The following is a 273,780-nucleotide window of genomic DNA, read 5'->3' on the forward strand; positions in this document are numbered from 1 at the left end:
AACTTGCATCTCAGTAATCATCTGAACTTAGTGTGAATGGTGCAAATAAAGACTCAACAACAAGAACCCAGCCATATCCCAACTAAATGGGGTTGGCAAGTGTGGATAAAGATTCATCTGCCTCAAATGCTAGACTGTGGGGTACCATTTTAGCTAGCTCTGTGCTCACAGAGGACCTATTCCCAAGTGGTCTCTCAAAGTGAGCCAATTGTCAAATGGCACATGAAGTGAAACAGATCAGTCAAAGCTACAGAGTGGAGGATCTATATGGAGAATTCAGTGAACTGCAAGCATTGGAGGTTGTTTATCGAGTAGTAGGTTGATTTTTTTTGTTGTTTGTTTGTTTGATTTCGGATTTAGCTCTTGCTATAAACATTCTACTTATAAATTTTAGATTTCATTTTGCATTTGTTGTGTTAGTTTCTGAAGATCGCCCTCACATTTATTTCCTTCTCCTGTTCTCCATTGAAATGGGAAGCCTTTCTAACTTTCTGCACGTTGTTTTCTTTTTCTCCCCCCCCCCCCCCTTCTCCTGAAGCTTTTTGTTTTGGAAAATTTTACTGCAAAATATATGTTCTCTGTATACTGTATAATTGACAGGTCTGCAAATTTTCTTTAACTTTGTTGACTAGTTCTTGATTTCGATTTTGTTCTGAAATAAACGAACATGTTTGGAATTGATATCTTCTTGTATTTAGGCCTTACATGCATTTCAAATTAGGAGCTTCACCTTCCCCTGCGGTTAGATCAAGCTGATTTGCAACTTAAACAGTTAAACCCCAGCCCCCAATTAGTACAAGTGCAAACCCCAAAAAACCTGAAAATTGAAACCCTTGGTTGCTGAAGCTAAGGAAACCCTAAATCGAAGTTCCGATTTCATCGTCGTTTTCCCCCGCAGACATGATCTCCAGAGAGATAGAAGAAGAGGAGAAAGGAACTGAGAGGAATGCTTGGCTTGGAGAAGAAGCACTGAACGGGGAGGTAATGAGGTATGAGGTATCGGTTTGCCGCGCGAGATGAAAAGGGATTTCAAATTGTAAGTTTGAAAAATTGACATCCTAAAATGTAAAATAAAAATATATAATTACAAGAACACACCGTTCTTAATGCGGACCGTTGGATTTATTCTTTAGTACGTGGCGCAAATCTGGTGGTTATTCGACTGGAAACCTCACTACCGCAAACGAAAATGACCTACCGTATCCACGCCCGATGACCCGCATCCAAGGGTAAGTTTTCGCGCCAAAACTATTGGGGGCTTAAACAGGTGAACTTGAAGTGGCTGAAACCCTAACCCGTCGTTGATGGCATCATCTGTAACTCCCGATTCTCCGACTTCAACCTCAAATCCTCACGATGATGAAAACTCTCTGCAACCATTCTTCGTTCTTCACAAAGCAATACCGAAGAAATCGGAGAGAAAAGCTTCGGGGCCCAAAAAAACCAGAAGGAAGATAGATCTCTCTTCAGCATCCCCTAAATCCGCCAAGAAATCGAAGGTCGACGCAGTCGAGGAAGAAGAAGATGATGACGAGCACCAGTATGAGCAGTTGCGTATGCAAGCTTTTGACATTGTCTGGTCAAAAATGGAGACTACCATCAAGGACGTTCTGAGGGAGATTAACGTCAACGTATTCGATGAGGTAAACCGCTGGGTTCGTCAATGCTTTTCAACTATCAGGTCATATGGAACTCCTGATGCCTCTGAGATAACGCGCTCGTACCCTCGGTTCACTGATCTTACTTGCAGACAGATATTCACTGGCCTAGTGTTCACGAAGAATGTAGAGTTTGTTGATGATTTGCTGACGTTTCAAGAGCTGGGTGAATATCTGAAATCTTGTGGATCACATGTTTGTAACCTCTCATCACTCGACTTCTCATCGAAGAATGGGCTTGGTGGCTGTCTTAGAAGCCTATTAAGACAATTGGTAACGGTTACCACTGAGGCAGCTGATATAGCCATCTTAGCATCATGGTACAGTGAAGAGGATAACAGTAGTAATCCTTTGGTTGTGATAATTGAAGACATGGAGCGATGTAATGGGTCTGTCTTGGCTGATTTCATTGTGTTATTGAGTGAATGGGTGATTAAGATTCCAGTCATCTTCATAATGGGAGTCGCAACAACCGTTGATGCTCCAAGAAATCTGCTTCCAGCTAGTGCACTGCAAAAGTTGTGCCCCTGTAAGTTCACATTAAGATCCCCAGCTGAGAGAATGGATGCAATTGTTAAGGCAGTTCTCTTGAAATCATGTTTTGGGTTTACTGTTGGTTACAGGGTTGCAAATTTCTTGAGAAACTACTTCTTGAAGCAGGATGGAACGATAACTTCTTTTGTTAGAGCTTTAAAGATTGCATGTGCTAAACACTTCTATGGCAATAATTTGAGTTTCTTGGCCAGAGGATTGCTTGAAGATGACAGTGAAAGCTTCTGGAGTGAGAAATGTGTACAGTTGCCCAAAGGGATGCTCAGACGTGCGTTTGATGTTCCATCATGCAAAAAGGATGAAATGGCTGAAGAGACTGGTGAGAATTTGGCGAATGGTTTGTCTGCTTTGAAGAAATCTGTTAATAACTGGACTATGGTGGTCCTGTGCTTATATGAAGTAGGTAAGTTGCAGAACATCCAATTGTTAGACATAATCTGTGAGGCACTTGATCCAGCTATATACAATATAAATTCTGTAGATCATCAGGTAGGAATAAAAGATGATTCTGCAAAACCACCTTCATCAGACAGTCGTCTGCTAAATGGAAAATTTTCTGACTTACAGAAAAGAAGCTCCATTTCCCTGGCAATACGCAAACTAAGGGATCTTCCTTTGTCAATATTGTCTCAACTTCTTAAGACTTGGAGAAAACACGGTGAGGATATTGCTGAATTCCGTGACAAAGTGGAGGATCTTCAGGCCATGTTGAAACATGAGGATAATGGCAAGAGTTTGAGCAGAGATGCAGCAGATACACTCAGAAGGCCACTACGTAGCACTTTGAATACAGAGGAGATGAAAACAGTAAATGACAAAGTGGTTAGGTTGATGCACTATATGGTTAGGGAATATCTAAAACCAATTGAGTGTCTCCCTTTTCATGAGATTATTTGCTTTAAGGACATTGATATACTGCAATTTGCTCTAATTGGAGATCCTAGGAGAGAGATTCAACTTGATCTTTTGAATTCCCGCAGCTACCTGCAATGTAATTGTTGCAACAAGATGAAGTATGCTCTCTTGCCATCCATGCATGATACCTCAATAATGTATACTTTGGCTCAAGAGCATGGTGATCTTATCAATCTCCATGACTGGTATCAATCTTTTAAAACCATCGTCCTTCAACCCAGTACCAAAGGAAAACATAGAGTGAAGCAGTCGCCATCATCTAAGAAAAGGAAGAATCTAAGTGACTCCCAAGATGCTAGTGAAGCCTCAATTCAAGCGCGTTTCTGCACAGCACTGACTGAACTCCAGATCACTGGACTGTTTCGTATGTCAAGCAAGAGACGCCGTGATTTTGTTCAGAGGGTTGCCTTTGGACTCTAATGACAAGTCTTTCCAATGTGCTTCTCTGTCAGATTTATGTTATTCTTGTTTAATGTGGATGGTGAGCCTCATTACATAGGCATGTATTTTGTTTCTTCATAATTTAGGCTTATATTATGTTTCTTCTAACTGTAGCTTCATGATCTTAAGCTGCCATTCCCTTGCTTCAGATGAATACCCAGAAATGTGGTACTATCACGATTGCAATTCAACTTAGGTGCTTGGGGTGTGGGGCTTTAATATACTGACCCTGTATGAGATTCACCCATGGTGAGAATATGCATATCATTTACCGATGTACTTGTTTCTTTTGTCTTGGGGACGTTAATATACTGACCCTGTATCGATAATAGGATATGAGTAGCAAGCCCAACTTTCTCATTGTTCAATTTGCTACTGAATTACTAAAAGATGGACATGGACATGGACATGGACGATAATGAATGTGAATTAGAGAAGTCTACTGGATGCAACTGCTGTAGACATTCAAAGACTCTGTTTTGACTATTTACTGATCTACATTTGCCAATTTCATCATGTGATAATTCTTCATTCTAAAAATGATAACCCGAGCGGGAACATGTGTGTTTCACCTCCTTTACATCATCACCCAGAATCAAAGAGGTTCATTAAGTATTCATACGACAAAAAGACAAATACAGGAAAAATAAAATCTAATCACAAAGGCCTTAAATCTATTTGGAGAAGAGTTATGATTTGAAACTAAATAACTTGAAAATTAGAGAGATGAAGAGCAGAGATTTACAGAGTCCACCAATATGTTTGATGCTTTATAGTCGTAGTACATTACTGTGCTTGATGTGGAAAGAGAAGGCACTCCACAGCTCCTGGTGCAATTTACCCACATCTTGGACATCAGACTGTAATGGACTAGAATCATGATAGAAACATTCTGATTTGAACTTTTACCTGGGTTCTGAATCCTCAAACCGTGCTTTCCTCACCCTTTTCTTTTTTGTGATAGAAACAAAAAAATTACACCATCAACTGAAAAGGACTCAAACTTCAAAGCAAAACCTATCATGATACATCTATCCTTCAATATATTCAACAACCAGTTCATGGATGAATCTGACTTGCTTGCTGCTAGATCAGGTGCTTTATTAATTGTTTAAGAATTTAGGACTCTTCAAAGATGCTCTTGGGAGCTCGTCCTCAAGAGCAACTGTCAGGGCTTGTTGAAAATATTACAGTACTGGAAGTAGCACTAGCAGTGGTACAAGTGATTTTTGTCCCTTCGGAGCTGATGATCACTCAGTTTTAATTTGCAAATACTAAACTTCAATAGATCTTCTGTTTTCTTTTCAAGGTTTCTGATCATGTTTGTGGATGGATTCTTATGAATGTGAAGCAGATACCTTCTGCTGATTTATGCCTACAAGATCTTGTCTTGAAGGATGTTTCAAGTCAATTACAAGCTTAACCTCCATTGGTTCTCTCCAATTCTGTTGATGCCTCAGTGAAGGGATACGCTGTGAAGCTTCAGAATACACTACTGTAAGGATCCATTGAAAGAACTTATAGGGGCCAAATTGATGCTGTTCTTCATAAACAACAGCTATTGGTCAACAGATTCAACATGTTATAAAGTCGAGTTCTTCACAAACCGCAGTTATTGGCCAACAGATTCAGTAATCTTAAAAGACAATGCAAATCCATCGCAAGTCAATATGGGTAGCATCTTTACAGGAAAATCTTTATTAGTTGTTTGCACTTTCTTATCTGTCTGCCATGAATGATGGGTTTTTAATGACTAAACAGAAGGGAACCAGATGCCATGAATGGTGGAATTTTCCTGTTCTCCAAGAGAGAAAGGAACAAGGTGTTTGTCTTACTGCTTCTTGTTAGATAAATATGCTTTGACTCGAATGAATAAAGCAAATAGAGTTTAACATTGAGTTGGGTTTACAACGTTCTTCCTATTGTGACTCTTTTGAATCACAGTTTCTCCATTAAAAATCATTAAAAAGAATCTGATTCTTTAACAAATCAGCCCGATTTTTTTTCTCTCTCTTTTTGTTTTTGTTACGCATAATTTGTGAAATAGGTGATCTCCACTGGCACTGGTAATTGATTTTGATTTTTTTCCCCTCTTGTTTCTAAGGGTGTCAATTGGTTGGACCTGCAGATCCAAAAAAGATTAGACTCCTTATGATCTATTTAATAATTGACTCGATTTAATTTCAGGTCGTGTTGGACCATACCGTTCTTGGGCCATCTTCTGATTGAATTTATTTGGTCTTTTCTTTAAAAAGGCGAAGACTTGTTTTCACTATTTGAGTTCTTGACTGAATAGAGATTCAACCAAGGTAATCTTGACAAGAGTACTTTGTAAAACATTATAAAGCTCCATTAATGTTTCACCCAAAAAAAAAATATCCACTAATGAAAAACTATTTTTCTTGATAATCAATAAATCAAACTAGCTTTAATATTATTAAAATAATAATCATAATAAGTCAATGCAGAGTTGTTCTAGTGGTTGAAACCAACACATCTTAGTGAAGAAGTCGTGGGTTGGAGTTTGCTGAGACATATTAATATCCCTATCCCCAGCTTAATAAAGTTTCTATTTAAAAAAAATAAATAATAATAATAATAATTAATTAATAAATAAAAGAAATAGCTTCACAAGAATCTGATTCAATCACGATAAAATGAAAATCCGATTCGAGGCGAGTCATAAGAGAAACAGTGTTAAATGGTACCAATTAGTATCATCCCATTCGGAAGACAAAACGACGGTAAGAGGTTTTATAAAACCCTGCGCATCGCCTCCCCTCTTTCATCGGTTTGGTCGGTTTCTGGTTGTCGCTGAGGAAAGAAGATTAGCCGACGCCACAACTGATTGCAGCAGCTTTGATGATTCGAGTTGATTCTATATAATCAAGGAGACGACGGGTTCATTTGAGTTTCAGCAGTACAAGGTGCAGATCTGTGATCCCATCTCTACCAAGGTCTGAAAACCTAATGTTGTTTCCGGTAGAATCTAATTCGCATGCTTTCGAATCTTTTGAACCTCTTCCCTAGCAGCAATAGCAGTTAGCGACTGTAATAGCAATGATAATGGAGCTATTAATCCAATCTAAATGGTTCTCTCATCCTCTGTTTTCAGTAGAGATGTTAAAAACCACGATGACCCCTAAATCGCCGTTATGCGTCCATTTTCCTTACGTGCTGGATCCCCTTTTTAATTTTCTTTTTTGGTTTTGGATGAATTGATGTTCTGATGCTTGGATATTCTCTTAGGTGGTTGGAAGATCTAACACAACTCATTGCACCTTTTGGAAGGCCATTAACTGAAAATTCTGAATATGTCATTTGTTTGTTCGTTGCAGAATTCGATGGAAATTTGCTTAGCGTTTGCTGCTGACAGTCCTCCGCTATCAGTCATTGCTGCAGCAAAGATTGGCGGCATTTTCGTCACGCCTGATTCTAGCCTTCCCTCTGGCTCTGCACCATTTTTTCGGTTCACTAATGGGTATGATTACCACCCTTGCTATAAGCATGTTCAAGCTTCCTCTAAATCTGTGATGCTCGTATGTTCTGATTAATTATATTGGACAAGAATTAAGGGTAGGGTGTTCTCTTGCATTAAGAAGTAATTTTGTGTTTACTTGTTATCCTGCGCAACCCTTTCTAAGAAGTGGTTATTTTTTCACTACATAGCTATTGTATTGGTGAAAGTTCTGATTTGGGTTCTAAGAATCCCTTACTTGGAAAAATAGGAACTCAACACCTGTAAATTGCTTCTATTGCCAGAAACATCACTACAAGTTCCGCAATCAGTTGAGATAAAGACGACAGGTGCTAATAAGAAAAAGAAATTATTGTCTGACCAAATTTATCTGAATTGGAAGTGTTGAGTTTTGGGATCTCCCAATTAATATTAAATTAACAAAGAACATAGTTGTCAAAGCTTCACCTAGGCATCCGGGTGCCTTAGATTCCTGGATTGCCATGCATCTAGACCCACCACTAGAACCAACATGGTCTGTGAGTTGTACTGATCTTGGTTGAGTTATGTGCATTTATAAGCTGGGTTGGGCCGAGATGTTGTTTCAGTCAAGATCTTGTATTTTTTTTTTCACTCACAGGATATCGTGTCTCAATAGGTGATATTTCTGGGGTTGTGTACTGTATCTACTGTTAATTTGGTTATGTATGAAAGGCAAATGATTGTGGCTGCGCTTGGTATGAATTCTCATAATGCATTCTGAGTGCATTTTAAGTCCATAACACATTCTGAAATTACCAAAAGGTACCATTTCATATAGGTTCTCTTCCTTAAAATCTGGAAACAACCAAGAATGAGGCCTACTCTTGAATGGCACCTGTTACCCATTCCACTTCACATTCTCACTCTTGAAGGGTGAGAGAGAAAGGAGAAACTTTCCTTACCTTCTTACTGTAGATCTTTAACCTCTAGGAGTCCTATGAGTCTACAATTGAGTGAAGAACGCTATAAAATAATGGAGATCTTCAGCTTCAATGACTGTTGGCCTAACCAAAGCACTACAGCTTTGGCAACTGGCTCACCTTTGAGTGAGTGTGCCTCTAATATGGAGTGTCTCAGCTCCATGACCCTGTAAATGCATCATCGGCCAATATAGTAATCCACAGTGGAGCCAAGAAAGGCTTTAGATATTTGGTCCCAGATGGAGGCCTCTGAGGTGGAGCTTGCAGCCTACTGTAGCCAAGAGCAAAGACCCGGTGCAATTCAGGATTTCCAGGAGATCTGCCTGGCCTGTGAGTCAGAGATTTCAGTTTAACTTAGTGGCTACCAGATTGAATCTTCACATAAAGAATCTTGTTCACTGAGATGGCGTGGCAGATACTGTGCATTTTCCAGACCTTGTTCGCTGAGAAGCATGAGCATTCCATATTTTTCTATGCTTTGGCTACCCCAATGATCATAGTGAATTCAATATAAGTATTTGAAGCAGTTTCTCTTATACAATTTCCAGAGTTGCACTTTCTGTGGGCCTACAATGCCCCCCATGAGTTGGTTGATGCAATGCTGAAGTGTATTCTGAATTCAAGAATGCATTTTAGCCAACAGTATCCAAACAGTGTTCTGATTCCTAATCAAGAGTGCATTCTGTGATCTCAGGGTGCGGATGGATACCAAACACAACCTGAGTAAGCTGAGATTGGTTGCTTCCTCCCTCTGAAAGGGAACTCTGAGTACACCACATTCCCATCCTCCACGCTTTATTCTGTGTCACAACACTAGCTCATCACACTTGGAATGAAACCAGTCAAACCACAGCATGTTTCTTTTCCTTAGTGGAACAAGGACTTCATTTCATGGTACTGGAACTGGTATCAATGACATGGAAAACGATATGGTATTGGATTGATGTCAGCTGTAGCAGGGAAAATGTTGAGTCAGCATACCTTTTTGGTATCAGACCACTATCCCCCGTGCGTTTTGTCTTTAAATTGTAGACTTTTGTAACAACACTCTAAAAATTTCCCATAAATAATTAAAAAAACATTTGCTTGAAATATTAAATAAATATTACTAAGCTTCAATTTGAATATTAGAATTATTTTTATTTTAAGATAAATTTGAATGATCAGTATTAACAAATGATATAAATTCAGTTATGTAATGTCAGGGTCAAACTGTGTGAAAAGGTGTTACTCTGTATGAGACGAAGTCTCAACTTGACATTTGAAAAGTGTAGTAGAACTTTTAAAAATAAAAGAAAACTAAAAAAATGTTCATAAAATAAGCTTGGTGCCACTTCCAAGTTGCTGACTAGGGTGTTTTTTGTAGGTTTTGCAACTTCCTAGCAAGCCATACTTAATAAAGTTAGTAGACAGATTTTGGAGATTGAGGCTCCTCCTCTTCTCTCCTGGACTCACTGCTTCTGTTTTTGTGCCCTTTATGTCCTCAAATGGTTCAGTGCCAATGACCTGACTGCTTTTGTGGATATAATAGACTTTTCTTGATGGATTTGATGTTGCATGTAAGATTTCTTTTAGCTTTTGGTTATCACATATATTTCCCCTATTTTGCAGCTTGAAATTGCATGGCACCAGTGTACTTCTACGCTATCTTGGTCGAGCGGCAACGATCCCTAATTTCTACGGGCAGGATGCATTAGAAGCAGGCCAGGTGTTGCTTGGTGAATATGCAACATCTCTATAATACTTTACATGACTAACTTGAGTATACTAATGCAGTTGCCCTGGTTTTCCTTTCTGCGTTTTGTGATAAATCGATAATAAATTTGCTGTTGCCCTTCTTCAGATCGATGAATGGCTAGAGTATGCCTCTATCTTTTCGCATGGTTCTGAATTTGAGAGTGGCTGCACCTATGTTGATGAGTATCTATTGTTGAGGACTTTCTTGGTCGGTAGTAGTCTGTCTGTAGCAGATATAGCTATCTGGGCTGGTCTTGCAGGTAATCTCCTGTGTTGCATCCATGGGCAAAACTTTCTTCTCATTACGTGCGAACCGTATACATTTACGTTATTTCCTGTTCAGTATCCATTCTGTTTTTCTGTTTACATGTGGAACATGTTTAGCTTACCTTTCGATTCAACTATAAAAGTGTAAGAGGCATGTGTGGATGACCAATTCCGAAAGTTTTTCCACATTGTATTCTCACTCAATTGATGACCCAAATCATAACCTATGGCAAGCTGTGTTATGCTGAGTTTAGTTAGTTAGTTTATCGATAATTATTGTCTGACATTTTCAGCATCTCTCTATTAAATTTCATTGCCAAATACTTATTCCAGCTGTTTCTACTTCCAGAATATTATTTGGCCTCAAAGTCTGGTGAATGGCAGCAGCTTTGCCCATTGTTGCACCCCCTTTTTTTATATTTATTTGTTGGTTACCTTTATAAATGCTACTCTGTTGTTTACAGGTAGTGGGCAAAGATGGGAAAGCTTGAGAAAGTCAAAGAAATACCAAAATCTAGTTCGTTGGTTCAACTCAATATCAGCAGAACACAATGTGCTGTTAAATGAAATTACTGCAGTATACGTTGGGAAAAAAGGTCTTGGAAAGGCATCCATTATCAAACCAAAGGAAAGTGTGCAGCGTTTTGATCAATCTTTAAGAGTGGATGGAGAAAGCAATGAGAAGGGAAAGGTTGGCACTCGTTCCACCTCTGAAATTGATCTTCCAGATGCTAAAATTGGAGAGGTCTGCTTGCGATTTGCACCAGAACCCAGTGGGTATCTTCACATAGGGCACTCAAAAGCTGCACTTTTGAATCAGTATTTTGCACAAAGATACCAGGGCCGTGTGATCATTCGTTTTGATGACACCAATCCCTCAAAAGAAAGCAATGAATTCGTAGACAATCTGCTGATAGACATTGAGACTCTAGGCATCAAGTACGAGAAGGTTACCTACACTTCAGATTACTTCCCACAGTTGATGGAAATGGCTGAAAGATTGATACGTCAAGGGAAGGCTTATGTTGATGATACACCAAGGGAACAGATGCAAAAAGAAAGAATGGACGGTATTGAATCAAACTCTAGGAATAATAGCCCTGAGAAGAATTTGGAATTGTGGAAAGAGATGATTGCAGGATCTGATAGGGGACTACAGTGCTGCCTTCGTGGAAAGCTGGACATGCAAGACCCAAATAAGTCTCTTCGAGATCCAGTATACTACCGAGCTAACCCAGTTCCTCACCATCGTATTGGGTCCAAGTATAAAATATACCCTACATATGATTTTGCATGTCCTTTTGTTGATGCTATTGAAGGTATAACACATGCCCTTCGATCTAGTGAATATCATGATCGGAATGCACAGTATTACAGGATTCTTGAGGATATGGGATTGCGCAAGGTCCACATTTATGAATTTAGTCGGTTGAATATGGTATACACACTTCTTAGTAAGAGGAAGCTTCTTTGGTTTGTTCAGAATGGAAAAGTTGATGGATGGGATGATCCCCGTTTCCCAACTGTTCAAGGAATAGTACGTAGAGGTTTGAAAATTGAAGCCTTGATACAATTCATTCTTGAACAGGTGAGTTATCATATTGGTGGTCTTATTTGTGTTTTTGTTTATTTTAAAACTTTTTGCATCTACTTGGTGTTGTAGACATTCTACATTCTTTTTTGCGTGAATTATGAACATTATAAGCATTTTACATTGTTAGAATATTCGCCATGGATGTCAGATTCATACTCATTGACCTCATGGCCTTGTTGCGTGCCTCTTTCTAGGTGCCTATGAAGGTTTTTCTGGGTACTCAACTTAATCTGCCAGACTGCCTCCCCCTTGCCATTCCCCATGCAACATTCTGTTGTAGTCCTAGACTGATGGGAGATCAACTAGGAGTAACTAGGTTCTTCAATAGACAAACAACTCAGTATTGGTCAACTTAAGTTTTATAAGTCCGAACTTGGATTAGATGGTAGGATTATGTCAAAGTGAGTGTAGGGACGTCTATAATTGAAGATTTTGGGTTTTGTGGATGGTGTAATATTGATAAATTTAAAAAATAACAATTTGGGGTTTTGGGTTTTTGGATGGTGAAGAATGGGAGAATCTAGGGTCTCTAGTGGTCAGATGAGGTTGCAATTAAAATTGAGTCTCCCAATGGGTGTTGAGAAGATTCTATCCAAATATGGGGGTAAATCAATCGTTGGTTTGGATTGGGTGAGTTTTAAGGTTTTACAGGAACAACCAGAAATGGAGATTTCTAGGGCTTGAGTGAGAGATGGGGGCTGCAATTAGGATCTAGTTTACCTTATAGGCAGGGGATGTTGTGATAATGTGATCAGAGTTTGGGTTGCTTCTTATGGTTGGGAGTGGCTGGGGGTGAGTTAGGTCTTGGAAAATTGAACAAGACAAAGGGGCTGTTAACTATTAATGTTACCTGCAACTGAGACCTCCCTTATTGGGAAAAATAATTACACTCACTCCTACCATTAGCGATGTCACCAGTCCCCCCCCCCCCTTTTAATAATAGAGAAAATGCCTATATAATGGTGTGAAGTACCTATATATCTTCTTCCTTGACCAAGTACCTCAATGGAAGGGAACAGCAGAACTGTTTGCACTATGGTGAACTTATGTTCCTTTCTGGTAAGACCCTATATTCATGCAAACAAAGAAGCAGCGACAATTGAGAAAGGACGTCAGTGTTCTTCCATTTTCCTCTATGTAACTCTTTCTTCTCCTTCCCATCATCCCTTCTACCTGAGCTCCTTAAATCTTCTTCACCATAATCTGTTTTCCAGCAGTTGTAACAGCCTTGAGTTTGGGGACTATCTCCCTCAGTTGTCTTCCTCTGTCCCTAGGGTTTTGAGTTGGTGTTTCCCATTCTCACTTAGGATAACTTAGGTCTTTTTTTGCTGAAATCTTACCTGTTTTAAGAACACATAATCAAGTTTCAGAGCTGACCTAGTGCTTGGCTTCCTAATATTATCTCAGAAATACGCATTGCCAGCTACAGTACAGATGCTGATCATTATAACAGGAAACATTTTAAAACCTAAGAAACCGTATACTGGAAGAGTAATTTCACACTTGGAGCAAAACAGAGATAAAATCAGTGTTCTGGTATTATTTCAAGCTTTCTTGGGACAGCCTTTGAATCTTGATGGACTTTGGTGCTTTCCATGAGGTTAGAACTCTCTCTTCCTCGTGCCTTCAGGGGGTTCTAAGCTGGCTCAATTGCTTCACCTACCTTGCCTTTTTGGTAGAGGCTTTGGTTTCAGTGTCTTCTTTGGCTTCTTATTCTTTGATGTCAAGGCTTCTTTTGTCTTTGTTTCTTCTCCTTCCGATTTCCTCCATCTTCTTGATGATTGCATCCCCTATGGCGGCGTTGTCCTCACAATTTAGGGGTCTTGTTTTGTTAGAACTTGGAAGTTAGATACAATCAAAGAAGAGAGAGGAACCAAAGAAGTGTGAAAGTTGGGTGGTGGTGTGGTGAATGAAGGAGAGTCTGGTGGCTAGTCTTACGGTGGGGGTGTCAAGGCTGTGAAGAAGGAAGAAGAATGATAGGTGGGTTTCCACATGTCCCCTGTATAGAGTAAAAGGGATGGGTTGTTGATGAGGACATCAGTGAGCAGTTCCGAGTTTACCGGCAACGCCGACGTAGAGATCATCCCACAACAGCATCTATGTGGATGGATGATGAGTTCGGAGGGTATCGGATGGTTCGATGAGAAACACTGCTCATAAGTAGTTTATCATGTTATTTTCCTTAGTCTTAGTGGGTTGGGTAGTAGCTTACTATTGAAATATTTTAATTTAATGTTTGAGTCTTTATGGGCTGGGCCTAGAGTTTATTTTGGCCCAATTTTGAATTATTTTGAGTTTGGGTTATATATACTACTTAAGTTTGAGTTATTTTGGGAATTAAACATGTAGGGTTGTGAGGGAACAACTTTTTTATTTAAACCTTGTATGGAATTCGTTTTTGGCAATCAATGAATGAAAAAAAGAATTAGAAAAGAAGCTCACTCTGCTCTCTCTCTCTCTCTCTCTCTCCTAGCAGTACTAGTTCTTCCCCCTCTCTCCAAGTAAGCTCTCTCTCCTCCTTTCACACTTATTTCCCACTAGAAAAATTTCCCTTGCTCTCCTTTATAAAGATCTACTCTTTTTTTTTTCTCAAAAAAGATCTAGTTTCTTTCTTGGAAATCTTCTTTTTCTTCCCCAAACCCCACGGTTCTAATTCTCTTGCAGAAAAAAATCTTTGTTTTTTTTCTTTGTTTTTTTTCTTCCCTCTTTCCCTTATACGGCAGTTTAGTTTTCTGTTGTTAGTCTCCCTTCCCTTCTCTTCTTTCTCTCCCTCTCTCCTATCACCTACTCTCTTTCCTCAGATTCACCACCACTTCAAAATATTTTTTTCTTTCTCTTATTTTTGTTTCTAAAGGCTTTCTAACCCCTGTTTTGCAACCAAGATCAGCAGGTAACATTATCTCTCCCTAAATATTTCTCATTTAGTCTTTGGTAGTAGTTTTGTTTAAAACAAAAACTTCCCAAGACTCCCTTTACATTGTTAATTGTTGAATTCGTTGTTAGAAATCTGATATTGATTAGGATAGCTCTACTTTCTTTAAGTTTCTTAATACACTTGCATTCAATTTAGTGTTATGGTGCCAAGATCCCCATCCCCTTGTTTAATTGTGTTTACCAGTAAGACTTGTGTTTATTTCTCTACTTTCGCTGTCTTACATGCATGATTAATCAGATTTCAAGTGCTGCAAATTCATTTCTTTACTATCTGTCAAGAATATGTGTTTAATTCTAAGAGTCTAGTAGCCCACTTTGTTTCTCCTACATCAATTGTGTTCTATGTTTTATTGTAAAGGATAATTTGGTATATATGAGGTTATCAATGTTTAAAAATGGGTGTCGGTTGATATTTCGACTTACTGCTATGGCCTTAATATTAGGGTGAACCTTAGAGGGTGGTGCTTATAATTTTCCAAAACAGAAAGGTAAGTTAGATTTTGGGGTTGCCGAGGGTTGGAAGAAGAAGATCAAGGGTTGGGAATGATTCATTCACTGATTGTTGATGAACAGTAGGTTATAGACTTGAAGGTGCCCCTGGACTTGCAGGTTGTCCTGCAATTTTCAGTCTCTTCAATGGAGATCAAACGTTGCAGCTTTGGGGAGGATAAAATACTCCCTGGAGGAGGATTGGGAATAAGAAATTTAGAAGAAATTGAAAGGCAGCATTGCCGAAAACAAAATGTTTATTCAACATATTGTGGGCTCAGCTGAGCAAAACATATTTATTTATAGCCACAATGTCAGGCATAAAACTTAGATGCAAACGAAGGCTGGAAATAGAATTAGGACTTGTATTTAACCTAGGATCATTGTTCACATTATCAGTAACTTCAAAATTCCTGTTGAAATTATAACATCAAACAATGAATAAATAGAACTGATAGGCTAATGAAAATTTAGAACTACATTTGGTGCAGGGGTAGGGAGGATTCAGACACCTGATGGTGCTGGTTTAGGGAGGAATCCCTACACTTGAGCCTACTTTTAGGCAGCTGAACTGCATCATCTTTGCCATCAGTCTATCTGCATATTTGTATATGCATATTTTCAGATACACATGCACAAACAGATGAGAGTTCTTCAATTTCAATAATGTCATTCTCTCAGTGTTCATACTTCATGAATATCTATGGCTAATGATTGGTGGTTATGGGTATTTTTTTGGGTCCTAGTTTAACGTATCTGAGGTCCTCCTGACTATCTACTGTATGGCTATGGTTTTTGTTCAACTTTAATATTTAGTTCCCAATGATTTGCAGTCTTAGATCTTCGTATGCATTCTAGTTCATAGCTATGATTTCTTTTTCCTGTTCTTTTCATTCTTATTGATTTTCGTTGCACCCGAATTCTGTTAAATTCGTGAATAGCTAATCTCTCTTCTCTCTCTCTCTCTCTCTCTCTCTCTCTTTGCTTCAGGGTGCCTCAAAAAATCTCAATCTCATGGAGTGGGATAAACTGTGGACAATTAATAAGAAGATAATTGACCCAGTATGTCCTAGGCACACTGCAGTAGTTGAAGAACGGCGTGTGATGTTGACCCTTGTGGATGGACCTGAGAAGCCATTTGTCCGTATAATACCTAGGCATAAGAAATATGAAGGGGCTGGAAGCAAAGCTACCACGTACACAAAGAGTGTATGGATAGATCAGACTGATGCACTCTGTCTCAAACAGGACGAAGAGATAACTTTAATGGATTGGGGGAATGCAATAATTAAAGAAATTATGAAGGACCAAGATGGAAATGTCACTGGATTGGTTGGAGCATTGCACCTTCAAGGTTCTGTTAAGACCACAAAATGGAAACTTACTTGGCTACCTGTAATGGATGAGCTTGTTAATCTATCCTTGTTTGAGTTTGACTATTTGATCACCAAGAAGAAGGTAAATCCTTGCTGCAGCCGCTTTTGGGGGTTGCTAATTATTATTAGTTTTTTTTTTTTTTTATTTCACGCAACTCCCCTTCCCCTGGGATAAGAATTGAAAAGGGCTAATTTTCTTGTCAATGTTAGTATTGTCCCCTGGTCTCATAATTCCATTATTGTATCCCTGGTTTGCACTAGTTATAGTATAATTGTGTTGATATCTGGTTTATTTTATTTATTTATTTGTTTATTTATGAATATACTGCAGCTGGAAGAAGGGGAGGATTTTATTGATGTTCTTAACCCTTGTACAAAAAAGGAAACTTCTGCACTGGGGGATTCCTACATGCGCAATCTGAAGCGTGGGGAGATAATACAGCTCGAGCGGAAGGGCTATTTCAGGTGTGATGTTCCATTTATTAAACCTTCAAAGCCAATAGTCCTGTTTGCAATCCCAGATGGCAGGCAACAAACATCACTGAGATGAGACCCTTATGAGCTAGTTGCCTGACAGATAATTTATGTTTTTAGAGTTTCCCTTTGTCATAACATGTCCCCCATATTTTAGTGCTAGTAGAGAACAGTATAGGTACGTATTTATCACTCCATTAGTTGCTGGTTTCAGACATATTTATAACTCCCTCAATCCACCTTCATTTCTAAAAGCATTTAGCTCATGGATTTTTTAATACTGAAGGGACCTCTTGCTTCATTGGTTGGTAAGGGAGGGAGCGTTGATTTATTGTCGGCACAAGTTATCCTATCGAAGCCACTTTAGCTAGTTGACGACTCCTATTTTGGTTGTAAATGACCTTTTTTTATGCACTGGCCATTTTCATGTCTTCAATTTTGTGGATTACCATGGAATTTTATGACTTTTTTTTCTAGTGGTTTCTTTTTGTTGCTCTCAACTCAGTGAATCCTGTTTTCTGTTAGCATTACACTTTTCTCTAGCATCTGGGCTTTTTCTTTGGCGAGTTGTGACATGGTCTGGGTGATACTCTGAGGCGTCATGATGCTGTTTTGCTACAAAACAGATGATGGTAGCAGCACCCATAACTTTCTCTCCATATTCAGTCTTTCGGTTAACACTTGCGTGTTCAAAAGCAGATCCCAACCGTCTCACCGCAGCATCCTCTTTTTGCCTTCTTTCTATTTTCTAACGCTAGCCAATCTAAATCATGCAACATCCAGTGCCTTTTAAGTCCCACGCCTAGCCGTGTGGGTTTTCCTCAGTTTACTGATTCCAAAATTTGCCCTCACCCAAAAAGATGTTCTTGTGCCGTGACAAGCTCAACCATTTTAAGAGGTCTGTAACTTGTTTCAAGAAGATATCATTTTGAGTTTGCTTGGAATTCATCCTCTTCCACTAAAGAGCGTCAATTCTGTTTTTGAAACCTGATTCCTATTTGGGGTGCTGTCATGCTGATAATCTTATTTTTAGTTACTCCTCACTCCTAAAACCTCCAGCTTTCCAACAATCAATTCTTAGGAATGATGAGTACCCACTGACGGACTGACCCATGTCACGTGACATAATCGTATTCGTAGCCCTCATGTGATGTTGGTAACTATTTAAAGAGTAGGTACTCGATTTCCAGTTCTTCATGAATATAATTTATGATAAAGATGAGAATAATCTTTTTGAAGATGATGGTTTTCTTCAATTGTAACTTGATATGATCTGTTCTCACTTGGGTGCTCTCTGTTCTTGCGGTTTTGATTCTTGGGTGAATGGATATGGCGGCATCCCTCTTGTACAAGTTGGTTCTTTTTGGATGAGAAAAGCAATTGATTACATTTTCTGTAAATCGTATTAGGGAATGATGAGAATATCTATTTCCAGTTGTTCTTCATGGTTATAACAGTAATTTACCCACAAAGTTAAAGAATTGACTGCTTAAGTTTCACAGAAAGAAAATGGGAGAAAAAATGAATGAATATTGTATTAGGTCATGATGAGAATAAGTATTTCCTGTTGTTCAAATGAGAACTCACGGAGAGTTAAAGAATTGAGTGCATACGTTTCACAGAAAGAAAATGGGAGCAAAAATGAATGAATTACAGAGGCAAGCAAGTGACCGGAGTCCCCTAAGATTCAGGGGTGGCAGTACATTCAGTGGGAAAGCCCTGAGGAAAGCGTTTCGTGTCTGTGCAGTAGTTGTAGATCATATAATTATTCTGGACCCATTTCAATCGCTGTTGCTTAGTAGAATCCAGCGATTGAGAGAACCAAGTGTTGTTGCCAGATGCAGATGAGGCAGAGTTGGAGTTGCAAGAAGACGACCCAGAAGACCAAACACAGGCATTTGCATTGAAGTTGCGGTAGGAAGCGGTGAAGGGTGCTTGGGTCCAGTCAGTCTTAATGAGGCCACCTCTGGTAGCCCAGTCATCGGCATTCCAGAGACTGGAATAGATTCTCATGGGTTGGTTCTTTGGGAAAGGAACACCCTTCGACTCCAAGTTCTTGAACTCTCTTATGGGAGTGCCGTCCACAGAGAATCTGAAATTTGAGATAACACTCTGATCAGGGCAATACTAGGAATGGCAAATTTACAAAATACAACTTAATTTTGGCGAATGAAATGGATGATTAAAACCAGTAAAGCTTACTTACATGATTGTTTGAGGATTCCAGAGGATAGAGTAGGTGTGGAAATTAGCAGTTGGGTCAAACCAGAGATAGAACTGCTGCTCTCTGTTGCCTTTGCCTTGAGTGAACACGTTTGTGTGAAGAATATAAGGGTCTCCACTCAGGTTTCCTAAGAACTCATAGTCTATCTCATCCCATGATGACCCCTTTGAAGATAACTGCAACAGAATTGAATTTCACTTTTGAATCAGATAAAATAATCTATTAAGCTGGAAATTTTAATTTTGTGTGAGAATAGCAAAACTATTAAGAGGAGGTGGAAATAGATGGAAGCTTACATAATAGGCGGTGACAGTGCCAGCAGAGTTGCCAGGAACGAGCTTGAGCTGCATATCAATCTTCCCAAACAGATATTCGTTACTGGATTGGAAACCGGAGCCTGAAGCTTCGTCAAGGGACAGAGTGAGAAGGTCCCCATTGTTGAGCATCTTGGCCCGACCATCTCCCCAAGTGATGGTGAAATCTTGGTTGAAATTACTGGCAGAAACAGCCATTAAAGAGGTGCCCAGTAGCACAGACACCAAAACTAGTGAAATAGCGAAGAAAGAAGATGAAGAAGAAGAAGCCATGATCCTAAGAGATACAGGTACGATGAACTAATTAAGAGAAAAGTTGTCTTGATGACTGCAGTGAGACTGGGTTGTCGTGTGAGTTGTGGAATGTTGCAGCGCAAATCTATACATATATATACACAATAAGGAAGTACTATGCGAGAGAAATAAAATGATGAAACCAAGAAGAACAGTGGAAAATTCATGGGTTTGGTAATGAAGAGCATCTACTGAAGATTTGAGTTTCTCCCAGTTGGAAGCTGAGCAAATAACAGCCTGGAAACGTAAGGAAGCTTCGCAGTTCTCATACAAACCTATAAACTCTTTCAAATCAAAAACCAAACGCTATGATTGATAGCGAGGTGAACTGGGTCCTCAAATGGGTTCGTTGTGGAGTTGGTGACGAAACCAGGGAGCTGCTTCCCACTCTGTTGCGCCTACCGCCATCGCTTATTAGACGCAAAGGACCCCCATGATTCTTACTTTCTTCATGGGAAAATGCACAGAAGACCTAAATCGAGTGGAGCAATCCAGGTTGGCTGGCACCTTTGCTTTCCTTTTCAAACTTTTAATTTGAAGATTGGTTTGTCGTTCTACCGGCAAACTTTTTATTTTCTTATCTATAATCAAACCGTGTTCCGTGTGGGCTCTGTTCAAATCTGATTTAACATCTAGCTAATTAAAATACTCAAAAAGAGTTTTCGATTGATTGAATGTTTTCTATTCACCTATCAACTTGTGTAAAGACTAAAGAAGTTTACTGCAGACTTCTTACTTAAAAGAAACTGAGTAACGTGTTACAGAAGATAAAACGTTTACAGAGTGATCAGATAAGGTAGGACTTTGGGAGACCTAGTTCTTCACGGTTCAGTTGGTTAATACTAATTGAAAACGTAGGAGATTGCTTCCAGGAATGGCTGAGCATGCTGATTCTATGTAGGCGAGGAAATTGGGTCAAGACTCGAAAGCTGCCCATTAAATGTGCAGCATGCCAATGGTCGAGATCGAAATTCTAAGTAAGATTTCTATTGAGACCGCCTGTCTTGCTCGAGACGGATGGTCGAGATCTCGACAGGTGGCAGTACAGTGCTGCCATCGGTTGTGGGCCCTCACGTTTTAGTAATGACCACATCTGATCATTAAACCCCAAATACCGAAGTATTTTGTTTCTCTCCACGAAGGGTATGCTCCAATGAGTTGTAGGATTCAATTTTGTGTAATATTCTAATCTAAGGACTACGGTAAATTTAAATATTGTTGATGGTTTAAAATATTACATGTTGAATCCTATGACAAAGCGAATGGGGAGATTCCTATAACTCATTGAGAGATTCATTTCAAGGAAATAAGCCAAGTACTTTGGAATTTGGGGTTTAGTGATGAGATAGGTCATCACTTAACATTTTAACATACTTTCAACCACTGTTAAAATGAAAAATAGAAAATTAATACGCTTTATGACAAAATATTAGAACTTTTCAAAAAAAAAGAAGAAGCAGTTGTTGGATCTTGGAAACTATAGGAAACTAAAATTACTGTTTTTTTTTCTATAAACACAACCGTAAATTTTAAGATCTTAGAATCTTAAAAAATTAATCAATAATTGAAAATGGTAAAATTTGAGTTATAATGCAAGAATGGACTTATGAACTGGAAATGAAAAAAATGGAAATGGAATACAACTTTGATCACGTCAACTTCAATCTTAATTTCTAATTACCAAACTTTTACTGTCTTTTTTGCTTAATATGCCTATTATCGCTGCAACAATCTCAGATTCTTTCTTATTGAAATCCTTGAAAACTATGAATTTTTAAGCAATTATTGATATTCTCAATTTTCTCAAATTATTCAATCCTTTAATCTTACTGAAATCAATTTTCTCAAATTATTCACTAACTCCACCTTCAAAATAATAGGTAAACAAAATCCCTTATTTTTGAAATTTCATAAAGAAATGCATCATAAGATTTCAATTTTCTCCAATATCTCAAACTGCTCAACCATATTGCGCATCAAAATTGAATCTCGTAGTGTAACATAAAGTTCTCAATTTTTCAGTCTCATGATACTTTGAAACTCATTCAATCTTAAAATATCGATCTGTAGATTTATGAAGGCTAGAGAGATCAAATAGAGGTTTGTTCCCAACGCTCATATTTCATGATGTGTTATCGTTTAAATGATATGACTTCCTCAGCATTTGAACAACATGTCAATTGTTATGTTAAAACCAATAACCTAGCTCGCATAGAAAGTATGAAACTAACAGAACTCAAACCTAATGAACCAATCGCTATTGGAATAATTTGTTTTGCATAATCAAAAACCATACTTCCAGCCAAACCAAAGTTGTTCAAGTGGTTGAAATCAACACCTCTTAGTGAAGAGATCGTGGTTCAACTCTCGCTCAGGCATATTAATATCCCATCCCGGCATAATAAAGCCCATTTGAACAAAAAAAAAGTATAAATTTCCTTTTTATGTCGATGTGGTCGAACAAATCACATATAAAGCCCGATCCTATCATCCTTCTTTTAATTACAAAACACACCAAATAGCTATTGCTCCTTCTTGAATTGGAGCTAAGATTTCATTCACGGTATTGATTATAACTAGGGATAATTACTGTTGCCCCCCTGTACTTTGATTTTATTACTAATAAAACCCTGTTCTTTACAAAATTATTGTTGCCCCCCTTCCTTATAACGGTGTTAAGTAGCCGTCAAGTTTGAATATGTAATGTCCACTTTGTCCTTCATTAAAATTAAGAAATCAAAAGACGATACTACCCCATTTATAAAAACTCGATTAAATGGCAATTTTACCCTAACTTCATTTATTTTGAATTAAAAAAATATTGGTTTTCCACCTTCACTAAACTTATTTATTTTGAATTAAAGAAATTGACAAAATTCAAATTCGATTTGGTTTCCAACCTTCTCCTCTAGCATACGTAGGGAAGGAAACCACAATTTTTTTTTTTTTTGCGCGGGGGAGGGGGGGAACTGGTGCTTTTTTAATATTGGAAATGAAACGTAATACCTCCCCATGGGAGTGTTTAGACTTTTAACCGCTTTACTAACCCACCATTGACGAAACCACAAAATCTTGCCAGAGAAGGAATTAATGAAGTAGGTGATATTCAGTTTCCAAATTTGAGTTGAATTCTATCTTCCCTCCTCTTCGGTTTCTATTTTAATTTTATTCAATTATTATTTCTTTATTTTGATGATTTTTTTTTTAGAGTAAAACAGATTATGATTATTTTTTCTCTACAATTAATTAAGGGTATTACTATAACTTGACAAAAGGGTAAATAAGTAAAGAGATAAGTAAAAGGGTATTTTGGGATTTTTAAAAAATATGGAAATGCCACATCATTAGTAAACTAACGGAACTTAACAGTAAGGGGGCATTAGTAATTATAGACAAAGTTAAAGGTTGGATTAGTAATTTTGTAAAATACAGGGGATACATTAGTAATAAAATCAAAGTACAGGGGGGCAATAATAATTATCCCTTATAACTATTTAATCGTGGTGCGCGCAAGATGGCCCGGATGAACCTCATAAAAAAATGTAAAAAAAAAGAAGAAGTTAAATTTGGCCAAAAAAAATGTATCAATCATAACTATTTAGCCATCCAATTCATGGATAATGGAAGCCAATAATCACCAGAGTCAATTATTATACAAGCATATGATTAGTGTAGAGTAGTTTCTACAGTGTTTCCTTTTTTGCATACAAGGCATTCAAACTTATTCTTTATATAAAATCCACTTCAGTAAATTTCATTTGAATGCCTCGCATGCATTCTTCTCCAAAAAAATTGTGTTGGATTTTAAACCCCTCTGATCAACGTGATACCAACAAAAGCTTAAATCCAAGTGAGAGACTAATTCTACCTTGCTTTAAGGTCATCTAACATACAACCACATGAATAATAGAGAGGTTATAACATGTTTTCCCAGATGAGGCGTCAATGGAGTTACAAGCAAGAAATGTAAAAGGATCAAAAATAAATTATCTTCCCCCTATTAGTCACCGGTCTCTCACTCTCCCTCTTGCAATTGTGGAATAGTGTGAATCACCTAGGGTTTGGAAAATTGGGGATTGAGTCAAGTACGGGTATGACTTTATTTTGTAAATTAAGAAAAAAAAAAAACACTATTGAATGTGAATTTTTTTTTTTTACATTTACATGTAAGCCTTCTACATTTTCAATCAAAACCATCAGATTTATTTTGATACACAGTGAAATCCTAACCGCTAGCTGCCGACTGCAGCCTCCGCAACAAATGTAAATCCCTGAAAAGCCAACGCTTCCCTCTGCTACAATAACGGTTTTGGCCTCCATCCCTAGGTTGCAACCAATGTTCGAAATGTCGACCCATGTCGCCCCCCAGCCACACGGCGACATGGGCGACATATCGCCGAAAGTCGACTGACTTTTGGTAGGGGTTCGATGAAAAATCGAACCCCTGTTTCGAAGGGTATTTCAGGTCATTTTGACCTAAAATTTGACGTGTAACCTAATTTGAGGCCAATAAACACATTGGGAGTGCTATTTTGACCTAAAACATCACCTAACCTAAAGTTTATAATTGGCACATGTCCGGCTATATGCGGGCAAAACTGGAAGTTTGGAAAATTCATATAAACTAATGTAAATATGCAAAGAGAACACAAATACACTAACACAATTAGTAAAGAGATGTACTAAAGTTTACAATTCATTATACAATTATGTTGAGTATGGCTCATGCTTCACATATTGTTGCCGAAAGGCTGTTATATATTCAAGATGTAGCGATATATCGCGATTTTTCGGCGATATATCGACTTGTCGGCGATATATCGCCGACATATGGTAAATGTCGTGTCGCTGGGGGGAGTCGTGTCGCCCCCCAGCGACAGGGCGATATATCGCCCTATGTCGGCGATATATCGCCGACACATTGAACCCTGGTTGCAACTAAGGGTGCATGTTTTTTTTGGCCCTTTTGGTCCTAGTCCACCTTGAGTTATGTTATATTCATTATGGTTCAAGCCACTGAATCAGAGCGGACCATTCGAATCAAACCAAGCGCACAAATTTGGTCTAAGATGGTTCACCTGGTGCTTCTCAGATCAAGCACTTTTCGGAGGAGATATTTGCTGAGAAGTTGAGAAGTGGGCATGGTGGTGACACCCAGTTGTCATTATGTGACTTCTTGACGAGAGTAGTGCTGATAGGAGATTCGGCGTATCTTTATCCAGATGTCAATCACAGCATTAATTTCAGTATTGAATGCACTGAGAATCATTAAATGTTCATTGCTGGTAAGGAAGCTTCTCATTCATCGAATTCCAGCCTCGAGTACTGCATCTTCACATTTTGTCTTCCTAGTTGGAGATTGATGTCATATCAAGGACAACTTGATGCTGACCACCTGATCCAGCGATGAGATTTCTAGTTATCTAGCAGATCAAACGGTTAGCTTACTTATCAAGTTTCCCCAAGAAGCCATCTCCACCCTCCATTCAAGTACTTGGGCATCATAGGGTTGTGGAGCATCCACAATCACCTGAGGTATAGACCAGCTATATATATCATTACTATGTGTGGGTGAGGGGTAAGATTTTGAATCTCCAGTCATTACTCTCCTGCAATTACTTCAAAAAAAAACATTCTCCTCTTCATTTTCTTGAGCATTTATCCCTCAAGAAGAAGACTTTGGATTCTTCACCTCAACTAACTTAATCATTGGAAGTGGCTTCCTATCCTCAGAGGCAGCCCACTCTCACTCTTGTTTTGTTTTCAGAAATCAGGTCTTGACCAGGAACAAACCAGGGAGCTTCAACATTCTTTTGAAACAACAAGTTCGAATAGGGACTAAAGATTATTTTTTTGGCGTTGAAAGTAGGTCAAGACTTGATCAGGAGGTCTTGAGTTATGATCAAGGTTGAGTGTTTTACCTAATCATCCTGCCATCTTGTAGGATATCCTAAACCATAACCATTTTTTTTTTTTCGGTTGACTGTCTTTTTTATTTTTATTATTTTCTTTCTCAAAGATGGCGTGCTGATACGGGTCAATGCTGGTCGCTGTCCCCTTTAACAAGTTGGTACTTTGGGATGAAAAAGCAGTTTATTCCATCTTTATAGACTGCGTTACATTACATGATCACGAGAAAAACTATTTCGTGTTATCCAAACAATAACATACTAGGTATGACAAATAAAGAATATAACTACAAAGTTTTCACAGAAACAAGGTAGGAGACGGCTTCTGCTGTGGAGCTTCTAAGATTGAGTAGTGATACTACATTCGGTAGGGAAGCCCTGGGGAAAGCGTTTCTTGTCTGTGCAATAGTTGTAGATCATGTAGTTCTTCTGGACCCATCTCAATTTTTTTTGGCTCGTCGCGTCCAAGGATTGAGAGAACCAGCTGTTTTTGCTGGATGCAGATGAAGCAGAGTTGGAGTTGCAAGAAGACGACCCAGAAGACCAAACACAGGCATTTGCATTGAAGTTGCGGTAGGAAGCAGTGAAGGGAGCTTGAGACCAGTCAGTCTTGACGAGGCCACCCCTGGTAGCCCAGTCATCAGCATTCCAGAGACTGGAATATATTCTCATGGGTTGGTTCTTTGGGAAAGGAACACCCTTCGACTCCAAGTTCTTGAACTCTCTTATGGGAGTGCCGTCCACAGAGAATCTGAAATTTGATAAAACACTTAATGATCAGGGCAACACTAGGAATGGCAAAGTTAAAAGAAGAAAAAAAACTTAATTTGGGCTAATGGATGGATAGAAGATTAGTTCTAGTAAAGCTAACTTACATGATTGTTTGAGGATTCCAGAGGATAGAGTAGGTGTGGAAATCAGCAGTTGGGTCGAACCAGAGATAGAACTGCTGCTCTCTGTTGCCTTTGCCTTGAGTGAACACGTTTGTGTGAAGAATGTAAGGGTCTCCACTCAGATTTCCCAAGAACTCATAGTCTATCTCATCCCATGATGACCCCTTTGAAGATAACTGCAACGGAATTGAATTTCACTTTTGAATCAGATAAAATAATCTACTAATCTATTAAGATGGAAATTTTAATTTTGTATGAGAAAAGCAAAACTATTAAGAGGAGGTGGAAATAGATGGAAGCTTACATAATAGGCGGTGACAGTGCCAGCAGAGTTGCCAGGAACGAGCTTGAGCTGCATATCAATCTTCCCAAACAGATATTCGTTACTGGATTGGAAACCGGAGCCTGAAGCTTTGTCAAGGGACAGAGTGAGAAGGTCCCCATTGTTGAGCATCTTGGCCCGACCATCTCCCCAAGTGATGGTGAAATCTTGGTTGAAATTACTGGCAGAAACAGCCAGTAAAGAGGTGCCCAGTAAAACAGACACCAAAACTAGTGAAATAGTGAAGAAAGAAGATGAAGAAGAAGAAGCCATGATCATAAGAGATACAGTTACGATGAACTAATTTAGAGAAAAGTTGTCTTGATGACTGCAGTGAGACTGGGTTGTCGTGTGAGTTGTGGAATGTTGCGGTGCAAATCTATACATATATATATACACAATAAGGAAGTACTATGCGAGAGAAATAAAATGATGAAACCAAGAAGAACACTGGAAAATTAATGGGTTTGGTAATTGAGAGCATCTACTGAAGACTTGAGTTGCTCCCAGTTGGAAGCTGAGCAAATAACAGCCTGGAAACGCAAGGAAGCTTCGCAGGAAACGTAAGGTAGGTTCGCACTTCTCATACAAACTGATAAACTCTATCAAATCAAACACCAAACGCGATGATAGCGAGGTGAATAGGGGCCTCAAGTGGGTTCGTCGTGGAGTTGGTGACGAAACCAGGGAGCTGCTTCCCACCCTGTTGCGCCTACCGCCATCGCTTATTAGACGTAAAGGACCCATGATTCTTACTTTCTTCATGGGAAAGTCTACAGAAAAACCTAAATGGAGTGGAGCAATCCAGGTTGGCTAGCACCTTTGCTTTCCTTTTCAAACTTTTAATTGGAAGATTGGTTTGTCGTTCTACCAGCAATCTTCTTTTTTTTTTTTTTTTTTTTTTGAGCTTATCCATAATCAAACCTTGTGGGTCTGTTCGTATATCTGATTTAACATCTAGCTAATTAAACTACTCAAAAAATTATTGAATGTTTCCTATTCACCTATCAGCTTGTAGGTTATACACACAAGAGTAAGGTAAAGAGACAGAGTAACGTGTTACAGAAGATAAACGTTGATTAGGTAAGTTGGGACAAGTTGGGAGACCCAGTCCTTCACGATTCCATCGAGTTGGTTAATAGTAATTGAAGCCGTAGGAGATTGGAATTGCTTCCATGAATGGCTGAGCATGCTGATCCTATGTATGTTGGCAAGGAAATTGTGAGGCAAGGATTTCTTCAGAATGTCCTTAATTTGGGAGACAGAAACCTAATTGAAGGCATTGAAACCCCTTTATAGGTCCGTGACTTGAATATTATGCCTTTAGAAATTCGTGAGGCTCTTCTAGATGCAGCTGCGAAGGGGTTTGATCATATAATGGTGGAAAGTGATTGTCAACAGTTGATCAATGCTCTTAATTCTAAAGTCCCTACTTCTGTTGATATTTTGAATATTGTAGAGGATATCATCCACCTTTCTTCTTATTTTATGGATTGTAGTTTTCACTTTGTTCCTAGGGGATGCAACACTGTTGCTCATTCTCTAGCTGGGAAGGCAGTTACCTTAACAGGGAGGACTAACTGGCCAAATTCCACTACTTGGTTGTTGGATCTTTGTAATTCTGACACCTTGTCATTTCCTTGTTCTTTGAAATGAATGCTGGTTTACCAAAAAAAAAAAAAAAGACTTGAATATTATGCATTAAATGCACAATATCAAAGTTGAACTGCTTTTTGGGACGTATATCTCTCTTCCATCTTTGACTATCGCAATAGGATCGAAACTATGTTAGAGATGAAATTGCTGTTTTTTTCACATATTTTCCAAGACCTAAACCATTCTCATCCTACCATTTAAGACTCTGGAGAGGCCATTTAAGACTTTGCACCCTCTCCATGGAAGGACTCTCTCAGTTTGATGTAATATGATTCAATTACATGTAATATTCTAAATCATCGACAATTATTAGATTTACCCTAGCCCTTGGTCATCACTTAACATAATTGAATTCTAAAACTCGTTGGGAAATCCTCTCTAATGATAAGAGCCAAACACTATGGAATTTAGGATTTACTAATGGGATATGGTCATCACTTAACATATTAACATATTTTCAACTATCCCAACGATAGCAAAAAGGCAACTGAAACCCAACTCTTCCTGTTGCTACAACTACAAGGGTTGTGGCCTCCATCCCTAGGTTACAAGGGTTCAAGTTTTGTTGGCCCTTATGATCCTAGTCCCCTTGAGTTTAAACAAGTTTTAGACTAAAGATTTGTTTTGGTAGGACAGTCTTGAGTTATGATCAGGGTCAAGTGTTTTACCTGATCCCATCCTACCATCTTGTAGGATATCCTAAGCCATAATTTACTAGACCCGCATTCTCGGCTGGTGCCGCGCTAGTGGACTCTGGGCTCTCCTAGGAATGCAAGTACTAGGCAATTGCTTCTATTGTAAAAGGTCCTCAAGCGAGAATTGAGTTTCAAGCTCTTATAGAAATCCTAATGTTAAATATAGCGTAATTAAACTAAGTCTCGGAATATTGAGAGATGAACTTATTTGCTATATGTTGGCAATGTTAGTAATTTCAATCTAGATCCATAAAATAACTACAGGCATTGCTTAAATGCAAACCTTAATATGAACTAAGAAATGCACTGGTTCATGATTATTTGAACCCCACTCCAAAAATAAAAATAAAAAAGCAGTTCATAATTAATGAAACACCACACCCTATAGTCTCCTCTTTGACAATGATATAGATTTCATTTTTTCGTTGATCTACGCAATATCTTTGATTCAATTGACGTTCTTTTTTATTAAGACAAATTAAATATAGACCTCCTGTGTTTGCAATCAATTACATCTACGAAGAAAAAAATTACAGGTGCTTCTTATTGCTTCATGAGCTGTCTATTTATAGCTTTAAATTTTAACAATAGGGAGAATCTGTAATTAAATTTTTTTCAAAGATAATAGGTGTAATTAATTGTAAACAAAGTGAGTCTATATAATTTGCTTTTCCTTTTTTTTTTTTTCAAAGATGGCATCCTGATGCAGGTCGACGGTTACTTTCCCCTGTCACAAATTAGTAATTTTGGATGAAGAAAGCAGTTTATTCCATCTTTATAGATTGCATTACATGATCACGAGAAAAACTATTTCGAATTATCCAAACAATAACATACTAGACATAACAACTAAAAGAATATAAGTACATAGTTTTTACAGAAACAGGTAGGAGATGGCTCCTGCTGTGGAGCTTCTAAGATTGAGTAGTGCCAGTACATTCGGTAGGGAAGCTCTGAGGAAAGCGTTTCTTGTCTGTGCAATAGTTGTAGATCATATAGTTCTTCTGGACCCATCTCAATCTTCTTTGGCTTGCCACGTCCAAGGATTGAGAGAACCAGCTGTTTTTGCTAGATGTAGAGGAAGCAGAGCTGGATTTGCAAGAAGATGACCCAGAAGACCAAACACAGGCATTCGCATTGAAGTTGCGGTAGGAAGCAGTGAAGGGAGCTTGAGTCCAATCAGTCTTGATGAGGCCACCCCTGGTAGCCCAGTCATCAGCATTCCAGAGACTGGAATAGATCCTCATGGGTTGATTTTTTGGGAAGGGAACACCTTTTGATTCCAAGTTCTTAAACTGTCTTATGGGAGTGCCATCCACAGAGAATCTGAAATTTGATATAACACTCTGATTAGGGCAGTACTAGGAAATGGCGAATTTACAAAATACAACTCAATTTTGGTGAATGAAATGGATATATTAATACCAGTAAAGCTTACTTACATGATTGTTTGAGGATTCCAGAGGATAGAGTAGGTGTGGAAATTGGCAGTTGGGTCGAACCAGAGATAGAACTGCTGCTCTCTGTTGCCTTTTCCTTGAGTGAACACGTTTGTGTGAAGAATATAAGGATCTCCACTAAGGTTTCCCAAGAACTCAAAGTCTATCTCATCCCATGATGACCCCTTTGAAGATAACTGCAACATAATTGAATTTTGCTTTTGAATCAGAAAATTAATCTACTAAAATCCATTAAGATGGAAATTTTATATGAGAATAGCAAAACTACTGAAGAGATTGAGGTATATGTAAATGGAAGCTTACATAATAGGCAGTGACTGTGCCAGCAGAGTTGCCAGGAACAAGCTTGAGCTGCATATCAATCTTTCCAAACAGATACTCGTTATTGGATTGGAAACCAGAGCCGGATGTTTTGTCAAGTGACAGAGCGAGAAGTTGTCCATTGTTTAGTATTTTGGCACGACCATCACCCCAGGTGAGAGTGAAATCTTGATAGAAATTACTAGCAGAGACAGCCATTAGAGAGGTGCCCAGTAGCACAAGCACCAACAACAATGAAGTAGTGAAGGAAGAAGATGAAGATGAAGATGGAAAAGAAGAAGAAGCCATGACCATGAATGGTTTGTTCTGAACTTGTGGTTGCAATGCAACTCCATAGTCCTATAGACATATATATATAGCAGAAGGGAAGAGGATGTGAATCACGTGAGAAGTAAAAGGCACAGGGAAATTCATGGGCTCCTCATGGTTGAAAGCTGAGTAAGTTACAGGCTGGATCAGAATCTCCACCAAATAGTGTAGTTGCCAAGTTGGTGATGAAATCTGGAAGCTGGCATGGCTTATTGGACGTAAAGGAGCAAAAAGAACCAATGCTTCCTTATAGATGACATAATCAAGTATTCAAGAATTTAATAATTGACTTGGAAACAGAAGACCCAAATGGAGCTACCCATTGAGGCTGGCACCTTTCGCCTTCAATTATATTCAAAGTGGTTAGTTGTAGGATTTTGATTGAACTCCAACTCCAACTTCCAATAGAGGTTTTAATAATTGCAAATTCTATTTCTTTTTTCTAATTTGTAATTGCAAAAGGAATCAGAACTGTACATGAAAGTTTTAAATGTAAAAATATCACCCAGAAAAGAAAAAAATCATGTATGATCATGCATCATCCACAACTACATTAAATTCAATCAGATTGGTCTCTGGTTTGTATTGATATAATTGGTGTCTCTGTACTCTGGTTGTCTCAACTCTCAAGTACTTGGGACTGACCAGATTTTCTAAGATGAAAATAAAAACTGGGGAACAAAACCAAAGGCGGCAGGTGGAAGTGGAAGTGGTCAACTCTCATTATATAAACCAGATACAAACCGGATAAGGCACACCGGAACATTTTATAGGACTTGTGCTTTCAGCTTACTCGGTTCAAAATTGAAGAACTAAAAGCCAACCAGGACAGCCAGCTCACGCCCCGTGTAAACTCCACACAACCCAAGAACTTGAGGGTCCAATCTCACCTCCCCTGCTTCCGCCCCTTTCTGGTTTAGCTTGATTCCATTTCCATGGAGGATTTGATCTTTACTTGTAAAAATATCCAAACTCGGTTTTGGATATCTATCAGTTTCTATGAGAACAAGCAAGAACCTTCCTTTTCTCTCCAGGCTCCAGCTGTTATTTATTACTAGCTACCTGCTCTTCCGTTGCTTACAGCTCAAACTTCAACTTCATTCGATGGTCTTATCTGATTCCGACGCCATGAATTTTCTAGTGCTTTTCTACTTCAATCCACTTCTCTCCTCTCCTTTTCCCATTGTGTATATATATGTCCTTGACTTGTACTGTGCAAACACAACAACCCACATCAAGCATGCACTCTAACTAGCTGTTATGGTCATGGCTACTTCTACAGCTTCGTTTTCCTCCTTCACTAACTCACTAGTGTTGGTGTTTGTGCTACTGGGCACCTCTTTGATGGCTATCTCTGCTAGTAATTTCAACCAAGATTTCACCATCAATTGGGGTGAGGGTCGTGCCAAGATACTTAGCAACGGGGAGCTTCTCACTCTGTCACTTGACAACACTTCCGGCTCTGGCTTCCAGTCAAATAAAGAGTATTTGTTTGGAAAGATTGATATGCAGCTCAAGCTTGTTCCTGGCAATTCTGCTGGCACAGTCACTGCCTATTATGTAAGCTTCCATTTACTTGCTACTGAGTTTACAAGTTAAATAGATTAGTGGATATTTTGCTCTGACTCAAAAGTGATCAATTCTGTTGCAGTTAGCTTCCAAGGGAGCATCATGGGATGAAATAGACTGGGAATTCTTGGGAAACCTGAGTGGAGATCCTTACACTGTTCACACAAACGTGTACACTCAAGGCAAAGGAGACAGAGAGCAGCAGTTCCATCTCTGGTTCGACCCAACTGCCGATTTCCACACCTACTCTGTTCTCTGGAATCCCCAAACAATCATGTAAGCAGGCTTTATATTTCAAATTTTGACTCTGTAAGTGCCATTTCTACTGCTGTTCTTATTGGATTGGTTTACTAAATTGCAGTTTCTCGGTGGATGGCACTCCCATAAGAGAGTTCAAGAATTTAGAATCGAAAGGTGTTCCATTTCCAAAGAACAAACCCATGAGAATCCATTCCAGTCTCTGGAATGCAGACAACTGGGCTACTAGAGGTGGGCTCATCAAGATCGACTGGACCCAAGCTCCATTCACTGCTTCTTACCGTAATTTCAATGCCGATGCATGTGTTTGGTCTTCTAGGTCGTCTTCCTGCAAGTCCAATTCTCCCTGGTTCTCTCAATCGCTGGATTCTACTGGGCAACAGAGATTGAAATGGGTCCAGAAGAACCATATGATCTACAACTATTGCACAGACGCGAAACGATTTCCTCAGGGCTTCCCTACCGAATGTACTGCAACCACTCAATCCTAGGAACGCCATGATCGCACCTTTTTTCTGTAAAATCTATGTGCAGACTTACTCCTCCTATGGTTATGACCAATTGACCATGTAATGCAATCTGTAAATATTCTACCAATCTGTAAATATATGCTTTACTCAAAAGAGAAAGATATCTGCGGAAGTCTTACGTTTCATGAATATTAAATGATTGACGCAAAAAAAGCAAGTCAAGCGGAATTCTTCAGCCAATGTCTGGCGTTGATACGTAATGATTTGTAGAACTGTATATTAATTAAAATGATCGTGCTTTTCGATCTGGAGATACAAATATATGACTTAGCACATATCTGGTCATTTATGGGGTGTAGGCTGAACGAACTCACGAACTCTCTAGGGTGAGTGTGTCCTTTGCTGTGTACGTATATTTGTCGTGCATTGCAGTACGCCAAGAAAAACGGTAGCTGTAAATTTCAAATCTGATGGTTTAAGATTAAAACCCTCAAAAGTGCGAAGAAGAACATGAACTAATCCATTGTTTTGGTTCTTGATTGTACCCACAACGATTCGGCTGCAACAGATTAGTCATCTTGAGAAACCATGGGTAGAAAAAGAAACCAATCGACTTTAAATCAAGGGGAAAAGGGGGGAAAATCCGAATTTAAATTACAGAGCTATTTATTTGGATTCTAGAGAAGAAGAATCTTACTTGAAGTTGAACAGCCTTAGAGAGGATTGGTGTGTAGATCTGAAGAGTAACGGCAGCTGCTGCATCCTCAAATCTTCTCTTCTTCTTCCTCGAAAAAAAACACTCAAATTCTCTCTCATGGCATGCTTCTCTCTCCAACATTATCAATGTCTCCGTCGCCAGTCCTCATCGTCGAGGTCAGAGGAAGGATTCATTTGCTGTTTTAGCTAGGCATTTGCGCAAAGTCCTACGGTAAAAGTCTTGTTCGCTGGGACAGCTTAGGAGACTGGCAATGGGGGGCTCGAGAATATCAATGGTTCCTATAAGGCTATAACATGACCATGGAGAAGATCTGCAAACCGATGGTTTAAGATTAAATCCCTCAAGTGCAGAGAACTTGACTAATCCATTTTTTTGGTTCTTGATTTTACCCACAACATTCGGCTGCCGTTAGTCATTCTTGAGAAACCATGGGTACCAACAACCATACAACCAATTTTAACTTCTCTTACAAGAAATTTTCATCTATTTTTTTTTTGGGTTGGGTCGGGCAGCACAGGCAGTGAGGTTCCATCGGAAAGTAGGTAAGGGGAGGGGACAACTATTTTTTTTAGCAAATTTTAAAACTTAAAAACTTTAAATATAAAAAATAAAATTTATATTTACCAATTTTAACTTCTAATTAACAAAAAAGTAAGACAAGCAACTTGCAATTTCACCCAAAAAAAAACTTATAATGTAAGGGCAGTAAATTTAAATGTGCAGTCACAAATTATAATTGCACTTAAAAAGAACTCTTCGTGAAAGTCGAATGCACATCTCCTGTAAAGTCACCTGTCCCTTTGAGTTAAGGATTTCAAATAATTTTATACTATTTTATCTTTTAAGTTGAGGTTTGATGATTCTAAAATAAAATGGACGATCAAAAGATTAGAACCATATAATTGTAGTTTTCCACGTGGCACCCAAAGAGAGAGACTGCACTGTTATGCACCAGCAAAATGATCTTACATAGTTACATGTCATTATATAATTCTATATCATCATAGAAATACATGTCTGTCTCTAGCAAAATTCACTGACCCATCAGTTAAAACAACATTTTTTTGCCTCTACAGCCAAATTTAGAGAACATGAAGAAAAACAAGATATTGGTAAAGGTGCTGTAAACGAAGTACTGGAATATTACTTCCGAACCCAAACATTACAAAAGGGACACAAACCAAGCGTATTGGCCATTACTAGGAATTCAACGAGTTACAAAACTACCACTGTGCAACACACGGTTTGGAGCCTGTACAGAGGCTATAAATATCCAAACTACAGATTAACAATCAGGAAGAAGTCCACTGCCAACCTTTGCATTGCTGTGTAGTTCATTTATCCCATTCTGAGTCAAGGTGTAGAGGGCCCACCGTCCGTATGTGCTCTTCTGGCCTTCTTGGCAGCTGACTGGCGTAACCAGAAGATGGTTGACTCTTGTATCCAGAAAATTGCTGATTGTCTGTCGGCTCACCAGAGTAATGATTCCAGCCCATTAAATGGGGCAAGATGAACTGAAGAAGTGCAGAGTCATCAGAAAGCAAGACCCAAAATCTTTGGATTGTAAATCAGTCATAAAATGCACTGTAGTGATATACCATTGATATATATTATGGGATGTGGATGTGCTTCTAACATGGCGATGGCAGCCTCCCGTATTAGGGGTGGTGAGACCAAGGAAGTCTCATGTTTGAGCATCCAAACGTCCACACCTCCCCCCCCCCCCCCCCCAAAATGGGGCCTATGGGGCCCCAATCAGTCCAGGTCAGACAGTATGCAATGACTGGCTATGTGCCTAACAGCTGATCATCTACCACAAGATCATTGCACAGATGCACCACAAATGCTACAGAATCACAAACTAAATTTGCCCTGGAAAAATAAAAAACGGTTCCAACAATATCTTACACTGAAAGTTGTGTTAATGACTGCAAACTCGGCACTTGTAACAGGAACAGAGAGGCGGTCATTAGTTTTCAGGTTGTTGTTGACAACAGCTGTGAAGAAATAAATGTCAGCATATCTTTCAAGAAAGAATGGAAACCAGTAGCACAAAGTTTATTCAACCCTGACAAACAAATTGCCAAAATTGCAAACAACTAGTGACAGAAATAGAACAAGAAGTTCAATATCAGACAAAAAAAGTAAATAAACCATACACAGAGACGGTAATAAGACTCATAACAGATCACCGATGGTTGACTTCCTCAATATCACTTAGCACTGTGGAAGAGATTGAATATCTACGCCTTAAAATTTATGTAAAAACACACCATGACAACATAAACTGTCACAAACACATTTAATCCACTAAATGTAAACAAACCTCCAATCATAGACCACAAATAATCAAGTCAAAATTGAAGAAGGAAAGGTGGTCAAGCATGGTTGTCAACGCGCTGCTTAAGTGACACTGTCACCTGGGCAAGTTTTGGTTGTTTTGTTGGTCTCACCCCTGCACCCAGCCCCCTCCCACCATCGAGACACTGTGACAACTATGAGATTAATAGGGACATGAGTTTCCATTATGAGATGTTCAGAAAGGAAGCCAAGTAATGGTGGATTGCCTTTGATGAATTGTACACCCTATGCAGGCCTATGGTTAAGTAGCTGCCCTGCTTAAACGGTACTTTTAAAAAAATATATGTAGAACTATAAAATTCAATTCTGGTACTAATCTGGTAATCCCATTCACCAAGGCATTCATGAAAAGATTGAAATTAGTGAAGCAAGAAAGAGGTATTGAGGTGAAAAAGCTACCTTGGGGGCAGAAGAGACGATCCTATTCCACAATGGTCACAAGCATGAGCAATTTTTATCTTTTCTTTTACGGGTTCTCAGTTTTTTCCCAGTTCTACATATAGTTTTTTCCGGTGGAAGTTTTACCCCTTTAACTGTCTCATGCAAACCATGTCCACAGAGTTCCCAGCGTCTACTGAGAGTCACACAGAGCTCTACCAGATAAAGGAGTGGGGGAGTAAGGAGCAGTGAGACACGGTTAATGGAAATTTGAAATATCATGGTAAGAGGGTGGAATCAGAAACAAGGTCAAGGTAGGGCACTTCAAGTAAATATAGGGTGACTATTTTGGAGGGATAGTAACAGCCTCGAATAACAACTAAAAAACGAAAAAGGACAAAAATGACAACTCCGTAAGCCCTGTCCAAAATCAACTGACGCTGTTGCAGCATTTGCAGAAGTTCTGTAAAAGTAGAACATCATGTTTTAGAAGACTATCTAAAAGATTTGACTCACTACTAATCCACAGTGAACTGGTCGGAGCACAGGCGGCGCCTTTACGACTTACTAAGAACCAGCATGATCAAATGGACAAAATGTATGGTAGTCTAACCTCAGAATAAAAACCCTAATGTAAATCTTTGATGTTGACCAAAGCAATTCCATTCCCTATATATCTGATCAAATTACAAATATTAAGCTGTATATGGACATAAGCAGGAATTCTGCAAGAAACAAGGAGAAATAAATTGAAAAGAACATAGGTGTTATGCCCCCTACTTCATGAATTCATACACCAAAGGTACCAAGCAAATAAAAAATATACTAAGACAACGGAAAGGCTTACTCAAACTAAAGAAATAGCCACCACCGTCTGCTATTGGGCTTAATGATAAGCTTTTCCTCACCTGACCAGCAAGACTGTTACACTAAATGCTTGTCAATTAACAAAGCTCAAAAGAAAAATACAAAAAATTCTAAACTAGGGAAAACAGAAATAACATGGCCCATTAAAATGTGCCTTTTCCTCATATCGAAATCTCAATCTTACATTAGTCCTGTTAGTATGGCAGCATTGTTTTCTCAGCAAAAGATAAAAGACTACCAACCTTGTTTTAATAGAAGGATCATGGAAAAATTCACAGGAATCATTAGGCCGCAGGCTTATCACAGATCCAATCTCAGTCGGCGATAAAGAAAATACCTACAAGTTATACAATTTTCAAACAACGAGTCAATCTTAACATCAGAAACTGTGTCATGTTAAACAAGATGCATTTGAAAAAACATAAACCCAGTCAACATATAAGCACTTAAACTGTTTTGGTTTGAACAGGAAGCAATGCATCAATTCCACCCATGGCTTGGCAGCTATTTGCAGCTACAGGTCTTACCTATCTGCATAAAATTTAATCATATGTCTAACACTTTGGTATGCATTGTGACAAGCATCCAACTGCACACAAGACCCAAGGTTTGAACTCATTGACCCCAAAATGCAACCAAATGCAGCTTTTAGTGATGCTGGGGAGCTTGAAACCCACTCTTGCAGGAGAGGCGAACAGGCCTTGAAAGGCCTCTTTAATAGGCTTTTCCAAACAAACCCTGTTTATGATGAATGGTGGCTGGAATCACCAACTGAAATCAAAAGTATATCTTCATTGCTGTTTTTTGATCAAATAAGCACTGCTATTTTTTGGAAAAATCTCAGGTTATGATAAGTAAAAAGTAGTTGGCTAATATTCAGACTCCACATGCTAATGCCTGTTATAGATCAGAAATGCTCTTGGAATCCACCAAGAGATGCCTAGAAGATTAGGCTGAGGAATAAACCTAACCATAGATTTGGAGACATTTCAGAGCAAAGGAGGACTATCCTGGACCGAATTTCAAGCAGTTTTTGGACAGATCAGATCTGCTGATCTGGTGCTATAGAAATTCCCCCAGACCTGGAAATTTTGTTGCATGATTCTGAAGATTCATCTGTCATACTAAATCTGAGCATTAGAACACTGCAGCATTTCGGATTTGTGCTTGTTTAGTGATTTGTGGCCTTTGTTAAATTCTTTCATCATAAAAGGTTGATCTAAACTTCCCATCAATTCTTAGTTAGCCCATTCCCAAGTGGCTTTTGTTATTTTGATGAGTATACATTTCTTTTGTCTTGAGACTGTTTAACTCCTCCAGTGTGGAAAGGTTTTTATTACCCTTTTTGGTTTTATCTCTTCCTTGAGCAATTGAATCTTCTTTTAGTTTGAGCACCATTTGCGGCCTCACTTAGGGCCTTGGCTCTTACTTGGGATCATGTTAAGTGGATGTGTAATATGAACCCAGGCCCTCACCACCATGCAAATGAGTACAGAAAGAAGGCAATAAAGGCCTAATCCAGGTTAACAAATAAAAACAAATCCATGAACCCCCCCTCCCCCCCCACCCCCAAAAAAAAAGGGAAGCAACCACATGGCATTATGATTGACAGCTGTTGCATGGACAAATCATACACTGGCAGAGTACCTGTGTTGATATGACAGAACGCGGATATGTATGATGGGCATGTACGACAGGCAACCAAAACTTGAACACTTGCACATAGCTGGTGCAGCAGAAGAAGAAGAATAATAACGACAATAACAAGAAGAAGAAGAAGAAGAAGAAGAAGAAGAAAGAACAATAACCCACTTCTTTTGAGAAATTAAAACCCCACTGGCACATATAGCCAAGTTTCTCTACCCATATCCACTGTTAGGCATATACTGCAGTATTCAAATATCCAAGTTTAAACCATTAAAAACGATGAAAGGAAGACGGAACAAATGACACAACAAAGGGAAAGCACAAAAACTACCTGCTTCTTTTGCCAATCATATTTCCGTGGCCCAATTGCAGGCCAGAAAGTCAACATCATTGAACCCATCCGCTCAACTTTGGAACCTCCTGACTGTCCATGAAAAGAATTAGTATTCAAATAAAAAGTATAATCCATACCTAACAAGAAGCTGCATTGAATTATAGGCCAAGACAAGTAAAAATATATAACTAAGTAAACCATACATACATCCAGTTTCCTATATGTTGGAAGTAAAGGCCTCAAAGATAGAGCAGCTTTGCCCTTAAAAACAGTATAATCCGCAAAGATCTTGCTTGAGTAATTCCCTGAAATAGAGAGACAGAATATAGATAATAAAAAACATAATAAACATCATAAAAGGAAGTACATTAAAATTTAGCAGAAGGCAATCATTAACAAATTCCTGACTCGAAGTTACGATGCCAGCCTGAAAAGGGAGGTCCTGCAGCCAAGTGCATTCTTTGACATTACAAGCTCTCCCTGACAACAATTTCTCAGACACAGCATTCCTGTTTAAATAATGACAAAACCATAGATTAATATCTGCATGCTTTTGGTTTTTTTTTTTTTTTTTTTTTTTGGGGGGGGGGGGGTTGTGGGGGCATGTGTGTGTGAGTTTCTGCCTGTTGGCTGTCTAATACATAACTCATAAGAATTCCTATTCTATTGAAAGATTAGCCAATACTTAATGATGTATCATAGAGCAAAACAAACTGAAAACATGGGAAAAAAATAAGAGTTTCTCAAAGCAACAACTTGAAAGTCTAGTGCAACATACTAATCTCCCTTCCAAATTCAATACATATCAAGCCACAAGCAATTATGAGTCTGAATCTTCTGGAAGTAGAAACATGTTAGCCACTCAACCCTACAGTGTATAAAAACCTGCTCAGCTCAACTGTATGTGTTTAACCATAAGAAACTTGTGGCATATGCTTCAGCAACTAATTTGATGTAATTACAAATACCCATATCATAAATGTGTGTACTCTTGATCTGGTCAAAGCATAAAAAGAGAAGAATATAACTTCAACAATCTTGAAATATTTCATTACTATGGCTGGAAACAAAGAAAATTCAATGAAAAAGAAAGAATCTTCAAAAGCAAATTTGCTAGTCTATTCTCAATCAAATGATGGAAAGAGAGAAATGACCTGAGATGAGTTCATGTAACACTTCATAGCCGATTCTGTTTTTGACCAGTAGAAATACCTAGATACGTAATCCAGGGACTGCTCTGTCTATTATAAAATAAAGTCGCAGGCAGAAGGAACTACTAATTATTTCTAATGTACAACAGTAATTGTCTAAAACTGAAGAAAACTATAACAAATGATAACATAGTCTAAAAGAAAGCAATGGTTTGTGTTTAAACAAATTGGAATGAACTAGAAAGAAAGCTGAGGGATTGAAATGTTGACAAGGCGGCGAAACAAGTAAGTGCAAGAGACGTGACACACTGAGATAATGAAACACCTCTGCTATGCCCATAATATAGTCTTCTCCAAGCTTAAAATTGTCGAGGTATTCCATGTACTGTACGGCAATTTATCCCGACATCACCTCTTTACCTCAATACTTCATAACAACGGTTAATGGGTAGAATAACTAAAAGATAAAGCAGCCATCTCTGGATTTACAAGCAGCTTATGACCCGGGATACAGAGATACATCCTTCACAACCAATGTCAGGATTCAACAGCATACCTGAGCCACTGATATAGGGTTCCACAACTATGATAAAGTTTAAATGATTAGACATGCGGAGAGAAATTCCACAGATATGCATACATCAACATTTACGGTCACAAAGTGCTTTCATTTGTTCAAACCAGAAATACAAACGATTTGACTTCCCAGGGTTAAGACTACTCTGTCAAGATGTCAAAAATATTTGGAATCCGGAATACTCTACTGGATAAATATCGTGAAGAGAGAAACTAATTGAAGTTCTTAACACAAGTGAAACCAACATTTTCAACATCGAAGACCGACAACTTCAAGCGTCAAAAAAAACTTAAGCATGTAAACCTAGGAAACGTTCTAGAAAAAGAAAACCACAAAACAAATGAGAAAGTCCAGTGACGAGGAAGAGTTGCTCTCACCTGCACAACACGAACTGAGAGAGCTTCAACATCTTGGGTTGAAAGTTGAAAATTGAAAGTTGGTAAATGGTAACGGACAGAGAGAAAGAGAGGGAAGCGAATGACAGGAAAACGGAAAGCCCTTCCCCTAAATTTAAATAAAATCAGAGCTTAGCTGAGTTTACTCGGTTGAACTGGGTCCAGCGGTACCGCAATTAAAATCCCAGTCTATATAGTTTGTAACCCGTACAGGATTTAAACCGGGAACCGGGATCCGGGTTAGTGGGTTAGTCCCCGGCCGATTCTGATCCCATCTGAATTCGAATCGGCCTGGAAAACCCTACAATCAGGCCTGAGTGGTGAAATATCAGGGATTAGTCCGGCCCGGATTGTGATTATATAGAGATAGGCCCAATGGAGTCCGGATCACCTCCACATCAGGGTGGAACAATATGCTCCTTGATGTTTTCTCACCCCCATCATCATTGGGAGAATAAAGTATTTTCTTAATATTTCTCACCAAGCAAAGGTGGTGGAGCTTACATGAAATCTATGAAATCCCACCTATATTTTATTTTATAAGTATTTATAGATGAGCACAGTACTATCTTGTGGTGAAAAAACACCAAAGGAGCAAATTATTTTCACTTGACAGGGAGGCAATCCAGACTTGGCCCAACGTTAGGGGTGTAAATGGATAATCGAAATCCGCTTCCGAATTCGCATCCGCATCAGTTTAGGGGTATCCGAATCCGTCCGATTATTAATAGGATTAGGATATAGTATACCCCTTTCTTACCGATTATTATCCTTCCGATAAAATTATCCGATTAAGTTACTTCTTTAGATTTATTTTTCTTACTTTTATAAATTTTACCTATGAGATGAGACCTTTTTTTTTAGATTTTCTTTTAAAATAGCTACCAAAGTTATTAAATTCTTAAATTTCAAACCTAGCCCTCACAACTAAAAAGGTAAAGATGTAAATAGGTAGTCTGAAAACTTGTATTCAATCTATATTCATGCCCATTTATAAAATTTTACTTAAGAAAATAACTATCCGATTATCATCCGAATCCGACAGAATCCGTCCAAAAACCGATAAGATATTATCCGAATCCGTCCGAATATAATAGGATGCGGATATGGATATACCACTATTCGATCCGAATCCGATCCGTTTACACCCCTACCCAACGTGTCACTAATTAGTCGATGCTTGATTAGGAAACATGTTGGACTCGGAAGATTAATAAGTGGGGACTCATATTTGGTAGATATGTGACATTTATCCCAATATCACATTAAATGGTTAAAATTCATTTATAAGTCACATCAATCACTCATTTAATGTGACTTATAAATTGTTTTCAAACATTTGATGCGATTTTGGGATAAATGGCACACATGACACGTCTATAAGGAAATGAATGGTCTACTTAATAAATTTCCTAACAAATGGAAGAGTAGTAGGATGGTTAGGAACCTGCTTCTTAATGGAGAGGTCATGAGTTCAACTCCTACTGACGGCATATATAATATTACTATCCCTACATATAAAAAATGCTTTTGTACCAAAAAATTTCCTAATAAATAGTTCACTAGTTGGACCAACCTTTTTCCTTTTTTTTTTTTTGTCTATAGTATAATTTGCAAAAATCTTGCTTGAGTAATTCCCTGAAATATAGAGACATAATATATAAAGAAAACCATAATAACCATTGACGAAGGAAGCAGATAAATTTTGGCTGAAAGCAATCATAAATAAACAACTGATTTGAAGCTACAAAGCCAGCCCGAGAAGGAAGATTCCACAGCCAAATTCTATCTTCTATCTTTGACACTACAAGCTTTGACCGAGCAACCAAGCATGCATGTACAACACTTTATATCCCATTTCCTAGATGCATAATTTAGGGTATGTTTTGCCCATTACAGAAAAAACTTTAGAATATATAGTAACATAGTCTAAAAGAAAGCCATTATTTGTGATTAAAGAAATCAGAATGTACTAGAAAGGAAGCCAAGGGAGACAAATAAGGAAAGAAAAATTTTAAATAATAATAAATGAAGCTGCCACTGCTGTGCTGTGTCTAATGTGGTCTCCTCCAAAGCTTTAATCTGCCAGTATCTTGCATGTAATTGTAGTCATTTATCCCGGCTTCACCTCTTTGCACCATGCAACTCTGATGCTTTGTAAATTATTACAATAGTTTATGGATAGAAGTAACCATTCTTGAAAACTATTGTCGATCACGGATGTAACAATTCTTGAAGTATTGAAAACTAAAAGATAGAAGTAACCATTCTGGATTTCCAAGCAGCTTATGATCATGGATGAATAGAAGTGTCCTACACAACCAATGCCAGGATCCAACTCTGTTTAGGATCATTTGAAAAACAGAGAAATGATACCTCGTCTGCTGATGTATGGGTCCACAAGACCACAACAATAAAAAAAGTATAACAGGTTAGACATTCAGACAGAGATTTCAAAGATTTATAATATATACTATACGAAGCGTCGAACCCAAAACATATGCGTTAAGAAATGCCGATCATTATAGACCTAACAACCCTTTAATAGTAAAATCAACTAAACGTAGGCTCTTTTTTGTATCAATTCTCATTCTTTATTATGGTTATTTTAAATAAAGGGATAATTATTGTTGCTCCCTTGTACTCTGATTTTATTACTACTTTATCCCCTCTATTTTTTAAAATTGCTAATTCAACCTTTAACTTTGTTTAAAATTACTAATGCCCCCTTCCGTTAAGCTTAGTTAGTTTATTGATGATGTGGCATCTATATATTTTTTCAAAAACCCAAAAATAACCCTCCAATTATCTCTTTACTTATTTACTCTTTGCAATTTCTAATACTATCCTTAATTAACTATGGAGAAAAATTAACTTTAAATTAAATTTTCTTTTCTAAAGAGAAACTACTGATTAAAGAGAAGACTTGATTTTTCTTCTCTAAAAAGAAATCGCCGAATAAAGAAAATATGTGATTAAATAAAACTTAAAATAGAAACTAAAATATTAAGAAATATCAAATGTAATTCAAAGTTGAAAATTGAAAATCTCCTAATATATGCTAACCATTGTACAAAGTGTGTGGTCCCACCAAAGTCAAATTTTATTGTAAAATATAAGATTTTAAGGATATAATTGACATTCAATATAGTTTCTAAAAATGAGGGTAATGTTATATTTTGTAACTTTTTAATTTTAATGAAGGGCAAAATAGAAGCTACATATTTGATGTTAACAACCACTTAACACCGTTAGAAGTGAGGGGGCCAACAGTAATTTCATAAAGAAAGATTTTTGATTAGTAATAAAACCAAAGTACAAGGGGGCAATAGTAATTATCCCTAAAATAAATAAGTACAATAATTTATCATTAGTCAAGAATGAAAAATAGTTTGGTGAATTTTATCGAAAATAAATTATGGAACGAAAATAAGTTTGGTGTCAAAATAAAAAATTGTTAGTAAATAAAAGTGAGCGAGTGAGCAAAGAGGGAAAAAAATGGTTTTTATAAAAAAAATATGTATGGACTATTTTACCCTCATTTTAACCATAAAATTTAAAGTAAACCTGTGCATAAGTAAAGATAATTAAATTCTCACCATACTTAATAATAGACAAAAAGTTCATTATAAAATTTTGAAGTTTTTCTATTATTTTAAATAAAAGTAAAACTCATAATAGATGTCAAACAACTACGACAACACCAAGCCAAAAAAAAAGACAGAACAAGGCAAGAAGAAAAAAGGGGAACAAAAAAAGAGGAAAAAGGGGCAAGAAAAAAAGAAAAGAAGAACAGGGAAGAAGGAAAAGAGGGAAAGAGGATGACTATTTTACCCTCATTTACAAGACAGAACCACAAAGAAGAAGAAACCAACCGGCAAAAGTCAGAATTTGGAGGTTTATTATTTAAAAAATAAAATCAGTAGAGCCAACAATTAAAATAAGAAAATTCAATGACGTAATGCCAAAAGCCTAAAATAATAAAAAAATCTCATAATTGATAATGATAATTGATAATAAAAAAAAAAACCTAATCTAGACCAATCAATTTTCAGAGTAGAGAGAAAACCTTAAGAGTAGATAAAAAGTCAAATGAGAATTAAATATACTGTAGAGACTATATTATAAGTGATAAACATTTATGGTGGCTGTTAAGCAGGGACATTACATGGGCTATCAAATCCACTAACAATCCCAGTACTGCTGAGTCATCAATGCAAGATGGAGTTTAGATAGTCTCCCTGATGGCTATTAACAATAGGGATGTACAGAATTAAGGTAATGAGATTTATTTTTTTAAAATATTTTATTATTTTTTACTTGTAAACTCTACATAATTTATAATTGTAACCAAGAAACTTAATTTCACCGAAATTTGGCAAAATATTGCCGAATTTCGGCGATCTCGCCCCTTGGCGAACCGAAACGAGATGTTTTAAATGTCGCCGGAAAATCGGCGAATCAAATGAAATTTGCCGCTGCTATCTCGATCGTTGATTTTCCGATTGTTGAAGGAGAGGAAGAGGAAGAAAGAAAGAGAGAAAGAGAAAGAAACAGAGCACCGCCGCTGCTATCCCGATAGTTGAAGGAGAAGAAGAAGAAGAAAGAAAGAGAGAAAGAGAAATAAACAGAAGTAGCAGATGTGATGCTAGACGCTGCTATCCCAATTGTTGAAGGAGAAGAAGAAGAAGAAGAAAGAAACAGAGTAGCATACTAAAAGTATACAACACCACCTTTGAACGCATTCAGCCCAGGTATATCGGCGAAATCTCGACAAGATTTCATTCCTTTGATTGTAACCCCGCAGCTCACAACACAAAGTACTTCCAGACTCCGCAAGATAACGTTAGGTTGAAAATAATACACGTGACTACGTGAGTGCCAAGATGCTACAATACAAACTATAGGACAAATGCTCTCATTTGTCACTGAAATGCCAATGGCCCACTACCGCGCTTTCTTTTAAAAATTAGTTTTTTTTTCTATTCTCTCGTGCTTCTTTTGCTTTTGTATATCGATCGTCGTGACAGTGGCTGACGAGTCTTATGTCCTTTTTCCAGTGAAGAGGAGTCACAGTCAATACCGAATACTCTACGCATCTCAGCACATGGTAATTGCTAATTGGTCAGCCACGGAATGAAATGTCAATAATAACCTCCATTTAACCTTTTGTGAGAAGTTTAAAATTTAAATCTATCCTAGAAAAAGGCGGTTGGTCTAATGGTCTTCTTACTCTGCTACCCATTTTCCTTCCTTAGTCGCTAGTTTCCCGCTGAATCACTTTGCCCTATGTAGAACAGCAAACTCAACACTTTATTATTGCTCTCTAGAGTCTAGACTAATAAGGTCAAGGGTTATCAAAAAAAAAATGAGAGAAAGAGAAAGATCAAGGGTTTTTGGTTTACCCTTTTTTTCTTTCCTTTATAACTTGATTTAGCATAAGGGTTTTTCATCATTCCTTTCTTTCTTCCTCAAACAATTTGTGAGCTCCAACATGCAGACAGAGAAGAGAGAAGTATTGGGTTTCCCTTTGTCGATGGTAATGGGTCCTATCATTATTCTGTTGTTATTTTTTGTAGTTACTCTGTACTTATTATTCTTGGGTTCTTCATCAAATTCGTAGAAAATCCATGAGATTTCTTATTTGGGTATTTTACAGGTCGCTCTGTTTGCTAAATCATGTCTTCTCGCTCCTGCATTTGTCAGCTGTAGGCTTCTATAGGATTGTTTCGTTTGTGAGTGAGTTGTGATGGAATCCAGTGGAAAACTTCCCATGGCAGGCGATAAAGAGATTTCAGGGAAAGGAGATGCTGGTGGAGCCGAAGTGGTTGTAGTGATTCCTGGCGAAAGGGAAGTACGGAAGGAGGAGGAGAGCAGAGTGGTTAGAGTTACTTCGACACACGCAGGTTCATACTCCCCTTCAAAGGACATGGAAGCTGTAGCTCAAAGGCATGCGAGTGTGGAGTCTCCTCAGAAAGGGGGAAGAGATTTAAATGCCGGATCCTCAGGGATTGGAGACTCAAAAACCCAAAGTGCAAATGTCTACGTTCATGAGTTGTTCTTCTCCGGAGATATCGAAGTTCACTCAGAGTCCTCACAAACCTCCCAAGATCCCCACAGGAACCCTAACTCAACGGCATTCACTATCCAGGTCTGTTTATTCCAAGCCAAAATCCAGGTTTGTTGATGTTTCTGGTCCTACTGCTTTGAATACCGTGGAGGAAACCAGCCCATTTGTGCAGCAAACTGCTTCTTTTAAATCGAACTCTCATTCTACTCCCAGGGAACATGTAAGAACTGCTCCTGTTACCCCAAGAACACCTTTAATGGCTTCTCCAGGTGGAGAGGAAGAGGATGAAGAGATCTATAAAACTGAAATCTTGAAGTCAAGGAAAATATCATTTAAGAAATGGAAAATCAGACTTCTCATTGAGTGGACTACTTTGGTTTGCATTATGGGGTTACTTATTGCTAGCCTAACTGTCCACGGATTGCAACACACCATGATATGGGGCTTGGAGATTTGGAAATGGTGTGTTCTGGTGACAGTAATTTTGTGTGGTCGTTTGGTTACTGATTGGTTAATCCATATTTTGGTATTTTTGATTGAAAGAAATTTTTTGCTAAAAAAGAAGGTTCTGTATTTTGTGTATGGATTGAAACAGAGTGTTCAGGTCTGCATTTGGTTGGGTTTAGTGCTTTTTGCATGGGTTTTATTGATCAACCGTGGGGTCAAGCGATCTCGCGATACCACTAAGATTCTGAACTATGTCTCCAGGGCTATTGCCTCATCTTTAATTGGAGCTTTTATATGGCTATTGAAGACTCTCTTGCTAAAGATTATTGCTTCTTCATTTCATGTTAATGCATTCTTTGATAGGATCCAAGAATCAATATTCCATCAATATGTTCTCCAAACTCTTTCTGGTCATCCATTGATGGAATTAGCGGAGACAATTGGTAGTTCTAGGAGTGGAGGTCAATTGAGCTTCAGGAGCACTAGAAAAGGAAAAGTAGAGAAGGAGCAAGAGGTCATTGATGTGGCGAAGCTCCATAAGATGAAGCAAGATATGGTTTCTCCCTCAACCATGAAAGGATTAATTAATGTGATAAGGAGCAGCGGCCTTTCCACTATCTCTAACACACTTGATGAGACTTTTTTTGGTGAGGATGGTGAACAGAAAGATAAGGAAATCACTAATGAGTGGCAAGCAAAGGCAGCCGCTATTCAAATTTTTAGAAATGTTGCCAAGCCGGATAATAAGTGAGTAGATCTTTCTGGGAATGCTTTTATTGTTTTGATAGAATACTGCTTTGTTATCTCACTTTTCTATTTTAAAATTTATGAACTAGGTATATTGATGTAGAGGACCTTCAGAGGTTCTTGAATAAGGAGGAGATCAATAGTGTTCTTCCATTGTTTGAAGGAGCCGTGGAGACTGGAAAGATTAAAAAATCAGCTTTGAGAAATTGGGTGGTAAGATGATACCACTCTTACTTGTTGAATTTGTTCTTGACATTTCATAAATGTTCATTATTTCTTCATCTCGAAAGTCAAAGTTCAGCAAATATTTGGTATATGCTAGCAAAATTAAAGACTACCGATGGTATCATAAGAAGTTTTCTCGCTAGTTCAACTTTGAGCGAATATAGTCTCAAACTACATGCCTGTCCAAAAGCGCCTTGATGGCATTTTCTTTTTCTTTTCTTTTAATGTAAAGAAATACATGAAATTAACTTTTTATCAACTTCATATTAATGAAAGATATGATTATCTTTATGTTGGAGAAAGCGAATTCATTTATGAATACTCGTGATAATGACCCTTCTTTTTTCTTGTGTGTAGGTAAAGGTTTACCTTGAACGAAAATCTCTAGCCCATTCCTTGAATGATACCAAAACTGCTGTGAAGCAGTTGAACACACTTATGTCCTGCATTATCATTGTTGTAATCATTATTGTTTGGCTCATTTTTATGGGGATTGCGACAACTAAAGTGCTTGTCTTCATCTCATCTCAGCTTTTAGTGGTAGTTTTCATGTTTGGAAACACTTGTAAGACTGTATTTGAGGCGATAATATTTGTTTTTGTGATGCATCCATTTGATGTAGGTGATCGTTGTGTTATTGATGGAGTGCAGGTAACTTCTTAGTGATCAAAGTGAAACATACAAATTTTCATGTTACTTATGTGGCTATGCGTGATATTTGATATTCTAACCTTGCAGATGATCGTCGAAGAAATGAACATTTTAACAACTGTCTTCCTGAGATATGACAATGAGAAGATATACTATCCAAACTCTGTCTTATCTACAAAACCGATCAGCAACTTCTACAGGAGCCCAGAAATGACTGACACTGTGGAGTTTTCTGTTGATGTCTCAACTTCGATGGAGAGTATTGGAGCTCTTAAAGCCAGAATAAAAGCGTATGTTACCTCTATCATTTATTGTCATCGTTACATTTGGGGCATTCAGTAATAACATAGAACTAAAATTAAAATTGATTGAAAATTATATTCATGTTATTCAACTTCTCTCCCTATTGTAAACCACTATATGTTGTTTGGATTATTGTAAGACAAGGATCGATAGCTCAGTGTCAAGGCTGGTTCAACTAGCTAGAAACTGAGAGTACCTACCAGGTTTTAAGTCTCTCAAACCATATATTGATTGCGACTTGGTACTTTTCACTGGCCAATTTGAAACTAAGTTCTTAAGGCCAAAAAGTTGTGGTTTTGTATTGTTATTTGTTTTGCTGCTTAGTTTTGGCATTGTGAACCCATCCATGGATTTTGGTTTTGATTCAAGTTCGTAGCATAGAAGGAACTTGTTCAATTATAAGCCACAGTATCTTTATGTTTTAGCACATGAATAACTTCATGATCTGGCATAGCTGAGGGTTCTTTTGTTGAGCAGTAACTTACACATTTAACATAGTAGAATCTCACAAGGTAGCCTCTTAGAGTAGCACTTGCTTCTGTGGTTGTTTATTTCTTTTTTGTATTCTCAGTAATTCAGATGATTTAGCCTATATGCATAGGCCATGAACTAGCTATTGGAGTTAAACTTCGGTTCCCATCCAAATATTTTCCCTTTTCATTTCCAATAAACTAGATGGGATTTAAGTCGTAATATAACTTTTGTTGAGTTCTTATTATCAATGAGGTATACCACTGTCTATTTGGGTTTTAAGCTCCACTGTTTTGTTTGCTTTTACCTTACCTTTAGATTGTTTTGGTTGTTCAGGTACATAGAAAATAAGCCTCAACACTGGCATCCCAAGCACAATGTGGTGGTGAAAGAAATTGAAAATGTGAACAAGATGAAGATGGCTCTTTTTGTTCTTCACACAATGAATCATCAAAACTATGCAGAGAAGACTAACAGAAGATCTGAACTCGTCATTGAACTGAAGAAAATATTTGAAGAGCTTTCTATTAAATATCATCTCTTACCTCAAGAAGTTCATCTTAGCTATGTTGGCTCAGGAACAACAGCACCGATGATCATTGGAAACTAATTGTTTATTAGATGGAGAATCATTTGGAAACTCGAGGCTATGTTTCCTCTTTATTCTGTTTTTCTCATATTCTGGTAATGTAACCTTAGGAATAGCTCACCTGCCATTAATACAAGGAAAAGGCCATTCTGTTATATATAATTGTACTGTGAAGAACTAGTGGGAAGAATTAGCAGTGACACCCACTTTATGTATGAAAAATATGGACACCTAGATTAGATTTTCATTAGATAATTTAGTCTAATTTGTTACAAAAAAATTATTAAATTACTGTTTTTTTTTTTTTTTTTCAATTTCAAAAATATCAATATCAAAATATGAAGGAAAAAAAAATGAATAAACAGTGATTAAATTTGTGCAATTTTGATATTTCTATAAATTTTAAAATTTGTAATTTATCCTTTAAGGCCGGTTCGTCTTCTTCATCTGCTATCCTTTACCTTTAATCCACTCAACTTCTGACATACCCAGAAAGAGTAAAAAAGGATCTGATTAATATTGATGATTACCCAAAACTGGAGTTTCATGACTGGGATGGGGTGGTTTTTCATGTTTGGCACTTCTGGATGAGTCTTCTGGATCACCAATCTTAATCATTTTATTTTTCTTCCTGATAGGTGAAAACCTTCTCCATCACCAATCACGAGAACTGAGTTGCAGAACCTATGGTTGTTCTCTGGCAATGGCAGACCTGCAACAAACAGAGTGGATGTTCAGGTCATTTGCAGTTGTTTTGGGATCATTGGAAATACAATTTGGAATTTTCTGGCAGGCGACCACCTTTCTATTCGTTGGGTTTGGATTGTGGTCCTTAAGCTCAAGTGATTGAATATTTCTAACAAAATAAATAAATAAATTAATTAAGACTTGTTTTTCAAATAATCGTATAAAACTTTAACTAATGTCTGATATATTCCGAAGTTAAAGAAAAATTATATCAGTTTTAATTACCTTTAACAGAAATGGGTACAGGTACAAACTTGTTTTTGAAATAATGTCTTTGTTTAGAACACTAATTTAGACCTGCAAGTGCAAGCCATATCCTGATGTTCTAGTAACTGAAATCCTGAAATTTGAATTTGAATGAAATCTTGCTGTCACCACGACTGAAAAATAAATATTATCTCTGGGCCTGGGTTTCAAGATATATTTAGTTGCACTGATTATTAAGCTCAGAGATGTTCCCTAATTTCCTTGGGAATACCATATTGTTAAAATAATTACCCTTAAAAATAAAAATAATAATAATAATAATAATAATAATAATAGGTGAGATATGGTGCTCTTCAGGCCTCTGTTCATCAGTAGATTTCTTTGATTTTGCATCGGTCCGGTGTACTAAACATAAATCGTGGCCGTTGATTTGTCATGTGTGGCTTTAAGTGAGTTAGAAGACCCGACCGATTTGCCATTTGCGAACCGAACCCATTGGCTGGACCAGACGAGCCAATCCATACCTTTTCAAAATCGTTTGAAAACACCTGAGCGCGCGAACGAGAACCCTACCCTGATTTTAGGAAAAGAAGTTCTGAAGAAGGTATGGGTTGATTTCTATTCAACCCTAATCTCCCAGGTCGTTTTTTCGAATATTCAGTGCAAGCGAACCCTGATTTCACAATATTAGTTCAAGGAAATGTTCTTTGGCGTTAGGGGTGGGTGTTTCGATTTGCTTTTAGATTTCCCCCCTTCTTTTTGGGATTGACAGGTAGTCAAGAACTGAGAAATTTATAATTCAAGAATTGGAAATTTCTGTTCCTTGTCTTTTCGGAGACATTTGATGCATAATCACCTAATTAGGGCCTTGCCTGCCTTAGTTTCTTTGTCTTCGTTCAGTAACTGTTTCGTTCCTTTACATTTCCATTTTTGCAGTCAAATTTGTTTTAAATCATCGTAATGAACATTTGTTGTGGTTCTCTTTCTTCACTGAATTGATTTTACTGTCTCGGAGTTAGGAGTTCTAGCTAAACTTTCTTGAGCACTCTCTTTCTTTCTGTCTTCCAACCCTCCTTTCTTTGCCTGTGATGAGATATTTCTTTCTTTCTTTATTTTTGGGCAAATTATTGAAGTGGTTTTGTAACTTCTGTCTTTACATTTTCTTTTTCTTTGTTTGATTGACCCATTTTGGCTTGCATTTCTTCAAACCGTAGCAAATCTTCGCATTGTTTGCTTGAGGATGTTTCTCATTATATTGTTTGGGTTGGAAGTTTAAAGAATGCTTATGGGATTAGTGATTCTGTTGATGTTGGTCTTCTTTGGCAGAAGGGTACCCTTATAAGCCTCCAAAAATGCAATTTGTGACTAAGGTTTGGTATGAACCATGTACCTTCTTCTTGCATTCACTTTCTTCTTTCCTTGCTCACTTGGGGCTTCATTCTATTGTTTATATTCACCTTAAAGATTGTGGGAATAAGATGTTCTTGCATAATTGGGGTCATACATATGATGATCTTGCAATTGTGTTGTGCATAGCATGCCATGCAACCTGTTTATGAACTTATTGGCAACTGCTGTTGGTTACTTAGATGTTGCAGCACTCCTACAATCTTCAGGCGCCTTCTGGTAGCAAGTGAAAGGAAGAGATGGGAAGTGGGAAGTGAAATTGGTTTAAATTATACTTATGATTGTGTAACATACTTTTTTTTGGGGGTAGAATGTGTAACATACTTTAATACTTATGATTTTGTAACATACTAAAAAACTCTTATCATAGTTGGTAACATAATTTTTAGACCATCCTAATCCTTATTGCAGAATGAAGTAAATTTTAATAATTAATTTTGGAAATATTTGGAGTTAAGTTACAATCATACTAGATATTGTTTACAGAAGTTTTTATTTTAGGTCTGATTTCTTTCCCTTGATATCCTGCTGATATGAAAGATTTAAGCTCACTAAAACTTGCATTCAACACTTCAGGCACCCAAATATAAGCAGTCAAAATGGGGCAATTTGCTTAGATATCTTGAAGGATCAGTGGAGCCCTGCACTCACCCTGAAAACTGCACTTGTTTTCTTACAAGCATTACTGTACAGAAAACCAGGGATATGTCCCCATCTCATTCTTCTTTCTTAACAGTAGAATCATATTTCCAAGCATGTGAAGCTGCAGTCCTGGGTCTGTAGAAGAAGTGAATGACATACATTTCACAGTACTCTGCTTTTCTTATTTTCTTTTGGAACTTATGCTTCATTTTTAAGCAGTTTGGTTTAATGCTGCTATATGTAAACCAGTAAAAGATAAGCCATTAGTCACACAGGAAAATGAACCAAAGCATTTACGATACTACAACATGAGCAACAATGCAGAACAATAGAAGCAAACTGAATCTGAAAATTAGGATTCATGGATCCTGGAACTCCTGAAATGCATTATGGATAGTCTGACTGCTGCATTTGTTTGGTTCCAGTCAGTCAACTATCCCATCAAAGGAAACAAGTCTGGATCATGGATGCAAAGGGACTGGTGTTGTCACTGAGCTGTACATACGGATAGGTGATGCTGCCTTTGGGGAAACATAATAGAAACATCAAAAAAGAAAGCACCAAGGGGGAAGTTATTTATCTAGTTTGATTCTGAGCTGCATATTTAATTCATGAAAATCGATTCCATTAGCGATTCCTGTGAGAAAAAGCTAATGGGAGTAGAAAGGAAACTCCACAGGGTTTTCTAGGAATTTAACGATAGAATTGCTTTGGTCATTCAACTTTTGTTTTTCTTGAGATCCATGCTTGGTTTTTTAGGTGAATCTTTAGCTCAAATGGAAGAGCACCTAGATATTGTCTAGGGGCTGATGGTTCAATTCCATCAGGATTCTTCTTCCATTTTGTAGAAATTTTGAAATTAAAGAACTAACAGAGGGCCAAGATTACCTGGTCTCAAGAATTGGTTAGACAAATTCTAATGCTAGGACCCTAAGTTAGGTTGTGAAGCTCAAATGGTTGTCGAATCTAGTTCGCGCCCAGCGTTTTGTTGTCTCAAAATCGTTTGAAAAATCTATGGGTTGGTTTGTCTGGTCCAATGAATGGGTTTGGTTTCTGACTGCTTGTTGAACAATATGCGCAAGACTAAAGCAAAATCGCCCGAAGTATGGTTTCGCTTGTTGAACAATATGCGCAAGACTAAAGCAAAATCGCCCCAAGTATGGGGATCAATGACTTGTCACAAATAGTCTTTTTAACAAATAGATAGAGTCCATGGAATATTCTCAAATGGAGCACATCGTGGTAGAACCGTAGTAGAACCGTAGAAGATCATATAACCTTTAAATCCCTCCACTATATATATTGAGGAGGGAACTACATCTAAGGTGAAAAAGTGCAAGATTAGAAACAAATACGGTACAATTCTTTAGACTATTACATACGCCATAAGGATTGTGACACATGGCAGATAATTATCTAATGGTACAATTAGAATCCAGAAGCTGATTGAATAAATCAGCTGAGTTTCCTTCACAATTAATTGTTTCGTTCGAACAGTCTTTTATTTGTCAAACCCTAACCCATTTTCACATACATGTATCTCTGTCTTGTTTCTCAAAATATTTGCCTTAAAGGCAAGCATTAGAATTATAAACATGCTATTTTTTTTTTTTTGGTAAACATAAACATGTTAACCAAAATGTCTTTATTTTGTTAAAAATAGTTATTTTTAATTAAAATTAAAAGATAAACGGTCCATCTTCACCAATTTCCAATCCTCGTGGTCAATAAGTATGTTTCGACTCCCAAACTTTCTATACTTGTTGCTCTATGCGCTCAGTGGGTTTGGAATTCCTTTGAGTCTACTAAAAGATTGGCTTCTTTCCTGGAAAATTATAAATGGAAAAACTCGAGTGGATCTGCTGGTAGTTCAAAAGTAAGTTTAATGTCTTGATTTTTATTTGAAAGCAGAATTCAGAAGAAGACCAAGACTTAAATACCAAAAAATGAAGAGCCAAATCGATGAATTTGAAGTAGATTATTCGCTTTCCGCCTTCGTTTTAGAAGTTGCAGATGAAACTACACATTGGGGCTTCTATATCGATGAAAATTACCCTATTTGTATTTATAACGTTGTCAATTCTAAATCGATTCAAGATCATCTGCTTATCTGGACAGATCTCAAATCCAATTTCGATTCTGTTAGCCATGGTGGCAACTGATAGCACCGAAATAAGGTATGGTAGTGGGATGGTGTCCCATTAGTGGGAATAAAAAAAATGAAGAACCAGATAGAAAAAGAAATCAGAAATGCGGTTATTAACTTCCACTGAGCTCGTGAGAAAATTTAAAATTCTAACAAAGAAGGCGGTTGGTGTTCTACTTCTGCTACCAGCCTATCAGTGTACCACGCAGACTTCCTAATTATCATCGATGGAATCTCCATGTTCTCTTAAACAAAGTCAACACTTCATGATCAGGGTTTATAATTTAAGCTTTCTTCTTCATGAACCTGACCACGGAGCTCTAGAACTGAACTCAAAGCGTGAAGAAGTGAGCAGACAGAGAAAGGTAATGGGTTTTCCTTCTAGATGCTAATGGGTCTTAACCATTTTTTTGTTTAGTGACTTATCCTTTTATCTGTATTTTTTGTTTACTGGTTCTGCATCGGAATCTCTGTAGAAAACCCATGAGGTTTCTTGACTGGGATTTTACTAAGATGCTCTGTTTGCTTCATTGTGTATTCTGCTTCCACAAGTTCGTATAACTCTTTGATGCTAATTGTCTCTCGAGTCTCTACACCCATAGATTTCTTCTTTTTCATTTTTCTGGCCTGACTTGGCCTCACCTGACATGTTCTTCCATACCTAAACACCAGTACTACTTCCTTGAGCAACAAAATTTTAGTTGCACTTCACAAATTTAATTGCAACTCCCTTAAATTCTAGTGAAGCATGATGTGTATTCATAATGTAATGATAGAAATTTTTGCATGCGTTTATGATTGACCTAAGCTATCTCCAATTATTATAGGTACATTTTGTATGTGCCTTTTAATTCTTTTGTTTTTTGATCATTCAGATATTAGGATATCTGGACTAACTTTCCTTACCCCCCCCCCCCCCCCTTTCCCCCCTTCAAATGCCTCTATTTCCTGCATGAGAAACAGTTGATGGACTGGCAACTATATGCTCCTTGAATGGAACCACTGATTACAGTGTTTCATTAGAGCTTACCAGCTTCTTTTTTTTTTTCTTTTTTTCAAAGCATCAAAGAAAGTAAAACAGGTTTCTCTATTGATGAACAGGAGTTGTGATGGAAGCTGATGGTAAGCTTCCCATGAAAGACAATAATGATGTGGAGGGAAAGACAAATATGGGTGGAGCTGAAGTAATTTTAGATATTCCACGTGAAAGAGAAAATCCAAAGGAGGAGAACAGAGCTATTAGAGTTATTCCGACACATGTAGGTTCAAGCTCCCCTCCACAGGATTGGAAAACTCTAGCTCAGAGGCCTGCAGGCATGGAGTCTCCTAAGAATGGGGGTAGAGATTTAAATGTTGGACCCTCAGATCTGGATACTTCCAAACTCAAATTGCAAACATCCACATTCATGAGCTGTCCTTCTCCAGAGATAGTGAACTCCAATCAGAATCCTAGCAAACCTCCTGGAATCCCCACAGGGACACTATTTCGAAGACGATCACTCTCAAGATCCGTTTTCTCCAAGCCAAAATCTAGGTTTATTGATCTTTCTGGTCCTACTGCTTTGAATATCATAGAGGATTCCAGCCCATTGGTGCAGCAGCTTGCTTCTCAATCATCAAATTCTCCTTGTAGGAATTCACCTAACAGAGTCATTGGTTCTACTCCAACTGAAAATGTAAAACCTGCTTCTGTTACCCCTAGGACTCCTTTAATGGCATCTCCAAGGGAAGAGGAAGAAGATGAAGAGATCCACAACATGGAAAACCCAAACTCAGGAAAAGGATCATATGAGAAATGGAAAATCGGACTACTGATTGAGTGGATGATTTTGATTTGCATTATGGGGATCCTTATTGCTAGCTTAACTTTCCACAAACTGCAACGCACCATGATTTGGGGCTTGGAGATTTGGAAATGGTGTGTGCTGGTGATAGTAATTTTTTGTGGTCGATTGGTTACAGATTGGTTAATCAAGATTTTGGTTTTTTTGATTGAGAGAAACTTCTTGCTCAAGAAGAAGGTCTTATATTTTGTGTATGGGTTGAAAAAGAGTGTTCAGGTATGCATTTGGTTGGGTTTAGTTCTTTTTGCATGGGCGTTGTTGATCAACAATGGGGTCAAGCGACCACGCAACACCACAAAGATTCTAGATTCTGTCTCTAGGGCTATTGCTTCATCTCTAATTGTGGCTTTTATATGGTTGGCAAAGACTCTGTTGCTAAAGATAGTAGCTTCTTCTTTCCATGTCAATGCATTCTTTGATAGGATACAAGAATCAGTCTTTCACCAGTATGTTCTTCGGACTCTTTCTGGACCACCATTGATGAAGTTAGAAGACAAAGTTCATAGTTCCATGAGTTGGGGGAAATTGAGTATCAGGAATATAAAGAAAACAAAAGGAGACCATGAACAAGGGGTTATTGATGTGGGGAAACTTCATAAGATGAGCCAAGATACGGTTTCACCTTCAACCATGAAGAGATTGATTGATGTGATAAGGAGCACAGGCCTATCCACTCTCTCAAATACAATTGATGAGGAAAATGAGCAGAAAAATAAGGAGATCACCAATGAATGGCAAGCAAAGGCAGCTGCTTATGAAATTTTCAGAAATGTTGCCAAGCCTGGTAGCAAGTGAGAAGATCTTTATGAAAGTGCCTTTATTGTTTCAATGATAGATTATTCTGTCCTCTTATCATCATTTTTGTTTTTGTTTTCTCTTAATTAGGTACATCGATAACGAGGACCTCTGTAGATTCTTGCATAAGGAGGAGGTGAGTAATGTTCTTCCACTATTTGAAGGAGCTATGGAGACTGGAAAGATCAAGAAATCAGCTCTGCGAAACTGGGTGGTAATTGGCTGCATTTTACTTTGTTTAACTTCTTCATATTTCATAAATGCTCTTATTTGCTCTTTTTCAGAAGTCAAATTTCAGCAAATTTTGGTATATTTAATCTCAATCCTCTTTTCATAGTTCAAGATAGCATTCTGAAACTATGAATGGCTTCAAGAAGTTCTTTCAGGGGTTTGTCTAAGTCAATATATAGTCTTAAACTATAGGCCCATCCAAAAGCATCTCAGTGGCTTATCCTTAATCCATTTCACGTAAAGAATGAGAGGATATTTTACTTGTTGGATGAGACATCAATTTTGAATGCTAATGATCCTCTCTTTTGTGCAGGTAAAGGTTTACCTTGAACGGAAATCCCTAGCACATTCCTTGAATGACACAAAAACTGCTGTAAAGCAACTGAACACCCTTGTATCTTGCATTTTGGTTGTTGTCATCATTATTGTTTGGCTTATTCTGATGGGGATTGTGACAACCAAAGTGCTCATCTTCATTTCATCTCAGCTTTTAGTGGTGGTTTTCATGTTTGGGAACACTTGTAAGACTGTATTTGAAGCTATCATATTTGTTTTTGTGACACACCCATTTGATGTAGGTGATCGTTGTGTTATTGACGGAGTGCAGGTAACTTCTTGGTAAACAAAGTTAAATGTATAAGATTTGCATGTTACCTATTTGTGATATTTGTTAATCTCATAATATGTTACCTTGCAGATGATTGTCGAAGAAATGAACATTTTAACAACAGTTTTCCTGAAGTCTGACAATGAGAAGATATACTATCCAAACGCAGTCTTAGCTACAAAACCAATCAGTAACTTCTACCGGAGCCCAGAAATGAGTGATTCTGTGGAGTTCTCTGTTGATGTTTCAACTTCAATGGAGAGTATTGGAGCTCTGAAGGCTAGAATAAAAGTGTATGTTCTCATAGATGGCCTTTTCTACCTTTTCTTTTCCTATATATATTTTGGTGCACTTAGCAATAGCAAAGAACTAAGAATTATATGCGTTCATCTTATTCACATCCACTCCCCATTATAAGCCACCACATGCTGTCTGGGCTGGGTTGCCTAGCTGTCCTTTTTCCTTTCTACTCATATGAATTGTAATAGTGTGAGATGCTTATTCTAAGATTTTATAGTACCATCTTGCTCATGTTTGCATCATGGTTTACTGTTCTGTTTGTAAATAAGATTATGGGCCCTCAGTTTGAAGTGATGAGCAAATTGTAAAGTTCATAGATATCTGTAGGATCATGCTAGCTTAGTAATCACTAGAATGATTGAATCTTATTATAGAAAGAGCATTTCAGTGCCCTAGGCTCCCACTACTGCAGGATCTTGGAGGGGCAAATGTATATGGCTTGCCTCTGCTTCATTGGTGAGGCTGTTTCTGAGGTCACTGGACTCTAAGCATAACTCAAATCATTGGAGAAGAGAGGTCTAGGACACTAATCTTTTCCAGTTTAAGATCAGTCTCTCTGCAAATTCTCATTGAATGTCAAACATATGAACCCTTAATAGATATTTTAAAGAAAAGACTTAAATATATTCTGGACTACTAAGAAGAACAACAAAATAACTAACTAAGCCAGAGTGAAATGATTCAGCTCCAGAACAACAAGGGAACTTCATGGGCTAATGGAAAAATCATATGGCACCCATGGGTTTGGTTTTATTTTGATTAAAGAGACAAGGAACACCTTTGAATTTATATTAGTGTCTGTGACAAGATGTGGCTGTAAGGACAAACAAATGTTTTCTCAATGCAATGTGGTGACTGAAGGGCTGTAACCATTTGAAAAAAATAAATTGCAAGTCATTTTTCAACTAAACGAAGCGCTTGAATGAAGTTAAATCTCCACAAGCAGGTGCTCTGGTTGTTTAGAAATGGCCATATGGAATTAGCTCTTTAAAACCTCACTCGTTCTCAAGTTATGTTGAAAGCTGGATTATGTTTGTCTCTTCCTTTGTTATCTGTCTTCTTGGTTCCCCCTCCTAATATACAGTGCCAACTGTGAAAATATTGATTCTGAATTGCAATATTTTTTCCTTCTTCTTCTTTTTTTTAATTTTTTTTTTGGGGGGAGGGGGTTGATTTGGGGTTTATTATATCAACATGGAATACCACTTTCTAGTTGGGTTTTCAATTCCTTGAGTAGATTGCTTTATTTTACCTTTGATTCTTTTGATTGGGTTTCCAGGTACATAGAGAGCAAGCCTCAACACTGGAATTCAAAGCACAGTGTGTCAGTGAAAGACATTGAAAATATGAACAAGATGACAATGGCCCTTTCTGTTCTTCACACCATGAATCATCAAAATTATGGAGAAAAGAGTAACCGAAGGTCTGACCTAGTCCTTGAGCTGAAGAAAATATTTGAAGAGCTTTCTATCAAGTATAATCTCTTACCACAAGAAGTTCATCTTACCCATGTTGACTCAGCTACTCCAGCACCAATGACCATTAGAAGGTGATTGTTATTCAATGAAAAATCATTGGCAACCCAAAAGTTTGTTTGTCCTTTCCTCTGTATTTTTTTCTTCTTCTGAGAGTGCAATATTATGAGTAGGCTAACCTGATCAGACCTTAATACGGAGAAAAAAAGCCATTCTCCTAATGGTGACATTTATTTAATTTACCCAACAGCACAAGGAATAGCCATCCCTGTCTGTGCGAAGAATTGGATCATGTAATTTTTGTTAGTCATCCTTTAATGATTTTGATTAACTTGAAGCTTTATAATGGCTGAAAATCATAATTAAAGCCAAAAATTCCCCTTATGAACAATTTTGTAGTTCTTGGAGTCCTAAGTACAATGACTCTACTACTCATTATAATGATTTCAGGGGTAAGTCTTAGCTACAAAATCAATTGGTAATATCCACAGGAGTTCCTGTTTTCTATATAACATTTTTCTTTCATGTCTTTGCCTCTCTGTTTTGATAAATTTGCATGTGTGATATTTCACAAGAATGCTGGCATTGTGAACAAGTGGGCAGTATCAACTATATGAACCACCCTTTCACATATTTTCACTGTATTTGGTTTTTATGTTTCTGTCATTTAGAGTTTACATGTTAGTGGATGAGCTATTGACTGGTTTCTATGAACAATAAGAAGTTGAGCTAGATGTAATTGATCATGTTTCAGTTATTTTTTTTTCATCCAATATCACTTTGGACCTTAGTTTTCAAATCTGAAGTTTCTATATTGGCTGAAAAAATAAAAAACTTCATCTATACATATGGTTGAAATTTCATTCTAGATGTAGTGAAGTCTTCAGCAAGGAGTTTGGTCTTTCAGCCCATTCCAGTTTGTTCAGATAGTTTGAAAAATGCATGCCATGACTTTGGGAATGCTTTTGCATTAGAATAATTGTTTGTTTGCATTATTTACTACATCAGCTTAATAGAGATCTGTAGGTTTCTCTGAAATTTCTTGTATGGGGGGATAAGAATAAAAGTCACCAAAACTATGAAGTGCTAAATAGGGTAATATTATCTAGTGCACCAACATATAGCCAACATAGCCATCACCTTCGGGATGCTGAAACAGCCATGTTGCAACTGCACTGTAAAAATCTCCCAAGTAGGGGGATCAATGACTATCACAAATAGTCCTTTTACAAAAAAGAGAGTCCATGGAATATTCTCAAAATTATCCGGTTTGGTACGTATACACTATGAATACTCATGTTTGTATTCTTGAATCACATTCTTAAAATATAAAACGAGACCATCATAAAAACATAATGCCAAATTATGTCCCTAGTTGTGAATTTTTATTTAGTATATACATGTGGAACAACATAATGTATATAAACTGATTACACAAACTTAATTTAATTGCTACAAATTGTGTCTGATGGACATATAGATTGATGAAGGATGCACATTCTCATGTTTTTGCTCCCTCAGATGTTCTTTTTATTTCCAACATGTATTTTTAGCCAATAAAATTATTGAGAATTAAAAATACAAAATACAAGTTGACAGATCACAAGATTTTAAATGGAAAAAACAAGAAGAGCATTCTAACCTTCAAAGTAGAATAGAAGAATACTTTGTTCTCTTGGCAAACAACAAAGAATTCCTTCCCAATTTTAGCAACTTCATGTCAAGCTTCTGCTAGATAATGTAATGCTCCTGGTCTGAGACGAAGTACTGGATGTGGGAGTTGATGCTTGTGAACTCTGGTTTGAGGAAGGTGCAGGGATGACAACTGTGTTCTCCTTGTCATACTCCACAAGAGCTTGGAGAATTCTAGGAATGGGAGGAGTGCTAACCTCCACTAATCCCTCGAGTATCTGAACTACCAGACCCATTGAAGGTCTGTGAACTTCTTCGTCTTGGATGCACCAAGAAGCAACTTTACAAGCAGTCTTGAGTTCAGCAAGATCAGCATTACCTTCCAATCTGTAGTCTAAAAGGCTGAGGATTTCTCCTTCTCCATTGATTTTGCTCGCTGCCCAGGTGGGAAAGAAACCAAACTTCTCGCTGTCAGATTGTTTGGAGTTTCTCCTTCCTGATATAAGCTCAAATAGCATCATACCGTAGCTGTAAACATCAGCCTTGGCGGTGATGGCCACACCAGAAATCCACTCTGGTGCGAGGTATCCTATTGTTCCTCTCATGGTAGTCAGAGCCCGACTGAAATCCCGACCAAGAAGCTTGGCCATGCCAAAGTCAGCCACCTTGGGACAGAATTCAGCATCTAATAGAATGTTCTCCGGTTTGATGTCACAGTGTATGATGCATTCTCTGCACTTCTCATGTAGATAAGCTAATCCTCTAGCCGTTCCAAGAGCAATTTGGTATCTCGTTTTCCAGTCTAGAACCTTAAACTCATTTTTTCCATGAAAGAGATGAGAATCTAAAGAGCCCATGGGTATGAAATCATAGACCAGCAACCTTCTAGCACCTTGGCAGCAAAAACCACGGAGGCGAACAAGATTAACATGTTGAATGGTCCCAATCGTGTTAACTTCAGCTCGAAATTGCTTCTCTCCTTGACGGAGTCCTTCAAGCTTCTTCACTGCTACAACAGTGGATTCAGACAACGTCCCTTTGAAAACAGAACCAAAACTTCCTTTTCCAAGCTTCTCAGAGAAGTTCTTGGTTGCAACTTTCAAATCTCTGTATGAAAAATGAAACCAAATAACCCTCAATTGCCTTGTTGGAATTTTCAGCTAAACTCCTCCTCCGCCTAGTCCATATTAGCACCACAAGAAGACCCAAGAGGGCTACAACCCCTGAAACAGGACCTGCAATTGCACCAGTAGCTAATCCATTTTTGTTACCTCCAGAAGTTGAAGTCGAATTCATAATCTTGAGATATAGGTCTTGTGCACCAATGGAGCCATCTGAGAGTTGTACCAAATTCATGATATCTCCTTCCCAAACGCTGCAGTTACCATTATATGCAAAAGCATTACAAAAGCAACTGTTCAAGCAAGCCACTTCACAGGCCTGGAAACTCCCTACTGCCAATGATTGCGGATATGAGGGCAACTTTATACTAACCATTTTTAAGAACGTATATTTCTCCATACTATGAGAACCATCATTCACACATAGCTCTGGGTTAGTATTAGTCACGCACCCACTAGACCGTTCAATATTCTTGGTACTTGGACTGTAACCTTGCAAACATGCACAGGTTGCTGCATCTTGCATTCCTGCTGCACCTGCTTGCATTCTGCAGATACTGAAAGGTCCACAAAGATTTAGAACGTCGCATGTAGGTCTCGGTAGAGACCAAAACAAATTCCAACCACTGGCATCTACCCAAGTAAGTTGATTAACATTCCCCGTCTCATCCAAGACAAATCTAGTGATAGCACCCTTACTTGAATCATATAAGTCATAAGTGAAATAGTTCTCATCCTCATTCGAAACATAGGTGAAGTTGAAGATATATTTAAGTGTCATCTCAGGAACTCCGCTGAAAATCTGACCATTCCAAGTCCCAGTCGTCCAGAAATTAACATCCTTCCACGATATATAATAATCACTGCTTCCATATGGGTCTATCTGGAAAGAGAAGAACCCCGTGGAGGGATCCGTCGGACCCTTCCATGAGGTGAGGACCTGTGATGTATTACTGCGTTTGTTGAGCCCAATACTTCCACCCGGCAACAGAGTGTCGGTTGGGTGATCAAAGCTCTGCCAGATGAGATCGAAGGGATTTGAGACATTTCTCAAAACAAGATTTCCAGAGTCAAGAAGAACTGCCTCAATAGAATTGGAGGGGTATCTGGAATTCAAATTGGTTGTCCAGATAACTATGTTCATTGAGTCGAGGATGACTAGATTCCCATCCTCTGACAGCTTCAGATGGGACATATACTTGAAGGAGAGGGGTTTATCTCTGTTTGCCACCCAAACGACGGTCATCGCCGATATCTGTCTGTACCAGATACCTATGTAGGACTTACTAGACGTATTATCTGGAGTGAAAAAACCCAATTCGAAGTTCCCATCTCCTTCAGAGACGATGGTCTGATCTCCAGAAATAGATTCGCCAAAAGAGAGGGTGCCAGTTCCGTCTGAGAGTTGGCAGTTGAGAAAGAAGTACAAGAACAGAAGACAGAAGCAGAAACATGCGTTGTTTCTCACACCCATCATTGCTTACAGCACAAGCACAGAGATATATTGCTAGAGATTTCCAGTAGAAGTAATGATGTGCAGTTCTACTTCTACCATGGTTACTTCTGAAGTGATTATTCCTTTTTATTAATTTATTAAAAAACTAATATAAATCTAAAACAAGGAAAGGGAGAAAGTTACAAGGAACACTTATTGGAGACTTAACAATTAAGTTCTCTTTTGATTTTAATTTTTTTAAAACAAACTCTTAGAAGTCATTGACAAGTGACAACAACTCAACCAATTATTTTATCTATTTGTTTATTATTACAAGACACATGAAAGAGACGTTAATTCACTCTTCAATGGTTTCTTTCTGAAAATTTTCAGATAAATCTCCGAAAACAGATCATATATTCAAAAAAAATTGATTTTAACATTTTTTTTTTGGGTTATCAAACACCGCTTGCTTTGAATCTAAATAATCAACTCTTATCCTTTTATCAGCGAAGGATTAAAATTTTTTCATATTTATCGTTGAAATGGCATTTTCAATTCATTAAAATTCTTCTGCTAACAGTTTGGTCTATCAGCCCACTTCAATGTCTTCAGTTAAATTGACAAATAAATGAACTACAAAAGTTCTGAGCGGGGAGAGAGAGAAAGGTAAAGAAACAGAGCACAAAGGAAGAAGCATGCACATTTTCTTGCGGATTCACATCCTCTGTAATTCTTCCCTGCAATTCCCTATAATTTTATCTTAAGATTGTGCCATGTAACATTTAAGTAATTCAACGGTCAGCCAACAAACTAGTATTTAAATTTGAATTTACACCCATCACGCAAATCTATGAACTGGTTAGAATTGACACAGATGAGTTAAATTTAAATTCACACATTAGAAGAAACAAAAAGGAAGTGGTACAGATAATGGAAATGAATTCTATTCTCAATCGTTACGCCAAAGGAGACAAAACAGTTTTTCAAGTAAAGCTAAGGAATACTGACTGCAGGATTTAAACAAATACATATGATACATATACTTTTGAATTTATAAAAGGATATGATTATATTTTAATCTTCACTGAAGAATAATTGCTAGAAGTACTTTGTTGTCTGACCTGAATGGGGGGCAAACAACATAGAGTTCCATCCCATTTTCAGCAACTTCACGCGAAGCTGTTTCTAGGTGACATAGTGCTCCTCACTCTCCTGAGAAGGAGTATTGGATGTGAGACTTGATGCTTGTGAACTTTTGTTTGAGGAAGGTTCAGGGATAAAAACTCTGCTCTCATGGTCGTTCTCCACAAGAACTTGAAGAATTCTGGGAATTGGAGGAGTGCTAAACTCCACTAATCCTTCAAGCATCTGAACTACCACACCCATTGACGGTCTATGCACTTCATCATCTTGGATGCACCAAGAAGCAACTTTACAAAGTGTATTGAGTTCTGCAAGATCAACGTTACCTTCTAGTCTGTAGTCCAAAAGGCTGAGAAGTTCTCCATCTTCATTGATTTTGGTTGCTGCCCAGACAGGGAAGAACCCAAACTGCTCGCTGTCAGATTGCTTGGTGTTTCTCCTCCCCGATATAAGCTCAAACAACATCATACCATAGCTGTAAACATCAGCCTTGGCAGTGATGGCCACACCTGATATCCACTCTGGTGCAAGGTATCCTATTGTCCCTCTCATGGTGGTCAGAACCCGACTGAAATCCCGACCAAGAAGCTTGGCCAGGCCAAAGTCAGCGATCTTAGCACAGAATTCATCATCTAATAGAATGTTCTCTGGTTTGATGTCACAGTGTATGATGCATTCTCTGCATTTCTCATGCAGATAAGCTAATCCTCTAGCTGTCCCAAGTGCAATTTGGTATCTTGTTCTCCAGTCTAAAACTTCAGAGTGCTTGTTTTTCCTAAACAAATGGGAATCTAGAGAGCCATTAGGCATAAAATCGTAGACCAGCAACCTTTTAGTACCTTGGCAGCAAAAACCACGAAGACGAACAAGATTAACATGCTGTATCATCCCAATCGTGCTTACTTCAGCTCGGAATTGCTTCTCTCCTTGCGTGAGGCCTTCAAGCTTCTTTACTGCTACAACAGTGAACTCAGACAATCTCCCTTTAAAGACAGAACCAAATCCTCCTCTCCCAAGTTTTTCGGAGAAGTTCTTGGTGGCAATTTGTAAATCTCTGTACGAAAATGGAATCAGACAACCCTCATGAATTGTCTTCTTGTTAAGTCGAACTGAATTTCTTCTCCGCCTTGTCCAAATTACGACCACCATGAGACCTAAGAGAACCACAACCCCTGAAACAGAACCCTCAATAGCACAAGCACGACTAAATGATCCCTCATCATTACCTCCAGAAGTCAAATTGGCAAGATCGGAGGCTGCAAGTCTGAGATATAGGTCTCTTCCCCTGGTGTCTCCATCTGAGAGTTGTTCCATATTGATTGAATTTGCCCACTCGTAGCAGTTACCACCATCATAAGCATAAGCATTGCAAGAACAACTTAAAAAACAATCTGCTTCGCAAGCTTGGGAGCTCCCAGATGGCCATGATAACCACGGATCCATGTACCATCTCATGTTAGGTATCTTTAAGAACCCATCGTCTACCGTGGAATAATCCTGACATTGGGTTAGCTGATTATTCCTCACGCACCCAGTAGACTGAAGACTGAAACCTGGCAAACAATCACAGCTGATAGGTGAATTTTGCTGATTGCAGATACTGAAATCTCGGCAAGGATGATCATCTTGGCATGTTAAAGTCCGATCAAAATCATTTACAAATTGATTGATCTGCCCCGTCTCGTCTAAAACGATTCTAGTACTGTAAGAAGTGGAGTCATAAATTATATAATTCTCCCTCTGATTCGAAACATATTTGTAACTAAACACGGAATTGCTGAAAAAAGAAGGACTAGTGCTGTAGTTTACAGACCCTTTCCACAATAAAAATAACTGACTACTTCCGTCAGCGTCTAGTTCGAAAGAGAAGAACCCTGGACTGGGATCTGTCGAATTCTTCCATGAAGTGAGACGCTGTGATGTATTTGTGAGTTTGTTTAACCCAATCTTTGCGCCTGGCATCCAAGTGTCGGTTGGGTGCTCAAAGCTCTCCCAGATCAAATCAGAGGAATTTGAGATATTTCTTAAAACAAGATTTCCAGAGTCGAGAAGTGCTACTTCGGTAGAATTGGGGGAGGATGTTGGGACCAAATTTGTCGACCAGATAACGGTGTTCATTGGGTCGAGGATCACCAGATTTCCATCCTCTAACAGCTTCAGCTTTGAGGAATAGTGGTTATCAGCGAGGGGTTTTTCTCTGTTTGCCACCCAAATGACATCGTGCGACGAATACAAGTACCAGATACCAATGTAGTAGTTGTGAGAGTTTGTATCTGGCGTGAAGAAACCCAGTTGGAATTTCGAACGTTCGGAAATAATGGTCTGGCCTCCGGAAATCGATTCACCAATCGAGAGGGTGCCATCTCCGATAGAGATGCAGGTAATCAGAGAGGAACAGAGAAACAGGGCACAAAGGGAGAAACATGCACTGTTACTCGCACTCATCGACGCACACTGACCAGCACGGATTCACAAGAACAAGAGACAACAAGAATACTAGAGTATCACCTAAACATGAGTCACCCCTGTCCAGATTCCGATCCTCCAACAGTTTCATACGTGATAAATACTAACAGAACAGAACAATGGTTTATCTCTGTTCGGAACCCACTCTGTTCGCAACCCAAAACGACGATCACCTCCGATATCTTTCTGTAGCAGATACCAATGTAGTAGTTCTGAGACTTGCAGTGAAGAAACCCAATTCGAAGTCCCTATCTCATTCAGAGACTATGGTCTGATCTTTAGATCCTACGTAGAGAAGGCTGTCCATGAAGACGCAGAGAGGCAGTAGAAAGTAAGTAAAAGCCACGAGAAAGCAGGAAACTTCAAATAATTTGTCTCGTTTAGAAAAACATGAACACAAGTGGCTTGAATAACCGTACGACGTCACCTTCAGTATGTCACATCGAGGTCAAAATTCAGGAAAGAGCAGTTGAAGAATTTGATCCCTTGTGCATGTTTAGATTTTTCATTGACCATTATACTTCCAATTTCAGACCCGTTCACTGCTCCGCAAGTCAAGATTGGCAGTTTGGCACCTAATTCCGAAGAAAAAACTGAAGATCTAATAAGAGAACTTTAAAGAAAAATTCAAGACCTTGCTCTTGTCCTTGCTCAATCAAGAACATTAGAATCATAATGGGTTTAGCTTGGCCCTAAGCTTTACAGTGAATGACAAAAATTCAAGACCTTAAGTTAAAGTCAAGGACCTTAACTAGACTTAGGCCAAAAACTTATAGCGGTGGAACTAGGATTAGAAAAGTCCGACCTAGTCCTGCCCTGTTGTAGCCCTAATGACCACTTATGTCCATTGATGGAACAGATGGCATTAATCTTCCTTCCCTTTGATTTGTCATGATGGAACAGCTTCGCCTTTATGATAGAGACCCTCAAAAGTCTCATCTTTTCTTTGAGCATGTTTCCGTCAATTTAATTGGGCAATTTTGATTGACCATGATTGATTTTGTGCAACTTTTTTCTACTAATATGTTCTCATTTCAAATATTGTTCTCTTAGAATTGTGAAAAACTTGGTTTGGTTTTTGGGTCTTTCCAAAACATAAATCCATGAGGAACCAAAAATAGTGCATTTTCAGAGTGACTTCAATGAACATAATTACAAATGGAAGTCCAACTTTTCTCAGGGCACACCTATGCAACTTCATCGGGCCCCGGCAACAAAGATTGCCCACAACGCAATCGGTGTTAAATGTCTGAGTCATGTTGTACCAGCTCAAATAGTTTTATTCTTGACTTTCTTTTACTTAAAACAATAGAATAGCAGAACGGAACGCCTTATAATAGAGAACAAAGAATGAAGATCATGGTTTTTCTAAGTTTAAATGCTTTGAAACCAACGCCATTCCCTCTTCCTTTTCTTAAGCATTCGTCTCTCTCAACTCCGAGTACGCAATTTGCTATACCGATCCCTTCCTTTATTGTAATAATCAACTCAATCTCTTCATCCCCTTCAACCCTCAACCAGTTTATCTCCTCGAACAGCCAAAAAGCCCTTCTTCTCTGCAATCTAAGGTACCCACTTGGTCCTCATAGCTGCCTCCACAAGGTTTCTTTCCTGGTGCCCAAAAAGAAGATGATAAACAACACCTTAGCTTCTACTTCTTCCATGATTTTGGTCAATGACACCAAATTTGTCTGGTGAAACTTTCGTCTAACTTGCAAAGGAATCACATCATAGTTCCAACGTCAGATCTAGATGACAAAAGATTACGAGATTTGCAAAGATGAGGCAGAGGGTTTTGCTGAATCTGAATCGTCTTTTGGATTTTCCCAAGTCTGGCGTTCTTTCTGTAAATCTATTTTAAATCAAGGGCCGTGGTAATTGTAAATTACAAAGAAATGTCAAAATTTAAAGATAATTGTGGTCCGTAGGAACCATTGGATTAAATGCATAACATATGTCGCAAAACTGTACCTGCGGAGAACATATTCTGGTGCAAACAAAAATCCCTATTCTTAGTGTACATTGTGGAGATTTTTAGTGAAGAGACTGTTTCCATGCCCGACCTCCCCATATGGACTCAAAAAAACTTTTCAAATCACGTACGCGTAGTAACTAAGGTACCAAGAACCTAATGGAGAGAAGGTTTTCCAAATCATGTTGGTCAGGTTAGTAACATTAGTTAACCTCAATTTACAATAAAATCTCTTATCTTTGCCATCTCCAAAAAAATGCGACCCTTGTTGACAGTTGAAGTAGAGGGATATGGGAATTCCTCTTTTATGCACATCACACGTAAACACGTAAAAAATGCAAGAACAGTGAACAAAATGAACATGTACCAATTAAATCTGTTAAATTCATGTTGTTTGGTTACCAATAGTCACTGCAAGAGCACAAACCATCTCTAAAATGGTGGAAACGGTTTGAATCCCTTACCAGAATCTCCCTTTGGAGAAGATCTGATGCAAATTTCATGAAATTATGACAGTCAAGACAAATCCTAATATTTTTCATAATCCTGATGGTCTTCCGATCACATTGGCCAGAATTCATCACCACAAATGCCAAAGCCAGCTTCTCACTATGATAAAACAACAGCTCCTCTTTGTGCTCCTCACCTATGTCATACAAGGCCGAGTTTGTCTCTGGCACATAACCCATCTCCTTTAATTTCCCAACCAACAATTCAAGCTGAGCAGAAATTGCTTTCCTCTGTGGATGGCGTTGCCCTCCACACCCAAATTCATGTACCTGATTCTCAACTTCAATCCAGCTCAAGCCAGGTTCCTTCCTCACTCTATTTCCTTTCATCTCTTTCCTAATAAAAGCTGCATTATGAAAACAGCCCTCGGAAGAATATATATTTGACATCAAAACATAGCCTATTGAATTTTTTGGGTCCAACTCCAACAGCTTCCTCCCTGCCAGCTCAGCCAACTTGGGTTCTCGGTGTTTCCTGCATGCACCAAGCAGAGCACTCCATACCACAGAATCCGGTTGCATTGGCATTCTGTAAATTAGAGCCTCAGCCTCAAGAAGGTGTCCAGCTCGCCCTAGAATATCAACCATGCACGCAAAATGGTCACGTTCTGGATAAATTCCATATTTCTGAACCATCATGTCAAAGATTTTGGTTCCCTCAACAACAAGTCCAGCATGGCTACAGGCAGTCAGGAGAGCAACAAAAGTGGCAGCGTCCGGTTGGACATTCATTTGCTCAAAGAGCTGTAATGCCTCCACCGCTCTCCCATGCAAAGCATAAGCTTTGAAAATTGAGTTCCAAGACACTGTGTCAGGAAACTCCATACAGTAGAAAATTTGCTCTGACCAGTGGAGGGAGCCACACCGTGCGTAGGCATGTACAAGAGCATTAGCAAGCACTGTATCTTTCTCAAACCCGGCCTTGATAACTTGAGAATGGATAGCTGACCCATGTTGCTCGGTGGCGAAGCCTGCACATGCTTTGACAACTGCAGAGAAAGTATAGCAATCTGGATTTAAGCCTTCTCGCCGCAGCTGACGGAAGAGTACAAGTGCTTGTTCCGGCTTTTGTTCTACACAAGAAGTTATAATCCCAGTCCACAAAACTAGATCTTGACAACCAATTGTCTCATCAAAGAGCTTGTAGCACTCACTAAGATCCCCTCCAAGCTTTGAATAGGCATTCATTAAGGCCGTAGCAACCTCAACCTGAGATACAAACCCAGTCTTGGAAGCCAGACAGTGCAATTGGTAACAATGCTTAAGGCCCACGACAATATCGTTACCCTCTGAATATAAAGATGAAATAACACTTAAAAACGTCGCCCGATCAAATCCTACACCATCACGGTGCATTCGAGAGAAGAGGTCCAGCGATTGGGCTCCATGACCACAAAGCTGGAATCCTGCAAGCATTGAATTCCATGTGATAAGACCACGTGTTGACATGGTTTGAAAGACGGCCCAAGCGCCATTGCAGTGTAAACTCTTCGAGTACATTGTAATAAGCGCGTTTGCAACATAAACATAAGCATCAAATGAGGTCTTTAAGACGAGAGCATGTACCTGCCGGCCTCGAAAGCAATCACATGAGCTGAGAACACTTGCAAAGGCGAATTCGGTGGGACGATGGTGGGCAAGCATGTAGGAGAAGAGCTGGAAGCAATCCTCAGGTCGGTCATGCTGGCTGTAACCAGTGATAAGAGCAGTCCAAGAAACCAGGTTTCTGTGGGGCATTTGGTCGAACAGTTGACGAGCAACTTCTAAGCAGCCACACTTGGCATAAAAATTAATAAGATGATTGGTCACGAAGAGATCAGGATTGTGGCAGTTTGAGAGCATATGTTGGTGGAGGGCTCGGCCTTGGTAGAGGAGGCGGTGCTGGGCACAGCCTTGTAGGAGGATGCCGTAGGCTTGTGAATGGGGTATGTTAATGGCATAGAAAAGGCTAAGGGCTTCCTGGAGTTGACCTCGGCCACAGAGGGTTTGCATGTGTTGAACCTGAACAGATTCGGATTGGGAGATAACTGAGATGGGCATTGTGCAAAAGCCTCTGTAGAAGGGGTTCTCCCATCTCCATTTCCATCTCCACCTCCATATCCATTGTTCCAATCTCATCTAGTGGAAAGAAGCGGCATCGACGGACTTCAATGGAGTTGTTGCTGCGGACATTTTTCACGTTTTCATTGTTCGTTCGTACATTCCAGTTGCAAAACGACCATCTGTGTCAGTGTGACGGTACCGTTGTCCTCTACGCCTGAGCTCGATTTTGCTGTACTGGAGTCCAAATAAGAAAGAATTGTTTATTTTTCTATATTATGTTCCTTTCCCTTAAACCCGGTGGGTTGGTTGAACTCGGAAGATCCGAAGATAAAGTTTTATACTTTTATTAACGTGGGTATTTTACCTACCCTCGGGTGGGTCCATCTGGCCGGGTTTACCCTTGGCCTTGACCCGTAAACCCGGTAGTTTATGGGGTTTTCTGAATTTGAAAAAAATAAAGAAAGAAAAAAAAAATCATAAAACCCGCCGGATTTACACTATAAATGAGAAGGACAATAGTATATAAGACATCGACTCGATCCAAATGTATAGGAGGCGGTGAGTTCAGATCCAGTTAAATCGAGCGGGAAAGAATACGGCAATGGTCGTTGCATCGGAAGAACTGATGGATCTGTTGTTAACCCTAAATCTGCATTTCGATCGTATCGATCTCATTTGAAAGGTTGTTGTCTTTCGTATCTACTGATTAGCTTCTGTTGCTATCTTCATTCCCTCGAAACTCTTGAAACTCTTCATCGAATTATTCTAGCTCGCTTTCGTTTAACGAAGAATTGAACACATTATCTGACGCGGAACTGTTGATTACTTGCGAGACTTTCTTTCCTGTGAGGATTCATCTGTGTTTTTGCATCTGGTATCTCTTTTACTTGTGGAGGAGATTCATGTGTACGCGAATGTGGTACAGCACCTTTTCTATCAATATTTTAGGTTAAAACTCGTAGTTGATCCTATCAATCCGCTTCACTTGCAATGGTCGTTGGAGTTTCAGCGTGCTCTCGTCGTCATTGATAAAAATTATTCCTCTTGCTAGACTGTTCGGGGTATCTTGTTTAAGGAGTGTTTTGTAGTTGGTGGACCATATTCCAATGTACAGCCGATGCAAAATGACACGTATCATTTACAGTTAGTTCTTTCCTTCCTTCATATTTTCTTTGTTAGGGATGGATAAGACGGTGTAATTGGGTTTTCTTTCCTAGGAATGTAACCGCTATCTGTTGGGGGAGGGGCGGGAGTTGGGGGAAGAAGAATTGAAAAAAGAAAGAAAAGGGGAATAGGAAGCTGATCTTATCCTTCACATTTAGTTGTGCAGCAATTCTAAAACCAGTCGAAATCTAATAACTTCATGCATTCAAATAACATACGTTTCTTCCTCTATCTGGACTAGAATACTACTTATTTACCTTTAAAACTGATACCAAACTTACAATCCTCCCCCCACCATGCTAAAAAAAGGGAAAATATTAAATTTCATTTGTGGATCAAAATTGCTCATAGTTTAGGTGCACGATGTTATTTTTAATTCTGGCACTGTTGAACTTGTTGGACTGTTAGTGTGGTAGACATGAATATATATTATTAAAAGAGAGAATCTCAGAATCTTTTAGTTTCTCTTGACTGGCAAATTGAAGGGCACAACTCAAGTAATAATATAATTACCCTATGTTTTATTGACTCTGATCTCACACTTCTTGACCCGTATTTCTCTTGCGTAAATGTATGTTGTTGTCTTTCCTTTAAGGCTGCATCCATGCTGTATACTTATGTATGCAAATTTCTTTGCAGTAAGTCATGCAATATATATGGTGATATTTTCTAAGTTATCTTTCTGGCATTATTCTTTGATTTCGAGAGAAATCATTTGGCAGCTTATGCTAGCTGAAGTACTCGTGATAGATGGATGCTGCTTCATTAAACAAACTGGTAAGAACTTTTTTTGCTTGGGTTTTGTTTTTTATAATGTTCTTTTTTCATACAGGAAGCATGATTTTATACTGATTTCATCCGTCATCTTTATTTAAAAAGTATATCTTTAATATTTTGATTTAATTTGAATTTACAGAATTTGAGTTAGCTTATTGCTTGGTTGACCCAGATTTCTGAAATAACTTGAACTTTTAGTAGGAAGAAATAAGAATGATACAAGAGAGAGGTGAATTGACTGGGCTGAGATATGATCCAATAATAAGTAGTTACATAGTGTACTCTGGTATTACTGTCCAATTGTTAATAAGAGTGATGTATTATTTGCTCCTTTGTGTCGCTAGGTTATCTTTTAGGGAATTACTGCCAAATGTATGGAGATGTTACTGACGATGCTGGGGCATGTGATACTTCATTTGAATGCATCTGAGTCTTATGTATTATCTATCTAATGACTGCCCTAAAGCACATGATCTAAGACTAAAACTATCTGTCCACTGTCCACTCACATCCATCCACTGCAATAAGGCCGTAGTGTGCTTCAATGGCTGCTAATTTTATTACAGAAAGTACCATATTGCCCGAAATCCTTGGATTTCATCAAGGGCATATTATGAGATGGAAATTCCTGCATATGAATACAGACCACTGAATCCAAAGTGAAGAAAACAGTTGATCGTCTCTGTTCATGTTGAAATGTTGATGCATTTCACAGAACTGTTAGGACAGATTTAGGGAACTAACCCATATGACAGCGTCACAGTGACCCAGACTTAGAGAACAATAAGGAAATAGAGAAAATCAATAACTAGAATCAGCCAACACCAACTGATGAGACTAGAAGACGAATTGAAGGCTGGCCTATATCTGCTGTACTAGTAGCTAAAGTATCATAGATATAGTAAGCTTTTTAAACAAGGAAAATGAAGATATCATTCATTTTCCTGTCCTGACATACCTACAAATTTGGAGAAGTGTATTCCCAGAATGAGGAACACCTTTTGAAAAGTTGGGCTTGAACAGTAGCTGGATTGACTGGAATCTTTAATGGAGATCTGATATCACTTAAAAATTACTGTTGCAGGGAGTGAAACTGGGAAATAGGGCTAGCAGAAACATGCAGTAACTGATCTAATTAACTAGGAATGGAAGTAATAATGGTATGAGTCCAACCTACAAATTTGAGTTTAATTACCTTGGTTGTCACCCATGCATTCCTCGTATGACTTGCTGAAACTGATATTAAGTGGAAGGAAAGAGAGAGGATGTGACCTGGTTTCATCATCAAGGCCTGTTGGAGGTTTCACCACCATGGGTTTTCTGTGGAATCACCATAGTACTTTGAATTTCATGAGAGAACAGATTAACTTTATAGAAATTGTGGGGCATGTTCCCCTCTGCTTGTGATTATAAAATTTGAAGCATAAATATGTTCAGGAACTCTCCATGTGTAGAAGAAACCTGACTTACAAGCAAGTCTGAAATTAGTGATCTTCTAGAAAAAAAATTAAAAATCTACTCACTACTACATGAAACGAGAGAACCCAAAATAATAACACTTAAAGCTATCGACTATCTGTTGAGTAGCTAACATAAAAATAAAATAGTAGTCATACAAGAGACACAAAACTAAATCAGATACTCATGGAAGATTTCCTAGCTAAATCTGAAAGACTTGTCCAATGCTGCTCATGCTGCCAAGCTCTGGTTTGAACCAGAATCAAATTTGTGAAACCGATTGCCCCTCACTGCTCGGTATCTCTATCAAATGTTTCTAGCTTGTCTAAATTAGCACACCATTTGAAGTTTGTTGGTGATCTTGAACCTTGGAAGTTTGGTACCCATTTTCAGCAAAAGCACACATCCATATTGCTTTTTTTACATCTGAATGTATTCGGTCATAATGATATAGATTTCTGTTTGTCAAAGTGTACTGGAAGAGTGGTGCTCATCCGGTCCGTCCTCCAATCTTCCTATCTCTATTGGTGCGGTATTTTCCCTCTCTCAAAATCTACCATCCATACCCTGGAATTCCTCTTTTTTGCTTTTCTTTGGAAGGGTCAAGATACCTCCCGTTTCCTCCATCCTATCAGTCGGGCTGCCATCTGCCAGCCTAAATCTGAAGGAGGCCTTGGAATCCATTGGATTATTGATGTTAACATGGCATGCCTCCTCAAACTTATTTGGAAAATTGCCTCAAAGCATGACTTCATTTGGATTTCTTGGGTCTACTCAAATCGGACTCCATCTGGATTGTCCCGATTCTTTCCTCCTCTTCCTGGATCTAGAAAAAGCTTCTTACCCTCCACCCCTGTGCCCTCTCTGCAATCTCTATTCAAATCTCCTCTGGATCCTCCACTTCTTTCTGGCTAGATCCCTGGCATCCGATGGGTATATTGTTCTCCCTTTTTGGTCCCCAGACTCTCTATGATTCCTACCCCAAAGCTATCCCTCTCTCCTCTTTTATTGTTAATGTCTCTTGGTCCCCTTCTCCCCACCCTAGTCTCACACAAGTCTGGAACTTCCTCTCCCACCTTTCAACCTTTGCTTCTAGCCACACCTTATGGATTCCTTCCCACACCAAAACCTTCACAACCACCTCTGCCTGGAACCTCCTCAGATACCCTTCCCCCTCTGTCCCTTGGGCCCCTTTGGTTTGGTTCAAAGGTCACATCCCCCACCACTCCCTCACCCACCACTCCCTCACCCTTTGGAAATCCCTTAACTTAGCCCTCCCTACCCAAGCTTTCCTCTTCAGTTGCCACATCCCTGCCGATCCCAGCTGCATTTTTTGTTGGAACAGTAATGAGAACTTGGACCACCTGTATTTCTCCTGTCTCTTATCCCAATCCATTTGGAGTTTAGCCCTTGCTTCTATTTGGCCTAGATCAAGACGTTCTTTTGGTTTTGCTCGAGATTGGAATTAGATCCTAAAAACTTTCTTTGGCTCCACGATTTGTGACCAAGTGGGTAAGCTCTTTTTGCTGCCACTGTTCACCATATATGGTGGGAGTGCAACCATGGTACACCATTTCGCCGATATTTCGCGGAATTTCGGGTGTTTTGGTGGCTGGCAAACCAAAACAGCCACCAAAACTCGATAATGCGAGATATCGGCAATATCTCACTATTTCTTGTGATATATCGCGATATATAGGTAAAATATCTATATTTTGTGATTTTTATGCGATATTCTTGCAATTTTTAGGCGGTTTCTCTCGCAATTCTACAGCAGAATCTTTAGGATTGATGGACAATCTTATCAATTATGTCCCAATGATTCAAGACTCAAAAGGTAATGCGCTAAATGTGATTAGGGAGGAGAATCTACATAGAATAATTTCTGGATGTAATTCAAATTAGGAATACATTTTATAGCAAAATCTTCAAGATTAATGAGCAATCTTACCAATTATATTCTAGTGATTTAGGCCTCAAAAGTCAACATGCCAAATGTGGTTAGGGAAGAGTATATACATGAAATAATTTATGGAAACAATTTAAATTATGAAGGGATTTTGTAATATAATCTTCAAGGTGAACGAGTAATCATTCCAATTATGTCCGAATGATTTAGGCCTCAGAAGGTAACATGTTAAATGTGGTTACAAAGGAGAATTTAAATGGAAGAATTTATAGGAAATAATTTAAATTCACCAAATATTGGCATCAAATTAGGGTAGGCACCAAACTTGGGTTCAAAATAACCAAAAATACCCCCGAAATGGGGGTCGAAATCTAGCAATTTTTTGGCGAAATCTCACCGAAATTTCGGCTAGATTTCGCCATATCGCCCGGTTCGCCAGGTAGCGAACCGGCGACATCTAGCAATATTTCGCACCATGAGCGCAACATGAGAAGATGGACTTCCAAATCTCGATCCCGGGTCATGATTTGGAATGCCATCTATTTTGATGTATCTTCTAGGCTTATTTCTCTCCCCCACCCCCCCTATTTATGATTCTCCAAGGAATAGGTTGATTGTTAGTTCCTGGAGCCTAAACACCTCCTTTCAGTCGCCCTCTTGACTGGCTCCCCCCCCCCCTTGCTTCTCTTTGTATCTCTTGTTTTAATATAATTATTTATTCATAAAAAAAAAAAAAAAAAAGAACTGATTCATAAAATTTTAAAGTTTCTCCAAATGCATTATACTAACAAAAAGTGGAGGACATAACATATATATGTTTTGAGCCTTCTTTTGGTCTGGAGATTGCTGCTGCACATAATTTGATTTGCATTTTGAGTTGGTTGACCATTCACAATCAACATTTGCATTCCTTTAGACATACAAAATGGCCAATTCTGTTTATTTGACCATAGTTTTTTTTCATATTGGCTGCAGGGTGACTCCTATGGTGAGACACATGATATCCAAATAGCTGGATTGGATTTGGGTGTATTTGTTGGGGATTTGGCTTTTGAGGAAGATGCAAGCAGGTATAGATACTGTAAAATCTTGTTTACAATCAAGGTTTGCTAGTTTTTTTTATGTCTATTTGGAGAAGTCCAATCTCCATAATTGCATTTAAGAATGAAAGAATGATTACTGCCTGTGCTGCTGTATGGCCCACATAGAGATGTTTTAGAAGGGGAATGGAGATTGGCCACCTGAAAGGATTAGTACAGCAGAAAGAACTTTGTAGAGAAACCCTGACCGAAAATCAAATTTCATCCTAAAAAGAAATCTAAAATGACTCCATGAAATTTGCTGAATGCATTTAAGGGTCATAGTGATTTTCTTGTTGGGATATCCAAATCAAATAATTTCTCTAGCATGCAAAGTTGACAAGTATTGTTCATATATTTATCATCCTAATTGTAAGTTATAACAGCCTGAGATAACCATTGAATTTACTTCTTGCTGTAGTGATGATTTCTCATTGGATGGACTACAGGAGGAGTTGGAAGAATGTAAGAAAGATGAAGTAAGTACCTCTCGGTTATACTTCCTCTTTTAATATTGTTGCAATGCCTTTTCATGCTAAACTAATTGTTTGGTAGTAAATTGGTAAAGCCTTTCCAAAGATTAGCATGACATTGAGAAGGGTGCACGGTTCGGTTATAACCATTGATAATACCAGAGCCATACTTCCATTGAAAAGGAGGGTGACAACATGGTCCATCAAGAATCCATACACAGAAATAAGGAAGATGTTCCCAAGGATCTGCTCATATGTTTCCTCCAATGAGAAATCCACTAGAGTGAATTTATGAATGGTTGCTGAACATTGTCATCCCATCATTGACCAGATTGGAAGAATCAACAGTCCCTTCCATAATGGATCTATGCCCATCTAAATTAGCAGTTACAAGGACCACAATAGCAACAAACAGAACAGAACACAGCTGTGATTAGAAACACTCTGCAATAGGAATTAAGAATCATAGTGCAGGAGCGCCCAACAATGGCCAATGGATAAACTAGGGTTGCTGCTTCGTGAAAATGGGAAGGATGAATGAACAATTATGGATGAATATAGGGGAAATCAGTGGTATATCAAGTGCTTGTGTCAGAGAGTTTTTGTTTTTGGGGGAAAAGAGTGATTGCTTGGGGGTTTTTTGGTAAAAATTGGTCTGGTTTTCAGTTATTACTGGTATAGCTGAGTATACCACCAAAAGCCAAGTCAAACTGCGTGTTAGTCAGGCTGGTTAGATTGGATTCTTTGCTAGATGGTCGAGCCAGTTTTGGTTTTAGCCGGTCAGGTGGGCTGGTCCTGATTGATATCTTAACACCTCTTAGAACCAGCATTCAAGAAGCTTTATTCAATCACCAGAATCATTGGGTTTGCTGTGGTATCTTACACATGCACATGGTTTAAAGTATCAAGCAATATGACATGGAGCGGGATGAAATGTACTGGTATCAGTTGATACCTTCAATACATGCCTTATTGTTATGTATCCTTTTTTTTTTTAAAGAAAATTGTATGCCTCAATTGTTATTGTATTGTATTAGTGATACAGGTCGATACTTATAGTACATGATTAAAGGTTCTGTGAGTGTATTGATATTTATCGGCTGATATGGCTTGATACAGACCAATACATCTTGATACAACATTCCGCGCCGATACGAACCATTACATATTGATACATACAGTACAGCTCAATAAAGTCAACATTGACTGATACATGTTGATATGGCCATTAAAGATCAACGTGGCTGTTTGATTTTTAATTTTATCTTTTTTGAGGTTGGAGATTGAAGGAGATTTTGCAAAAACCAAAAACTTGATCTTTGCATTTAAGTTATGGTATTTAATCCTACTTTAGGTTGAAGTTTGTTGATACATAACACGTTATTGTTTGCAACTATTTGTACTCAAATTGATGAAAGTTTCATCTCGTTATGTATCATTCTCCATTTTTAGCTTTTATAGATATTATGTATTATTTTTCTACCAAAAAAATGTTATATGTTGCTTTTATATTTATATTTATATTTATATTCATATATATAGCTTCAGAACTGTATTCCATGTGTATCTTGATTCTTGACTATGTCCATGTGTACTGGTAGGGTATGGCATGTACCTTCAATTTGATATGCTTCATCTCTTAAAATCACCCTTACGATATGATTCCCGATGCCAATACTTTATCCTTGCTGTTGCTTGTAACTGTGTATAAAGTTGTCTCATACTCAAGCAAGGAAAGATTAAAGAAAGTTGACTGAAAAGCTGACTGCTAGCAACCAGATTGCTGCCTATATTAAGAGTCCTACTGGCTAGGACTTTGGAGAAAGAAAGAAATTAGACTCAAACAATGACTGGAACATACAGATTCTACTGCCTGATTGAAATAATTTTATAGTAATAAAAGTTAGAGAAAATAAGAATCTACATTAACCCCATGATAGAGGGGTTCCTGGAGGGACTGAACTGAAATAGCAGGACAAGAAATAACTAGAATTCTGGTCCACAATTGGACCTTACTGAACTACAGGCTTTCAGATTCTGACATGTTCTTCCTTCTGAAAGTCTAGTGTGGCCTATACTTAGGGATTCTGTATCACCTCTTGTAGTCCATGGTTGGAACTCCCTCGTCTCTCCCCATTTGTTCTAATGCCAGTCATAACCAAATATAGATATCCCTTAATGCTCACGTAGAAACTCGAAACCTAGCCCAATCATTCAAATTTCAGCGCTTTTATGTATTATTTAGTTCTTTGTTCTCATTGTAATCTCGATACTCTTATTGCTTAGACGTGACATTTGACATTCTATTGTTCTATGTTTTCCCTTGAAAAACATGATTCTTACTGTGTGATTTTTCAGTTTTTTTATTTTAATTTTTTTTGGGGGTTCTATAGGTGGTTACAGATATACTGTCTAAAGGTATAAAGCTGAGGGAGTACACTAAGGGTGTTGAGAACAATGTACGGCAAGTTGAACTGAATTCGATTCAGGTTGGAGCTTGTGACTTACCTTGGCCTACTCTTTTTCTGAAATGATGAATCAAAATAATTTTCTGATATCAAAGATTGGTTTTCATATCTTTTGGCAACGTTGTAGTTTCTTCTTCTTCTTGTTGTTTTTTTTTTTTTTTTTTTTTGGGGGGGGGGGTGTTTCTTTCCAATTTGATTAAAAGTTTACATTCTTTTTTCTTATGCATAAAATATTTCAATAATTGATTTGACGATGCGCAGATTTTGTCGAGATCATGGAAATAAATGAGAACTAGATAGGGACTAATCTCTCTTCTGTTGGATCCCCATTCCCTCCCTGTTCATGAACTCACCATTTCCATAAATAAAATTTATGAATGCAACAGCAAATTAGTATGCAACCTAGGCCTTCAAGGGATACTTGCTAAGTTGTTGTACAAGTACAGATCCAAGAGTAGTCAACCACATTCTGAAAACCAAGAAAGTAACCCAAACAAACTGATTTAGTATAAGGAACCTGCATTCTCAGCTGGGGCTCTTGAAATGAAATAAGATAGCAATCTCAATAAGGAAACAGTAGATATTAATTTGAATTCAGACTTCAGAAGACTGAAAGATCACTGGCCACAGATGTAGGGTGGCAAGAGCTAGAGAAGCATTTGCTGCATATTGCTTTTAGGTGCTGGAAGGAAGGTTGGTATCAAGTCCACAGGGAGAATATGAGGAATAATACTTTGCTGGGGCTTTGTACTTTCATTAGTTGGATTGGGAGCAAGAAGAAATAAGGGTTTTTGGAAGGAGGTCTTGACCCTAGAGGATTTATTTCAGTGTCATCCTATTGCAAAATTTTAATGCAAGCCTAATGAATGAGGAGAAAATGGTGAAGATGCCGGCTAAATCTTTTTGGAGGTCATGCTCGTCCTATAATAAGCATTTTTGATTGGGTTGTGGCATTATAAAAAAGCTCTTGACTGGAAGTTCTACAACTACAAGATGACTCTTGGCAAATAGATGTCTTTTGTGTGGTAATGATGATGATGAAACAGATGCTCATGTCTTTCTTGATTCTATTATGGCAAAATTGATGAAAACCATCACCAAGTTGGGACAATTTTCGGTCTATGGGTTATGGGCCTTTGATCACATGGTTTTAATTCGTAATAGCCTCCTTTATGGGCCTGGAATAGGGGTGTCTTGACTGAATGCTAAAGTAAGTTTATTTCCTGTTTTATTGTTTGAAACAGTTCAACATTGCTTCAAATTAAGTTAGGATTAGTGGTTTAATTTAATTTAGAATATTTCAATCATTTCATTGTATGTAGGCCATTCAGACTCCCATGGGAACAGCAGAGTTCTATTTCATTGTATTTAGTTCATTTGCACTACACACTCCAACTCTTTACTCTCAACCTCTTTTTTTCAATTTTCTGACGTGGTGATGGGTGGATGTGTGATGTCCCCATCAATCATAGGACAGCCTTGAAAACTAGAATACCCTGGAAACTAGAATCTGGTATCAGTCCTGTCTCCTGGCATCGGATCCTCTATCATAGGGTTCAAAGTCATCATCACCCCTGTATGGAGGATGATTTCAAATGGCTCGCTGCCCATGAGGGTCATGACCTCTACCTCGACCATTCCCAAAGAAAGGGTTCCCTACTACACCGCCACCTACATAATGATGATCCTTGAAATCAAGGTCGGTGCGAGGGTGCTCAGTGGGGTTAGACTACCTAGTGGTCTGTGGAATAGTTGTCTGCACAATGGTAAGCCTGTCGGAGAGGTTTTGTTCAATGGCCTAGAGGTTGTTGGATTGTGATTCTCGAGCTTCCATGCTAGCTTGCAACTTGGCCTGTGTCTCCCTAAGTATGGTCGTTGAGTCTAAAGTAGGGTCCTTGCTATGATATGATCTACCACTGCAAGTGGTCATGCACAAGGTAACACCAAATACAAAGAATATACTAACCATGCTCTAATACTAGATTGATGTAGGACAGCCCTAGAAAAATAGGGTATTCTACAAAGAAACAGGGATCTGAAGCTAACTAAGACACTGGGAGCGATTGGGGGGGTGTGTTGCACAACACATATTTAGACCAACATTTGAAATTTACTGCAAATATAATTTCAACAATAAGACATAAATAACATGCAAATTTGTAATCTAAAGACTCAAGATGAACAAACAGAATCAAGCTTTATTCAGTCCATACAACTAGTCAAGGGAAGGGGATAATGGGGCATTGCATTCAGAGTGAACAGCAGAGCATAATATGCTTTATTAATCCAGTAGGGTCAAGATACACGAACAATGTCAATCTCACCCAAACAAAAACTAAAACCTAACCCAAAAACCAATGAAGCCAAAGTAACAAATCTGCAATACTATAGCCAACAACAAGTAATGGTTAGGCAGCAATAACAGTAGAAGCGGGGAAGCAAGATAGATATAGCAGGATATACGTGAGTGCTAGAAACAGAACTGCAGTAATATGATGCAGCAGAAAATAAAGGGCAAAAAAATAAGGGAAAGAGGGGATGGAGAATTAGCAACAGAATTGGGGCTGCCATGGGAAATTTCTTGGGAGAAAAGAAGAGAAATAAGATAAGAAGAGACAAGGAATAATGGCTGGGCAGCAAGGTTGTCAACAGATTTAAGAGAAATAAATAGGTGCAGGCTGTCGTACAGAAAAAGGAGGGAAAGAAGCAGGAAACCTCACGCAAGAAAGAGAAAATGAGGGGAAAAGAGGGAAGAAGTAGGGGCAAATTAGGCAAAAGAAGTGCCAATTCTAGGAGAGGGGAATGTGGATTTTTGTTTCAGATCAGAAGAAGTCAAGAGGCAGAAAAGAAGGGGGACGTTCATGGCAACAAGAGATTTTGCATAGGGATAGGGATGTGAGGATGAGGGGGAAAAATTTATTTGGAAAAGAAACAAGGTCTTTTTTAGAGATAAAAAGGGTAGAACTAGATAGAGGAGGGGGTGAGGGAATTTTTTTAGACAAGAAACAGCTGCAAAGGAGAAGAAGAAGACTTACTGAAGGGAAGGGGGATGAGGAGAGGACTATCGCTGGCTTCTTAGAAGTCTGCGCCATCTGCAGTTCTCCATTTTTTCTTTTATAGTTTTCGTCCTTCAATCTTGTTGGTGGTTAGTAAAATAAAGGAAAAAAGGTTTCCTAAAACAACCCCAATTAAATAAAAGGAATCAAGAAAAGGACTCTCCTAAAGTAACCTCAACATAATAAAATACCATAACCCTTATGATATGAATAGAAACTTCCTCAACTACCCTTTCAAAAATAATCCAAAATAATCCTAAGAAACTAGTCCTAAGGATCCAGATGAACCTCTCTAGAATATATGTCCACACGTCTCGCGGAACTAAGATGAAGGTTTCCGTCATCTTTGTCTCTAATAATAACATGTGATGGGTAGATGTGTGATTTCCCCATCAATCTCCATCTACTAGAGAAGGTTGTCTGGACCCTTAGAACTGTGGTCTACACCAAGTCTTTTTTCTTTTGTTACATTATTATTGGTATTTATTGGGTTTATTTATTGTAAGGATAGTTTAGGACTTTAGGGAGTTTCTTTTCATAGCTAGGGTATTATGGGATTTTATTTAGTTGGGATATTTCGGATATTTTCTTTCCTTTATTCGTATAGCTATTTTAGGAACTTTTTTTAATAACCAAGCACCAAGGGTCGAAGGAGGAAAATTAGAAATAGAAAAAGTCGAGAACTGCAGATAGATCAGACTTCTGAGAAGCCAGTGACAGCCCCCCTCCTCCTCCCCTTCAGTAAGCCTTCTTCTTCTCCTTTGCTGCTGTTTCTTGTGTGAAAAATTCCCTCACGCCCTCCTCTATCTAGTTCTTCTCTTTTTTCTCTGAAAAGACCTTGTTTCCTCCAACTAATCTTTTTGCTCTCATCTTCACATCCCTACGCAGAGTCTCTTACTCCCATGAACTTCCCCCTCTTTTCCTCCTCTTGACTTCTTATGATCTGACACAAAAACCTGCATTCCCCTCTCCTAGAATCGGCACTTCTTTTGCCTAATTTCTCCCTACTTCTTCCTCTTTTCCCCTCATTCTCTCTTGCTTGCATGAGGTTTCTTGCTTCTTTTCCTCCTTTTTATCTATTTCTCTTAACTCTTTCTTTTCTTCACTCTGTTGACAGCCTTGCTGTCCAGCCATTATTCCTTTCTTGTCTTATTTCTCTTCTTTTCTCCCAGGAAATTTCCCATGGCAGCCCCAGTTCTGCTGTTGATTCTCCTTCCCCTCTTTCCCTTATTTTTCTGTCCTCCTTTATTTTCTGCTGCATCATATTACTGCAGTTCTATTTCTAGTGCTTATTTCCTGCTATATCTATCTTGCTGCCTTGCTTCTACTGTTATTGCTGCCTTACCATTACATGTGCTGGTTATAGTATTTCAGATTTGTTACTTTAGCTTCATTGGTTTTTGGGTTAGGTTTTAGTTCTGGTTTGGGCAACATCATTCATGTATTTTCACCCTATTGGACTAATAAAGCATATTACTGGTTATAGTACTTCTTCTTCTTCTTCTTTGTGTGTGTGTGTGTGTGTAAATGCAATGCCCCCCATGTAGCCGACTGCATTTAGTTGGGACAAGGATTCTTGATGATGATGATGTGAATGTAATGCCCCATTATCTCCTCCCCTTGACTAGTTGTGGATTCACCAAAGCTTGATTCTGTTTGTTCGTCTTGAGTCTTTGGAGTACAAATTTTCATGCTATTTATGTCTTATTGCTGAAGTTATATTCGTAGCAAATTTCAAATGTTGGTCTAAATATGTGTTGCACAAACCCCTCCCCTAATCCCTCTTAGTGTCTTGGATAGCTTAGGATCCTGTTTCCTTGTAGAATACCCCAGTTTCTAGGGCTGTCCTACATCACTTGGGGTTGGGGTTAGCATTCAAGCGTCAAATATGGATCAAATTCAACCAAAAACCATTTCGTACAATCATTCTAGTGGCTGAACTCAGAGATTGGAGCTCTAAAAAAATGTAGGTTTTCGAAGGACTTGGTTTTTTCTTTTTTTGGTGGATGGGAAGTTGTTAAATCTTTGTTTTTCTAGCACTACCCTTTTGCAATCGGTGGATAGAAATATCATCCTTCCTGCTTCTATTCCTAAAGACACTTCCAGAGTTCCAGATAAAATTTGGAACCACCCAACACTCTTCTTGGCACTAGACCATTACTACATGCAAGAAACCTCATGTTTTGTAATAATTTATATGGAAAGCATTTGTCTTGTCATACGTTCTCCATTTTAGTGTTTATGCATGATATATGTTATATATTGCATATTTATGTGTTTTTTTTGCTATCAGAGATATTTTCCCTTACTTTATAGTGTTTCTCCAATATGATGTGGTACGTCTTGTAAGATTACCTCATTTTTTGTAATAATTTAAATGGAAAGCATTTGTCTTGTCATACGTTCTCCATTTTAGTGTTTATGCATGATATATGTTATATATTGCATATTTATGTGTTTTTTTTGCTATCAGAGATATTTTCCCTTACTTTATAGTGTTTCTCCAATATGATGTGGTACGTCTTGTAAGATTACGCTGACATTCTGATACACGATGCTTTCATATTTGATCACAGGGTAAGGAATGTAATCCTAAATTTTCAGCTGGATTTGTTTTATACTAAGTGAGACAAAACACTTGGGAATTCTGGTCTTGGGTTCTGTTTCGTATTGTTAAGGAAGAATTTGGTTATTTACTTTATGTGCACACTAGGATAGGTTTTTTCCTGTTATCACTCAGACTACATTTTTCTTTTGTAAATTGTTTGTTTTACTTTTACTCCAATCTTTTCTGAAGCTGCATATTAGTCCTTTCATGCCTTTTGCTTTAATTTGTATTATTCTGGCCATATTCGTGTTTACTTCTTCCACAAGGTTCTCAAGCTTCTCTGAAAATTACAAGATTCCCATTAATCCTTCTAATAGGATGTCGGTCACTCTACCGGTCCCATAGTGCCCAACATGGGTTAACTTTCAGCTGATTTTCTTCATGGAATGATGTTATAGAGAGAAATGTATGTCAATATTGGTTATTTGTTTATTTTTGCATGGTTATGTATTAGTGAATGTTGTGAATGAATAAACAGAACAAACTCTGTTGTTGCTTATCATTAAAAATTGGTTCTTCAAGTAAGTTTTCAAGGGTGAAACTTTGGGGTATATGATTAGAAGAGGTAAGATTAAATGGACCTTTCAATAAATGTCTAGAATGGTAAGATTTTGTCGTACATAGATTCAGTTTTTCTGGGTATTCTGGTAAAGATCTCAAGCAAACATGTTTCTACTTATTTTTATTAAAGAAACTCACCAGTTGGGAAGCACACTTCAGTAATCATAGTTGTCAGGGTGTCACCTAGGCATCCAGGACCTTCTATGGTTCTGGGTATCCAGGTGTTGCCTTGGTTTTCTTCGCCCACTGACGCCTTGTCGCGTTACAGCTTGACAACTATGTTGGTAATTGGTTGTGCCAAAAAATAATGGGGATCCATCTGACATGCCCTAGCTCGGCCATCCAACCAATATTTACCCTAATAAAATTCGAGTATTTCTTTAGAAGATTTAAAAGTCTGCTGATGGAATCTATAGCAACTAGGATAAAAGATCATGACAAATAAGGACATGACCAGATATTTCTAGAAGGACAGAAAAGTTAATTCTAGTACTATTATGGAAAGACTTGAAGTCTGAGTGCTAAACTGCACTTCTTTTATTGGCTCAAAAAAGAAAAAAGAATTTCATTTCTAGAGATGTTTACCCTCTTTTCTGTTTGTTATTGGAGGTTGTTGGAGGGGATGGTTAGTACTCTTGATTGTTTCGTCTTGTTTTGAGGTGGTTTCCTATTTTTGGTTGCAGAATGAACCTGAATTTTTATTTAGATGTATTTCTCCTTCATCTATTAAATAAGCTCTTGTTCAAGTATCCTGTATAAGTGCTTGTTGAATTTTTGTTTGTAAAATCCTTTTTTCTTGTGGAAAACATGTTCACTAACAGATTTCTTCTGCCATGCAATTATTCAGGAGTATATAAAGGAAAGTGACAATTTAGTTTCCCTTCATGGTCAGATTCGTGATTGTGACAGTATATTATCCCAGATGGAAACCCTTCTTGGTGGATTTCAGGTATTGCCTGGGCTGCTGGAGTTCTGTCGACATTTTAAACTTTCATTAACTTGCATGCAGAAGAAAAGTAAAATGGAGCCTCTGTCTGACATATTAGGCCAAGTGACAGTTACAAGCCGTTCTCTTAACAACCTACCATGTGGAACTACACAGTTCTGTCCATGTGATAGAGGACCTCACACCCATCGTCTGTCACATTTCAGTCAGAAACAAAGCAGTGGAAGTGCTTAAAAGTGAATTTAAAATTTCGTAAGTTACAAGATTGTCATTTTAAATAGTAATAATGGTATCATGGCATTTCCTTTATTCTTTTGTAACTGAACTTTCTTCTAAACATTTAGCCAGCTGTACGGGCCTGGAACTTGGCCAGAGGGATGGATTCCTGGTCCTCTATCATATGGATCCTCACACATAATGCCCAATGTAGTCACAGGTTGTGAAGTAAAAAGATTGTTTTAAGGGTCACAAGGCATTTTAATGTTTTTATCTCACTCATTGCATCTTTGAAACAATTATGTCTTTCTATTTGCTTGAATAGGAGTTGAAACTGATATTGTTTTCAACCCTCCTGACAGCTGTGATATTTGATAGATCAGTCATTATGCCTTGCAACTATTAAAAGTTATGAAGTCCCTTGTTTTTCTGTCAATAAGGATAATGATTATCCTATTTCTATTCTTTTTTTTTAACATTTGTTTTATATTTTATCCTTTGTGTCTCACCCAGCAACTTTCATACTATTATCTTAATAAAGAAAATGATACTTTGTTATAAAAATTGCACGTATGCTAAGAATATGTTTCTACTGTTAAACTAAATAAAAATACAGACCAGTGTAGGTTGCTTTCAGGTTTTTGCATTTCCTATTCAACTGATGCTTGAAAATAACTGGGTTAGTTCTATTTAGTTGGAAAGAAATGCTTGATATTGGTGAAAATTTCCAAAAATCCATTTTCTTCAAACTTCATTCATCATTTGTTTCTTCATTTCATTCTTTAGCATTAATATTTGTGGTATGAAGAAACAAGAGGTTAATCATTGTTGCTCTTTAAATTTGAGTCTTGTTGGGTAATTGGATTTTTCTTGTTGAAATCATTGGTATTTACTAAAATCTTGTGTTAGGCTGAGATTGGTTCTATAAGTTCAGAAATAAAAAGCCTTCAAGAGAAGTCCATGGATATGAGTCTGAAGCTGAAGAATCGCAAGGTATGCAACTATGCATGATATTTTGTTAAAATGTGTCTTTTTACATTTATGGTGCTTGGATTATTTAATTAGTAAAGAAAATGTACGAGAAATCAGCTAGCATATGAATATAAATCAATGGTGCAAATTGTGTATAGTCCTATTTCTAGTTGCTTTGCTAAAGCTGGTTGGGATCATAAGAGCAATTGCAAATTTACGTCTCAGTGCTCATGATGACATAGATGTTACCTTTTAATTTCAAATGTCATTCTCCTCACCAGCCCATTCTTAACTTTGCTGCCAAGTTTTCATCAGTGGACCTAATGGGATTCTTCAGGGTTTCCAGTTTTACTTTTTGACAACTTACCTGTCTGTTGACCATAATTTTCTCTATTATGACTACTATACCATTTCTGTTCTCTTGTCCACTTTGGAGCTCGTTGATGGATTCAGATGTCCAAAGACTCCAAATCCAATCAACAGATCAGAGGGCTTACAAACCAGCAGCTTGAACACCTAGAACCAGCACCTTGACAACTATGGTCCAAATCCAATCAAGAATTGAGTTTTTAGGGTTTCAAACTAGGAGCTTTTGTTTTAATATAAAAAAGATAAGAATGCCCCTCCGCCTTTTCAAGATAAGTTTTTGTTTTCGTGTGTTTCTTAAAGTGGGCTTAAAACTGTGCCAAAGTGCCAGTTCATTTAAAAAATGGGGGGGGGGGGGAACACAAGAAAAAGACTGGATTACACATACATGATTTGAGCTGTTTCTGTTCCGAAAATGTAAAAAAAACACAAGAAACAAGAAACAGGAATGTTGCCATACAACCCCTTAGCAACCTAGCAATAACTTGACAGATAATTATTACCAAACTAATAACCGAATGGTTTAACAGTAGCAGATTGTTGTAGAATCAGCATAAACTAATGGTGGAACTGATGTTACAGGCTGTGGTCTGTTTCGCACTGACTTTGTTCTGTCTCCTATGGTATCAAAACATAGACTGCCTTCCAGAGCACTAGATGGCAAACCCAAATTTTCAAACACCCGATCTGCGGGGACTGTAACAGCCTCTCTATTTTATTAACAAAAATTGACCGCTACTAAACTAGAAGCTGGATAGTAACTCCTCTGTCTCCTCTCCTCATAATAGCAATTAAATTTCTGGCCAAGAGTAAATATGCCTCTGTAGTCATTGGCTAAATTCTTTCAAACTGTAAGAAGAGTCCTAGATAGGCTAAACTCTAACAAGCAGAATCAAACCCCACCTAGGGATTGACTTCTGTCTGGTAAGATAACTTCCTAGCTAATAGGTAATGAGCCACATTATTACTATGAGGTACCTACTTAAAATACTGATTTGTGTGCCTGTGAGGGCCTAAAATTTGACCTTATAATTGAGTCCATAATCAAATACTATTAAAACAGGCCAAAAAATAAAAGATTAAACATCATCCAAAGGTGCTGTTCATGTTTCTGCATCGATGATTCGGGGAAAATTTCTGAGCCTGTTCAGAGGTCCATATTAGAAACATTAGCCTGTGGTTTTTATCATTAGAGACCTACTCCTTGGGTCTTGATTAGCAAGTTGATCCCTTTATGCCCTGAGACTTCGGGGTCAAGGATGTGCATTTTGGTTTCCATCTTGGATTTCGACTTGCCATTAGCATATTTGTCCCAGCATCTAGGACCGGAGATGTTGGAGGGGGACTGGAAGCTAGGCAGCACCAAGTAGGTGCCTAGGCAATGCCTTAACAACCATGGCCATGACTGAAACATGTGAATCGGCAAGTAACTGGAATAAGATACTCTTTCTGCCTTTGAAAGCTTCATACTCCTGTGTCCAATGTATACTTTTCTCCTCTTCCCGTCCTAATTTTATTCCATATTTGAGACATTTTGGTATCTTTGAATTTTTTTGGCAATACTCTTGCTGCCTATGAAAGCTTCATACTCCTGTTTCTAATGTATATTAGTCTCTTCATCCCGTCCTAATTTTATTCCATATTTCAGACATTTTGGTATCTTTGAATTTTTTGGCAATACTCTTGCTGCCTTTGAAAGCTTCATACTCCTGTTTCTAATGTATACTTTTCTCCTCTTCCCGTCCTAATTTTATTCCATATTTGAGACATTTTGGTATCTTTGAATTTTTTGGCAGGTAGCTGAATCAAAATTGGCAAGATTTGTTGAAGACATCATTATCCCACCAAGGATGGTTGATATAATTGTCGATGGAGAGGTAACTTCTTTTTCTTTTTCAAAAGGGTTGTCCCAGTGCACCAAGGCCCCTGCTTTTGGCAGGGTCAGGGGAGCATCAGATGTATACAGCCTTAGCCTTTCTTTTCTTTTTTGCTCTTTCAAATTACTACACTTAAGTGGTCAACTTATTTGGGATATGAACCATCATTAAGAAGCCGCATGTGTTCTCATCATTTTCCAGAGTGGCATCTTTGTTTCTCAGTTATGACGTACACCAGATCTGGATGAGTGTATTGTGGTGCGTGGAGCTCTGGCACCTGTCTTAGCATTTCAGGCTCAAAAAAAATCACCGCCATTCAAATTAACCGTGGCTGATTCATGTTTTAATAAATTAACAGGCATTTCTTGCAGATGCCAGTTCTTATCTTCTTTTCTCATATTTAGTCACTAGTTGGTGCACCTGAGATCTTAATTAGTTTCGTAACCTGAGATCTTAATTAGTTTCTCATTGCTTTTGAATTTGACTCATCTGCATGTCCTGCATTAAAACCTTCCTATTCTCTAGGTGTCTAGTTTTGGTTGGGGGCCACTAGATACTTTCTCGTTTCTTTCTGCTGTTTAACGCGTCATGCTATAAAACCGAAGGATTTGATTTACCTATACGACTTTAATGTGAGTATACTATTGGGTATTTATGATATTGAGAATTTTGGGAAAAAATTGGATTATGGACTTGGATATTCGGCGATTCAAACTTAGTCAACTTTCTTGGTCCAATCTGTCAGTATCTTATTAAGTATATGATATAGGTTTCCTTGGGATGCAGTTCAAATTCGAAACTATTCTTTTGCACCTTATATGCTCTAATGGAAAGTTTACACAACTATGTGAAAATGATCTCCCTGTGGAGCATGAGGGTCTTGCTGGCCATGTTGAGTTTAAGCATCTTTGTGAAACCTGGACCTGTGTAGACGTCAAGCTAATAACTGAAGCTGAATCTCCCTTAATGTCAAGTGTTTTGGCTCCTGCGGCTGGCTTGTGAATTGTTGGATAATGTAAGCCAGTTACCAAAGCCTAGAGCTTCTCTGCTACTGAGTCCACAATGCCCGTTGGGCTGTAGTTGTGACTGTGACTAGGCAACCCAAGACATTGGAGGAGCCTTGAATGCAAGGTGACACCAAAAAGGTGCGTGGATGCCAAGTGACAACCATGAGTTGGTCGTGGGGGACAGAGCAAGTGAAGAAGGAAAGAAGAATACAATGACGGAAAAGTAGGGAAACCTGAGAAGAAACTAATTTGTAGGGGGAGAGAAGAGAAATCACATAAGGGAGTTTTTTTCTTTCCTTGGGGGGGGGGGGGGCTGGGAAGAAGAGTGCACATACAAGTAGCTCAGGCTATTCAAACCACAAGTCAATTCAGTCTATGCAATACATTGGTTATGAGCATATAAATACTGAAGAAGCAGACTTCTAAGAATACACTTACCCTTTTAGTAGTTCTGAAAACTAATTAGAACTAGTTCAACATATAATTGAAAATCAGCTTATGTTCACCCAATAAAATAGATGGATAAAATCCATATCTGAACCCGGTTCTCGATGTGGGTTTCCAAATGCATGTCTGTAAGTCTAAGGCTGTGCTTCACCGGTCGGCTTAAACATACTAGAAAAACAGAATTACAGAACCCTGCTAAAGATGGGAGCCATATGCACTTGATATGGCCTTTTTCTTTTATTTATTCTTCTTCTTTTTAGCAAAACTCCTATGGTCCCTAAAGCACTGAATCTACCTACCAAACTAGCTGCTACCATCAACGTTAATCTTAGGCTGTCTGAGCTTACTTAGTTATTGAAATCAGTTAAAGAGAAGAAGAAATTGTTAGACTCGAATTTGATGTAAGAGCTTTACTTTGGCCTGAGAAAACACCCATATTCTCAACTTTTGGTGTTCATGGCATCATCAGTGGTGGTTTCCCTCTTTGGGTTTATTCTTTAGATACCAGAGCTAAAGTTGCATTTGAGCCTGCTATGGGTCAAAGACTTGCAATCCTACTACTGTGGGAAATTAAGTTCCCGTGCTGTATTATGATGTAATATGCTGTGTCAAACTTTATGGTCTACTGTTTCCCATTAGGTCCTGACCTCTGTTTTCATTGCAAATTTGTGCTACAAATTATATAAAAGAAATCAAAACAGGAATTAAAGTGATTCTGACTCTATTTAGTGGTGTAGCAGAGAGATTGAGTATAATATCGGTTCATAAAACATAAAGGTTGCTTTCCAGTTAGTCAGGATCCATCCAGGCATATTTTACTCTCCTGTTTTCCCTGGATTAAGAATATTTTTGGGGTTCATTTTGCATCACTGTGTACTTTAATTGGCGGATTTATGCAGGTTAATGATGAATACATGAAGACTCTTGAGGTTTTAAGTAAGAAGCTGAAGTTTTTGCAAGTGGATCCCAGGGTCAGATCTTCAAAAGCTCTAAAAGATGTTCAGCCTGAGTTGGAAAAACTTCGGCAAAAAGCTCTATCAAAGGTTATCAATTTTGTTAAGCAAATTTATGGTGAACTGAAATTGATAATTTACCTACTTGCAATTGTGTCCTACATTCTAGGACATTGATAATATGACTTCAAATTTTTTATTCAGCTGTCCTTGTATATGTAGTTGTCTTGGTTTCTTTTTATAGTTTGCCATAATTCAGCTAATGGATCACTACTGCTTTCTTGTATGGTTGCATAGACAAGGGGAGGGGCAGGGAGGGTTATGCAATGGGTTTGGGGGTAAGGGAGGGGACTGGGGTTGCTGTGATTGAGGGGGAAGGGGTGGGGAGGTGATGCTACTTGTATGCAGAGTCAGGAGGAAGATTGCTGGAATGGCAGGACAGAACGGATGAAGAAAAGAGAAGTCTTGATAATCGCAAGGTCCCCCTCAAAAGGACTCTGCTGCACCTTCTTGGCTGCTATTCTTCAATAATTTTATTAATCCAAACTTAAGGATTACAATGAAAAGACTAGGCTACTTACAGCCTACACTAAAAGACTTATGTTCTACTTAAGAATCCTTGATAATTTAGGATCTCCTTTTCATTTAATCTCAGCCACTCAATTGAAAGACTCTAACTGAAACTAAGCAACTAATGGAATCTTCTTGAAATAGATTCCGTAAGACACTAAAACTCATGCATCCGTTGGTTTGGCTCCTCCTCCCTTTTCTAGCTAGACCCCTGGCATCCGTTGGGCATTCTCTTCACCCTCCTTGGTCCCCGCATAGTCTATGAGACTTGCATCCCTAAGACTGCCACCCTTGACATCTTCATTCTTCATCTCCCACGGGGCCTGGTCCCCTCTCCCCCACCCCAATCTCAGACACGTTTGGAATACACTCCCCCCATCCTTAACTTGTCTCGAGGTACCACCATTTGGTCCCCTTCGCCACCCAAATCCTTTACCACTTCCTCCGCGTGAAACCTTCTCCGCTCCCCTCGTCCCCTGGTCCCATTTGGTTTGGTTCAAAGGTCACATTCCCCATCATACCTCACCCTTTTGAGATCTTTCAACCATGCTCTCCCCACCCAATCCTTCCTCATTAGCCGCCATATCCCTGCCAACCCTAGCTACACCCTTTGCTAAAGTGGTTCAGAGGACATTGACCACCTTTTCTTCTCCTGCCCCTTCTCCCGTCCCCTTTGGGATAGAGCCCTTGCATCCATTTGGCCCCGCTCAAGATGCTCACATGGGTTTGTCATGATCGGTCTTGGATCTCGAGGAATTTTGATGGTCACTCCATTTGCAATCATTTAGGCAAGCTAGTCTTTAATGCCGCTATCCATCACATTTGGTGGGAGCACAACCTTAGAAGATGGACTCCCAAATCTCGATCCTTAGACTTGATTTGGAAAGCCATCTTCTTTGATGTTTTTCTAGATTGCTATCCCTTTCCCATTCCCCTGTTGCTGACAACCACAGAATTAGGTTAATTGTTAGTTTATGGGGTCTCAGGCTCTCAACTACTCTCTCATCTCCCCTCTTGAGCTTCTTGCTCCTCTCCCCCCCCCCACCCTTTTTATTTCAGCTCCTTTGTAATCTTCTCTTGTAGTGTTGCTTGTTGCTTTAGATATATTATTCATTCATCCCAAAAAAAAAATACTCAAGCATAAAGGAAAGGAACTCCTGAAATAAAAGACTTATAAGAGTCCTTTAAAGAAAGACCCCTAAGGACTCAAGAACTTGACTCACAAATCAAACCAAGACTTTTAAACTAAATAAGACTCTGAAAATTAATTGCAGCATATAATTAGGGCTGAAATTAACCAAAATACCCCTCTTGGAGGGTTAGGCCAGCCCTAGGTGCGCCACCTTGGAGTGGCCTTGGCGCCCACTCCAGGGTTTCAGCCAGGGGAGGACCCTTGTTCACCTCAGATGGATGCCTTAGTGTCATGGATTTATATTATCAAATATAATCTGGATGGTTCAGTTGAATCTTGTTTAAGGTTTGTTTGGTTGCTAAGGCCATACTGAAACTTTGGTATTGATTATTTTGAAATGTTTTAACCTATTGCCTGATTGCACTTTGTTCATCTTCTTATTTCTCTGACTATCAATTTAGAGTGACCCTTGTAACATATGGATTTCTCTGTGATTAATTTGGATTGTTAAGTTGAATGTTGTAATGTTCGTTTGGTTGCTGAAGGCTATAATGAAACTTCCAGTGTTGACTACTTCAAAATGTTTTATCCTGTTGCCTGATTGAACTTTATTCGGGTTCTCATTCCTCCGGCTATCAATTTAGAGTAACCTTTGTAACTGCTGGACTTCTCTGTGGTGATCTTCGTAAGTTCATGTAGAGCAACCTCCTCGGTATGTTGCTCAATGGGGGAATCTACTTAAGTATGCAACCTTCATAAGGCCATCAATGGATTGAAAAAATCTCCATGAATGGCTGAAAATTTTAGTTCCATTGTAACTGATTTTGGGGTCTCACAATACTATTCTGCCCATTCTGTATTAATTTGTCAATAAAACTCGAAGTTAGTCAGTCAGTTGCGATGGTAATTGATGTCAATGACATATTATATTTGGTAACAATGCCCTGATCACCCGGGGGAGAGCCGGGAGCGACAGAAAACCGAGACCGCCCGAAGCCAGGCACGGACCCACCGGGGGGGGCGGCAAAACGGAAGCGGCCAACACCGGGCGGAGGGAAAAGCAGAAAGACAAGGAACGAAAGCGAGAGAAGCAAGTATAAACAAAAAAAACCAAAGCAAGAGAGAAGAGGAAAACAGTAAAAACCAAGGCAAAAAGAAAACAGGACAAACACAAAACCAGCACAAGAAACAAGGCAACAACGAGAAGAAGAAAAAGACAACCAAGTAAGCAAACGAAAGCGAGACAAAGAGGAGAGGCGAGGAGAGGCGAGAGGAAGGAACGGGAAACCAAAAAGGTAAAAAGAGAGCAGGAGAAGGGAGATGGGGGGTAGGGAGAAGGGAGAAGCGAGAGGCGAGATGGCGGATCTCGGCGGATATCCCTCGCGTCGCCTGATCTCGCTCGTTTGAAACCGAGATATCTCGCGAGATCTCCCACCATGTATCACTCCAGTAAAATCTTATCTTCATCAACATGATGAAAGATTTGGGTGGTTTTTAATATCTCCTTGATATTGAAGCGTTGCTCAGAAAAAAAGGTATTAGCCTATTGCAAAGGAAATATGCCCTTGATATCTTGTCTGGAACTGGAATTCATGCTTCCGTACCAGCAGATATGTCAATAGATTTAAGTAGCTACAAAGGTTAGTTGGGAAACTAATATGTTACTTTTGCTTGACCAAATATATCTTTTGTTGTCGGTGCTATCAATCAGTTTAGGAAGACACCAGAGAAAATTCATCAGGAAAGTACTTATTATGTGCTATGGTATTTCATGGGTGAAGGGTGCTCTTGGAAAGAGCCTTATTTAGCAACCTAATAGAAATAATAATTTGGTTTGGTTTTGCTAGTTGATTGGGCTAGCACTTATGATGACTGTTATTCTGCTACTAGTTGCTGTATTTTTGTTGGTGGAAACTTAATCACGTGGAAAGGTAAGAAAGAAACTACTATTGCAAGATCAGGTGAGAGGTGGCTAAATATCGAGCAATGACACACTATGGCTGAGTTCTTGTGGGTAAAGTCATTGCTTCAGGAGTGTGAGGGTTTCCTATTACTCAACTGATACAGATGTTTTGTAATAACCATGGTACTAAATTTTGCGAAATATTGTCTCGAGCCTACCAAGACAAAATTTTGGTTTTTCGGTGAAATTTCAAGAATTTCTAGGGGTTGTAATTGTAAATTGTATTTGACTACTTCTCAATATTTGGTCTTGCATTTTATTGAAGGTTTCAAAGTTCTCTTGTATATCCATGTTTACATTTGTGAAAATACATGATCCAGTTTCTTTCTTCCATATACAACTGGGCATGTGAAATCAAGAACACCACTTTGTGTTAAATTTTGGTCAAAAATAACATTGTCATTGTGTTTATTGGCCTCAAATTAGGTTGTACTCAACAAATCAAACCCAAAAAACCACCTAAAACCAACTGAAATATAATAACCAGGCTGCTATTTACATTGCAAGTAAGTATTCCATGAGAGGCCCTAGCAGATTGAAGTGTGATATCCATTTTGTTTGCAATGCCATTAAGATGAAACTAGTTACTACACTCTCTCTCTCTCTCTCTCTCTCTCTCTCTCTCTCTCTCTCTCTCTCTCTCTCTCTCTCTCTCTTTTCTTTTTTTTTTTTTTTGGGGAGTGGGGGGTGGGGGTAGGGGTTGTTAAGAACTACATTTGTTTACACAACAACCGACTCGGTGATATGTTTACCAAGCCATTGGACCTGTGTTTTGAAGTAGCTCTTCCAAGTTGGGCCTTGCTGACCTATATGTCCAGCTTGAGGGAGATTGTTGAAGAAGTTCGAATTTGTTGTCTTTGGTATTTCACTCTCATCAGGAAGTTAATATTTAAAGGCAACACAAATTTTCTTTTCTTTAGCATGTTCTTGTCCAACAAATCCGCCATACCCTCTTTTATTTTATATATAAGATATCTTCTTTATGTGAACTGCAGGGCTGAGGAAAAGATTATAAACAATGTATAATCTGAGTAGGAAGGGCTGGAGGATGTAGAATGTATGCTGGAGATGTTGTCAACCATCTATTATTCATTTGATATACACACTTTTGAGGGAATTTTTATTGGCCCTAAGGGTGAGCTGGCTTTTCCTTTAATCCTTGATTGAATGGATGTCTTGATGAATTGAGCAGGAAGTCCGAATGTGGAAGGAAGCCAATTAATGGAAATGATTCCTTTGGCTATATGTTGGAGCATATGGAGGGGTTGAAATGTCTACACATGTTGTTCATGAGAGTTTCTATTAGTGTAGTATATTTTAAGGTCTCAATTATGTCAGGGTTTTTAAGGGCCAGTCAGTGGGTGTTTTTTAGTAATAGTAGCTTGATTGCAAAATTTCACACTATGCGTAATTCTTCGTCAGCCTCTCGATTGTCAAGGTTGCTCTTATTAAGTAACATAAAATTATCTTTATCTCAAAATTAGGATAGTTCTGCAAAATCTGCACAAATATGGTAAGTTATTCCTGAGCGTTCTAAATCTTGGTATTGATTGACCAAAGGCTATGACAATGAGTCAAGTATCTGTGTCGTGAATTAGAAACTTATTTTAAGAGACTTCTCAGAGATGCTTGGGAGAGATGCTAGATGTGCTTAAGATATGCTTGATACACCTGAAAAAGTAGGTAGCCATGATTTCACTGGTGCCTTACTGTACCAGGATCCCATTACCTGAGATGATCACATTGTTGCATGGTTGACTTCCTGCTGCAAGCCTGACTCATTTCTATGGTTCAGACCCTCAGTGGACAGTAAATCCTTTGGTTCAGAGGTTAAGCTGTGCCCTTTGGATTTATGATCTTGGTGACAGTGTGAGATAAACTTTTTACCCTTGATGCTTTGGCTTTTCTCCTAACTAGCCGGAAGTAGATGATGAGCTATGGTTTCTTATTACGACAGTGTGAATATGCAAATGGTGTTAGCCAAACAAGTGTTTTTAGGCATAGTACAATGTAAATAAGTGATGAAAAATGATATCCAACTCCAACCAATGTTAGGTTATCTCATATTAAACAATCATGACTATTTAGCAGCAAACTTAATTTAATAGATCGGATACCATTCAAGATGATCCAAATATAGGTTAATCTTTTAGTTCAAACATGATACTTAGCCCCAAAAAAAAACCCAAATTTCAAGGAAAGTATGCTTTTTTGATGTACTTTAACCCATTGCTTTAATGTTTGGTCTCCACCTTGATGAACTTTATGTAAATGTCTGCTTGTCTAGTCACTCCTGAATCATTTTTGAGTGTAGATGGGATAAACTTGGGTTTTGGCTGAAACTCAAAGTAGAAGGAATTAGTTTTCTTTTAAGTGCATAGGTCCGTATTTTTACAGTATTAATTCTATGCATAATTTTTGTGTATCAGTTCTATGTCATCAACATGTCCAATCTCGATCTGTACCAGGCTAATATGGCATTTCTCTATTGATGCTTAGCACCATGATGACATGTAAATAAACTTAAAACCTACACCGTGGATTCCTAGGGAAAGGTGTAGATCATTGGATATTCTAACTTGGGTACAATTGATTGTGTTAAGTTTTGCCATTTTATCTTGATTCCTGCCTGTTTTTTTCTAGGTATTCGAGTTCATTGTTCAGAAGCTTTATGCCTTAAGGAAGCCCAAAACCAATATTCAAATCCTTCAGCAAAATGTTCTTCTAAAATACAAGTGAGGAACCTTTTTTTGGATTTGACTAGCTTCCATGCTTGATTTCTCTAATTATTTGTTCTTTAAATTGAAGTGCATTGCCACTCAAAGGATGATAAATATTTATTATAGATGTGATAGCATTCTCAGCATCCTGGCTAAGATAAAGTGTGTAATTATGGCAACTGAGCATTTATATATCCTAATTTACATACATAAACCTCTTGATTTTTCTCTCCCTTTATTAGGTTTGAAATGTATTATTTTTGTTTAATCACCCATGTGAGGTTGCCCTGCAATATATTCCTTTCAATGGCTGAGTTTGGTTTAGTTATTAGAGTTGGATCCAGGAGAACTATTATCATTGTTGCAGATCCTTCTAACCCACATGCAATAGGAGGTAGAAAAGAAAAATGAGGAAAGATATTAGATTTCAGATTCAGAACATTCTTCTTGTTGACTTTCACCTACTTTCAAGCCCCCCCCCCCTCCCAACCCACAAAAAAATAGGGAAAAGAAAAGAAAAGAAAAGGAGCTTTAGTTAATGGTATGTGACTTCTATCAAACTCATCATATTCTCTTCCAGGCTGATAAACTTCTCTTGTTTACTTCAGGTCCCCAAAAAAGAAAATTAAGTAAAAAGAACATGTAACTAGGATAATGCCATATGTATGTGAACGGGGAGCACTAATACCAAACCCTGCCACCCCAACCATGATAAGTAACAAGGCTAATGAAAATGTAGAGAAGATTAAAGATACACACGAACAACGACAGAAGGGCCAGAAACACAGAGACCCTATGAAGCACTAGAAAATTTGGGACCCAGGTACAACAGATCCCTTTGAACTCCAATGACATAGATTCCTGTACCTCTTTTTAGGCCATTCCCTCAACTTCCTATGATTGTCTTAATTCTATCGGGAGCCTCCATCAACCAAAGGTATTGATACTATATGGTGGTGTAGAGCACGGTTCAAGAACTTGGTCAGCCAAAAAATGGAGTGCCATCTCCATCTCAGCTAGACATCAGTGTGTTCTCAATGTATGCTATAGACTAGAAATTCTGTGATATTATTTTTTGGTTTGCTTGCTACTATTATTTGTTGGAATTTTGATTGATGTAATTTTACATCAACCCAATCACCTGTATGAGTTTGTCCTGTGCATTGATGTTATGTTCCTTGTAGCACTTAGTTCAGTATTGAGTTTATATGAAATGAAACTGTAACATATCCAATCAGGGTTAAAAAATTGAGTATTTGTTCGTAGTTTAGTATTCTAGCTATCAATTATGGCAATGAAGTGGTTCTGGATCAGTTCCAGGTGTTTGTTATCTTATCATAATGATGTGTATATGAACTTCAAAAATGCAGGTTTGTTATTCTCTTTCTCAAGGAACATGGCAAAGAGGTCTATATAGAGATCCGTAGAGCATACATTGACACAATGAACAAGGTGAATGCTACATACTATCATAAGTGAAGTTAGTGTTAAATGATTTGAAACTTGATGGTTAGAGTTTTCTTGTTTGTGCCTTTGGGGTTCTATACTACTGAAGCCATGCTTTCCCTCAATATAATTGACAGTAAGGTTGCCTTGGGTATGACTTCTGATTGTACAGAGTCATTTGTCTGGAAGCACCTTTTCATTCTTCACTCCTAGATCACTAGTACATGCTGCTGGTAACAGAAAAATCACATAGATCACCTCAAAATCTGAACGATACAATACCATATATACAAGCAATGAGAATAATTTGTTATTATGTTGTTCTTAATTCAACTTGATGTGGTGCAAGGACACCCTTCAAAAATGTCTACTTTATAGCTCCATCCATTTTCAGATGTCCTTTTGTTCCTTGTTGATTAGGAGTGGAAAATAAGATATTTAGAACAGCTTATTGTCTAACAAACGGAGAGGTTTCTTTAGTGTGAAAGGGGTCCTGAGCCTAACATCAGAGTCAATTATAAAAGTGCTGTTGTTGGAGCTTCAAGCAAAAGTGTAAAAGAATGCTTCTCTGGATATTGTCATTGAGATGGTGTTTGGGTGTAGACAACATCTTGATTTTGATATTGCATTGGTTGGTATTTGGTGCTTGGGGAGCCTTAGGGGGAAGTTCCTCATTTCCTGAAGTTGCCCCTTGCCTTTTATTGGCTGGATACTATATGTAATAGACCTTCATACTCCATAGATTACATGCATACTAGCCCAACCTGAGCCTGAGCCTGAGCCTAAGCCTTGGTGCCCTATACAAGCTCCTCTTAACAGCTCATTCCTCATGTTACTTATTTTTGGTTGTATGCTTGTTATCTTCAAGTTGGATTGAGGAAGTGTGTCTGCTGTTCATAATCCCCAGCCCTCTTTCTTCCTCCTTTTACTCCATTATCTGCCTCAGTCACTTGTTTGGCCAGAAGTGAGATGAGTCAATTATATGATTCTCCATGTGAGAAATTATGTATTTGAAATGTCATGGAAATTGTGAGCGAGAAATTGTGCTATTGCATTATGTCTTTGGGATACTGCCTTCAAACGGCGAACAACTGTGCGGTTTGATGCTTGTCAAAAACATTGTGTAAATAGTATGTTTGATAAACTTTACTTCTCATCTTTATTGAAGTACGGCTATTACGTTGCAGGTACTGAGTGCCCATTTCCGGGCTTATATTCAAGCACTGGAGAAACTACAACTGGATATAGCAACAACAAGTGATCTGATTGGAGTAGAAACCAGAAATGCTGGCCTCTTTTCAAGAGGAAGAGAACCTTTAAAGAACAGATCTGCTGTATTTGCCTTGGGGGATAGGATAAATATCTTAAAGGTCTCTTATAAGTTATAACTAGCATTTTTTTTTCTGCAGTAACAAACTAACAATACAGTTTCGCATTTTGCCTTTATATATATCCATATAACTGTCAAATTCTTTTACAAGAGTAGCTTGCCCAATATATTGAATATTGCCAATTAATAAAAACTGTTCATACTCATACTATGAGATGAGCATAGTATGATAGCGGTCAAACAGGTTGCAAGTGATCAAATTAGATGATCAAGCCACTAGTGAAAAGTTACTACTTAGTTATTAACCCTAGTTATTAATATAAAGAAAATTATTTCCACACTACATATAGTATTCCTAGTACTATGCTCAAAACCTTTATAACTGGAAAAAGTTCTACATAATACCATTTTTACCAAGAGCATAACACTTTAGCTTTAAATACTTGTCATTGATCTTAGAGTGGGTCTAAGTTTCTAACTGTCCCAACTTTTATGATTTTAATGAAACAATGTTTGAAGAAGACTTCAAATTCAATACTTTTAGATTAGATTATTACTTTCGAGATTTTCTGTTTTGGTAAAGTGTATCTTACTCTTACCTGTTCTGTTTGCATTGGTTGTGCCATGGTGTTGGGTTTCCACTGAACCTCACACTGTGAGTCAATGGGAGAACCCGCAAAGTGCGAGCACCAAGTTAGCACTCCACATTGACAGATAACAGCATCCAATGCCCCCCCCCCCATAAACAATCCCAAAAAATAAAGAATAAAAAAATTCCTTATGTGAGTTCAGCTAGATTTTTTTTTTTTTTTTTGGGGCGGGGCTCAACTAGAAAAAAAATCTATATATTTAATCGACTTTTTTATTGTTTCCAGGAAATTGAACAACCTGCTTTAATCCCTCATATAGCTGAAGCAACCTCTCAGAAGTATCCATATGAAGTTCTCTTTAGAAGCGTGCACAAGCTTCTTATGGATACTACCACCTCAGAGTAGTCAATTTCTTCCTCTATTCTTTGATAGCTTGTTCTAATGCTTGTCCCCACATACCCTATTCTTCCGCCCTTCTCCCCCCCCCCCCAACTTTTTTTTGTGTATGTGTGCCCATAAGAAAGTGTAACTTGAAATGCTAACGTCTTTGTTTTTCTACAGGTATCTCTTCTGCGGTGATTTCTTTGGTGAAGAGTCTATATTCTACGATATATTTGCAGGTAATGGTGAAACATTTGCCTGGACTTAATTTTTGGTATTAATAACATTAGGATAATAAGTTCCTAGATGTATTTTGCTTTGGTATCCATAGGTCCATTTTCTGTCATCGATGAGCACTTCAATGCAATCCTTCCAAATTGTCATGATGCTATTGGCATAATGCTTATGATCCGCATTATACATCAGCACCAGGTAAGGATGCATATTTCTAGTTCTATTCAGTTCAGTAATATGTAAAACTTTGACGAAAAGATGAAACCTGCAGGATCATAAAGATGCAGTCTCTTAAAAGCCATGTCTTTCTAGCACTTGGTATTGGTTCTGCAATTTTGAGCCACTGACCACTGGGTGTTAGGTGCTCTTTCTGGATTGGCAACGTGCAATGCCATCTCAACCATATATGCCCGTTGTTTTCAGATTTTTGCCTTTGATGGCTCCAAAATTGATTGCTCTGACTCCACACCCTTGGTCATAAGCTGCCTTACCACTATTAAAAGGACAAAATAGACTAAATGAGTCCATCATTGCAAAGCCGACTGAGCTACCACTGGGGAAAAAACTAATGGTTATGGAGAGATTTTATCTCCCAAGCCCTTGGAGAAACTCTCAAACTTGTGATTAGCAACCACATTTTTTTTTGAGGGGGGTGTGTGTAAGGGCTAGTTTCTTTTTTTCTTTTCTTATCCTTTTGTTCTTTAACTAAATAGGGTAGGTAAGGGTAGGTTCTATTACCAGTTAGCCAAATAGGTAGGATAAGGGTTAGAGGTTCATACTTCATAGTTACCACAGTGACTTAGAGACCAAACGCATTGGTATTTGCAGCAATAGAAGCTGTACAATATCGAATGCATGACAAAAATTATAGAGATAGGATTTGAATGAATGTGATGACAAATGATTCACTGGGATGAATATGTTACTTAGAAGTTAGAACACACTGATGGCACGTTCCTAGAAAGGAATTCGATACAAAAGTATGATCACCAAAGCTTTTTCTGACTCAAAAGGCCGAGATCCAGCTTGAGGAAGACTGCAACTCTCTTTCCCTCTCAACTTTTGAGAATAATTATGTTGCGACAAGCCGACAACTAGGATTCAAATCAAGCCTCCTTTGAAATAGAAAAGCCTTTAGGAAATTAAATATCAATGTTTAAGATCATTTTTAGTGGTCTAATCCAGACGAATAGGGTAAGTTATCCATATTTGCACATAATGAAGTTACTACTCTGAAGTTTTCCTTAAATGCACAAAAGAACATCTATAAAAGGCATAACCTAATGTTGGATTCTACTAGGAGTTCAATTAGAGTTTGTATAGGAGTTAAATTAGAGTTTGTATTCATGTAGAATTCTATTCCTTGTAATAGTGTACTTTCCACTTAATTATAAATAGAGGGCTTGAGATCATTGATCCATAAGCCATTCTACCAAAATAGTGTTTCTCAACATGGCATCAGAGCCTAAGATCGATTAGGATCTTTCTTTTTTTCTGCAAAACCCATCGCAGATTTCCTGCAAAACTAATTGCAGAATTTTCTGCAACCACCGTTGCAGAATTTTTCAGAAATTCTCACTTCTCTGAAACTTTCTGTAACCAGCTCCCTGATAACCACAATAGGGAAGAAAAAAATCAGAAGGAAATAAGAAGAAAAGAAAGAGAAGAAGAGAAGCACCACCGCCTCTGCTTGTCGCTGCTTGCTGCATCGCTCAAAACTTTCCACTGCTTACTGCTGGCAAGTAGAAGAGAAAAAAGAGGCAAGTAGAAGAGAAGAAGTTGTCCTGCTTTGTGAATCGAACCAGGTTTTCTCCTCCTCCCTTCTCCTCCGCGGAACAACTATCGTAGGTTAGAGGGGTTTGGTTGTGTAAATTTAAATTCTTTCAAGGATATTTTGGTAATTCTGCTTAAAAATTTATAAGTTCTTAGGGGCTTATGTGTAAATACTCTTAGTTCCAGGGGCCTAATTGAAAATTTATAAGTTTTCAGGGACTTATTTGCAAATTTACACAGTTTCAAGGACTTATGTGTAAATTTGCATAATTTCTGGGACTTAATCATAAATTCAGATTTGTTAGGGACGTATTTGTCATTTTCAAAAAAAAAGAAAAAAATGAAGGTATTTGGACCCATTGCTCTTTGGACCGTGTTTGTTTTCTTTTCGGGTATCCTGGAAATGTATATTGAGTGATTAAGTGCATGTCTAGGAAAATTTTGTCTAAGGAGTCTGGTATTTAAGCGGACCGGTTGTGTCCCTCCAGTCTTTCCTGGAAACTTTCCTGATGTACTTTGGTTCAACAATATACTAATTGGAGGTAACCTGAGGAGATACTTTTCACGTGTTATCATTACTTAGAATTGTTTTGGGTTGTTCGGCTATTGCATTCTGCAACATTTCTATTACTTCGAAAGGTTGAACACTGAAGAATTGCAGATAATTTTGTCAACATGACAACTATTGATGGTACTCCTGCTCCCACTGGCTCCGAACATTACCCCACTCTTCATCCTCTTTCGGTAAGCTTTGATGGGACAAATTATTTGATTTGGTCCCGATCTGCTTACCTGACTATTGCCGGAAGAGGACTTGTTGGACACATTACGGGCACCACTATCAAACCTACTACCACAAGCGTTTCATAGGATAAATGGATCTCGAATGACTCTCTTATTATGTCATTTCTTTTGAATTCCAGGATTCCAAATATTGCCCGTGGATATCTATTACCTGATACTGCAGCCCAAATCTGGAAGGCTACTACTGAAACATATGGACAGTTGGGGTGTGATGCACAGGTTTATGAGCTACGAAAGAAGCTTCATAAGACTACCCAAAAGGAACTGACTGTGGCCCAATATTATGCTGAGTTGCGCTCTCTTTGGCAGGAGTTGGATCATTGTGGAGATTATCACCCCACTAATCCAAATGATGTGACTACTTATAGGAAGCACATTGATAAAATTCGGGTATATGACTTCTTGGCAAGTTTGATGTGGAGTATGATCAGATCAGAGTGTAAGTATTAAGTTGTTCTCCCTTTCCTACACTAGAACAGTCTTATGCACTTGTTCAGTGTGAGGAAAGCCGGCGATTAACCATGCTTCATGCTCCTATTGTGGAGAAATCAGCCTTATAGTCTGTTCGCACTAAATTTGATCCGGCTAAGGAGATTGTCAAGTGTGAGTACTGTCACAAACCATATCATACCAAGGCCAATTGTTGGAAACTCCATGGGAAGCCAGCTGATTTTGAGCAAAAAATAGGAAAACCAAAAGCTCATATTTCTGAGACAGTTTCCACAACACCCTCTGCAGACGTTGGTCTTTCACAGGAGGAGTTAGCTACTCTGCGACATATTTTGTAATCTTCTACTGCTGGTACAGCCTTTACCACTGCTTCCTCTACTAACCAAACCAACTCCTACCTTGCTACTTCAGGCAAAACTTTTACAAGCTTCCAAGTTTCTTCAGTTTCTACTCCTTGGATTATTGATACAGGAGCCACAGATCATATGACTGGTGTATCCTCTTTTTTCTTACAATATTCTCCAACTTCTGAAAAGGATAAAGTTCGAATTGCTGATGGCTCATATTCTTCCATTGCTGGAAAAGGGACCATTCAACATTCTCCATCCCTTTCTTCGTCTAAAGTTTTACATGTTCCCTCTTTCTCTACTAACTTGCTCTCTATTAGTAGTCTTACACATGACTTGAATTATAAAGTGACATTTTTCCCATCTTACTGTGTCTTCCAGGATCTGGTTACGGGGAAGGAGATTGGACGTGGTAAACTAGACAATGGACTTTATTTGCTCGAGCCAATTGAAGGATCTACTTCTGCTCTGACTACATCTTCTAATTAGGTCCATTCGGTAATATCAAACCTTCATCAGTGGCATCGTAGGCTAGGTCACCCCCCTCTAGGAACTCTTAAGAAAATATTTCCTAATTTAGTTTCTTCTTATAATGAGGATGATTTTTTTTGTGAAGCCTGCATTTTTACAAAGCGGACTCATTCTACTTATTTACCTTCTCTTCATAATAGAAAAACTATTCATTTTATGTTAATTCATACTGATGTGTGGGGTCCCTGCCGACGTGTGTCTATTACTAGCCATAGGTACTTTGTTACTTATATTGATTGTCATTCTCGTTCTACATTGATTTATCTTTTAAAACAAAAAAAATGAGGTTTTTCAATGTTTTCATGATTTTCATAATATGATTAAAACTCGGTTCAATGCCACTGTGAAGATCCTTTGCAGTGACAATGGCACAGAGTATATTGATGGTGAATTTCAGAGATATCTCTCTGACTCTGGCATAATACACCAGACCAGTTGTGTTGATACGGATGCCCAAAATGGGGTTGCTGAAAGGAAGAATCGGCATCTCTTAGAGATAGCCCGTTCCATTATGATTGCTATGAATGTACCTGACCAATACTGGAGTGATGCTATACTCACTACTTCTTACCTTATGAATGGATGCCCAGTAGGATACTTGGTTTTAAATGTCCTAAAGAGATTCTTCAGGGAGCCTCTTCTTTTGTTATTTCCCCAAACGTTTTTGGATGCGTGTGTTATGCCAGAATCACAACCCACCAGAGTAAGCTGGCTCCCCGCGGCCTACGCTGCATATTTTTGGGGTATTCTGCTACTCAGAAATGGTACAATTGTTATCATCCTCCTTCCAAGAAAACCATTGTATCTATGGATGTAATTTTTAATGAGTCTTGCCCTTACTATACACCTCTCCAGGGGGAGAGTCCTAGAGGAGAGGTGTTCTTTCCGACTCTAGATCTTCCTATCACACACCAACACAACTTAAGAGTCCCAGAAGAGTTTCCTGACCAGGGGGAGACTTCGGCCATTATAACTGAGGACTCTAATCCTCCCCCTTCATTTTCTGAACCATGTGAAGAACCTAGCCAGGGGGAGACCACTCCTGTGAGACACACTGTTGGGGTCTTTCAAAACCAGATTGACCAGAATAAGGAGGTGCAAACTTATCAACGGAAGAATTACAACCGGCTAAAGCAGGTGAAGAAAAGTGATACGTTACCACTTCAGTCTCCTGCTCCAGAATCAGATTCTACTGTTCCCCTTAAGGTATCTTCTTCTGATCTTCATATTACTGTTAGAAAAGGGGTCAGATCTTGTGCTCAACATCTCATAGCTAAATATGTTTCTTATAACTCTTTGTCTGACTCCTACCGTGCTTGTATATCCTCTCTGTCATCTATCTGTTCCTAAAAGTTGGCAGGAAGCCTATGCTGATAAGAGATGAAAGACAGCTATAGTAGAGGAAATGCAAACAATGAAGAAAAATGACACTTGAGAGCTGGCTACACTTCCTCCAGGAAAAAAACCAGTGGGCTGCAAATGGGTATTTGTGGTTAAACAAAATATGGATGGATCAGTCAACAAGTTAAAAGCTAGACTAGTTGCAAAGGGGTTTACCCAGAGCTATGGGATTGATTATCAGGAGACCTTTGCCCCTGTTGCAAAACTAAACACTGTCAAAGTTCTGTTGTTTGTAGCTGTGAACAAAGACTGGAACTTGCACCAATTAGACGTAAAGAATGCCTTCTTACATGGGGAGTTAACAGAAGAAGTCTATATGGAAATCCCACATGGTTTCTCTGATGACAATACTGTAGGGAAAGTTTGTCGGTTAAAGAGGTCAATTTATGGGTTAAAACAGTCTCCTAGATGCTTGTTTGGACACCTCCTGAAGGCAATGACTTCTATTGGGTACAAGCAAAGCAATGTTGATCATACTCTATTTGTCAAGAAGTCAGGTACTAACATCACACTTCTCATTGTCTATGTAGACGATATTGTCATCACAGGGAATGATGGTGAAGAAATTCAAAAGTTGAAGGACTTTCTTGGCAGGGAGTTTGAAATTAAAGATCTAGGGAAGTTACAGTATTTCTTAGGGATTGAGGTGGTTCGATCAAATAAAGGTATATTCTTATCCCAAAGAAAGTATGTCCTAAATCTATTATCAGAAGTGGGAATGTTGGGGTGTAAAGCAATTGATACCCCTATTGAAGCTGGAACTAAACTTAAAGAAAAAGAGGGAGAACTGGACAAAGGAAGATACCAAAGGCTGGTAGGGAAGCTTATTTTCTTGTCCCACACCAGGCCAAACATCGCTTATGATGTAGGGATAGTGAGCCAATTCATGCATGATCCATATTTAGCTCATATGAAGGTTGTTACCAGAATACTATAGTATTTAAAGGGAACTCCTGGAAAAGGAATACTTTTGTCACCCACTGATAATCTAAAAGTAAAAGCATATACTGATGCAGACTGGGCTGGATCTCCAAACAGGAAGTCAATTTCAGGTTACTATACTGGAGGTAATCTAGTTACTTGGAGAAGTAAGAAACAGAATGTGGTAGCTTTATTTAGTACCGAAGTTGACTATAAAGCTATGGTTCGTGGAGTTTGTAAGCTACTATGGTTGAAAGGCTTGCTGCAAGATATTGGAGTCCAAGTTCCAAACCCTTTGATTTTATATTGTGACAACAAGGCTGCTATTAGTATTGCTAATAATCCGGTGCAACATGATCAAACTAAGCACATTGAAACCGACAGATTTTTTGTCAAAGGAAAGTTGGAACAAGGACTTATTTGCATGCCTTATTGTAAGATCTGGAGACCAAGTAGCAGATGTTTTCACTAAGGGTTTGAAAGAAAGAGACTTCCTTCCTATTGTAGGCAAGTTGGGCATGACTAATATCTATGCCTCAACTTAAGGGGGAGTGTTGGATTCTACTAGGAGTTCAATTAGAGTTTGTATAGGAGTTAAATTAGAGTTTGTATTCATGTAGAATTCTATTACTTGTAATAGTGTACTTTCCACTTAATTATAAATAGAGGGCTTGAGATCATTGATCCATAAGCCATTCTACCAAAATAGTGTTTCTCAACACCTAAAAACCTTGTCCGTAGAAATTTCATTATACTATTTCCTTACGTTACCAATATCTACAATGTACCCTCAGTAACTATGGAAACAAATGAAGTAAACTAACTACTGAGCCGATTGTTAGTCAGGGCGATGACGCTCCGGTAATCCTACCATGACCTCCCCTGTTTCCTCCGGCGAACCACCATTTCCTTCCTCTGATAACCCTCACTCGGCCACCCACATTATTCCTGATGACCCTCTTTCCCTCTCCTCTACCCCTATTCTTCAATCCACCACCTCCACCGTCAAGCCTTGGAGCTCCCTTTTCAACCACCAACATCAACCTAACTGCACTAACCTCGACCTTGCTTTCATCCCTTCCTCTTCAAATGGCCCTAGCCCTGTCGCTCATTGTCCCTCTGCATCCACTATTGTTTGCATTCAGAGATGGTCCTCTGCTATCATCGGCCAATTTCTTGGCCCTCCTCCCCCTTTCGGTATCTTGAAAGCTTCACTCTCCAAACAATGGAAAGCCCAGGGTATTCTGGATATCCGGCTTGTTGACTCTGGCATTTTTTTGTTCAAATTTGACTCCCCTGACTGTCGTTCTCGAGCCCTTGAAGGCTCCCCTTGGTTTGTAGGGAAAACCCCTGTATTCCTCAAACCCTGGACCCCTTTTCTCCCGCTTCGCAGGGTCGACTTCAGCTCCCTTCCCCTGTGGATCAATTTGCCGGGATTGCCGCTCGAGTTTTGGAACTCTGATTGTCTGAGTAGAATCGGCTCTGCTCTAGGTAAGCCCATTCGTACTGATGCAAAGACGCTGAATATGTCTCGCCTCTCATACGCGAGGATCTGTGTTGAATTCTCGGCTTCAAAGGATCTACCTTCTACTGTCACTATCGCGGATGATCTTGGCCTCAAGTATAATCAAATCATTGTGTATGACTGGATTCCTTCCCGCTGTGACCTATGTTCATCTTTCGGTCATGGCTCAGCCGAGTGCTCCTTTGCTCCTATTCAACAAGCTATGTCCACCGCCCCTGACTGTTCTCTGCCGTCTGATGACACAAGGTTCTCCGTAGAAGCTCTTCTAAAAATGAATACAATTGATGCTCTAGAGAAGATAACCATCGCCGTTCCTACTGTTGCTGTTCCGTCCGTCGATGCCGTTCCTGCTGATGCTACTCTTTCCGTGGAAGCTGTTCCCGCTGTTCCTGCTGTTCCTGCTGATGCTACTCTTTCCGTCGATGCCGTTCCTGCTGTTGTGGCACCATCCGTCGCTACAAGCCTCCCGCCGGTTGCCGGACATTCAACTCCGGCAACAAATATGTACCGTAGAAGAAGAAGAAGAAGAAGTAAAGCTGCAAACATACCTGATCCTCTGCTCCCTTCCTCGGTTTTCGTCAAACCTTTTGACGATGACCATTCGTTAAAGCCTGCAGTTCCAGATAGTTACTTTCCGGGTGAGGATTCTGAAGCTCCTGAGATGTCGGCTCCTGCCTTCGAAGTTGCTGCTACCATCAGAGCTCCAGACCGACTGGTTGAGGTAAGGGGTTCTGGTTCTAGTTCCATTGATCTCACGTCACAAGCTTTCCCAAATGATGCAACTCTGAGCAACTTAACCTCAAAAGCTTCCTCGCCCAGAGCCTTCTGCAAACCCTCATTGAAGTCAATAAACCCAATCCCCCTCTCTCCCTCTGAACCGCTTTTACCCACGCCCTATCTCCAGCTGGGGCCCACCACCATCCAGCGAGATTCATCTTCAAAACAAACTCACCGCCTTTCCCCTAATGAGTGTCACATGCATTAGTCATGTTGGTAGTCATCAACTTTGGATCACCATAAATCCGTAAAATTTAAGCATATCATTATGTGCCTCTCAGGTGAGGGGAAATGTAACCACTGAAGTTTCCCTTGCAGATATAATGATGGTAAGCCAGATAGGAAATTCCAATGAACTAATGTTCAATACAATTAAGGGCCCAGATGTTTATTTCCATTTGAATCTCCATTAGGAAAATATACAATGTGGCAACCCTAAAATAGAGTGCCCAAATCTATCAATAGTTGTGAACTGATAATAGTAAAAGTGAGCAATTGCAAATTATCAGACTAATCACATAACACATGAATTTGAAAATGTATTAATCAATTTAAACACTTTAAATTTGGTATGATGGACACATGCCTCTAATGCAGTTTATCCAAAACTTAATGTGGATGCAAGGTGTAACGAGGTGGCAACAAGGTGACCATAGTTGTGAACAGATTTATTCCAACCCTCCTTATCTGTTTACTTGCATTATACCTATATTTCAATTATCCCAGCTTAATGAGACCCTACATAAACCCAAGCAAAAGCCCATTCTACTACCTCAAACCTCCTCCTAGATGCCAATCTACCCAAGACCATATTTACGTTGCTAAACAAATCGGAAGCATGAAGGAAAAACTATAGGTGATGGTGTTTCTTACCTTAGTTCTGGTGGGTTTTTTTTTTTTTTTGGGTTGGATTATATGAAGAAATAATATAATCTTGTGTGTATATTTGTAAATAATGTCAGGAATAGGGTGAATCAGAATTTAGTATAGCATTATTCGTTTTAAATGTTTTTCTTTGTACGGTAATGACATTTCTTACCTATACTCCCTTGTGTTCCTTTCCTGTGCTGTAGAGGATAAGGGTGAAAGGTCTCTACCACCTAGTAGGGTGAAGGGTAGGTCCATTATTGGACCCTGCCTACCCATATGCAGAGCTAGAAATAGCTCAATTGTATATGCCCAAACCAGAAAAGTCCTCTTGCTGGCTGATTCCACATCATGATTCCTTATTTTGTAAAAAGTGGTTTGGAAAAGAATCAAGTGATACTTTCAAGAGGTTTGATAGATATGTATCGAATTCGAGAGAGATTTCATATTGGCATCTTGAATCTTTATTTTAATACTTAGGCTACTAGTGGTTGCTTTTAGTTCTAGGTACTTGGGTAGGGATCAGATGCTATTCTGTCAGCTAGAACACATTTTATTTTTTATCATGTGGAATTTTCCGTATGACTTCTAAGTTGAGTCTTGGGTGTGGAACTATACATTTCTAGTTGTAGCAGGGATCGATATTGGGTCATGGTGTAGGTCCTGCAATCCTGTGTTGGGCCTATTTTGTTACTCAGTGGAAGCTTTTGCTGTTTATTTTTTTCTGATGGATTTTTAGTAGATCTTTATACTTATAGAAGTACATTACAAAGTCTAACTAGCATTTTTCTCCTTCAGCTCATTATGTCCCGTCGGCGAATTCCGTGCTTGGATTCATATCTGGACAAGGTACTTACCTTGTTATCTAGATCAGATTTAGATCCTTAGGCTACTAGCTTCATATTATGTTCTTTTTAAGGTAGTGCACTGTTTTGTTTCCTTCGTTTATTTAATTACTCTCCAACTTCTGTACTTCTGTTGCCATTTATGAACATATTCCAATTTCCAACATGGTTGTCAAGTATACATGTTGCTCAGTCTATTGTCCCAACTTAGGTAGTAGTATGATTAGCTCGCCTAAGATTTGGCCTCCAATACTATTGGAAATTCTTGAATAACAGTACGAGATGCTGCTGCTCTGCATCTAGGGTCTCGTGTGACCAATGTATTCCTTTAATCTCAAAAGGAAAATCCTAAAGGGCCATTGCACAACCAGCTATGATATATGGTGTAGAGTATTGGGCTGTTAAGAAGCATCATATAGATATACTTAGTAAAGCAAAAATGAGGATGCTAAGATTAATGCGTGGGAAAACTAGGAAGAATAAAATAAAGAATGATCATATTAGAGCAGATCTAGGAGTAGCTCCTATAAATGATAAGCTACATGAAAGTTGACTAAGGTGGCATAGCCACATTCTACGGAGGCCTTTAAATGCCCCTATAAAGAGAAGCAATTTAATCTAGATAGAAAGAACTAGAAGAACTTGGGGAAGACCTAAGTACCTTAAGGGAAGTGGAGAGAAATGATATGAATAGCTTAGGCCTTGTATATAGTATGGCGTCAAACAAAGCTGATTGGAAGGCAAGAAGCCATGTAGCCAACCCTGTAGGGACAAGGCTTGTGGTTTGTTGTTGTTGTTGTTGTTGTTGTTGTTAGTCCTTTTGTTCACTTTTCTATGGGCATTTTTCCAAGTAAAACTAATCTTTAGTTGAATTGAACAGGTCAATATTGCACTATGGCCTCGTTTTAAGATGGTATTTGATATGCATCTCAACAGCTTGCATGATGCCAATGTGAAGACATTATGGGAAGATGATGTTCATCCTCACTATGTAATGAGACGTTATGCTGAGTTCACAGCCTCACTAATTCACCTTGATGTTGAATATGGAGATGGACAGGTTAGAATTAGGAAATTCTAAAGGTTGAGAAGTTCTTGGAGGTTTTTGAAATAGTCCAATTGCATTAATTATTTAATGTTTTATTTACTTACCCATGTAGCTTGAATTGAACTTGGAACGGCTGCGGATTGCTATTGATGACTTGCTCATTAAGCTTGCCAAAATTTTCCCTAAACCGAAGCTGCAAACCATCTTTCTCATGAACAACTATGATATGACAATTTCTGTATTGAAGGTAGAATGATCCTTGGTCTTTTGCTTCTAGTTTTGCCTGGATTACCTGGAGAAACTGTATGATTCACATGAGACAGATCATGATCCATTCTCCTGAACAGTGAGAATGCATCATTGGGATTGTAGTTATGGTTCTTAAGATCTGTTGATGGATCCAAGCAGACAAAGCTTAAGCCTCATCTGAGGAATCCCATTGGTTTCTTTATTTATTTAGTTTTTCTTCTAACTAGATCAATTGAAATGCTCCCATGATTTTTTTATTTCTATCTCTTTCTACACTTTCCTTTCTTACGCTGATTCTAGCATATTTGTAGTTCACCACATTTATACAATCTTGTGATAAGCATCTAGAGACCCAAACCTAACCCCTTTGGGTCAAGGCCAGATGGGTAATGCTGCTTTTTTTTGTGGGTTGAACAAAAAAATGGACCTTGAACAGGGGAAACCAGTAGAAGATTGATTGCAGACAGGATCAATACAATAGTCAAGACAAAATTAGATAAATGCCCCCCACCCCTTTTTTTTTTTTTTTTTTTTCTTTTTGTTGTCTTTCATTTTTTTTCTCAAATAAAGAATTAAGGACAGACAGGAGAAAAGGAGGAGGGAGATGGGCTATCTCAGCCCTGGGTCTCTTGCCCACGGCTATCTAAGTTGTTGAACGTGGATTTTACTTCCTAACTGAGGCTACTAGGCTACAAATTCAATTTCCCAAAGTCTTGTTTTGTATTGCCACAAAGGCCCATTTGCATCTCTTGGCCAAGGCTTTATTAGAAATAGAAGTTTCAAAAACAGAAACTACTAAATAAAAGCTAAGCAACTAAAATAGAATCTTCCTATAAACATGAAGGTCCTAATATAGCAGCAAACTGAAATTACAAACTACCTAAGATCTATGACAACAACTCTACACTAATGGCATCTTAGGATCGAACATGAACACTGTTTTGGTCTTTTTCTTTTCCTCGTTCATGCTTCTGTTTGGAGTAGGGCTGCCTTATGTGATCCTCCCTTGTACCTACAAAAACTCACCACATCATTAGACCAGGCTGGCTGCCTCGCACAGCAATCGCATTCCATGACCTTGCTGGGCCAGTTTTGTGGCTTGTTCCTATGGCCTGTGGGTACATCCAGGCTATTATGATTTAAAATAGGATTCTGGCATTCTGGTCCTGTTGGTGTTATTATTTTCTATGCTTTTTTGTTGAAATTGGTTCCAGGAAGCAGGTCCAGAAGGTGGAAAGACGCAGCTTCATTTTGAAGAACTACTAAAAAGCAACACAGCAACTTTTGTGGTGAGTGTGCCTAGTCATACATTACTCTTTGTGATAAATATCATTAGTAACTGAACTAGCAAAGTGGCTTTACCAGTCACCAAGCTGCTCCCATAACATCCTGAGGCAGCAGATCTGAAACAATTTGAAGGATGAAATTGTCCTAAAATGAATCTTTGGGATGTAAAGGGTGACAACAAAATTTGATTAGCAAAAAAGAAGGCCTAAATTTTTATATACAACTAGTTTACTTTGTGACATACATTTTAGCTTCCTGCCCCCCCCCAAAAAAAAAAAAAGCTCAGACAGACAACATAACACTTTTTTCTCTGTGGCTTCTAGTTGTTTGTAGTGTTTTGTTTGCATGGTTAATGACCTGATATTTCATATAATTTGAGATATTTTAGGCCTTGAATTTCTCCCCCACCCCCTTTTTTTATACAGGAAGAACTGCTGCTAGAGCATTTTGGGGATCTAATCAAGTTTGTGAAGACAAGAGCCTGTAAGTATGAAAAAAAGAATCCTTATTATGGATCTCTATGTTTGGAGATCAGTAGGAACTTATTAAATGTTTTCTTTATCAGCTGAGGAACTAAGTTCTACATCAGAGAAGCCCATCACTGTTCCTGATGTTGAACCACTTGTTAAGGACTTTGCAAGCAGATGGAAGGCTGCAATAGAGCTGATGCACAAGGATGTCATCACTTCTTTTAGTAACTTCTTGTGTGGTATGGAGATATTGAGAGCTGCATTAACCCAATTGCTGCTTTATTACACTAGGCTTACAGATTGCATCAAACACATAGTTGGTGGATCAACACTTAACAAGGATCTGATTTCCATATCTTCAATCATGTATGAAATCAGGAAATTCTCGAGGACCTTCTAGTTTATCATTGTATATGGCTCCCAGCATAGCTCGGCCTTTTTTGTGGGGTTGGGGAATCAGTGTAAAACATGAGAGAGAGAGAGAGAGAGAGAGAGAGAGAGAGGGTTCCTCCTTTATTATATACGAAGCATTCTTTCCAAATTCCGTATTGTCATATGGCATAACATTTTATTTTTTTATCTAAGGTTTATCAGAGTTATATATAGCAGCAAAAAGAAACTTGGACTCTTTCTCCCTTGTAGGACTGTTATTCATTTGCTTCTAATTGTATAGTTGATAGAAAGAGGTAGATATTATCCTAGTCGATAGTGGCCTCATCTATTTGTTTTACAATGTATAAACTCTTACATTAAGTGGTCAAAAGCTACTTGCATTTTAGTGAGTAGCATTCCTAAGAATTTTAATTTATCCTCACAATATAGGGGGGAAACTACTATTTCCGTATGGTAGCATTGAATTCATAAAGGATATCTAACAAAAACTATAAAACAATTTCCAACGAAATAAAAAAACCTAAATTCCCCACATTTCATCCCCATTCTCTTTCAATTTCTCACTCTCAGGACTTTTGCACGGTATATATAATCCTTTTTTCTTTTCTTTTTTTTTTTTTCCTTTTTTTTTTAATAAAAAAATGCACAATAACTTTATAAGGGGAAAAGAAAAGTCCATTTATTACTGAAAAAAAATTGTTCTAGTGGTTGAAACCAACATTTCTTAGTGAAGAGGTCATGGTTCGACTCTTGCTAAGGCATATTAATATCCCATCCCCGGCTTAATAAAAGTCCCTTTATACCAAAAAAAATAAAAATTCCATTTGCTACTGAAAAAAAAATTTTGTATGAACATGTTACTAAACAATTATCACACAAACCAACATTAATAATTCATAATTGCTTAAAATTTTTAAAATCATAAAAGAATAAATTAATCTTTACCTTTTTTTTTTTTTTGGTGAAGAAATTAATCTTTACCCTTAATCTGTTCTCTTAAAAGAAAAGTTTATATATTCAAATTGTTTAAAATAAAATAAAAAAACCACGTGCTTATACACGTGAAATTTTGTTAGTCGACCAAAAAAAAAAAGGGATTTTGTCTTGTAAATACTATGGCTAAATCACAGTTTGGGAATCAAATCCTTGAATTTATAGACCAATTCAGCCTAAGATCTTCACTTCAAAATTTTAATACACAATAGTCACCTTAACAATAAGCATGCATGTTTTAGGAATGGAAAAATATGAAAAGATGGACATTCAACATAGTCTTCCATCCAAAATCAACAAACTAGTTTTTTTTTCTTTTTTCTTTTTTAAATCAAATTAGAAAAACTAGTTGAATGTCTCAATGGCTGTACCCAACCTCATATTTGATTTCTAGCATGTTTTATGAGGGGTAGATATGTAATTTAGTCTCTAAGCAAACCGGATTACTGGAGAGTTGAATCAGATAGCTAAACCGGTTAGTTTTTTATTTATAAACCGAACCAGAACTGAATCGACGAACACTCCGGCTCTTGGTTCGACCGTTCAGCCGAGTCAAATTCGTCTTCAAGTATCAAAACCCTAAATCTCTAATACCTTCTTTCTCTCTCCCGCTGTGGGAGAAAACACAGTGTCGCTTTGAGCTATCCACGATCAAAACCAGTTTCGGAAGCGACTCTGAGGAAAGTGACACTCCGAAGCTTCAATCGTCGCTTCTGGTAATATGTCTCTCCTTCTCTCGCTCTCTCTCGGTACTGTTTGGCTTTCAGTTCTGATTTTTCTCGTATTTTTTACTGAATATTGTTCATGTTTGCTTTTCACCAGGTTTCTGTATGTTTAGCTCATCATGCTGACAGTGAAGACTCCAAAAACAGAGAAAGCTAGACGAGCTCTTGAAAAACGTGCTCCCAAAAATGTAAGTTCTGTTTGGGATTTTCCTCCCTCTTATATGTTTAACCTAATTCTTCAATTCAATTTCATTATGATCTTTCGCCACAACGACGATTGAACTCTCCATTCTTTGGCTATTCAAGTTTCTAATTGATTTTTGATGGTTCGATGATGTAGGTTGAGAATTTTAAGAAAACATTGATTCTTCATGGTACCAAGAGTAGCAGTGTACTGAATGCTGTGTTGTCTGAGATCCATCATCTAAAGAAGGATTCTGCCATTAAATATTCCCGGAAGAATGAGAACATTAGGCCTTTTGAAAGTGGTGGAGAAACCTCTTTAGAGTTCTTTTCTCTCAAAACCGACTGCAGTCTTTTCATTGTAAGTAATTATTTAGGCTTCAGCCTACAGTCTTCTTTTGTAACCTCATTGTTCTTGAGTAGTACCAGTATTTGAACCGGAGTTTGCTTCTAGCACTAGTTGAATTCTAGATTGTCCCCAAAACAATAATTTCGAAACATGTTTAGGATGTGTATGGTACTGGTCCCATATAACAGCACTAGCATTCTTTTGTTCCCGGCAACTGAATAGGTGATAGGTGTTTGGCAGAACTGTTCCCCCACCCCAAAATAAAGGGGAAAAAAGAACGAACTGGTGACACAAGTGGTCTGAGGAACGTTTTTGCAGAACATGAACAAAAGCTTGATAAAATGGTCTCTCCAGACCACCCTCATCCAACCCTTGCTCAAAAACCCCCTCTACCGGGCTATCATGCCCCACATCCTTGCTCGAAAATTAGATTTCATGTGTTTATTTTGGTGGTATTTCCATACTTTTTTTTTCTTTTTTGGAAGGGGGTGTGGGGCAGGGGTTTATTAAACTAAGTCATATCTAATTTTTCCGGGGTTAGATATGATGTATGTCTAAATTAGATAAAAATATGATACACTATCTTGCAACTATAGAACACTGTTTAGTACAAACATGGTTGAAGTTGAATCACAAATATGGATCAAAAAGTCAATAATGATCAAATTTACTGGCCTTGTATACATAATGTGGATGGAAGACTATGTTGAATAATTTTTTTAAATTTTCTTGTCAATGTGCTATTCCGATGCTCAATTTACAGATATTAGCTGGAAACCGTGTTTTATCTAAGGATAAACCAAATGTATTTTCACCCCAAGAAAAAGAAGAAGACCAAAAAATAATAATAATAATAATATAAACATATTGATTTTCACATGCAGTGCTTGCACACCTATCTTGCAGCATTTTGTTGGTTCAACATTTGCAGCATTTTGTTGGTTCAACATAGAGTTCTTCCATTATTTTGATGCCTACCACCTTTTTATGAATTAGATATTTGTTGTAAGTGGGAAGTTCTAGAGTGAAAGTTGTTGCTTTTTATGTAGCAGAATATTAATATCCTGATCTTCACATCCAGCGCATTTGAATTTGCTTTCAGTGAGCTGTGGTGTGGTGACACCGTCTAAACTCTGCCCGTAGGTTCTAGCTCAGAGTTATGTCCCCATTTCTTTTGTTAGTAAAACTACCCTCTTAAGTCCTTTAACAGTATCATTGTGGATTTTTCTTGCAGTATGGTTCTCACTCAAAGAAGAGGCCAAACAATCTAGTTATAGGGCGTACTTATGATCACCACATTTATGATCTTGTGGAGGTTGGCGTGGAGAATTTCAAAACCATGGAGTCATTCTCATATGACAAGAAGTTGGCTCCACGTGTAGGATCGAAACCCTTCTTGGCTTTTCTTGGAGAAGGTTTTGAGAATGTAGAAGAACTGAAACATTTGAAAGAACTTTTGCTTGATTTATTTAGAGGACAGGTATGTATTTTATTGGCTTTTCTCGTTTTGTAACAATCAATAGGGAATAAGAAGGAATGGTTGATTTCATGCAGGTTGTAGAAAATTTAAATATCGCTGGAATAGATCATGCTTATGTCTGTACGGCTGTGTCTTCTAATAGAGTGTTTTTCACACACACTGCACTCCGAATGAAAAAGTCAGGCACAATTGTCCCAAGGATGGAAATGGTAGAAGTTGGTCCTTCTATGGACTTTGTGGTTCGGCGACATCGTGTTCCTAGTGAGGGCCTAAGGAAAGAGGCTATGAAAACTGCTACAGACCGTCCCAAGAAGAAGGTTGGTTGAGCATCCCTAATCCTCTCATGTTGTTCATTCACTCTACTTTTATGTGTTGGAGAGAAAATCCTCTAGATTTTACCCAAAAAAAAGAGAAAATCCTCTAGACAATAATCTTGTGTGCTAAACAATTTGGCTTTTTAATTCAGGAGAAGAATGTTAGCCGTGACGTGATACAAGGGAAGATTGGAAAGTTCTACATTCCTGACCAACAGGTAGGAAGATCTGTTCCCCTTTGTTATGAGACTCTCTTTTCCTTATGCTTCTGAAATGGCTTTGGCTGCTCATTTGTTGAACTTTCATGATCTGTTGTGGCATTTAGGTTGGTGATGTTGCACTATCTAGTAAAGCGAAAGGGTTAAAAAGGGAACGTCGTGAAGCTAAGTTGAAGACTAATGCAAATGAGCACAAAGCAAAGAAGCCCAAGGCAGACGGTGAAGATTGATTTGGAATGTTGAGCTTCCAAGTAACCTTTCTTTTGCCTCTACGAAAGGTTGGATTAGATTTTTAATTCGTTACTTGAATGCTATGTAATTTGATGATTAGTTAAGAAATTAAATTTTCTGATTTTAGATGTACGTCTGTTTTCATTTCTTCGTCGCTTCTCCCTCCCTTTTTTTTGGGGGGTTGGGGGCGGGGGGTGTGTGAGTTAACAGCTTTTTATGGTTTCCTTTTTTAGGTAATCACAGCTTTTTATGTTTTCACCCGAACCGATTTAAGTGTTTTCATCACATAACCATGGGTTCCATTCAAGCAGGGGAGAGATGTTTGTATCTTTAATAGAGGAAGCTCTATCAATCACCTGTTTTTGCCTTCGTAGTTCAACCTAGTATTTCCCAGTTTTGACTCTGCATATCTTGGCTCAACATTATAATTTCTATTCCCCTGCAGTGAAGGCCTTAAAGCCCGTCTCGATTAAATTCTTGTGTAGAAAGAATGTCGATAGGGTGAAAATAGGGAGAGCATACTCATGTGCCACTATCTTGGAAAGAAAACCGAAGGAAATTGAAGGAAAATTTTCCAATTTATCTTTCGATGAGTAGTAATGAGAAATCTATCACACTATTCAGATCCAAGGGATTTGGAGTAGGCAAATTTTAAGAGAGAATTTAACAGGTTTGCATGCAGTGTTGAGCACTCGGAAAAAAAGAAAAGAAAATCTAAAGATGCAAAATCCGCTTTGCTTGGCCTTGGAATCGTGTAAGTGTTGAGGTAGTTTCTCTCTTATCTAATTCAACAATCAAATATGAAATGTCAAAGTTGTCTTCCAATGTTCCTTTGTTTTTTTTTTTTTTTTTTTTTTTTGGTTTTTTTTTTTTTTTTTTTTTTTTTTTTTTTGGTCAAATTTTTTGTCCAAGTCTTACTGCTATCAAAATTGGAGTTGTCCAGAGTCCGAATTCTCTACCTTAGGAGTGAGAGGGGAATAGCTTCAGTCCACATAGGTAGGGGTCCTATTGGTATGACCTGTTAAGATTGATCTCAAAAGTGAATTCCTCACTCATTGCGTGGTATGGTTGCTCCATTTCTTGGAGTGTGGATCATCTCTTATATTTCACAACGTTATAACCCCAAATTATGTGGTACAAGTAAAAAATATATTTTTAAAAAATGTACCACTATCATTCTAACCCTATGGCCCCTGTAATTTGTGGCCAACTGCCATTGGGGGAGATGATACGGACTCCGTCTTTTCTCTCTAGGTATGTGGTCCAAACTCAACTCCCAAATGCAACCGTGATGGCGTAGGATGTAAAACCAGCTTTTTAATCCAGATCTCAAGTAAACAATTGGAAACTAGAAAAGCCCAAAGAAGCATCCATTGTACTGTAATGCAATCTATCTGAATAAACATAAGGCACTGCAAGCGGGTCAGTGGTTTGAGGCTAGTGGCATTAAATGGTGACCTGAAGGTTTCATCATGTTTCTTCAACTGGCCCAAATCATCAGGTAGAGTGTCTCACTTCCATTTCTTGGTCAATTCCAAGCTATACCCAGAAAATGTTTGATGTCTTCTAATATTGAGAATCCTAAATGGATGAAAAGCCTAGCATAGTGCTGTTTCCTTTCTTATTCTTTTCATAAAACCCATCCAAGTATTCTAGCGGTTGCTGGCGGGTTTGTTCTTTACTGGGCAAGAAAGCCTCTCATCCCCTCAGTTAAATAAGTCACCTCATAAAAGTATTCTATCCGGTGACTCACCCACCACAGCCAGGTGTGCTATCCGGGTCGAACACCAGATTAGTCAGGACAAAGCCTTGGAAATCGGAGTTGACAAACCAATATATATATATATATTCTATCCGGGATCTTAATATATAAAGTTTGGTTTTTGATACAAGAATCTAACGCCACCATTGTCCTTTCATCCTTCCAATGCCTAGTATATGACATCACACTTCACAAAACTGACCATCTTTCCTTCATACATTAACTAGTGCCCATTGTCTTACTGACATGGGGTGTTAATTATTTTTTTTAAAAAGAAAATGCCCATCAAGGTCCAAGGATAAGATTTATATTTGACTAATAATAATGTGGTCATTCACTAGTGACACCAAGGGGCTCTATTATAAAATAACTAATAAAGCACAGATGTTGATTAAACCAAAAGGAACCCATCAATTAAAATTAGCCAATTTCTGAAACTTTTGGAGCATGCGGCTTCTTATAATTGGCAAAAAGGTTTAATACTAAAAAGCAACATAGTTGGTTTAGTGGTTGAGATCCACTTGCTTTTATCTTACATTAACATTGAAAGAGAGAAAATGCAAGTAGTTTGAAACTCATCCATCAGCCAGAAACACTTCTAAAGATACATTATTAAAGTAAATTAAGTGTATAATAACAGTAACAAAAGGGTCCTACTCCTGTTGTGGCACATGTAGGAGATCCCCTAACCACCTATCATTGGGTTCCACTTTCAATCAAATCATCATAATTAAATGAAACCCTCAACTGACAAAGCCAAACATCCTAACCATTAAGCATGAAAGCAGATTCTTATCATTTATCATTTCCAAGGTACAACATGACAAAAGAAAATCCAAGTGTGATTCTTTATTCTAGGGTTAAGAAACTAGATGGAAGTGTATGAATGATTTTTATATGATCAACCCTTTAAAATTTTCAGGTGGATGCTGACCCACAGGCATGAAACATAATATAGAATCAAATATATAATTCAGATATGACCTAATTCATGCCTTACTGATTTTTGTGATTGTCCAGTATCTAACCCAAATGGATAAAGGAGTTTGATCCCAAAAAGATATGGTCCTTTGGTAATCTTTTCAGCCATCACTTATGGTTATTGACTCAGACATAGACATGTAAGTGTCTTCTACTGTATGTCAACATATAATATCATCCTTTTCCATGCAATGAATGTTTTGATCAATATCACATACTAAATTATTTTTCATTCACAGAATGAAGAAAGAATCTCTTAATCCACAAGAGTTCATGGATTAAATTAAGAAAAAAGTTATTTTGGACCTCAGCTCTTGCCAATGTACCATACCTGAAAATCTAAAAGGATTCGTTTGATTACATAATACCATGGAAGTTGCCCAGAAAAACCAAACTAAGTTGTTAAATTCTGTGTTACCGACAAGAGGAAAGGAATCTATATAGTGTCCCACCCCCACCCATCATCCACCTACAATTTCACAATTATAATAATTGGAAAGTAAATCTTACCACGGCAACCTGATAAAAAAAATATAAGATTCTATTAAAAATAAGTAAATATACAAAGCTTTAGTAATTCTCACCTAAAAGGAACCAAGTTAGCTTTTTGTTCGCGTGAGTGAAGGGAGATTCATCACTACATTGGTTGCATATCCCCCATAGTCCGTATTTGTTCGTAAGCATATTCACTAGAAATACCACACAAAAAGCATGACCTTGGAGGACAAAATAAACTAATAGAACGACTAGTTACTTATTATTTTGAAGGACAAATTACATATAGATTTCTTATAGTTGCAATCCATTACATCTACTACTCTTGAAAAAAAATCAATTACAAAAATCCTTTTAGTTTTTCAACAGAATTGTTTATTTTTAGCTTTCAACGGTAAAGAGCATTTATAATTAATTTTCTTTCAAGAATAGTAAATATAATTTACTACAAACAAAGGGGTCTATTTATAATTTATCTTATTTTAAAAGTAAAATGAAAAGTTGAAGCTGACCTGATTTTTTTTGGTTTAATCCATTTCAGGATTGTTTTGTCGACTGACAGAATAATTTGAAGAATAAGAAATCCATTTGATTTTTTTTAATTTTGAGAATACTTTCTCTTTGGGAAAGTGCGCCAGTGGTGAGCATGACGTCTGGGTGATGGTGTTAGTGGTGGAGGAGGTTGGAAGCATGATAGGGACGAGAGCATGAAGTGAAAGGTAATAGTTTATTCACCATGAGATGCACAACTCCTGAAACAAAGAACATTAAAATTAAAGGTAGGAAAGGAGATTTACAGTGAACAAATTTTTAAAAATAAAAATCATCCCATTAAATTGAAGCCATCAATACCGAAATGGAAAAACAGAGTTCAATAGACAAGGCAACCCTAGCCCACAGAGATAATTCCACTATAAATCATGTGGCTATACAGCAATGGCCAGAGACAATACATGCCACACACTACCACAGCGTCTCCCAAAATATAGAAATCAAAAAGGACACCTGAGATACAACCACAGAGTAAATGCAGGACTTACTTTTAATAGCTTCTCCCTACTCCCCTAAACACCCCCCAACCCAACCCAACCCAACCTTTTTACCCTTTTGAATGGTGAATACACACTTTCAGCTTCATGATAATTGAGTTAACAAGTCATGAATTCGGCCCAATAATAGAAGATTGATCTTCGCTGCCGTTGGCTGCCATTTCAGAATCCGGATTTCCTGGTTTAGCCTCACCATTGACTGGAAGCTTTGTCTTTGGCAACAATTTCTTAACCTCATCCGTAGTGTAAATGAAGATCTTCCTCACCATGCTACAGAACTCGCTGCACAAATGAAAAAATGGAAAGAAAACATTACAGAACCAATCACTTGCAATAAATCAAGATTTCAGACAGGCACATTCAGAAAGATGGGACTCCTCAGTCAGCCACAGTTTTGATGGCTTTAAAACCTACACCTGCAAACACCCCAACTCCCAGGTCATTCAACCACCTTGGATGAAAAAGGGTCAATGACACTGAGGCTCAATGCAGCTGAAAACTAAGCATCAAGCAGATCACACAGGCATCAGTCGTCAATGATGTATGTGGGCAAGCTTCCCCCACCCAAAATAAATAAATAAAATGTTTCGATCAATCAAGTTCTCAAGGTAGTGGATATAAGATGGATCAAGGACGTATGCAGAGTAGGGAATAGCAGTAAAATAGAAATTCTGGTCAACCCTCTCATCTATACATTTGGGGGCTAGTAGGCTACTACATTCTAATCCATCTTTTCCTCTTTTGGGGGGTTGGGGGTTGGGTTTTGCATTAATTCTTGTTCCTCCTACATCAGAGTTGCCCAAGTGCCACTACTCCAAAGATCAATCATACAGCTGCACTTTTTTGGGAGAGAACCATGGGCCCACGGGAATCACCCATAAGGCCTGGTCCAAATACACTGGCTCATCTCTTCTTCTGTTCCACTGTTATCCATCGGCTTGATGCCTTGTCATTAGCAACCACATCCTCCTTTCTAGGTCTTGACTGAAGTCATTTGAGGCCTATTGTCCTTTTAAAACTAAAAGCTTTATCTAAGATCCGTCTTTCAATCAGAGAAACTATATAACAGAATGCTAGGCAAAATTCAGAATACTATTAAGCTGCCATCTTTCAGAAGAAAAAAAAGAAAGGCCTTATAGATCAAGCAGAAGTGGCCAAAAGAGGAGTTGTTCCCCACCCATCAATGAGAAGAGTAATTAAAATAAAAATATTGGTCAGAAAGGTCAGAACAAACTTAACTGCCAAGGGTCATCCCCAACCATCATCATGTCATCCTCATCATCTGTGTACACAACTTGCCATTTCTTTATGGGCCCAGATAATTCACCTTCAATGCTAAACATCTCCTCAAGTTTCCTCACCAGGTCTTCATAGCAGTCTAATCGTGTCAAGTCAACCGCTCTCCCAACAGCCATTCCTTGCATGTGAACCTGAAAACAACACATCATATCAAATTTGTTTTGCACAGGGCAGGGGCCCAGCACATTGGTAAGAATGACCTAGTGGTCATGGGTTCCAGGAAATAGCCTCTTTGTGAAGCAAGGATAAGGCAGGCATTTTAGCAATTTCTGCACTGAGTATGCCATTTTATCAATTTCTGGTTTGCACCTATAGCCATTATCTAGGAAAACAAAAGCAAACATTAAATCTTAAAAAAATGTATATTTCCTTGCATTTGTTTAAATGAGAATATCAGAAAAGGGGCAAGCCGAGTAGCTAATGGAACCTTTTAGAGGCTAAACCGGATTATTATTTCTTTAATTCCATTGGTGAAATACATGAGGTCTCATAATAGAGCGACTGCTAATCAACATGGCACAAATGGATCTTCCCTTGCCAAAGGAAAATATTAACATCAATATATGCTGTCCACGAAAGTACAACATTAAAGGATACAAGAACTCCTAAAAGAAATTAAAATAAAGCCTGGAACCGTTATATTTATTTGTTTTGCTGATATCAATTAAGCAAGCAAAATATGTGAAGGGGATTGGTTGGTAACTTGACAAGCAAACACTAGAGAAAAACCAACTGTGCATCCCAAATATCTGCTATGTGGCAGAGCAGGTGAGAACAGATTGTACACATATAGGAACCAGTAAAATGCATTTGCCATTTGTTCTCTCTATTTTGCTTCTAAATCACCTCCTGAAGACTCCCTATATCAGATGCATTATCTAGTGAATAAATCATAGCCCGGTAGGAAACATTTTCATCTTTATGAGGTTTATACAACAATGTTAAGTGCGAAACTAGTGCATCATTAACATACCTTGGTACAACTCCGAGTTTGCCTGCTTTGCATTTCCTGTGGAGATCTCAAGCACGATTTCTCAGGCTCACTGCTTACTGGCGGCATATCAAAACAATTGATATTTGATGGCTGAGATAGCCGATCAGAGTCTGCATCAATGGATGGAGCTGGTTGATCTTCTCCCACTCCACCAGCCGAAGTTACCACAGGTGAAGTTTCATTCAAAGGGGAGTTGCCAACCAACTGGATCCCAAATAGCCGGTATCCATTACCACTTTCAGGTTGCTTCTCTCCATATGCTCTACTAACAGTTGCAGTCAAGGACTCAGTTGGAATTTCTGCATGGTTAGGCCAGCGTGTTGAATTGACAGCCTGAGAATTATTTCCATTGAATCCAAGAGAGCCTGCCTTTGCAATGGAGGAGAAGAGGGAAGCAGAACTAGGTGATGGATAAAGGTCTCGTGCACTCCTTAAGCCAGAATACGGATTAGTCGAGGGAGACTCAACACTGGGTTTCCACATACCTAATTGGACAAGGAGAAATGCCTGTTCTTATTGGTATTGACAAATAATAAAAGAAAAAACAAAGAAACAGTACCAGGGCAAAATTCCAAACCAAATACTGAAGTATCAGGAGTAGGTGAAGGTAAAAGTGGGGGTCGTGCACGTTTATTTCTGTGCACTGGTTGAGAGTTCGAAGGAGGAGCTGCCACTAATGGTTCCAATTCCCATGGTGAAACTCTCTCTGGACGAGGAATTGTTGATGGTTCGTCCCAGTGAACCTATTAATCAGGACGATGTCATTCACAGTTCCAAGACAAATAAATAAACTCAACGAAGAACAGAAAATTACAAGAAAAAAAAATGCCAAGATAACCCATTGACTGCTTAAGAGAACCTCAGCATTCAATTTGGAGCTCAACACAAAAAGCAAGTTGACATAATCTAAACAAAGGCCTTCGAGCGTATAGAAAATTTCAAGTATCTTGATCACCTTTCCAATAGACACTAACAAGTTATGCAAAATTCAACTTTCAAGTCCTTAAAGGGCCACAGAAAGCCACGCAAGCCATTCAGTTAACAACTTCCAAGTCGTCATACACTCAAAATTTTGGCCAATCCAGTTTTAAGTACAAGATATTGTAGAATTTACCTTCAACGATCTCCATTCAGAATCTTCCCAAGAAGAAGATGCAGCCTCTCCAACACCAATAATAGTACCACTGAACCTGAACAATTACAGAAAGCAAGCTTGTAGTTGGATATTATAACCGCATACCAAAATAATAAGCCAATAACACAACAGACCTTCTTTCGGGAGCTTCCTCACCCTCAAATCTCATTTTAAATCTCATCCCAACAGATAACTTGGGGTTCCGTGCTTCAAGATACTTGTTAACACTAATGATAAACTCAGAACGACTTGTCCTGAAAAGAAATAGGACTGGTTCAGCAAAATACTCGTCTGCTTTTTTAACAAACAAAACAAGAATTGGAAGATTCAACCAATGAATAGACTCAAAATGCTACATCGGAGTTAGCTGGTTTCATATTCCTGTGCCCATCATATTTACAAATATTTTTCTGGAATATCGCAGGCAAAGAAAGTAGTTATTTTAACTAGTGTACCATTAAAAATTTCTTGGAGAAATCAATGGAACAGCCCATGAATTCAGATTTTGCATCTTATCTGAATGCCAATAAGTAGAAAGACCATTATAATCCACAGCACAGCAGAAAGACCATAAAAAAGGATGATGTTCTTAACAAAAATACAGCTTCTCATGAGAAATAGAAGGCTTGCCATCAAAATATGGAGATGTTAACAAGACAAGGAGTTTCTTGGAAACTGAAGGCTTGTCATCAAAACATTTCCAGTTTATGTCATGATACAAAATGATGCCAAGAACCAACTAAATTTCTTCAAAATCATATGATTCTTTACCGACACAAGTCTTGACATCAGAACTTCATATACAATTTCTAAACCGAGCAGAAGTTCCGGAACGTCAATGAGACAAAATGTGAGATAACAGAAAGAAACAGCCGTAAGCACCAATACATGTGATAACTGATGACATTAAGACCAACTTTCATGAATGTAAGGAAACACATTAATAAGAAAGAGTTACCAAACCTTGGCTTATAGAAAACAGAGAAGAGGGTTCCAGTTGCTTGGGCATGAGATGCAGTGGCCAGAACCCCAAGATGCATGCTGTGACTCGATATAACAGATGATGGCATGTTATTCAGCTGCCTCATGAGCCTCCGTACTCCAACACGCAGCTCTCCACTCTCACCTCTGTTATATTGTAAAGTGCAGCCATTCACAGCATTATTGTCAATAAAACTGAAAGTTTTAATCAAATACATAAGGTGTGTATGACGTAACTTACCTAAGGAATATAAATGCATCACCAGCCACCAGTCTCTTAGAACTGACAAAGACACTCCATCCGGTTGTGAGTAAGTGACGCCGAGGCTGACCTGAAAGCAATTGGCATTGGACATTGACAATAGTTCATAAAGAAAAAGACAAACTCCCAGTCAGAGATCAAACTGTAACCAGACCTTCAAAAGTCAGTTAAAAAAATTCAAACCTCGGAAAATATGACGAAAATGCCATTCATTTCCATGCAGATCTGTTGCAACCAATTCTTGCCAAGGTGGATGCTGAGACATATCCTGCAAGGGAACAAGATTCAAGGCAGCTTGGAATGGGAAAATGGCCAACTAGCTGAACAGTCCAAGATGGATCAATGTTGAATTAAAAGCTCACCAATGGTGGTAGACAATCATCAGCATGCCTCCTAAGAACAGAGAACCCTCCATGGGTGCTTGTGTCAGAAGCAGTAAGCGTCTTGCAGAATGAATGAACCACATACCTCGGAGGATCCGGAAGTGGAGGATCAGGCTTTGTAACCTCACTTTGCTAGCCCCAAGGTAGGAGGAAAAGCCAAGAGAAGAGACAACATGAAACAGCACACCAGCAATTCCAGTTAGTTCCTAAACAATGCATTAAGGGATATGTCCACAATCAAAGTAGACGCTCAATACTAGTGATCTATAAGCAACATGCATTCAAGATTTCTGGCCATGATCAATACCAATTATGGCATCTATGCACAAGTTCTCAGGAAATATTTCTTCTCTTCAACAAAATTGAGAGAAGAAAATCGAATGAGAGATGAAGGAAGAGAACCCTGCTGTATATCTCACATTGATGTCCTTGTTACATCGAATACCAGTCATTCATTTTGAGTGGATACTAGGAAACTCACATCATGTTCAGGAAGTAGAGTGATCTGTGCATAAACCTCATCAGTTTCTGGTTCTGCCTACACATTGTAAGGAAGAGATGAACGAATTGGCAACCAAAAATTAAAAGGAAGCCAAGCCACTTTACTACGAGAATTAAGAAAATAATCTGCATACTCACCTTTAGCTGCACATTAACTACTTTGCAAAGGATTTTCGATGGCAGATTGAATGATGGCATCTGCTGGTCCAGACCTTGGTGTGTTGATGCCTCAAGCTATAATAAGATGGTAAAGAAGGAAACAAATAAATTTAAATAATGTACAGTCTGTTCATCCTTCCTAATGCAAGAGAAGCTTGATATGTTTACAGGTTTTTATTGAACTGAGACAGAAAGAAAAAATTTAAGTGACATTTGAGACAGTTCAATATAATTCTTTTTAGGGAAAGTTTCAGAGACACCCCAAAAGTAAGTAAAATTGACATAGACACCCCCAAAATGTCACGTGAAATTACAATAGTACACTCCATTAGCATTTTCTGTTAAGTCATGATTGGATGATTTCATAATTCCAAAACTATCCTTATTTTAATGTGAGTATTCCTTCTTAACCTTAGTAAAAAAATACATTCATCGATAACTGTATTTTCTCCTTGAAACTAGGGAATGTTTTAGGCATCAATTGCCACTTCCATCCTTGCTGATATTTTCTCCTTGCAGTTACGGAATGTTACACATCGAGATTGTCACTTCCATTCTTGCTGATGGGTTTAATAGAATGTTTCAAGGTTTGAAGCTGCCGATTACCATCCCAAATCTTGGATTTTACAAGCCCTACAATTTTGATGCTCTCTCCCATTTGTTTTCCTCCAGTTAAATCTCTATGTAGAAATGAAGTTTGTATAGAACGGATGGAAGCTTTGGAAGTTGCTAATTAAATTGCGAGACCTAGGTTTCTACAAGCCCTAAAAATGAAGATGTTCATGAGATATTTTCACATCGGTTCTAACAGAACAGGTGACGTTTGCCAATTTTACATGCTTGTGGGGTGTCTCTGCTTTCAGCCATATATGCCGGGGTGTCTATGAAATTTTACCTTCTTTTTATAAAGAAAATACAAACCAAAAACGAAATTGTATATACATTTCAGTACACATTGAGATTTTCTCTAGACATAAAAGCTGGCATGTGGAGAGTTTTGAATTAACCTTCCAACCATACCCACACACAAAAAAAAAAAAAAAGATTACATTAAAGTAAAAGACAACGTAAAGCTCCCAGAAGAACTATGGCAACGTAATGCATATAAGTACCAACTAATTAACAATTAATGAAAAGCATATCTGATGCAGAGCGCAAATAAAATTCCTAGGGAATTTCATTCCTTTCTTTCCCTTTCTCTAAGGCTTCCCTCTTAAGCACTAAGCTTCTTCCACCAGTCATCCATGTATGTTAAGAATTGGATCCTAGATTGTCTGGCTTGTTTTGCTCAGAAAATGACAAGTAAACCAATTCAACCTACCTGTTCCATATGACCTTGGGGGAAGTAATAAACCCGTTCTCCTTCCCGAGGTACAGTGACCAAAGGACCAGCACAGGCATGCCAGAGTTCCTTGTATAAAATATCACGAGAGGTCCCTATAGAAAAACAGAAAATGCAGACACATAAATAAAGCATAAAGAGCTTGAGGAAGATAGCAACAGAGGCATTAGAACACCCATATAAAGTTTGAGCACCACATCCTCTATTCAATAACAGAACATTTTTTATGCTTTGCAGATTTTCCAATGAATATGCAGGTTGAACGAAAACTAAGAAGAGCGCGAAACCTTGCACCTAATGAACATAAACACCACAAAAAGTGCAAAAATCCATTGCCAAATTAAACAATTACCAGAAATATGCATTGGTCAAAAGCAATGGCATTGCCAATTGCCAATATTAAAACAGAGTCTGAGCTCAGGCCTGGGTTAGGAACTTAAGCATCACAGGTATGGCTCGTAGCTCCTAAGGTATAAATTAACCACTAAGTCATCTACATCGCTAGATAATTTTATTTGCTAATGGAAGAAAATAAACAGCTTATAGATCAAGGGAAGAAACTTATTTTCTCTCCCGAATAGTCCCATCTGATCAGTGACATCTCTTCTAAATGGTGAAAGCAATTTTCTCTTCCCCTCGTGAACAGAAACGAAAAAGTACATCCAGGAAAACATTAAAACAAACAGGACTTCAGTCCTTAAAAGGCAGAAAGCAGTCGAGATATATTCAAAATTTTGAGGAAGATAAAAAGAAAGTTGGACCTAAATTTTGTCCTTCCGAGGAAAGATTTAATGACGCCATTGCCATGAAACTCCAAAACAAGGATCCTCACAAGCAGTCGATCTACGACAGTCTCGTCAGAAAACAGACTTCTATCCAACAGTAGAGAAGGCCTTCGAAACCAGACTGATGGATCAATTCCTCCAACAACCGCACCTTTGTATGAGTAGAGAATTCTTCAACTAAAGAAACCAAAGGGATAAATCCAGTATCAAAGGGAATTTGACCGCGAGCTTTTATCTTCACCAACCATACAGGCTCCACACTTAAGGGGTCTACATCACTTCAGGTGTTTGCCCTCCAATCTTTATATTCATCCCGTAACGCAGAGAGCTCTTTGTAATTCCTATTAATTGCTTATGGAGATGCCTGAAGACGAATGGGAGCGCCTACGTAACTCAGGTGCGGCTGAAACAGCTCATTAAACAGTATAAATAACCTTGTCAGTCTATTCCGATTCCACTCCCAGAATATGCTATAAACGCTCGCCTTAAATGCACAAAGCTGTTAGATCTTTAACGCTGATGAAGTAAATATGAAACTGATACTTCAAGAGCCATGTCTGCCGCTGTCGACCCGTACCTTCAGCATCGGTGAAGCTTCTTTCTGCCTAAAAACTAGAAAGGTGGGATAAAATATCAGAACCTGAAAATTAAGGGTAAAATGAATTCCGATTAGCCAGGGAAATAATGTTACAGACTCCAAATTACACAGTTACCACCTAAAAACAGAGAAAGAAAGATCCAAAAAGATAAAGCAGTCAGAAAGACGAAGTAGAACCACGAAATGCAAAAGTTCCTTCAAGAACCAAAACTCAAAATCTAACTTTGAACGAACACACGAGGAAAGATTCTTAATCCTCTTAAAGATTTCTCCTTTGCCATTTTTGCTCCATAAACGCTGCAGGTATTTCGCCAAAATAAGAGGGAAAGAATACAACCGTAAATACAGGTGGAACTATGCAAGAACGAAGAGGACTATAGACTCAAAGTCTTCACCCAAGACGCCAAGTCCACGACTCCATTATCCATCCAAATCTACAGCGACAATGAAATAGAAAAGATTCAGAGACACTATTCAAACCGTAATCTCTTACTTATTCCATGTTTCCATTGATAGGGACCACTTGAAATGTCTCAGAATCTGCTGGAATATGCTGGAAACTGATCGTTTCCACTCAACAAGCTAAAAAAAATCGCCATTTCTGTCCAAACAAACTCGATAGAACGAAGCACTCAGAAATTTTCCTATACAATGGTACAACAAACTCGATCTCCGGCGGAAAAAGTGTTCCACAGTGAACCAAAGCAGAAATCAAAGAGAAAGGTGATCGATGTTTAAGTCTTTAAGTGATGAAGACTCGAGAATTCCTGCAAACTCGCTTGTCTGCTGTCGCTTGTCGATGCTGCCTCTTTTTCAGTTCAGCTTTTTCACGCAAACCGAAAATTTTCCCTTTTAGCCCTCCGCTCGCTTGGCATTTTCCAACCCTCTACTCTCTCTCTACCTCTTCACGTTGAGGATTTTCTCTCTCTTTTCCTCTCCTGACTCAAAACGATGAGTGCGCAATGCGCATCCGACACTGGTTTTAGCGCTACCGATCACCCCTACAAGCTTCCTCTTCACGCGCGGCTTCTTCTTCTCTATAAAATCATTGACCAGCTCTGTAACATTTCACCCTCATCACCAGGGTGACACTGACGCTTCCTCTATTCAATTCAGCCCCGGCACCGGACGGGCCGGTTTTCACGTGCAGTTGCCCCGGCTGGCCCACTTCTCCTGAAGATTTTTTTTGAACGGAACTTCTTCTAAAAATATCAACTTCGAATAACCGTTCTCCCGGCCTTGTGGTTTAAGCGGTATCTTCCGATTCAACCAGACCGGATTGGTGGGTGTGAGCCCTGAGACCTATAATATAATATTCCTGGCTGCCAACACGTGGCATCATCAGTCTCTAGACCCATCTTTTGGACAAATATAATAATTGAATGCCTTCTCCATTACTTGTTCGCCACGTGTACAAGCAGACCCGGAAAAGACTGACGAGATTCTATGCAGTTTCAGGAATCTCATCCTAGTTGTATTGCCATAAACACCCCTGACTCATTGGCCAGGAAATTTCATTGCAATGGGTAAGTATGGAGGACATTTTGGTCCAATGAGTTCGGTTTCCCGTTTCCCCAAAAACCTGGAGACGCTGCGCAATACCATCAATATGACGTCATTAATTGGAACTGTACGTTATTTTGGTTATTTTAAACCTACCCGGTTCAGGGTTGATTTTAGAATCAAGCTGACTGGGTAATGAATACTAACGGCGTTAGCAGATTGACGGTGACCTTTAGGTGGAAGGGTGGGGGGCAATTAATAATTAACATTTTTAAAGGGGGGTTGGTTTATTGACTGTCGGGGTTGAGGCAGGCAGAAGGGGCTGGCCAGTAATATTCCGGCAGAAGTAAAATAAGGAAAAAAGTAGGTCTTTGCTATCTCCACTATTCATCTCGAATTTTTTATTATCGACACTACTACTCTATTGAATTTTAATCTAAAGTCCTTTGCGTGCGTATTTTATATATTATTTATTATTTAAAATTTGAGGTGGGGCCCATGGGATAAGGTTCCTTGATCTCTATAGGTAGATTATCTTTGTCTCCAACCCCCCGGAAGCAGGGGGGAATAAGGTTAGTCGGCTTTCATTATTTCCTATCGTTTCCTTGTGGTCTTCTCATGTTACCAGAAAAACCCATTTGAAAAAGGTTTCCGTTGAATAGTAGTGGACACTAGAGAGGACACACACTGGGTCCCTTAACCAATACCAGGGCGACACAACACATAAATGTTGATAGGTTGGTGTCTTTTGTGAATTAGAACTGAATAAGGGGTATTGGTAACAATCCACCCAAAAAATAATAATAATAATAAGGGGTATTGGTAATATTTAATTTTTAAAGGGATTAATTAAAGAATAATTATCGGGTGTAATAATGGAAGTGATGTTGCTTTTAAATCATAAAACAATTCAAGCTTCCGTTCTATATGCGTTTATTAAATCTAAGCATATTCTCCCATATAGTAATGAGAGTCCACCCTTGCAAGTAAAGGGTTGTCTTTCTTCTACATCCATCTATCACATATTTAAGGTGAGATTTTATCTGAGCACTAATAAAATGGAGTAGAGATGGAGTCTCTTCCTAAATATATGATAAGAGAGTGGACTTCAAATCTTCTACCTCTAGGGTTAGAAGATGAACTTTCCTCACACTATCTTACTATATATTTAGGAGCAAGATCCACCTAAAGGTGTCAATCGGCACGGTTTCGGTCATTTAGTACTGTTTTGGTACCGTACTGAATTTCAATTTCAATACAATAAATCAAACTATACTCTATCGAATTTATACAGTACCATACAATTTCAGTATTTTCATAAACGTTACAGTAGGGGTTCGATATGAAATCAGTACAGAACAACAGCACGGTTCAGTATCTAGTACAGTATATTTTTTACATGAAATAATCCAATTCTTTTCATATTCTCGTAATCAAAAGCTTTCTAAGAACATCAATTGTTTGAGGTAATTGAAAATAATTTGGAACATTTATTTGAAAATGTGGTCAATAGATGTCCCGAATTAATCTATAATGAAATTGATTTTCCTGAAAGTAAATGTTTACCAAAGAGTCAAGCACGTTTAAGTCTTAACCGCAAGGAAGCGAAAAACAATAAGATGCAGAGAGGAGTAGGGAGCGATTTTACCTCCGGTGAATAACCGATTGGGGTTGTGTTGTTCAGTTCAACAATGGTAAAGATTGAATAAAACGATGGAATTGAAGCCTTGAAGGAATTAATGATGGCGCAAAACAAAGTTCCAACTTCAATCACAACCACTTGCAAATACAATAAGGCGAACAAAGAGTCAAGAGAAGAGCCAAGAGACAAAAGACGAACCATAAAGAACAAAGAACTAGGGTGTCATTTATTATATAAACAACTCCGGAATTCCATATTGATATTATGGTAATTCAAAACATTCAGTATGGTTTTGGCACATATTAATAGTATGGCACCTTAAAACATTGGCTCCTTCCATACTATGGTACCTACAACTCAATTGTAGTTGTTCTCTAGCGTGACATGTTATGATCACCATCAAAGGTGATAATTGAACTCCTAGGTTGGGAGTCTAATCTCTTTTGGCCCATATTCAATATTATGGTAATTCGGTACATTTAGTACGGTTTTGGTACATACTGATAGTATGATACCTTAAAACCAACACCGTACCGTACCGAATTGCTAAGTTTGTTCGGTATTGCACTGTATTGGATTTTGATTTAGTACACAATTGACACCCTTAAGACTACCCCGTCAATGCTCAAAGGTGGGTCTCAATCTTAAATGTATAGTGGAAATGTGTGAATAAAGCACAATGAATCCCAACTTAGAAGAGTATAAATGGAGCACATCCTTTAGCTACAACCTTAACTGTAGTAACGAGAGTAGAGAGTATCTTACCTCAAAAGATAAAAGCCAGGTAATCTTTAGTGTATTTGCTATAATTTGAAATTGAGACTTAACGCATGGGTAACTTAAACCGTACGAGCTTCGTGTAAGCGAAAAATAAAAAATAAATAAAATAAAAAAAATAATAAATAAATTTATAGCAAATACTTGAATTGAATTATAATTTGAATTTGAGATTTAACACATGGGTATCCTAAATTGTATGCTCTTCGCTTGAGCAAAAAAAAATAAAAATAAAAAACAAGAAATTAAAAGAATAAATAAATTTCAAATCGTATGCTCTTCTTAAGAACCCAAAAAATTATTAATAATAATAATGAATAGTGCATATTGTATTTTTTTTTGGGTACATTGCATATTGTTTTTTTAATGGTACATTGCATATTGTTTTTTTAATCTTATATATGTAATTACTTTTCCATTTGACTTTAATGATTACTTTTTATATGACTTGATTACATCAATTAATCATTTTAAAAACATGGTAGTTCTAAAGGTAATTTTTATTCGAAGTACTATATTATTATTATTATTAATTATTACCAGTTGTTTGGTTTGTAGTTAAAATAGTCACCCTTGGGTTAGGCATAATGCCTTCTTACTAGAATTTGTTATTGGCCTTCCAAATATGCTAGGCTACTGCCCACCAAATGCTATCCACCTCATGGTTTGGAACCCCTTGAAAACTCCTCTTGACAGAGATGGTATGCCAACCGAACAGTTTTGTAACTTTGCCCATATTCAAGAATCCTCTCTATTATTTGATGTAATTGAGATGCGAGGAATCTCACCACTTTCCATCGGTGTGAAGAGGGCAAACACCAACTGGAGATTCCACTCCATGGACTACTCAAAATCCATAAATAGGGTTTTTCTCTATTACATAATTTGGATCAAGACTCATTCTATTGGTTTTTATGCAAGTTATGTGGAAAATGAGGGTAAAAAATGAATGTAACATTTTTTTAGCCAGTTCAACCATAAATATTCGAAAAAAAGTCAACTTTCAGAGAAAGTTTTCATACCCAAAAAACATAATAAGATTAAGAAGATCTTTAGCTTTGTTGCTTCTTATGGCTCTGTAAAATTTGCATCCAAACAATTTGAACTATTTTCTTTGGTGACAAAGAAAATTCACTACAAACTAGGGGCATGAGGCATCTACACAAAAAATGGGGCTTCCATGGCCGAGAACTCAACATCTTAATAAAAATCATTGTCAATAAATTTAAGACAATCAACCCCTGCATTATTTAGAATATTCAATCTCCAAAATGTTATCCGAATTTATTGATCCATAGCTAATGACTAGGAAGCACTTGTTTAGAAAAATCTTAAAAGACCAATGAGATTTTTTCTACTGTTGAACATGATATCCTGCTACAAAACATACGAGAATGAATTGGAAAAAGAAAAGAAAAGGAATGAGAGTTGAATAAATACATTTGTCACAACTTAATACTATAAGAATTAAGAGTTATTTCAAACACACATCACTTACAGTGAGATCTATACTTCTCAGTGGAAAAGTTATGAGATTGACCTTTGCGGATGACAAAGTTCCCTCTGAGGATATAATCGAGTTACGTGCAAGCTGGTCCTGATGAACCTTAGACAAAAAACACACACACACATCAAAAGCTTGCCAACCGAATATGTTTAACCCAATCACATGAAATAATAATGTGATAGATTGATTGACCACAAACTTAAAATATATATGTATATATAATTTCAATATTGTTAGAGGTGAAAGAATTTCAAGTGTCACTAAAATTAGTCAAACTGAAATTTTCCTAAAAAATCTAAGCATCATTCAAGAAGTCTAGAAAAGTATTGTCTAAAATAACTCTTTGGGTAACCATTTCAGTTGGGTCAAATTTATCTCACCAATACAACGAGAATGAATGTAGGAGATTAATGGAAAAAACCAAAAGCAAATACCGAGCTCTATCCTAATACATCTAAGCATTGTTTTTTTAATAGTGTGACAAATTTTGCAACCCACTTTAGGATAAAAAAACAGAGTTATAGTGAAGTATTTGGCCTTCAAAATCCACACTTAGAACACATCATGTCATCCCAAATTCAATTACAAAGCAAAGTTGAAACCCTCACTTATGCATAAGCCAAAGATTTCCTCATTTGTTTTTTGGAGGCAACATCTATTGCAAGTGAAGATAGTTAAATCCTCCATTTTTCTAGGGTTGTTCGAATTAAAATTTTGGCCAGAAATCTATTTTTTCACAAAAGAAGTATTAAGAAATAAAAAACATTGCATATGATACAAAGGGAGAGAGAAAAATATTAAACTTGTATTTACATATTTAAGCTTAACCCTTCAATGGCATCAATGTACGTAAATTATAAAACCATGGAACAAAACTAGGCCCTTTGATTTTTTTTCAACAAAGAAGTGGGTTATGGCAGCTTTTTATTTTTTTGGTTACAGTTATGGCAGCTTTAGAAATACCAAACGTACCAAAGCCAGCTTTGTAGCTTAGAAAAATTGCATCTGTCAGTTAGTGGGCCTCGACTTCAGGGACCTGGGCCCTTAGACCAAATTAGACCAAATGCCCGGGTGGATCTCACTAACCTGGCCGCACCATGTGACATTTGGGCTCGGTTCTACATCCTAATTTTGGGCCTCCCATAATCGGATGGTCCATTTTGTCACAGGAAGGAAGCCCATCAGTTCGGCCCAACTCTTATTTTGGAGCTTAGATATTTATTGGGAAAAAATGTGGTGACTGTAAGATGACGGTGACACGTCAAACTCTCCTCTAATAGATGTCAGATTAGAATCTATTAACCAACGTTGTGCGATTGCTGAGCCTGATGACAGCTGGACCAAAATCAGGTTCATTTCTAACACTGAAAAATTTCCGATGACAACTACGTTACTGATTGTTGTTGGTTTTTTTTTTTTAATTAATTTAAGTGCTAACAGCTGCGCTTGATTAGATATAGTATTTCTGTTTTTTAGCAATCGGTTGATTAGATATACTCTTACGCTTAACGGGAAAAATCGTAGCTCTCAAACTAGAATCCGTGATTACCGACTCGCAATCCCAACTATACAGTGTGGTGGTTGAGTACGGAGAGGCTGTGATAAAGTGGGATCGGTTCTGGAATGTTTCTCGATGGAATCTTTGTTGATTTGTCTATGATCGATCAACAGAAGAACCAATTTGAGAAGTGATTTGTTTCAGTGCTTCTCTTTCTTTGCTATTTGTTGTTCGTTTCTTGACTCGGTCGATCAGTTGTCGACCGAAATACCTTGGAATTTTTTAGCTAGTTCGTCGTTTGTGTTCTTTCCTTTTGGGGAAAGCTTTGTCATGGCGCCCCCATCAACGGTTGGAGTAGCGGCAGCGCCGCAGGGAGGCGAAGCGCAAGGAGGACAGCAACAACAACGGCGGCAATCTGGAGGATTTGGGCTTACAGGAATAATAAGGATTGCGGTGTTTTGGTACTTCATCAACAAGTTCTTTGCTCCTAAGCGACCTACTGAACCTTCCCAGCAGATCCTCAATCTTTTCAACAAGGGCGAGTCCCTGGTTTGTCTCCTTAACTTTTCATTTTTGTCTGGACATAAGGACTGGAAGAGAGAAATTTAGGCATATAAGTTTGCGTACTTTCCTAATTAGCTAGCTAGCGTTGTATTTAATGTCTTTAATTTCTGTTATCTTGGAACCTATCACTAGACCAATTGACAACTTGGAATTGACAGTGAGATGTGGTAACTGGAAAGAACCTGTTCCACGTGTAACACGAAACATCAAGAAAGCTGCTTAGAGAAGGAATTTTCCCGTGCCTTGATGTGCAAGAGAAATTTATGATCGAAAAAAAAAAAAAAAAAAAAAAGCTAATGAGAAGAAATCCCTTGCTATTTCGTTGTGGATGTACTCCCGCACATATGTCACTGCAAGACATTGGATTACTCTATTTGCCTGGCTATTGAAGAATGTGAAATATTGTTAGTCTCATAGAATTTGGTTATTTTGTGCACGCTTTATGCATTTAATGTATCAAGAAGCAGGTTATCACATAAAATGTGGAACTTTGTTGCTTACTTGAGAATGGTCAGACGGTGTTAGCTGCAAAGCTATGTCGCAGGACTTTTGGTCTCTTAGTGTTCCTGCTTGGTTGTTTTTTCTTCTTCTGAATCACTGGCCCCATTATTAATGTTGTGAGTCAGTGAATTAAATCTCATATTTCATGTGAGAGAACTAGAGCTCCATGGGAGTATCATTAATTTAAAGTTTAAGAATTTTTGCCTAGTAAACTAATTTGTTCTTGATATGAGTAGAATCTGAAAATGTCACAACACAGAGTCAGTTATGCAACACTGGAGCACTTTGAAAATCTCAATTTGGTCTTTTATAACTTGACCTTGTTATACCGTATCATTATTATTCTCGGAGTTCAAGTCAGTGCAATACCATCTCTAGATGTTCTTGATAGTCCAATAATTCCATATTTTGTTTGATTGTTTGTATTGGTAATGCTAGAGCATGGCCAAAATGGTTTATAGGGACCCAGAAAAAATGGGATAGAGCATGTAGGATGGGCTTTTAGAACAATTTTGGAAAGCTCAATTTAGAAGTCATTTGTAACTTAACGCTGTTGCTATACTGCATCATTGTTGCAATCAGAGACTTAGAATTCAATTCAAAGCAATAATATTTTTAGATTTTTTTAATAGTCCCAAAGTTCCATATTTTGTTCTTCTATTGATTGTATTTGTAATGGTAGAGCAAGGACACTGCATGGATCTTCATGGCTAATTGAAAGAATACCTATAAATGCTGCTCTGATGAGCCTGTAAATGTAAACAGTTCTTCACCTTTGTAAGTCTTTTAACTTATAAGCTGTTTCTACCTCAGCTAAGTATCCTGTCTATTTTAAGACATGGATGGGGTTCAGAGTTAGAGGTTTGATTGAATTATATCTTGTTAAGTTCCATCTCTTGCTAGCTAGTTAACATGATTTAGGTCTCTATGTTAAAACTTGAAAGCATGCACAGTACTTGGTTTCAAGTTTGGTAAGAGCTGTAACGTATGTCAGCTCTTTGTATTATTTCTTTCCTTCAGAGGACAAGAAACTAATGGAGAAGTTTGTAATTTTTCACAGCAATTAATTTTTATAGTCTTTGTAGAAACAGATATAGGCACCGGTAGGAGAAAGTAATACCGCCTCTGTGTTTCCTGTAATATGGGATGTATGTACAGTGAGAAGTGGTTAATATGTTATGCTGGCACCCTGATTTAGCTTTAATTGCTAAAGTTCATCTCTCTTTATGTCATGCCAGATATAGTGAAGTTTCTAATGCCTGCAAAGTTCCAACACTTATTCTGCCAAAAATAGCATTTGCACATTTTTCTGGCAAGCAAATAAGGCCTGGTTTGATATTCTGATAGAAGGATAGGTGTTGATGTAGCCTTAGGTTGAAGGGTTTCGACTAAGTGACAATAATAGGATCTCTCAAGAACCAACTCAAATTTTCATGTTTATATTTGGGTTGAATGTTAAACAGTGGTCGTGAAATGTTAAAAGATTGCTTGGGTGATAGTGTGTTTAGGTTAAAAGATTGTTTGCAGGACAGGATGGTTAAGATGTTTTCATATGGAATGAGGATCTCTGTCGATTTTGGTGGGTTGAAATGGTTAGGGTTTCCAGATGGGTATCTTAATTAGGGTTTCAGGTGATCTGTTTTGGTCAAGAGTTGGAGGGTGTGTATGGAATAATGTAATAAGTTATTGTGTCAAGTTTGAAACAAATACGATAGGTAGAAGTAGGTTTCCTGAAAAAGTTAGGGTTTTAGCCTTTTAGGAAGGTAGGTAGTTTGTTGGGGTACACAAGAATGTGGGTTGTAGTGGTTGTAAGGGGCTGTACCTTAGAGGGAACTTCAGTAATGTTATATGGGGAGTCCAAGAATTCAAGAAAGGGAGTAAAACCTTATGGTAATTTGTTGTATTCTATTGATTTTCAGAAGAGGATAATGTGTATAGGCTGTGGTATGAATTTCAATGATTCTAATTGTTATTTTGGACTTCCTACAGGTTGTAATGGCTAGGTTTAGGGGAAAAAAATTAGTAAAGGGAAATAGGTGCAGGAAATCAAAACATTAAAAAAAAAAAAAAACAATTATGGTTGTCTTGTTGGCTTTAATTCAGCTTACTGTTGTTGAAAATCTGCTAGAACAGAAGCTTGAATGATGGAAGATGTTATTGGGAGGAGAAGAGAAGAGAAGTATGCATTGCCAATAGCACCAAAACTAGAGAAGTCATAATTTTTTATAATATTCTCTAATCAATGGGTGGATGCATCAGATACATGTATAACTTTTAAAATTCCTAATTTGAGTCATAAAAGGACTCCTAATCAGTCTAAAGGGCTCAATGAGGCAATTTTGTTTAGCTATTAACAATTATAATCTAATTTGAATCACTGAATTTAACTACTTGTCCCATGTACTAGCATTACCCTTACTTTATGGGCTTATAAATTAGTCGCATCAAATCAATAAACCCAAAAATTAGAAACCTATATGTTTATAGTACCCACCCAAGGGTGAAAATAAAGTATTTTTTAGGCTCAATTGATCCATTTGGTCATCCTTAACTGCGTCAGATGTTCCTAGAATGCTTTTGATTTGACCCTAGTATACTTTATCACTGTAGCAAAATGTCAGAGTACAATGCAAAATTGTATCCTTTTTTGATGCACAATGATTCATTATCAATACATGTTACTTTTATTGGTAAGGGAAGAAAACTATAGTGGTTAAGGAATTCTGGTTTCAAATGTAACCATTTTGGCTATTTTGTTTGATGTTGGATGTATTTCAATTTTCAACATGAATTATTGGTGAGGGAAGGAAAGTATTGATACAGCATAAGGTACTAGTTCTAGGATAATTTTATCCTAGTATGTTGGGGCATTTGAGTACCATTTTGGCCTGAGGACTAAAGAGTAGTAAAATTGAGTAATCCAGTTCTGGTTTTAGTGTATCCTTCAATCTCATTGTATGTATTATGCTCTTGTTTCCTTTAGTCTATTTCTGAGCTTAAGTTGACTACACTCCTTCTGTGGCCAGGATATGTGGCTGTATCTGTCGGAGCATGAAAAGTTTAATGACTTCAGTAATGAGGGTGCCCTTGTTTGGCATGAGTCTAACATTCCATATGCAAGCTGGGGACCTGATGGTACAAGGGCTCATTTTATGAAATATATTCCATCAGAGGTATTGTGAAGGGATGCTGTAACGTGATCATTGTGATTTAGTTCCCTTAATCCTGTAATTATGTATCATTCTTACATTATGATTTCATGTTTCTTACTCCAGGCTTTGAAGCACAATGGTACTTTGTATGCTCATGTTTTCTTTGCACGTTCTGGTTTTCCTCCAGACCCTAATGATCCTGAATATCAACCATTAGCAGCATTTGGAAAGACACATTGTAAGTATCTATATATGGTCTTTAGGATGTTTTGAATAGTTTTGAAATCTGGATTTGGTATTATATGTGATTCCTCTTTCGGCGCTGATTTCAGCTGTAGTGACATACTTACCCAAGTCAAAAGCTGATAAGAGAAAGAGCTTGTTGGGGAATCCTGAAGGCTCTAAAGAGGCGGAAAAAGTATCTGAGGTGTCTGCTCTCTCTTTATCCTTTTTTTTTTTTTTTGGGGGGGGGGGGGGGGGTTGTTTGTGAGGTTCATCCTTATGTGCCTAAGTTCATTAGTGTTTGATAATCTTACCTAAATCTGTCTTAGCACCTTGTTGTATTATGGATGTTGAACTTTCTCATGGATACTCTTGATTGATGACTTTCCCTATAGGCGTGCATGTTAGTCAGAGGGAACAACAATATTAGGCTGAAATGTGCTTCTTTTATGGGTTGGTTCTCCCAGTTCCCTTGAATTTTTAAAGGTCATTCTTTTTCTCTTATTTCTTTGTGTGAATAATAAATATATACTAAGCCCCAAAGGGGAAACAAGGGAAAGAAGGGGATAGGAGGTACGAGGGGGGAAAGACAGCAGGCGGGGTACTTGGTAACTACACCAGGCTAAGACAAAAGAGAGGAATCTAGGCCCCAGGTAACAATAATGAGTTTGTTCCTTAAGGTGTCCTCTAAAGGTGTTGGATACAAGGAGGCCTTGGAGCAAACGTCTTTGTAGATGGTCTTCCAATCTGGTTAGAAGATCTGGATTTGGTAATCTATCTATGAAGATTGCATTCCATCTAAGTATGGTGGATGTGCCAAAAGGTGACCTACCGACTATGTCAGCTGTTGAGGGACCACTAAAAGAACCACCTGCACTCAGGGTCAAAGGATGGGGGCACCTATCTTGGGGTCAAATGGAAGATAGGGTGAGAAGCCAAAAGTGCTTGGTAATGGGACAGCTAAAGAACAGATGGGGGTTATCTTTGTCTTAGGTAGAGCAGAGATGCTAGAGGAGATCATTTGGATATAGTAGAGGAGATAATTTGAAGATGAGGGACTGGATGGGGAGGCAATCGGAGAGGCTCTCCAGACAGTGGAGGGTTGCCTAGGAATATGGCTTTTGAACATTCTGTTCCCATTATAGTTCTTACTGGTGGATTTACAATGCAGTCAAGGTCTATCCAGTGTTGGTCCAAAAATTGAGTCCAATATTGCTAGATTTTCTACTCTATCTACTCTTTCATGTTTCCCTTTGATTATTAGAAAAGGTGAAGTGATTTTGCTAGTGGAAAGTAACCAGTGTAGGCAATGGTCCAGAGAATCTGATAATAGTGGGTTGTAACAGAGTACATTTATTGCCAACAGATGAGGAGGCAATTTTCTTCATCATATCCAGAGTACACAATTCAGTTGAGTTGCCTCAAATTGCACTACTGGATCTACTTTGTTGTTTCCCTGGACTTTAAAGAGAGGAAAAGTTGTTCAGTTGATGGCAAGCACCATCTGCTGTCCCAAATTTGATCTGCTATCTGTTAGTTGCTTTGGGTCTTCTTTGATATATGATGGTTTCAGCAAATATCAAATTGGTTTATTGCCAATCTCATTTATGGATGGTCTGTTTTGAGGACATTACAGAGGGAGGAACAAGTCATAGAAACTTGATTCTTATTCGAATTGGGTGATGGGTCTTTTTAAGATCTTGGTTGCTGACACTCAATTCTATTGAGGCTGCATTACTGTGCCTGATAGACCATCAGCTTTGGAGCTTACTTGGATACCTAGAGCGTTGACTGGAGAAGTTACAGATGTCATTGAAAAGGCCAGTTTGTTTCTGGACTTTTAAGTCTTAACATAATGAATTGTTCAAAATTACTGTAGGAAGTCACTTTTTTAAATACATTTTCTACCTGTTTTTATGGCCTTGGGTGTATTGATAATTTGATATAATTCATTTTGGTGAGAGTTTTATGTGGTGCATCTCAGTAGGTCTCAGAGAATAGGAAACTTTATAACCTCCTTTTAAAATTGATCCAATGAGCAAGTACAAGGGGAAAAAATGCGTCTCCCCCCCCCCTCTTATTTTCTTTTGTTTCACGTCTAGTTTAGAGTTTAGACACCTTACTGAATTATGTTCTATCTTCTGATATATGCATCAGCAGTGGTTAGATTTATTGCATTTTCTCCTTTTTTATTTATTTCATATTTCAGATAACATTTTGATCTTTGAAGATTATATGTTGCTGTTGCTGTTGCTTTTGCAGGTGGCTGATGAAAATCTGATTGATTCAAATGATGGTCCAACAGAATGGGTTCCCTATTGGAAACCAAATATCACAATTAATTTGCTTGATGATTTTACAAGGTATTGTTGCCTACAATGTTAATTTTCACTTCTTGTGTCTAGGATAGTCATGTTTAGTGAGAGTATGAGCATGGAGTCATCATGGAGAACTTATGCAGACAAATTATTATATAATCTGGGTGGTTGGATTAGCCTTTATTGAATCATATATGGGCCTACTCAAGTATGAATTAACTCAATTGATAAGCGCAAGTGGTGAAAAGCATATACTTGTGACTTGTGAGTAAGGCCAATGGTAGAATTGCAAATACACAGAAGTTTATAATAGGATGGGTAAATTGGGGAGTAGGCTAAAGAAAGTAAATGAAAGAATTGTGGGAGATGGGCCATATTTTGTGGCTGGAAGGTTTGATTTCAAGAGATGTTCTTCTTCCAGTAGGTCTAAAATTTCAGGCGAACGATTGCCACTTAGAGTTCCATTGAATCTTCCAGATAAGCACCCAAATCTGGAGGCCAGAAGGATGTGGGAGAACCCGAATATAATCCAGGCGGTAGGTGTTAGAGCATTTAAGTTGCAGGCTTTTTCTCTCACAAAATGACCAACTTGGACTGGACTAGGGCTGTCCAAAATGACAAAATTTCCCTGTTGATGAAAAATTCTCCATGCTGCTGGAGTGGGCCATTGGGTGCTGGGCAGCAACCCTAAGTCTTCTTCGGCCATTAGTCCTCTCTTGAGATGGCCCAGGATCTGGTTCACATCACGGCTACTTCTATTACATCTATTCGAGCCTTCGAGGCATACTGGGTAAAGGCCTAAGTGATGCACATCTATTCTTGCAACTTCTCCTGTTATCTTAGGTCCACCCTTGGCTCTTTTAGTCCTTCAATCCATATCAAATCACTCCTCCATATGGGGGCATCTAAAGGCTTCCGTTGAACATGGCCGTGCCAACTCAAACGACTTTCATGTAGCTTATCACTTAGTAGAGCTCCTCCAAAACCAGTTCTAATATGATCATTTCTTACATTATCCTTCCTAGTTTTGCCACTCATCATTTCTGCTATGCTAAGTTTATAGTATGATACTTTTTAATGGCTCAACACTGCACCATACTTCATAGCTGGTCGTTATGATAGTCTTATGAAATAATCCTTTTGAGTATAAAGGAATGCGTTGATCACACAAAATCCCGGGCGCACCTCTTCACTTCATCTATCCTATTTTATTTCTTTGGAAACATCATCTTCTGCATCACCTTCTTTATTTATGATGATGACTGAGCCTAAGTACCTAAAATAATTCCTTCAGTTAGAAGTTCACTTCTAGGTATTTATTGTCTGCACTGTCTAATTGAGTTGAGTAGCGTCTTGCTTGGGACCTCATGTATGCATGTATGAATGGAGGCTTCGTTTTATAACAGACTATCACTATAGGTTTTGACTACTATAACTTTTTTCTCCTGAATGGCTGAATCATGCATATTTATTAACAAACCTGAGCTAAGGGTATTTATTTGTATGGCTATGCAAGGTATGTATCAACAGTCTGGGGTCTAGCTTATGGTAATACCCTTCTGATGATGTGTATGTTTCAGCAGATTGGGATACAGTGGGTGAATGGCATTGAATAGTCAATGACTCATTCTGATGTGTCTAGTTATTTTTTCAGCTTAATTGCATAATTTTGTAAAATATGCTTATGCTACTAGTGAGGTTTGTGGTTATATCAATGACCGTCGCTGGTGGATGTCTTGTTCATGTTTTCTCTTCTCATTGGTTTTTTTCGTTTGTATCCTTTCTGGTGAACTTAGTGATTTTTAACATGCTTATCCTTGGAATTGTTTTGCAGATACCCCCATAATGCTATTCCACCAAATGTTGCTCCTTGTATCCTTGATTCTTATATTTTGGCTAGTCATTATTCACTTGAATTGGATGGTATGCCTATCCTAGTATTCATCATATTTGTATGATTAGTGGTGTCTCTCCCATTATTTACAGATGTGTGCCGATCCGTCGCTGTTAGGCTTATTTCTAAATGTCTAAAAATGCCCTAATTATTGATATTCTCCAAGTGATGGAAAAAGTATTAAAAATAAAGGAGGATATCAAGATTTAAGAAGAGACTCCCTGTAGTTCATCTCATGTTAGCATATATTGAATGGATGTCTTGTTTATTCATATTAAGAAGTGCAGCACAGGCTACAGCCCTAGAAAACAGTCTTACTAAGATTGCTTATTTGGAGACACCTCATGTTTATTGATACTTAACGGTGCTTTCTTGAGTTATACAGTGTTATATTAATTCTTTTCCTTAGCTATAGGGTATTTTTGTGGAAACTGAATCTTCTTGTAAGTTTTGGTTAGAATTGAAGAAAATGAATGTCCAAGTAAATATTGGTTTGAATTGAAGTTATTTGCGAGTATTGAGTTTCTTGACACGGACTGCAGTCCTGAATACTGAACCTAGTACAGGGAACTACTATCCCATTATCTTCTTCAATGAGTTTTGGTTACTTAGGGATAAGTTGATCCCGCTCAACGAGACAGTGACAGAACTACCATTGAACTTGGAGGTGGGTCCCATAAGCTTAACAAAGTGGCAGCTATTCCTACAAATTGAGCAGTCTTTCCAGGTTCACCGTAGCTATGGGAGCATGCTGGAAGGCGAGGCTGATGAACTTAAGGTATTTTACTGAGTCCCTCTTTTGAAGATTGTGTAATGGAACTCATACTGTTTGTCAGCAGCAAATTATGATTTCATCTTATGCTGCTCATAAATAATATGAATGTCATATGGGTTTCCCTGCCTGCCTGCTTTCTTCTTACATTGTATGGGATGTCAATTAATTCTTTTCTTTTGGATTTTCAGTGGATTTTTTTTTGCTTTAGTTAAGTATATCTAACCAATTATTTCTGTTCTGTTGATACATTCCACGCTGTCAAACCCCGCATAAGCTACATAGGTTCAAGGTATGATTGTATGCTACACAACACACCCCAGAGTCCAAGATCACATGGTTTTTAGGCCAATCTCACATGTACCTGATATCACTCCAGATACGATTTTTACAAAACGTAGTGCTGAATGTTATTCTTGTCCATTTGACTTTTAATATTTTATTGCTCTACTAGACGAGGTTAGAATGGTTTTGAATTTGGTGGAAGTCTGTGAGTCTCCACAACCTCAAAAAGTTCCAAATCTATATTCCATGCGGATTTGCAGAGACACTTCTTCTGCCATGATTTGATGGAATCAATCCACACCGATGAAGCATCTAACCTTAAAGAACTTGGAACATCGTCTTCGTCAATTTCAATGATTAACAAGATAATGAAAGAACAACAATTTATACCATAATCCATCCTATGGTCACACTTGATCAATCCTAGGATATACTCCCTTTAAATTTTCCATCATGGTCATTGGTTAAAGCTTGAGATCGCAGGGTTTTCCCACCATGGGATTCAACCAGCATCCTTTCTTGTTTCTCCTCTTTGTCTTCTTTTTCTCTTCTCCCCCTTATTATTTTGTTCATTGTGCTTCCCCACCCCTTTTATATATATATATATATATATATATATATATATACATATTTAGTTGAACTAGGACTCTCTCTCTCTCTCTCTCTCTCTCTCTCTCTCTCTACACTAATCCCATGCTCTTTTCCTACTTTTTTATGTGAACCAGATTCAGGGCCTAGGGTAGCATCCCATACCCTATGGTCCTCTAGTACCAGCAGGGCTATTTTGGTAATTTTACTATGTTTTAGTTGAGCCCTCTTAAGGTTTAGTTGGGTCCAGTATGTTGGTGGGACCCTAAATCTACTTTCATTTTTGAGATTGAATAATTATTTGTTAGGATATTAAGGAGTCCTTGTCAGGTTAGGATTCCCAAGTTGTAAGGGAGTCCCCTAGTTGTAATTGATATAGTAAGGTATTAAACAGAAGAAAACCCTCAATATCTGAAGCTTCCTGCTTAAGATTACTGCTCAAATTTTTTAGGGTTTTGGTTTGTTTTTACTCTGTATTTTCCGGCAGTCACGTTTGTTTTGTGAACTTAAGAGGGGTGAAAGAGGAAAGGAAGGATGAAGTTGAACCATTAGTTAGGCTGCGTTTGTTTGCTGGAATAAAGGTGGGTTGGGAAAATTTTTGAAAAAAGCAAACTTTTGCTACTTTTCCTTTAAATCCTAAAAGTGTGCATTGTTTAGTTGCTTGGGGTGGGAAAGTTAGAGACAAGTTTCCTTAAATTAAGGAAACTTGTTTGGTGAGGTGGCAACCTAATTTTTCCCACCCCAAGCCTTTTCAAAACCCCACAAAATGTGTGGGACTTTGTGGAAAAGTTTGGAAAAGTAAAATTTGGGACCCAAAATTAACACTTTTTCACACTTTCCTTTCCTTTCCTTTCCTTCTCCCTCACCCCACTACACATGGAGCCCACATGTTTTTTTTTTCCCACCCCACCTTTGCAAACAAGCGCAGCCTTAGGGTTTTAGATAAAAAAAACAATATAGAGGAGAAACCTAGATCTCAAAATTGTAACTAGTGAACATATGGTGCAATGTTTATTGTGCAAAGTTTATGGTATATCTCTATTTAACCTTCTAGTTTTGTCCTACAAGTACTATACCTTACCTTTACAAATCTGGTGTCTTGGATTTGAAGTTCTTCAATTCAGCTAGTGAATGGGGAATTAATTCTATTTGTATTGATCTTTTTGCAAAACCTAAGTGAACAGAAAACTTTGTCTTGCTGGTGCAAAGTTATTGAGTTAGCAAGGTGACATGATGTTGGTGACATTCTAGAAAGCAAGGCAATGCTAACATGGCAGCGAAGTGCCCAAGGCACCAAGGAGCTTAGACGCCTAAGCGTTACTTATGTGAAGCCTTGATAACTATGCGCTAATAAATTTATTTAGGAATTTTCAAACATGGAATAAATCTAGATGTGTGAGGTGCATTAAGATTGCAAGAGCTGCAGGTGTCCTTGGTGTTCACAGTGGTCATACAGTTTCTTGATGTTTTGGATGTGTGAGCTGCTTTAGTATTTACATGTTCGTAATTAGTTACGGGAGGGCACGGAATCGTTTTGAATTGTCTCCATTTCTTGCAGGAAGTAAGGCTATTGATGCAGTACTCCAGCATTCTTTTTGTATTAAAAATTTCCTCTTTGTCTATTAGAAAATATTTTCATTAATGGATTGAAGTGAAAGACCATTTTCTTGAAATATGTTTCTGTTTCTTTTACAGTTCAACATTTTTGGTTAGAGATTTATCTGGTTCATTTAAAACTTTGCGTGGTAAATGGTGCAGATGGATTAGCACTTAGAGGTGCTACTTTTAAATTTACATGAGTATCTTGGCTACTAGTTCATGATCTGAAATAGGAACACCTGTTTTGGGGTCCGTCCTTTAATGATATCCATTGGTTTTGATTGCTGTTCTTTTAATGAAAGGCTGTTATTTTACAGGAATTCTATATTATCTTAAAACTGTTGTGGAGAAGCTCTCCTAATCTCAAGTGGATTGCTTTTGCTAATTTTCTTTTGTTGAGCCCAAAATTTTTTGGCAAGAGGTTTCTGGTCTACACTTGCCAGTAAACTCTTCCCAGCTTCTCCCTATTTTTGTATGTGTGATTGATTTCTCTTTTCAGCCACAACTTTCAAATTCTGACTGCCCCTTCTTTTGTCTCACTACAGAGGGTATTTTTGGAAGGGAATCCTATCCTTCTTGTGGTTACGATGGTTGTGTCATTACTTCATTCTGTGTTCGACTTCTTGGCATTCAAGAATGGTATTCAGAAGTTACACACAAGTGTATTTAGTCTTCTTATTTTGCAGATACTGATGGCATTTTTTTGTTATAGACTGCTAATTACTGTTTCTGTGAACCCCTTGTAGATATCCAGTTCTGGAACAAAAACAAATCCATGGAAGGACTCTCTGCAAAGTCAGTTGTCGTTAGCTTTTTTTGTCAGCTGATTGTGTTCCTCTATCTTCTTGATAATGATACTTCATGGATGATTCTGGGAAGTTCTGGCGTTGGTGTTTGCATTGAGTTCTGGAAAATTGGCAAAGCAATGCACATAGAGGTATGTTCACAACTAACTGGAAACTGATAATGTACCAGATGCTTAGAAAATGTTTGACTACTTCATGTCCTGTATTAATGCATGGAGTAAGCGTATATGAATGAAGGGAAGCTAGGGATATGACTGGCTTGCTGCCATGCCCTGAGAATTGCTTTGGATGCAGCCAAGAGTCTTCTGCACTAATGCAAAAACAACGTACATTTCTTAGAGTGCATTTTGATGCAGACCTAGGTTCCAAAGCACTCATATTGGTTTGCTAAGGGCCATTCTAGTGTAATATAATTCAAATCAACAATTCTGTGGTAAATGTGAAAACTTTTCAAACTAAACAAAGGGTGACATATTTGTAAGCAGAATCTTAGAGCCTACATGGCGAAGACAATGGGATACAGGAGTAAGGAATTAAAGTTAACATTGAGGACAAACTTGAAATGAAACTAAATATTGGGTGAAGGATGAATTATGAATCAAGATGTACATTCTTGGAAATACTGAAATAATAGCTAACAGAGTATAAAATTCGATAGATGAGGTTGTCTTCAACTTCATGATGGGGTTTCTTATTGCTGACCAGACCTGGTACAACTAGAATACTGGTAAGAGTTCATGACACTATGGTTTCTGTAATCATCCAAGCACAGCCCCAAACTCAACTGTTTCTTTACGAAGATGATGCTGTAACAGAGTGGGGTTGACAGGAAACCAGATCTGGTTTCAACTTTCAAGTTTCAATCTCAAACCAGGGAACTTTAGAAGATCAAATCGTAGGGTTTAGGCAGCTGAGGGGTGATGGTCTGTGAGGAATATTACTACATACATGAAGCCGAAGTCAGATGTACCACCACAGAGAACTGGATGTGGTTACTGCAAGTTATTCATGAAGAACTGAATAGGAAGGGAATGAATAACAGAAAGTAGGAGAAGAATAAGGAGAAACACGTGGTGATGGGGTGAGTTACAAGGAGTAACTAAGAAAATAGATGTAGTAGCAGAATTCGAGACTTAAAGAAGGGAAAAAATTTGTAGAGAGAAACCAGATAGAAGAAATGGGGAGAAGCATAAGATCTGGAATCTTTTTTCTTTTCCCACTATGATCTATCATAACGAGTCCATTTAAAGAAAACAAATGTCTACATACTGTGAAGTGGTTTTTACTGTCCACGCCACTAGTACATGTCCCAATATAAAACGGCTGCTGCTATAAATAAAATTGAAATAAATTCCTATAACTGAAATAGAAACTAAATTCAGGGCTTGAGCTTGGGCCAGAGATGGTATCTCTTAGAGCCTCTAATTAGGCCTTGGCTAAGGCTGGTAGGAGCAGCCCCCAGATGTCCTGCATCTCTATGGGGGAGAGAAGATGAGAGATGGTACCTGAGATGTGAGAGAAAATCAGAGGAGATTGATTAGAGCTGCACACACAGCTCTGAGCATCTTCCTGTAGGTACTTCCATTAATTTCATTCTAAAACATCCAAGTTGAATTTAATGGGGTTGCATGCTGCTTTGTAGAAATAAGCCAAAAGTATCCTATTCCTATCATGAACGTGAAAGCTAAGAAGTAAACTCTAAGTACAACTCAAAAAACTCCAAGTCCTTGCTATTGACGACCAATAGGATGAAGATAAAAGGAAATTCTTTTCCTTATATTATCTCTAACCCTAGGTCTAATTGCTTAAAATTCCCAGCTGTGCCCTATCGTGAAATTTCATTATCAAATCATCCTGAACATGGGTTCACTGGCTTATCTTAAATTTAAAACAGCTTTCATTCTTGGGCCCAAGTCTCCCAGGTTGCCTGTGATATTCTGGTAGCTTAACTATGTCTTTGGCACTTGTTCAAACCTGAACTGAAAACCTGCAATGATGCTTTCAATCTACCTTGGTAGGTTGGCCTGGCCTAATGTGTTCTACTTGGTAAAGCCCCAAAAAAGGTGAGAATGTGGAAGAATATAGCAATGACACAATAATTGAATATGCAAAATGGTGTACAAAATCCTTCAACAAATTAAGGATCGAGTGACCGATAAAAATAAAAAATAAAAAATAAAAAATCGTGTACGCCTGTTGACCTTCATATGTTAACCCTGAAAATTTCTAAACTTTGTACTACTTAATCTTTCAACTTGGATCATCAGGAGTTTCCTTTAAGTAGGGACTCTCTTAAACTGAGTTTGAACCATAGCACTTGTGGCATGCATTCTGGAGAGGTCAAATCCAATAAAGAGAAATCTTTGTAGTATTGGTGTTTTATTGGAAGCAAGTTCTTGGTTTTTCTCCTTCCCTCTTCCCTTGCTACAACATCTTGGAATACTTAGGCAAGCACTTGTGCAAAGTAGTCCTTATCTTTATACCGTGTTTCCTATGTGTCACGGGGACAACATTTGTTTCTTGTCTTCTTCCTCTCTCTTTTTTTTTTGTTGTGTTGGAGGGGGGGGCGAGGGAGTGGGATTCCTGATTGGTAACACCCAAAAATAATTTTACCTAAAGTAGACTATGAGATGGAAGAGAATATCAGAATGGAAGGAATAGTAAGAAACAACCAAAACCCTGCCTCACCAGTAACACCAAAGACTGCACCTCCTTGGAACCCTCAACTGGCAGAAAAACAGCTATCAGAAAAAAACAGAACCTCTGCAAACAAGGCACCCTCTATTTAAGCTAGCAACACAGCCTCTTGATTCTTGGTTGCTTGTTGGATGATTCTAACCATGTGCTTTCTGATTTTGATATTAATGAATCTACAAGTACAAAAACAATGACACATGTATGACATATAGAACATTGTCTACTGGTAATTCGTTTAAGAACCAGTCAGTAAACATGCATGACAGATATCTGACATAAATTTACTTGCCTTCATTTTACTCCTTATAGAGTTATGGGTTCATTTTGTTTAAAATACTGGGTGTAGGTCAGCAGGTGCAACAAGTCCTATTTTATCCATAGTCTGGAAATGTTCCTCTCTATGGATTTGAGACAATAATGATGGTTTCTTAAATTTAATTTATTTATATCTCCAGATTGATAGAAGCGGAAAGATACCCATGTTGAGATTCCGAGATCGGGATACTTATGCGAAAAATAAAACAAAGGAGTATGATGATATCGCGATGAAGTATCTCTCCTATGTGCTCTTTTTCCTGGCGATATGTTCTTCCATCTATTCGCTCATGTATGAGCGTCACAAGAGCTGGTACTCTTGGATCCTTTCATCACTCACAAGCTGTGTGTACATGTTTGGTAAGAAATTTTACTTGCTCTCAACTAATTTTGGGATTCCACTAGCCTCTTACAATATCCTTAAAACAAATTTGACTTTTTCCTCACATAGAATGTTTGTAAGGTAAAGCATCAATGTGCACTTATTTTAAGGTGGCGCAGTAATTCTTGTGGACAACTTTAGGTACCAATTTGGACGAGATTGTTTTATGAATGCTTTTGTCCTAAACAGATAGTATTCATGCTTAACGTAGTTAGTAGTTGTGTTTGTGTTTGTGTTAATCGGTGCTTATATGTGTCCTAGGCATGTTTTTCTTGGGCTGGGTACTTTTGATCTTGGCCTAGCCAGCCAATGGTGCAGCTGTATTTGTACGTCTGTATTTCTTTCTCCTGTCTGTGGAATCATGGGTTTTTATGGCTTTACCTTGATTTAGTTGGGAACTTGAATACCTATTTTGATGTTTGACTATCATTACTGAATATTATGATATGTTAGAATGGACTAACAAGTTCTTTTTATGTACTGCTGCAGGTTTCATTATGATGTGCCCTCAGTTATTCATAAACTATAAGTTGAAGTCAGTTGCTCATCTTCCTTGGAGACAGATGACATACAAGTTTCTTAATACCATCATCGATGATCTCTTTGCTTTTGTCATTAAAATGCCCTTGCTTCATCGACTATCTGTTTTCCGAGATGGTGAGCCATGAATATCGTATCTTTTTATGTTTATCTGGGTACCTTAATTTACTGTCTGCTGTGGGCCGGAACGTAATTATAGTCCTAAGTCACTGGAGAAACAAATACCAAATTGACTATTGTTTTAAAATAATTTTGTTGCATTATTATGATAAACAAGGACTCATTACACTCATTTCATGAGACTGGAAAAAAGAGGTCCTTTATATTTGGTGACGGATGACAAAGCAGTGCATCAATGCTTCAGCTTTATTGTCGTCATGTCACCAACCTAGGGTATTAACTTTATTTGAAACTTATTAATATGATATTACTACATTTGCAGTAGCTACTGGATATCTTCTTTGCGGGCTTGACTGGTCATTGACTTTCTTCTTTTTTTCCCCCTTTTTGTCCCTTGTCTCCTGCCCCATCCAGATGTTATCTTTCTGATATATTTGTATCAGAGGTGGGTCTATCCAGTTGACAAGAAGCGTGTGAATGAATTTGGTTTCGGTGGTGAAGATGACCAGATCACAGATGGTACTGACTCTGCAGCAGCTACAGCAGCTGTGAGGGCTGATGAAAAGAAGACCAACTGAGCAGGTTTACATATATGAACAGCACTGTAAAATTGAAGTAGGATCCACACTATCTTGCACAAGGGTTTCCTTTAGATGAATATCATTTCTTATGCACAATTTCCTTTATTCCTAAGGTATTTAAGGTTATTTTTGGCCATCCCCGCCTCGAAAAGGCAAAATTTTTATGGCCAAGCAGGATTAGAACTATTTGGACATCTTTAGTTTTTGTGTACTTTATATATCTGGGGATAGAGAATGGTAAAATGAATTTTGGTCGCAATAAACTTTTTTGTTTCTGTGTATCAAGTGATGAACTGTCTCAAACTACATTGCTTATTATGCTTGGCATACATTGTTAGTCCATTTAAGCTATTGTGCGTATTATGGATAATCCAGATTAGACTCTTGACACAATTAATCAGGGACAGCGAGTTAAAAGCTCGTAGGCTTCCTGAATAGAAGAACCTCATGTCTGAAAGGAGATTGCTCCCGAATATGTAGACTGATCATAAGTCTTGCATGATCCTTTGTGAATGTGAGAGGCAAAGCTAGAAACATCTAGTGGGCTTTAAACTGGTTAAGAATGTGGTTGTACTGTCCTTTGGGCTTTGTATGTCAGTAGGTTATAAGTTCCTTCTGTTATTTTGAAACTTTAGTCTTCCCTTGCAGATTGTTAGCCCATGTTACAGAAAAAGAGGGTGGTTTCTGATTCAGGAGCTTGTGTTGCTAACTAATATTGTCTTTAGTAGCCCAAGAGTGTGATGTGCAGAAAATCATCCACTGGTGATGGTTGCATTTCCAATGTATCCTGAGCATTCTTCACTGGTATGAGATCAAAACTCTTCTAGTAATCTGTAACTTTTCCTGGTGATGGTTTTCTGTATTAGTTAATACTCGACTGGATCTACTCTCCCGTCTGAGTTGATGTGTCTAAGAATTGTAGTTGGTTGATCAAATGTTAAAGGTTATGTAATTGCACGCTAGTTGCTGCTGGTGAATATATCATGCTTTTGCTGTAGGTATTAGGACCAGTATCAGCAACAGCTGATTCTGATATGGAGATAAAAGACTCTAAAAGAGCACCATACCGTCATAACATTTGCTACACTGGATGGTGTTTCATTCTGCTCACTGTAGAACCTTATTTGACTATATTGGTATTGGTAGAACTGTTGAATTAGCAGTATTGATATCAGTACAGGCAGGATCCTCATATTTGGTTGATCTGGAATGATAAAGAACACGGGTAGAACTATGAATTGAACTTTTTTCCCCTTTTATTGCTTTCCTCTCTTCCAAAGAAAATCAGGGCTAAGTTGTCAGATATGGACCGTTCCATGTCAATTCATATCATTATCATATTGAGAAATCATATTGAAATTTGTGGTAGCGAATACAGAATCGGGTATTCTGCATTCAGTCACACCATACACATTCAGGCTTAACTAATTTTGTCTTCAATACTGGTATGGAAGAAACTATCTTCTCTTGGTGTAGATATCATTATGGTTTGCTCCATGGACAGTTCTACGCCCTTGCAGTCTACGAGTTTGAATATAAGGAAAATAAAGGTAGGGAAGTCCAAACAAAATAAAAAATTATATACATTTATAGTCACAGCCCAAGTCAATGTGAATGTGTTGGTGAACTTGGTTGCAGTTATTGTACCCACGAGGGGGGGGGGGGAGTTATGTTGCTGTCAAGTCTGTATTAAAATCATACAGAACGTAAAAAAAAATAACGAAGTTAAGTGGTAATAGAGATATTTTGCATTTTATGATTAATATACATATATGAGAGATGGAAGTTTCCGCTGTTCAGACGTTTTTCTGGCACACATGAAATTTCCGAACCCAGTTCCTCACTTTGCCTGGATTTGAGGCAAATATTATATTTGAATCGTATAACCTTCTAGCAGAGAAAAGCTCAACTGCAAACTAATTAATCGGTGACAAGTCTCTATAACCAAAAGCTTGAAGACCCCAAGAATCGTGACTGATCGTTCAACTATTTTAAAACGTGGCAATCATTTGCCACAATAAGGTGGTTCAGCTTTGGGTACCTACATAAAAATGATCATTCCACAACCAGGGGCTGTATGCAGACGTCAGAAAAATAAATCCATAATAGAGGCGAAGGGAAGGGCACAACCCACACAAATATTACGCCGACCAAAAGTAACCATAGATTGTAAATCTATTTTTATTACCAATAAATAAATAAACCTATTTTATTATTTCTTCGTCAAGTTAATTCTGAGATGTGGGGTGCAAAAATGGGGTCAAACGAAAACTCGGGAAAGACCTTTTTACCTGTAGAATGGCAAACGCAAAATTTTTAGTGTGATTGTTAGAACAAAAAAGGAGAGTCTATTAGGAAAATAGCAGATATCCTTTTCCTATTCTTTTCAAATGGATTTCACTTTTGACAAAATGAAGAAAGAGAAAAGAAAAAAAAAAAACCTAAGAGGGTGGGGGAATGTGAGCATCCTTCAATGAAATGGCAAAGCGTGACACCAAAATAGAAATTTTAAGCGGCAACAAACTAAAATTCGTAATTCCTAAGAAGGCATACATACATCATCTGATGCACCATCAAAGTTTTCCCTTTCGAATGTTACTACTGATCTAGTTTTTTAAGATCTGGAAAAGATCTAACAGGTCCATGTTTGTGTAGTATGAACTATATTCGAGTATGTTTACCAAAAAAACGTAAAGAGAACTACAGTCGAGTATTAGTATTTAAAGGACAACCCATCAAAGCAGCTCTTCTCACCATGTACGCTATTACTCCTGAACATGGCCGTCATTGGCTTCCTTGGAGTGTCCTGGAGTATAATTGGACATTAGTTGCGACATCAGGATTTCAAATTCCTTCTCCAGCTCAATCTCTTCTGCGTAATGCCTCTTCTTCATCTCAGCCTTTTTGGTCTCATGTGAAAGTATTAGCTTCTCTCTCTCCGCTTCAAATTCCCTTACCACCTCCTCCTGGGCATGAATGAATCTTTCAATCTCCTCATTCCTGAAAAGCAACAGTTTCTTACTGTCTGAATAAACAAAAACAATAAACTGGGCATCCTGTTTACACAGGCCAACCTGTGAAGTATAACCATTTTGGACATTGCGTTGCCATCACTAATTTACTGTAAGAGTTCTTGGACACTAGACCACCAATCTGGTTCGATGACCAGACAACATTCATTGAGTTGTCACTAATTTACTGAAGAGTTCTTGAACAGACGGCTAAAAGACCAATCTCGTTTGAGGAATAAACTGAACTATTGCATCTTTAGCGTGAAAGCATAAAATTGCAGATATTATATATATATAAGGTCATATAGTAGGATTCATCATTCCAAACGTAAGAGATATAAAACCACCATCAAAACCTGAGACTACTATTTTAAGGACAGAAAGCAACAAACCTTAGTTTCTGGTCCTCTTTGGATGTGGAATTCGCATTAGATTTCTTCACTTTTTGACGTTCTTCCTGTAGTCGTTCCTCAAACTCTTTCTCCTTGTCTACTGTAGATTGTTGAATAAATCTGATTTGATCCTTGAAAAATTTCTCTTGGTAGTCCATCTGGGGGGTTGGGGGGAATGTAAAACAATTTGAAAAGGTTTTTGAGTATTTTGACAATCTAGGAAAAGAATACTGACAAACATAGTCCCCGGTGTCCTAACATAATGCCAATTCTTTTTGAGTTGGGCTTAGTGAAAGCCCTGCATCTAATTGCAGAAGCACAGAATTAAATAAAAGCCAAGCATAACTGCAGAAAACTTGAAAAGCAACATTGAGGATTTATACAACTTATAACATACAAGCAGAATAAACGGGAAGGGGGGGTCATCAATGAAATGTTTCTCTTCTACACAGAGGGTGCATATTGCTATAGGACTAGTGTATAAACTTCTCAGAAATAAATAAAAACCAGCATGTAACTTGAAAAGAAAAATGGAAGCATGTTATAGTATTTAGAATGGTACTGTATCCGCAGGTAAACCTGTAAAAGCATTGACAAATATTTAAGATAATCTACGAAATAGCCTAGTGCTACCCTTTGGTAAGGACAGCACATCCAGCATAAAACACACATATTCCTGTCCACAAGGTGCAAGAGATTCAAAGGCTTCAAATAACTCTGCATTTTGCCAATCTAAAAGATTGGGGACTCTTTAAGAGGTTTTTTCTTTTTGGATGAATGAGATTGCTGAGGCTGATTGTAGTAAGTTCTGTTAAGCAAATCTTTAATGAGTTTGTGCCCCAAAAGAAAAAGACATATTCAGTAAGTTGCCAAGCAACTCGCCCCTAACCATGGAACAGACAACAAAGGCTACAAGCTTGATATGGGCGAGTCGAGCATACTGCATGTATTCATTTGCTTTCCGTGATTAACCCAATCATGAAGAAGGATAGTATCAGCAAAGTCTTTCATCAGCCTCCTGGTGTTTGGGCACGATAACTCAGATAGATCTTCCTCCAGTCCACAGCATCCATGCTGCTCTGGGCGATTCTCTAGGATGGACAAAAATGGCCTTATGCTCAAAGAAGTAAAATTCTAAGCAACACAGAACATTTTGTGTTCCCTTGGAAGTTAACCAGAAGCAAAACAATGCAGTTTTCTTTTCTTTATTGCTTGACAAGTTGACAGTTATTGGAAGCATAACATATTTGAAATGAGAAGGCAATAATGGATCTATCATCATATTAATTTTGCAAATTGAATAAAAAATAAAAAAAACGTCACAATATGGAGGCATTAAATCTGATTCCAGATTTTCTTCCCAACTCACAATACTTCATGCAACATTATAAAATACCTATAACCCCACACGCCCCAACCCCAAAAAAATCCCCCACGAAAAATATTATAAATAGCCATCTATAAGAAAATATGATACATTGACATCAGAATTGAACTAAAGAATTTAGCCCTCGACCACAGTTTACCTCAGACTACAGATATGTAACAAAAGAACAATATTTGATAACTATTCACAACTGGCATGTTTCCATGCTATCAGTTTTCCCTTCCCATGCATGACAGTTACTTTGCTCTTCAGTGTTGGTAAAGAACCAGACATGCAAACCTAAAATTTGTAGGAACTATAGAAAGAGTTAACATGATCATCCATTGTAACCTAAAGGTCGAGAGGCCAAGACATCAAAATCACAAAGGTAAGAACAAATTTATTGGCATAAATAATTTCAAAATGTTTCTTACTGAAGCAGGTCATGTTATATCAAGCAGTAGATATAGCTAATAAGCAACTGCTTGAATTGCAATGACGCATGTCAGACACAGAGCAAGGCAGCTGGTGCAGCTCAGAACTTCTATATGTATATACAACCACTGAATGGGCAACAACACGCAGTAAACACGTGTTGGACAGAATGTAGGAAAAATTACCTCTTCTTTGTTTTGTTCATGTTGCTCTTTGGTTCTCTGTCTCACTATACGATTATCTTCCATAGTCTTTCGCAGTTTCTGATTCAATACCTCAAATGATTCAGCTAAAACCTTTGAACGCCTTTGTTCTTTTGCCACCTTGTCTTTAAAATAAATCAACTGTTGATTATCTTCATTCATTTGCTTCATTGGACCCACAACCATTTCTTGGTAAGATCTTATTTCAAATTTCAGCTTCGACTTGCCTGATCAATTACATTCAATCAGAAAATAAATTGAAAATATGGGACTTGAAATAAAGAATTACAATGTATAACCAAAATCATATAAAACTTGGTATGATTTTGTGTTGAACAATAATGTTCAGGTGAATGGAAGAAACTCATAACCCAGACAATTAAAATCACTGCCTGATTTCCCTCAACAAACATACTGCATTGTACAAGCATACAACTGACTGAGAATACGTGATAGTTCAGCAGGTTGATAAGCAACATTACATACATTTGGAAGGTAAGGATCATAACTGTTAATTACTAAACAGCATATACAAGATAGTTCTGCAGGTCGGTAAGTATAGCCAAAATGCATCACCACTAACAGCTAAACATCACATACAACTGGCAGGTAAGGATCATAATAGTAAACTACTAAACTGCATATACAAGCCAAATGGCCCAAAAACTTGTGAGAAGAAACCACAGTTGCAGAGACAGGAAGTAATTCTAAAAAACCAGGCCATCTCCAATACAAATTAGGCAAGGGAAGAATCGCACCAGCACAGTGTTGGTTGAAAAGGTCCAGGTCTTGCTTGCAAGCCATAAAACCATAGAGCTGACGTTCCCCACCTGCAGAGAATAGCACCCGACGACGGTCCCAATCATCCCTATGTGTTCTTTGCTCAAGAAAATGTTCATCCAGGCGCTCCGCCTCCAAATAGCCAATCGCAGAGCTCTCAAATATCAACAAACTCATTCCTCTGTGCCCTTGTGGGCCATAGGAATGCCGAGCCTTCACTGCCGCATATGCACTGAAGTAATCAAGAAGTTCCTGATTGCCCATGCCTATCCACTGCCAATCAAGGAGGACACAATAATGAGTTTGCTTAAACACAATGTGATATGATGAAGGCCACAAATAGCCACGAGGATGATATAATGGTCAGTACCATGGAGTACACAGTAAACCGTCACAAAGGTGATACATAACAGTTTGACTATAGTATACTGCAGCATAAAATATTGTTTTAAACAACTAATACAAGATGAATACACCTAGAAGGTTCCGGAAAAGTGAAAACAACTAATTCCTTTAAATTAGTAATTTGGCAAAGCCATCCAGGATGACAAACTGTGACCAAGAAGTCAGGTTCAAGTTTCTAGAAACAGCCTCTCTGCAAAATGGAGGTAGCATACATTATGACCCTCCCCAGACTTCCTTGTCAATCACTGGGTACACACTCTTTTCCTTCAATTTTTTTTTTCAAGGGGGCAAAAAAAAAAACACCAAGATGGCACATCCTGTTAAAATTTTCATGCTAGTCCAAAAATATGCCGTGTGTGCAGACCAAGTGGAGCCCAAATTCTGTGGATTAGAAGTAAACCACAAGGTTCCTTGCCAGAATGCTAATTTTCAACCCGTAACCACCCTGGTCCACACATATATGAGGCCCAATTTCAGATGCCTAATAAAATGAAGGTAAATTTGGATCTATGTTTTGTAACATACACACTTCAGAAATTAGATTCATCTCAGCAGATTATGCTTAGAATCTCAATCTAGAATAGATATCATGCATTTGTTAAGGAGGTAGCCAAGCTGCAAAGAGAATATTGTGGAAGGACTACAGCTGATGGAAAATTGGATGCATACTTTTTCATTATCATCCTGCTCAAGTCTTGTGTTCATGATAATAACCATAGGTGGCCAGACTATTTCCTTGTCAGTAACTGTCTGTTTCAGGCCTTTCCATTTACCATAAGCTTCCCCAGATGGTATAACTGAAGTTCCCCTCCTATGCAGCTCCTCATCTAACAATTCAGCAAGCTGACGATGGAGCTTCACCCGATTCGCTCCTTTTGTCTTTGCATGAGTTATCAATGGCTGCAGGCCTCGATACCAGTCAATAGCACCTGGGCCATCTTTGCATGCTGGGCAGTGCCACTGCCTCATTGGCTCAGTAATTTGTTCATTCGTCAAACTATCCAAGGCATCAAAGAATTCCTTGAACCACTTGCTCTTCTTCAGTGTCTCATGGCTTTTCTGACTTTCATCAGAATCATAGCTATCACTTAGTATATCATCATCATCTTCTTCATCATCCACTGGCTCATCATCATCCTCATCCTCATTGACAAACCTATAGTCTTCTCCTCCAGCAGAACCCACATTAGTTTTAGGGATGTTATAATTTCCCAGGCAATCTTCTGAAGCCCCAAATTGTCCAACAGGCCTATTGGCCCAATTCCTCCCATGCATTAAGTGAGGAGGTGTGACGGCTGGTTGTCCCCATCCTCTATTAGATGAATTGGGTTTTGTGTTTCCTCTTCCAGCTGGTTTCAGTTCAGCAGCCTGGGTCTGCCATGCACCACCAGAATTTCTACCTGAACCACTATTATTAACCAGACCAAGCTTCTGTATTGTATCAGGCTGGCCCCAGGCTTTAGGTCCCCCAGTGCTCTGAGTTCCCCATGGCTTTGCAGAACCAGTTCCCGCTCTGTTCCTGGATTTCCTTGCACAAACCTCCCACTCACCATCTTGTGCACTATCCAGGCTGATGTCTGCCACATCCTGACTCAGTTGATCCACGTTGGGGCTGTTGTTACCAGGAATAGTGCCTCCATGTGGCTGCCCATGCTGAGTGCTCACACTTTTACCTTTCGGAGATGAACTAAAATTACCAGCTAAGGGTTTCTTGCTACCTCCCATGTCAGTTTTCTGGAGGACCTGCATTATTTGGTTTGAATATAAACTAGTCAAAAATTAATAGAACATCATGAAGAATAAAAAAATGTTAAGGAAGAGATACATGGGATCCATATTAATTAGATCACTAGGACACTCTACCAACAGCAGACCAGCTTTTATGCCACACGGCCCACACACAAAATGAGGAAAACAGTAACTGGGGAAGACATAAATGAGGAAAACATTAACTGGAGAATTTCCAAAAAGAAAACTCCCATGCTAAAAACTACATCATCAACTGATAAACAAAATAATAGTCTCTTCAACACAAGCATACAGAATAAAGTATATGCATATATATGACAATCACAGTGATTATTTTGAAGTGGAAGATCACCAGCAATAGTTAATGCTCGATCACATTCCACATCAATATCCTACTTTTGATTTTCCTAATCAGCAATTTGTTGCTGGTATATACTGTGCCTGTAGTCAAGTGAAGTGTAACAGAATAACACATGATAACACTGCCTGGCACACAAAAAATGTTCAGGATGTATTCGCAATTAAAAACAATCATGAGGTCATTTTCCACTAAAATTATTTACATGAATGAAACATGTAAAATGCTTAAACTTCAACCCAAAAAAAAAACCATTTCAAAGATGAAGGAGCAGAAAATAAACTGGATTTGAAAGTTTACAACCACCGATCACACAGAAACAGAATCGCGTTCTACAAAACTCTAATTTACACCAGAATCCACAGGATAATAAAAAGAATATCCATCCAGAGGCAAACAATAAAGTGCATCTATATTCCTACTGGCAAATCACATAACACTACAGCAAAGAAACAACTAACTATTTCATCAGATATTAAGGCTTGCCCACTTCACTTAATTATTTGTTTTCGTGTCAAGAAAAAAAAATCATGTCAAGTGCAGGAAATTCCATGAAATGTAAAGTTTGCAGATTATCTTAAAATCTACTTGAGTTATCTCCAAATCTCTATATGTGATTGAATCATCATAAGCTACATGAAAAGCATGGCCCTTCATCGCACGCGCATAGGGTGGGGGACCTCCAAAGTGAGGGGTCAGGAAAAGCTTAAAGTAGAAAATACCAGTCATTTGAGGTCAGATTGAGGCACAGATTTAGTGTAAAAAATCACTCCCTTGCAGCACGACATTGCAGTAACAAGTTGAGCAAGTTGGCTGAAGTAAGTTGCATAACTATCAGCAAGTTAAGCATAAAACCTTTTCTATTGAATATTTTAACTTCCATCACTGTGGAAATAAAGAAATACATACACCATCTTTGATAAAGTATATCTGTCAGAGTTGAACCACAAGAATCATCTTGTTTGGTCTTTAACCAGAACAAGATTGACATTCACTACAACCAACAACTACAACAAGGAGGAGAACTAAATGGGGTTGGCTAACAAGATTGACATTCACTGATCTGGGGAATTAGGGGGAAAGATAGGAGAACTCATATTTTGACCAATTACTTATTCAAACTACACAATACTCCCATCTAACATCTCAAAAAGATATGAATACAGCCTCATTTTCACAAGAAACAAATGGAAAAACAGAAAAGTAGAAAGTTCGGTATGGAAATTATTCTCAAGAACATTTAAAAAAAAAAATAAAAAAAAAAAAAACCCAGCATGGAATTCAAGTGATAAAAAGCATATTATCTATTATTGGTCAAGAAGACAGAAAAACATAAATATACTTACGGTGAATTCATCAGGTAACTTACATGGTGCCACAACCCGCAAAATCAATAACCATATAAATATCCACCCATACCTACTTTAACCATAGTAAACTATTTAATAGACCAAGAAAAGACAGAAAGAGAGAGAGATCCATTGCTCACGAGATTAACAACTCGATATTTTCTTAGAAATAAATAAATGAAAAGAAGCAAGAATTGTCATACTTGAGCCAAATGAAACATCGAATCCCTCGAAGAGCATGACAGACAAACACAGATTTTAATGCTAGGGTTTGGGTTTTCTTCGTCTGCCAATGAATGTCAATAATACATAGTGGACTTCATACACCTCAAATCAATGACAAAAATAAGCAAAGGTGCTGCGGATGATGACAATATTAGGCGTTATTAGAAATTACAACAAAATAATGATAACAATAGCATACAAACTAACAGTGAGAGGTAAAGCAACTAACAACCTTGCCTTTGTCTTGTTCTCTGAGAATCTGATCCTTCGAGAAGGATGTATCACTACTACCTGCGAGAAAGTAAAGTTAGAAATGGGAAGGGAAAAAAAAACTATGCAGAGAAATGTGTGTAAACAGAGAAATTTAGAGACGCGCGCGGACACAAAGACACAAGGCAATCTAGAAGTGAAGACAAAGCAAAGCATCAGATATGGAAAGAAGTAGTCTCATTTAGATACAGAGGAAGAAAAAAATCCGGGAGCGTAAGAGGAGACGAATCAAAATAATGGATTCCTCCGATAAAGAATAACTAACCAGAGAAGGCGGAGCAACGTTAAAACAACATACGCAAATTAACCATAATCACTGATTAAACGATCTACGGTTACATTCAGACACAGATCAAACAGACTCTCGCAAAATTATTCGAATCAGGAGAATAATAATAAGTAATTTCACACAACAGATTACTTCTCAAATCCATCCTCGTTCTTGATCGGGAAAAAACTACATAGTTTGAGATAAAAAGACATTCAAAGCAGGAGGAGAAAGGAACAGGAATAAAAAATGGAGAGAGACAAAGATACACAATGCAGCGTATGAAAACCTAGCAGTGAAATAATCTGAAAAAAAATATGATAAGAAGTTGACCTAGGTCGTTTCAACTTCAGCTCAGTCCGATCCTCACTGAAATCCTTCTCTGCCAGCGAAAGTAAGAAGAACCGATTCAGAGAAGTAAGAAAGCGACACTCATCTTCGTCGAAATGAAAAAATCAAATGTGGGTGAGAATGGAAAACCAAAAAAGCAAATGCAAAAGTAGCAGAAATGGTGTTCCGACAGAAACAGTGGCTTCGAAGAACGGACAGTAAATTAACCACTACTCAGGCAAAGAACAGCAACGAAAGCATGAAGCGGGTACTGCCTTAAATAGCTGCGCCACAATGGTAACAGGTGGGACCACGGACTTGAAATTTATATAATCCGATTAATATTTTACTTTTCTTGTAGGTGAAGTATCCCAAATTTCCATTTAATAATGCGAAGCGAAAAAGTAAATAGTATCCCAAATTTCCATTTAGAAGAACCAAAATGTCTTTTAAGTTATTTAATATATTATAGGGATAATTACTATTGTCTCCTTGCAGTTTGATTTTATTACTAATAAAATTCTATTCTTTATGAAATTACTGTTGCCCACTTTCCTTATATCGGTGTTAAGTAGCCTAAGTTTGAATATGTTAAAATTAAGAAATCAAAAGACAATGCTATTACATTTATAAAACCAGATTAAATGTCAATTTTACCCTAAACTTCATTTATTTTGAATTAATGAAATGGGCAGAATTCAAATCCGATTTGGTTTACCACGTTCATTAAATTTCATTTATTTTGAATTAAATAAATCGACAAAATCCAAATCTGATTTAGTTTCCTGCCTTTATAAGTTTCATTTATTTTGAATTAATGAAATGGGCAAAATCCAAATCCGATTTGGTTGACCGCCTTCACTAAGCTTCATTTATTTATTTTTGGTACAAATGTGTTTTATTAGCTGTATTTATTTTGAATTAAAGAAATGAGCAAAGCCCTATTTGGTTTCCACCTTCACTAAACTTCATTTATTTTGAATTAAAGAAATGAACAAAATTCAAATCCAATTTGGTTTCCCACCTTCACTTAAATTCATTTATTTTGAAAACATTTTAGATGATATTCAGTTTGCAATTTGAGTTGAATTCGATTTTCTTTCCTCTTCAGTTTATATTTGAGTTTTATTCAATCATTCTTTCTTTATTTGATGGGTTTTTTTTAGAATAAAACGGATTATATTTATTTTTTTCTCCACAGTTAATTAAGGGTACTATTGTTACTTGACAAAAGAATAAATAAGTAAAGAAATAAGTATAAGGGTATTTTGGGATTTTTTAAAAAAATATAAAGATGACACATCATTAGTAAACTAACGAAACTTAACGGTAGGAGGACAATAGTAATTGTAAACAAAGTTAAAGGTTGGTTTAATAATTTTGAAAAGTAAAAATGATACAATAGTAATAAAATCAAAATACGTGGGCCAATAGTAATTATCTCTATATTATATTATTATTATTTTTTTATATATATTTTATTGTAATCATATAATTAACTCTTAATGAACAATTATCTATTTTTAAAGCTATATATTAATACAATGTATTAAATAACTTAAGGAGTATTTTAGTTTTTTCACATTTGAAATTTGAATATACTTAACTGTGGCTAACATGTTAGTCTATTTGGGACCTACATGTAATATATTATATTAAATTTACCCAACATTAATTTATGATCCACTAAGGGGATTCACACATAAAAAAAACTCAAAAAAAAAAAAAAAAAAAAAGGAGGGAAGCACCTTTAGGTTGAGTAGAGTGTTAACAAAATTGTATAGACCCAAGCCAACCCAAATTAAACTTGTGTCGTAAGCCTAACACCGTTCGTTAAACCCAAAGAAGCAAGGTTCGGGTTTGCACCTCAAGCCAACTTGGCCTGCCTTATTCGACCCTATGTTAATGTAGTTAAATTAGAATTATATATAATTTTAGTTTGAGTTGTTATAATCAAGTACCCCACTAGTCACCTAAGGAATAGCATATTTTTGGCAAACACAAAATACATTCATAACAAAGAGATTAAGAGTTTAAATCTACATTGTGGATTACCAAAAAAAAAAAAAATCTACATGGTGTCACTAAACCATGTAATCCACATTTGTTTCGTTTGGCAATGTCTAGTTTTAAGGTTTAGGTTCTTGGATAGGATTAGGTTTAGGCTGGCCCGACCCAACCCAATCTAAAATATTACACCCCTAAAACACCGTCGACAACTAGAGCATGCATGTGCAGATACGCCTGAGAGAGAAGTTCGAGAGGATCACATTTTGATTCAAAACATATTATTGGTTGTCCTTCGATTAGAAGTTTGAGAGTACCACATTTGGTTGAAAGTATTATTGATTTTACTCTGATTTTAATTTAGAGAATGTCACATTTGGTTCAAAATATTATTGATTGTCCTCTAATTATTGCATCTGTCATATATCGATTTTTCCCATTTCCGGTAAGAGTTATATTGATTTATTATTCCTTTTGCTAAGAGTTATACCGATATTTTTCCTTTCGAGTAAGAGTCATATATCGATTTAAACATGGCTGTTTAGATCGGTATTGAGTCAAATATTGACCAATTTTCAAATTGATATCGATATTCAAATGGGTATCACCATATTTATATCATATATTAGCAATGGAAAGGATTCAAGTACTCTTGAATGAATATGTATACAAATTCAAAATCAGATTTTAGTTATCCATTTACAGCTCTATCTACATTCCTCATTAACAATAATAAAAGTGGTAATTTCACTTTCATGCATGGGGCAAAGGGCCAGAGGCAACCCCTGTAAACACTTTGTATGTAAAAAAAAAAAAAAAAAAAAATCATAGATTTTACAATGTATAAAAAATATGCATCCCTTGAAACCCAACTTGTATATGTCAATGGGAAAGAAGAAAAAATTCTAGCATTTTCTCGGATATTATTATTAGTATCCCTTTATTTAATAAAAATAAATAATGTAAGCAGAAAAACCATTAATTGAACCGAAAAGTATTTTATCCGGTAGAAAGATTATAATTTATGGGCTTGTCAAACGAATTGGGATTGGGAGAAACGCTTACATATAGGCTTCCCTCTATTCCTCTTAAATACATTTGTAGTCCCCTGTGCCTTTTGGACGTTGGTTGGGGATTTGATTGATTTGCAGACAAGTCAATGGAGTACCCCTCTATTGCAAGCGATGTTTTTTCCACAAGAAATAAAGGCCATCGTTGATTTTCTAGTATTATTTCAAAGTGCACAAGACTCTTGGGTATGAGATAAAACAAAACTATGAATGTTCACAGTTAAATTTGCCTATTGCCATTGTCTTTCATTGTCTAACATGCAAGGAAATATGACATCATCCTCTAATTCTCCTATGGGTGGAAATATATTTGAAAAATTCATATTCTTCGCAAAGTAAAGCAGCTTATTTGAAGAGCTTCACACGAAGCTCTTCCATCGAGTAAAACATTATTTGACTGGGGCGGTGTAATGCATCTTCTTATGAGTCTATTTGTCATGTACTGTTTTCTGGCACACATGCAAAAGAATGTTGAAAGTTTTCTCATCTTAGGCTAGACATTTCAGACTCTGTAGATACTTGTATCTTGATTGGATAGATTATGTACATAGCAAGTTCCAATCATTTGTGATGAATTGTCGCTAGCCCGACTTACTCAACTTTCGAGAGTAGTTGTGAACTTGGATTACCAGCAAACAATCCTTGCCCTTTTGTAGATTGTGCTCATTCTCCCGATTGGGCATGGCTTGATATGATTCATAAGATTATGCATCTATCTATGTTTTTTTTAGTACATTTTTAATATACTAGCACGTCCCAAATTATGTTTACTAAGTATATTTAACTTTATTTTTTTTTTCTTAACTATTAGTTATTTAACCTGTGGGGCCAAGATGTTTAGTTTGAATAGGGTTTGATGACAAGTTCCACCTCTTTTTGTAGTGGACAATTTTTTTTCTAACCTCTCAGTGTGTCGAGAGTCTATTCTAATTATGGTTTGATGGAAGAAAAAAAAGGAACTGATGAGAGCCATAAGAAAATTTTGAAAAATGACGGAAGAAAAAGTTGGTGGAGACATGTGAAATGTTGGGGAGTGCTTGGGCGAAAAAAAGAAATATACGTTAGGGATGGGGGCCATTGGAGTCAAAATAATAAAAAGAAAAAGTTAAAAACACCAATTAAAATACGAATCCACATAACCAAAAACTCAAAAGGTGGCTCAGCTTAGAAATTCTCTCTATCATGCAAGTTAGATTAATTAAAATATTTATATTTCATATAATTAAATTGTTTAATTTATTGAGACTCTAAAGAGAGGATTCAAACGGTCATAATATTGTGTATTTTTTTTACGTAAGACATGCAAGATCCTGTGTTATTTTCAGAGTTTTATGAGTCTTTGGTGTAGCCTGTAGATATCTTCTCCACCCAATCTGTCTGTTTTTCCATTCTCTTACACTCACATAATGCCTGACACAAATGATGGAGCATAAGTAAATTGGATGAAGAAAGTATGGATCCTGAGTCTTATGTGTTTTATGGATCCTTAGTCACTTAATCATTAGCTCAATGTTTAACTTGAAAAGCAATGTCATTCCAATAGATGATAAATTGGACATTTTGCACACCATAGTACTTGATTTTCGTGAGAGTGAACATAAGATTTTATTTCTATATTAAATTTTGCTTGAATAATTCACTTATAATTATAAAAAATGACAAAACTATTTGATTTTAATATGAATTAAGAGAAGCATCGATTATTATACACAGATGAAACTGTATATTTCCCCCCACTAATCCAACTATTCTCATATAAAATGTTAAGCATTTGTTAAGTCTTGCCATCTAGCCCTTGGTTATAAGAGGTCATTCTATAAAATACATGAAACGTTTCAGGAAGATTTTCTTCTCTCTCAAGAAAATAAAATGGAAAAACAAAAAGGGTGGGGGGAGGGGGCCAGGGCAGAAGGAAAGATCCGGGAAATTATATACTCATCTTTAATTATTACCAAGAGAGAGAGAGAAAGAGAGGAAAAAAGAAAGAAAAAAACCCGCTCATTTTTAATTAGGGCTATATAGAATGTTAAGCATTTGTTAAGAGGCCTTGATTAGAAGAGGCCATTCTAAAAAATACATGAAACGTTTAAGGAAGATTTTTTTCCCCCCAAAGAAAAAAGTGACAAGAGAGGGTGGAGGATGGGGGCGAGGGGCAGAAGGAAAGTTCCTCAAAACTATTTATTCATCTTTAATTATTACCAAGAAAGAGAGAGAGGGAAAAAGATGAAAAAATAAAAGAAACCCGCATAAGGAAACTTCCCCAAAACTATCTACTCTTCTTTAATTATTACCAAGAGAGAGAGAGAAAGAGATGAAAAAAGAAAAGAAACCCGCAGAAGGAAAGTTTCCCGAAACTATCTACTCATCTTTAATTATTATCAAGAGAGAGACAAAGAGATGAAAAAAGAAAAAGAAACAAAAAATTCATTTTTAATTAGGATTATATAGAATGTTAAGCATTTGTTAAGTCTTGCTATCTAGCCCTTGGTTATAATAGGCCATTCAGAAAAATACATGAAACATTTAAGAAAGATTTTCTTCTTCTCCAAAGAAAATAAAATGGAAAAACAGGAGTGGGTGGGGAGGGGGCCAGGGGCACAAGGAAAGATCCCTGAAACTATCTATTTCATCTTTAATTATTAGCGAGAGAGAAAGAAAGATAGGGGAAAAAAAGAAAGAAAGAAAAAAACCGCTCATTTTTAATTAGGGCGGTCCAATCTTTTTGTTTCCAACTGGTAAGGAAATCCAAAATCATGTAATTTTTGTACGTTAAATTTGACTTGTGCAACATAATTTAAACCCATATTCTTTTAATATATAAATTAGTGAAAATGAAAAACTCAAATCAAATAAAAAAATATATATAAGAATCACATCTCATCACGCCTAGAGTTTTTATTTTCTTTGTAAAAATATAAAAACAAAAATATCAAATGAAATAGTGAAGATTTAAAGACCTAATAAATGCGATGAGTCCACAATAAACATAGGTGGTATATATGATTTTGGATATTGGTGGGGTATACCACTTATATTTTTGTGTGGACTCGTCTCATTTGTTAGGTCTTCAAATCTTTAAAGAAGAAATGACGCGCACTCTTAGCAAGAAAATCAACAAACTCATTGCCAATCCCATGAATAAAGCTAAAAATAACTATATTAAATAGAAAACAAAGTTTTAAAATACCCAAAACTAAACTAGAGCGCTTCTAATGTAAAGAGGATTAGAGCCTTTGAAGAGCCAGAACGCCAATGAAATCTCACATTATGCATTCATTTTCCTCCTTTGTGTGACAAGTAATTCCAAAACCCATCAACAAAAATTTTAAAAAAGGGCAAGCTCGTGTGAAATGCGATGAGTTGGCATTTGACAAAGATCCCCCGACCCCTTTGAGACTCCATAACGTGTGATTTGAATATCTTGATTATCTACCATGAGTGATAGGCGGATTTCACATAAAACTTACCATCTTTAGCTTTATCTCAAATCCAAGAATCTAATGTATCAGAAGACAGATAGAAATAGAGAGTATAGCTTGAATTTCATTTGTAGAAAATAAAGATTGAAGCTAAAGTAAATTTCAAAGACGATTATCTCAATCAATAAGATCATATTATGGTATAATGACCAATCTACTCCAATTTAAACTCTTTCACACCCAACTCTCCCTTTGCCTATCTTCTACATACACCTCATCGGACCACCACCGCCGAAAACCACCCCAACCCTCTACACCACCTCACTATCTCCGCCGGAAAATCTCTCTCTCTCTTTGCGGTGAATTTGTTGGCCCACTCTCTAGCCCAGGAGGCCCGGTCTTTGTCAAGCAGGACCTGTTGCCCATTATCCACCTCATGCATTCAGGCTTTGTGTCTTTTCAATGATATCATGGTTACCAAAGAAGAAGAAAAAACTCATTCTTAACCATGGAATGCTTTTGGAATGAAAGGTTAGCAAAAAAATAAAAAAGCTTTTGGAATGAAGCATTCTTTTGCCTTTTCTTGGTAAAATGGAATGAAATGTGACAGCAAGAAAACTGGTCGTTTACTTCATGAAGCCCATGTAATCGGGATGAGAAGCTCACGGTTTCCATTCTAAATCATATAATTCACATGCATTGATGCATTGCGTTTAATACTTGTCATTCAGGCTGCGATGGCAAACTCTAAATTTAAAATCCCTTGGATTTCGAAAGTATGGTAAAAGTGTATCTAAAATATTCATTGCAAAATACATAAAATAAATGTAAATAATCGATAGTGTAAAATAATGAATGTAATACTTTTATATATGTTTTAAGTTGAAAGATTTAGATCTATATATTCTATAACTCCCTCACACCCATACAATTTCTTGTAATTCGTATATAAGATTATAGCACATGACAGTAAATTATACAATGGTCACAATTAAAACCCAATTAAAAACTGAATCTAATAAATCCCAAAATTAAGCCTCAAACAAAAAGAGAAACGGGCCAATGGTGGATTAGTAGAGCGGTTAAAAACCCAACCTCCCACTGGGAGGTCCTGGGTTTGCACCCATCCGGCGGCACCTATATTAGTAATATTCCCCCCACCCTATATATAAATTCTTCAGCCTAAAAAAAAAAAAAAAAAAAAACTCTTTCAGACTCTTTTTTGATTAATTATTTTTCAATCCTTTGTGTAGAAAACTAAATCTAAATCATTCTCAAATCACATTGGAAAAAATTAGACATTTTGATGAGTAAGGTCTGTGAAGGGTGTGATTTCAGCTAAGGTGACCACAGTTATTACAAGCTAAATGAAATAATAAGTTGACCATATCCTTAAAATAAAGCATCAGTGTAGATATGCAAAGCAGTCTCTAGATCACATCTAACAGAGTTCCTACACTAACATGACATCAATGAAGAAAGAGTCTTGTTTTAAGGTAGTCCTACTTATTACAGTCCAAATCTTACTACAATTACACATATTATAAAGAGTACCATGCTTCAAAATGACTCAATATTGAAAGAGAGATATACCTAAAACATGATGATGATGACCTTGTTCCTAACCATGGTTGGAGGTTTTAGAGGAGATGAACCCAAGAGACCCAAAATATTACCCTAGGGTTGCCTCAATGGTCTTGATTGCATCATTAGACTAGTGATCAGAGAATCAAAGAAAGAGAGAGAGAGAGAGATAAGAGAGAGATGGAGAGACACAGAAAGAGAGAGAGTGGGGGAAGGGGGAGGGAATCCTAGCTACAAGTCTCTGCTTACAAGTTAGTTTGAACTACTCCAAAGCCATCAATGGAGTTCTTCACAGGTCTGTGTGACTATGACAGGAGGTGAATGCCAAAAACAAGCATTAAGCCCTCCGCTAAACCTAGTTAGATCTGGCTAAAACTCCCATGAGTTCAGCCAAGACAACTGTACAGGACACAATTAATAATGCAATAGGGTGATTGAAAGTCTCTTTCCCTTTCCCTCAGGGAAGATGTGTTGTTGGTTACACAATGACTATATGAGAGTTAATGTGAAGTTTGAAAAGCATTTGAAAACCATGAGCAGAGTCACTCAAGTTTTGGTCAAGTTTTTCAAGAAAGTAAAAACTGAAAACAAAGACACCTAAGTCTCCAGAATTCATCATGTCAATGCTAAAGTCTAGGGCATCCCATGCCCCTTAATGTGTCAAGACTGCCTCTCTACATTTAGAGAGTGCTTAAGCTGAAGCCTTTTATGGTAAGGATACTTATCCAGTTGTCCTTTAGTTGATGAATTTACATCTCTGCAAAGCCTAAGTTAGAGAAAGTTGTGTTGCTTAGCCTTTCCAAGGCTAATTAGGTCAGAAGGAATGTCAATCTCTTCTGTTTCCAACTTAGCTCCCCAGATAGCTAGAGTTGGTGATGATGTGGTTTACTCATACTCTCTAGTCTTTTGGGTTCTTTGGTGGAACCACACAGACTTACAGGGCTGTCTCATAGCCCATCTTGATGAGCAAAATGCAAAATGAACTCGTTTTCACATGACATGCACTAAGGGAGGTGAAGGGTTCTCCTCCAAAGGTGGGCTTAGCCCTGATATAGGGCTAGCTTTTCTGACAAACCCATGGACCCAAACCTGGATTTGCATTTTAGAGAGAGAGATAAAAAGAGGAAAGAGAAAGAGATGAGATACAAGAGAGAACGAAAGAGAGATGGAAGAACCTCAAAACCATGGTTAAGCCGAAGGTTGTTCAGATGCAGTTGGAGTGAAGTGGGTAGGAACGAGTCTGTAGGGCTGAGGTAGTGTTGGGGCATGAACAGTAGTTGGAGCCGTAAGAGTACCCATGGTCACGCCTGTTGTGGAGTAAAACACACTGTTAAAGATATTAGTACCTCCCACATGATATGAACCCAAAAATAGATTTATGGAACAAGAAGTAGTGAAAAGGAAGACAAAATTTTACCAAAAAAAAAAAAAGAAAAGGAAGACAAACTAAGCCCTGCCATGACCACTGGGAGGACAGAATCTTCACCTTAATTTTGTGTATGCAACTATGCAAGCATCACATGGACCACCGACATATAAAAAAAGGAAAGCTGAAAACACTGTAGTTTGCAGCTTTTGCTGACTTCTTGTCCAACGCCAGGAATATGGAATCTTTGTCCTCCCATTGGTCATCGTGTAATATTATATTTCATAAAAGAGGAAATTTTCTTTGGTAAAGATAAAAAAGAAAGCTGGGCTAAGCGAAGAGTTGCAACAAACCTGCTTGAGAAGGTGGAGTGGGAGCGAGAGACATGGGTCCACCGTAGTGATGAGGGAAGCCGGCGGAGGTGATCGGAGGGTACTGGAACAGGTGGTGCGGGTACTGAACACCATATCCGTGGCCGCCCGTGTAGGCTGTAGGGGCAGTAGCACCTCCACCATTTCCCTGCCCGAACTGGAGATATGGGTAGAAAGCAGCGGCGGCGGCGGCAGCACCAGCACCGGTGAGCATTCCTCCTGGCCCTGCACCGTACAATGGGTACTGGGTTGCTGCACCTCCTCCTCCGAAAACACCATAGTAGCTCTGTAACAAACGAATAATAATCCAAACACGTCAGAAATTGCATACGTAATATTACATGACGTCATGGGAAATGCAAGGAAGGTGGAGTAGTTTGCAAAGTCGTCGTACATACCGTTGGATAGGTATAATCTGGTGAGTAAGAAGAATACCTGAAATTGGTAAAGACACAACAGAGAAAGATAATTAACAACAAGTGCAGTTCAGAATGCAATGCTTGAACGAGTTGCAGGTATGCCTTTTTGCGCATGCTTACTCGCGCATGCATGTCGCACGTGGTAAAGTTTGTTATGCATGTGTGCATGAGATGGCAAACACATGCATGAGGATGCTCACGTGAAGACAGTTGTAGGGTTGGTGGATATACATTATTTAATTACTTTCATGACATGCATATACATGATCAAATTTTCATGCATACATGATATATTTGCAGCTTAAATGTGATGATGAAATGCATGAATATGCGAATTTAATACGGGAATGTGAATGAACTGGCAAACCATGTGGAGATTCCTAAATATATGAATAATTTTTTTTGAATAAGGAAACAAAGCTTTATATATGTAGAACATACCCGTACACATTATAGGGAATGCCTTGCTGGATGGCATAATGAGGGAAGGTTGTTGTAGAAGGAAATGGTGTTCCTACCCCACCTTGAACGCCTGTGGGGAAAGAATTTATTACCCTAAAGTTCCTGCTTCCCCCTGACCAATCACAAAAGAACAGTCAAATTCTATACTCAATAACCACAAAAAAGGGAAAAAAAATACCTCAAAGAAAAATCAATGAAGCTTGAAGGTTAATCCAGTCAGGTGTGTTAGCAGAAATTTTGTCTCTGTTTACCTTTCCATTAATAGAGTGTCATCAAACTATTACTTAGATTGTAATAAGAATATTAATTAGCAATATGCATGCATGCATATATATTCATACAATTATAATTAGATGCATGGATAGATCATACATACATACATACATTATCCCTCTAATGCTAATGTGGTGCATCTGGGTGCTGTAAAATCATAATGTCCTCTTTGGGTTTGAAAGATCTGATCAAACCTACAATTCTAAAATGATATTCTATTTCTATCCTCTCTGGTGGGGAAGTAAGGATGGGTTCATCTTACAGATTAAAAAATCAAGGGGGTTAATTAATTTGTGAATTAATGAGGTAAATAAGAGTGGATATTATACATTAACGCTTAATTAGATCAAGAGAATTTGAAAGAGAGAAATGACAACAAATATACCATGTTTTGGTGTAGAAGGCCTGGATCTCTGAACCCCTAGAGAAGCAAGATTGCAGTTGGCCCTCCTCCCATCTATAACAGGAGCTGAATCCACACAAGCTCTCATGGCAGCTTCTGGTTCTTTAAAAGTTACCTGAAACAGAAATAACAGAAGAAGAGCAGAGAACAGTGAAATTTGTCAATATTCTTAACCATTATAATGTAAACGGTAAAAAGAAAAAGAGGGAAAAGTGGATCCTGATCCTTTTTTTCTTTTCTCGTCTTCCCCGTCTTCGATTATTTTGGATCTTAATTAATTCCTTCATGAAGAATACCAACTTTTAAATCTTTTGATATAAACAAAGATCGAGTTACGCAGTTTAAATCACATCAAAATAATGAAAAAAAAAAGAAAGAAAGAAAGAACCGAATATGAAAGAGATATACCAAATCAAGAAAAAGTAAGGAAAGGGAAGTGAATAACTCACAAATCCATAGCCTTTGGACCTTCCTGTGTTCTTATCTGTAATCACTACAGCTTCCAAAATCTCTCCAAACTGTTCAAAGTATTTCTTCATGGTCTCCTTCTGAGTTTCCCAAGCAAGTCCCCCAACAAACACTTTAGTGTAAGTGGTATCACCAAGCTGACCTGGGAGATTTGCTGCTGGAGTCATCTTCAACTATGAATCGAACTTCTCTATCTTTTTTTTCTCTTCTACTACTTCTTCTCCTCGTCGTCTGCTTGGAGGTTCTTTCCTACAAAATTAGCAGAAACTCCTGAATCAGAAACCTTGGCAATAAGCTGTCACTCACAATGATCAAAATGAAGAAAACCTACAAGATTAGGAGTATTTTCTCTAGATTAAGCTGTGAAATCTGGTCAGGAAGGAGAAGTATTGAAGATCAGAAGCCAATTAGGTTAGGGATCAAAGAGCGAGGGAAGAAGAAAAAAGAGAGAAGAGAGGAGAGAGGAGAGAGAGGAGAGAGAGAGAGAGAGAAGAGAGAGAATGGGAAAGCACAAGGTAGAAAAGAGAAAGGCCTTCACATTATACGGACATGTTTTTATATGACAGACTCTCAAGTCCCCACTCTTACATTATTAACGTCACTCATCGCTGTCACCCAATCCCACCATGCACCGAGAAGTGAAATGACCAAAAACCCTTTCTTTGTTTCCAAGAATTGCATAAGATACCCGAAATCAAGCCTTGCGCTAGTCAAAGTGGCAAAAACGGAACGTTGATTTTTCGACGACGGGAATTGTGGGAGCCCATGGAATCACTAGGAGGGTCAGCATTCAACATCTCGCAGATACCCCTTTAAATAAAAAAACAAGATAACAATAATAAATGGGCCCACTGTTTAGATCTTTCGTAGGTTTAAAATCAGGAACGTACGCCTCTTTCCGGAGAATTCTTCCAATCCAATCAGGGTAATTAGGTTTCCGATCAATCTTCATATTGTATAGGTTCCGTTGGATTGGAATATTGTGTTGGATGGCTATGATCTTCGGATCAGCACCGTATTTTGAGTAAAATGCAACACCATTGGACGGCTGTGATCGAGAATCGATCCCATACTTTTTAACTACGACGGAGAAAATCAATACAGGGAGACTACGAGGGTTAAAGGAGACTGGGAATGTTCGTTGACCTGTTGGCGGCGTTGCGCGGCAAAACATTGAAATTTAGTGGGAAGAGTTAATAAGTTAAAATCGTAAAGGGTGTTTTTCGACAATCGGAGATTTCAAGGAGGGTAATTTGGTAAGATGAGAAAAGATGAGCTGGTTTTTTGGATAATCATAATGACCAAACCTTTTTCTCTCTCTTCATCTAACAAGCAAAACAGACTTTTTCAGGGATGGAAGGCAGTCTTGTCTCTTTGATGCCTGCACCCTCAGCTGCGTCCACTTCGGCTCGGCTTAGCCTCAAGCTATCAAATGAATGGAGCCAAACTATGACAATAACCGGCTCACCTATGAGTGTAGCGCAAGCATAAATGTTCTGGCTTAGTGGACGAGTCGCCTCCACTTGGTCAATTCCTAATGATGTGAGTGATTCGATCCGGTTTAACCAGTCAGATAATTTTTCATAATTTAATCATTCTAATTGATATTCTACTGGTTCAACCGGTCTGTTCAACCGGAGATCAGCATGATTTTGGATTACCCAATCGTCCCTAAACTTTAAGGTCCCATGCCTCAAGATAAGTGGATTGGAGGGATGCGCATTGCGCACCCATCACCAAAACAAGAAATGTGGGGCTGTATTGGGCTGTCCTAAGCCTCAAGGCTGTGTTCGAACTTTATTAAAGGAAGGAATACTTGTAATGACAAAAATGCCCTAATTAACTTCTTAGGTCTTAGCTTCCAACATCTCTCTTTTCTGGTCAAAACTTCAAATTTTTCTCTTTTTTCCCCCAGAATGTTTTTCATTCATCATGAGCATGAAAGAAAACTAAGCAAAGCTCAAGCAACCACGAAGAGGAACATGATCAACTTGTTGGGCTTGAACCCGAGAGGATTTTTTTAACGGGAAACATTGAACCCCCTAAGAGCATATATAGGCCTAACCCATAAATTTAACTTGAATTGTTGGGTAGAGGATTTCAACTCTCATTTCATACCTCTATCACATGTTTATGAGGGAGAGTTCATCTTGAAGAATTATTTTTAAGTGGACTATAAGTGAGGGGAAGTAGAATTATGTCTTAAAAATATAATAGAAAAGTGTGAATGAAACACAATTTTTTACCCATGAAAGTAGATGAGCCCAACTCTCAAACCCTTGTTATATATTGCTCCAGCTCACTAGTTAGAAACAAAGCCGATAAATATCACTTATCTCTTTATTGGTTGATCAAATGACACTTTGACAAGTAGGATACTGACAATTACCTCTTCTTTTCCCTAATAAAGATGACACATTCTTCTTCTTCTTTTTATTTTTATTTTTTATTAACTTTCTTAATTAAATTGCACCTTTGTTATGAAGTTTTTTTTTTTTTTTTTAATTCCAAATTATGGTCAATTAAAATTTTTTTAGTGGCTAAAATTCAAACGACCCTCAATCACCCAAAATCCTTCATTCTCATATGTGATTCAAGATGGAGAGGTTTCTCCTAACAAGTTGTTAGAATTCTCATTCAAAAACAGATTGTTAGCATCAAACCTAAAAACTTAACTACACAATTGGACTGATTTGAAATCACCCAATGTCCAGATTTCAATGACGTGAGATTATTCTCAATTTGGCCCTAAAAAATTATTTTCAATTCAAATGATTGGATAAATTGACAGATATATAATTAAATTTACTAAATTCTTAGCCCACAAATGGCTAACATATATTCTATTTACATCAAGAAGGTTCTTCATTAACATTACATTTTTTTTATTAAAATAAGAGCAATAAAGAAGATAAACTTATCCTAATACTGATAAACAAGAGAAACAGACAACCCAATCTGACCCTTTCTATTATGTGGTTCTTGTACTTAGACAGAAGTGTGTAAAATATTAAATTAGTCTATAGAAAATGAAAGAAAATCTTATTTATGTATCCTATTGATTTTGACTACATTTAATTTAATTAATTCTTTTTGGTGTAACCCTTAACTACATTTAATTGATCATCCCTATTCAAAGACATGTACTATTTCTTTGGCTGATACATGGACACATTTCTATTCAATTGGTTGGTATTTTTGTAATTCACAGTTGAGTTTTCAATGGGCTGGTTGATTGAATAGGATTTTTAGCCGAAAAAAATTGATTGAATAGGATTTAAATAGCTATTTTAACATGAAGTAATAGTAGAACAAACAAACAATTTTGATTTTTTCACTCACGAGATAGAGAATTGTGCTCTCTCGATAACTTTTGATTACTCATACAAAAAAGCAACCTCAGAGAGCATTACCGAGGTGAATTATTAGAGATTCAAAAAAAGGAACACAATCACATGTAAAGAATCCTAACTTGTCAGCAACCACCAATGTAAGGGATGACTTGACTATTAATATTAGCTTGTACATGAACCCAAGATGTACAATAATTGATTGAACTGTTCTCAGGAAGAAATTATATATTTTGGGGGAAGTAGTGCTTTCTATGAGCTTGTTTCTCTATTCCCTCAATTAAATGCTGTATTTCCTTTTTCATGTTATGGGAAGTCAAGAAGAGAATAATGAAGATTTGATGGACCACACCGGGTTCATGGGCTAACCCATCAAGTTTCACACGTTTGACCCAGAAGGCCCATTGGCTTAACTATCAAGGTCCATGGGCCTGACTGTATGCCTCATATAGGCTAGCCCATAAAATATTTTTATTGGGTTAATTTTTTATTTTTTTGTGTGAAACTTATTGGGCTAAAATTGGTCCAGAAGGTTCTACATTCATGGGGAAGACTGGATATTTTTAACAAATATCTAAGTTCATTGAAAAATTGTGGTTTCCCAGTATTAGAAATATCCAAGAAGTTTAGAAAATATCTCCTACTTAAGGATATTCTCCACCAATGGATGTAGGATATTTATACAAATTCTAATCGAACGTTGAGGTGTCTATAAGTAGAAGTGGTCTCATAATTGGAACAAGACAGCAAAAGCGAGTCTCTTGTTCTTATTTTGGATCTAAAGTCTGTTCAAAGCTACTTTGCGCACACCCGGACTACATCCTTAGATAGTTGTTGTAGATACGTCTTTAGCACAGTAGTGGCAGCCTCATGTGTAGAGGCAGTAAATTCAAGTAAGTGATGCATTCAAACCTCTCTCTGCTTGTGGGCCCCAAAATGCTATGACTGACTGATGATGACAAAAAGAAAAAAAGTGGGGTAGGAATTGCATATTACTTAAATATAAAGTGGAGCTTTGCCCTTAATTAGTTCTGAGAGGATTCAAACTCGAACCTCCTACTTGAGACCACCTAAGTCATCACTTGGACTTTGTTGTATCCTGATTTACTTATAAGGAAGAACTGAAATCATAAGTATAATAGACTTTTAACAAGGATCCTTGCATATTATTTCTACTTTTTTGAGAAAACTACATGGATAAGTAGCTTCGCTAATGAGATATATAGAATGATGCATGGAACTTGTTACATTTGTATCAATTGCTGAATGTTGATGGGGTAGATATCATTTTGTGGCCCAGAAAATGCCCTCCGAGCTAGTATAGCATTCATAGCTTGTGTTGGATGGAAGGCATCCCAGAATACAAACTGGTTTCTGTCTGCACAGGGAATTGAAAAAGGAAGACATGTTATCTGTCCCAGGTTTAACCCAATTCCACAGCATCCACTGTTGAGCACAGTAAAACCTGCCATAAATGCCAAATACAGATCATTAATTAGCAAAGAACCCAAATCAGAGTTTAGAGAGTTGAAGGAAGCAGATGATAAGAATTAATGGATCTCACCATAAGTTGCAGGATTATTGAGGGTGTCACCCATTATTACAAAAGTGTTTCCATACAAAAACATGGCTCCAGGATGATTCGAGTTCAACTGATCAACGAGTGATCTCAGTCCCATGTTGAACAACCCAACGATTTGATTCACATTCTGAACGCATGTCCCTGGTGGTGCTCCGTGTGCTGCTAATTGGTTAGGAATGCAACCCAGTGGGCCTAGCCCTGATAGCACGAATTTCCTTAATCCCAAGCTGTGCAGGGCCTGCAAATTCAATTCAATGGAAAAGAAAAGAAAATGAAGGAGCTGAGATGCATGGAATGAATCATATCCAGGATATATAGAAATGAACCAACTAATTAATTAAGAAGATGAAGAACATTAATTACCAGAATCTGCCTGGCGTAGTTGTTGAGGAGAAGATTGGCGAATGCTGTAGGATTGTAATAGTAACTGGAGTTGTATAGGGAGGGCAAGAGGTAGTTGTTGATGTAGTCATTGTTCCCAATCACCATCACAGCAATAGATTTGGCCAAGTTTTGTGCCAAGTAAATTGGATTTATCTGAGCTCTCAACTGATTTAAGGTGTTCTCAAAATTAAGCACCTGTCTGTTTAAGCTAAAACGCTCTCCCTGCAATAAGAAGCATTTCAAAGGAGAATGTTCACCTTAAGAAATCTGTAATTAGAAGGAAAATTCACATAATTTTTATCCAAATATATAGAACAAACTCGGTTCCTTGGAGATTGATTTAGATCGCTTACCAAAAACTAATTCTATGTAATAATAATGACAAAGATAAAATGAAAAAGAAAAAAAGCCTTAAATCTTTGGTGGAACAAAAATTACACAAAAAATGAAATACTAATGATCTAGATTGCATGAGCCAAGTTCGGATTTTCTGTTAGTTAAGGTAGAGGTCTGTGCTCCGTTCATACTTCTCCATCACATATTATAGGTGAAGTTCACGTAGGCCCCACTAGGGGTTCTATAGTTGATTCATTTTTTCAGCACTTAGATGTAGGCTTCACTCTTAATATGTGATGAAGAAGTGTAAGGGACCGGGGAGCACAGATCTCAACCATGAAGGCCGGTAGAGGATCTAGACTTGTATTGGGTGATGACTAATTATGATTTTAATCCTGGATTAGCATCGGATGCGTTTATGCCGATCGGACCACTCCAATCCCTCGGTCCATGGGTTTGATACTCTTTCTATAGAATAGTATAGTAGGTAAGTGAGAATGAGAAATTACATAGTGTCGGCCAGTCTCATCAAGAATGCCAGCACCTGCTGAAGCATAATTCACTCCATAAAGAAGTCTTGTACCTGTTGTGGTAGGATCTGCATAGGCTGGGATAGCAGGGAGACCCATCATCTCTCCTGCAAACTCAAAGAAATCAAAGTCACCTACAGTTGATTTAGTGCATATGATCCAGAGAGAGAGAGAGAGAGAGCTCACCTAGCATATCCACCACAGTTTTTCCATTACTGAACCTCCCAGTGGGACCTTGAAAGAAATCGATCCCATAAGGGACATAGTTGGATTTGGCAATGGAAGTAAGGAAATTGTTGTTTCCAGTGTCAACGAGTGAGTCTCCAAAGACAAACATAGCAGGCACGAGTGGTGCTCCAAGAGCCACTCCAATTGACGAACACCAAAATATGAGAATCCACAACCATTGTTCCAGAGTCATGACCACCACTCTTGACCTTTCTCTTCTCATCCTTTAGATCTATCTATCTCTTCCTGTCTTTCGCAGTGTGGGTTTGTTAATATAGAGAAAGTGTGTGAGAAGGGTTGAAGAAGTGGTCACGATTTCAATCCGTAAGAGAAAGCTGATGAGACCCATGGATTCTTGCTTTCCTATGAGCTTTTCCAACAATTTCAGGATCTCAATCGATCACTCGCATGTACACGCGGTCCTCATGCGTTTTAAGGAAAAAGAAAAAGAGAACCTATAAATTTCACTCGGAATAACTTTTTACCTGGGAAATAAAAGTTTAAGTGTGAACTTAAATCTTACCCAAAAGAGAACCCGTGTGGATCAGGCGTTACAACCACAAATTATGTGGGGTCCATAAATAAAAAATAATAAAATATTAATAAAAGAAAAGAAGTAAACTTCATTACCTTAATTCTGTGGGTGTCCTGTAATTCGTGGTCAACAGCCATCAATGAGATAATCTGGACTTGAAGAGAACAGTGGAAGCTGGCATTTACTCAAATGTAACTTTCCGATATACTTACGGTTCTTCTTTTGGTTCTTAGGTTCATCTGACGTGTAAAGCTGACGGCCCAATAACATTTTAATTTTAGGGCCCTTTAGGCCTTAGGTTGCTTATTATGGGCTCAGGTCCATAAGTAGAAGTGTAGAACAGTCAATCAGATACTTATAATGGGCTGTGGACAAGTTGGCCCAAGCCCCGGTCCAGCAGCCTGGCCTAGAGAGTATTAGTAGAATTAGCTTTTGATATTCACTAATTAAGATCGATTAAACACTATATTAGATCACTGAACACTACATCTGATGTTTCTACCATGGTCGATCATGGCTCAGATAGGTCCACTGCCACTTGAGAGGAGTTATTATACCGGCCGGGACCGGAAGTTCCGACCGGGATCGATTCGGATATGTATGATCAAGATATAATCCACTTGGCCTACTGTTAATATTAGCGCATGGGGGCAATATGGAGATGATTAAGGATAGACAGCTATGTCTTGCCAGATAAAGTTAGTGAAACTTTCTTAGTTCATTGAATTTTAAGGGAAATCAAAATAAAGTGTGCTCTTCATGTTTTCCTGGAACACACTGGTAGTGATCCAAATCCCTCCACTACAGCGACACAACAGCGACCACTTTTATCACCTGTAAGAATCTATTAAATTCCGGGCACTTCAAGAGAGACCCACAATCCAGAACTTTCCTCAGTATAGCTTCTCTGATGTGATAAGCATATGGGTTAGATATTTGGATGTAAAGGGTTACAGTTCCTGAAAGAAGAAAGCTAATTTGATCAGCTTTCATGTTAAAGAGGGATATATATGGACTAATTTGGTGGCTTTCATTTGTTCCTGTTAATGTACATAGAAGTTCCTTCGATCTGATGAAATTGAAAAACTAATCCCTTCTGGATGTACACTCATTGCCTTCTTTCTGTAAAGTTCTCTTTTCTAGCTGCAGGAGCTTTTGTGTGTACAGTAAGCCATGCTTTTTCCAGGAAAATATGAAGAGCACTCAATCTTCTACATTGAGATGAAAGTGAAACATTGGGTGGCGAGTGTCATATCTTAACTACCATGACTACTCAATGCCCAGAAGAAAATCTTCCAGATTCTCTTCAAGTCTACTTCTAGGACCATATACATTGCACCTCCAAACCCTAAACCTTAATTATAACCTCTTTAAACACCTTACAACACCCTCCATCCTGGAAAATATGGTTGCTAAGGCACTCTCTCTCTCTTTCTCTGTGATGCCCCACCTCCCAACAAAAGGTCTAAATACAATGTACTAGACACGAATCACTTATCTAACATATCTCTCTCTCTGTGTGTGAGATAAGAAAGAAGGAAAATAAACCCTAATCAAACTACTATCGATCTGTATAGGTCATTTCACCTCCATGTCCCTCACTTGGGTGTCTGCTTCATATGCCAGTAGAATATCCACTTATATACCAAAGGCCCATGTATCATTTTTTCTTTTTTCTTTTTTTGGTAGAACGGAAGAGAAGCATTTCCCACTTAACAAGGAAACGATATTAATTTGCACCAACACTCTTGGCTTCAATAGGCTCAGTGCCCTCTTGGGTGTCACGATGAGTAGCCTTATCACCTCCGAAAACAACAACTTGGAGAAGAGTAGTTTCGAGATTGAATCTGATATGCTCTAGGTGAGACTAGGAAGACCTGTTGGAGAAAATGGAGAGAAGAAGATCGAACACTGCTGTCTTGCCAATTAATAAAGCCAATGCCACCTTCGTCAGTCATTTTAAATAAAAGAAGGAAAAGTGATGGATCTTATGTGGTTCAGAAATGCTTCTTAATGTCATTTCCATTGATGCTTTGCACATTCTATGGTCAGTGCATGATCGATAACATCTAGTGTTGCCTCTTTTCCTTCTATTCTCTCATTTCAACATTGCTGGCGAGATAGCTGGTCTCTGATGTGATAAGCACCAGAATTAGATGCAAGGATATGACCATTAATTTGATTAATTGTGAACATCAGTTTCAATTCCAACAGTTAAAAGGAAAATTAACGAATATACTGAAGGATTCAAATTACACACTTCAAGAAGTGGAGAATGACAAAATGTTTGAGCTAGCTAATCCTAGTGAGTGGCAAAGTCAAATATAGGCTGCTTCATCATACCATTATCATCTTCTCTTCTCCTACTAATTTCTTCGCTTCTTCAAACAATTAGAAGAGCCTTAAAGTTCCTAGCTTTATGCACATCGATATGCTTTTCCCAGGAAACTCGGCTACAATGAGAGGCAACTTGAGCATTGGATGGTGACTGTCATGTTTGACTTGAAGTACTCAAAAGTCCCTTGTCACCATTGAAGACTGTTGTCAACATTCTCTTCCTTTCAAGTTCACATCATAAACCCTACACCATAGTCCCTGTAACCACCTTATGACCACTGAAGGCCCGCCATTGTCAAGATTCTCTTCAAATTCACATACTACACCATATCAAGCTTTTGATGTTGGCTCTGTTAATACAGTCTCTCGATCTCATTAGTTGTTAGGTTGAAATCCATTAACTAGGAGTGTGATAGTTTTTTTTTTTACATATAATTTAAATACAATATGTGATTTCACCTCTGAATAAAAAAATTCAAACTTTTGACTAGAAATGCTGATCTTTTACCAAATGAACTAACCTCTCAAGGTCATATTAGGAAGAGTTTATTACTTTGATAATGCACCAGTTAATGTATAATTGACTTCATAATATTCTTCCTCATGTTGGCATACTCTTGTAAGGGGTTGAAATTTGTATCCAAAGAGTTAAAACGAAAAAAAGATTGAACTTATGAACAAAAGTCAAAAACTAATTCAAACTCACCCGTCAGCCACCCTATGCTTGTTCTTTGGAATCGTAACTCATAGACTTTGATCTGGGTCTTCAAACCCTCGGGTGATCCACTTGGAATAAAAACCTTGTGGAGTTCCCGTCTGTTGGTAAGTTGGTCGGCTAATACATTGACCTTTTTGTAGTTGAGCAAAGAATCAACTCCATGAGCCCCTACTCAAGTAAGTGAAAGGCTTTCCTCTCGCTTTGCTCGAGCACTTAACAAATCCTCTCGCTTTTAATAAAAATAAAAATAAAAAACGCTAAAGTCAAAAACTTCTTTTCCATCTCATTCTTGAGCCAAGTGAGAAATTGTTCCTCATATATCCAATAAAAGAAAAGAAAAGAGAGAGAGAGCAGCCTCTCTCATTTAACCTAAGCTTTTCTATAATAATCAAATCCAGTGTTTGGAATAAAATTTTGACCTGTATTTTTCTGAAATAGGGAATTCCAACTTGCAAGTTCTCTCTCTCTTACCTAAATGAAGAAGAAAAAAAAATCTCTCACTCACTATTTCACACATCCACACATAAACACACTCATTTTGTCTCTCTCTCTCTCTCTCTCTCTTTCTCTCACACACACACTATTATCCATAGAAATTTCATAATCTCACACACACAAACACAACCATTCTCTCTCTGTCTGTCACACACACTATTCTCCATAAATAGAAATTTCATTCTCTCACACACACAAGCACACCCATTCTCTCTCTCTCACTCTCTCATTCTCTCACTCTCTAGTATCATTTGGATTTCATGCACATTCTCAAATATCCTTTAGGATTATAATCACACCTACACACGCTTTAACTAGTGTCAATTGGGATTCCATAATCTCTCTTTCTAAATTAGGCTTTATAATAAAATACCAGAGTCAAATTGGTGGCGGGTAATTATACACTTAGGAAAAGCTCATGAAAAAGAGATCATATTGAGGAGGAAAGAGAATTAAAGTTGTGTTTCCCTATTAATAATGCTGACTAAACTAGCTAGTATGGGCTTGTAATACTCAAAAACACAAACAAAAGCTTTGTTTTCTTATTAATGTGGCAAGCTTCAACCGAATATTAATGTAGAATAGAAAACCCTAATGCCGCACTAAAAATATCATTATAAAAATTTAGACTGCATGCATTAGCGATAATAGCTAATTAAGTTCCCATAAAAAATAAAAACCCAGCGGGGAAAAAAAAAAAAAAAATGGGGGATTGTTAGGGGGGGTTAATTTTTGTGGGGGGAAAAAAAAAAAAAAAAAAAATTGGAAAAAAAAAAAGAAAAAAACAAAAAATTTTTTGGGGGGGTGTTGTTTCCTTTGGGTGAAAAAAGGACACAAAGCACATGTCATGGGAACATACAAAAGAGAATATATAGTAAACAAAACACGGCAACCGCCCAACACCCCCCAAACGGCCGGGGCGAGGCAAGACATAAAGAAGAAACACCCACGGCAGAGGAGGAACAAACAGCAAGATGACGGGAAGGCAAAAACGAGCACAAGAGACCGGCCACCCACGAACAAAGGAGCAACCAAGGCCGTGCGAGCAGGAACACCGGAAACCGACAGGAAGAGCACCAGACGCAAACAAAACAACGGGATCAGGAGAAACCCAAGATCACGAAAGATAACCAACCAAGTGAGCCGGGGGGAAGCCAAGCCGAACCGCCCGCAGAGCGACAGAGGGCCAGCACCCAGAAAGCGGGCACCAAGAAAAGACAAAACCCAGAGAGAACGACGAGCAAGGGACACCCGCCCAACAGATCCGAAAACCGAAAGACGAAGAGAGCACGCGACGGAACGAAACCAAACCAAGGACCCGAGAACGAAGATACGTGCACAAGAAAACCGCACGTGGAGTGCACGATGACAAACAAACACCGCATAAGACAAACGGGACGGCATGGCAAAAGTAAACCACCAACGAGCACGAAAAGGAACACACAAAAGCCGGAACGGACAGCGAGCCCGAGATGCCATAGGAGTGGCAAAGGACACACCACCGAGCACGATGAAGAAGACGGAGCAACGGATTGAGAGAGAAAAACCAAATCGGTAGTAGTGACCCAACCCAAAAAAAAGCAAGGGCCCCAAACCCATAGCAAAGACGACCCAAAGGGCAACGAAGGAGTGGAGAAATGTCATTATTCCCAGTAAGAACGATAACATCAACGTGAGAAGCAACACTAAGATAACGCATGATGATAAACAAAGAGAGAGCGCAAAAGACTACAGAACCCAAAACCAGAGAAAGCCAGAACCGACAAACCGGCACGAGGAGCGGAGACCAAAAGACGGTGAAGGACACACACGGGCCGACACACAAAAACCCGCGGTGGGCATAAACACAGGAGTGCAAAAACCAGAAGAAAGGCAGACACAAGGGCGAAAGGCCACATCACCGAGCAAACAAGAACCAACCGAATAGAACCCGGGAGACGGACTAAAGCCAAAGAAACAAACCCCGTGGGAAAGCCCGAGCAACAAGCAGCCAAGACGCAAGCCCACGGCCCAACGAAAACCAACACCCACAACACATGCGGTGGCGAGGAACCAAAGTCCAAGAGACACCGCCAAGGCACCACCCCAGGCGGCAACCAACCAGGAGACAAGGCCCAACACCGGCGAAGGAAGAGGGAAGCAACAAGGCAAGGAAGGAGAACCCCCGGCACGGAACCACCCAGGGGCATGGCAAAAGAGGAAGCACCATAGATGAACTAGTCATAATAGGCGACCAACAACCAAGAGAACCAACACGGGGGGAACCAGGACAACGGGAACCAACCACGGGGAACCACCAACAAGAGAACCAGAACAAAGGAGAACGAGTGGGCCGAGGGACACAAGGGGCGGAGTAGAAGAAGGAGAACCCACACAAAAATCAAACAGCCAGAGAAAGACCCACAAAAGAGCAACAGAACCCAACACAAAGCAGGAACCCAACCACAGGAGAGACAGAGACCACGAGACAAGCAGGAACAAAGCCCAGCAGAGAAGGACAACAAAGAGCCGAACCGCCGAGCAGAGAAAGAGACAAACCAGCGAGAGCAACCCGCCACGAGGAGCAAAACAGGCCCAACGACAGAAACAGAGGACAACCGAGGGGCCGAACCCACAAAAGAGCGAGAACCAAGGAGTGCAAGAAGAAATAGGAGATGAAGGAACCCGAAATAAGAGGAGACAATGATCAGATAAGAGGTCCACCCCAAAAGAACAACAACAAGACCAACGAACAAGAAGAAGACCCGAGGAAAAGGAAAATACCCCACAAAAAGACACACGGAAAGAAAACAGAGAGGAAGACAGAACCCCAGACGGCACAACCCCAGAAAACACAAGGAAGAGAGCGGGACAAACAAGAAGCAAGCACGAAGACAGGAAACAGGGAACCAAAGACCAAAGAGACACGAGGAGGATAAACAAAACAGAAAGGAGTGCCAAGCAAACGGAAGGTAAACGAAACAAGAAACGAAGAAGGAAGCCACCCAAAACAAAGGGGAGACAGAACAAAAACAAACAAGCAACAAAGAGTAAAAGGGTGGAGTATTCACTAAGAGAGTGAGTATTCTTCTTGTTAAGAAAATGCAAAGAAATGAATTCAAATTGGACGAGCTTACGGATGTGAGAAAACCCATCGACAAGATTTTCCCAGCTTTGGAGAACACAAAGCAACCAAGAACAGGAAAGGCAACCGCAACAAGCACGGAACCAAGCACGGGTGCCACCCACAACGCCAAGAACACAGGCGAACAATCACGAAAACCACGGCGCCAACCAGAAAAAATGAGCCAAAAGAAAATTCGGGTGCGAAGAGATACAAATGACATCAAGAAGACGGATAGGGAAGAAGGGCACGCGAAGAGGAAGGATGGACACGCCAGAACAAAGCGAGGAAACGCAAGAAAACAATGGGAAAGCAGAAAGTAAAACCACTTCAGAAAACAAGCGAAAACCACTGACAAACCCTCGTACGAAAAGCAAACGAGTGATGGCGTACCATGTGAAAGAAGTGACACTAACTGTCTTTTTCTTTCATTGTCTATGGGAACTATACAAAGAGAGATATATATAGTAAATCAAATACACGTGTCTAACTCAGTGTCCCTAACACCATTTACAGATTTACTCTTATCTTGTTGGTGAAAATCTGTTGTATTAAGTATAAAATATATTATATCATATCGTTGGAATCTTTCGAAGAGCTAATAAGAGCTCTTCAGTTTCCCAAGTTGAGATGAATAGGGACATCGTGAAAACCTTCAATTTTTATTTTTTATTTTTTTAATAACAAGAGCTTTCATTTTATTTCTAGATTTTCCCCCCTTTCATTTTCTATTAGAAGTGAAGGAAAAAATGCTAATGCAGAGCTGTTCTAGTGGTGAAACCAACACCTCTTAGAGTCTTAATGAAGAGGATGGTTCGACTCTTGTTGAGACATATTAATATTTCCATTGTTTTTTTTTGAGAAAAAATCCTCCCCAGCTTTTAAGACTTATCACCACAAGGCATACATTTAGTCATCTTGATGATATAAATTGTCTCAGTTAGGAACTCAACATGATATATTAAATATAAAATGGTAAAAACCAAATTTTACGACTTTGAAGCCTAATGTTTTCTTCTCTTTTTCTTTTGAAGATAGATTTAAATTTTTCATAAACAAGTGAGTGCAACCAAGTTGACTTGTCTGTCTATTAAAAAAAAAAAAAAGAAAAGAAAATATATACTTTAGCTTTTATTTTGAAAAACAAAAGAAGTGGGTGACATAAAAGTCACTTGTGGGAAGAAAAGTGGATGAAATTCTAGAAACTTTTTTAATATATAAATGGTGATGAGAATCAAGAACAAATTGATCTTTTTCTTGTGGAGGAATGATTTTTCTAAGGTTAATGATAATGATGGATAGTAATTGGATTGACTGTTCTTAATTTCTTTTTTTCTTTCAAAAATAAGAATAAAAAAATATACATTTTGTTGAAAAAAATCAACAAAACACATAATTAAGTTACTACTGCCCACCAAATTTGCTATTTCTATTTTGTGGAAAAGAAAATTTTATCTAATTACATGGTGGGAAATTAGGGAAGTGAACTTATGGCAAAAAGTAAAGATATGCGAGATTTGAATCCTTGATCAAGAGGAGGGGAGGAAGAAGGAAATGTCTTCATGCACAAGCTTTTAATCCAAATATTTTTTCCTAACATCATGATGATTTTTTTTCTTAAACCATTTTATTTTGAGCACAAGACGGGTTTAAACTCAAGTTTTCTAATGGGATTACTTTTTCCTATGGAAAGAATTGAGAAATTTTGAACACTTACAAGACAACTCTTATAATCTGAAGATGTTTACACTTTTTTTAGTTGCACAGTGAAGCAAAGACAAATGAGGTGAAATTTTTTAAACAGAACAGACACTTTAACTGGCAATCATGATATCTTTGGCATTGAATTTCATAATGAGAGTGTAATAATCTCTATTTATTTTGATGCATTTGAGAATTGTTCAATCGTTGGAGGCCTTTGGATTCTTACAAAACGAGCATCAAATGTGGGCAGACTCTATGGTCGGGAAGCCACCTCTGGTGGTTAAGTCAATAAGAGCACCACCACAAAGCTCTAACGAGTTGCAGAGCTTAATTGAAGAATTAAATAGAGGAAACGATTTAATTACCTTTTTTGTGTGTGTTATGCTTTGATTTATATAGGGTTTATCTCTCATTGCCTACTGTTGGATCAATTCATAAGTCCTATTTGTAGTTGTTCGATCGTAAGATTTTTCTCCCTCAATCTGAGTTAATTACAGTTCCAGTTCCCATGTGGAGTACGATTGTCAATCTCGAACTTGACAGGATTGTGTTTCTTCTTATAACCGTCGAGTTCCTTCGTACTCAAGGTACCTTTGGGTTTACTTCTAAAACCAATCCCGACTGAGGTGACTTGACCCGATTGACTGTTATTTTATACTTTTCAACTTGTTAACATTAAAGGAAAATAAATGTGGAATAAAGAGAATCAGAGATGACCAAATATTAAAGTTAGTAATTTAAATACGTAAGGTAACTACAAAGGATTATGAGAATTCCTATTTCATGATATATAAATGAACTACGAAAATTTTCCTTCCGTTCTCTACAACCAAACGAAGTCTTAAAGTTAAAAGGGAAATAGATGAAGAGCAGAAAAGATAAAAAGAACCGTCGGATCTGTATCCGATAAATTAGGAATCGGGTTGGTTTGGTGATAGACACTGACGATAAATCGGTGACAAGAAAGGTTTCAAACCCACCCATCCTCTCCATAACATTTGTGGCCGACACGCTATGGTTGCCCCCAAAAACTCGGCTTTTGGCGGCCGCGAAAATCGCCACTCTCAAAAGAAGATTTCCAGGTCCCAATCACCACGGACACAAATAGGTAAAATGGGTTGGGAAAAAGTTGGAATCAACCTTCTTGTCATCACTTTTACCATGTGGAGGGCACGAATACATAATGGTGAATTCAAGTGACAACAAAACCCAGAACCTATCTCTTTCTAGAACATGGATCTATCAAATCTATATTGAAAATTTACTGAAAAAAATATTCTTGAGAATAAGCGATGAAGAAACGAGATTAGATTACTCCAAATGATTTTTTGTTTTTGGTATCAGAGGTTCATCTAAGTCAGTTTGTGTACACTTCGATCCATGATCTTTCCACTGGGAAGTATAGATCTTATCATCTTACCACTCTACCAATCCTGCATTGACTAAAAATGAACTTTTTTGGATGGTTAGGACTATTGTCTTGATCAATAAATAAAATGTCACAGATGAAGAGAGGCATAATGGTCATTTTGTAAATCCTTATCTTCAGTATAGGCTAATAAGAAACAATCTCAATAGAAAAAAATAGTTGAATGATTTCATATGGGAGAACCTCAAATATATAAACAGCATACATCCCATGTTGTTAGGTAACTATGAACAATAAAAGAAAGATATAAAACATAGAAATACAGTACATGGAAATGTTTGTATGTAAATATAATATATGAAAATATTTGTATGGAAATGAATTAATAGAGAAACCTAATCAAGCCAAAATCAAATTAGGATATTGATGAAATGAAAGGATGAGATGGTATAGAAAGAATTCAAATGTAAAGAATGATGAATGGAAAGAATTCAAATGAGAGGATGAAATGATATGGAAATAATTCAAATGAGAGACAATTAGGGAAAAGATGAAAAATCCTCCTTATCATGCCTAATATAGGCTTTCATTAACTCTTGAATTGACGTAGGACAATAGGAGTGATGTGACTAACCCTTTATCCAAAAACAAAAAAAGACTTACCATGGATCTGGTTTTATCTTTTGCCTTGGAAGTTAACTTGTTTCATCCGCTTGTGTGGTGAACTCTCTTATCCTTGAGCCCTAGTTATGCGGTTCTTTTAACTTCATCATTTGGAGTTCTACTTAAGGTAGATATATGTACTATTCTCATACTTTTTCATCATATATTAGGAAAGGGACTCCAAGTGAGGTTCATTAGATCTCATCTCTGATTCAATTTGTCAGCACTTAATTAGATGTGAGTGACACCCCTAATATGTGGTGAAGAAATTTGAGAAAAACACTGGTCTTTACCCTAATGGCCACCTGGGTAAAGAATCAACACTCATCCCATTCAACCATTACCATCAAAAGTTATGAATGAAAAGACTCTGGCTTCACTAGACGAATAAACTCTTTCAAACTTGGCCATTGCAATCTTTGTCTCCCCATGCATCCTAAGTTTTCCTTAACACTAACAAGAGCTTAATATCTCTGCTGCCATTCTTCTCGACAACCTTGTCTGAACCATTTAGGTTGCAGGGAATTATCTATATATCCAGATTTCTCTGCGCGACAGAACCCTAATTGATTCCAATGCTTGGTGCAACCCTTGTAGGATTGATGCTTCTGGTCGCTGGACAAACAGGTGCACTCAAATTCCACAACTCATCATAACAGAAGTGAAAATTTTAATGTAAAAGAGAAATATTGATGCCCCTCTCACGCTACAGTCTACAAACAACAAAAGAAACTACCGACAATCTTACCAGCCGCTGCCACGTATCAACTGAAAATTCTCAAATATATTAGAAAAACTGTCAAAACAAGAAGCTTTAAAGCATATTGCAAATTTAATCTTAAAAAAAAATACCGGAGAAGTTGTCAAACTTCTCTTTTTCTCTCCGCACACTTTGGAAAGAAAGTGAAATCCAAAGTGAAAGAGAAGCAGTAATGAAATGGGACAGGCAAATTGCAAGCAGAAAGTGCCACTGAATCAGAAAGTGTGTTGGAGCCTTGCATATTATTTTATTATACATAAAGTAAGCTTGAGGTTTCAATAGCACTCCATTAGCCCTTTTTTTCTTTTTAAAATTCTTGAAACAGATTTGAATGGTTAATTTGAGAGCTTGACGGAAGTTGGCTGCAACTCAGGGAAGCTTTTCTCATCGTTTTTAATAAAATTTATGCTTAATTCACTTTGTTGCAGATAACACGTTGTGTGTGTCTCCCATTCTTGTATGGTATTCGTTTTCAAAGATTGACCACCTGCTCTAAACATTTTTTGCAAACAAACCCAGCACCAGATGGTGCAGATCTGCTGGACCTTCTCCTCAAACCAAGGTTAGCTTGCAGTGCCATTAATTCAAGGCTACTTTTTGCAGAAAACCTTTCTGGTATATACTATCAAGGTTTGGTGGAATCTTTTTTTGTGTGGGAGACCAGCTTTTTGGCATCCTTCGTTTGCGTTTAACCACAGAATAAGGGCTGACCTCCTAACAGTTGCTTGCACTAGCCATGACGATCTCACCATTCCTTTTCCCTTTTAACTTCAAAAGCTTAAACCACATCAATATTACCCCCGGCACCTTCCCTCCCTTCCATATTCGTTGGATATTTTCAGCATTAATAATAAGCATTTTCAATATATGTGAGCAACCTTGGTTTGGGGGGTCTGTTCTTGACCATACCTATTGTATATGTGAAAGGATAACCCTCTTATGGTTAGTGAAAAGATCAAATCTTCTTAATCATAATAAGAGCTTTAATTTGCAGGCAATCTAGTGCATGCATAAGGCATCTTTATACCTAATTCCATCTTATAATCCATAAATATTCTTCCATCATGACTTTTTTTAGGTTCTAAGAAGGGTAGGCCTTGTTTTTTAGTGAGTTTTTTAAAATGTAATTAGATGCATTATTGGATTATTTGTCTCATGTGTATTTGTTAAATCTTCCTTTGCAATATATCATGGTGAAGAAGACCTTTCAGAGCTTTCAATATGTCCAGTGAGAAGTTAAATGGTTAATGTCAACCCAGCAAAGAAGAAATGAAAATGATAATCCATGGGGTCATATGAACAGACTTGTCTCATTGTATGCTTCACTGTCTCCACATATCCATTGGTCTCCTTTCTTTTCTCCAGATAATCCTATAAAGTACTATAAGTTGGGACTAATCCTTTATTGATATCTTTTAACCAGCCATCTTTGACTCGTTTACTCACCTGCAAGAGAGAGAAAGCTAGTTAACAGCAGAAGATGGTTTACAGTATGTGAACCCGAAGCCACTAAAACTTTGACTCGTTTACTGTTTCAACAATTGGATTTGCACCCACCCATAACAAGGATATATCAGGCGCATGGGAGTAAATTAAATGGATTCATGGTTTCATTTCTGCCTACATTCTAGGTATAAATGGTTTCTGGTCTGGTCAACATTAAGCTGTATGTCACCCCTTGAAGATGACTGCAATGGAGACCTACCATGTTTCTATCTATATATGGGTGATGATCTATGACCTTGAGAAAGTTAAGAGACATGGGTTTATGGGTTGGGTTCTGTACGATTGGTGATAAATAATCTTATAGGTTCTCTCTGTGAACCTAACATGAGAACTTGGTTCCTTTATGGTCATCTCCTGTGCTACACTTTATATGAGATCTCCCATCATAGCTTGTTCAGCATTTCAAAATGGCTACAGTTTGATCACTATATGTTGTCCAACTTTATGATATCCTGTAAAAACTTACTAGTTTCGATCCAAATATATGTTGTGTTTAAGTAGCCTGAGTTGAAGGCCTACGTCGAAACTCACCTTTTCTGAGAACAAGCACCAAGAAAATACAAATTAATAGAATTGAAAACACAATGAAAAGAAAACAGAGATTTAATGTGGTTCATCTATCAACAATATGCATTAAATTCACCGGCAAAGAAGAAAACTTTAACTATGTAGAAGAAGAAAATAATGAAGTTCTGTGAACTTAATTGCTAGAACTGCATACAAAAACTCACTCAAAACCAACATCCTACATGCTGCATCCGAACCGATTATAGCTTCGGATAGTTTGGTTGGGGAGGGTTTAGCTATACTACTTGCCATGCAATGGGCAGTGACTGAAGGAATTGGCAGCGTGCATATTAGGTCGGATAATGCTACATTGGTAGATTGGCTCTAATGGCGGGTGCGGAAATGGTTTTGCTGAGGTGCAATCAATTGTAAGAGATATCAACTATGTAATACACCACTTTCATCGGTGTTCTTTTGTGTATTGTTTTAGAGAAGTGAACCTTGTTGCTCATTCTCTAGCTAGGAAGGCCTTGTCCCTTGGAGGCAGGACTACATGGCCATCTTCCACTCCTTGGCTCCTTGAACTATGTAATCAGGGTGCTTCGGCTATTGCCTTTGAATGAATGTTGGGTTACCCAAAAAAAAAAAAAAAAAACCTTTAAAGGGCCTGTTTGGTTACATGAATCTAGAGATTTTAAGGGCCTGTTTGGTTACAAGATTTATCCCTGTTTGGTTGTGAAAATCTCTAGATTCATGAAATCTAGAAATTCATCTTTTTACACTAAAAACATGAATCTATAGATTTATGGGTATGGGGTGAAATCCAGAAATTTCATGTCTACTATAAAAACGTTAAATATTTGTACATTCACAAAAATCACAGATGAAACCACAGATTTCGTTCCACATATTCAGTTAACCAAACAATTAATTTCATATATTAGGACTCCACAAATTTGAAATCTCTAGACTCATGTAACCAAATAGACCCTAAGGTAAATATCTCAAATCTCACATTGACCTAATAAAACAATAAGGTAAAGGGTCGATCCATCGAATTAGGTTGTACCATACCACACGGTAGAGCTTGGACCAATAGGTATGAATACCCCCACCAAAATACATCGATGTAAATCTATCTTCAAAATCAAATATAAGAATTCAAGTCACGACATAAGTCACATAACACCTTTGGTTCAACCAGTGACTACGAATTGGCCCCCCTTACTAATGGGGTTACACACCTTAGAAGCTAGAATCATTAAATTATACAATATTCTTAAAAAATTTTGAAAAAGATATCCCATGTATGGTTAACTATTTCTGGCGTAAGCTTCAAACCATTTTTTCCTAAAAGCCACTACTTCTACATTGGATCAGAATGCCAAACCGACGCAGCCTATTAGTTTGACCTGAAAAAGTAGCATTTATCCTAATCATACCATAAATATTGACTTTATGTTTTGTGGCCCTCAGATTTTTGGTGACAGAGCAATCAGAATACTCCGATTTTGATCGGTGTTACATGTATAGTCCACCAACGAACCAAGCCACCAACCACATCTCTTCTTTCTCTCACTCCACCATAGTGTTCTGCTTTCTTCTGCTTTCTTTTGCTTTCTTTTTCGTCTCCATAAATCTTTTACCCAGAAGAGATCTCTTTGTAATCTCAGGTAAAAGGGAGAATCGAATCTTGGTGAATCTGCTGATTCAGATGAGAAACAGTCAGAAATAGTTCTGCTTTCTTTTGTTTTTGAAGATGAATTTTGCCAAATGCCAATCGGATTCCATCTTGAATTCCACGTTTTAAGACCCTGTATATTATCAATATATTATTGTATTTGGGATAATTTTATATTATCAATGCGTAACTCAAGGGTCAATTTCTTACTCAATGGACAATAGCAGAGGCCAATACATGCCGATGTTTTGGCGAGGAGGAAATAGAGGGAGGTTTTAATCGGCTCTTGATGCCTGAATCTATGGCTATAAATAGGGAGCACCTCCTTTGTCTTGAATTCACCATAATCTAGACTCTAGAGCCCCTCTTCCTCTTTATGTTGTTTTCCCTTTGATAAGTCCATTCTCCTCTTAGTAATGGCAAGTAAGCATTAAATTCTCTCTGGGTTGTCAAAGTTACCATTTATTTCGCTTTAGTTGGCTTTTACCTTTTGGGTTTTGGGTTTCCCCAGAGACTGTTTTGTCCAAAACCAGAGCAATTTGGGTTTGGAATTGGAAGAATTGGAGGAAAGCAACAACAGTTACAGAGGAGAGGAGAGAAGAGAAGACTCAGAAGTGTATAGAGAAATGGATATTGAGACACAGAGATCCAAAGGTGAAACCATGTCTGTGCAGGACGAGGTTGCTGTGAACTGGAGAGGAAGACCCTGCAAAACTGACAAACATGGTGGAATGAGAGCTGCTGCCCTTGTTCTTGGTCTTTCTCTCTCTCTCTGTCTCTCTTGTCAGCATGCATTGCATATGCATTATATACTAGTCAACCTTATAAGTTTATAGTCATTACGCTGTCTTTGGCTCTAGCAAAAATCTCAGCTTAGCAACTAAAAGAAATGGCGAAAAAATGATTATCTTTTTATGGGGAATTGAATTAAGCTAGTCTTCGATTTATTTCATAATATTACTTAGTGGGTTTTACTGGCATGTCATGTCCTTCATTAGTTCATTGCACAGTTTCTTATTTGTTTATGTGAAATTTTGTCTTGTTTTCTGTTTGGATTTCTGAATGTTTCCTCCTGCTTTGAAGTTTGGTGATGCAACAATTGGGTTTGCTTTTTCAAGCAGTTCATAGAAATTTTAGTGTATTATTTATTTTTATTATTTTTTATAATTTATTTGAATGTTTAATTGATATCTTCTGTTTCATTTGTTTGCTAATGGTTGCTGATATGCTGATGGTTTTTTCTTTCCAGGACTCCAAACCTTTGAAATTATGGCTATTGCTGCTGTTGGGAACAATCTCATAACATATGTCATTAATGAGATGCACTTTTCTTTGTCAAAATCTGCAAACATAGTGACAAATTTTGTGGGGACTATCTTTCTCCTGTCTCTCTTGGGTGGATTTCTCGCAGATTCCTACCTTGGAAGCTTTTGGACCCTGGTTATCTTTGGCTTTGTGGAAATCTCTGTAAGTATCTCCAACTGTTTTTGGCTTCTACCACTTTGATCTTTCCTACAGTATCTGATCTTTACAAATTATATAACTTATAACTTCAGCCAACACAATAAAAGGCTTATATAGAAAGAGAACTTAATATATAAGATAAAGTAGGAATTCATTAGTTCTCACTTTGATGGTGTTTGTGGTGAATACAGGGTTTTATCTTACTTTCAATTCAAGCCCATCTCCCTGTATTAAGGCCACCCCAGTGCAACATGATAGTAGAGCAATGTGAGCCAGCCAAGGGCTTCAAGGCCTTAATCTTCTTCACAGCACTCTATCTGGTGGCCTTAGGGAGTGGCTGCGTAAAGCCCAACATGATCTCTCATGGAGCTGATCAGTTCAAGAAGGAGGATCCAAAGCAATCCAAGAAGCTCTCTACATACTTCAATGCTGCCTACTTCGCTTTCTGCATTGGAGAGCTAATTGCACTCACTCTTCTTGTGTGGGTTCAGACTCGATCAGGGATGGATGTTGGGTTCGGACTCTCGGCTGCTGCCATGGCTTTGGGCGTGACAAGCTTGATATCTGGCACCTTATTCTACAGGAACAAACCCCCTTGTGGAAGCATTTTGACTCCAATTGCTCAAGTACTAGACTCTATCCCTTCATTGAGTGGCCACTTTATAGCTATCTTTCTCTATATTTTCTCAACAAAGTGGTCTATCTTTTTGGAGTTGTGCTTCTCCTTATTTGGAGAACATGTTTTGATGGGGAATTTTTGGGAGTGAAATCATTTCCTTACCCACATTCTGAAGAAGTCATAAAGTATACACAAACAGCATTTTTCTCATCCATGGTTGGCTTGTGCTGAACTTTCCTTTATTGTGGTGGAGGCCTTTTAACTTCTCTAGTGGTTTTTCTTGACAATGAAAATGTTTTCTAGTAGGCATCATGGATTTTACTTATTGCGTTTTTTGTTTACTTTTTGAACTTCAATAAGATCATAATGTTTGATATGATATTATTATTTCAGTAAAATGTTTCTTGATAAAGAGCTTTTTAAATTTTTTTTTTAAAAACCTAAATTTTGGAAAGACAGAGACATCTTTTTTGCAGAGTCATGATAGCATGTAAAGTTAGAATTGAAAAAGGATATCTGCCTGTGTATCAATCTAAGTAATTCTCCTACTCTCCCTCTTTATTTGACTTTAATATTTCTCTCTGCAGGTTTTTGTTGCTGCATTCTTGAAAAGGAAACAAATCTGCCCAGCTAATTCTGAGATGCTCCATGGAAGCCAGAGAAATGTAGTCAGCAGCAGAGTTTCTGCCTTGAACAATGCCAAGAATCCCCAACACACTGATAAGTTCAGGTCTGGATATTTTACCAATATCTTGTTAATTAGAATCTCATCTCTTGGTTACCCAAACAAATCAAATAAGACTGACAAACTGGGACTCCCAAGTCCTGGGGTGAAAGGGAAGGGAGGTTACAAAAATACTAGCAACTGATGTGTGTGTTTGTGTCCATTCATTTCTAACATGTCTTCAGTGTAAATTTCAGGTACTTGGACAAAGCCTGCATTAGAATCGAAGACGGGTCTCAAACTGAGGAAAGCCCTTGGAGATTATGCACTGTAGCCCAAGTTGAGCAAGTGAAAACAATCCTTTCTGTCATACCTATCTTTGCCTGCACCATTATATTCAACACCATTCTGGCTCAACTCCAGACATTTTCAGTTCAGCAAGGAAGTGCTATGGACACAAGGCTCACAACAAATTTCAAAATCCCACCAGCTTCACTTCAGTCTATTCCTTACATCATTCTCATATTTGTAGTTCCTCTTTATGAGAGTGCCTTTGTCCCACTTGCCAGAAAGTTTACAGGAAAGGATTCTGGAATCTCCCCTTTGCAACGAATTGGGGTTGGCCTTTTCTTCGGTACCTTCTCCATGATCTCAGCTGCCCTATTAGAGAACAAGAGAAGGAACTCAGCTGTGAATTCTAAAGAGATCCTCTCTATCTTCTGGATTGCTCCACAGTTTATCATCTTCGGAGTATCAGAGATGTTCACTGCAGTTGGTCTCATTGAATTTTTCTATACACAGTCCTTATCAGGGATGCAAGCATTTCTCACAGCCATAACTTACTGCTCATACTCATTTGGGTTCTACTTGAGCTCACTTCTTGTCTCTCTAGTGAACAAGATCACCTCAAATTCATCTGGTGGAGGATGGCTCAGTGACAATGATCTCAACAAAGATAGGCTAGACCTTTTCTACTGGGTTCTAGCTGCCCTTAGCTTTATTAACTTCTTTAATTATCTCTTTTGGTCAAGATGGTATTCTCCAAACCCATCTCTATCACCGACTCCACCACATGATTCATATGTTGAAGAATTTGAGCACCAAAGCTTCAGCTCTTCCAAGCGTGTTGCAGATGACAATATTAGATATTAAATAATGTTATCATCCTAATGTTTTCCCTCACTCTTCTCTCACCTCTTTCTTGACTCTTGTATAAAGAAAAGGATTAGAAGCACTTATAGATATACATACATAAAGGTAGTGAATGCCATGTTTGGTTTAGACCCACTTTATGGAACCCTTTTTATATATAAGCTTGTAAGTTGTAACCTTTAGACTTTCCTTCTTGCTTCCTTTTTTTCTCCTTTCTTTAATAATTAATATACAAGGTAGACCTTTTTGAGTGTCGAAATGTCTTATTCTACTTGATTCATTTCAAGGATCCAAAAGGAAGTTAGGTCAAATTCCATGTCCAAGATCCAAATGCATTTCACCATGAGTTGACATTCTGTAGCTAGTGTGGTGGGAAGTGTTGCTTTATACTTTGATTTGCGAAAAAAAAACTCTTTCTAAAGTTCATCTGCTATTATGATGTGATATATGTATTTGAAACATATGGAAGTCTCTACAACAATAGTATACTCTCTATTTTGCTTCCCAAAGGTTTTCTCTCTTTCTTGTTCATGTAGACCCTTCAGTGAGGAACCATGTACAGTATGGGCACAGGGGCCAGGCAGCCAGAATGAGATTCTGTTCCCATATAACTCTCAAAGCTTTCTCTCTTCTTTCCTTCTCAAGCCTTCAATTGATTGTGCTGTAACCCATAGTGGGGAAGATGCTTCTGGTTAATTCCTTCCTCAAACATTTAGCTTTCACAAGGGAACATGTCTCATACATGTTTTTCTCTTGAAGCTCTGCCACCAGGACCCAACACTAATGGCTGCAAACAATGTGTTTTCCATGATAGTGTTCACCGGCCACTATGTTGGCTAAAAGATTATCAGGGGGCCCAGATGACTACAATTCCTTCTGATGACATGCCAATGACAGTTCCTCGTTGCAAAATGGAGCCCATGCATGCCATGACAGGAATGCTTTGGTGCTCATTCACCCATAGAACCCCTTTGGCTTCTTCGAGGTTTGCTTTCCAAGTGTCAAACGTAGGAATGCTAATTTCGTCTGTTTCATTGATTCATAACTCATAAGAGTGGTTGGTTTGCCCTATCTTGGGCCGCCCCTCATTCTACCGTTGAGCTATGAAGTTGCTTTCACAGTAATGCTTGTGTGTGTATAAAGAGAAAGATAAATCTGAAAATTTATTTCATTTGTGTTTGGTGTACAACACAAGGGTATTCATAAGATCATTAAGATCACACATGTACACGTGTCTCTATAGTGTATGCGTTGGCTTTTCCGTTCTTTGCCAAAAGAATGATGGGCTAGTTTTGGTTCTTGGCCATAACACATAAACAAAAGCCAGATCTGAGGTTCAGTTGTTCTCGGCCCACCTACTAAGCCAGATCTGAGATTCATCTCGACTATACCCTCATGTGTTATATTTGTTCATATACATAAGGTTGGGGAATTGGGCTTCAAGGCAGTGACCCAACAGTTACTCTTTGCAGGCTGGGCTAACGTTAGCCCAACTCACACCAACACAGAGAGGTTTGGGCCAGACTCAGCCCAAGTAAAAGCCAAGACTAACCTAGGCCACTATAAGATTTTGGGCCTTAAAATAAAGACAAGTATTATTTATACATGAAAATAAGAACAACAACACTATGTGACAAGGGACTAATATCCAGTTCAGAAATGGACCATTCATTTTTTTGTAGATGTGTGACAATTGTCCCAACAGCACATCAAAAGGTTGAGATCCATTTACAAATCACAACATTTTTTCTTTTAATTTAATCACAACTATTTGGTGTGACTTATAAACGGATTTCAACCATTTGATGTGATGTTGGGACCAGCCATCACAAGATGGTGATGTTGGGACACATATGGGGATAGTGCGTGGTTGAGAACTACACCCAGGAAATTGATGGTTCATTTCCTTGTCATGAATGGATTGAATAAATTTCCGAGTGACAGAGACCAGGGAAAGTCTTTTCCGTAAAACCTAGGCCAATTGTAATGTCGTTTAAGAGTGTTAATGGGCCACACTAGCAATGGTGTGAAACTAGGCCCAGACTAACAAGCGTTCGAGTAAGAATCCAACGAAGTGTAACATCAAGCCCAAGCCAATAACAAAATGCACTCTAGCCCAGCCATTGAATTAATTCAGTTTATCTGGACTGGCCCAAGCCCAAGCCCAAGATTTTAAGGTCGTTATTTAAGAAACCAGTCCAGCCCATCCGAATTCCCAAGAGTGTAATCGTCGAACCAATTCATGGCGTAGCTCCTGCTCCGCCCCTAGATTCACGTGCATGGATTCTTCAAAACGCGTGATCGGAGAGGGGTTTTTTTTTTATTTTTTTAATTTCTTATTTTTTGTCGTGAGGGGGAAATAAGTAAAAAATTATATTAGATTTTGCAGTGTGACACTATAGGAATGAAAAGTATTATGTATAAAACCAGCTGGTAGAGACTGTTGCTAAATTCGACTAAGTTATAACTTCTTAGCAATTAGCACCCCAGGCTAGGAAGTCAGCATGACCATTACAACCCTTGGGATATAACGAAAACAAACATATTCAAGAGAATGAAAGCAACGAATGATGTCCTGGACTAAGCCATAACTTGACCAGTCGACATCGATGGCCTGGCCATTTATAGCCTTAATGGTGATGAGACAATCAAGAAGACAACCTGAGTAATACATGAGCAATATAAAGGTCTAAAATAGCAAATAGACAATCTCTAATAGCCTCAAACTCCATCGCAATAGCAAATAGACAAAAATAAAATTTTGATTGTGCTAGCACAAAACATCTTGTAGGATTCTAGATGACACAACTTCTACCAACGTGTTTTGAAGCAGGATCTTAAGCAACATCAAAAAAATACTCTTAAGCTAGTTCAAAGAGGAGTAACGCCTTTAGTACCAAAATGATGAGAATCGGATCTATAGAAGAAGTTGTATTCATCATGGCTCGTGACACTTGCCAAAAAATAATATTTCTCATGACAATTACAAAAAGGAATATATTCTCAGCGACAAACAACATATCACATATTTATATTCTCGAGTAATGACACACATGCACAAGCACATGTGATGTGTTTTTGAATTTCATATATATATAATTTTTATTTTTTTATATTTTTCTTTGAGTTGATTTTTAGATCAATTAATAATAATTATTAAAATATTTTATTAATTACTGTTGTGTGTATGAATTATAGTTACAAATTTAGACATCTTTCATGATTTAAATATCTAATGAATTGAATAGGCAAGAGTATTTTGGAGGGGAAAAATTGAACCATGTCTTGTGAATTCATGTTCAATTTATGATAATTATTTATTAATTAATATTGTATTTATGAATGATAGTTATACTTTTTGACATGTTTCAATGAATTGAATAGACAAGAATATTTATGAAAACAAAAACACTATCATGTATTTTACGTTTGTACTTTTATAATATGATACAAACATCATGCTTGCATCAATAGAGAAGATTACAATTTTATCATAAATATTCCTCATGACAAACAACATATAAAGCATTCATGTCCATATTTTATAATATGATACAAACATCATGCTTGCATCAATAGAGAAGATTACAATTTTATCATAAATATTCCTCATGACAAACAACATATAAAGCATTCATGTCCATATATTATATATAGAGGTCGTAGTCGTACTTGTATTATCGGAGAAGGGTGTCATTTTGTCATCGTGACATTCTTCTCTTCGTGGCACTTACCAAAAAAATTATTCCTCGAGACAAACTACATATCACTTACTTAATAGTCGTCATGCTTACGTCAGCATTCCTGTTGATAATTGAAAATTTTTTTTTCCGGTACATAAAACGGGACTAGAAACCTAAAGAAAGCAGCAAAAACAAATTGGTCATCTCTCTGCCTGAAGGATTTCCTCTAAACCAGGAGGAATATTCTGAAGGAATTGCGAAGGATTTTCCAAAGATGTCGACTTTTTTGCCATCCAATCAACAACAATGTTAGCATCTCTAGACACACGGTTAAGCCTGATGCTACGATTAATACCAATAAAGTCTCTAATAGCAAAAACTAACCTGGCTACCTTTTCTTGCACTATAGCACATGGCTTAAGCCAGTCTATTGCGTAAGCTGAATCTGATTCCACAATAAGAGGTTGAATACCTTTTTCAAAAGCTTGTCTTATATCTTCATAGATAACTTGCATTTAAGCTTCAAGTGTGCTTTCTTTTTCGACTCTGCGAACAAAGCACCCCATAAAACTTCCTTCTTAGTTTCGAAAAATCTCTCCTACTTGATTATATTCACCTTGGCGAGTAGATGCATCAACGTTGCACTTAAACCATCATACTTCTAGCCGCTTCCACCTTGTTATCCGTATTCTAGAAGATGAAACAATTCCAATATTCCTTTGGGAGTTCCAAATTGCCTCTATTTGATCGTGAAGCACACTTATAATGTCTTTTCCATTACCCGGTCTTGTTAATCAATTGTTGCAACTCTAAATAATGCTTCAACTCCTTAAGTCCAAGATATCTGTAGTGTCTATTTAATTTTTATTTTTTATGGATTAACGGGTCCTCATATAAGATGAGATGGAATATTAATCAACCAAAATTCGTTGCAAACACGCATTTTGTTGTTTCTAGGAATTTCTCCCAAGATGCTTTCTCTCGATGAAGTCTCAAACTTTGGTCAAAATCTATTCCAACAGAATTACTTAAATGTTCTTACAAGTGGATATTGAACATAAATGATAGTTATCATGCCACAGTAATTGAACATTTATTTAGCAATAAGTACATAGCTGAAATATATAAATAAATTTTCTATTTTGTGTTAATAAATATTTCTTAACCAATATTGTTAGATGTAGAAGTTAGTCGTAGTTGCAAATTCATCATGTCTAGTGATGACCATTAGTCATCAACCAAACAAAGAAAACAATTGATCTAATAAAAGTAAGTTTTAATTCTATCTATTTAAGAGCTTAGCCTGAGGATGAACATGAATAAGTTATCAATGAAGTGTGTATATAAAATTTATATTAAAGCCATAAATATTGTGAATTAATATTGTTGGTCTTGAAGACATGTTCTAGAGAGACATAAAAGTGGTGTTATCTTGTAAATTGCCTGAAAAAATAACTATCAACTTTCAATATGAAATAATTGTTCGTCGGTGCAACTAGAAGGATACAATTAAAGTGGTGAGTAGACGCAAAGTCATGTAGACCGAAAATTAAAGCGATGTCAGATAAAGCACTGTCTTTTTAATAATGTGTCCAACTGCATTACAGTTATATGTCATTTGGACTGTGACCGCTAATGCTCTTTATTAGTTGCAGAAAAAGCATCGTTTAAAAACAATCGAGGTTCATGGTTTTTTACAAGTCTAGATGCATTCATATTACCTTTTTTTTTGAGTTTACATTTTGTTTTTAATTTTATTTTAATTTTAACATACATACAATACATTTCTTCAACATTATCCCATCATGTAAATATTTTGCTCTTATTTGTGTTGAATATCTAATATATCAAGAGAAAAAAAATCACAATTAAAATATCATGCATTTATTCTTCTTCAACCATCCACATAATAATAATATGCTTTCAAAAGGAAACCAAAATCAATTATTCTTTATATATGTTCACCTATTTTTTGTTCAATGAGTTTAAAACTTTGCATCCTAACCATAATACTTGTATTAAGAGATATTATTCTTTACCAAAAAAGATGAAAAAGAGATATTATTTATCCATGACACATGTTTATTCACTCTTCAAAAACAGAACATATATAAAACTTCATATCACATTTATTGTGCATGATAGTGCTTTTTTCCATACGTTTTCATTAATATTTTTTTCTTTTTAATGAGTAGTGTATGAACTTGAGCATTTGCCCTCTCTCTTTCTCTCTCAATAATTTAATTTTTAATTGAATAAAAATAAATCTCATAAAGAGATCAACTTAGAGAAGAATCTCTTTTAAGATTACCTAATTTTAGAATAATTATGATATACATTCAATCATTAATACATATGTGATCCTTAGTCTTTATTTTAATATTCTTTTATACTATTTACCCACATTCTTCTATGCTATTTATGCTTACAATTCATTTCAATCACTTAGATGATAAAGAACCTATGTAACTTGAGTTTTCAATTTGTAAGATCTATATATATATTTTTAAGGAATAAGTTTTTGAATATCGTAATAGACAATGTAAGTCATATCCAGTACTTGTAAATGTATTATCATATTTAATATAGTTAATTATATTTTTCACTTTTAAATAATGATCTAACACGAGATTTGCATTTTCCACTGACAACTTTTTGTAACGAACACCTAACGATATTAAGGACATTAAATATGAACAGTCTTTGTCACGAGTCTCATCAATTAAGCATAAGATATATTATAATAAATTCAATTTTTTTTAATAAATAAGTACATTTCAAGTTGTAACCATTTATTCTTACTAAAAAAAGATAGTATTAAAATGACCGTAATTATTATTTTTTATTTTATAGAAGAATGATCATAATCTAGGTATTATAATCATGTTAAAGTATAACCTGTCAATTAACACTTTTTTAAAATTGATGGCATTGCATCATGCAGTGAAATTCCAAGAAGAATCTAGGGTTAATCATTTCTCATCCTATATTCGATGCATCTTTATGTTTTGTATTGTCAATAATGAAATGGGGATTGATAGATGACTAAACAATTTCTATAATTAGCCACCTAAGTAGCTAGCTAACATAACCTTATCTAAAAAGTAGATAACGAATAATTGAAATTCCAAAGGGTTGGTTTAGTTAAGCAAATACCAAATCTCATAGTATGTCGTTAAGATTGGAGAATTCCTCGAAACCAAGAGAGAAACTCTTCCCAACACCCCCAAGTTTGTGCTCTCCCGATAACTTTGCAACCACAAATTATGTAGGATTCATAAGTAAAAACTAATAAAATATATATTTAAAAAAAATAATCACTTTAATCCTGTGGGCGTTTCGTAATTTGTTATCAATAGCCGTCGAAGAGCACTCACGAGGGAGGAGATGATCTGGACTCCACCCCCACCCCGATATAAAACAACATGCGCGCGCGCCGTGTTGATTGAAAATGTGGAAACTGGGGAATAGAATAGGTAAAAAGTAAAACACAGAATGATGGCGTTGCCAAGAAGGCATGCAATGAGAATCTGAGATGACAACTAACTATCAAAAATCACATTTATAATCCAAAATGTGTACACTGCATATGATAATACGATATAGAGAAAACCACAAATCCAGAATATTCATGCATTTATCCGGTCCATGATGACTTGAGTCAACACGCTATGGACTCTGTCACTCACCCCTTGCTCTTCTCTTCTTCATCGTCTCCAGCTGGCTTAACGCGTCGTCGCTGATCACTCATAGTTTCAGAGACACACACGTAAACACCCCCGCCCACCAAGTAGATAGATGCCTAAATCTAGATGGTCTCTTTTCTCGTATGACCAAACTACCCACAGCCGCCACCCGTCTCTCTCTCTCTCTCTTCCTTTGTCTCTTAATTAACTTACCCACTTAATTTATTTCTTAATTCTTTGCATGCATGCGTATGAGTTACGACTGACGACTCTGTGTGTGTGAGTCTTGGTATTTATAAAGTTCTCTGCATGCATGTCTCTGCTTACTTACTATAAGAAAATAATTAAACCTACCAAACCAGTTGCACCTCACTTCATTCATATAATTATTATTTGTAATTACCCCTGGCGGATACGATACCGTGGTTATTATTATTTCATTTTATCAAGAAATCATGAATGTAAAATTAATAAATACGGAAAATGAAAGAAAAAAAAAAAACAGAAAAAACAAAAGAGAAGAAAAAAGAAAGAACATGAGGGCATTAATTATTTGAAGGGGTCAGTTTTGGGTAATTATGGACGCGACGAGATTGTCCTAGCGTACCATTTCAAAGTCATTTCAATCTATTCTCGGTTGGTCCCGCTCTCCAATTTTGCCAGCTATAACATCTCTTCGATGTCTACGTCCTATGCAAACCCACAACACTACAAAAACCCCAGAAATCCTTCTTTTCTATCTGCTTTTCTTCTTCTTCTTCTTCTTCGCTCCACATCACTCTCTCTCTTCCTTCCTGATGTCTCCAGCAGAAGAAAAAGCTAGTGTAGAGAGAACGAACCATGAAGAACCAGATTCGATATCAAAAGATGCTCCGAAGAAGCGGTCCGGCCAGTCAGAGATGCCATTCAGAGGAGTTCGTCGACGGAGTTGGGGTCGCTATGTCTCTGAGATTCGCTTACCAAAGAAGAAAACCAGAATCTGGCTCGGTTCATTCGTCTCGCCCGAGATGGCCGCACGTGCCTATGACTCCGCTGCCTTCTTCCTGAGAGGCAAATCGGCCACACTCAACTTCCCTGAGTCGGCCGGTTCGCTTCCTCAGCCGCTCTCGTCGTCACGAAAAGATATACAGTCCGCCGCTGCGAGAGCTGCTCTCGACCCGGTATCTAACGACGACACGATAAATCAGGTCCAACCTGGTTCTCGGTCCGGTTCTGATTCAAGCTGGGAGCAATGGTGGGGACAAGACGAAGAACTAGAGGATCTGTTTGGAGACGTGAAAGAGGCACCCCTCCATAGTCCGTTGAGGTTCGAATTAGATTCAATGGCTTCAGATTTCTTTTCGGGGGAAATTTTTGATCCAAACGGGTTCCTCGTGTCCTCTCATGATTCATGAAGAGCGGTCAGTGGGTTATTGCGGAAGCCAACTTACCAGATTGCCCTGCTAGAATGATTCGTATTACTCGTACAAGCCCCTAGTTGTAATAGCTGCTGGGTTCTAGATACTGGATATATATAATAGTAATAGGATTTTCATGGGTTTGGGGACTTTTTTATCTGATACCCAGAATGCCCTTATGAGGCTTTAATTATCCTGTTTGTTTTTTAATATAATGTATTAACTTGTTTTTAGGTTACCCTGCTACTGCTAAGCTGTAATGGGTTTGTGGATATATGTACTAGATAGATAATAGCCGTTCCCACTTCCCACTTCCCACTTCTCTTTGATCAGTTCTCAATTTTTAATTAATTAAGAGATCATAAAATAGCAAACTCAAGGGTGTTTGGGTAAATACAGTTCCGGAAACTTTCGTCTGTTGGTAATGAAATTAGGCTTGAATGCGCCTCTCCTCTCATGGAGCAATAATTCCTGGCGTTTTCAGGGACTAGTACTGATGGAACAAACTGACAAGGTGGTTGGGTGGGTTGGATCAGTGAGAGAGAGAGAGAGACGGGTATGAAATCAGCTGCAAATCCGTTTTAAATTGGAGATTGTATTAGCAAGCCTCTATCATCCTACATTCAAGGGAGGGGCGCTTATGTACTGACAAAGTGAATAAGTGCAAAGAAGTGGGAAAGGACTCCACTAAAGATGCCATTGAGACCAACATTTCAACTCCTATGTCCATCTCCAACAGTGAGAGCTGTAGAAGGGGCAAGGTTTGACATGTCGGCAAAATATTTACAGCCTATGACACGCAATATTTTGTCAATATATCGGCGACTAGTGGTAAGGTGTTGATAAAAATTCGACCCCTGGTTTTGGAGATATTTAGGCTTGTTTTTGCTTGAATCTTGTTGTGTAGCCTAATTTAAAGTCAATAAACACATTGAGAGCATTATTTTGGCCTACAACAATGCTTAATCTAAAATTTCTGATTGACACGTGCCTGGTTATATGCGGGCAAAACTGCAAGTTTGGAAACTCTTATAAACTAGTGTAAACATGTAAAGAGAACATAAATACACATCTATTGAAGAGAAGTACCACATTCTACAATTCATTATACAATTATGTTGAGTATGGCTCATGCTCCACATTTTGTTGTTGACGGACACTAGGTCCCACTCCCCAATGAGCGGGCGAGGATAGGGGGAGGCACCCTAGCGGGGGTGTGGGGGCAGTGCCCCGGAGTCTGTAAAGGTCCTATGCCACTTTGGCAAAAATCGAATGAAATTCTATTAAATATGGTGATTTTGACAATATATTGCCGAAAAATCGACTTTCCGTGATATATTGCAGACTTTTCGGTGATATATGACTATATGAGCGATTTTGGAATAAGTCGTTTCACTGGGGGGAGTCATGTCGCCCCCTAGCGACATGGTGATATATCGCCGACACATTGAACGTTGAGAAAGAGCAATTGCTCCAACAAGGGTATCACCAAATCAGCGGAGATTTTATCCTTAACTTCAAGTCTCCAACTTCAAGTCACTGAGAAGTAAGAAAAAAAATATTCGCAATTGCTCTCTTCATTGCTCATAGGTAATTGCTAGGCTCATTGCCTTTATTTGTTGCTCATTAATTGAGCCCTTTGGTTTGCTTTGTATGGGCTTGCCTTTTATGCTTTTGCATCATCTCTAGTTCCTCACATTTTCTTTTTTTGGTAATGAATTTATTTATTTATTTAAAGCAAAAGATAAATGTAAATAAGAGCATAATATTCTGCAGAGTTTGGATAAGCTCTCCATCAATGAGAACAATGTGCTTTCCTGACACTTTTGAACTACACATAATGATGGGGTTTATAAATATTACAAAAATCATAAGTAAAATTTTTGTGTGGGTCCAACCCTTATTGTATGGTTCAAAAAATGTTAGGAGAGCATATCATTCTTCCTTGACATGGAGCTGATCCAAAATAATTCCAACTCATACCTAGGTTCATTTTTGGAATAGGAGATTTTATATATTGGGGTTGGCGTATTACATAATATAAAGGAGGGGAGACGGTTTGCCCTTACCAAGGGGATTTGAACTCTTAACTTCCTAATTGGAAGTGTTGGTGTTTTTAAGGGTGGCTCAGCTGGTAAAACACCATCTTAATAAAGAAAAATGACACCAATCGTGCAATGAATGTCAATATTGTATTAGATGCAAAGGTGCATGAAATGAGTCTGGATCACCCCCAACAATCGAGGGAGTAGTATGCACTCTCTCGACACTTCTTTCACCACAAAATTGGGTTCGGCCCATGTGGGAACCATTGGTGGTCCCATCTCCAAATTTTCTTTTTTCATGATTATTCAGATGTGGGCCCCCCAAATGTATATGAGAAATTGAGAACCGTTATTCCCACACAAAAAAAAAAGATCTCCATGGAGTTGATTTGTGAATACTAGCACAGGCCAAGATCCAATCTACTTGATGGGCCCAAGACCATCTAAAGTTGAGGCCTGAAGAATGTGCAGGTGTCGGGTTTAGGGCCTAAATCTGAACCCACCGATTTTAACGAAGCCTTATTAATCAAGCAGCTCTTTTCAACCTTGCAGTCGATATCAACGGGAATTTTATCAGATCATCGGAAATGGACCATCCATTTCTCTTTGGATAGAGGACACATCTCCATCAGTCACATTTAAAGACAATGTAACCAAAGTATGGCTCGGTTCATTCATGTTGGCCGAGATGGCTGCACATGCCTATGACTTGGCTGCCTTCTTCTTGAGAGGCAAATCGGCCACGCTCAACTACCCCGAATCAGCCGGTTCACTCCCAAAACCGCTCTAGTGAAAAGATATACAGTTGGCCACTGTGAGAGCTGCTTTCGACCCGGTATTTAATGAGGACGGGACAAATCCGGTCCAACCTGGTTCTTGCTCTGGTTCTGAATCGAGTTGGGAGCAATGGTGGGGACAAGAGGACAAACTAGAGAACCTGTTTGTATACTTGAAAGAGGCACCCCAATAGGGCCCATGGGGTCCCCCCCCGTGTTTTGTTTTGGGATTTCCGACCGTTCCCCTCCTTCCCTGGATATAATAGTAATATACCTAAATTTTCATGGGTTTGGAGACTTTTTAATCATCGGGTGTTTGTTTTAATATTAAAAAAAAAATGTCATTGCTGTATCTAATGCTTTTATATATATATATAATATATATAAAAAAAAAAAATAAAACAACACATAATAAACAGTACCTACCCCGTCCGCCCATCATTTAAATACCAATAATGTTACATTGTTATTATTTATATTTATAAGGATAATTTAACAAGCATTAATTATTATTAATTTATCATTAATTAATCCCCCTCAATCTCTCGATATCCCCGACCCTCAACCCCAAAGCACCTCATATCCCCTCCTCTCAAACTCCGACTCTCCTCTAAATTACCGCACCTCTAAATCTCTCCGACCTCTCTCAACCCTCAAAGTCCGCCTCTATATCCCTCTCCCCTCGAACTCTCCTCGAACTCTCAAATCCCTCTCAACTCTCGAATCTCTCTCAATATCTTCCCCGATTTTCTCTTCATCTAATCCAAATTCCCAACCGATTATTGCGAATACCTCCATAGTTCGTAAAGTAAAACGAAGAGAAGCACCTTCCGTGAATCAGGTAAGAGCTCAAGTAAACCCGCAATCTTCTTGGTATATTATTGTTAACGCATGTCGGAAAAGCAACATAATGGGTGAGGTGGGTTGCCTCTACCCTCTCCTCTCAATTTGAAATTTGAATTTGATGTTCAGTTATATTCGAGGAATTATTGGGTTTCTATGTATTTGTTCTCTCATTGCGAAAGATAATCAAACCGAACGATGGTGAGAACCAACAATGGTGAGAAGAAGGAGATGGGGAAAAAGAAGATGGACGAAATGGCGGTTGAAGGCACATGCATAGCAAAGGATGTGCCAAGAAAATAAAGCGGCAGGCAAGGTATTAACCACCCGACCATTGTAGTGTGCTCACAGAATCAACCGTTGAAACAACAACTAAGAGATAGCCTTGAATTTTATAGAACCAAATGATCGAATGACGGATTCACAAACAGAAAACAACACTCCGATCCGGCATAACAACAACACAACACACACGAACAATCCCCAACCGAGAACAAACAAAGACAAAACAACCACACAGAACACAAGATAAAAACACGCCAAATTGATACCAAAACAACACCAAAAACCAACATTACACAAAAACAACCACCAAATTTTTTCTTTTCAAATTTATAGTTGCTTCAATTTTTCTCCTATATCCTCGGCATTTGCACGTATGTTTTTTACTAGTATATATATAAATTGCTATACCTAATGCAAGGGAGCATGAAATAATGATTTTTTTAAAAATTTTTTTGGGGGCAGAACTGATGAAATGATGATCACATATGCTGAAACCTACAAATGTATCGAACACGGAGGGGAAGTTAAATAAAAAAACCACGGGTCTCTATGGATTTGATTTGCAAATCCCGGCCCAGCCCATGGTCCTAATGCTTACATGGCCCAAGCCCATTTAAATTGAGACCTAAGACCGACATCGGAGTAGATTTTGTGAGTGATGATGTGTTCATCTTAAAGTTGGGTTGGGTTGGGCTGGGCTGGGCTTTAATACCAACTAATGGGGAAATAGAAAAGTATTTTGGTACGTGTCACCGGCGCTGGTGGCGTTTGTTATGTGTTTGTCGATTTCTTTTCTTCTTCAATTATTATTATTATTATTATTATTTTAAGGCCAGCTTGCATGTACCTTGACTACATCCTTATGGGAGACTCCTGGACAACAATCGCACCCACAACCTCTTCACCAAGAGGCGTGGGTCTTACCGTTGGAGCAACTCTTCATTAGCAAACTTTGTTGATTGTTGATGATGATCGTTGTGCCGTGTGATGGATTTTTAGATTCATCATCTGGTGGATGGGATGAGAAAATAAACCATGTTAACACTCTCACATCGATTTCTTCCTTTGATTATGGTTTTATCTGATTATATTTATTTTTCCGTATTTGTAACAAATTATTCATTTATAAGAGAAGAGGAAGTGGTGAAGGTGGTAAAAGGATCGAATTTTTAACTCAATCACTTCTTAACATGTTGATTTGGTAGGTTTTAAGACAAAATAATTTATTCTAATTTACTAAACCAAGTCTATACTTGGTCCAACTTCAAACCTGACCCTAATGTTGATGACCGGACATAATTGGTGTGGTCGATAGAGCGAGTCGATATTTATTATCCAAAGTCATATATTTTTTTTGGGTAAAGAAAGTCAATATTTTTTTTGTAATAAAAGTCAATATTAAGTAACTATCAAATTGACATTGAGCCAGTATTATGCATACCTTATGATAATGGAATATAATATAGTATATTTCACAATGTCACAAAGTTTCATATGACTTTTCTTGGAAATTTTATATTTTTTTATTAAACATGCAAGAATCTTTATACATAAAGGATGCTTAGGGATTAAGTTTCGTTTATGGGCCTACTTGCTTTCTTTTTTTACTTTTTATTTTACCATGCCTTAAAGAATTTGCCTAAACAAATGGCCAGAGCATCATTTATATCAGTAATTTTTGATTTTTAATCTTCTCTTGAAATCATTTATTTGAATTAATATTGGGGTTAAAAGTTAAAACACTTGTTTTTACCGTTGAAGCCTTTTGTGTGCTCATGTCAAATTATAAATTCATACATTAAAACATGACTTGTAGTTGTTTTTGACTTGCATACCAAAAAAAAAAAAAATACTTAGACTTCAGTAATTTAGATGTCTAACAAATGTTTGTGATATTTGATTCATTGTATGAATCATGCACAATAGCATGCAACTATGGCAAGTCAACTTCAAATATTAAATGATTTAATCGATAAGATTACCAACTCATCTACCAATTGCATTGCACAGTGGCAGCAAACCTAATTTAGCAAAGTTTATGAGAAAATGGTTTATTTATATATTTGAGTTTGAGTAATTATTGACAATAAATAATATAATTTCAAGATTTTCTGGGTGCAACTAACATAAGGTAATTTGGATTGGAAGATGTGTGAACCAATGAACCATGTCATTATTTACGGTGGTTCTTTCTAGGTGTTTTTATGTCTAGTGAGATATAACATTTCATCATTTGTTACATGACAGTACAAATGCTAGTCTAGGAGAAATTGATCATGAAGAAATAATCCTCCTTCTTGGTCAAGGGCGAAGTTCCGTCTATATTAATTATATAAAAGCTCCCCGAAGACGGGGCAGAGCCAGGATTGAATTTTGGGGGCCGAATATGCCTTGGCCAATGCGGGACCCACCGTGGGTCCCATCTCATAAAATTGTATTATATTTTAACATGTAAATTAAGTTGAAATTCTAAGCGAGATTTGAATTTCCATTAATAGAAATGAAATTTTAGAAAAAAATTTAAGGAATAAAAAAAAAAATCAATGATTATGATTAGATCTGATAAAATCTATGGTTGAATTCTAACGAGATTCAAATTGCTATATAGTAGAATCAAATTTTAAGAGAAAGAAATAACAACTAAATAAAAAAAATTTATACTTTATTAAATGAATATTAGAAAAATCGTGGTGATTGTGAGAGAGGGAGAGAGGAATAATTTGAGAAAGAGAGAGTGAATACTGATAACTGTGGAGAAGATTTCAAAAAAATTCCAATGTCTGCTAACTATTCAAATATTTTGTGAGACGTGTGAGAAAAAAATAGATAATAAATAGGAATAAAAGAGGAGATTCATTAAAGAATAAATAAGAATGAAAATATGAGAGAGAATATATGGAGAAATTCATAGATCGTGAGTTAGTTTTTAATTAGAATTTAACCGTTTATTCCTTAAAACTAGGGGTTTAATGATAACCATTTGATTATGATTAAGAATGACATTTGTACCCATCATTTATATCTTAGATTTTTATTTTTAATTTTAATTTTTGGAGGGGGCCAAATGGTGGTATTTCACACATAAAGTGAGAAAAATTAAGAAAATGGGTAGGTATTTTTAAATTTTCAAAAAATCCATGGCCCCCTCTGGTCCCTACCTGGCTCCGCCACTGCTTGAGTATATAGTCGTGGTCCGGCAAACTAGCCGGATGATCCTTAGGAAAAAAAAAACCCTTATTCTAACACATAGAATCTTGGCCAAGAAAGAAAAAAGAAAAATCATATAAAATCTCTTCATAAAAAAATGGAACCAAATTATTCACAATATCCTACATGCCTTTTTTTACCATGGTCGTGGAACTATAATATGTCAATGAAAAGAATATAAAGGTTACCCCGTTAGAAGACCACCAATAACATTATGGTTTAGTTGACAATAATCAACCTTGCCGATAATCCAAACGAAGAAAAAAAAATCGGTTTTCTTCATGATATATCTAATAATTATTTATTCCCCTAAAAAAGAAGTGTTGATTCTGAAAAAAACAAGAAAACCCGCTAATATAGGATAACTGGTAAAATCAGACTTTGTTTCAGACCTGCGTCATTATGGCAATCCTGTCGACCAAATCAGCCGTTGGATCAAGTCGATTGAAAATCAATGGTCGAAATCAAAATTCCAATCCGACGGTCAGCAGAACACCATGAGACTGAAGCAAAATAGGCAAAATTCCCACAATTGAGATTTGAATTGGCAGAAACGGTCGTCCAGGAACCGACTTCCCGAGATAGCTCCCGGCGTCCCGCTAACGTTCAAAACGGAATTTTGACTCTCTCCGTTCAAAATTTTAAATTTTACTCAAATTTAATGGAATTTGAAACCTCACACAAACCGCCTTTCCAGTTTCCATATGGACCATATTCCCACGAGAAATTTCCAAATTTTCGTTCCAAAAGAGAGGCAAAGCCGGCTTCTCGGGACTCGGGGATATGGCCCTGTAATTCGGTCTAAGTTCTATGGGTAAAATAGTCTACTTGCACGGAGTGAACTAGCGGCAAAGACTCCCCTCACCCTTCCTAATTTCCTATTGCCGAGATCGTTAAAAATCTGACGGTACATGACTCAAGGTTAATCTTGTCATTATACGTAAGAGCAGGCAACGAATCAACGATCTAACTTTACTTGAGAAAAGACTGAAATGGGTAAACACAGACGGATAAATTCAAAAGTTAACATTGGTACAAGACTTTTACTTAACTAATAAGTAGAGGCTATTATAGTAAATAGATAAGTGTTTTAATAATTTTTCTTTTATTAAAGCGTTAATGTCATATAAAGATAACGACTATTAGGGAAATACAGCTTTAAAAAGCCATATCCAAATAGAATTCTTATAAAATACCCATTTGGGAAACTGAGCGAAGCTTTCTCAGGAAGGGAACCCCCCCAAAGAGAATCCGCAAGAAAACCAAGAAAAAGAAATCATAGGGAGTGAGAAAAACTAACTAAGCAAACGCAACGCTTTATGGTCCACACATCTCTCTCTCTCTCTCTCTCTCTCTCTCTCTCTCTCTCTCCGATTCCAAAACTGTAACCCTAATTCTAACCTTTGAAGCCAATCTGTTTTTCCGCCTTCATCGAAATTTCGTCGTTTTTCCCTCGTGGTTCTAAAGAAACCCAAAGATCTCAAGATCCGCAACAAAGATCAAACTCACCCTGTTATATCAGATCCGGTGAAGATCGGCGTCCTAGAAACTAGATCTGAGGCACAGAAGCGTTGATCTTCGTCGTCGTCGTCGTTGAATCGATTACCATGGTTGTTAACGGCAGGCCTCTGAAGCGAATGAAGAGACGTGTTACGGCAGATCTCTACGACTTCCTCACCTTTCCTGCCTCCTCTACAGACGAGATCTCCGGTGACGGTTTTGCCGACGGGCCGTTCAGGTTGAACGTACGATCGTTCCTCTCGAAGCATGCACAGCTACCACCACCTTCCTCTTTGTTTCCGCACCTTCTCACATGGCAGATCGTGTTCCGGATCGGTGATTTGGTAGGCGGACCTGACTCATCTCCTGCCGTCGTCTCTCTCGACGTCGTCGAAGAGGACGTAACCAGATCCAGGTCCGTCTACTGCGATCAATGCCGTGTTGTTGGTGAGTATCGTTGGTGAATACTGAACCATAAAGCATAAAACCATGATTTCTGTCTTACATTCTCTCTAATCTCTTCACCGGGTTCCGGTGCCGGAATCTAATCCAAGTTCTAGACGGACATGCCTTGATATCAGGCTGACGTGGCGATATTTTGCATGTTTATCTCGCGATACATATACCTACCAGGGAACGGGGACCGTCCTTTCTTAATTGTTGATTTTTAGTTTACTAAAAAGAAATTTGATTTTCAGTTTTACTTAAAAAAATATAAATTTGATTTTAGTTTAAGATATCGCTTTTGGAGCTATGTTTAATTGATTGACTGGTACGGGTTACAAGCGACGTGTCGGAAGAAGTAATGATGTGTCAATTTATTAGAATATGTGCGATATTTTGAATTTATCGCGTTATTTTGGGCGGAAGAAAACTCTTCATTTTTTTTCCTATCCGGAGTTGGTAGGCCCCACCATGTCCATGCTTGATAATGACAACCACCAAAGGAGTGGTCTTAGATGAATTCGGGCTTTCTGTTGGACGCGTGTCCAATCAGTAGTGCCTGCTGGGTCCCTATTTGGATTTTTCTAACCTAACTAATGGAGTAATGGTGGTCGTAGTGGTATATTGTTCTGTTCTGACACGTGTACGGTTGGAGGCAGGAGTGCAATTATGATTCATGATCTAATGGTCCTGAGTCTCGCTTCCTGTTCCTACTGTTGGACTTTGAGGTGGCTCTTGCGTGTATTGGTTATCTCTCAATCAATGGTTGTACGCCAAAGAAAAAGTTATCTGTCAATATCATATCGTACCTGTCCCATTAGTCAGCAAACCCTTTTTTTCCATAAAAAAAAACTTTGAGCGGCCATTTTGGACCTAGCACCTAAAAATAAAAGAATTTTCAGTTGAAACGGCAGTCTTAGACCCGAATGTCTGAACCCAAGATTGAGGGTTTTTTTTTTTTTTTTTTTTAATTTTTGAGTGAAAATGGGGGTAGGTTGTGTTTTGGGACCTAAGGGCTTGTGAGATTTTGGTTGCTTTTGATCATGAGTTGGTTTCTCTCTGTAATTGCTATTTTCTGAATGTTTGGCGTGTTATGACATTCTTATCGGTCTTATTTCTTATGTTTTCTTTTCGTTGGTTTGGTTATTAGGATGGAGTGGTCATCCTGTATGTGGGAAACGTTACCACTTCATTGTACGAGCAGACAATAATTCCTTCGACGGATATCATAAGCCCTGTGCCAGCTGTGGAGACTTGATTCATTTGACAGATCCGAGGTGAGAATACTTCTTTTCCCACTTGTTGGATTGGATTGCTGCTAGTTTCATCTTTGTCTTGGAATTCTCCATTCCAAGTTGCTTATTTAGTCTTTTAGATTAGAGTAGAGTGGTTCACAAAAAAAAAAAGGATTAGAGTAGTGTAGATAGATTGGTTCTGTCCCCTTAAACTATCAGCTATCCATAGTGACAACTGACAAGACTTGTTTTGACTTTGTTCAATAACCTTTTCCTCACTGAATTAGAGTAGACATGAAGTTCGCATGGATAGTTGTATTTTCATCAGGATGATGTAGTCACTGCCAATTTCATATGCAATGGCACTTAGAATTTCTTTGCTAATCTGATGCAAGGAAATTTTGAAGAAGCTAGATGTACTGTTTAGATGTCTTCCAGTTTTCATGGAACGGTGGCATTTTTGCTGCTATTGTTATATTCGTTTGTGTTTTTCATAATTTGATTGATTGATTGATGATTGATTTTTGGTTTGAAATATTTTTCAGGTGTAAGTCATGCAACTATGTGATGACTGCAGAGGATTTGGAAGACTGGGTCTATCTTCAGTTGGACGACACCACTCATCTATTGCATGGTGTTGTTCACTCCAATGGTTATGGCCATCTTCTCAGAGTAAATGGCAGAGAAGGTGGCTCCAGATTTCTCTCAGGATGCGACATCATGAATTTCTGGGATCGTCTGTGTTGTACACTTGGAGTCAGGTGTGGACCCTTATATGCTAGGATCCTCTCTTACTGGTTTTTTCTTTCTTCATTGAGTGTGAAGCACTTTGAATCAAAATCACTTTGCCCCTTGAATCAGGAAGGTGAGTGTGATGGATGTGTCAAAGAAATATGGGCTGGAGTACCGCCTCCTGCATGCCATAACAAGTGGTCGTCCATGGTATGGTGATTGGGGCTTTGAGTTCGGAGCTGGGAGCTTTGCTGTAACTGTGGATGCCTACCGGGAAGCAGTTGATACATTGTCTAATTTGCCCCTCAACCTCTTTCTCTCCCAACCAAGGAAACCTCGCACCCGGCTTCAGGATCTAATTCTATTCTACCAGGCATTATCAGAAAGTGAGCTATTAACCGTTCGGGATCTTTTTCGTTGTTTGACGATGCTGATTCATGATGCCCACAAGAAATGCGTGTACGGCGGCGGCACAGCCCGCAACAAGAATGGATCCTCATCTACTTCAACAGCTTTATGTATATGGACAGTTGCTGATATTGAACGTGTAGAGCAAGCCATGATTAAGGTGCTTCGAGCGGTTGGAGCTGGCGGTGATTCGCGGTGGGTTCCATGGAATGCTCTCAGGGGTGCTGTGAGTAAAATAGGTCCCCCTGAACTCATTGATTATTGCCTCAAGAATGTGGGAGGGAAATTGACATCAGATAACATGTCTGTGCGTTCCCGGAGCAACCCTGATACAGATTCCATCGAATATAGGTAAAAGTAAAGCTATTGTGTCTTGATTTTCCATTAATGGCCTGGCTGTGGATGTTCACAGGATGATGTATTTTGAGAACTGAACTTTGTTCACGCGGTTTCCTTCTTGCAGGCTAGAGCCTGGAAATGCCTCAACAAGCGAAGCTGGGGATTCGAGCTGTTTGAGCTTAAGCTGCCCATCTGAAGAGCATCTTCTCCGTGACTTGAAATTCTTATTTGATTTGATTCTTCACCCTCAAACCATGACGATCTATGGACCTCAGACAGTACGTGAACCTGCACTCAGCTCAGCAGCAAAGCTACTTGATTGCAAGCAGTTTGTCAAAGACTATGACAAGTGTGATAAGACTGCCGTCTTGAATCCATTTTCAATTCGCATGTCTTGCCTAGTTGACCTACTAGACCATTCTAAAGATTATACAACCCCACCACCAGAGCTCATTGTATTACCTCATAATGCAACTGTTGCGGATCTCAAAGCTGAAACCGAGAAAGCCTTCCGAGATATTTACGTCATTTTCAGGAGATTCCATGCAGAGAAGTTGCACGAATTCGAGGGTATCGATGATTCAACTCAGGTCAAGTTCTTAGTTGGCACGAGTGGATCTGTTCGGGTTCAAGGGAAATGCTTGGGCGGTAAACATGGGCTCCATCGGTTCCGCCAGGAGAGAGGTGTGGAGAACTGGACTGTAGATTGCCCATGTGGGGCCAAGGATGATGATGGTGAAAGAATGTTGGCATGTGATATATGTGGTGTATGGCAGCACACGAGATGCGCAGGCATTGATGACTTAGTTGCAGTACCCGCAAATTTTTTATGTGGAAGATGTGATGTTCCCAATGATGCCACTTCACCCAACCATTCCAATGTTGGCAGACAATGCAAAGAAGAGACAGTTACAGGTGCAAATGTTGGGCTCGAGCGTAATCTGTCTTTCCGATCTTCCCGTGTACGATAAGAAGTTAAATTATAATTGTACAGCCCCTGCCTTTTTCATTGCCTTGCTTCATTGGGTCGTCGCCCCAGCCCAAGCTTTTCTGTACAGTACTTGCACCCTTGCATCCAGTGTTGATGATCAAGAATGTGAAGGCAGTTTTTTTTGTTTGTTTTGTCTCTGTATCTATTGTTTCTATAACCTTTTGGTCAACAAAGTAAAACCAAAATAAAATATTTGATCAATATTTGATCAGGTTCTTGCTTATGTGATTTTATACTTTCTTTACAACTTACAGTTGCATTTATCCTTAAACTACAACGGAGAAGGAGAACAATATCCTTCTCGCAATTCTTTGATGGAAAAGCCCTGTTGAGATCCCACACACGGGATACAACTCCACCTGACCATGCATCTATATACATGGGGCCAAGACTGACTGACTTACAAATGTATTGTTCTCTTAAAAATTGTAGCATACTAAGGCAAATGAGCCTCAGAACTTCTCAATCTGAAAGGATAATCGGAAATAAAAAACCTGAGTATCAGAACAGCAATAAGGAAATAACTCACATATCGGTTACTTAGGAGAAGCATCTGCGTCCTGTGGCGTCTGTTGAAGTTGAAGCTGATGCTGATGCTCAGGTTGTCGCTCAGTTTGATGCTGGTGATGTTGATGTTGATGTTGTTCCGTTTGATCAGGCAGATGATGCCTGATGTCTCCTAGAAGTGGCAAAGCAGATGGTTCCTTCAACAGATTGACACTTTTAACATACCTGCAGAGACTTGAATACTTTTTGACAACATCCTTGTATAAGTTAAGCAGTCTCTCAGCATCCCCAACTGTTAAATCTCCAGGCATTGTTTCCATGAAAGGATAATCTCCTTCATCTGAAACAGACGGGCCATGTAAAATTAGTTAAAAAACTCGTGAACTACTACACAAAATATGTGAAAACATAATTCATTTGACTTAACAAACAGACGGACTCTATCCTGACACCTGACATCTGACAATGGTTTTCAATTGACCACCAGTCCAAAGATGATGCCAAGGAACCTCTCCTATAAAAACAGTTGACGGTTGATGATAAGCCAAAGCCATCGCCATCACATATGCGGGCAGAAAACTCACAAATGACAAGGGAGAACATGATTACAGGTTATACTCAGGAATTAAATAGTACATGCCTATGCTTCTGTGGTTAAAGTACTCACCTAGACTGTTGATCTCCTCATAAAGTTTTCTTGAGAAATAATCAGCGGGTTTAGCTGTCATGGGGCAAAAATCTATTTGTGCCTGGCCTTCACCCAAACTCTCCTGAGGCATGTCCATTTGGAGTTCTAACCTTGCTGCGAGCATTTTCTCTTCAAATTCTGATTCATCCATGGAAAGAGACTTGCTATCCAAGTCAATGATAAACGATTTGGCAGACATGAGATTTGTAAAGTAATAGGCAACTTCTGAGATCAGTTTTGATTGCCGCCTGAATAGTTGGATGAATTTGAGGTTGGAATGCAACTGCGGGGGATTAGCCTGTCAATGATGCATTACAGTTGGTACTAACACTTCAGAATGCACACCACGAGATAAATAAACAAGTTGCTCTAACTGCAAAAATACAGTAGCAATGACATCTCAAACTAAGTAAAATACAGTAGCAATGACATCTCAAACTAAGTAAAATTCATAATGAAATATAACTTCTTCAAAAGTAATCCTACCAGAGGCTGAGTCACTAATTGCCATACTGAATAAATCACAAGATTACAACTGCCTCATTTATAGGTTACTGATATTTACCCATAGTTGTACCATTACCATAAAAACTAAAGGTTAACCTTCCAGAAGGGCGGTGTAGAAGAGATGTGCAATGGAAATGGATTCATGCACACGAGGTTCACCCCCACTGTTTCGTAATTGTTTTACCTTTTTCTTTTTTTTTTTCTTCTTACCTTTTGACTGAATATACAAATCGAAATTCAAAAAGAATGTTGCCATTTGACTTCCCTTGAGTTCTATGGGTAGAATTATGTATTTATAGTGATGACAACATAGATCTAGTCCAGGATTATGGTTTTCAATACTAAAGAACCAAAAGGGAGATGAGTGATATTGTAACTAATATTCCAAAAGACTTCATACCTGAAAGAAACAGTATTAGCCCAACTATGTGTAAATGTAGTAAGAGCATGGCAAAGTAAAAGTTGAACTCCAAATAAACAAAATCAATCAGCAAATAGCACACTTGCAAAACTAAAAGGGAAAGGGAAAGTTTGCATTGATAGTTCATACTTCATAAGCAGTTCTAAGGACAGTCTACCAGAGAACCTACATCAAGGATCACCAACTAGGCCAAAACTACAAAAACTTAGAAATGAGTCATTTATTACCAAGAAGACCTTGCCTTGATGGTAACATAAATGAGAACTGGAAGGAAAACATCAGCCCCTGCAAATACATGATTTTCTGACATAGAGGCATTGAGAAGCAAATTATTGATGACCCTGCAACAACTCAAAATGCAGAGAAGCTTCTCACGAGGAGCTTTGAAGGCATTCATTTTCTGCAGTTCTTTCTCTGCAAGCTGTGAGGAGAGAAAATGCATTTAGAGAAAGGAAAGTATAATCCTTCAAATAACAAAAAAGGGTGTACGCAGTGCACAAGGCTCCACCACTATGTCGTGTGGGGAGGGTCATAACCTCTGATGTGAAAACTAAAGATATAGACGGCTGTGTAAATTTGGTCCCATGTAGAAATACCCCATGACAATTCCAAGCTCCTCATTTGTCCCATTATTTGATCATTTGTAAAAGAAGAGTACTTTGAAACTTTGTTTCTTTATTTGATGTGAGTTCAAGGTCATGAAACTAGTCTCAAGAATTAGTAACGGTCTTTCCAATTAGTCAAGCATTCGGCAGGGTAGATCTTGGCCAGACCATTTATATCCTAACCCAACTGATTTTGCAGATTCTTGGGTATCAAACCCCAACCAATCCAAGGTCCATACACATCAGAACTATGGGTTAGAAATGGATACTTATCCGGTCCAACTCTGGAACAAATTTGATGGTTGGTTTTGTCTGGGTACAGCGTTTTGAGGAAGAACTAGGGGTTAGGACTGGATACTTACACCTCTTGCAACTGTAGCAAAATTACATATCATACCCTGCATTTACCAAAATCACTATTGTCCTCACTCCAAACAGTGTTAAGTGGTTTTTTAGGTGAAGTCCATTTGATATATCCTAGGTTGGACCCCCCCAAAATGGGGTTATAAATAGGGTGCACCTAAGGCTGGCCAAATACCCAAGGATATTCTGGTCATTTTCCAAGGCCCTCTTTTGGGGCCCAATATGGGTCTTTTTTTGCTCCCCATGAAACCAGGGTCAGGGATATATATAATTCTGATGAGTCAATCAAGTGCTAAAGTCCCTTAAAGTTAGTGTTGAGTAGTTAGGATAGGGTTCCTTAAATTTAGGAAACCTAATGCTAAAGTAATTATTTGTTTCCTTCTAAATTTCCAGATTGGTCCAAGTCCTAGAGTTGTTCTAAAATAGGAAAGAGCTATTTACTTTTTCGAGTATTAGAATGAATTGTCTAGGTGAGTCCTTATTTGGCAAGTATTGGGGCCAAGTAACCAATTTGAGTTTAATTGGGTTTGCAAGGCTATGAATAGCATAAGTCTTTATGTAATTGTCAGTCTTGATTATTGAACGAAACTAGAGTTTGAGAAATTGACTTGAGAAGTCGTCGGATCCCTAGGAGGGTGACCTGCGGCTGGTATTGTGCATTGTGTCTTCAACTTCAAGGTTTTCTTCATTGTTTCAAGCATTCGAACACAAAGGTTTCTGCAGTTCTTCAACCACAAGAGAGATACCCCCCACCCAAACCCTAGCCCTCTCCCCTAACATACCGCTTCCCCCCTCTTGTTTGGCTTAGTTCCACACCCCCAGCCCATCAGAAATCCCCTTAGACTCTTCCCCTTTAGTTTCCTGCAATTCCAGCCCCTTCCCCCAGACCAAGAGACCCTACCCTGGCAACCGTAGGCCATTCCTGCAGCTTCCCGTTTCTGTGCAAGCGCACAGCAGCACCTCTCATTGAATTAAACCCACCACCCCAGCCCCTCTTGAGCCCTTTTCCTCTTTCCTAGAATCGCAACCAACCTAGAACATAACCCCTAAACCAATTAACCTATCCAACCTATTCTATTCTAATCTGAAATTTTCTGCAGGTGTTCTACCACCTTGGACCTCTGCAGAATTTTTAGAAACTTCTGAAAACCCTAACCCAATCCCAGTTGCATCAGGATTTCAATTTCGAACCTAAACCTCAAACATCACTTTGTTTCAGATCTGTAACTCAATCATAGCAGGTCTGAACAGCAATCCTAGGTCCATCCTATACCCTAACCGAAGCCCATTCCCAAAACCGTAACCCTAACTGAGTCCCAGTTGGCCAAGGACTGGAATTTCCAAATCTGAGTTTGAATTCCTATTAATTTTCAGACCTAAAATCACAATCCTGGCAGCTTATTGGCCTCTAAAATCCTAGCTGAAACCTCAAGAAACGCTAGTTTACCCTTAGAAACCCTTATTGAGTGCTAGACCTATTTCAGAAGATCCTGAAAATCTAACCCTAAATTTCGGGGTTACATCCCATCTCACCCTCCATTGATGTCAAGTGTTGAATAGATGGGTGAAGAGAAACCCCTTCATCCATCTTCTTTAATTTCCATTATAGACATCCATACCCAATTTCCCTTTCCAAAACATGCTTCCACCATAATCTTTAAAGCCCAAATGGATTCCACCTAAAATCTGGAAACACAGAGAAAACAAACCTCAAAAATCCATAGGATTGTAAGCCTGAATCTTGAGGAAAAATAAAATCTGGAAACCCTCATTAAACCAACAGAGCAAGTGCATCTCAGCTTCAACTTCCATATAAGATTCAAAATACATGAAGCAAGATTTATGGGCAGAAGATTTAGGGGGTCTCTGGTGTGGGTTCCGTTGCAGCAATATTTAGGGGCAGTTAGGTGGAGTTTCATGAGGAAGAGGAAAGAAATAGTGCGAGAGATTCAAAACTGAGAATGTCAAACATGGCCCATTAATGTGGCAGATAGATAAATCCTCAAAAACAACAACTTATTTTGTTTAGTATTTAAATCACCTAGCCTCATTAAAAATCTTGTATTGCTCTTGCTTTACCTTTTCTTCATTCAAAGATCATTCTGTCTACATTCTGGTTCTGATTCTCTCAGATGATTGTCACCATTTTCTTGGCCAACAGTCACAATTTTCCTGTAGAATCTGTTCATTAACATGTCAAGGGGTCAATTCATTGGATCAACTCAAAAAGGTCGATCACTTGGCCTATTTCAAGCCTTGATTCTTGTGTTTCAAGTTCGATATTCAGGTTTTGTAGTGCATTGTAGTTTGTAGGCCCTGAAATAGGTCACATTGCTTTCTTTGGTGGTTCCAGTCGACCATTTGGCTTATTTCAAGCCTTGACTCTTCTGTTCCAAGTTCAACATTTAGGTTCTGTTGGTAATTGTAGTTTGTAGGCCCTGAAATGGGTCAATTTGCTTTCTTTGGTGGTTCCATTATGGGGTCTAGAGCAAACGTATGAGATCATTGAGAGGTAGAAGACGATTAATTTGGGGCAAATTTGTAAAAACCAGGTCTTTTAATTATTATTTACTAAGGGTAGAAAGGTAACCTAGCTGAAGGTTAAATTAGTAATAGTCATCTGCTAGGACCCTTGAATTGAGCCCTAAATGGATTCACACACACGCACACACAGCATTCAAATTGCATAAACAAGTTGGAACAGTAAATGAAATGGCCAATACTACAAGCTAAGCAAAAGAACGCCATTACAGAACTCTGCCAGATCTGAAAACACCACTCGACATGCTCCAACCGAGGGTCTTCCCCTCCCTGAAAGCAAGCTTGCGCTACACAAACACTAATTCAATCTCGCCTTGACAGTCATACTCTTTCCCTTTATATAGCCTCCACACCATCCTAATAACCCATTACTGGAATTGATCCCCTACAACCCCTTATATTCTACCCCACGGGCCCAAAGGGCCAACAACAGGGACAGGAAAAAACAAAACAAAGCAAGGAGAGGAACAGAAAAAGGAAAGCAAGGGAAAACACAAAGGAGGAGAAAGGAGAAAAAGCCAGGGAGACAGGGAGCACAGAACCAAAAAACAGCAACAGAAGACACGAAAAAAAAAAAGGCGGAGGAGAAACCGAGGCGGAAGAACCACCAAGAGCAAAAAAGAGAGAAGAAATAAAGAATTAAATATTTATTTATTGGAAAGATATCAATCATCTCATAGGCTGATTAAATTAGGATACTGTGAACTGTAAAGCTACAGTTAAATCACTTTTACGTCTGATCAATCTCACAAATTCTCAATCCTGGTTCACCCCCTAGTCAATTTATGTCCACAAGCTTTAATTCAGTCTTCATGAACTGGTTCTGAAACTTCCAATTCCTTTTAATATATAAACGCTCAGGAAACAGCAAAGCAATAAGTTCCTTTTGATCTGAAAGATAAAGCCATCTCAGCTGCAAGCTCTTTTTTGACAAAACCATCCACAATCACAAATTAAAGATGCTGGTAGAAAGCCTTATTCTATGATAAATAATTTTGGGAGGGTTAAAACACCGGGGTTGTTAACATGTAGTGTGTGAAGGTGTAGAGACAGGACTTCTGTACAATATTTCAATTTAGAGCAGCACATAAGATTACCCATAACAAGTTCAAAATTAAAAAAACTTGCATAAAATAGCAAACTAAGCATCACAATAGAAGTTTCCGGGGGGGGGGGGGGGAAGAGGGGGCCATCAATTGAATAAATGAAATTTAAAATACAATAAAAAGAAGATCACGCGTACCAGCCAAGAATCTTCATTATGAAGGGCTTCAGGTATATCCAAATGTTCAGGTCTAACAAACTTTTGCAACAAATAAATTTTCTTTGATATCTCTTTATCAACCTTAGCATCCTCTTGCGACGAAGCAAATGTACGGGCATACAATTTTGTCATGACATACTTCTCCAACCCCTTTAAGACACATGGGGAAAAAAAACCAAAAGAAAAATATACATAAAAGGTGAGGATAGCGGAATTTTGCAACTTTTTTACTTTATATGTTGGTAAGATCTAGACAATAAGGTTCACATGAAGAATGGATACAAGTATCTTTGAGAAGCTACATGATTATATGAATAGGAACATCCAAAAACATGAAAGTGAATGATGAAAGAACATACAGTCAAAGGGCTTGCGCTCAGTGGTTAAGCAAGCATGCCATACCAATCCCTCCAAAACAAAGGTGAAAAAATGAGTAATGGATAGGGAGGACATATATCTCACAAATAAGGTAGCCAATCAGCTCAATTTCTGTTTATCAGTTTGGTTCAAACTGGTTCCAGCTAATGGGCCCAAACTGAAGCTGTGATTAAAATAAAATAATTGATTACAGTTTGTGTAACTAACCCTGATTATTAATGGTTGCTGGTTACATGAGAGCTTTAATTGGTCCTCAATGACCTTCCTCCACCTCATCCAGATAATCCAACCAACCTAGGAAAGTTTTGGTGCATCATGCTTTATGCATTTAGAAGAATCAATACAGGCATCTGTGACCTGGTTTTACTCTGAAGGATTCCACAGGCATCACCACAACACAGAGACCTCGGAGCCAGCACTACAAGAAACTTACCAGCCAGGAAGACCCCAGCCAACTGGTGGTGCTGCAGCTGGACCCACAGTCAGTGGAGACTGGAGAGAGTGATGGGGGATCAAAGGTGCCTAAGAAGGATTTGCATATCAATTTTCAGGGCTGCCTTTGAAGTAAAGATCTCCTTCATTGTCCTCCATTACTTCTCCCGGCCCTGACAAATTCTTGGTTAGGTGTTTCTGAAACCCTGGGTTTAGGTTCTGTGGATTTGGCTAGCCAGTGATGGAAAGAAAAGTTGGTGGGCAGAAACATCCTTGAATTTTACAAAGGGCTCCATAAACTGGTGGAGGTTGCAAGGGGTTCTATGGCTGTTTATGTGGGATTAGACGGACAATCAGGCATTAATATGATTTGAGTCACCATCCGCCACAAAGGCAACTGCCAACTGAAGTCACGGGCCACTGCTGATGGCACCATCGAAAATGCTTTTGTTCCCTGTCCAAGATCATGTATTTCACCAGAGACCTCTAAATAAGATCTGGAAAGCCATCTGCAAAGATATCAGCTCCAAGCTCTCCCTTCTCCCTCACAAATCTCTTGTAGACTTCCCAATGAACAGACTCCTTCTTGTTACCTGGGGCTTAGACAGTGCTACTTTGAACCCTCCCCCTCCTTGTATTTCTTTTCTCTCCTTTGGGGCACTTTAATATAATTTTAGATCACCAAAAAATTTTTGTTTCATCAGAATCCAACAACTACAAGTTCCTCACTGAGCCCAACAGTTATATCCCAGTCATCCTTTGCATTCTTCACAATGACACCACGCTCCTTTTTCTTGGACCAGGCTAAACCAGTTGCAGTAGATTTTGTGACTCCTTCTTGGTCTGGGCCCAACCATTTATCCAAACAGAACTGGTTGCAGATTTTTTTTTTTACTAAGCCCCAAACCCATGCTGAACCACCTAAAAGTCAATAACTTGGTTCCAGTTGGTTCTAATTCTGGTTATGGTTCAGAGGTCACACCTTTACCCATACCTGCAAGCATGTTTCACCCGGTCAATGCAGGTGTTTTCATCTAAATGTGGGGTATAATGACAACAAATTTTTTCTTTTGGGTAAGTAGTATGTCGAATAATCCTATCAAACCATACTCCCCATAAAATTTCCCCTCTTATCTTGATTGGCTGTGCACGATAACAATTAACAACTCAAACAATTGTTGTTTAACAGAGAAGAAGAAAAATGGGTAAAACAAAGGAGAAGAAAGGGAGAGAGAACAGGGGGGGGGGGGGGGGGGGGGAACCCAACAATTGATTGGATAAAATTTACAAACCAAATCAGCTTGAACATGAAAATCCACCAGAATAGCAATCAAACATCCAAGACTCAACAACTAAGAACAGAAAAGTGAAGTACCTAGAAAGAAATCTGAAATGCAAAAAATGCGAGATGAGTGGCTGATGGGACATCACACGTCCACCCATCATTCATTATTACCAGAAACAAGAGATGATGGAACCTTTAGGCTTGGTTCGGCGGCATATGGAGATATCTACTAGAAAGGGTCATGTGGAGCCTAAGGGTCATGTGGAGCCTTAGGACTGGTCAATACCACAATTTTTTTCTTTTGTCACCTTAGTATTAGTATCTTGGGATTATTTATTGTAGGGGTAGTTTAGGGAGTTTTTTTTTTCATATCGTTGGTGTTATGTCCTGTTGAGGTTATCTTAGGGAAGTCCTTTTTTTCTTGTTTCCTTTTTGTTCATTGGGGTTATTATAGGAAATATTTTCCCTTATTTTACTAACAGCAAGGATCAAGGCATGAAAAATTAGAAAGAAAAAAGCGCATTAGCGACTGCAGCCTTCTTTTCTCTCGCTGGCGGAAACTCCTCCCTCTCTCACGACAAGTAAGTTTTCTCCCCCTTCACTGCTCGCTTGCATCTGAAAAGTTCCATCTTCACCCTTTCTTCTTAGTCAGGCCCTTGCTTTTCTAATTTTTTTTCTTCCTTCATATCTCTTGCTTTTCTTTTCTCCAATGGATCTCACAGCCGTCCTGGTTCTGTTGATAATTTTCCGTCCACTCATTCCCTTATTTTTTCGGTAAAGCTCTTTCCCTTATTTTTCTGTTCTCCTAGTCATATTTCCACTGCAAAAATTTTCTGCAATCTATTTCTTCAATCTCCTTTCCTTTTTCCTCATCCCCACTACTCCCCTTACCTACGGTAGTACTCTCTGTCCAGAATTCTTTCTCCCTTCTCCTTTTCTTTCTTTCTGTGGAGAATCCTTGCTGCAGAATATTTTTCTGCGATCCCTTTGGGTTTTCTTCTTGACCTCTTCTTCTTTATTCCTGTACACCTATGCCAGGCACCCCTTTTCTGCCCATAGCCTTGCCTTCTCTTCTTTTCTTCTTTATTTTCTGTTGAGTATCATATTAATGCAGTTTCTGTTTCTAGCACTTACCTATATTTCATGCAATATCGCTGTCTTTCCTTGGCAATACCCCTTGCTGCCCTATTTCTACTGTTATGTGAGATTGCTGCCTCACCATTACTTGCTGCTGGTTACAGTATTTCAGGTTTAATTACTTTAGTTTCATTGGTTTAGGTTTTAGTTTTAGTTTGAGTTGGGATTAACATTGTTTATGTACTTTGCCCGTAATGGATTAACAAAGCTTAAAATTTGTTGCTAATTCTTTTTATTAATGTGAATGCAATGCCCTATCCTTCCCTCCCCTTGACTAGGTGTGGAGTGACTAAGTTTGATTCGATTTGTTCTTCTTGAGCATTTGGATTTAAATTTGCATGCTAATTATATTTCTTTATTGCTGAATTTATATCCGTAGTACATTTCTATGGTTGATCTGAGATTCTGAATATGTGCTGTGCAAACCCCTCTGCTGATCCCTCCGAGTGTCTTGGTTAGCTTAGGTTCTTGTTTCTTGTAGAATACCCCCTACGGCTGTCCTACATTAGTAACCTTATACATTAAGAACTTAAGACATAGCATCATTTACCTCAATTGCACAGTCAATTTCTTCCTCAGAGGCACCAGACCATAATGGATGATCCCTGATAGAAGTCTCCATTGTTGAAAGGAAGTCTTGTAGCTTTTTGCCATCACTTTCGGAGTTGGCAGCACGAAATGAAAAGGATACAATAAAGCTGCAACAAAGATGCCACTTAAGTACCACAAAATTCAATTCACCATTGACTAAACACATCCAAGAAAATGACAAGTGAAACAGAAAGACACTGCTCAAAAATGTATACCAAGAAAATGAAATGCAGATCCAACTCAAGGAATATTTGCCCAACAAAAATGAAGATAACTACAAGGGAGCCATTTTTGCTACCATGGAAGCAAGAACTCTTCACTGTGGATAAAACCTAACAGGTCCATAAACCACTCCAGCCCAATTTTCTACACCAAGCCCCATTCCAAAGGCTGTAAAAGGATTTTCTTTCCTTTTCTCCATCTCTTAATTTTTCAGGTAGATGATTTCCTTTCCAATTTCAGATTTGGCTTGCCTGTCAAGGAGAGATCTAATGGGAAGAAAGTTTAGAATCACTAATAGGCAATTCAAGGTGTCTGCTCCATAAACCTAGGCTAGACTCTTGAGCAAACATAAACACCTCAAGGAGATGATGTTACACTACCAACTTGTTGATACCTCAAATATCCCAAGAAACTGATACTTTCCATTGATGCAGGCCTGGAGTAGTGCTGCAAAGGCGGGCTGTAATGGAGGGAGAAATAGAGGAATTAGACGAGGAGCAAGAGGAGCAAGAGGGGAGGGAGTGCTCTCACTTACACACACTAGCCGCACAGGCCCTTATAAGCATAATTCATTCTATTAAAATCTGAAATTTGTACCCTAATACAATCTATTTGAAGGAAACAAAATGCAAATCCTAATTGAAATTAAAATCCAAAATAAAATCCAAAACAAAGTCTGAAACCTTTCACATAGGAGTACTAAAACAAATAAAATACTAATTGAAACTGAAATAAAAAATATTATGTCAAATCCAACTCTTGTTGGACCAAAAGCAACTGGACTGGAACCGATTGAACCATCCTGATACTGCATCATCCACTACAGACCATAATTCACTGAGAAACAGTTTCTAGTGTTTCTTGCTTCGAGAAACAAAATAAATTGACCAAAAACCATTTGATAGAACTGTTTTGTTTTTGGTGATTTTTGCAACATAAATTGAAATTTAGTTGATGCAACAACTATTTTTCGAAGCAAAAGTTGAGTGCCTTGGATCTAAGTTAAACATTTTTAGAGAGGTGTTCATGGTATTTGGCATCCCAAACATAAGAACCTTGCTAGAATCCTCTCATACTACAATAGAACTCTTCCATTTTTTGCGCTTTCAATCCTACAGATAGATTGTTCAGTTCTTTATCTTCTCCATCCTGGTGAAACCCTAACCCGTCATTGTGAAAGGGGCCTTGTTCTTCATCATCTCTATCTACAGTTATGACAATAGAATGTCTGCTGATACCGTTTTTGCTTCCAGAAGCAAGTTTTATCAGATGCCATTTAAAGTGTTTCTGCTTCTAGAAACACTCCAAACTGCTTCTGGTGTTTCTTGAATAAAAAACACTTGATGAATCATCAAATGGGTCCACAATTGCTGTATTCTTTCGTCATCTCGGACAAAAATGTGAAACATAGTTGTCATGTCATTTAGATGATTGAGGGATGTGAAACTAAGATACATCAGAAAACAAAGCATGAGAAAAGTGCTTGGATGCCTACGCGATGCCTTGACAACTATGAAATGAAACCAAAGAACTGAAAGAGAAGAAAAAAGATGGGGAGAAAGGGGAGCTGCTAAGAGACAGAACTGATCCACATAGTAACCATGTCTTCTTCCCCAACTCTCAAATACCAAGAACCGCATTAAGCAAAAGTCTTTTTGTGACGATGAATGCCAATTTTTTAAATTCAAATCCTTCGCTGGGCCTCAAGATGATGCACTTGGTAGGCTAACCAGAACTAAGCAACCTAGAAAATAGAGAAACTAATAGCAGCATATTATCAATCTTCTTTCATTAGATGAGCAGTAAACATTGACGAGAGTTGGTTGAATGAAGAGACTACACTAAGTACAAATCAGCAGCCTTCATTTTCAACTGCAAATTTTAATTCAGCAGCATGAGAGACTTGCAGAAGCGGAGAAGAAAGCAAACCCTACCAGTAGGCATAAATCCCTTTTTTTGGTAGCCTCAATTAGTTTTATGCATCCCCCTGGCCCCCTGGATATAAGAGAGAAGATGGGAAAATGAAGCTTCCAAGAAACAGAATCAATGCTCAGAAATGCCTCTCAATTCCTTTATCTGTATTGCATTAGTAATACAAATTGAGGATTCCTAATCCCTACTAGGAAATGAATATAGAAAATAGAATAACAATTAGAAACTAAATTAGGAATCCTAAAGACAGTGGAATATTTCGATTTACAATAGGATACTATGACAAACTCAGATAAATACAACAAAAACATCCACAATATGTATCTTTAACAGTCATCATTTTCATAAGATTGTAGTTTGCTCATAGAGTAAACTTAGACCAGATTCTCATCATCATGCAGTTTAATCCTCTGGCGCCTTGTACATATAGATATTATTCCAAGGTAAGTACCTGCTAGCATTAGCTTTACAGAATAGAAAATGATAAAGTGACAGCATCATAACTAAGAGTAAGCACTGACTGCAAATGATTGTTTCTAAGGAACTGAAAAATGACAAATGTCAAACATGTGAGAGAAAACAAAAATCATAGTAGGAATCTATAAAAACAAATCCTTGTCAGACGATAAAGTGAAAGCACCATAACTAAGAGTAAGCACTGACTGCAAATGATTGTTTATAAGGAACTGAAAAATGACAATGGCAAACATGTAAGAGAAAACAAAAATTATAGTATAGCAACAACAAATAGATATGTATAACAATGGCAGGAAATGCAAGGCCAAGGACGTATAAGTCCTTTTTGTCCCACATTCTCTTCAGAAATACATCCCAACCTTGAAATAGAGATCTAGCACACAGAATAAGATGCTTTGTCTGTATTGGTGATGAGATCTCTTTTCAGTCCTTCCTCAACAGAGGGAAGAGAGTTTCTCTAGCACCTTTGAAAAGGTTTCGTCTTTTGCTTCCTAGGTATGCTATAATAACTCCTCTAGAGTCCTCGAAACATCATCACATGGAAAATTTGACATGCTGAATTCTCCAAATCAGCAATAAACTGTCAATGAAACTTAAAACTGAAAATCTGAGAACGAATTAGGATGCAGCATCCAAATTTCCAGTTAAAATGGAAATATACCTCAGGAGTGATCGAAGACAGTGGGACTGATTTCATTCATCGAAAATGATATAGTCAGTTCATCCTCAAGTACAGATATATGTCTACAATAGATATGTTCAGCAATTCGCATAAAAGTCCTGTGAGTGGAGGCACTATGAAATGCTAAAAACCTTTGTGGAGGTCTCACAGATAGAGTATGGACGAGCTGCAATTATTTTTAAAGCCAAAAAGAAAGTTATAGAATAGACTAATACGATTTAGAAGGGAGGCAACAGATGGGTCCTGAGCCATCTTTGACAATAACATTAAAATTCACGAAGAACTACAACCAGAAGAATTTGAAGACGGATACATGTAATGAGGTGTCAATATGTTATACTATGACCTATATGAAATGAAAGTACTGCGCGCCAGAGGAGCATGCATTCCATTAGCGTAAGAAAATTAAAGACATTTAATCCATCCAAATCCAGCAAGGTTAAAGAGGCTACCAAGGAAGCCTAGATCAAGATCTTTATTCCGAATTTTTTATTTTCTCCAAATTTAATCCTATACAGCAACCAAAACATTTGTACTTTCTTGGTCTCAATACAACCGGAGAAGCTATAGCAAGTAGCATGATAAGGTTATTAAAACATTTAAATCAACGAAGCTTCTGTAGCTTCTGTAACCTGATTGACGCAGAAACAAGAGGAAAATCCCGCTTTCTAATTTCTATATTGACATCGCTAAACCCTAAAATATACTCAAAATCAAATCCTATTTGCAAGCTGTCGCAACATCTATCAAATTCCATAACCGGACACTGTCCGCAATTTACGTTCTTGCGGTGATACTTCAATGTTTCCATTATCGACGCCTTCCAAAATTTTAAATCATCCAAACCCCGCAGAAGAAGACAAATTCAAAACCAGAAGACGATCCATTCGTGAACGAGACTGAATGGACGAATCTGAACTTTTTCCAAAGTATTGAAATCAAACACCAGCTTTACATCCATTCATATCCACCAAAACATCAAAAGAAAACCACAAGAATACAGTAAAAAAAGAACAGAACGACTTCGCATGGAACATAAATGCAAAATCTCTAAAGCAGGAAAGATAAAGAAGACGATGAGGAAGCTCAGACAATGGAATGAAGAGATAAAAGGAATCTCGACTAAAACTTAAAAAATGAAGAATTAGAGTACCTTTTGATGGAGCGAACGAGGCCAACAGCAGCTGGATGGCGCATTCGATCGAGGAAATCATAGAACGGAAGCGTACGAGAAGAAGAATCCATATAGCTTAGCTAGCCCTAAAATTCAGAGAAATCCAGAAGAAGAACCACAAATAACATATCTGCCTCTTTCTCTGTCTCGAATTAGGGAAACAGCAGAAGCTGAGTCTCCGTTTAAATAATTGAAAAAACGCTCCCATTGAAATGAGGGTTTAGACTTTGACAGTACAAAGCGAACGATCAGAGGAAAAGAACGAGAATCGAGAATGAGAGAGAAGAGCCTTGGTTGGAATGTTAGGTTAACGCGCGTGTGAGAGAGGATGAGAGAAAGCTTGAACTAAGAGAGGAACTCAGCCTCAGGGCATAAATTATCCGAAAAAACAAACAAAAGATTCTTTTCTTTCTTGCTTAAGGACAATAGTCTTTTAAAAGTCACTTGATACGTAACAGTTAATTTTAACAGTTCTGCTCGCGCCAATTTATCCAGTTCTCTAGATTTGCGCGACCCGGACTAAGCCGGCAATCGGTTCGAACCAACAAATTGAATTAAGGTGCTAATCGGTCCGGAGCCAGGTAATTAGTCTAGATTCGGTTTAATTTCAGAAAAACTTTGGTTCGATCCAGAACCAAACCGGCGGTTTCGTTGGTAGGATCTGGAACTAAACTAAATTTTGGATAAAATTGGTCCAATTTGGATTTCAGTTTTTCACTTCAATTTTTCACTCATGTTTCAAATTAACAACCTTAATTAATATTTGGTTGGTTAACATCTAGTAGAGTAGGGGGAAAATATTATTTGTGTGGCACCTGTATACTAAATAGGTGGCTAAGATTAAAATCAAACAAAAGATTATTTAATTTTTTTTAAATTTAAAATCAAGTTTTTCCAGGTTTCTCTTTGGTATGTAAATGTACTGTTGTCCATAGCAGATGATTCTTTTTTAGTAGACGGATTACTCTAGATAGTAAAACCTACCTTGCAAACTACTTAAACAAGAAAAAGGATGATGGATTCTAATTTTTTTGGAAAGATGAATCAAATTCATGGATGAAAAAAGAAAAATAAATAAAAATAAATGCTCTTCAAGAAGTGGACAAGTGGACAACGCTAGGTGGTGGAGTGGACAACACTAACTGTAGAATAGCGATTTTAATTGGTAATACTAATCTTTGAGTGATACATTATCTAACCCTAGTCTACAAATACCCCTCTTTGATAGTTATTTTATTATTCTTTCCAAATCCATTAAGTTACTTGGTTGGGTTCAAATTCTTAATAGTGAAAATACGTGTAAGAAAATGAAAGACTATCTCTTGATAATTTTTTAAATTTAAACGTAAGTCTTACCAATAAATAGTAAAGATGCAGGTTAGTTGAAAAATTACATTCCATCAGCATTTATATCAATTTAGGAGAAGTTATATTAAAAAAACAAATTATTTGGATATATTATCGGATTTTGAATTTGTCAAAGGAACAACAAGATCTTACCCGAACTAGTTTGAATGGAATAAGATGAAAATAATGCCACTCTTTGATCCAAATTCAAGCCGTTCACATCCCTATTTACAGTCAAAGAACTAATCAACCAAGATCTACCAAAGGGGATGATGGTGGGAATAGCCAGATGAGGAAGAATGAAAAGCATCCGGGGGAAAGAAGATCGAACCAAAGGCAGGGGATTGATTGAGGGGGCGAAGGGGGGCCCCGGGGCCAAGGAAACGAGGAGGGAGACCACCAACACAACCCCAGAAAGGGGGGGGACGCCAAGAAACAACGAAAAAACCAACAAGGGGGAAAAACCAGAAGAGAAGGCGGGAGGGGGGGAGAGAGGGGGGAAAAGAGGGGGCAAGGGGGGGGGCGGGCGGGGGGGCCAGCAAGGCGGAGGGGGGCGGCGGGGGCGGGCCCGGGGGCGGGCGGCGGTTTCGTGGTTTTTCTTTCTTTGGCAGATGGTTGTCAATGTTGGGCTGGTTCTTCAAATTAAGGGCGCAACGTCATTGTTCTCGTCATTCTCATATGTGATTGAATGGAAAGGGGAGGCCGAGGCTATGCGATGAAGAATATATGTGGAGATAGAAACTGACTCTCAGTTTCTAGTGAGTTACTTATCTAAGACAACCTTACCCTCACTTTTATATTACTTGTAATTGAAGATATCTTTTACAAAAAAAAAAATTGAAGATATCAAACTTATACGTGATAGGTTTTTGGACTTTAAGTCCATTTATATTTATAGAAGATCCAACTGTGTAGCGGATCATCTAGCAATGAAGGCCTACTCGGTTCTAGGCCCGAGTTATTGGCTATGTTCCTCTGATTGGTTATTGGGTTTAGGGTTTATTACATTGACATGGCAATACACAAGGAAGCACGTAAACAGTTACATTTTTTCCAATGCCAGAAGCGATTCATCCTCGGTTTTACTGAAAGACTTTTTCTGCAATCAGATGTGATGGTGACGCAACCCAGTGTTTAATAGAGAATCACATAAATGAAGCACTCTCATCTCCTGATTCAATAGTTCCACTTTGCCATGCATTCTGTCGCTCATTTTGTGTGATTTCCAATTGCACAAACTTATTCTTCGACTTGAAAGCATGATGTATCTTCTTTTTCCTTGCAGTTTTCTGCAAACATAGTAGTTAGTTATCCATAGACATTTCGTCATTGCCAGAAAAGAAACGCTAATTCCTCAATCCATATAATTTGAGAAAATTTAGTTGCACTTTGTTTTTCCTTATTTTACTAATTATGAATGGGGAAATATTAATGTATCATAGGTAATATAATGAAGAAAACTAATCAGAAGTATGACAAGATGAGGAGCTAAGAAAGTGTGACATATTCCTTTCCCCAGAAGAAAACAGCAATACTTCTCAAACATCCGAACCCATGAAATGCCATACTAAGATTTACTTTCTTTCCCCTGAAGAAAACAACTATAGTTTTTAATCAATCCAAACCCATGAAATGCCATCCAAAGATGTACTCTCTTTCCCCAGAAGAAAACAGCAATACTTCTTAAACATTCAATTCAAACCCATGAAATGCCATACTAAGCTTTACATTATTCCTGAGGTCATAAAGCCGATAACAGAAAATTTAAGAGACATTAAAGGACTAAAAACACTTTTCCTACAGCCATTTCCATGAGTGACAAAGAACACTTTAAGGGCACCAGAGACACCAATACAGTCCACAGGCTACCCAGGTGTATGAATTCCCATAGCTTACAGTTCGCAGTTCTTTCCAAAGAATACAGAGATCGTTCCATCCAAAAAAGGTAAGATAAACACCACCTGTTAATGCTAGTATAGCTGCTTGTCCAATCTTCTGCTCGATGGCCTGTTTTGTGGCTTCAGCTATTCTCTCAGCTTCCACCAAAGCATTGATCTAACTTGCTTGGATTTGCCTCATAGTGCTAGGATCCACTTGGAAATTACAAAGGACAAACAAATAAGTCATCCATGTGATGTTTCAAATAATGAAACAAAAAGCAATAGACAAGACAAACTTTGGCAATGCCATCATTCAAAACAATATTGAAGCTACTGTAGATATTACCAGATGGCAGCCAACCTAGCAAGACAAATTAAAAATAATAGAAGCAACACTATAATATGTGTAACTCTTACACAAGGTTTTAAATAGGGTTCAGCACATACCACGAGGCAAGGATGCAAATCAAAACTACGGCACTGTGTGCTTTTTTCCCAGTTTCTTGTTCTTGTTCTTCTCTTTTTCTCTTTGAAGAGAGAGAAAAGAGGGGGGGGGGGGGGGGAGGTTTCTGTTGGGGAAGGACTGGAAAGGGAGGAAAGATGAGAACCCCAACATTTGAACCCAAAACTTCAAATATAGGCTAAATAAGGTTTCTCTACTAGAGCTTAATATGGTCATTTGTCCCCTAAAATGGTCAGCTGAAACTCATCAACAAAAAATGCACCATTTCAGAGACATTTCAACCAATATCTGGGATTTTAGCTAGGCTGAAAGAATAAGAATACAATGACTGAAAGGACGGATTCACATCCTCTGTAATTCCCTTCCCTACAATTCCTTGTAATTCCCTCACAAGATTGTGCCATGTGGCATTCAAGTAATTCAACGATTATATAATTTAAAATAAATTTGAATTTTATTTAAATCCACCTATAAATTTGAATTTTATTTAAACTCTAGTTTGTTGGGTAACTTTTGGATTACTTAAATGCCACATGACACAATCCTATGAGGGAATTGCAGGGAATTGTAGGGAAGAGAATTACAGAGGATGTGAATCCCTGAAAGGGCATGTGCTAAAACAGTAAATTGAAACACTTTATATTTTTATTTAATAATAAGATGGAGGGGTAAAAAGGTAAAAACAGAGAAAGATAACGATCGAATGGGATTCGACTTATTCTCAAATGAAGCTTGAACACAGCCGCCGTCTTCGTGAACGGGGTTCTCTTCTTCGTCTTCTCAATCTCCGGTGAACCAGTCCATCGGATTCATATTGTTGCAGCGGTTTATTTCTTCTCCATTTTATTCTTCGCGGCATCTCTTGGTGGTGGGATATCGAGAAGCTGAGCACTTAAGGTCACTGAAATAAATCAGATTTTCTTCTTAGGGTTTTTCTATGATATAATTCTTCTTGTTTTCGTCTTTCCCCAAAATTTAGTGGATGGGTTTTTCTCTTATATCTATATTTCTTTAATCAATTAAATCCTCATTCCTGTAAACGATCAATCCCGTTTTTGGGTACCATAACAACCGAAAACAAGCAAAAGCCTCTGGATGTATAAGACTATCACCTTTGTTTCTCAATGAAGCTTCCTTTTAATCCATAACCAAATAGACGCTGTTGCAATTTCTTATATTATCTGTGGAACTTCATCGTTTGTTTTAGTTTGTAATGTGCTGGACAAAGTTTCAAATCATCAACTATTGAAAAAGTGTATGATAAATGATGCCGTTTACCCTTTGAGCTGGTTTTTTCCTGTCTATAAATTAGACGAGTGGAGAACACACTCAGAATTATTTGTTTTTTCCATGTGCTTGATCTTCAATTGTGATGCAAATGAGATTTTGGTGTTTGTTTCAATGTTGATGGTAAGAAGTAAAAGTCACTTCTTATAGCTATGGTCCTATGGATATCTTTCCCTTTAGGATTGTCACCATATTTTGCACTTGTTCTGCTGTTATTCAACTTCCGTGGTTTGTAGTTACACCTCCATGAACTGCCAAGGTGAGTTTTCAACATTTTGGTATGTCCTTACTTTGCCTATTAAAAGTTGAATTAGATTGTTGGTTTTAGAAGAGCTATTCAGTTTCAGTTCTAGAAAGAAATTCTGCTTCCAAGCTGCTTTTGAGTTTTGACTACCATGCATTTATAGTCAAATGTGCCTAATACCCTGAGAGGTTTCTGCTCCGACAGATTCAGATATTCATTCTAGGATTTGATCCCTTCAGTTTATAAGATTTGAGTGATGTTGGACTTGATGGAGATTGCTGTTCTGTTTATGGTATTTCTTTTCGATGCAAGTTTTGAAACCTATAAACTACGGAAGACAGAAGACCAAAAGGACGAAAAACACGGAACAAAACCACACGCGGGGGGACCAAACAGCCAAACGGCCCCCAGAGGACATTGACGACAACGCCACCAACCCAAGCCCACCAGCGCTAGCCCACCAACCACCGCCACCCCCCGCCACACCCACAAGCCGCAACAAGCACCCCCCGGACCCCGCCCGAAGGGCAAACGCGAGAAAAAAAAGGAACAGGGAGGGGAAGAAGACAACCGACCCACGCAGCCACCCCCGCCCGAACCGAGCCCCCACCAGCACAGTGTTGAACCCGCAGTCCGAATGAAACAGAAAAAAAACGGAAGCAGGGATGAATAGAAAGAGAGGGAGGGAAAAAGAAAAAGGAAGAAGAAAGAAGAAGAGAGAAGAGGGAGCGCAGGCTTATGACGGTTGAGGTGATGGGGAATACAAATGCTGGGGTGTGACAGGAGAGGCCAGATACCTTACGAGTTACGACTCAACATTGCAACGTCTGCAGGTGAAGCGCCAATTGACATTATAGTTGCAGGGAAGGGAGAAGTGAGACAGTGTGGGGCAGCACTGTGCAGGGCAAGGTGGGGCTGCGATGTAGGGAAGAGCATGAAGATGGTTTATAGGGCAAAAATGTCAAACCTTGTTAGTAAAAAAGGGACTAACACTTATAGTTTGGAAATCTGAACTCAACTTTGTTTGATTTTGTTATATAAAACTTTTAGTGGTTGGTTTGTATTAAGAAACTCAAAAGTGAATAATCATGTGGTTTTCCCATAATTCGTTTTCCAAAAAGATATGACAAATGTATTTTTAAGTACAAAATCTATTTTACTTATGTTACCAAATGATTTTTGCATTTTGGCCCAAAATAATTCTTGGTTAGTTCTCTTAAATAGTGATTTTTAGCCTTCAAACCCTATTTTCCAACGACTGTACATTTATTTCGTGGTTTTGGTTTCCAGGATTCCCGAGTAGACAAAAAATAAGAAAACTGCCGTGGGATTCAATACTTGAAGATGGCAAATTATGCGCAGATTCCAACGAGTTTTGGACATGAGCTCCGCGCTTGCCTTCGCTGTAGGCTTGTCAAGACTTACGACCAAGTATTTATCCTTTCCCGCCTTGGATTAGGGTTAACTATCTTCTGTAGTTGAATAAATTATAAGCTGATTGCTTTTATTTTCTTCTGTCTTTGTTTCTCATTTAGTTTCTTCTCTTTTCATGGTGAAATTTTCAGTTCAGAGAATCAGGTTGTGAAAATTGCCCTTTCTTTGGCATGGATAAAGATCATGAGCGCGTGGTGGACTGCACCACACCTAATTTTACTGGGTGAATTTTTGCACCACACTTAATTTTACTGGGTGAATTTTATCTTCTAAATTGTCTAGTCGTGTCTTAATCCTAGTTCTATGCAATCTGTATATCTTTTAAACTGTTTAAGTTTCTCTGAGGGTGTTTAATATTGAGGATGAAAGAGCCGCGGGGGGGGGGGGTTCTTCATTCTGGGTCAATTTTAAATCTCTTTTTTTTTTTTTGGGGGTGGGGGGACTGATATTTTTAACAAGGTTTCAGGCCTGGAGAGAAAACTCTCCAGATGGGTGAGAAAACCAGTGTAGATGTTAGTTGCTCGATTGATGGTGTTTGCTGGTTTCTGCTCTGTGTAATTTCTTAACATATTCACTTTTATGGATCAAGGGACACTGCTAAATTTGCATAAATTACAATTTACTGAATAACTAGTATTGTGTTTGCTGATTTCTTTTCATTAACAATGGGGAATCTTTTGTGTTATGAAGAATAATTTCAGTCATGGATCCAAGTAGAAGTTGGGCTGCTCGGTGGTTGCGCATAGGTAAGTTTATCATTTGCTACATTTAGAATTTTTTTCTTCTTTTTCTTGGGATTCAAGTAAATGGATGTATGAATTGATGTTGTTTACTTATATTTGCTGCGCTTCATTTTATGTTTTGTTAAAATATTATGTGTATATCTCCTGTTCAGATGTTGGTGCACAATCTTCAATATTCCTGTTGGTAGTATTATTTTTTGCTTCTGTTCAGGGGTTGAGATGATTTGGTACAGTTGTCCTTGTTAATGTCTAGGTAAATGAATGTGAGGTTTCCCTTTTTCTGCAGGGAAATTTGTTCCTGGTTGTTACACTCTTGCTGTTTCAGAAGCACTCTCAGAAGACCTGCAGGTTAGATTTTTCGTCTATCATCCAGTTAAATAAATTGCATAGCCTCAATATTTTCTGCCTATTATATTGATTTATGAGTCAGATAGTTCTAGCATATGCTGATTCGTTGATTACACATCACAATTGAAGGCAGTCAGAGATAGGGTTACTATGTGGGTTGTAGGTGTTCAAATTGAGTAGCATATAATTTACTATACTCGATCCTTATTTTAAAGGAATAACCTGTGCCAGATCAGGTACATTGAGATTACCCACTTCATGATAGTATTTTTTGGTAGTAACCAATTTATCAAATATTCATCATTATGTGATTACTACATATTTGGTTGGCCCTTTTCTCTGTTCTGTTTTAACCTCATTCCTTGTAGACTCCATTGTTGAATGCCAGAGATAGTCAGGAAATTTGCCTAGAAGCAGCTACCCTTGAGAGAGTGAATAGCTAACTAATCAAGCATTCCTCAGCCAAAGAGGTGGAACTTTTCTGGAAAAATTTTCCCCAAAGAAATAAGTTTTATTAGAAGTCTCAAAACTGTTTGTCAGAAAATAAGTGGAAACTTGATCGTATTTGATCCTTGTCAGAAGCTCAGACATCTTTAACAGATATTGAAAGATAAAAAAGTTAGCTAGCCAGTCAATTTAGGGATTTGAGGAAGCTGGTGGCAACCACATTTGAGACCGGGAAACTGAGTAAATGTACCTCACCTAGCATGTGTGTGCATGTCTGCACATCTAGTGAGTATATCATGGAATGGCAAACTGGGGCTTTCTTGCTGTCACTTTAGGAACCATAGCCTTAATATATTTGCAGCGGCTGTACTGTTTTTATTTTGGTTTTGGTAATAAGCCAATTCATTCAAGAACACAAGTCCTCTTGGGAACACAGATCCAAGAGGCAATGGGCCAAACTGTCTTACTTGCAATAGACAGCCTTCTGGGCTAAAGAATCCGCAACCATGTTGGATTCTCTACCAGAGAAGGGACACCACCTGCTGACTATCTCTCCGGGGTGGGTAGTTCTGAACTTCTAATTGGAGCGTGAAGAAACTTTTGATTTGATCCGGTTTATATTGGTTTCAGTTTGTTCACTCCATTTCTTGAATTGCAACTATAATTTCATGCATTCTCTTTCACCTTGCAGGCCATATGTGAGGAGGAACATGTGCAATATATCCCACCAAAACGTGTATAAAATGCTTTTGAATGGCATTGACATCGCATGTTGATATAAATGGATGCATGCCCCCAGACTTGATTCATCTGGTAGTTGCTTGTTGAACGGGTGGATATCTAGCCTCTCTGTCATGACTTTTGGTTGCAGACTAGGCAGTTTGTGCTCTTTAATGTATGGAGTGGAAGACCAAGAAAAAGTTCTGTAGGCAATGACCAAATAGGACTATAGATGCTTAAATGAAACTGTTGGCCTGTGCATCACTTTTCCATGAAGATAGTGTAGAATCTAAATTTATGTGACTTTCAGATTCGTTCTGTAAATTCTGCTATACCTGGCGGTACGAGGACTTGTTGGTAAGAGGGTTAATCTGGATTCAGAAAGTGAAATCAGCCTTTTATAATTTGTGGAAACTGAATTCAGAAGGAATTACATGGGTCTTGACTTTGGTTTTGGGTGAAATTGTGCGACATTCTTGGGATGTTATTTCTAGTGAAGGGTATAATTCAAATGTCAATGAGTGTATTCAAGTGTTCTCATAGATAATCTCAAGGGGTTGGTTTAGTTGGTTAAAAAATCAATGTCTCACAGTATGAGGTTAAGACTTCAAATTTCCTGTGATCAAAGATGAAGAATTGTTCTATATTTATATTATATATAAAAAATTTTCCTGAAGATGCAGTCGATTTGCATGTAAGATTAGTTCAAATGAACCAAAATTCAAAGAAGGAAAAAATAAAATGTTCTACTAGATTGGAAGTGAAACTGTGAAACTATGTACCCAACATGTTGTTTATGCACAACATGCTAAGATTAATAATGTTAATCAAAATTCAAGACTAATTACCAATCTTAATTTGGAGATTACAAATGTTGATTGCGACTCTCACCAGTTAATAAAAGACCCAACTTCACAATGGAAGAGCTGTAAGATGGGTAGAGTGAGACTTATTATTGGTATAAAAATCAATTTAGAAGCTGCCTCATGCCTACCTTCGCCTAATTCCATGGAAGACAGAATCTGTCGCAAAAACCTTTGTATTTATTATGTATTATTTTTTTCCAAACGTGTTTCTTGTTTCTCATTTTAATTAACGCGTGGCTAAAAAGGCAAGATCGAAAAGCTATTCAAAATGGCAGCGCAAATCATTTTGAATTCTTGAATTCTGCGGTGGCCTGCTTTCACGAGTTCATTGTTGGGGTTTTCACTTTCCCCAGGGGAGGAAGGTTCCATCTGTTACGTTCCTATTGGTTTCCTAAGAGAAAGAGAAGTTTTGATTCGATAAGCGGAACTGACGGTGGGCCCTACAGTTAATCTAATCTGAGTTTTATAAATATTAGGTGTTTTGTGGGCCCATAGTAACCTGATAGTCGTGTCGTGTCATTATAAATCTCTTTTAATAACCACGGGTTCCACGATTTGAAAATCGAAATAAATTGCATTCATGTGGTCGGGTTAGGTTGTGCTCGTGAATTATTTTTTGAACTTTAAAATGTTTCACGCACTATGCTGTATTTTTCTTTTCATCGTTTTCGTCGAAGAACGATTGGAAGAAAGAAAAAAAAAATGGACAACAGAATCCTATCAGGTTGCGTTGCGTATGCAAGTAATAAACAATGAAGTCTTTTTCTCCTCGTCTTTTTTCTGATGATTATCATATGGATTGATTGAGAATCATTCGGGTTTTGCTAGAGTTTCAATACAAAACATGCATTCCGTATGAATGAATCTAAAAATATGTGAAAATATCTAGAGACTTTAAATCTATCTATTTCAAATATCTAAAATATGAATTTCTATATTTTATAAATCTTGCATTCACGAATAATTCATCTCTGAATTCATATCGTTTTTTTTTTAATGGGCTTTATTAAACCGGAGGATGGGAATATTAATATGTCTCAGCGATAATTGAGCCATGACCTCTTCACTAAGAGGTGTTGGTTTCAATCATTAGAACAGCAGATCCACATCCTCTGTAATTCCTTTCCCTACAATTCCCTGTAATTCCCTCATAGGATTGTGACATGTGGCATTTAAATAATCCAAAGGTTATATAATTTAAACTAAATTTGAATTTTATTTAAATTCTAGTTTGATGTGGATCCCTAGAACAACTCTGCGTTGCCCGCCTTCTTAAGCTATTAAGAATGTCCATAGTTTATTGTAATTAATTATAATAATTGACTATAACTATTTTAGAAAAAATACTATGGACATTCTTAATAGCTTATTAGTATTTTCTCTAAAATAATTATAGTCAATTATTATAATTAATTACAATAAATTATTAAAATAATTATAATAAAGCTTGTTAGGTACTCAATGTCTTTTAAACCATAAAAGGCACTCAATTAATATAAATCCCAATAATTATGATATACATAAAAATATCTTAATCAATTTTAGTAATAATACATTGTTGTATTGTTGTAGAACTTCTCTAATTTGAATGATAAAAGTCATTATTATATAAATGATGTTCATGAGTCTATGTATTTGACACCAGTTCACTTTTATGTCCAATAGACGAAAGAAATTATAGACAATCATCGGAGCCGATAGCTTTTCTTAATGGGAAACAATTATTTTATATATACTTCACATTTAATTTGAAGATATTCAAACCCTTAATTTCATATTATGAGATATTGATATTTACTTATAGTTAATTTCATATACATCCCTACCAAAAAAAAAAAAGTTATCATATACATCTAAGTAATGTTTTTTTTTTCTCTTTCTATTTAAATTTGATTGGATTGGTGGGCTGGTCCAAACTTTGGATTCAACTAGCAAAGGAGTTTCTTTAAAAAGAAAATTAAAAAAAAAAAAAAAAAAAAAAGGGAAGAAGAAGTTCTCTTGATATGAAATGACCTTACTGATCTCTGATTTAGAGACAAAATTTCTATCACACAAGATCTGTTACTAGTTCTTGTATTAAGTACATGATTAAAGATGGAAATGACACTCTTCTTTGGGTGGATCCATGGTTGTACGATGACCCCATTGCCACCAATGGTATTCTCTTGGTTGCAGCCCTTGGGAGGAACAAGCTTGATCGGGTGGCTTTGTTGAGGAGTGGGGATGCATCTTGGATAAATAAAAGAAATGACTTAGACATTGCCAACAGATGGCCGGAGATTGTGTCTTGCAAGGTTTACCCTCGCCTTGCTGTTGACACTCCTATTTGGTTGCCTTCCACTGATGGTGTGTTCTCCCTTAGCAGTGTGTATGAAGCCATTCGGCGACATGGTGAGAAAGTTACTTGGAACAACATTGTTTGGTTTTCCTCAGCTCAACCTAGGTTTGCTTTTATCACCTGGCTGGCCTTCCTTGAAAGATTAACCACAAAAAACCGTATGGTTGCATGGGGTGGTGTCATTGATTCTTTGTGCTCTTTCTGTGGTATTTATGAAGAAAGCTATGACCATTTATTCTTTAAATGCCCATATACAATGCACCTGTGGTGTGATTTCCTTACTCTAAATGGTCTCAGATTTCATGGTCGAATTTCTTGGCAGGAGGAGCGCAATTGGATAATTTACAAATTCAAAGGGAATTCTCTCATACACCAGGTTCGGAAGTTTAGCTTGAGTGCTTTGATTTATCGGGTTTGGGAAGAGAGAAACTCGAGGATATTCAATGGAACCACTATATGTCCTAAGAAAGTGCTGCATCAAGTGGTTGAAAATACTAGAAAAAAATTCTCTTTTCCACAACGGTCGACTCTTGAAGATGCCATCTCTAGAAGCTTCTTCCATCGATGGAAAATCAAGGTTAGTTTTACTTTTAAAAAGGCTCTTGGGTGGACATCAATTTGTTGTGATGGTTCCGTGAGGAATGAGATGGGCGGCTATGGTACTATAGGCAGGGATTCGCAAGGTCGATGTATTTTTGCTATTTCCGGTTGCTTGGTGTATGGTTCCGGTATATTCTTCTGATGGAGCTACAGGCTATTAGAAAGGGGCTTCTACAAGCTATCCAGCTTCACATTTCCTGTGTGATTAAGTCTGTTGTGACTCTTTCGCAGCAGTGGCGATGGTGTTGAGGAAGTCCTCAGTTCCGTGGAAGGCGGTAGACATTGTGGAAGACATCAGAGGGATAGAGGAACCGACTCTCACTGGTGCCTTGAGGAAGAGGTCTCCCATAGAGGTACTCAAATTGGATCAGTGATCGATTTCTAGGTTTCGGCGTAAACCAAATTGGTGGTTCCCAAAAAAAAAAAAAAAAATTTAAAAACCCCAAAAAAAGGTAGGACATTTCCCGTCGGAGGGCATCCCATTTTATAGAACGGATAGCGATGCAATTTCAAGGATGTTTATTCAAGCATAATTTTCGGGAGGTCAATACTTGTGCTGATTTTTTGGCTGGATTTCTTTCCGTGCCAGGGGGAGGTGGTCTTTGATTGTAACCTTCTTCCGCCTAGGTTGGCTGAGCTTGTTTATAGTGACGCCTCTGGCAAAACTTATTACCGTCTGTAATCTTATGTATAGTCTCTTCTTTTATTAATATTATCAGCTACCTCTTCCAAAAAAAAAAAAAAAACATTGTATTTGTAATTCTATTATTTATTGTTTATTTTGTTTAAAAAAAAAACACTTTTCAGTTTATTATTCCAAGGCCACCCTCGCTATTGGTTAGAGTAGATTTAATGGCACAAAAGGGGGTTCAAATCCTCTACAATTCCTTGTAATTCTTATATAAGATTCTGACATGTGACAATTAATTATTCAAGGGTCAAAATTAGAACTCAATTAGAAATTAAATCTAATTAACTGTTAAATTTTATTCTAATTTCGTCTCTCCTTCTTCAATTAAGCTTAATTTTAAGAATTTATTAGATCCAGTTTCTAATTAAGTTTTACTTATGATCCTTGATAATTAACTGCCGCGATTGTAGGGGTAGAATTGTAGAAGATGTGAATTCCTAAAACGGAAGGTCAGATTCAGATTTCAACACGTGGTCAAATTGAGAACATCATCCACTCATATCCACGTGGCAATTTAGGTATCTTGTGATATTTGAAAAAGGTAATCGATGGATTTCTGCAATTAACTTTCGCCAGAGAAAGTAAAGCATTTCGCTCCATCGTTTTGATTTAAGCCCTTCGGTTTTCTTAGTCGCCTGAGTTTCTCTCCTTTTTCTTCTTAATTTATAAAAGGATACAAGCCAGATGAGAGCTTCGCAAGGATAGTGATGCATCGATGAGGAGTTTGGAATACGAGTTCGGAAGCTAGGGTTTTTTATCCAGTACCGGAGCAAAGCTGGTGATTGAATGCTGTGAGAAAACCCTAAGTTTCTTTACAGGGAGGGAGGCCCATGTTAGACGAGGTTTGGCGGTATCTGTTCTAGGGCTTTTGTTTCGAGGAGATCTATCTACCATCAGAGATAATGGCGGGGTTTCGGAAATTCTAGATTTTTTTTTCGCAGTGCTGGAACCAAAACTCAACAACACATGTGATTGAAATTGCGAAAGTCAAGGCTCAAATTTGGTTAAAGATCCATGGAGACGGCGGGGAACTTTGTTCATCATCGAGTACATTAAGGTGACGACCCCCTTATCTTGACTCTATGATGCTGTAGTATATGTATCAGCCAACAGAAGAAGAAAAAAGGGAAGATTTGAATGCATTTTTGCTGTTAGACAGGAAGGGAAGTCGCGAAGAACTTCTGTGGAAAGATTGTTCTTTCGCTATCCATTGTTGGATATCTGAACTTATTTAACCGTAACGAAAAGGGTTTTTTGGTTCCAAAGTTTGTTTTGCCTGTTACTCAACATTGTCAGACTGTCCAGTTATGGCTGAACAGCGGAATGTGAGAGGGAATTTTTGGGTGAATGACGAAGAGAAGGCAATGGCGCAAGCAATTTTGGGTTCTGAAGTCTGTGACTTCTTGACTTCTCCAAGTTATGTTTATCCGGACTTGGTTACACCCGCTGGCTGCAGAAGTGTGCAGCAGGAGCTCTGCCAGCTTGTTGAAGGCTCAAGCTGGACTTACGCCATTTTCTGGCAGGTTTCTAGATGCAAGTCTGGTGAGTTCGTCTTAACATGGGGAGATGGGCACTGCAGAGAACCCAAGATAGACGAAAGAGAAGAATATGGAACATCGGCAAGGTCTGAATCACAGAAAGAGGTTGGAAGAGGAGAGAAAGAGCAACAGATGAGGAAGCAGGTGCTTCAAAGGCTTCACTCATTCGTTGGTGGATCACAGGAAGATAATTATGCTGCACGTTTGGATTTGGTTTCGGATGTGGAGATGTTCTACCTTACATCCATGTATTATTCCTTCAAATATGATGCTCAGGCTGGGCCAGCACGTTCATTTTCCTCCCGTAGACCAATCTGGGTTTTGGACCAAAAGGTTTGTGCAGATCATTATCAATCGAGGTATTTTCTAGCAAGGTTGGCTGGCTTTCGGACCCTGGTTTGTGTTCCCATTGATTCAGGGGTGGTGGAACTTGGTTCTGTCAAATCACTTCCAGAAGATCAAAATGTCTTGCAGATGATTAAAACCTTACTTGGGGATCCCAGTACTCTCCAGTCAATGCCTACGGTAACGGCAACAATGACCCCTAAGATCTTTGGTCATGACCTCAGTCTAGGCAGCTCGACTCCTCGTTCAGTTGCCATTAATTTTTCCCCGAAGGTGGAAGAAGACGAGAGTTTCCAATTAGAATCCTACAAATTGCAAGCAACAGTACCTAGGCATGGTAAAACAATAGCTACTAGCAAAGAGATGGGTGCTAATCTAGTTGTTGGAACCTTCCCTAATGGGTGTAGAAGTGAAGAGAATGAAGTTAAATTGTTTACACAGCCAAATCAGATGATCATTGGGGCAGTGACGCAATCGAGGGTTGTTGAACAACCAAAAGATGATCACCGCAAACCTAGGAAAAGAGGGAGGAAGCCTGCCAATGGGAGAGAGGAGCCATTAAACCATGTGGAAGCAGAGAGGCAGAGACGGGAGAAGCTTAATCAGCGGTTTTATGCATTAAGAGCTGTTGTGCCAAACATCTCCAAGATGGACAAGGCCTCGTTGCTTGGAGATGCCATTACATACATCACTGATCTCCAAATGAAGATTAGGGTCTTGGAAGCTGAAAAAGAGATGACCAAGGGAAACCAAAAGCATTTACCTGTTCCGGACATTGATGTTCAGACAAGAGATGAGGAGACCATTGTTCGTGTGAGCTGCCCGCTAGATTCACACCCTGTCTCTAAAGTCATTAAGGCATTTAGAGAAACTCAAGTTATTGTTCAAGAATCTAATGTTTCAACTATTGACAATGACTCAGTTCTTCATACATTCTCCATCCGTACTCAAAATGGTACAAGTGAGCATTTGAAGGAGAAGTTGGTTGCTGCTCTCTCAAGATGACCTCATTGTAAAATTGTAGTTGTAAGATGAGTATCAGTGAATCTCCTTTTATTTTTACTTTTAGCTTTTCTCCTAGGCAACTGCAAAGTGGCAATTCATGATATTGGTATAATTTGCATTCTGTACCATGAATGAAGTTTACTTTCGACTCTTACTAGCTAAGGTAGGCATATCATGGCTGCTTGTATTTCCTTGTTATTTTATGGTTTGATGCACTTATTTTTGGTATTTTTGTTTCTTTTTCAAGCTAGCTTATAGTTTGATTATTTTCTGAAGAATGTATGCTGCACACTGTATTTTTTTGCTTCATGTGCACATTGCTTCATTTTGTGGTAGTAATCTGTGTATGATGAAATAACAAATACTTTATTGGGTATCTACCAGTAGAAATTAGAACATCTCAAATCATATTCTCCGAACAGCAAGAGATTCCTACCAATATTACTACTTTGTACGGGCATAGTTGTCTAGGTGTCACCTAGTTGACCAACTTGGTATCCGGGGGCTTAGACAACTAGTGTCGCCTTGGTGGCCTCGTTGGGAACTTGGGATTTTCTGATGTGTGCAGGTTCCTCAGTTCCTGGACCAGAAATATGGCCACAAGAACCTTGGGGTTCAGACCTATGTTTCTCAAATAATTGCGCAGATCCACAGAACTTTGGGCCATTCGGCCATAAGGCTGGGTGTTTCCTGCTTCGCTCAAGACCAGTTATGGTCGATGGATCAGCACGGGTAGCAGCTGAGTGTCTGTTTTTTTTTTGGCTTTCTATCTTGTTCGGGGGTAAAGATTTAGTTAGCATACACAAGTCTTGATACTACCTTGTAAGACAATTATTTTCTAAATGGCAGCAGCAGCTATAAGTATAAAATTGAGTTAATGGCTGTGTGGTACAACGAGGTGAGAGACCTTATAGGTGTGATGCCTAGGAGAGTGTGGGGTTTAATCCACCCTATCCTCTTCTGCCTATCTGTCTTCTTTTTCTTTCCATCTGATACCCTGTGTTGTGGTTACTGCTATGAGATCTTTTGTTCAACTGAGATTTGGTTTGGGTGTTGGCTTGCTGCGAGTCTACACTGAATGTTACAGGATTTCTTGGGATTAGATTTATAGTTGCTGGTTGGAGAAGCTGAACTTACCTTGTGGCTCACTGGACTGAGTTCTCTTGTACAGAAGATTTGAGCACAACTCTGATCCACTCATCAGCCGCTACCCAATTTTTGAGTATCAAATCAACACCTCAGTCCTGCTGTTTGATAGTAATTTCAGTGTCATATGCTGGTCCATCAACCTTGTGGTAACTGGTATCTGGTTCTTTCTGTTTCAAACACCTTCAAATATTTCTGCACCTAGACATTGTTTTGTCCCAAGAGTTTGGAGGACTTATCAAACCCTTGTAGAACCCCACCCCATGATGGCCCAACCAACATATAGTCTCTGAAGTTGGTTATTTTTCCGCTTATTTGGTATTGTTCCTGTTCGGTGGCTGACCTATTATGGTTTCTGGTTGATTTCCTATTTGGCCGGGACCTTTCTGAATCCTTTGCTAATTATTGTTGAGGGTTGTGGGGTTGATATGCTCTGCTGTTCATCCTATTGTTAGGTGATTGTTTGATGTGGTGTTGCTGAGATTCATGTTGAGCGTTTTGCTTGCATGCAATTGAAATCCTGCTTGGGATTAGGCGACGTATGTCACTTGTGACTTTCCCTTGCATTAGTTTTGGTTGTCTTAGTGTCGCCTTGCATTGAAGCCCACTCCAGTGCGCTTGGTTCTTCTGATGCTGTGACAAATATGTGTACAATTGAGCCATCATTTGTAGATCACCCAAGGTGTTAGAGGAAAATAGCTTTCCTACCTTAGTTATATGCTAACCAGTTCTGAGTTTCCTCTCTTCTTTTTTCCTTTTTATTTTATTTCATAGAATTGTTTTCTGAGTGAGATTTTAACAAAACATGCAAACTTTTTGCCCTTTTCCGTTGTGAGGTTAAAAAGAAAAGAGGCAGCATGATACCATACAAAAAAAACAAAAACTCATCTTCACTCTATTTGATCAAATGGGAGGTGCCATCTAGATAGCTCTGATGCTGTGACTCATGAGGTTATGTATAGACCAGCAAATGTATCTCCTTCTAAGGTAATTTCAACTAGCTGCAACAGAAGAGGGAGAGAGAAAGAGAGATGTGCTGCTGATTTGTCTGAAAAGTTCAGTTGTTATCCTTCCACGATAATTGAAATTAATGTGTACTTGTGGAGTTGGAGAAATTCTTGCCTGTCTAGGATTCATCATTACCTAAAATAAAAAAAATAAAAATAATAAGGGATAATTACTGTTGCCCCATGTACTTTGATTTTATTACTAATAAAACTCTATTTTTTACGAAATTACTGTTGCCCCCCTATCTTATAACGGTGTTAAGTAGCTGTTAAGTTTGAATATGTAATGTTTACTTTGTCCTTCATTAAAATTAAGAAAACAAAAGACGATGCTACCCCATTTATAAAAACCAGATTAAATGTCAATTTTACCTATAACTTCATTTATTTTGAATTAAAAAAATGTTGGTTTCCCACCTTCACTAAACTTATTTATTTTGAATTAAAAAAATGGGCAAAATTCAAATTCGATTTAGTTTCCCACCTTCACTACAGGTGGATTACGCAAGAAGAAACGTTGAAATCAAATGAGGTTAAATCTCTTCGTCATCCTTCGAACTTCAAAAGTATCACTTATTGTTACAGTGTATAACTAGTAAAGAAGAAAGAACAAGGGAGGAGAGAAGATTGAGTTAGCTTACCCACATGAATGAGTTGAAACTTTGAGGTCTGATTTCCAACACAATCCTTCCCAAAACAAGATTCTCCTCTATTTTTTTCTCCTAAATAATTTAGCATAAAATGTTAATATTTCATATGCAGAAATCTTGGCTTCACTGAACTTAGATACTGCAGTAAATTTTCACGTCTGATGTTGCTTTGCTCCTCTTAGAGTTGTAGGTTGTTGCAGTCCTGCAAGAGATGGAATTGCGAGAGAAGGAATTAACAAGTAGGTGATATTCAGTTTCCAAATTTGAGTTGAATTCTATCTTCCCTCCTCTACGGTTTCTATTTCAATTTTATTCAATCATTATTTCTTTATTTTGGTGATTTTTTTTTTTAGAATGAAACATATTATGATTATTTTTTTCTCTACAATTAATTAGGGGTACTACTGTAACTTGACAAAAGGGTAAATAAGTAAAGAGATAAATAAAATGGTATTTTGGGATTTGTAAAAAATATAGAGATGCCACATCATCAGTAAACTAACGGAACTTAACAGTAGGGAGGCATTAGTAATTGTAGACAAAGTTAAAAGTTGAATTAGTAATTTCGTAAAGAACATGATTTTATTAGTAATAAAATCAAAGTACGAGGGGCAATAGTAATTATCCTATAATAATAATAATAAAATAAAAAGAAAAGAAAAGAAAAAAGAAGAAGAAGTGACTAAAATTAAGAGAGAAACATCTTTTAATTTATTAGCTTAAAAGAACGTTAACTTCTTCCTAATGGAATAACACTACTAGTACCCAAATTCATAAAATAGTAACAACCGAATCAAATATCAGTGCACTAAGAATGAAAATCAATCAGTGGCCCAAGTTGAATCCAATGTACTTGTCAAAATATCATCATAACTGCTGAAGGAGCTATTTTGGTTCTCCTTGGGCTTGATAAGTATATGACCTGCATTTTTATAGATTCTTTTCTGCTATTCTGACTTTAAGCTTTTTAGGTTCTATATCATCTATTATGGTCCTTTTGGGTTATTTATCCCTTTTCTTTAGTCTCCCTTGGGTGGGGGGTGTTTTCTTCCTTTCTTTATTTCCCCTTCCTTTCCCCCCGGTTTCGGAACCGGATGATTAAACAAATCACCCAAATGAACAAAATAAACCAAGATCTTGTGCAATATAAATTGAAAGACAATCACAAAGCAAAATAAACAACAAACCACCACAAGAATGAAAATGAAATGCAAACAACACACAAGAATTTTACGTGGTTCACTAATCCCAAATATTCGAGATTAGCTACATCCACGGGGAGGGATTTCACTATTTTAATCTTCAAAATAGTACAAGATTTGAGTGTGATACAATGTTACCTCAACCGGTCACATAACCTCTCAAAGCTCCTTAGAATACCCTTCCACCTTAAGCTCTTGAAGAAAACCCTTCAATCCAAGCTCAAGCTTCAATGGAGTTGCAATGGAGAAGAACACAAGAGAGAAGAAACCCTTTTCTTGCAAAACCACAAGAAGAAGAAGACTAACAAAGCCAATCCCGTTTTTGGACAAAAACCACTTTAGAAGTCCCTAGAAACTCACTTTTTCTCTCTCCATTTACCTCTCCCAAGGCCCTCTTAATGATACCAAACACCTACCCATGTTTAACACTAAGTGGGACCCACCAAATTCAAAATTTGAATTTAAACAAAGATAAAGTGATTTTCATCACTAAACCCAACAATCTCCACCTTGATGGAAATCACTTACTTGTCATGTTTCTTGAAACCAAGAGAAGATAGAGACCAATTCAACTTCTCTCCTTGGACAACCTTGGTAAGCATATCCGCCACATTCTCATTGGTTCCAACTTTTAACAATTGGATCCTTCCGTCTTCAATGACTTCTCGAATGTAATGATATTGTACCAATATATGCTTTGTCCTCTTGTGATGTACCGGGTTCTTGGTCAAGTAAATTGCACTCATATTATCACAAAACAAATGCATACCTTTTGACTCAATGCCAATCTCACCCATCAAACCTTGAAGCCACACCGCTTCTTTACAAGCTTCGGTTGCCGCCATATATTCCGCTTCGGTAGTTAATAATGCCACCGTTGCTTGAAGCTTAGACATCCAACTTATTGGACCATTTCCATACCTGAAAACATACCCCATTGTAGATCGCCCCTTATCACGATCATCACAATAACTAGCATCCACATAGCCTTGAACTTGCTCTCCACCTTTGCTAAATGTGATAGAGTAGTCACTTGTGCCTCTCAAATATCTAAGCACCCATTTTGCCGCCTCCCAATGCTTCTTTCCGGGATTTGCCATAAACCTACTCAACACACCAACCGCATGAGCAATATCCGGCCTAGTGCACACCATTAGAAACATCAAGCTCCCAACTAAACTTGAATAAGGGTATCTAGACATCTTGGTCTTTTCATCTTCCGTATTTGGGCTATCATTGGAAGATAATTTGAAATGTGATCCCAATGGAGTTGAAACCGCCTTTTCTTTACACTTGCCAAACTTCTCAAGAATTTTCTTCACAAAAGACTTTTGTGAAAGTGATAAAGTCCCATTCATTCTATCTCTTTGAATCTCAACTCCAAGAATTTGTTTGGCTTGACCAAGATCCTTCATTTCAAACCTCTTGCTCAAACATCCTTTGAGCTCTTCAATTTTAGCTTTATCCTTGGACACCAAAAGCATGTCATCCACATATAAAACTAAAATCACATATGAACCATATCAAAGAACTTAATGTATAAACAATGGTCATATTCACTTCTTTTGAACCAAGACTTAAAATGAAGGAGTCAAAAGTTTTGTACCATTGTCTTGAAGCTTGTTTAAGTCCATATAAGGACTTCCTCAACTTGCACACGAGCTCCCTTGCCTTTCTCAACAAATCCTTCCGGTTGCCTCATGTACACCTCTTCAAGAAGATCACCATGTAAAAACGCTGTTTTACATCCATTTGTTCAAGCTCCAAGTCATGTATAGCAACAAGTCCAAGCACCAATCTAATAGTCACCAACTTCACAACCGGGAAAAGACTTCAAAGAAATCAATACCTCCTTGTGCAAAGCCTGGGCAACAAGCCTGCCCTATACCTTCCACCTTGCCATCCACCCCTCTCTTGAGTTTGTACACCCATTTACAACCAATGGCTTTCTTCCTTTTGGCAATTCCACCAAATCCCATGTCTTGTTCTTTTGAAGTGCTTGAAACTCTTCATTCATTGCATCCTTCCAATGCTTTGCATCATCCACATTGATGGCATCAAGAAATGTACTTGGTTCTTCATTTAAAGCCACCAAAGCTCTAAGAGTATTTGGATCAACACAATCCTGTACCCCGCAAACGAGTTTGTCTTGTTGGCCTCCTCCCAAAGGTACCACAATTCTTCCAACACCAACCGGTGTTCTCTAATTCTCCTTGTACATCTTGATCATCAAGATCTATGACATCTTCATCATGAGCATCCTCATTTGAAGAACTTGTAGGTTGCATGTGAAATTCATGGGTATCCTCAACAATTGATTTTTCTTCATCACATTTCTTTCCACCCCTTAATCAACATAGAGGATTCATCAAAATGTACATCACGACTTATAGTGATCTTATGGGTACTTGGATCCCATAACGATACCCCTCACATTCTTAGCATATCCTACAAAAATGCACTTCTTGGATTTTGGATCAAGTTTGCTCCTTTGACAACTTGGAATCAAAGCATATGCATCACATCCAAAAATTTTCAAATCCGAATAATCACAAGGAGTTCCATGCCATACCTCATTTGGAGTCTTCCACCCAAAGTCAGAAGGAGACCTATTCACAAGATAGCATGCCGTCAACACCGCGCCCACAACTCTTCTCCAAGTTTGCATTGCTAAGCATAGCCCGAACCCCTCCATCAATGTTCTATTCATGCCGCCACCCATTTGTTGTGGAGTATGCACAACCGTATGATGCCATACAATTCCAACTTCCTTGCAAAAATTACCAAATCATTCTTTGCATATTCCATTCCATATCCGTCCTCAAAACTTTGATGCTCTACCGGTTGTTTTTCCACCTCAACCTTGAAGTTCTTGAATGCCATTAACACATCACCTTTGACTTGAGAATTGTCACACATACTTTCCTTAAAAATCATCAATGAAAGTAACAAAGTATTGAGCACCACCATAAGACATATCCGGTGATGGACCCCAAACATCGAGTGAATATAATCAACAATCCCTTTACTTGTGTGCAACCCGCTTTAAAAGCCCTTCTATGATGCTTCCCATAGACACAATGCTCACAAAATTCCTTCTCTAAAAAATTCAGATTTGGGATAAGTTTCTTTTCCATCAAAACTTTCATACCTTTTCACTCATGTGCCCAAGTCTTCGAGCCACAACCTAAGAGAAACATCTCCTTTGTCAACCGCCACATTTGCAACATCATCAACAATGGAACTACCCAACAACTTGTACAAGAGACCAACCGGATCCCTTCATGATAACAAGAGCACCTCTGAAACTTTGAGTACTCCATCTCCTCCGGAAAATTTACAACCTCCTTCTCCAAAGTAGATAAAGAAATCAAACCTTGTCATATCCGAACATGTCTAACATTCAAGTGTGCAACAATACCATCAAACATCTTCAAGTGTACCGATCCAATGCCAAGTGTTCTACTAGATGAGTTATTCCCCATTTTCACCAATCCTCCTTCACATGGCTCAATGTGCTAAACCAAGATTGTGTGGGCACATATGATGTGTAGCACCGGTGTCAAGAACCCAATTTGGTGAAATCAATGCAACCACTATCAACACTATCTTCGATAACACTAGATGTGGTAGCCACAACTTGATTTGCCTCCTTAGAATGTTCACCAACAATCTCTTTACCTTTTCATTTCCCGAATTAAAACCATTTTTCTTCTTTTGAAACAATCTTTTAAGATGTCCACTCTCTCCACAAAACCAACAATTGTACTGCATCATGCCCTTGGATTTAGAACGATGTCTTGACTTGCTTCTTGAAGAACCCTTTGAAGAATCATGACGTCTTGCTTCACCCCTTTCATATTAGCCCGAACCCACCTCCAAGAACTTCCCAACGAAGCCTTTTCGGAGTTCATCGGCAAGTAATGTACTACAAACCGAATCAAAGTCAAAAGAACCCCTACTACAACATAGGGTCGTTACCAAATGATCATAAGATTCCGGTAGAGTGCAAAGTAAAATCACCCTTGTCTCATCCCACTTTTTCAACACTTTCCAATTGACAAAGTATATTGTTGAACTCATTCAAATGATTAGAAATATTGAACCATCCTTCATTCTACAAGAAAATAATTTCTCTTCAAGAAAATTCTATTTGTGAGAGACTTTGTTTGGTAGATGCTTTCCAACTTTGACCACAAACGGCCGATTTCATGTGCAATATTAAATAAAACTTCATTGGACAAGCTCAACCAAATAGTAGACATGGCTGAGATCCACCTCCCAATCATCATCTCATCCCTCCGTTCTACCTTCCCAACAATGCTGTGACAACCATTTTGAATTAACAAATCCATCTTCATTTCCATAATTCAAAATTTGTCTCCACAAATGGCTCCACCCTAAATGTATGAGCACCATTGTCTTCAAAATAAATGCACAAAACCAGCTCGATGCCAATTGTAGAAGACAAGACCAAACACGAACCGATGATTAAACAAATCACCCAAATGAACAAAATAAACCAAGATCTTGTGAATATAAATTGAAAGACAATCACAAAGCAAAATAAACAACAAACCACCACAAGAATGAAAATGAAAGCAAACAACACACAAGAATTACGGGTCACTAACCCAAATATCGAGATAGCACACCACGGGGAGGGATTTCACTATTTTAATCTTCAAAATAGTACAAGATTTGAGGAACAATGTTACCTCAACCGTCAATAACCTCTCAAAGCTCTAAATACCCTCCACCTTAAGCCTTGAAGAAAACTCAATCCAAGCTCAAGCTCAATGGAGTTGCAATGGAGAAGAACACAAGAGAGAAGAAACCTTTTCTTGCAAAACCACAAGAAGAAGAAGACTAACAAAGCCAATCCCGTTTTTGGACAAAACCACTTTAGAAGTCCAGAAACACTCCATTTACCCCCCAAGGCCCTCTTAATGATACCAAACACCTACCCATGTTTAACACTAAGTGGGACCCACCAAATTCAAAATTTGAATTTAAACAAAGATAAAGTGATTTTCATCACTAAACCCAACAGTCTACATGCCACTAAAACAAAACCTGCTAACGAAACTGTTTCCCCCCGTGAGAGAAAATGGGGGGGGGGGCGGGGGGGGGGGGGGGAGGAAACAAAAGGGGCCACCCTCTATAGAAAGGAGACGGGGGAGGGGGGGCGGATGCAAAAAAAAAAAAAAAAAAAAAAAAAAAAAAAAAACATACTTGCCTTTTATGACCCCTCAACAGAATACAAATAGAACCCTTCAGAGAAAGCAAACCTTGTTCTTTTTCCACATATTACTGTTGTCTTTTATCTCATTGTTATTTAGATGAGGTTGTTTCTAGTTGGAACTTCTGCTCATGGACTATTTGTCAGTTTCACTGCTACACCCATGTTTGACAAACTGTCAGGTCAAAAAAGTAGGATTTTGTATTTTCTCTTGCAGGCAAGGAAGGGTCCCTCTTTTGGGAAAGATCCTGCCTTTCGATAGCCAGTTCAATGCAGCACGTTTCCTCTTTTATTTCAAGGAAACCAATTTTCTTATTTGGGGGATTTTGATATTTAGAGAATTAAGCAGAACTGTATTTCATATAGGCTGCCTAGCTGTCTTGGCTGATCTCCTCTTATTGTGTTAAGCACTGGTTGAATTTAATTTTGTCCTTGTAGTGTTCTTCGAACTGTTTAGTGTCAAACCTGAAACTGACCCTGTCAGAATAGATCTCATGGTCGGGCTTGTTGAAAGATCTTCCCAAACAACAGAAAATGAACCTTAAAGTAATAATGAACAACAAAAGTAAGAACTAGAAATAGGAAGACAAATTTGTTAACTGCAACAGAATCATCAGAATGGGTTGGAACTCCGATCAAATAGTCTACTGGAGGATCATTCTTTTTAATCTTCTTTTCTACTCTAGCAATCCTTTGGGCACCTCCTATTGC

General features: G+C 38.0%; 23 protein-coding genes and 2 pseudogenes across 36 annotated transcripts; 13 read left to right on the forward strand and 12 right to left on the reverse strand.

The window, feature by feature from the left end:
• Positions 1 to 1,266: 1,266 nt before the first annotated feature.
• ORC3 (origin recognition complex subunit 3) lies at positions 1,267 to 3,769 on the forward strand. The gene has a single exon (XM_089146079.1). The coding sequence runs from the start codon at positions 1,305 to 1,307 to the stop codon at positions 3,543 to 3,545; it is 2,241 nt and encodes a 746-aa protein (XP_089002205.1). The 5' UTR covers positions 1,267 to 1,304; the 3' UTR covers positions 3,546 to 3,769.
• Positions 3,770 to 6,268: 2,499 nt separating this feature from the next.
• On the forward strand, positions 6,269 to 18,415 carry LOC149026895 (glutamate--tRNA ligase, cytoplasmic-like). 2 transcript variants are annotated; one of them, XM_089157024.1, is made up of 7 exons: positions 6,269 to 6,523; positions 6,905 to 7,047; positions 9,597 to 9,693; positions 9,829 to 9,982; positions 10,454 to 11,577; positions 15,997 to 16,464; positions 16,714 to 18,415. In XM_089157024.1, the coding sequence occupies exons 2-7, from the start codon at positions 6,911 to 6,913 to the stop codon at positions 16,930 to 16,932; spliced, it is 2,199 nt and encodes a 732-aa protein (XP_089013150.1). In that variant the 5' UTR covers positions 6,269 to 6,523; positions 6,905 to 6,910; the 3' UTR covers positions 16,933 to 18,415. The 2 variants fall into 2 exon arrangements, with proteins under 2 accessions (XP_089013150.1, XP_089013142.1); XM_089157016.1 differs by having other exon boundaries at positions 6,269 to 6,493.
• LOC149026896 (putative xyloglucan endotransglucosylase/hydrolase protein 23) lies at positions 18,409 to 20,220 on the reverse strand. The gene is made up of 3 exons (XM_089157034.1): positions 19,377 to 20,220; positions 19,063 to 19,256; positions 18,409 to 18,948 (listed from the first exon to the last, which is right to left on the reverse strand). The coding sequence occupies exons 1-3, from the start codon at positions 19,665 to 19,667 to the stop codon at positions 18,537 to 18,539; spliced, it is 897 nt and encodes a 298-aa protein (XP_089013160.1). The 5' UTR covers positions 19,668 to 20,220; the 3' UTR covers positions 18,409 to 18,536.
• Positions 20,221 to 25,768: 5,548 nt separating this feature from the next.
• LOC149026897 (putative xyloglucan endotransglucosylase/hydrolase protein 23) lies at positions 25,769 to 27,477 on the reverse strand. Its single transcript, XM_089157055.1, has 3 exons — positions 26,795 to 27,477; positions 26,473 to 26,666; positions 25,769 to 26,348 (listed from the first exon to the last, which is right to left on the reverse strand). Exons 1-3 carry the CDS (start codon positions 27,089 to 27,091, stop codon positions 25,937 to 25,939), a joined length of 903 nt encoding a protein of 300 aa, XP_089013181.1. The 5' UTR covers positions 27,092 to 27,477; the 3' UTR covers positions 25,769 to 25,936.
• A 2,417-nt stretch (positions 27,478 to 29,894) lies between these two features.
• LOC149026898 (putative xyloglucan endotransglucosylase/hydrolase protein 23) lies at positions 29,895 to 31,256 on the reverse strand. The gene is made up of 3 exons (XM_089157047.1): positions 30,927 to 31,256; positions 30,606 to 30,799; positions 29,895 to 30,489 (listed from the first exon to the last, which is right to left on the reverse strand). Exons 1-3 carry the CDS (start codon positions 31,236 to 31,238, stop codon positions 30,078 to 30,080), a joined length of 918 nt encoding a protein of 305 aa, XP_089013173.1. The 5' UTR covers positions 31,239 to 31,256; the 3' UTR covers positions 29,895 to 30,077.
• Positions 31,257 to 32,262: 1,006 nt separating this feature from the next.
• Positions 32,263 to 33,833, forward strand: LOC149026899 (xyloglucan endotransglucosylase/hydrolase protein 24-like). Its single transcript, XM_089157066.1, has 3 exons — positions 32,263 to 32,813; positions 32,905 to 33,098; positions 33,184 to 33,833. The coding sequence occupies exons 1-3, from the start codon at positions 32,514 to 32,516 to the stop codon at positions 33,569 to 33,571; spliced, it is 882 nt and encodes a 293-aa protein (XP_089013192.1). The 5' UTR covers positions 32,263 to 32,513; the 3' UTR covers positions 33,572 to 33,833.
• Positions 33,834 to 35,200: 1,367 nt separating this feature from the next.
• On the reverse strand, positions 35,201 to 42,128 carry ATWHY2 (WHIRLY 2). Its single transcript, XM_089157074.1, has 8 exons — positions 41,961 to 42,128; positions 40,264 to 40,364; positions 40,063 to 40,160; positions 39,853 to 39,945; positions 38,117 to 38,211; positions 37,855 to 37,928; positions 36,177 to 36,265; positions 35,201 to 35,782 (listed from the first exon to the last, which is right to left on the reverse strand). The coding sequence occupies exons 1-8, from the start codon at positions 41,990 to 41,992 to the stop codon at positions 35,603 to 35,605; spliced, it is 762 nt and encodes a 253-aa protein (XP_089013200.1). The 5' UTR covers positions 41,993 to 42,128; the 3' UTR covers positions 35,201 to 35,602.
• Positions 42,129 to 47,231: 5,103 nt separating this feature from the next.
• On the forward strand, positions 47,232 to 51,722 carry LOC149026901 (mechanosensitive ion channel protein 10-like). Its single transcript, XM_089157083.1, is given in 7 exon segments — positions 47,232 to 47,517; positions 47,638 to 47,979; positions 47,981 to 49,242; positions 49,332 to 49,455; positions 49,825 to 50,118; positions 50,206 to 50,408; positions 51,229 to 51,722. Coding segments are annotated over 6 exon segments (2,409 nt in total). The 5' UTR covers positions 47,232 to 47,517; positions 47,638 to 47,727; the 3' UTR covers positions 51,503 to 51,722.
• Positions 51,723 to 56,219: 4,497 nt separating this feature from the next.
• Positions 56,220 to 62,286, forward strand: LOC149026902 (mechanosensitive ion channel protein 10-like). The gene is made up of 6 exons (XM_089157102.1): positions 56,220 to 56,995; positions 57,732 to 59,265; positions 59,360 to 59,483; positions 59,814 to 60,107; positions 60,198 to 60,400; positions 61,687 to 62,286. Exons 2-6 carry the CDS (start codon positions 57,740 to 57,742, stop codon positions 61,958 to 61,960), a joined length of 2,421 nt encoding a protein of 806 aa, XP_089013228.1. The 5' UTR covers positions 56,220 to 56,995; positions 57,732 to 57,739; the 3' UTR covers positions 61,961 to 62,286.
• A 152-nt stretch (positions 62,287 to 62,438) lies between these two features.
• LOC149026903 (G-type lectin S-receptor-like serine/threonine-protein kinase At2g19130 pseudogene) lies at positions 62,439 to 66,270 on the reverse strand (annotated as a pseudogene).
• A 734-nt stretch (positions 66,271 to 67,004) lies between these two features.
• LOC149026904 (G-type lectin S-receptor-like serine/threonine-protein kinase At2g19130 pseudogene) lies at positions 67,005 to 69,987 on the reverse strand (annotated as a pseudogene).
• A 2,036-nt stretch (positions 69,988 to 72,023) lies between these two features.
• On the reverse strand, positions 72,024 to 74,482 carry LOC149026905 (Tetratricopeptide repeat (TPR)-like superfamily protein). Its single transcript, XM_089146101.1, has one exon. The coding sequence runs from the start codon at positions 74,279 to 74,281 to the stop codon at positions 72,053 to 72,055; it is 2,229 nt and encodes a 742-aa protein (XP_089002227.1). The 5' UTR covers positions 74,282 to 74,482; the 3' UTR covers positions 72,024 to 72,052.
• A 252-nt stretch (positions 74,483 to 74,734) lies between these two features.
• On the forward strand, positions 74,735 to 121,201 carry LOC149026906 (vacuolar protein sorting-associated protein 52 A-like). 2 transcript variants are annotated; one of them, XM_089157122.1, is made up of 21 exons: positions 74,735 to 74,888; positions 76,010 to 76,147; positions 80,490 to 80,584; positions 81,015 to 81,072; positions 83,460 to 83,555; positions 90,607 to 90,708; positions 91,831 to 91,914; positions 94,056 to 94,136; positions 96,490 to 96,633; positions 102,852 to 102,943; positions 104,299 to 104,380; positions 105,562 to 105,744; positions 106,580 to 106,695; positions 106,856 to 106,914; positions 107,007 to 107,107; positions 117,104 to 117,154; positions 118,031 to 118,210; positions 118,311 to 118,445; positions 119,662 to 119,736; positions 120,160 to 120,217; positions 120,300 to 121,200. In XM_089157122.1, the coding sequence occupies exons 2-21, from the start codon at positions 76,121 to 76,123 to the stop codon at positions 120,602 to 120,604; spliced, it is 2,124 nt and encodes a 707-aa protein (XP_089013248.1). In that variant the 5' UTR covers positions 74,735 to 74,888; positions 76,010 to 76,120; the 3' UTR covers positions 120,605 to 121,200. The 2 variants fall into 2 exon arrangements, with proteins under 2 accessions (XP_089013248.1, XP_089013255.1); XM_089157129.1 differs by lacking the exon at positions 117,104 to 117,154 and having other exon boundaries at positions 120,300 to 121,201.
• A 989-nt stretch (positions 121,202 to 122,190) lies between these two features.
• LOC149026907 (Ribosomal RNA processing Brix domain protein) lies at positions 122,191 to 125,216 on the forward strand. Its single transcript, XM_089157140.1, has 7 exons — positions 122,191 to 122,306; positions 122,413 to 122,503; positions 122,656 to 122,859; positions 124,082 to 124,327; positions 124,402 to 124,644; positions 124,794 to 124,859; positions 124,967 to 125,216. Exons 2-7 carry the CDS (start codon positions 122,435 to 122,437, stop codon positions 125,087 to 125,089), a joined length of 951 nt encoding a protein of 316 aa, XP_089013266.1. The 5' UTR covers positions 122,191 to 122,306; positions 122,413 to 122,434; the 3' UTR covers positions 125,090 to 125,216.
• Positions 125,217 to 128,965: 3,749 nt separating this feature from the next.
• On the reverse strand, positions 128,966 to 138,905 carry LOC149026908 (auxin response factor 1-like). 6 transcript variants are annotated; one of them, XM_089157168.1, is made up of 16 exons: positions 138,310 to 138,905; positions 137,796 to 137,858; positions 137,195 to 137,621; positions 136,413 to 136,528; positions 135,071 to 135,166; positions 134,913 to 134,969; positions 134,411 to 134,563; positions 134,232 to 134,316; positions 134,028 to 134,118; positions 133,769 to 133,933; positions 132,940 to 133,059; positions 132,785 to 132,860; positions 132,230 to 132,413; positions 131,650 to 132,155; positions 130,617 to 130,807; positions 128,968 to 129,659 (listed from the first exon to the last, which is right to left on the reverse strand). In XM_089157168.1, the coding sequence occupies exons 3-16, from the start codon at positions 137,238 to 137,240 to the stop codon at positions 129,485 to 129,487; spliced, it is 2,061 nt and encodes a 686-aa protein (XP_089013294.1). In that variant the 5' UTR covers positions 137,241 to 137,621; positions 137,796 to 137,858; positions 138,310 to 138,905; the 3' UTR covers positions 128,968 to 129,484. The 6 variants fall into 6 exon arrangements, with proteins under 6 accessions (XP_089013316.1, XP_089013294.1, XP_089013302.1 ...); XM_089157176.1 differs by having other exon boundaries at positions 138,154 to 138,905; XM_089157161.1 differs by having other exon boundaries at positions 138,040 to 138,905.
• Positions 138,906 to 144,725: 5,820 nt separating this feature from the next.
• Positions 144,726 to 163,691, forward strand: LOC149026909 (uncharacterized). Of its 2 annotated transcripts, XR_016173660.1 has the most exons (13): positions 144,726 to 145,292; positions 148,835 to 148,981; positions 149,084 to 149,198; positions 149,293 to 149,387; positions 151,445 to 151,545; positions 153,335 to 153,372; positions 153,937 to 154,172; positions 157,184 to 157,277; positions 157,385 to 157,575; positions 160,597 to 160,816; positions 161,328 to 161,495; positions 161,913 to 162,883; positions 163,078 to 163,688. XR_016173660.1 is itself a non-coding variant. In XM_089157227.1 (12 exons), the coding sequence occupies exons 1-12, from the start codon at positions 145,074 to 145,076 to the stop codon at positions 162,074 to 162,076; spliced, it is 1,788 nt and encodes a 595-aa protein (XP_089013353.1). In that variant the 5' UTR covers positions 144,726 to 145,073; the 3' UTR covers positions 162,077 to 163,691. The 2 variants fall into 2 exon arrangements, 1 of the variants encoding a protein (XP_089013353.1); XM_089157227.1 differs by having other exon boundaries at positions 161,913 to 163,691.
• Positions 163,692 to 164,568: 877 nt separating this feature from the next.
• On the reverse strand, positions 164,569 to 173,458 carry SGS3 (XS domain-containing protein / XS zinc finger domain-containing protein-like protein). 3 transcript variants are annotated; one of them, XM_089157216.1, is made up of 7 exons: positions 173,224 to 173,458; positions 172,590 to 172,643; positions 169,341 to 170,414; positions 168,245 to 168,539; positions 167,469 to 167,713; positions 165,483 to 165,640; positions 164,569 to 165,079 (listed from the first exon to the last, which is right to left on the reverse strand). In XM_089157216.1, exons 3-7 carry the CDS (start codon positions 170,394 to 170,396, stop codon positions 164,845 to 164,847), a joined length of 1,989 nt encoding a protein of 662 aa, XP_089013342.1. In that variant the 5' UTR covers positions 170,397 to 170,414; positions 172,590 to 172,643; positions 173,224 to 173,458; the 3' UTR covers positions 164,569 to 164,844. The 3 variants fall into 3 exon arrangements, with proteins under 3 accessions (XP_089013342.1, XP_089013334.1, XP_089013327.1); XM_089157208.1 differs by having other exon boundaries at positions 172,585 to 172,643; XM_089157201.1 differs by lacking the exons at positions 172,590 to 172,643; positions 173,224 to 173,458 and having other exon boundaries at positions 169,341 to 170,420.
• A 7,628-nt stretch (positions 173,459 to 181,086) lies between these two features.
• Positions 181,087 to 185,568, reverse strand: LOC149026911 (RNA-binding (RRM/RBD/RNP motifs) family protein). Of its 2 annotated transcripts, none has more exons than XM_089157241.1 (7): positions 185,394 to 185,568; positions 185,044 to 185,311; positions 184,577 to 184,709; positions 183,898 to 184,030; positions 183,436 to 183,472; positions 183,020 to 183,323; positions 181,087 to 182,607 (listed from the first exon to the last, which is right to left on the reverse strand). In XM_089157241.1, exons 2-7 carry the CDS (start codon positions 185,227 to 185,229, stop codon positions 182,489 to 182,491), a joined length of 912 nt encoding a protein of 303 aa, XP_089013367.1. In that variant the 5' UTR covers positions 185,230 to 185,311; positions 185,394 to 185,568; the 3' UTR covers positions 181,087 to 182,488. The 2 variants fall into 2 exon arrangements, with proteins under 2 accessions (XP_089013367.1, XP_089013372.1); XM_089157246.1 differs by having other exon boundaries at positions 182,515 to 182,627.
• A 4,088-nt stretch (positions 185,569 to 189,656) lies between these two features.
• Positions 189,657 to 191,703, reverse strand: LOC149026912 (GDSL esterase/lipase At1g71250-like). The gene is made up of 5 exons (XM_089146113.1): positions 191,431 to 191,703; positions 191,224 to 191,351; positions 190,358 to 190,600; positions 189,977 to 190,232; positions 189,657 to 189,877 (listed from the first exon to the last, which is right to left on the reverse strand). The coding sequence occupies exons 1-5, from the start codon at positions 191,693 to 191,695 to the stop codon at positions 189,657 to 189,659; spliced, it is 1,113 nt and encodes a 370-aa protein (XP_089002239.1). The 5' UTR covers positions 191,696 to 191,703.
• Positions 191,704 to 206,823: 15,120 nt separating this feature from the next.
• Positions 206,824 to 211,014, forward strand: LOC149026913 (protein NRT1/ PTR FAMILY 4.3-like). The gene is made up of 5 exons (XM_089146125.1): positions 206,824 to 207,606; positions 208,100 to 208,317; positions 208,506 to 208,940; positions 209,521 to 209,663; positions 209,855 to 211,014. Exons 1-5 carry the CDS (start codon positions 207,477 to 207,479, stop codon positions 210,747 to 210,749), a joined length of 1,821 nt encoding a protein of 606 aa, XP_089002251.1. The 5' UTR covers positions 206,824 to 207,476; the 3' UTR covers positions 210,750 to 211,014.
• A 7,821-nt stretch (positions 211,015 to 218,835) lies between these two features.
• LOC149026914 (ethylene-responsive transcription factor TINY-like) lies at positions 218,836 to 219,807 on the forward strand. Its single transcript, XM_089157255.1, has one exon. The coding sequence runs from the start codon at positions 218,916 to 218,918 to the stop codon at positions 219,510 to 219,512; it is 597 nt and encodes a 198-aa protein (XP_089013381.1). The 5' UTR covers positions 218,836 to 218,915; the 3' UTR covers positions 219,513 to 219,807.
• Positions 219,808 to 227,878: 8,071 nt separating this feature from the next.
• LOC149026915 (PHD finger protein At1g33420-like) lies at positions 227,879 to 232,407 on the forward strand. Its single transcript, XM_089157264.1, has 5 exons — positions 227,879 to 228,618; positions 229,766 to 229,892; positions 230,396 to 230,611; positions 230,712 to 231,341; positions 231,454 to 232,407. The coding sequence occupies exons 1-5, from the start codon at positions 228,279 to 228,281 to the stop codon at positions 232,298 to 232,300; spliced, it is 2,160 nt and encodes a 719-aa protein (XP_089013390.1). The 5' UTR covers positions 227,879 to 228,278; the 3' UTR covers positions 232,301 to 232,407.
• Positions 232,408 to 232,409: 2 nt separating this feature from the next.
• Positions 232,410 to 247,914, reverse strand: LOC149026916 (vacuolar protein sorting-associated protein 9A-like). Of its 3 annotated transcripts, XM_089157274.1 has the most exons (7): positions 247,506 to 247,914; positions 243,656 to 243,721; positions 242,999 to 243,146; positions 239,196 to 239,366; positions 234,685 to 234,864; positions 233,495 to 233,813; positions 232,414 to 233,167 (listed from the first exon to the last, which is right to left on the reverse strand). In XM_089157274.1, the coding sequence occupies exons 1-7, from the start codon at positions 247,595 to 247,597 to the stop codon at positions 232,857 to 232,859; spliced, it is 1,287 nt and encodes a 428-aa protein (XP_089013400.1). In that variant the 5' UTR covers positions 247,598 to 247,914; the 3' UTR covers positions 232,414 to 232,856. The 3 variants fall into 3 exon arrangements, with proteins under 3 accessions (XP_089013412.1, XP_089013400.1, XP_089013405.1); XM_089157286.1 differs by lacking the exons at positions 243,656 to 243,721; positions 247,506 to 247,914 and adding an exon at positions 239,802 to 241,020 and having other exon boundaries at positions 232,410 to 233,167; positions 242,999 to 243,085; XM_089157279.1 differs by lacking the exon at positions 243,656 to 243,721 and having other exon boundaries at positions 232,421 to 233,167; positions 247,506 to 247,913.
• A 3,932-nt stretch (positions 247,915 to 251,846) lies between these two features.
• On the forward strand, positions 251,847 to 256,902 carry LOC149026917 (transcription elongation factor SPT4 homolog 1-like). The gene is made up of 6 exons (XM_089157297.1): positions 251,847 to 252,113; positions 254,038 to 254,178; positions 254,313 to 254,404; positions 254,872 to 254,927; positions 255,211 to 255,272; positions 256,411 to 256,902. The coding sequence occupies exons 2-6, from the start codon at positions 254,092 to 254,094 to the stop codon at positions 256,459 to 256,461; spliced, it is 348 nt and encodes a 115-aa protein (XP_089013423.1). The 5' UTR covers positions 251,847 to 252,113; positions 254,038 to 254,091; the 3' UTR covers positions 256,462 to 256,902.
• A 4,596-nt stretch (positions 256,903 to 261,498) lies between these two features.
• On the forward strand, positions 261,499 to 264,553 carry LOC149026918 (transcription factor MTB3-like). Its single transcript, XM_089157308.1, has one exon. It carries the CDS (start codon positions 262,242 to 262,244, stop codon positions 263,820 to 263,822), a length of 1,581 nt encoding a protein of 526 aa, XP_089013434.1. The 5' UTR covers positions 261,499 to 262,241; the 3' UTR covers positions 263,823 to 264,553.
• The last annotated feature ends 9,227 nt before the right edge of the window (positions 264,554 to 273,780 follow it).

The sequence above is a fragment of the Hakea prostrata genome, chromosome 1, assembly GCF_041222555.1.
Source record: "Hakea prostrata isolate BN-2017 chromosome 1, UWA_Hpros_2, whole genome shotgun sequence".
Taxonomy (NCBI): Eukaryota; Viridiplantae; Streptophyta; class Magnoliopsida; order Proteales; family Proteaceae; genus Hakea; species Hakea prostrata.

Bases quoted from the DNA above. Each gene is read 5' to 3' on its own strand.
- ORC3 (XM_089146079.1), top strand. From the start codon at position 1,305: ATGGCATCATCTGTAACTCCCGATTCTCCGACTTCAACCTCAAATCCT.
- SGS3 (XM_089157201.1), bottom strand. From the start codon at position 170,420: ATGCAGGTCCTCCAGAAAACTGACATGGGAGGTAGCAAGAAACCCTTA. The intron at 168,540-169,340 runs GTATGCATCCAA...CTTGATTGGCAG, and splicing joins AGCAGGATGATAATGAAAAA to TGGATAGGCATGGGCAATCA. The intron at 167,714-168,244 runs GTGCGATTCTTC...GTAATTGATCAG, and splicing joins TTTCAACCAACACTGTGCTG to GCAAGTCGAAGCTGAAATTT.
- LOC149026902 (XM_089157102.1), top strand. From the start codon at position 57,740: ATGGAAGCTGATGGTAAGCTTCCCATGAAAGACAATAATGATGTGGAG. The intron at 59,266-59,359 runs GTGAGAAGATCT...TCTCTTAATTAG, and splicing joins GTTGCCAAGCCTGGTAGCAA to GTACATCGATAACGAGGACC. The intron at 59,484-59,813 runs GTAATTGGCTGC...TCTTTTGTGCAG, and splicing joins CAGCTCTGCGAAACTGGGTG to GTAAAGGTTTACCTTGAACG.
- LOC149026896 (XM_089157034.1), bottom strand. From the start codon at position 19,667: ATGGCTTCTTCTTCTTCATCTTCTTTCTTCGCTATTTCACTAGTTTTG. The intron at 19,257-19,376 runs GTAAGCTTCCAT...ATTCTGTTGCAG, and splicing joins GCACTGTCACCGCCTATTAT to TTATCTTCAAAGGGGTCATC. The intron at 18,949-19,062 runs GTAAGTAAGCTT...CTCAAATTTCAG, and splicing joins TGGAATCCTCAAACAATCAT to ATTCTCTGTGGACGGCACTC.
- LOC149026898 (XM_089157047.1), bottom strand. From the start codon at position 31,238: ATGGTCATGGCTTCTTCTTCTTTTCCATCTTCATCTTCATCTTCTTCC. The intron at 30,800-30,926 runs GTAAGCTTCCAT...ATTATGTTGCAG, and splicing joins GCACAGTCACTGCCTATTAT to TTATCTTCAAAGGGGTCATC. The intron at 30,490-30,605 runs GTAAGTAAGCTT...ATCAAATTTCAG, and splicing joins TGGAATCCTCAAACAATCAT to ATTCTCTGTGGATGGCACTC.
- LOC149026899 (XM_089157066.1), top strand. From the start codon at position 32,514: ATGGTCATGGCTACTTCTACAGCTTCGTTTTCCTCCTTCACTAACTCA. The intron at 32,814-32,904 runs GTAAGCTTCCAT...ATTCTGTTGCAG, and splicing joins GCACAGTCACTGCCTATTAT to TTAGCTTCCAAGGGAGCATC. The intron at 33,099-33,183 runs GTAAGCAGGCTT...ACTAAATTGCAG, and splicing joins TGGAATCCCCAAACAATCAT to TTTCTCGGTGGATGGCACTC.
- ATWHY2 (XM_089157074.1), bottom strand. From the start codon at position 41,992: ATGTTGAAGCTCTCTCAGTTCGTGTTGTGCAG. The intron at 38,212-39,852 runs GTAGTTTTTGTG...TATAACTTGTAG, and splicing joins ATGATTGGCAAAAGAAGCAG to GTATTTTCTTTATCGCCGAC. The intron at 37,929-38,116 runs GTTGGTAGTCTT...TTAGTGTAACAG, and splicing joins GATCCTTCTATTAAAACAAG to TCTTGCTGGTCAGGTGAGGA.
- LOC149026908 (XM_089157168.1), bottom strand. From the start codon at position 137,240: ATGGCAATGGCGTCATTAAATCTTTCCTCGGAAGGACAAAATTTAG. The intron at 132,414-132,784 runs GTAAATTCTACA...CCTGATTAATAG, and splicing joins CTGAATGGAGATCGTTGAAG to GTTCACTGGGACGAACCATC. The intron at 132,156-132,229 runs GTACTGTTTCTT...TTGTCCAATTAG, and splicing joins TGGTTTGGAATTTTGCCCTG to GTATGTGGAAACCCAGTGTT.
- LOC149026895 (XM_089157024.1), top strand. From the start codon at position 6,911: ATGGAAATTTGCTTAGCGTTTGCTGCTGACAGTCCTCCGCTATCAGTC. The intron at 9,983-10,453 runs GTAATCTCCTGT...TGTTGTTTACAG, and splicing joins TATCTGGGCTGGTCTTGCAG to GTAGTGGGCAAAGATGGGAA. The intron at 11,578-15,996 runs GTGAGTTATCAT...TCTTTGCTTCAG, and splicing joins TACAATTCATTCTTGAACAG to GGTGCCTCAAAAAATCTCAA.
- LOC149026916 (XM_089157274.1), bottom strand. From the start codon at position 247,597: ATGGATTCTTCTTCTCGTACGCTTCCGTTCTATGATTTCCTCGATCGA. The intron at 243,722-247,505 runs GTACTCTAATTC...CCTCCATTACAG, and splicing joins CTCGTTCGCTCCATCAAAAG to CCCGCCTTTGCAGCACTACT. The intron at 233,814-234,684 runs GCAAGGTCTTCT...CATCATTGACAG, and splicing joins TCATTTATGTTACCATCAAG to GCTAATCCCCCGCAGTTGCA.
- LOC149026917 (XM_089157297.1), top strand. From the start codon at position 254,092: ATGGCAAATTATGCGCAGATTCCAACGAGTTTTGGACATGAGCTCCGC. The intron at 254,405-254,871 runs GTGAATTTTTGC...TGTGTTATGAAG, and splicing joins ACCACACCTAATTTTACTGG to AATAATTTCAGTCATGGATC. The intron at 255,273-256,410 runs GTTAGATTTTTC...TTCACCTTGCAG, and splicing joins CACTCTCAGAAGACCTGCAG to GCCATATGTGAGGAGGAACA.
- LOC149026906 (XM_089157122.1), top strand. From the start codon at position 76,121: ATGGATGCTGCTTCATTAAACAAACTG. The intron at 117,155-118,030 runs GTACTTACCTTG...TGAATTGAACAG, and splicing joins TGGATTCATATCTGGACAAG to GTCAATATTGCACTATGGCC. The intron at 119,737-120,159 runs GTGAGTGTGCCT...TTTTTTATACAG, and splicing joins GCAACACAGCAACTTTTGTG to GAAGAACTGCTGCTAGAGCA.
- LOC149026913 (XM_089146125.1), top strand. From the start codon at position 207,477: ATGGATATTGAGACACAGAGATCCAAAGGTGAAACCATGTCTGTGCAG. The intron at 207,607-208,099 runs GTCTTTCTCTCT...TTTTCTTTCCAG, and splicing joins AGCTGCTGCCCTTGTTCTTG to GACTCCAAACCTTTGAAATT. The intron at 208,318-208,505 runs GTAAGTATCTCC...TGGTGAATACAG, and splicing joins TTGGCTTTGTGGAAATCTCT to GGTTTTATCTTACTTTCAAT.
- LOC149026911 (XM_089157241.1), bottom strand. From the start codon at position 185,229: ATGACTCCAGCAGCAAATCTCCCAGGTCAGCTTGGTGATACCACTTAC. The intron at 184,710-185,043 runs GTGAGTTATTCA...TTTCTGTTTCAG, and splicing joins GGTCCAAAGGCTATGGATTT to GTAACTTTTAAAGAACCAGA. The intron at 183,473-183,897 runs GTATGTTCTACA...TACCAATTTCAG, and splicing joins ATTCCCTATAATGTGTACGG to GTATTCTTCTTACTCACCAG.
- LOC149026897 (XM_089157055.1), bottom strand. From the start codon at position 27,091: ATGATCATGGCTTCTTCTTCTTCATCTTCTTTCTTCACTATTTCACTA. The intron at 26,667-26,794 runs GTAAGCTTCCAT...ATTCCGTTGCAG, and splicing joins GCACTGTCACCGCCTATTAT to TTATCTTCAAAGGGGTCATC. The intron at 26,349-26,472 runs GTAAGTTAGCTT...ATCAAATTTCAG, and splicing joins TGGAATCCTCAAACAATCAT to ATTCTCTGTGGACGGCACTC.
- LOC149026909 (XM_089157227.1), top strand. From the start codon at position 145,074: ATGGCGCCCCCATCAACGGTTGGAGTAGCGGCAGCGCCGCAGGGAGGC. The intron at 149,388-151,444 runs GTGTCTGCTCTC...TTGCTTTTGCAG, and splicing joins AGGCGGAAAAAGTATCTGAG to GTGGCTGATGAAAATCTGAT. The intron at 154,173-157,183 runs GTATTTTACTGA...GTCTCACTACAG, and splicing joins GCGAGGCTGATGAACTTAAG to AGGGTATTTTTGGAAGGGAA.
- LOC149026918 (XM_089157308.1), top strand. From the start codon at position 262,242: ATGGCTGAACAGCGGAATGTGAGAGGGAATTTTTGGGTGAATGACGAA.
- LOC149026912 (XM_089146113.1), bottom strand. From the start codon at position 191,695: ATGAGAAGAGAAAGGTCAAGAGTGGTGGTCATGACTCTGGAACAATGG. The intron at 191,352-191,430 runs GTGAGCTCTCTC...TTGAGTTTGCAG, and splicing joins AACTGTGGTGGATATGCTAG to GAGAGATGATGGGTCTCCCT. The intron at 190,601-191,223 runs GTAATTTCTCAT...TTCTTATTGCAG, and splicing joins ATGAGACTGGCCGACACTAT to GGAGAGCGTTTTAGCTTAAA.
- LOC149026905 (XM_089146101.1), bottom strand. From the start codon at position 74,281: ATGAGATTGGAACAATGGATATGGAGGTGGAGATGGAAATGGAGATGG.
- LOC149026915 (XM_089157264.1), top strand. From the start codon at position 228,279: ATGGTTGTTAACGGCAGGCCTCTGAAGCGAATGAAGAGACGTGTTACG. The intron at 228,619-229,765 runs GTGAGTATCGTT...TTTGGTTATTAG, and splicing joins CGATCAATGCCGTGTTGTTG to GATGGAGTGGTCATCCTGTA. The intron at 231,342-231,453 runs GTAAAAGTAAAG...TCCTTCTTGCAG, and splicing joins ACAGATTCCATCGAATATAG to GCTAGAGCCTGGAAATGCCT.
- LOC149026907 (XM_089157140.1), top strand. From the start codon at position 122,435: ATGCTGACAGTGAAGACTCCAAAAACAGAGAAAGCTAGACGAGCTCTT. The intron at 124,645-124,793 runs GTTGGTTGAGCA...TTTTTAATTCAG, and splicing joins CAGACCGTCCCAAGAAGAAG to GAGAAGAATGTTAGCCGTGA. The intron at 124,860-124,966 runs GTAGGAAGATCT...TGTGGCATTTAG, and splicing joins TCTACATTCCTGACCAACAG to GTTGGTGATGTTGCACTATC.
- LOC149026914 (XM_089157255.1), top strand. From the start codon at position 218,916: ATGTCTCCAGCAGAAGAAAAAGCTAGTGTAGAGAGAACGAACCATGAA.